The sequence below is a fragment of the Crotalus tigris genome, unplaced genomic scaffold (assembly GCF_016545835.1).
Source record: "Crotalus tigris isolate CLP2741 ecotype Arizona unplaced genomic scaffold, ASM1654583v1 scf7180000017980.1470182205:1502881, whole genome shotgun sequence".
NCBI classification, from domain to species: Eukaryota; Metazoa; Chordata; class Lepidosauria; order Squamata; family Viperidae; genus Crotalus; species Crotalus tigris.
This window is the reverse complement of record NW_024096756.1, coordinates 1,051,926-1,295,718: the sequence shown is the minus strand read 5'-3', so window position 1 is coordinate 1,295,718 and position 243,793 is coordinate 1,051,926. Positions and strand designations below refer to the sequence as shown.

The following is a 243,793-nucleotide window of genomic DNA, read 5'->3' as shown; positions in this document are numbered from 1 at the left end:
GATTTTATTATGATGATTATTATTTATGCTACATGTCATGCTACCTCTTTGAATCTTGAACTCATCCTAGAGTTACGCAGATGACAAGTAAATAAATAAATAAACAAAAAAGAGGACCTTACCTCAAACAGGAGTTTCCCTGCATAGTATAAGAATGTCTCCATCCTTAATGCCCTAAACTAAACTAATCCTAAACTAAATAAATAAATATATTAAATATAATAAATAGATAAATAAATAAATAAATTGATAAATAGGTAAATAGATAAATTGATAAATAGGTAAATAAATGGATAAATAAATAAATAAATAAACAGATAAATAAATATAAATAAACAAATGTGATATTAAATAAGATAAATAATGCCTTGATGCCCTAAACTAAACTAATCCTAAACTAAATAAATATAATAGATAAATAAATAGATAAATAGATATATAAATAGGTAAATAGATAGATATAGATAAATAAATAAATAGATAAATATGCAAATAGATAAATAAACAGATAAATATGCAAATAGATAAATAAATAGATAAATAGGTAAATAATAAATATAAATAAGCAAATGTGATAAATAAACAAAGATAAATAAGCAAGAAAATAAATACCGAAAAAGAAACAAAAGCTAAGCTATTAAAACGCTGTGAAATGAAAGCAAAACCTGACTAAGCCACCACTACTCAAAACCCACAAGAGCTTTCATTCAGCCCACCAGAAGTTTTATTTACTTCTCCTTTGTGAGCTCATCACCTGTCAGCACCATTATGAAGTATGACTCCACAAAGGAAAAGCAAAGCAAACTGATGGGCTGAATGGATGCTACTCAGAGATTTCCTTTTTGCAATATTTCAATATTTTTCAATATTGGGAAAAATGTAATTACAAAATCCCGTTGATGCGTTTGGTGGAATCAGAGGCTGAAGTAAGAAGAAAAATACCTTAGAAAAATTTGTGCCACTGAAGAAAGCAGGGAGATCGTTGGAGAAATATGCACAATTTAAACTGAAAAAGTGGCGCAGAGGTGAGAGAGCAGAATTGGAGATATTCTTGCTCTTACAAAAAGCAACTTTCCCTTTCTCCAACCCCCCTTTTCTCTAGCTATTGTTACTTTTGTACTTTAATCCTACTTTGGACATTATTAACTCATATCTCTTTGGATCATATTAATTGTTATTATTACTAGTGAAACAATCGCTTTTCCATTCATACAGAGTCAGTAATTGAAATCTGAGAATAAAGAATATTTTCCCCAAACTTCTGCCATTAGAGCTTGACATAGCAGCAGCTTTCCTCTCTCTCACCCACTTCCAGACCAATTCAGGGCTACAAAAAATGATATGACAATGTTGACTATAACAACAGCAGTTAAGTTCGCAGCATATTGTCAACAATAATATCAGTGGGACTTCTTGGTTTTTGTTTGGTTTTTTACTTCTTAAAAATCATCTCCCAGAATTCTCTGGTTTTCAGAGTACAAGGTTCTCTTCTCCTCAGCTTTGGGGATGCAAAGCCTAAGAGGGATAGTAGCTAATTGTTTCCAGGTCCTCAATTGCAGGGCTTTTCAACCTTTTTACCAATTGTACCATTTTTAGGATATGGCAATATTTGAGTACCACCTAGCAAGGTGTCAAAAACTTGATGACCAAAAAGAAAACAAACCCTGTTTAAAGTTGCAATTGCACTGAAATGACTTATGACCATTTTTCACACTTATGACCATTGCAGCATGCCCAGGGTCATGTGATTTATATTTGGATGCTTGGCAATTGATTCATATTTATAATGGTCAGTGTTCCAGGGTCATGTGATCCCCTTCTGCAAACTTTTGACAAGCAAAGTCAATGGCAGAGCTGCTGGTGGCCAAGTGCTAAGGCAGGACTTTCCTCCCTCCCTTCCTGCCTCCCTTTTTCTCATTCCCATCTCCTTCTGAAGGAAGAATTTGAACCCCCTCCCCCATATTTTCCCTCTTCCATATATTGATCAAACAAGGAAAGGCCTCCAGAGACAGAAAAGCCAAGCTGCTGAGTGAACTAGCTTAAAAAGGCACATTCCCCTTTAAGAATTAGCTACTGGCTAGAAAGGAAAGTAAGGAGCAAAAGAAAAAAAAATGTAAGTACTGGCCGCCGGCTAAGGCAACCTCCCCAAATGGCTCCATTCATAAGTAAAGGAATGCTACAGGCAAAATCCATTCAGGAGAAAAATACTTCAAAATCCCTTGTAGCAAAACTTACAGCTAACAACAGCAGAGCAATAGAAGCTAACAGAAACATCAGCCATCAGCCAAATAGAAATTGCCAAACACTCCTTAAGAACACAAAGCCCTCATTGCACAAATCTCAGAACTTCAAAGTCACAAAAGCACATAAGAATCCTTCCACTCTCCATCTCCTTCCCTCCTCCGTGACTCACCTCCAGCGATTGCTGCCTTTTTTCATTCCTCTTGGAAGGCGACCCCTCCCCCCTGCATTTCTTGCCTGTTTGCTGCCAGCACAGGTGGCTGCCACAGCAGTTGTAGATCGGCTCATGGCCAGCCTGCTTGATCTCCTCTCCCCCCACCCTCCCCCTCCCCCTTCAGTGCAGCTGACTCTGCCTCCTCCCAAGGCTGCTGCTCTTTTTCTCTCTCCCTCTCCTGCCCAAACTGCCTCCTTTTATAGGCTCTCCTGTCTCCGCCCCCCTCCTCCTTTCTCATGGGGGAGGGTGAGCCAGAAGTGAGCCTGGGGCCTTTGCAGCTCCAGAGGACTCTCTCTCTCCTTGCCTGTGCTGGCTCTTTCGCTCTCCCACTACACTTGGCTAGGCAGCGCTACGTACCACCTGCCACCCCTTAATGTACCACAAGTGGTACACGTACCACCAGTTGAAAAGCCCTGCTCTATTGTTTTGAGAGGAAAAGAGCTTCCTGTGTGCTCTTTTACCTTTAACAGGGTTATTTTAGGTCTGCATTAAAAGGTATTGCCCATTGACTTAAGAAGAGCCTCTATACAATACAATGGGAAGAGTGGATTGGCTGTGCTATTCTATCTTGCTTTGTGGTTCAAGTCAATAAAAAGGGGCGGAGGACAAAGAAGTAAGCCCAGAATAGCCCATATATGTTAGGAATGTTTGCTTTCCATTTCTCTTTTCATGCCATTCTTTTCTGATCTCATTCTGGCCTCAGCGGTTTACCTACCCTTCACCTAAACTCGGATGTGGCCCTTTGGTCATGGCTGGTGCTACCTTGTGGTACCGGCCGTCTCGGGGGGGGGTGTTGCAGTATGTGCGGAACAGTGGGACCGTGGCAGATATGGAATTCGGCACTTTGAAATATGATGTCATTGTCATCAGTGGGGGCTCAAATTGAACCAACAGACTATTCCCTCCTCTGCTTAAAATGGACATTCATAAATATATCAAATATATATATGAGAGGCGCGGAACTACTACCCTCTTTATGACCTGTGGACTTCAACTTGCATGGCTGGCTCAGGAATTCTGGGAGTTGAAGTCCACAAGTCATAAAAGGGCCATACTTCCCCGCCCCTGCTTTAAAGAAATTATTGGTATCACCCAGGGAGCCATCATTGCAACATGGAATGATTGAGCAAGAGATTTAATAGTAAAAGTTAAATAATGATCTAAGTGATTTTGATCCCTGCTTGGAATGAACTTTGTTCAGGCACATTGAACTTGCTTTCCGCTCTCTCTTCTTTGAGTGAAACCATTGGGCCAAATCTTTTCACAGCCACCATTAGTGGCAAATAAGGTTACTCTAAGCCAATTTACAAGGTGAAGAGGTATTAGAGTTGACATTCTTCTTGTGAAAGAAAAGGAAAATTGTGCTTGTTAGCAGCCAACAAAGCAAGAATTCCCACTTTCTTGGTTGCTAGCAGCTACAAAAGGGCCATTCAATCTAGAAAGCAATATAGGATTTGCCATAAAAAACCCTATTTCCCTATTTTCTTAACGAAAAATAAAGAACTACCACTGCTTTGGGGCAAGGTGAATGCCCTAGATTATTGATTCAGCTCTCTGCTACCAGAAAAATAAGCTTAGATTATTGCATTTGCATAGCTAAATAATCTACTTTAAGACTCTCCTCAACTGAACTCCATAAACTCTCCTAAAGGGGCTACCTCTACTTGCAAGCAACTAATTCAGCATATGTTAACTTCCAATGTTAAATTCACCAGAGTGCCATGGCTCAGAACACTCCCTGAAGGGAAGAGGCAGCAGAACCATAGAGCAGACAGCCAGATTTAACAGAACAGGGCTGCCTGCACACTAAGGCACTCTGCTTTCTATTGCTTTAAGTAAGGTGCTCTTTGAAGAGCGTGCAGAAGCTACACCTGGCACAGAAGTTCTTAGGGCCCCTAGAGTAACCCATGTTACACCACTGGTTCATGAGCTGCACTGGGTGCCAGTCTGCTTCCAGGTGCAATTCAAGGTGTTTGTCATCTCCTTTAAAGCTCTACATGGCATGAATAGTCTACTTGAGGAACTGTTTCATTCTGCTGGGACTGGTCTGTCCCATCCATGCTGGCAGAGGGGGCATTCTGCAGATCCTGTCAGTCAAGGAATTTTAGCTGGCGGGATCCAGAAGAACTTTCTTTGCCATGGCTCCTGCTCACTGGAACATCCTATCCCGAGATGAGATTGGCTCCTACCTTGTTGATGTTTTGAAAGAGCCTCAAGCCGTGGCTTTGCCACATGGCTTGGGGACCCAATGGGGGAGTTCCATACCAAAGGCGGTGACTAATTAAAATTCAACTCCACCTGCCCCCCTCCTATGTGTCTGGCTTCCTTCTTTGCCATCTCGTCTCCTTGGTTTTTATCTTTTAATGTTTTTATTTGCTATATTTTTATAATGAATGATGTTAATGTTTTTCAATGTTTTTATGTTGTAAGGCACCCAGAGTTGTTAGATACAAGATGGGCTACAAATACATTTTATGATTGATTGAATGAATGAATGAATGAAATCTCTGAGTGACATTTTTTCCTAAGGAGAAAAATCAGAACATAAAACCAGAGCAACTTTAATTACACAAACTAAAGGCTGCTCAGGAGATATGTACCTCAATAGTATCGACTTTTTCCCAAGCTAGTTTGGGGAGGAATAGGAAAGAACCATACATCTAAATCCACCTTTGTGAACCACAGACCCTAAAACTGGATCTATGGCTCCCCACTGAGAAGAGGGTTTTCTTTTGCCTGAATACATGCCAACCTAAGTGAATCTACCAGTCAATGTACACCTAAAATTAAAACACAACCATTATCAAAATGATCAAGAGACTCAGGAGTTTTACTTGTCCTCTTTATTCAAGTATTTCACAGCAGTTATATTACAAATTACAGTAATATGTTCAAAATATCCAGAATTTTAAAAAATTAAATAATTTACTTAACTAATGCAAATAAAGTCAAGATGCAAAAAAGCATAACACAATTCTCTGAATACAACTTATAGAATCCAAGATTTATTATAGCTGATGAATTTTATTTTATCAAAAGACAGACACACATGAATAACCCAAAAGACACCCCCCACTGCTTAAGTAAATCAATGTACAATACAGAAATAAGCAGGTACAAGCTCCAATTCAAGCTTAATGCTGAATTTATATAAAAAGGGAGAGACTGAGTAGCTGCACATACCCAAATATGACCTCCAACTTAACAAAAACTAAAAGAAACAAACGTAAAGAAAACATGGAATGTAAATTGTTAGCAAAACGAAAACAAAACAAAACCAATCACCCAGTTATCCTATAATAAATATATTGGCATAGGAGAAAACTCAAATAATAAGACTGAAAACACAAAACATAAATTAATCCCAGGCTGAAATTCAAGCTTGCAAACACAATTAATTCCACAGCCATGGTTATCTTAGAGCAGTTTCATCATTATCCGCACAGAAATCTAGCCTCCGCTTGGCCTAGGATGTGGCCTTGCATTGGAGTTCATTGGTGATTCGTAACAAGATACAAGAATTGAATTTATTGCCAATTCTCTGTGGCAAAACAAGAACAAAAATACAAAGAGAGGCGACCTGACAACATGAATAGAATAACAGGTTTAACTCTACAATTGCTAAGCTATTAATAAAGAAAAGCAATACATGGTTAGTCTGTTTTTGGAGCCAGAGGGATGGATATATAATTTTATTCATGTTGCCTACTAACACATTTATAGAAGCTAATTCTTCTGAAAAATCTATAACAATTAGAGGCAGTTCCTCACTTTTTTTTTTATCAACATTCAAAACTACAAATATTTTTTTCCCTCAACTGATAAACTGGAAGCATTTTCAATGCCAGACTTGAATTTAAGATACTCTTTTGAAAATTATTTGACAACTATTTTAAACTTGTACAAATTTAACAATCTGTTAAAAATGTAGGCAGTTTGTCATCTCACAAATGCTGCTGCTACTTGAACTAAAGAATAGTTGAACTACAATATCTTAAAAAATGCTGCAAGAACCTGAGACTTGCAAAAAATTGTTTTACCAGAAACTTGCTACAAAAAATCTGCTACATTTTATTTCTGAAAGTTTTATAACAATCCTCATCATAATACAAAATGCTAATGGACTGACAGCGAAATAGCCTAAGCTGATATAATGGCAATAAATATTAACAGAAAAATGAGAAAGTCTCCCCCAATCAAGTTTCTAAAATGAAGTACTAATTTAAAACATTTCAATTTTAATCGCACTTTCCCACCTAAAAATACAGCATTTCTACAGAAGTCACGTTCAGAATAGTATCCCTCAATGCCTCTCAGGAACCCAAGAACCACCGAGTGAGCGAAGTTGGCCCGGGGAGGCTCAGCTAGAAGGACCAGGCTCAGATGTCAACTTGCAAAGAAAAAAAAAAATGGGAAGGAACTACTGGTTTAGCCAATAGCCAGAGCCTGATTCTCAGCTGCGGCTGGCACACGGGGCGATAAGTACCTTAAGCTTCAGCATGTAAACGGCAGCAGGGCAGATTACAACTTCCCGTAAACACTGTTGGTAACTGAAATACAAAAAAAGCTGAGGTAGCTGAGCATCTCTGCAGTAGTCCAAGATTGGGTGATTTCACTTTTGCTTCTCGGATACAAAACACAATGGATTGCATATTTTGTTTTTTTTTGGGGGGGGGGGCTGTACTCCCTTTACCTACAGCTTATGTTATAAAGGGATATTAGTTTATAGATGACACTAAGACCAAGAGAAGCCATGGGACCGTGTTGACTATCTTTACGTGTTGATCTGAAACAAAGCTGGGTGAAGCAGATTGTTGGCTGCCTGGAATGTCCTCTTCCTTTAATTCTTAAAACAGGAAAAGTGTCTGAAAACATTCAGCTATCACTGAGCTCTAGAGAATGGCAATATTTCAAGGGCTAATTCAGCGGTCCAAGAACTAGCTAGGGAAAGGCTACTTAGTCATTTCCTCTTTAATACTGTCCCAAAATGAATTGTGGTGAATCAGTTTGGTCTAATTCATATGAAGATGAAGGACTGCAGGACCTACTTGCCTTTCCTGTCTATGGCCACCCAGCAAATCTTTGTTTTCACACTAATGGAAGTTTAGAAAGAAACCTGTTTTTAAGGACTTTGAACAAATAAAATGGAGAAACATCAACAACAACAAAAAAAACCAACAACCCCACACTACAGCCACCTTAAATATCCACAGTGAGACTTTTTTTTTCAAGAGTATAAAGTTGTTTTAGGAATGAATACATCATTTTGAGATAATATGAGATTAAACTTATTTTCATAATTTGGATTTCTGGAGAGCAACAGAGAAATGTTAAAACATAATACTGGCTGCCATTTGACAGTGCAGGAACCTGAAACTGTTCTTTGGGAACACAGGCTTTTTAAAAATAACTAACTCTGTCATTGGCTACAATCCCAACTTTTTAATAACTTCCTCCTCCTCCTCCTTTTTCTCCACCATCACCACTGACTAAAAAGGCACATTGAAGGCAGCTCTAAAGAGCCTCATCTTCATATTATTGTACACCAAAGTCAATTCCTTTGTACCACAATTCTTCACTGCCAGCTTTAAAAACAGGCTTCTGTCCATTACCTCAGAGAATTAAAAAAAAGAAAAGCAAAAATATTTTTTTTTTAGAAATTGCCCACTTAAATAATCAGATCTGCTCTATCCAGTTTGTGGGTGTTTTGTCAGCCTGCTCCGTTTTGCCTGAAACTTCTCATAAGATAACACATGTAGACAGCAGAAATGAAAGCAGTTTCTGTAGCACCAAATATCTCTGTTTTGTGGCATTATATTCTTTATTTATATCAAGATACAAATATTTTGAAGTTCTGTTTGGTTCTTGTAGGCTGGCTGGTTTCAGTTACCTGAGACGATAGCACCAAATTCATAACAGAACATGAGACCAAGAGCGAGCGTGTTAAGACCAAGGCTCTGCATATACTTGGTGCAAGTGGAAAGCGAATGGCTCAGAAGACTGCTCTCCTGTGAGCAGCCAATGAAAAGACAAACCCCACACACCTCAGAGAGATGTGTTCACAGGAATGTTTCAAACATATCAACTGTTCTTTCCATTTCCTAGAAGGAAAAACAAGATTATTTGATTATTCACCACCACTCAGAATAATATTAAACAACAACATTTCTCAACGGAAGTCTCAAGAGACTTCAGTCTCTTTAGGGTTCTAAGAACTTACATGCTCTTCATAGTAGTGCCAAAAGCTAAGGGACAATTTGCACTATAATTTGCATAAACTTTACTTAGACCAGAGCAGCCAACATTACTAAAAACGACAGCTTGTCTGGCTTTGTCTAGTGCTCCTTGAATGATGAATTAAACAGGAAAATAAGAGACAATCTTTACATTTTCCTCTTAGAATACTGAGATAAACTTCCACAAAATCACTTCAAAGACACATGTTTAACCTTGAGAAATCATAGCCGTACCATTCCACCTTAGGAAAAGTAGACAGTTATCAATCAATCATGGATCCATCTTACAATAATCACAATGGAATTAAAAGCTAAGTTAATTTTGCTATAGTACAGCATTTCAAAAATCAATACCATTATAACATTTTAAACTACCAAATTAAAAATTGACAGCCACTGATTGCTAAAATCTTATCCTTCTCTTCCAAATAGAGCTCAAAGTTTTTAAACAACACTTAATACAATATAAGCAATTTCTAGACAAAGTTGAACAGAATTAGGTGTGATACTGGAAGAAGTGCCTCTGCCCTGTATCAGTGGGGATGGAAAGATTTCCCCTTCTTGTGATTGTGGTGCTTGATAGGCCAGCGGTTCTCAACCTATGGGTCGCGACCCCATTTGGGGTCGAACGACCATTTTACGGGGGTTGCCAAACAACGCGATCCGCCATTTTTCCCCCTCAGGGGGCGCCGCCGCGCATGCGCGCTGCGCGTCCGTGTGACGGGGGTCGCCGTCACACAAAGGTTGAGAACCGCTGTGATAGGCAAACAATTAAACATATTGTTCAGGATTGCCCACAATATGCATTCCCTAGGAGATCTACATGAAGCAACGCCAGAAGCAATCGCCTGGATAGCTGAATTGGACATCTAGTTATGAGGCCACTGCCATACTCCCTTAGAAGTTTTGTATATAATTATTTGGACAATATGTATATGTTTACTTCTTTTCTGTCATGTTCTCCTCTTATGCTAAATAAATATAAATAATACTGAATATGAAACAAAACAAGTCAAAGCGTTTTTTTAAACCAAGCGAAACAGTCTAAACACTTTAAAAATAACATTTGTTTTCCTGCTAGCAGAAATCTCCCTGAGATACCACTATAGCTGGGCTTGCCTTGACTTAGAGATCAGATGAATCACTTACAGTACATTCTACGAACAGGTTGCAAACTTACTTGTACAAGTTGTGATTTGTCATAATCTTTACGATGTCGATAGATGCACTGATTAAGTAGAGAGTATAGCCTCTCCAGCTGGTCAACTGTCAAGTTGTCACTTTTCTTGACCAATAAATCGAGTAAATTCTATGAAGAGAAGTTGGAGGAAAGCTTAAGATTAAATTTGGAGGCAGTGTAACACTTGGCTTAATAACTGTTTTATGTGATATAGGATATTTATAATCTAAATTACTAGAAAATTTGTATTGACTGCCAACTATGTGCAGGATTGAACAATGAGGCTTTAAAGATTTGTTTATAGCTAAGATATGGTAAGAAGAGATTTTTGTTGTTGCATTTTTAGAGAAATTGATAAACTATGTTATCAAAATTGAAGTTATGTTTGCAAAGGAGTTTCTGGAAGGAGATGAAGAGAAGATGGTAAAAATAATTTGTGGGACATTATTTGATGGGATTAAATTACAATATGGTAATTGTCTCTGGTAACTCTTAATGGAATCTTTAAAATTTGTTTATAGATATAAGACTTGGGAAGGAAAAAATTTTTTCTGTATTTTTACAAATGGTAAGTTATTGTGTAAGTAAATGAAAGGAATATGAAATTTACTTACTAGATTCAAGTTAAAATATTTATTATTTCTGGTAGTTCTTAATGGATTTTTGCCAAATGGAAAAATTGATTACTTATTGATTGCTAATATGGAATGAAGAAACTGTTAGAAATGTTAGAGAAGATAAGTTACTGAAATTGTTTGTATGTCTATTGATGAAGAAGGAAGTCATTTCTTTTTATACTTCTTCCTTTTTTTTCTTTTATATATTTTTTCTTCTTTTCCCCGCTTTTTCTCTCTGCACCTTTCTTTTTTGTATTTTTCTTTGCTTGCATTATTTATCTTTCTATTTTTAAACTCCAATTTTCAATTAAAATTATTATTTCAAAATTCTATATATTAAGAGATTCTCCATTTTTTTAGATGAGCAATAATACTAAATTATAGTAATTTGATCCAGCTTGACCTTATGAAATACATTTAATGTATAGTGAAACAGAAGGGAACACATTTTTAATTTTGTAATAGATACTTGGGAAAAAGGGAAGAGAAGGAACAAAATGTTGGTATTAAGATTTAAGACTCTATATCCAGTTAACCTTACCATTAGCCTGACACGATCAACAACAACAGGAGGTACAGGGTCTAACTGTTCTTCTGGAACTTGTGTCAAAGCAATTTTACGAAGTTTCTTATTTTTCAATGTACCTGCAATAAATATAGATAAGATTACAATAATTCTAAGAAGTTATCCAACTGCATTCCAAGCAATGGAGTTAAATTTATTAAATGGAAATGTCTAGACTTAAATAGTTCTCACTAACTTGTTTTATAGAAAGAGGAAGCAATGACAACATGGCTTACACTTATCCCCTTTTCTGGTTCTATTCAAAAAAAGGGGATAAGTGTAAGCCAGCGAAAGCAACCGGTGTATGCTAGCAGAAAGAAAGTGACTGAGCCCAGGAAAAATAAAATAGTAACCTTGGAAGATACCAATACAGCAAGAGATGTGTGTCTTGAAGAACAAACCAAGTAGAGAAAATGGAAGGACCGATGACTAGATTGAGAAGCCGGGCGCAGAACCGTCTGGCAATATAAAAAGGACTCCCAGTAATCTTGTATTGTGCTCTGATGATGTCGGCAGTGTTGGCTGACAAAAACTTAGCTTTGGCTTTTGTATTAAACAGTTTTTGTTTTAATATTATCCTGGTGCTCTGACTATTTTATTTCTATTATATGGATTTACCCAGGATTCGCAAGCAAAATATTTTGCATTTTTTTCGGGCTTCTGCGCAAAACACTTCTTCCAACCCAAATCATTTCTGAAATCATATTCTGCATTTGCCTCAATTATGAAATGAGGAAAAGAACAAAAAGTAATATATTTTTCATGTACCGTCTTTATCTGATTCGGTTTCTTTAGTTTCCATATCTGTGCTTGGTGATTTCTTTTCGTTATTGCTGCACTGTGAAATCTCACTACCAGACTGTTGTAGTATATGTTCTCCTTCTGGACTATAATTTGAAGCCTCTGATTTTTTTGAGGAGTGGTCATCAGTTGTCACCACTTCTTTGGGCGTAGCCATGTCTGCAATGAGATTGACCTTCAACGGTTCACATTTGTCATACTGACATGGTGGAAGAGGTGTCCCTTCAGAGGCCTCACCATTTAAATGATCCCTCTGGGAACTCAATTCATCCTTAGAGCCCTCTTCTACATTTATCATAACCTTGTTATTTACTACCAGGGATTCATTGGAGCTCTCTTCTGTAGACGGAATGCTATTTTCTTTCCTGACTGTCCCATTATCAAGCCTCTGTTCTCCGTGTATATCCATGACATCACATGATGACTCATCGTTTGTTAGAGAAAGATCTCCTGTTTCCTCTCCGTTCTCCTCAGTGCAGTCGATGCTTCCTTCAAGCTCCCCATTTTCCAGGAGTTTGTTATCGTCCCCTTGAGTTTCATCATCTGCAAATTTAGCATCATCTTCATCTTTTTTCAAATTGTTCACTTTCCTCTTTTTAATAATACCTTTCCCCCACTGTGAACGTCGTCTTGATTTCCTTCTCAATCGAACTATATCATGAAAAGACAAAGTATTATTTAATCGACTTCAGTATTAGATATTTAAATATTTACATGACATATAGTGCTTTTTAAGCTATGAGTAAGCTATTAATAAAGTCAGGAATATTTGTAATATTAAAATACCACCTAGCATGGTGATATTAAGGTACCTTTGATTCTAAAAATGTTAACAAAAAAAAACCCTGTACATGCATTAGTCCAAGCAAAATATTGCTGCAATCCTCTGAATTGAAATATTTTATTTTGCTGCCCCAAATGGAATGATCATTACTGCAGGACGGACTAACAAAGATGGAGGCAGTTTTTCTATTTTAAAAAAAATAAAATTGTAATAATTATGTGTTGAAAACCAATCTATTAAGCAGAAATCAAAGAATATTACTAAAAATGTAATAGTGTAATTAAAAATGGATTAACTCTTGTCAAAGTTCAGTACCTTCACAGCCATGTTCTCTATTTTAAAGAAACTGCAGACTTTTATAAATTTAACAGAAAAATAATGTCTTGTATGTAGCAAAACAGGATAAGTTTTCAACCTCTGATACTTTACATAGCATTATCCCGTCTGTATGATTCTATTTAAAATTCCATCTTGAGATGTGGGTGGAGAAGTAATTTGAAACTTAAAAGAGCTTTTCTTCAGAGAAAAAGAAACCATTAACAGAGATCAAATAACCAAACCAATTTCTAATTTATAAAGTAAGATTCAAAGATATTACAGAATTTGAGAGTTTAAATTAGAATGAATCTCCTACAAGTATAATTGTGACTACTATCACATGGAAGTCCAATTAGAAAACTCTCTAAAACCAATGATCTTCATCCTACCTCTTCAGAATTTCAAGAAATTCCCATTCTGAGATATGAGAAGCTGAACTCAAACCTTTCTATATGTAAATTATATATTCTTCAATAAGCCAGAACAACTCATTAAAATCAGTACTAGCAATTTAAGCAATGCAACAAAAGAGAAGACATGAAGTGCATTCTGTTGGGCCAGCTCAGAAAGACAAAATCATTTTGTATCTTGAGAATATTGGTTGTCATCTGCAAAGGAAGAACTACATTTCTGATGTGAAACTGGGCTAGCAATATTAAGAAAAAAAAGAAAAAGCACCTATTTCTAATATTTAGGGACCACAGTTTTAGAACTTTGTCCTTCCAAGTGGGCCAGGCTGTACATGACTGAAATATCTGAAAGTCTAACGAGCTATTGGACACCGTTTACAGAGGATATTTCTGAAAATAGAATATTTTCTTTGGGCAAGATAATTCTCAAGCCTTAAGGCAAAATAGCTGCCCTTGACGTTTCACCAATTTTCCATGCTCGAGTCATAATTCATCATCAGATACAAGCTAGAATTCAGCAAGTGAACTAAATAATTAAATAGCAACATCAAAAATGAAAAGTAATGTGCTTTTGACACCATCTACTGGCAATATTATGCAACAATGTAGGTTTTATAACTAAGTAAAATTTATATTTAATATAGTTGTATTTGAAATATGTTTTAGTTCCCAAAATACACAATGTGTATTTTACCCAGTGATGGATGAAAATACCAATATTTTTCTCAAGTCTAAGCAAAAGAATATGTCTGTGTCTGTTAACAGAGAGAGAGAGAGAGAGAGAGAGAGAGAGGGAGAGAGAGAGAGAGAGAGAGAGAGAGAAAGAGAGAGCTATTCTATCCATAAGCTCCAATAATGGGGAAAAAAACATCATCTATTCCCCACGATAACATTCTAATGCGCCTTGGGGTTTTTATGAGGCCAATCTTTCACACACCCCAGTTTTCCTAGTTTTCTAGAAACTGAGCCAGACTTTTTAAAAAACTGTTAATGACAGACAGGAGACAAATACATGATATCAAACTTGCATGAACAGGTAAAGTATAGCAATTTAGTTTCCTATGGTATCAAAAGGAACTCGGATGTCTAAAGCTAACAATGTTCAAAAGCTTTTCCATTCACACTTGATAGAACAAACATCTGAGAGGATGCATTCAAGCTCTTGGTTTCTCTGCAATGTGCTGATTCATTTCTTGATCTTATTATAATGTTTACATATGGTGCTACTGGTAAGGAAGGTCGCAAATTGTAATCTCATGAGCCCGGAACTCTACAACCGTCATAAATACATACCAGTAAATAATATTTTAAAAATCTAGCATACAAAGCTGGTCCATGGAAAACCCTCTCAATTAAAAGTTCTTTCATTTCTTTTAATATATTCATATGGTTGAAAATTGATCTCTTCCATTTACATGAGACTATATATTCAATTAAGGTTTTAAAGGGCTAATAAAACTTATTGCCAAAACAATCTAAGAAGAGGTAGAGACAGAAATAGTAGTGAAAAAGAAAGAGGAGGGAGAAAGAGCCAAGAATTTGTAGCCTGGGGGAAGAGGAAAAAGGGAATGAAAGGAGATGGTTTTGGCGGGAAAAGGGAGAGAGCAAGGGGAGAGAGAGAGGCAATAGGGAGACATTACTCTCTTTAGAGGGGATAGGCCGGAGGGAAAAGAGAGAGAAGGAAAACAGGGTCTATGGGTTGATCTGGCCTCGACCCCAGCGAGTGAAGGGGGAAGGAAAAGGAGATTTTGGTAGGAAAATGGAGAGCAAGAGGTAGAGAGCGAAGGCAAAAGGGAGAGGTGAGTCTCTTTGGGAGGACAGGCCTGAGAGAAAAGGGAAAGAAAGGAAACAGGGTCTACTGGCTCACTTGGCCTCCACCCCACTGAGTGAAGGGGGGGAAGCGTTGCTTGAGGATAGGTTGAGGAAAAGGTAGAGAAAGAAGCCTCCTTTCTCTAGGAAGGGAAAAGGCAGATTGAGAAAGGAAGGCAGGCAGGGAATTAACAAAGGAGCAGAGGCAGTGGAGGGAGAGACCACAGAGAGAGAGAGGAAGAAGGGCCGACCGGCCATCTAACCCCACCCCCACATGACCGGCCTGCTGGGAGGAGACTGCACAAGGGATCGGCTGGAATGACAAGACAGCGGAGTCCCACTGACCCAGGCAAGTGGAGGTGCCTGAGCGAGGGATCAGAATGGACTGGCAGCTACAACAATGGGCTGTAGCAAGGGAAGGCACCTGGATGGTTGGAAAAGAGGGCCAGGGGAACCCAGACTCCAGCGACTTTCAGGAATAGCGCTACAAGTCTTTCACATTACATGCTCAGACAGTCTTCTGGTCACACAAAATAATCTGAAATACTCACATGCACATTTGTTCACAGAATTGTGCCAAACTGTCATTGCATTTTTTTGCCGGTTCAGGAATGCCTCTTCAGTTCTAATTTCTGTTTTTTGCACAGTGGAACCATGAGCATTTGTTTGCTCTGTTACAACTGATAAGCCTGTGCACAGAAGGTAAACACAGAAGGTAAACACATTTCAATAATCCAAGCAGCATTAACCAGCCAACTTTTGGAAATCTGCTGGAATACTATATTAAAACCACACAAGTTAATTGTGTTTACCTTAACACACAGATTTACACAAAATATTTACATCAAGAAAGTTTACTTTTCTCCAACAAATACAAGCATCAGATATATAGCTTCAAACCTATCTAAAAACTGTTTTAAAGAACACACATTTGGCTTATACACACAGTTTAATATCCAAAGGATGGTGGGCGGTTATTTATTTATTTATTATGCTCATTTCACACAATAAGTCTAGGCAGCACACATAAGAATAATCAATATACACACATATAACCATTAAAACCAGCAATTTAAATTAAAAGAAAAAAAGAAAAGAAAAGCAACTAAAAAAATCATGGCAGCAAAACATACAGAGTGTATTGCATTAATTGTCCTATAGCCACCTAGCAGGCTCCATCCTATCAGGGATCCCCAAACTAGCTGACAAAAACAATCTTTAAGGGCCTTCTGGAGGCGAGAAGGCTTGAGGGCACAGGGTGGAGGGTACAAGACAAAAGCTGTGCTCCTAGGTCCTGCCCAACAACACTCCATGGCTGATGTGGCTGAAAACATACCTCTCCTCATCCTATAATTGTGCTATAATGCGTTCTACAATGTCAAGGATAAAATATTAACCCCATATTGGACACGAGGATTAAACTGAGAATGGGATGATTTGTACAAGATAATCCAATCATTTCAGAATAAATATTTATTTCTAGCTATATGATTTATAGCTTAATTTCTGTGCTGTAATTCTAAAGTTCTATAAGTTAAGTTCTATGAAAGGTGTTATTACTGGCTTACAGAGAAAAGTGGACAGAACTATGCTACTTGTTAAGGCACCATTAAGGTTCAAATGCTATTTCACTATGACAATAAATTATGCTCAAAGTTATTTAGCTTCTTCAGGAAGTGACTTAATTACGCTTTAATCCTTGGAAATCAATAGGACAAGTTAGTCATGACTGATTTAAATTCCTCTGATTTAAAAACATTCAATTCAATGTTTTTCTTACACATTATTATTTAATGTTTTACCAAAGGATGTACACAAGTACTTTTTTGTGGATTATTGGTCAATAAAAGACCATTACAGCTCCAGCAAAGGACAGTATACATTTATTTTAATTAGGACTCCTGTAGCATCAATGGGTTGCAGAGTGTTTTATAGCTCTTTTCTCACAATCACCCCCATCTCAGGAGGATTGCTACTACAAGTTTAGGGAATGTCAATCAAGAGTGATGATGAGAAACTTGTTCAGTTTACCGATAAGGATTATGGAGCAAAAATCTAAAACCAAGCCCTCAGGACAGGAAGAGAAAGACTTCTAGAAGACTTCCTGTGGCCGCCATAGCAAGCCACATTTATGAGAAGAATTGCAATGGGGTGCTGGACCCAGGCTGGCAAAATCTCCCTGGAGGAAGGAGAGAGGTCCCTCCAGATAGCAGATCCTTGTGAGTAGACCAGAGGAAGTGCCATTTTGCAGTTGGCTTATAAGATTCAGGGCCGAGAATTGGGATTCCATCAAACTCACACTTGTAATGCAATCTTTTATTGGACGTTAATGTTGATTACGCCTTATTCCTTAATCACTTTTTGGATTTTTTTTAAATTGTGCTGGAAAGATTAAGACCCTTCAGGTCAGCAAGGTTTTACTATATTCATCAGGTAAATGTCCTTCTTGTTAGAACTTCTTGTTAGAAGAAAATGATGTAAGTTTGATTTTAAAAGTTCTGGAAATCCATTTGGAACCCCCTTAATCCTTTGTTAATATATATATATATTAACAAAGGATTAAGGGGGTTCCAAATGGATTTGGAATTGGGAAAAGTGCTTTGGGTCTTTCTATAAAAAAGGAACTGAGACGTTTGGACCTTAGAGGGAGCTAGAGAATCAAGAAAAGAATGGAGCATAAATTTTTAAATACTGGTCTGCCAACATCTTGATAAAACAAACAGAGCATGTTGTAATGAAGTGACAGAACAGGAAGTTGTAATGGGTTATTTTGAAATTATTAGGGAGAGGGACTTAAATATAAGCAATGAGAAGGGTACAGAGAAAGGTATGGACGTACGAACGGTACTGTTGATTACTTATTTCATAAAGGAGATATACTGAATAATCACTGAATCAGGAAAACGACATGGATAACTTTTTCTTACTGGATATACAAAAGAGCTCTGTTAAGGTGTTGAAGAATTTTATTAGAAGTAACAAACAAAAGCTTTACTTATTGCATATACAAAAGAAATTTAAGTTCTAAAAATAGCTTAAAAAGATTAATAGAAAACTAGACTGTTTCTGAAGGGGCTAAAAATTTAATGCTTGGTTAACAGTGGGGCATGAAGATGGCAACGATCAGCTAGGGAGTCAAGGGCTGCAGAGTGCAGGGGGCCAAAAAGCCATAGATGGGGAGGAAGATAGACAGGTAGGGGGATTTGAAGTGTTCCGGGAATCTTAAGTGTGGGCAGGCTGCCAATACCTGAATTCTGATCACATTAACAGCTGGGGTGGTACAACAACTGTAATGTCAGAGATCGGTCATAAATCCCTTCAATCAGAACTGCTGTAACTCTGAACAGTTGCTGAAAAATTGTCATAAGTCAAGGACTACCTGCATTTTCTTCACTTCACATACATAGGCATTGCTAGAAGCAGGATTTTCTCATACATATAATCCTAAAAATGTTCTGATAATTTCAGAGCAATAATATATGAATGATTATAAAGTTTTTAAAATGCTACCAGTGTTCTTTTTAAAATTAATAAAATGATCTCTGTTCTCCTGCAAAAATAATAGATATTACATTGCCTGTATCATAGAAAACAGCTAGAATGTTTACAAATATATTATTTGTAATTAATAATTAAATGTGGCAAACTATTAATAACTTGGTATAATTACACATTTGATGATGATGATAATGATGATAATTATAATTATAATAATAGAGTTGGAAAGGATCTTGGAGATCTTCTAGTCCAATCCCCTGCTCAGGTAGGAACCTTACACCATTTCAGACAAATGGCTGTCCAGTCTCTTCTTAAAAACTTTCAGTGTTGGAGCATTCACAACTTCTGAGACAAGTTGTTCCACTGATTAATTGTTCTAACTGTCAGAAAATTTCTCCTTAGTTCTTCTCTCCTTGATTAATTTCCATCAGTTGTCTCTTGTCTGCCTTCAGGTGCTTTGAAGAATAGCTTGATTCCCTCTTCTTTTTGGCAATCCCTGAGATATTGGAACACTGCTATCATGTCACCCCTAGTTCTTCTCTTCATTAAACTAGACATATCCAATTCCAGCAACTGTTCTTTATATGTTTTAGCTTCCAGTCATCTTTGTTGCTCTTCTCTGTACTATTTCTGTGATTTGAACCCATCACTAGGACCAGATGGATTACACCCCAAGATTCTGAAGGAACTGGCAGATGTGATCTCAGAATCATTGAACTATATCTTTCAAAGATCCTGGAGCACTGGGGAACTATCAGAGGACTGGAAAAAGCTGATGTAGTTCCCATCTTCAAAAAGGAGGGAAAAATGGATCCAAGAAACTACAGACCTATCAGCCTGACCTCAATACCTGGGAAGATTCTGGAAAAGATAATTAAGCAACAAATCAGTGAAGAGGCAAAGTCATTACCAAAAGCCAACATGGGTTTGTGAAAAACAGATCATGCCAGACAAATCTTATTGCATTCTTTGATCAGGTGAAAAAATTAGTGGACCAGAGGAATGCTGTGGATATAATTTACTTGTACTACAGTAAGGCATTTGATAAAGTAGACCATAACCTACTACTTGGTAAGATAGAAAAATGTGGGTTAGTCAGCATCACTATCAAATGGATTCGTAGCTGGCTGACTGGCCGTACTCAGCATGTGGTCCTCGATGGAACTGCATCTACATGGAGGGAAATGTGTAGTGGGGTGCCCCAGAGCTATGTTCTGGGCCCAGTGCTCTTCAATATCTTCAATGATTTGGACGAGGGGATAGATGGGGAATTCATCAAATTTGCAGACGACACCAAGCTGGCAGGAATAGCCAACACTCCAGAAGACAGGCTTAGGATACAGAAGGATCTTGACAGACTTGAACACTGAGCACTATCTAACAAATAGGAGTCAATATCTACAAGCAGAAGAGGAACAGAAATGTATTCTTCTGTCCCATGCTTCTTGCAGTGACCCCATATGGCAGGGGTCTGTGCTGAAGAGAATGGAGCATACAGCTCCATGAACTGAGATTGTGTGGTTAAAAAAAAATAAGAAGCACTTTTGTAAGTGATTCCTTCAGAGAACATCTTCCATGCAATTATCCATTACAGTATATTCTGTTTTCACTTTGAATGTTTGGCTTTTCCTTGGAGAGGTGTCTGAGGACACGGGGGAAGATGTAACAAAAATATATTCCACCCACCATATTCTGCTGAAGGATCTTGGATATTACCCTATAGCAGTGGTTCTCAACCTGTGGGTCGGGACCCCATTTGGGGTCGAACGACCATTTCACGGGGGTCGCCAAACAACGCAGTCCACCATTTTTTTCCCCTTTTCCTTAGCTGTGCTACTCCCTTTTATTCTGTTGGCTTTTGAAAGCCAATAGAATAGACTCTCTTGAATAGAGTCTAATTCTATTGGCTTTCAAAAGCCAATAGGAATTGTCCAGGCTGTCTCTGCCCTGCTGAGCCCGCCAAAAGTCCCATTCTGCAAACGGTGCTGCACCAGTTGAGTAGTCCTCGACTTACGACCGATTCAGTAGTCCTCGACTTACGACCGGTTGGGGGTCGCGGCATTAAAAAGATTGAGAACCACTGCCCTATAGTATGTTAAATGGCCAAAAGTTAAAATGTTGTTCAGTTGATAAAACAAACATGGTGTATGTTCAATAATAAATGAGACTGATCTCACCAGTCTCCTTTTCTCTATAATCCCTCAATGGCCATTGCTAGCTCATTTTAAAATTCTTTGAGGCTCTTCTTGCAGCCTAACTTGTGTAACAATTATTATGCCATTTGCCTGTAGCTGCTACCTGCTGTGAACCAAAGGAACAAAACTAAAGCAAGCTTCGGATTATTTTATGTTTGTCTCTCTGATTAGTGAAGGCAGCAAGGGCAGAGAACACACTATACTTCAAAAAGGAATAGTCACTGGAAAGGTCTGCGGAGTGGAGGGCAGTAGCCAGCTGACCTGATCAGATAAATATATTCATAGCTATCAAAGATTAGGACTACAGAAAAAGCTAAAACTTACCATAGTTTCAAATTTATTCTAATATATTATCAGTTAAACAGATATAATTATAACTGGTATTGCAAAAGCCATTTAGGAAGAAGCTAAAAAAAATCTATTCTTAAACTGGATCTATAAATGCATCTGTGGAACAAAAATATAAAACTGCAATTTTATGTTATATTTCCTGAGACAATTTTTTTCTGCATGTTGGAGTTATATATTCAACTAACAAGTTGGTTTATGTATTCTAAAACCATTATTTAAGGTAGTATCTGAAATAAGCATGATTATTCATTTGCTTAGTCTTCCAGCAGAGACTTGAACAAACCTCATCAAGTTTAACTACAAATAATTAGTACTACAAATATTCTGATGACTTTGGCTCACTAAAAATCCAAGTATCCTTTTTCAAAGGAAGGAACCAGTGAGAAGGATGAATAATACACATTGTTGTACATATAAACTTTTCTTATAATGGGTATTGGTGAATATTTCACTAACATCTGAGAACTGGGGATCATACAAACAGTATTAAATTTACAAACTGGACTTAAGGGATCCACTCTCCAAATCAAAATAATGTAAATTAAAAAACAATTCCGTTCAAAAATTCTTTCTTCTGACAATAGGCTCATTAGAGACCATCTATTAAGAATTCAATGACATTTATAAAATAAAAACAGAATTACAATACCTCTTTTTTTTCTCACTTCCTTAATTTCTTCACACATTTTATTGAATTCTGGATCCAGCTCAGCAGCAATGATAGCATGTGCAGTATCCTTCAGAGTACAGGCTCTGTGTCTAATAATTTTATCTACAAAATGAGTATAATACAACTTTATAGTATCATAATGCACCACAAAGACATTTTCTGTTGATTTTTATTTTTTCTAATAATTTTTGCCCTGGAGAGAGGTATATAGAAAAAATGATACATTTACATCAAACTGGAATTAATAGTGATTAAAGAAATCATATTTCCAGCATGAGTCAAATAGCAAACATAATGTAAATAGAAAGACAACTTAAGTTTTCCCCCACACATACATAACTTAAAGAGTGATACCATTTCAAAGACAGAAGAAAACAGAAAATGAGCAAGATGCCTCACTTGGCTGCAAAACTGAAGCTGAAAATGAGGGATCCCTCTGAAGATTAGCCTAACAATCAGTTGCTGCTTGCAACTAATGGTTGGCCTGGTGAACTTAACCTCATTACTACTTGTCTATCATTTCATGCCTTCCCCTCCCCTCATGTCTATTCTGGTCTTCTCTCATTCTTTCTCTTTCTTCCCCTTCCCCCAGAATCTACACACACCCCCTTCCACTCACCCCATTGCTAGCCTTTCTTTCTTCTATTTATCTATTTCTGCGGAAAGGATACTGGGAGTGTATTTGTTGGTAATGTGTTTCTATGTGCAAGACAAAATGTAAAAAAAAAAAAAAGACCAAATGGCATTTGCAGATAGGAATCAATCAATTTTTAAAAATAGGTAACTTATTTTATAGGCAATTAACTTTAAACAATACTTATTTATGCAATTATTTTTTTTCTCTTCCCCTTAAAGCTATTAAAACACCAGAATTCTTCCAACAGGGCAGGAACTTTTATACACTCTCATTTTTTGAAGGCCTTTACACAATATATAAATACAAATGTAATTATAACAGGCTGACAGGAAACAACTGGAGAAAATAACAAAACACAAAGACAGAAATAGAAATAGAATGATTGTGGCAAAAGAAACAAAGATAGTTCAATAATAATAATAGATGCCTTGGCTATAATCCCAAATATCTCAAGCACCACTGGAACACACACCATCCACATTGACAAAAATCACCATCACTCAATTGCAAAAGGCAGCTTTATTTAGAACAGCTTCCATCCTTTAACGCTATCAAAAACATCTGCCTATTTCAGGTCCTAGAAGAACTCAATATATCTGAATAAAAATGCCAAATACAATCCAAACACCTGACTATGCAATCAATCATAAATAACAACACAGTATACTTTAGTAAATAATCCTAAAATACATACTTCTGGCAAAACTAACTTTCAAACAATTTATATTACGAGGAAGTCACACAGATATTTAAACTGCAATTGCTTTACAGTTAAATATTCTTTCATATTTAAGCAAATGATGAAAAAATATTTTCTTACCTCCAGGATCTTTGTCAGGATTATATTCCAAAGCATTGCTGCAGATGAGATCTATGTCTGTTAGAAAATCCTTTGTACTTAAATAGTTGTGCTTATCAATTTTACTTATTATTGTAGAAAGATCCATTGGCTCTTTGATCACTTCAAGATAATCTGAAACCTATAATAAAAATGTAAGAGTGACACAATTTATCATAACTCTTATATTCAACAGCTTATTTACATTTTCAGAATATTTAATTCAAAACACATGAATCATCAAAGCTACAACTAGCATTGCTATAATCAAAACAATATACTGCTGTGTTCACTCTGAAATTCATTTACTCTTGACTTTTCAGCACAATTTAAACATCTGCTTGTACCAAAGTCATCTTGTTTTGTATAAAACAAGCAATTTTAAACAAATTTTCATTTTAAATATGGCATATGAATAAAAGACTTCAAACAAATATTAAGAAGCCCATTCACATATATTTCTATGGTATTTAGAAGACCTGGCAAATAGTTGAAAACAGAATCACAAGAGTTGAATAGTCTAAAATAGACATTACATATTATCAGGCAAAGCTATGCTATAAAATCAGGGAGGTAAGTGGAATTTCACCCATATTACTGGCCATCCACATTACTATATACTCTGATTTGGGGGCACGTCAACATTTGTAAATCGCTGTACAAACAGCCAGTATTGTTGCTCAGTTACACCTAATCAGTACAAACATTCCTAAAATATAATTCTTGCTTAGAGGTAAAGTGTCCAAAGTATTAATCCAATACATAACTTAAATAACTTTAAACATTTTAATGAAGAAAAAGAAAGAAAAGGAAAGGATATAATTTCTCATATTTTAAAAGCTGTAAAAATCAATTGTTACAGGGCTATGCAGATTCTATATTTGAGGCCACGTAGGTATCACAAAAAGAAATATTCATAATTAAAAATTATAATGTGCAGAAGTATTAAAAGGATGTAGAATCTAATGCACACAAAATACCAAGCTATAGCACAAACAAAACAAGAAATCTGACTTTGGAAAATGCCTTCTTGATCTAATCCATTTATTCCATCCTCTCCAAAGAAAATTATATACTAACAAATCTGGGCCAAATCTTATCCATTGTTTTGAAAAGAATAAAAATTAAATATCTTGTCTAATGGAAGACAAATTTTCAATAGTTAATCTTAAAATGTCTGATGTTCATTTTAAAGAATCTTGTAATCATCAAAAAAGCACCAATTCTTGCATGTGACAATAATATGCTAGGAATGGATTTTAATGTAAAGTTTATTATGTTAAACTCTTTAAAATTTTTCTCTTAATATAATATTCAAAAGAAAAAGATTCCCTAAACTGGGTCAGGCCCAATACACACAGCAGTATACAACCCTTTAATGATTCATTCCTGTTATGATTTATGACTATTCCACACTGTTATCAACTCCTTTATGATTACTAATAAAATTTAATTTAACCCTTTAAACACCCAATGTTCTTTAAAATGCTACCATTTCTTTTTATGACATTAGGCTCAGGTTTTGAAGCCATTAAAGCAAGAAGGCTCAGTGCACTGCATGAATAAAATTCTGTCTTCACCCATTGGAGAGAGGGACAGAATGACCCAGCAATCACAGTTCCAAACATCAAGACTCCTTGATTCCTTCTAAATGAGTCTCAAAAAGCAGATGGGTTCAAAATTTTTAACCCAAGGCACTCTAGAATGAGTCATTCTAACTTCACCCACCAAACTAAAAATATATGTATTTTTAAGTAGAGAGCTGCAAAATATAGCAATGGAATTCTGGAATACTTTTTAAGTATTATTTTTAATTTTTTTTAAAAAATAATTCTAACAAACTCAACACCAATTCTTTTCAACCTGCAAGTCTGCTTTTTAATATAATTTTTTTCTTTTTACAATACTGCTTCTTGCTCATCCTAATTTCAGCACTGATATTCTCCCAATTGCAACTACCTTATTTGAAAATTATGCTTCAAATAAATTAGTTAACTTTTTATACAGGAGGCCTCATAAGAGCACTTGGATGACTTTAAGAAATGCTTGATGAAAAATGGCTCTGTGTAGATATAAGAAATATATAAAAGGAAAAGCATCTAGCTGTTAATATGACGGTATTATTTGATTTGATTTCAGCCAGAACTTTCAACATGGAAACTTACCCTGAATCTATGGCAATGACTTAGAAGACATCAAGCAATATTTTAAAACACAGTGTTCTGAGCAAATGAATTTAACTCATTGATACCTGTGTTCACAGACTAAGGATTAGGCCTCAAATTCAAGTGTGCAGTGGATATAGAAAAAAAAAACATACCTCTGTTAAAATGCCAGGTTTCTGAGATGTAAAAAAAAAAAGAAAAATCAGACCAGTATAGCAATAGCACTTAGATTTATATCCCACCCCATAGTGCTTTACAGCAGCACTCACCAACCTTTATGGCTTGGCAGCTTGGCGGTGGGGGAGATGGGAACTGTTCCACACAAGCAGTGGGCCAGTGCGCACACACCAATCCGCTGCTTGCACAAATCGAGCTGTCCGTGTGCCCCAGCCCACTGCTTGCGTAAGTCAAGCTGCGCATGTTCGTGTTGGCCTGTCGCTCATACAAGCCTGGTAGTGAACCATGGTCCGGGGTTGGGGACCCCTGCTTTACAGCACTCTCTGAGCAGTTTACAATGTCAGCATATTGCTGCCAACAATATGGGTCCTCATTTTACCAACCTTGGAAAGATGGAAGGCTGAGTTAACATTGAGCCGATGAGAATCGAACTCCAGACTCTGGACTAAGTTAGCCTGCAATATTGTATTCCAAGCACTGCGTCACTAGGGCTATTTTTTCTATCTTGAATGTAACATAAGCTGTACAATTCAATTGAAAAACAAACTCAAATCTTTTAAGTGGAAAAATAATAAAAATGTACAATAACATGGTTGCGTAAGTATGCACACCCTTAAAACTAAAGCACTTTTTGATTTTATGAGAGCATTCAATCTTTTGGGGTAGGAGCCTATCAGCATGGCATATCTTGCCTCGGGAATTTTTGTCCATTCTTCCTTGCAAAAGTGCTCCAAATATGTCAGATTGACAGGGCATCTCCTGTGCACAGCCCTCTTCAGGTCAACCCACAGATTTTCAACTAGATTCAGGTCCTGGCCCCCACTGGGCCATTCCAAAATGTTGATCTTCTTTTGGTGAAGCCATTCTTTTGTTGATTTGGAAGAATGCTTAGGGTTGTGGTTTGGCTGAAAGGTGAAATTCCTCTTTATCTTCAGTATTTTAGCAGAGGCCTGAAGATTTTGGGCCAAAATTGACTGATATTTGGAACTGTCCATCATTCCCTCCATCTTGACAAAAGGCCCAGTTCCAGCAGAAGAAAAGCAGCCCCAAGCATAATGCTGCCGCCACCATGCTTCACTGTGAATATGATATACTTTTGATGATGTGCAGTATTGCTTTTGCACCAAACATACTTTTTGCAATGATGGAAAAAGTTTGACTTTGGTTTCATCACACCATAACACAATTTCCCACATTTTTGAAAGATTTGATGTATGTTTTGTAAAGGTAGCCAGGCTTGGATGTTTTTCTTTGTAAAACCCTACTCCATAGACCAGACATATGAAGAATACAGGAGATTGTTGTCACATGTAATACACAACCAGTACTTACCAGAAATTCTTGCAGCCCCTTTGACCAGTTTTCATCAATTTTAGAGGGACATTGAGGTGCTGATAATATCACTGTTGTGCCATATTTTTCCCATTTGTTAATGACTGCCTTCACTGTGTTCCATGGTACATCCAATGCCTGAATTTTCTTTTATATCCTTCTCCTGACATACCTTCCAATAATGAAATCCTTTAATGTTTTGTAAGCTCTTTGCAGACCATGGGTTTTGTTGTAAAAGGCAACTGAGTAAATGTCAGAAAAGTCCTACTAGAACAGTTGAGCTTTATATGGGCTTGAACAGAGTCACTTTAATTGATGTCGGGGGGGGGGGGGGAATAACTAATATTTACCATCAGTTTGAATGCCATTGGTTAATTCTGAACACAGCCACATCCCTACATATAAGAGGGTATGCTTATGCAGTCACATTATTCTAGTTTTGTATTATTATTTTCCCCACTAAAAGATTTTAGTTTATTTTTCAATTGAATTATACAACTTATAGATTATATTAAAGGTGGAAAAAAAGCTGAATTGATTTATCTTGGTCTGTTTTTTTTTTAACATCTCAAAAACCTGGCTTTTTAATGGGGTATATAGACTTTTTATATCTACTTTAGGCTCTAAGGTGTATCAACTTCTGCTATTTTCCGAAATTAAGATCCAGCCCAGTAATATATTTGCAAAGTGCAGTTTCTTTAGATCAGCCTTTAGATCAGACATGTCAAACTCACAACATCACATGACATAGCGTGGCATATCGGAGCTTTTTCCCCATTGCCGGCAATCGGGTGGGCATGATTTCCTCAGGCCAGCAGTTTGACACCCCTGCTTTAGATCAACTAACACCCTCACATGTTGGATTATTCTCATGCTGATAGAAATATTAAATTATAATTGAACACATCTGAAAATGTTAGGATAAGAAAAGCTGGTTTAAATCATATAAGAGCACATAAATGATACTCCTTAGATGCCATTAGGGCAGTGGTTCTCAACCTGTGGGTCGGGACTCCATTTGGGGGTCAAACGACCATTTCACGGGGGTCGCCAAACAACGCACTCCGCCATTTTTTTCCCCTTTTCCTTAGCTGTGCTACTCCCTTTTATTCTATTGGCTTTTGAAAGCCAATAGAATAGACTCTCTTGAATAGAGTCTAATTCTATTGGCTTTCAAAAGCCAATAGGAATTGTCCAGGCTGTCTCTGCCCTGCTGAGCCCGCCAAAAGTCCCATTCTGCAAACGGTGCTGCACCAGTTGAATAGTCCTCGACTTATGACCGGTTGAGTAGTCCTCGACTTACGACCGGTTGGGGGGTCACGGCATTAAAAAGATTGAGAACCACTGCATTAGGGGATCTGGGTTGCGAAATTCCCTTTCAGTTTTGTATCACTTTGCTGCCATCCAGTGGTGATCTGGATTTTTGCAGCCTTGATCTTGCAGCTCTATCTGTGAATAATCAAAGCCCATACATGCTAGCATACTGGAAATTACATTTTTTCCTAAGCACATCACAATTTTTATTTCTTGAATTATTTGTGCAAAATTGAGCTCTGAAGTTGACCAAAATGAGTAGATGTCACAAGTATTAATCTAAAAAGTGACACCCTATCTATAAGAAATGACAATATAACAGCTTTGCCTCGTAACAATTTTTTTTTCTTTTTCTGTGCAAAGTCCAGGAAATTTTAAAGTGGCTTAAACTTGACTAGGCAATTCCAATCCTTTTGTTAATTTGTTATACAATAATTATAGAAATAAGATCAAATAGTGCAGTTAGAGACCTTAATTTTTCAATTCTCTCTTCAGCTAGAAAAAAGTAAGAGGAGAGATTAATGTCCAATTTGCAGAATTTTCTGGATTAGGCAATTCACTAATTTTTTTCTGACACTTCCAATAACTCAATATTGTTTTTTCAGGCATCTATTTCTGTGACCAATTAAAATTATTGCCACATTATGGAAGATATAGCCTGAACTAGGCAGTGTTAGCCAGATGTTTACAGCAAGATAGCTGTGGCTTTAAAAGTTAATATTATGCCACCATCCCTGAAAATGCGCAAAACAGGTTAGATGTAGATATTGTCTATGAAAATAAGTAAGAGGTAATTTTTGGATTAATTGCTAGTAGGTCAACTTCATTGTTTGCACATTACTGAAACAAGACCTCTTCAATATCCACCGGTTTGCTGAAGATGTTAAAGCGCTTGTCTGTAGCCAGCCTCTTGGTAACATCTCTGAGAAACAACCGCAGCTCTCTCAGTGTGTTTTCTTCCTGGTCTTCCATTCTCTGCTTTTCTGCTTCTGATAGTTGGCGGGTAGGAGGTGGCAATGCAAGAGGAAGCACCTCCATATCGGAAACAGCTAAAACAAAACTGGAAGTCAGGCAAAGTAGGGTTTTTGATTTATAACTCCACATGCTGAACCCCAAACTATTATGCTCCTCAACTCAGTTTTGTACATCATGGAAGAACCACTTAACTGTAGAACTTTACAGTAAGCAATTGTACCCATCCTTCTTTCAATCAAGCAGGTGTTGACACCAAACATGATGGCAGGCATTTCAAGCGCCAACATGGCTATTTATATTAATAAATACCAGGAAAATTGTGCAGAGTATAGACCACAGAGATTCTGTGCTCCTCCACATAGTCTACAAGTTTCCAGCATTCCTTCATCACTGCCATTCTGATAGGATTCAGAAATTCAAGAATTCAGAAATTCAAGAATTGGAGGACCAGAGTTTCCCCGGGCTGTTGTACAAGATTTATGCAGTAGACACATTTGTGACACTTAATTCCAAAAGGAGTTGGGACCAGGCTTAAGAGCCATATGGTATGAGATTAGAAATCCCCCTCAATTACTATTTTCAAAGGGAATAGGAGGCACACTAATTTTTCAGGCCAATGCTTGCATTTAGTTTTTTAAGTGGTCTGTCAGATAGCCCCATAGGGAAAAAAAATGCCAAAGGCTACTATCCAACTGTCTATATACTACCGTGTTTTCCCAAAAATAAGACCTACCCTGAAAATAAGCCCTAGTTTTGAGGTGAGGCGACACCTGCCTCGCCTCGTCGGTCCACTTCTTCTGCGGCTGCTCACTGGAGTGCCACATGCGTCAATCTGAAGCTCGGTTCTCAGCTTCAGAGGCATTTCCTGAAGGCCCCTTATGGCAAAATGGAGGCCAGGGGCGATGCGCGCGAGTGGGTGCCAAAGAAGTGAGCCGGTTGGGCGAGGCTATCAGTGCCGCCGCTGTGAGATAAGACCATGAAAAAGACATCCCCCGAAAATAAGACCTAGTGCCTCTTTTGGGGACAAAAAAAAAAAGACCGGGTCTTATTTTCAGGGAAACATGGTACTAAAACTGTTGTGTCTACAGTCTTTAACTGGGCAAAATGGTACATCGTATTTCAACGAAAGTACCTCAAGTGGGCTAACTTAAAGAATGCTAGGATCTATTACTCCCAAAGGAATAAAATTTGGAGAAGTTGTGGCTGCTTCGGTGCTACTGGGTTGCTGCTGCTTCAGTGCCAGCACCATGCTGCTACAGTCATGTGATCCTCATTTTCAATATTCCCTGACAGCTTCCTGGTCCCTCGTATATTCCCTCTCTCTCTCCCCCACCCAGCAGCAACAACTTACTTGCATTTTGGGAAGCGAAGGGAAGAAGAGGAAGGGAGAGATTCAAACACTCACTACCAGCTTTCCATAAGGAAATTCAACAATCACCCGACAAGTCACAGATTGTCTGGTTTGATTTCTAATTATCCTCACCAATGAATTCCCCCCCCCCTTCAGAGCTATTACATAAAGTGTTCATGCAGGTCATATTTTTACTGAACTACAAAAAGAAAATTCTTCTGGTTAGTCATTGCCAGTTCAAGTTTTATCACAATATAATTCAGTAAGAATTTTGCCTGAGCAGACAGCACTCCACCCTCATTTATAGTGACTTATATTAGCTATTTCATTCCACACCTGCATTTACACAGCCTGGAAATATTATTCTGGAATTGTTAACAGTTCAATTTGGCATGACCTGCAATCTTTGCCACTTAATTTTTTATGCTCAAGTCTGCAATGTGTATTAGCTGCTAATTGTGAACAGATCTGGGACTTGAACTTTGTCATTCTGCCCTGTCCTCTGATTCCACCTTAAAGCTAAAACAGAAGAGTTAGCAAATTATATTTGAATATAAATCCCATGTAGTATAATGGTCTATTGGTGTTATTTTTAATGTTTAAATATACAAACAATATGATTTTCATATGGAAAAGGCATACATTCCAGATTTTCTAAATCATTAATTTACCTGTGTGTTTTCTCCTTGGAGGAGGCATTGATGCCTGATTGAGAACCAGTTCTTGGAAAAATTTGTGCCTGTCTTCTTTGCTTGGTCTCTGAATATAAAAAACCTCTTCATACTGAATTTTAAAGATACACTTCACCTACAGGAAAATAGCAGCAATTAGAAATATTGAAAATATATTCTGGCTATTTCATAACCAATGGTTAATGGTTCAGCAATGAGGAAGAATACCATTCCATACGTAGAGAATTGAAATATTCTGCCAATTCATAATCTATGATGTCAGGAATATTTCAAATCCCTGTAAATATATCTGTTGCCCTCTATGAATGATGGGACTACAATTCTCAGTGGCCCACATCAGTTATTCCAGTGGTCCAAAGAATGAAAATTGTAACCCAACACTACTGCTTAAATGTTATGAAAGGATTTTTCCATGGTGTCTATAAAGTAATATCTGGTCTCAATTTTCTCAAAATAAGCTGACTTAAACATCTGTTGCCTAGAACACTGAGTCCCACAAAAACTGAAAAACAGAGCAGATGGCTGGAACCATGTGCCATTTGAATATGGCTACAATAGGTGAATAATGAAGAGGCTGGTATCTATGGCCATGTATTTACTCTCTGCTTATGAATTTGCTATGGACATAATAGAAAGACTGATACATTTTACTCCTTGTGGTCCACACTATACTTAAAAGCTGTTCTTTCGTTATCTATGATTGCAAGTTTTATAACTTCTTTTTGTTTGACTTTTCTTTCTATTTGTAAATCTTGTAAAACATATAACATTTTTAAAAAAAACATTAAAAAGACAATCTCTTCCCTCCCTGCCCTTTCTCTACTACTTTATAAACAGTCAAAATGACCACTCAAACTTTTCTACTGTATATGGTATAGCAGAATTAGATAGATCATCTTGGCAAGTAATAATTTATTATTAACTAGTTATACTAAGTTCAGTGGCAATAATTATGGCTAAAACAAGGTAATACAGAAGAAAATCAACAGTTTGCAAAAGTTTCCCAATTAATGCAAAGCCAGTTATTTCAGCAGTAACTACACAAAAGCTTGAGCATTTAGATCAGATATTTTTTTCCATTTTAGATCATTTGTAAATATAATTACCATCTAGATAGTTTGGTGTAGTGGTTAAGGTACCAGGCTAGAAACTGGGAGACTAAGAGTTGTAGTTCCACTTTGGACACAAACTCAATTGGGTGACCTTGGGCCAGTCACTCTCTCTTAGACCTAAGAAGGAGGCAATGGCAAACCACTTCTGAAATATCACCAGTAAAACTGTAGTCTCAGAGGCACCGCCCCCCCAAAAAGACAAAATTGTCAGCCTCTTATAATACTTTTTTTTTAAAAAAAAATCTGTCTAATAATTCATATTATCAAATTGCAACTTCCATTTTTAACATCTAACAAAAGAATTGTTAAATTCCCTCAGATAAAAAAAAGATGCTTATATAATGCAGTGGAGTGGAGGTTTCCCTCCCGTATACAAAAACTGACAAATTTTACACATCAACAAATGTAAAATGGTTCTCTATTACTTAAGTGGTGCTTGTTTATTTCCCAAGAAATCACCCCATGCTCACCTCTTCAGGCAATTCACTATACATGGTTTCAGAGGTAGAAAGTAGAAATATTGGTGAGAATGATGGTATGTCTTGCAGCAAAGTTAGAAAAGTTGCTCTCACAGTTTCACTGACCGCTTCCCACCAATCACCAATGTGAGGCATGTAAACAATACTTGGTAGCGTTCTTCTTGCTTCACGAAATATCTAGTTGAGAATATTAATATTAACAAACCTTAACATTAACTAAATATTTAACCAATACTTACGACTGTGCACAGAAATAGCGTTATGGAACATTTCAAACAGATGTTTTAGTAGAATATCCCTAAGTGTTTACATGTGTATATGAACATTTGTCATATAAAATGTATTTATAGTTTCAAATTCTCCTGGTACAGTAAAACCTTGATTTTATAGGCTCCCATTCAGCAAACTTTGATTTTACTTGCAAACAGGAAAAAGAATAATCTAGACTATTTATGTAAATTACCTAGAGTATGTACCGTACATTGAAATAAATTACATAAAATTTGCAAATTCAGTTTTATAAAATATTTCACTTTAGTAGAATTCCTCCCCCAACTGTTCCATTAAATTGTTAAATAAATGCTATACAATACAACCTCAATCTTTCACTATAAACAATGGCTTTATCTCTGAATATTAAATATAACATGTACTGCACATATAAAAATTATTATTTAAAATTAATTTTGAAATATAATAGCTTATTGAAAAATGATTTTTCTATATACAAATAGGATCTATCAAATCCTAAAATTTTAACTTACAGACTTAATGAAGAATAAACTATTTCTCTCTTCCATACTGTCCCCTTGCTCCTCCATTATAAAAAAGGACACAATATATTCTATTTGCCTGAAAGTTTCACCTCCTCACAAGGCAAATGGTACATAGTGGATCTTCACAGTGGTGGCCCCATCCTTTGGAAGACTCTTATCTCAGAGGTATGGCTCCAACAAATTAAGTTAAATTCTACTCTGTTTAAATGTGCTTTTCATATTTCATTTCTGGAGCTTTCGTGTCTCTTATAATTGGGGTAAGATATGAAATAAAATGAAGTACTATGAACTACAATACAATAAAAGTGAAAGAAATCTTCATTGCTGCAACACCTGACTTGTGCATAAACTAAAGTCAAGAAGAGAGGAAAAACTATTCTAAAATATGAAAACACCTCTGAACTGATTTTCTATGCTGCTCTCAAACACAATTTGGTGGTGAATAAATCTGGTTTCTGAAATGGTTGCTACAACCACTGTTATCTTGCTCAGTGGCATAGCTTAAGCATATTTGCTTAATTCAAGCTTCACTAAGGACAGCAAATAGTTCATTCTTAAGGATTAATCTTAATCTAATTTAAACAGATTCCTTTCTTCCACTTGTTTTTCCATATATAACCTGCATGCCTTCTCTGACTGTGTGCTTAATCTGTATCATCCAAAAACAATGTAAGCATAAAAAGCTATCTGAATGCCAAATCAGAGTAAAAATAACCAGAAAGTAAGTTCTTTATTAGATTATGCCCATCTCTTTCGGTATCATCCAAAGTCTTCCATGCACAATTTTGATACTTAAAACCAGTGCTTTTTTTGTAAAAAAAAAAAAAAAAAAAAAAAAAAAGTTCCGGAACTCACACACGTCATACAACCTGCCTTGCCTACCCTACAAGGTTCCATCCAAAAAAGGTGCCGGAACTCCGTTCTGGGTATTCTATGACAAAAAAAGCCCTGCTTAAAACAGCCAACAATATAGTCACAGTTTAAAAGTTAGGCTTATCCTGTAAAACAGCGGTCCCCAAACTTTCTGGCACCATGGACTGGTTTTGTGGAAGACCATTTTTCCACAGACTGGAGGGGGAGGTTTCATGTGCAACCTATATCTTGCACTCACTTGCCCGGTGAGTGCTGCTCACCAGGCAAGTGTAAAGAACTTTTACACTGTTGTAAATAACTTTTCTTGGTACCTTTCTTAGCTGGTCTGATGATATCTCCTATTCTTATTAAAACTCCCTTTTTTATAACTCTTCCTGATATCATGTGGAGTTCACAGCAGACATTTTTTATTTGCGCCCTTGGAGAGAAACTTTTTTTTTATATTGAAAATTTTTATTTTTTAGAACATACAATCATTTATAAAAATACAATAAAATTTTAAAATAGAGAACCCCCCCTTACCCTCCCTCCCACCCCCACCCCCCCTCCCTTCACTTCCCAGAGCAGAATACAGGGTTAAGAAAAAAAAAAAGAAAAAGAAAATTATAATAATTAAAAAAAAGAAAAAAAAAGAGAAAGAAAAAAAAATATCATAATTAACCTTTAACTCCATAACTTATAAAACAATTCTCTATAATATTTGATATTCATTCATAAAATAAATAAAACTTTTTAATTCCATATTTTTTCTGAATATAATCTATCCACCTTCCCCATACAGTAATATATCTTTCTTGTGTATGATCCTTTAAATAAGCAGAAATTTTTGCCATTTCTGCAAAACTAGATACTTTAAATATCCATTCTTCTAAAGTAGGCAAAGAATCTTTCTTCCAATATAGACCTACTAGTAACCTTGCTGCAGTTAATAAATTCAACATCAAAGTAGTTTCTTTTTCATTTAAGTCAACAAAAATACCAAGTAAAAATAGTTGAGGAGTAAACTTTATCTTCTTTCTAAAAATCTTTTGAATGTTCCACCAAATCATAATCCAAAAAGCCTTTACTTTTTTACAATTCCACCAAATATGAAAGTATGTCGCATCATTATTGCCACATCTCCAACATTTGGGCTGTATGTTGGAATACATACAAGATAATTTTTTAGGATCTAAATGCCATCTATAAAACATTTTATAAAAATTTTCTCTCAAATTTTGAGCTTGTGTAAATTTAACATTTCTTATCCAAATTATCTCCCATAAATCCAATGAGATCGGCTCCTGTATATTCTGAGCCCATTTAATCATACAATCTTTAACCAATTCTGTTTCCGAATCTAACTCTAATAAAACATTATATATTCTTTTTATATGAGCCGGACCTTGGTTTTTAATCTGAATAACCAATTGTCTATCTTCTAGTGTTATTCCCTCTTTCTTGTCTACAGTCCATCTATCCATTATTTGTAAATATTGAAACCATGACTGTAGAATATTTTGCTGCCTTAATACATCTAGGGATTTCAAATGCCAATTCGAACCAGAACAAATTAACAATTCTTTATATGAAATTTTATCAAAATTTGTCCCCTTAGAGGTTCCCTCAATTGCATGTCTGGGAATCCCCCAGATAGGTATTTTATAATTTAATCTATAATAATACTTCTTCCAAACACGAAGTAAGGCATTCCTCAAAATATGTGATTTAAAAGTCCGATCAACTTTCTTATTAAAAATTAAATATGCATGCCAACCATATATTAAATCCCAACCTTCCAAAAAAAGAATATCCATATTTGTTAAATTAAGCCAATCACTTAACCAAGTTAGGGCGGCTGCATCATAATATAATTTCAAATTGGGTGCCTTAAGTCCCCCTCTTTCTCGAGCATCCTGTAATATCTTAAATTTAACCCTTGGTTTCTTCCCGGCCCATATAAAATTATTGATACCCTTTTGCCATTCCTCCAAATTTGCCTCTTTTTTAAGAATAGGTATCATCTGAAACAAAAAAAGAAACTTTGGTAGAACATTCATTTTTACAGCTGAAATTCTCCCCAACAATGACAATTGCAATTTTTTCCAATCTATTAAATCCTTTTGGACTTTTGCCCATAGTGGTTCATAATTGTTCTTGTACAATTTTCCATTTGAAGCAGTTAGATATACTCCCAAGTATTTAACCTTTTTTACCATCTGAAAACCTGTGGCTTTAATCAAACTTTCCCTTTCTTTAACTGACATATTCTTAGATAATATCTTAGTCTTATAATTATTAACTTTAAAACCAGAAACATTCCCATACTGTGTTATAAGTTCTAATAAACCATCAATCGCCTGATTCGGCTGTTCCAAAATTAAAACCAAATCATCCGCAAATGCCCGCAATTTATACTCATTCTTCCTTATCTTTACACCCTTAACTAACTTCGATTCCCGAATCTGAATCAATAAAATTTCCAATGTTAAAACAAATAACAATGGGGATAATGGACATCCTTGTCTTGTCCCTTTTTGAATATTGAAATTCTCAGTCAATCCCCCATTTACAACAATTTGTGCAGATTGCTGCTGATATATAGCTTTAAGTGCATGTAAAAAATTATCCCCAAAATTCATTTTCTCTACCAAAGAAAATAAAAATTGCCAGTCCAATTGATCAAAAGCTTTTTCAGCGTCCAAAAAGATAAAAGCCACAGGAATCTGATTATTCTTATCCAAGTACTCAATTAAGTTAATAATTTGTCTAACATTATGTTTCATATATCTCCCTGTTATAAATCCTGCTTGATCACTATGAATCAAGTCTTTCATAACCTGCATTAATCTATTTGCCAAAATTTTTGTAAAGATCTTATAATCAACATTCAATAATGAAATTGGCCTATAATTCTTAGGCTCTGTAAGATCCTGATCTTCCTTCGGAATCAGTGATATAAAAGCTCTTTTCCAAGAAGGAGGAACTTGCATACCCAACAAAATACTATTAAAGAGTTCCTTTAGTGGCTCTATCATTTCTTCAGATAAAATCTTATAATACCTAGAAGTCAGTCCATCTGTTCCAGGAGACTTTCCAACCTTTAACTGCTTAATAGCTAAGCCAATTTCCTCCACAGTAATTAAACTATTCATCCCATTTTGTTGTTCCTCTGAAAGTCTAGGAAAATGTACTGATTGTAAATATTTATCTAATCCAAACCCCTTATATTATCACTTGAATATAATTTTGTGTAAAAGTCCAAAAAGCTTTTTTTAATCAAATCTTGCTGAAAAACCTCAGTACCTTTATATTTTACTTTCTCTATAATTCTAGCTTTCTGTTTCTTTCGTAACTGATAAGCCAACCACCTCCCAGGCTTATTCGCATTGCAAAAAGTATTATGTCTCATATACGACAGATTGGTAGCCACCTGATCTGCCATCAACATGTTAAATTGTTCCTTAAGCATCTTTATAGATACCTTTAAATTATTATCAGTAGGGTTAAGAACCAACTCTTGTTCTTTTGATTTGATCTCTTCTTCTATTTCTCTACGTCTTTGTGACCCTTTTTCCCTAAAAACTTTATTCAATTGAATCAAAATTCCCCTCATATATGCTTTACTAGCGTCCCACACCATAGACATCGATGTTCCCTTATTCATATTTATAGTAAAAAAGTCCTTTAAATGTTCTTTACACTTTTGTACGAACTCCTCCCGATTAAATAAGTTCTCATTCAATCTCCAGGATCTTCTATTCCCGTCTTCCGAATATAACTCCATCCACACCGGACTATGATCTGACAATGTTCTAGGAAAAATTTTCACCTTCCTCACTCTAGGGAGGAAGTCACTAGTAATCAAAAAAAAATCAATCCTTGAAAATGACTGGTGTCTATCAGAATAAAAGGTAAAGTCTCTATCACTTGTATTCCTTTCTCGCCAAATATCAATAAGCTCCAATTCTTCCTTCAAATCAAAGAAAGTCATAGGTAATTTAGTTTGAATAAAAGTTTTAGAGGAACTTCTTTTGTCTATAGTTGGGTCTAAAACCCCATTCCAGTCACCCATCAAAATTACCGATTTATAATCCAACTGAGATATCTTGCCATGCAGCAACTTATAAAATTGTTTCTGTTGTTGATTGGGAGCATATAGTCCAACAATAAGAACCTTTCGGCCTTGTAATAATAATTCCACAAAAAGATATCTTCCTTCAGAATCAGCCTCAATTAGTTTAGCTGAAAAAGTTTTCTTCACATAAATTACCACTCCCCCTTTTTTCCCAGGGGCTGGAGCAGTAAAATGTGTGCCCAGACGGGAATTCATCAAAAATTTAGAATCCTTTAAAGTTATATGAGTCTCCTGCAAACATATCAAATCATTATTATGTTGTTTCAAATAATGGAAAATCTTTCTTCGTTTCTGGGGCACGTTTAAGCCATTAACATTCCAGGTCAGGAACCTGACCATCTCCACCGGCCTGGAGCCTCTGGAGCATGGCCTGCAGATCTGCTGTCGAAGATCTTTTTGGTCTTGCCCCTCCCACAGGCTCTGTAACAACCAAACTTTCACCACTCTTCTGCAACTGCTCTTTTTCTTTACGTTTATGGGCAGCTCGTGTCATCCTTTGCTCTTTTATGTCAGAATTCGGTGCAGCTTGTTCCATAACCATCATTGATGAGGCTCCTGCCATAAGAGACTCTTCCGTCATCCTTATTTGTGGAGGTGGTGACAATCTTGCTTTTAAGATAGACTGATAAAAATCTCTTGCTTTGGAAACAGTAGTTAATCTGTGACGTATCCCTTCATAATTTACTATTATTCCTCTTGGAATCTCCCATCTGAACTGAATTTGACGATGTTTCAACTCATCAGACAAGAAAGTAAAATCTTTTCTGGCTCTTAAAATTTTTGGAGGTATCTCTTTTAAAATTATCACGTCTTGATCAGCAATTTGAAACTTTTGTTTGTAAAAAGCCTGTATAATTTCATTACGGATAGATCTTCTAGAAAAATAAATAACCACATCTCTTGGTAGATTTCTCTGTCTAGCAACCCGTGAATTAACTCTAAAAAATTTTTCTATCTCATTCTCAATTATTTCAGGCCGCCAACCAATATTAGGAGCAATATCTTTCACAATAAGCATCTTTAAGTCTTCCTGAGGGTTCTCCCTCAGGCCTCTGATACGCAATGCGTGTTCCATCTCCCTATATTGTGAAATGATTTGTTCATCCTGTGTAATTTCTATCTTGTTCTCTACCTCCTGCATTCTAAATTCCATCCTTGATGCATTTTCAGTAATCTTTTCCATCTGGTCATCAATCCTTTCTATGTGCAGGGCTAGGCCCTGAAAGGCCAGAAGGATATGGTCTCTTACTTGTTTATTCTTTTTCTCCAATAATTCTTCTGTATTAGCCCTCTCTGCAATTATAAGATCTTTTACCTCCTCCTTAATATCCAAGGCATGCTGTTTTAAAGCATCTTGTAAATCATTAAGAGAAATTGCAGGAGGAGGAGGAGAAGGTGGAGGTGATTTTGGTTTCTGAGATGCAGGCTGAGGCATTGGAGAAGAAATAGGAACCTTAGGGGCGGGAGGCAGACGTTTTGAAGCCATTTTCTTAAGTTCCAAGAAGAAAGATTCTTATTGAAAAAAAAAAGGGCACAGTTCTTTTAAGTGTTCTTAAAAAAAAGAGAAAAAAAAATAGAGAAAAAAAGAGGAAAGAATAAAAGCCAAATTCTTACTTCTGTATTTAAAGAGTTAATCTGTATCCAGGTTTTACTCTGTAATGCAAATCAGGCAAGAAAGACGATCGCCATTTTAGTTTTCACTTTCCCTTTCTTCTAAAGGGAAAGTGAACAAAAGAAAAGGAAGAGGAAACTTGCTGAAGTTAAAGGCACCATCAAACTTAAGCACAGTCTCTCCTGGTCTGCTCCGTCTGCTTTCAAATACTCACAAGCAGCTGGAAAAAAAAGCAGATGTGGAAGCGGCAACTTGCTTCATCCCAAAAACTTCGGAATGAAGTCTCCCTGGAACGCGGAGTTGCTCAGGCTCCGAGGGAGCTCTACCCTCCGATCCCCAAAATAACAGGAATCCAGGGGAGCTCTTACCTCTACCTGAGAGCTCTCCTCCTCCCTTTTTCCCAGGGAGGAGATTCAAGCCGCGGGACAGCTGATTGTCAAAGTCCCGCGGCTTTTACACGCACCAGGAACGGGCGGCTTTGTAAAACGCCGCCATTCGTCATCGCTGGAACCACCGGAAGTCGCCCTTGGAGAGAAACTTCTGCCACTACCTAGCACGGAACTCTCAACCTTCCAAGTGGGAGGCGAGCGTCTTCCCCTTTAGGCCACTATGCTGCTCTTATATCCCTTATTCTCTTTACATGTCCCGATTCATTCAAGAGTCATAATAAACCAAGAGTAAAATACTTGCACTCAGTGGACATCTACTTATATAAATAAATAAAAAGACAAGGATAGCAAATCCCCTTCCTTACTAGCACTGATGATGTTACCTAGTTTGGATAATGAAACATCTGCAAGAAAACAAGCTGAGAGAGCATCAAGGACCCTTTATTTCAATTTTGAGCTGCAAATATTCTCCTTTATCAGTTCAAAGATAGCAATATATACAACTTTTCTTTTCCCCACTAGAAAGTTCTGGAAACCTCCCTGGAACATCCTTACAGATAACATCAGGGACTACAGAAGGAAAAGAAGCTAGCAAAAGCTATGTCCAACTTTTTCCCCCAGCAGAAATATTTATTCCTCAAATAAAAATTAGCTCCAAAAAAATCTTGTATATAATTTCAGTGTCATGTTATCTCCCTTCAATTTACCAGCCAGAAATACAGGGAAGATAGACTTAGAGATTTATTTATCTGAGGAAATAAACTTTATGAATACATCAGAAAAATCTCTCCCTGGTAGTTAGGAAATATTTCTGTTTGAAATTTCTCCCATGCAGGCCACATAAGAGCATGGACAGCCTTTGCCAAGGATATCAAATAAAATCCGCCTTTTAAAAAAACTTTGTTTTATATAAGGAATCTATCACAGAAGGATCCTTAAGTATTTCTAGCAACACTATACATCAAAGAAACATTGGGATATTCAGCATTTATAATTTAATGAAGGTCTCCATACACAATGAAAATTCAATAGGTGCTACATTAATCAAAAGCGATATAGATGCAAACTAACCTGTGCACATGATTCTTCAGGCGTTTTGGCACTGACCGAATAAAGTGCTGGCAGATCTAATCTGTGTACAGCAATTTTTTCAAGAGAATGTAATAAAGCTGGAGCAAGGTGTGAAGTCTGACCTGAATCCCTTTCTCCGGAAAGTAGTAATCTTGGCCTGTAAGATGTGGGCTGGTGATAAGCTGACCTGCAACAAAAATAATATTTTGATCAGATCGACAAAGCACTTATTATAACTTCTATATTTCTACTATATTAGCAGCATGTGAATAGCCTGTAATATTTCATCGTAGTATATTTTCAACATTGTCTAACCATTATCAATACTTTGATAGAGTCAAAATACTGTGTTTACAATTTACAAAGAGATTAATGTGAATTGTGTTGTATAAGCAATAAGCAAAATGACTAATTTCACATAAAAGACTTGTTCCAACTGTATTATACCCTCCCTGTCGCAGGCCAGTACAACAATCACAATAACCACTGCTTAAGAATAACCCTGAATTATTTTATACTATTTTACTTTATACTTTATTCTGTTTTAAACTGGAAATTCATTTAAGCAATGACAAACTGTAATGATTATAATGAACAAAAACAGATTCAGTTTTAACACATATACAGAACAATTTAAATATCCTATATGTTTTCTGCTGTAAAACTTTAAATATGAAGTTTATTTGAACAGTCTTTTTGCTTATATTATAGGGATGTGTTAAATATTAAAAGAGTTTTACAACACTCAACCCAACACAAAATATTACACCTTTTTGAATAATTAAAGCAACCATGCCTCTTGCAAAACTCTTCTGGGTGTTCTGGAAGATGCTGTTATGCCCACTTCAATTTGCTTTTTTCCTAGTAAAATTTACAATCATGTTGTTCCTCTAGAAAAATTACCCTAAAAGATTTCCTTGAAACACTACAAACTTTTTATAGAATCAAAAGTCGAATTAAACTTTATTACAGATGAAGACCAGCATATTTACTTGAAACATGATATCAAAGACTTTAAGTACTACTATTTTTTTAAACAATTACCAAGTTTCACTATCCTTATAAATCTTCCTATATTTTATTGGTTTTATTATATGATTGCAATAAAACTATTGTGAGTAAAAATATATATAGCAAAATAAGAAAATGCAGCCCTTGACCTTCATGGAACATTCTAGAGCAGGGGTGTTAAACTGCCAGCCCGTGTCATGTGTCATGGCAAAACCACGCCCACCCCATTGCCTGCAATGGAAAAAAGGTTGTGATAAGTCACGACACGTCATGTAACATTGCGAGTTTGACATCCCTGTTCTAGAGTGTTGGAGTGCCTTCCTACCATCTAAATTGCTTTCATTGATTCCCAAAAACCTGCAGCACTGTTTTGTTTGTTGTTTGTATTCTGAAAAGAAGCTTGGACCAGAGCCATGATCCATCTAAGGCAGTGGGTCACCACAACATGGGGAACTATATTAGGGGGTCGCGGCATTAGAAAGGTTGAGAACCACTGATCTAAGGATAGAAAAAAGTAGGGTTTTTTCCCACTGGATGGGAAGAAGATAATTGTTTCCATCTATTCTCAAGAAAACCTGTGCAGAATTTTTTTCTCAATCAGAAAATTAGATAGCTCAACAAATCTCAGTGCCACAATGCTTCCTATTGATGGGGGGGGGAGTTTTTTAGAATGTTATATAAAAAGCAAAATTACCAGTTAAGTGTAGGAAGTAAACATTTCTATCTGCTTTGGTTTATGTTTCCCCTAGTTTCTGGAATCAACAACCTCACAAATCCCTTCACTGGCCAGAAATCAGATAAGCTTCTTATTGTGTCTACAGAGAGCTGTCCAATAGTCCCTTTTAAAAAGATATGTTTCTTGCTGGAGAGGGACAACCCACAAGATCATCTGGAGGTTTGCTGTGAGAAATGTTCTAGGCATCTGGCAAATAGTCACTTGATTTTGCTTGAATTGATTTAATATTGGATTCTGACTGGACAAAACCTCTCAAGATGATAATAGCAAGATCGTCTGTGGTTCCCTAGGCCTAGTTTGAGTGTATAACTAATGAGTCAGATCAGATTTTCAGGTCTACTAATAGAGCCACCTGTTTCCAGATAGTCCTCATTTCATCACCAGTGACTTAATAATGTTCAAAGTTACAACCAAAAGTATTTACAACCCAGTTCCAGAGTTCCATCACAGGAGGAGGCATGTGTGTACACACACACACACACACACACACACACACACACACAGAGAGAGAGAGAGAGAGAGAGAGAGAGAGAGAGAGAGAGAGAGAGAGAGAGAGAATGAATGAGAATTGCATGATCGCAGTTTGAGCCCTTGGCAAAGGTCTTGCCTTTATAGCTGGCTGCAGCATTCCATGGGACATGACACAATTTACTATGTTATTTGCCCTTCATGAGGCTGCTGGATTAGGCAGTGGTGGGATTCAACTATGCGAACAATCGTTTCTCTGTGTGGATGCTGATTTCAGAAGTCCATTCTGGGCCTGGGCAACAAAAAATTAGCTACCAGTTCTGCCAAAGTGGTATGAACTGGCTGAATCCCACCACTGGGATTAGTCATCCGACAGCTTGGTGTCATGTATTATCAGCACATCAATGATTGGTGATATTCAGTTGTATATTTGGATACTCAGCAGATTAAATTACTGTATTTTTCCATGCATAAGATGCTATTTTTTCCTGCAAACACCCTGTTCAAAAATCAGGTGCGTCTTATACAAGTGCAGCGTCTTATACACGAAAAAAATGATGGTAACTTCCGCAGTCCAGGGAATGCCTGTGCGGGTTCTTTACATGGTATCATGCCGTCTGGTGCAGGTGTCAAGCCCCTGTAGGCTTGCCACTAACGGGAGGGGGCAAGATCGTCAGATGGTGGTGTCCGGAGGCAGCAAAGGGGCCAGCAGCATGGATGGCAGCGACAGCCCTTTCCCTCCCTCATACCTGTATGCTGGCCGGGGACCCTGTGGAACGCAGCTGCAAGGCCGTCCTGCTTGATAACAGCAACCGGCTGAACTTCCGGATTTGCCAGCTCAGCTGTTCAGCGCTCTGCCAAACAGCTGATCGGCACAGAGAAACGGCAGGGAGTTTAAAACCTGCCTTCGCTTCCCTTGCTGTCATGCCGGTGTTCACACCGGTTTGTTTATCAGGGTCAGAAGGCTGCTGCTGTGAACTGACTATGCATGCTCATTGTGCCGGATGCGGGTTAGGTGGGTAGGGGATGGGGCCCACCAGGAGGCATCTATTTAGAGCTTTGTTTGCTGTAAGCTTGGAACTCACACACTCTTATACAAGGGTGTGTCCTATACACGGGAAAATATGGTAAGCTAAAAAGTTCTAGTGTATAGGTCTGCATGGGAGGAATGGGCTTAGGCTCAACTCTGACAAGACTGAGTGGCTGTGGATGTCTGGACCACGAGTCTGGATATATTCCATTTTTAGACCTGAACAAAAGTGTACATTTTTGGGGGGGACTGGTACACAATTTGGTGAGTCTTCTCGAATTCACAGTTGCTATTCAAGGGTTAGATGGCAACAATGGCCAGGAAAATCTTTCTGCAAATTCATCTAGTGTATCAATTATCCTATGTCAGAAGCAGAAGGCACAATCTTTCACATTTGCAACATTTGTAACAATGTACTCTACATGGGACTGTCCTGGAAGACCATTCAGAATCTGTAGCTGGTCCAGAAGGCAGCAGCACAGGCCATTAAAGGCATGTCCATATAACACCTTTGTTTTGTGAATAACAATAGTTATAAGCAGGCTTTTGGGTGCAACTCAGGGTGCTAATTATTATCTATAAAACAGTACATAATATAGGGCCTGGGGGACTGTCTGTTTTCCATAACTCTTGTCCATCCTAAATTATCTGGCACAGTTGGCATGGTAAGGGTCCCATCAATTAAACTGTATCATCTGATGCAGCCCTTAAAACTTGGCTATTCCCTCAGGCCTTGGGCTGGAAAGGATGATAGACCTCTTGTGAAATGATTAGCATATAGGAATTCATGTTATTTTTCTCTAAACATTTGTTTTTTTATTGTTTGTACAGTACTTTGTACACTACCCACAGTCATTATGGAGTTGTGCAGCCTATACCGTGTTCCCCCCAAAATAAGACCAGGTCTTATATTAATTTTTGCTCCAAAAGACGCATTAGGATATATTTTCTGGTTAGGGCTTATTTGGGGGGAAATACAGTACTAAATGCATCTATCTGGCTGATGATGTTAATTGGGGCTTATTTTTGGGGTGGGGCTTATATTATGAGCAACCTGAAAAATCATGCTAGGGCTTATTTTCCGGTTGGGTCTTGTTTTTGGGGAAACACGGTATATTAAAATAAACAAAATATGATGCAAGGCATAGTTTACTTAATTTCACTTAAATATTTACCACAGCAATGGGATCTGTAAAAAAATATTTAACTTCAAATTGTGAGTCTGTATTACCACCACACATAAATTCTTCCTATTATAAATGCACTGGATTACTATATTTAAAAATATACTTTCCCACAAGTCATTAAATATCTATCAAGAACCATTGTTTATACTGTTTGGTTCTTAAGAGGCTAATGTCAAGATCTGATATATGAAAAAATGGTTAGACATCTCAATTTTTATATTAAAATAATGTTGTACATAATGTGCTAGTATGTTTACTTGGCACTGAAAGAGATGTGTTGGTTTAATTTTTGATGAATACAGTACCAGAATTATTAACTTACATTGTATAATGAAGGTAAGGTTTATGTACAGCAGGCGGTAATTGTTTCTTTGGTGATCCCGGCTGGCAATTAGTTTCAAATATTGATGAAACATTTTCATCTTCACTATCATCCAAAATTAAATTTGGTGCATCTGTTTAATTAAAATAAAGATCTGATTAATATATAATATTGATCCCCTTGGAAGTATTAAAAGAACAATAATTTTCCAACACAGATTAAAATACACAATCCTTTCACAGAGAAAAAATTAAAAAGTCAAGCCCAACATATTCAAATATTTAATCAGCTTAAAATTCTTTCAATCCTGTTACAGAATTGATATTCTCAGTTATCAACACAGTTCTTTAGGAGTTATCATTCTGCTTAGAGACAATGATGAAAAGTAAAGGAAATAAAATAATTTTGTATTAGCTAAAAACCTCCTAACAGTCTTCATCAAAAAATTACCAGAATACAAGTTCCAATTAGTCTCAACACTTTCTGACCTTGAGGACAAAATAACAAACAAAATCCAAACCCATGTGTTTTAAAGGTCATTCACGCAATTTCTGCATTCTTATACAATGAGAAAGCTAAGGCACCTTTTGGGTTTCTGAAAATGTCAAATTGCCAAGCCCAGTCTAAACATTGCTAAACAAAATAAACTTGGAGTAAATCTGTACTTTAAAGAGAGCAAGAAGAAACATAGAACAAACTATGTTGGAATATTCATTTTTTTAAAAAGCAAACTAAATTTTTCCCCCTAATATTTAGCGCTTCTCTCAAGTTCATACAAGGAGTTGTTTTATTTCAATGCCTTATCTGTCATTGTTTAGAATAATTAAGAACAGATAACACATATTTTTGTCCACTTTGTTTGGCTAAAGACAGTCTGTGATTTATTGATCCAAAAAAGAATTATAACTTTGCATTTGCAAGACTTCCCCCTGCATTACATTAAGGTAGAGCTTCACTCTGAATGATACTCTCCTCGCAATATTTTCCAATAAAAGTTAAGAGTCGCACTTATACAGAAGTGATACTCATTGCCCATTATCTCACTTTATTCATCTCACTGTTGAGAACCGATCACAGCAATCTCTGAAAACCAATAATAGTCATCAGTCAAATCAAGAAATATGTAACTGATTAAATTACTGTACAGGCAACTTATGACTAGTCACTTAGCAACTGTTCAAATGGGCCTCATGGGACTATGTTCAACATGCATTTGAAGTTATGATGGCTGCTCTCTCGCCACAATCACACAATTGCATTTTGAGTGCTTGGAAATCAGTCCACAGTTATGGCCATTTGTAAGGTGACCAACCGTCCTCCTTTAGGGAAGACTGTCCTCCTTTTGTAAGTTCTGTCCTCCCTCGAAAAGTGTCCTTCTACATGTCCTCCTTTTCGATATTTGAAGACTAATCTGCAAGGCTTTTTTTTTTCTCATCAAACGCTCAGAATGGCGCTCAGGCACCTTTTTTTTCGATTTTTTTTTCCAACTTTTGCATGAGCTGTGCTACTCCCACTATTGGCTTTCGAAAGCCAATAGGAATTGTTGCTAAGCGCGCCAAAACACTGGTTGTCTGTATTATTGTTGCAATGAATAAAATGGTTCTTTTATTTACGATATTTTTTTCTTCAATTTATTTGTGTCCTCCTTTTCATTGCAAAAAAGTTGGTCACCTTACCATTTGCAGTGTCCTACGGTCATGTATTGCAATTTAAGTTTTTTTGCTAGAAACGTGCATTTACTTCTGGCAAAAAAGGCCCAATGCAGATAATGGATTTGCTCAATGACCATGGTGATCCACTTAACGACTGTTGCAAGGCAAGTTATAAAATTGGGCGCAATCACATTGTGATCCACTTAATAGCCAGCATGACTTCCAGACTCAATTATGGTCATAAGCTGGGGACTATATGTATTTGCTGTATTTATTTATTGGGTTTATGCCCTGCTGCAGTCAATCACCTCTTGGTGGCTTATAATAAAATGACAATTTAAACATCTAAATTCTCACATATATGAGAATAAGAGAAAGAAATATGGTACAATAAATTAAGTCAGCAAACTCATGAAAATGCTTTCTGGAATAATTTACTTTCTAATCGTTTCCAAAAGGCTAGAAGGGAGAGAATATGGTTTGACAGATTGCTTGAGATTGTGTTCTCCTTCTCTTCTTGGCCCTCCCCCATTGTTAGGATGACTAGCTGCCAATCAAACTACAGTTGCCAATCAAACTGCAGCACTGGGCAGGAGGACAGGCAAGATGGCTGCCAGGAAGTTCTGCTATTACAGGCCTCATTAGGAAGAAGCTGGATAATCTGAGCCCAAATCCAGGAGTCAAAGTAAAAAGGCAAACTAAAAGATGAGAAGAGGCTACAAAAAGGAGGCAGCAGCTGAGAAAACGGGGGGGGGGGGAGGCAGAAAGAGCTGGCATGAGGTAAAAGGTCTTCAGATTTTTTCCTTTAGATGGAATAAAGACTCAGAATAAGAGGAGCAAAGGCAAGAAGGCCAGTCAGAAATAAGTAAGCAAAGATTAAAAAAAAGTAAAGACTTTGACAGAACAGAAATAGCAAACAGAAACTAAAATAAGAGACAGAGTGAACTCTATAGAAAGAAATGTCTAGGTGTCTAAGAGTTGTCTTGGACAATTCTGCAGAGCTATACTGGGAATAAAACAATAGAAATATGGAAGTCCATCACGAACAAATATATAACGGATACAGAATAGAAAGATATGAAAATATAGTGAAATTTGACTTTGAAGAAAATAGTATAGGTAAACAGTTTAGAAATACTAGTTCAAATAGAAAATAATTTTATTATTAAGATTCATTTCTGCACTAGTCAAAGGCATTGATTTACAGTGTTCCTTTTTTATTTGTAAGCTTTCCTTTTGTAAAATAAAAATTTCTTTCCATCCATTGAAGAAAAATACAGAAACCCAATCAATGTCTAGTGTTTTGTGTTTACTGAGTCTGGGTCAATTTGATTATTAGTGATTCAAAAAAACAAAACAAAAACCTTTTGGGCACCAGGAACCGATTCCATGGAGAGAGGTTTTTCTGCGGACTGGAGAGCGTGTGGTTTTGTGTGCTGCCTGCATCCTATGGATAGGCCTTTGCTTGTTTGTGTGGACTGGTTGCTGGCGTGCCGTGGCCCAGTACCAGTCCACAGACTGGGGGTTGGGACCCCTGTGCTACAACAGAGAAGCAGCGCCACCTAGCTGGAATTTCAAGGACCAGTTGTAACCACCACTTGTTCAACATCATTGTAACTTCAAACATTTTCTGACTGAGTGGTCATTAACTGTGGATTACCTGTACTTTCTTTTTTCTCAAAGCTCAAGGCAAGTTTCTGAATGTTTTGCTTCATAATGGTTTCTGAATGTTTTCCCCAAAGTCATCCCCTTGGCTCCCTAAATTCAGAGAGCAAAAAACTCTCTGAATTATTATTTCAGATATGCCCATTTTTTTCTGCCATCAGCTTATTTTTATTTTATACTTTATTGCCATTCACTTCTACCACCCTATCATTTAAAAAAATCAATCTTAGGCTTCTACAGGAACTAAGAGACTGCCACAAAATGGATTAAAAACACAGAAATACCTTCTCTTTTGTCACCCTGACTGAATTCAGCATGAGGAAATACTTTATGTAAAACAGCCAGAATTTCGTTGAAGGTTCTTTCCAACACTGGCCTTATGATGGGAGACAAAGCATGCCCTGATGATGTTACAGCACGTTGAGAAGCAGGCACGATATTCTGCATTGCATGATAGAAGTCTTGTGCACTGAGAACTATTGAAGAAACATCAAGCTGCAATTTTTGACTACTCGCATAGATCTGAGGATAGCGCCGTCGCAGGGCAATCAAGGCAGCTTCAGTACAAAGTGCTTTTATGTCAGCGCCACAGTATCCTAAGGCATGAAAATAAAACATACAGTGGTTCTTTTAAATAGTATCGATATTTTGTGCATGTCAAGCACATCCACAAAGCTGAATGTGAACAGCAATATTCTACTGGATTCATACTGCACTGAGCAGTGTGTATAATCTAGATGATCTAAGAAAATAAATATTTAAATCTTCTTTTAAACAAAGAATACACATGTAAGAAACCTGTGAGAGAAAATCTAGGAACCTATAAAAAAAGGAGAAATATACACATACAAATTAATGTTAATGTTAATCTATACATACATGAGTGGAATTGTACCCAACTAGCTAGCTAATAAAGCAGTAACTATGACAAAATGGATTCTCTTCCTATACCAAAATGTCTTTTGGGAAATGAGAACCAAAATAGATCAGGCAGGAAAGAATTTGAAAATTTTGTCACTTCACATACCCTTGCGCATATTATAGATAGGTGTGTGTGTGTGTGTGTGTGTGTGTGTGTGTGTGAGAGAGAGAGAGAGAGAGAGAGAGAGAGAGAGAGATTAATTTCAAGGAAGTATTTGGCAATGACACCTCCCCTGATTTAATTAAAAAAAAGAACCTTTGCTTTGGGTTCATGGGGAAGAATTTCTATTTTCTACATTGAAAGCTCAGTAACTAAACAAGGTGGTGAGTTCTGTCCCTCTGCTTCCATGGTAACTATTTAATGACCATCCTCTCCAAAGATCAAGGAGCAACTTCACTGCTAAAGTGCAAGTTTCATAGATCATTCTCTACAGTTACTGTTATCCTGCAAACCTTCACAAAAACTCAAAATGTTTAGATTGCTATATAATTTGGGCTGGAGTACCGTGCAAGATTATTTTCTATTTTCTAAGAAGGTTTGAACAAAATTAAGTGCTTTGTAAACCTAACTCAATTTTATTTCCACTGGCTGAGAGCCAGAAACCGGGATTTTTTTGAGCAATGTTTCAGTGTAAACAGAAAAAAATCCCCATTTCAAAATCCATGTTCTTTCATAGTATTTGCTATCAATAAATGCCACACAAAATCTAATTTCTGTGCCTTATTAGCCTCAAGTCTAGCTCTTGATAGAATTTTTAATTAGTTTATGGCTCATTTTCTCAATTTAATTATCAGGAGATCCAATCTAAAATTGAGTCCTATTCACTTTCCTTTTGGAACAAACTGCATTCCAATTTGTTTCCTTCTTTTAGGGCAACTCTGCAAGAAATTATACTGCCCAACAAAGTAACTGAAAGCTTTCAAAAAAAAAAAAATCCTTGTGTAATGAAATATGCAACACTTAAAATTTATGTAACTTGGCTGCAATCATTGTATGTCTCAGTGCAGTATTTTACCATTCCTCTTCACTGACAAATTGTTATCTTACAGAATGTAAATACTTTTTAGTACTAGGTGCTAGTAAAAATTACCTACATAATAAAGCTCCACTTTGGAATATTTTATACAAATAAAAGGTGGCTATTGTCAGCCACTGTCATGTCACTTGCTTATCTAACCATCCATTGGCAATATTCTGTGTCTGGTGTAGTGTTTCTGGAAGGTGCTAAAATAGGATGTTTCTGGATGACTAAGCCCTCTAATTAAAATTCAAATGATGCAATGTTCAAACTCAGGGCTGGAACTATAGATTACTAGGCAAAATATGCTAGTTTACCAGGAAAAACAATAAAGTTATTTACCTGACTCTATAGTGGAAAGCAGAAATAGAAACACTTCCCCCTCCAGAATGTTGAATTATCATTCTCATGGTTCTTTGTCATTGGTTAGCTAGTGGAGTTTGATAATTAAATTCAAAACTCCTGTGAGTGAGTGTCTGTCTGTCTGTCTGTCTCTCTCTCTCTCTTTGTAGGCTATCCACTCAGAATGATTCTGGATGACATACAGAAGCATGAAATCAGTACAACAATCAAAACCATAAAAAGGAAAAGGCAACCAAACAGTCAAAGAAAAGAAGGTCAAGACTGTTTGGAACTCTGAGAGGAAGCTGTTTCACTGGGCAGCTGTCATGACAGAGAAAGCATGCCTCCTACATATCTTCAGATTACATCACTTAATAAATGGAAACTGAAGCATGCGGACAGTCAGTTCTTACAAAATGGGCAGATACAGGCAACAACCAACATCTTGAATTGCATTTGGAAAACTACTGATAACCAGATCAAGTAACAGTGTTACATAGGCATAGCATATCATGGCCTAACTCCTTGGGCCACCATGTTGTAGACTAGCTGAAGTTTCCAGATAGTCTTCAAGAGCATCCCTCTGTACACTGCACTTCCGTAATCTGGTCAAGAAATAACTAAGACATGAGAACATGCGAATAAGCACAAAAGCGCGAACACGCGCATACATACACACCATACATAAACCCGATCTAGATGTGAGTGCAATTGTAACACAAGGACTTATCAAAGGTTTCTGGGCTGCAGCTGCCATCTATTTCTCAGGTAGGAGCTGTGAGGTGTTTATTGAACCAATATATAAATGGTTAAAAATAAAACTTAAGCCTGCTCATAGCATAGTTGATTTTAAAGTACAAATAAGGCCAGCATACTGTGATATTCTTTGATTTACTCTTTCTATCTTTTAACAATCAGAAAGAAGAAACTTCAGGATAAAGTTCTCAATAGTCTGATAATAGATTATGGGAGAATTGCTTTCCTGCAATGTGCCTAAACAATATTACACCTAATAGTTTTGTATTTTATATATATATATATATATATATTGACAATATTCATATTTTAAGTTTTAATATTTTATATTTTTATTCTGTGTTTAATTTTATTTTTCCATCTGTGTACACTGCTCAACAGTAAAATATCTTGTATGTTTTTTTCTGCATTAAACATAGCATATAAAGGAAATTAATAATGCATTTATGCAATGCGGAAATTCATAATATTTTAAAAAATATGGAATAATAAATAGAAAAGAATTTCACATGTAAAAAGATATGTAACGTTAAAGAGTTTTAAATGAAGTATGATTTCAGGAAAGAACTGGCATGCAAGAGATTGATATGAGAGCTATAGCATGTTTTGTATTTACCAAATAGTATTTTGGAAGATGATCTTCTATAAAGTTCTGTAAAGTTATTTCACTTCAATATTTAAAAAGAATACAGCTATTCACTTGAAAAAAATTGTGTGAAGTAAAATAGTGCAGAAATGGAAGCTGAAGCTAATATAGCTTGATGCACTTAGATCAAAATAAAAAACTATAATTATCCATCAGGTTAGTCTTAAAATGGGAGTAAAATAAGGATTATCCAAGCTTTATGAGAGGACTACAAGCATCCTACATAGCACTGAATCAGTTAGCAAGTCCTCACAAGCAGCTGCCTTAGAATATACACATAAAATATAGAGAAGAGATACTAATATGAAATAACTTAATATAACTTCAGGTTCATCTGATGACCTTTGCTATGAAAGAACTTACCATCGAGCTGAAATTCAAGAGAGGTTTTTGAATTTTAATACCTCTGATGAGGTAGCCTCTCAAAAATTAAATATTTTAATCACTGTACAGAATATGTAACAGCAAGCAATGAGTTAAAAAGATGATGTAGTTAAAGATTGACGGAAATAAGAGCCACATGGAAAGTTATAAATTCCCAAGTAAATAAAGTTCAGTTGTCAAAAATCTTCTATAATTCAACCTTGTGCCCTATTTAATACATTATTTTCATTCATAATATATATTTATATTGGAAGGAAGAGTGCAATAAGAAAATCAGGTTATCCAAAGACTGAAAGCTTAGATCACATAAACTAAGATATATCACATTAAGATATGGAATTAATATAAAGAAATATAAAGAAGTTGTAGATGAGGAGGCTCCATGGTACCAAAGCAGATCATCCAGATTCAGTCAGTTTTGTTCCATACAGTATGCCCTTGTGAACTCTAAAGCGTCCTCCTTCCGTTATGTATTCAAGATGGACAATGATTAATATTTATAAGTTACTTATATGTAAGGGTGTAGGTCTATACATATGTTATACATAGTATGTTTAAATGCGTGTTATGTATGTGTACACTTTGAGAGCAAGCAACTAAATTTCATTTTTAATGTGTGCTATTGTGCCCACAGCAAAAAATGACAGTAAAGCTTATCTATCTATCTATCTATCTATCTATCTATCTATCTATCTATCTATCTATCTATCTATCTATCTATCTATCTATCTATCTATCTGTTCTTGGAAAGTGGAATAAATAAAGTAAATAATAAAAACAATGAGATTTGTTACCAGATGGAAACAGAAGGGGAAGAAAAGTCTTGAATTTTACTTCATGTCACAAACCATACATTACAGAAGCAATTGCAATCTGGAACAACTAAAATGCCTGAAGAATGAACACCTTCATTTTTAAGAGCAGATGTTAATATTGCCTTAACTGGTTTATTATAAAAAAGTATATGGGATATCAGCACATATTAAATATATCTGATAGATAACATAAAATAACCACAGACTGGAAGAAAATTTTGACTGAGGAGTCCTTATGAATATGCAAGTAAATGTTTATAAATTACTTAAATATAATTTGATGCAATCAGGGAGTTCTGTTAGTATGTAAAGTACTTGTGCGAGTTAAAAATTCTCAAAGTTTCAAGAGCTGGAAATATGTGGCTTTTATTTTATGATTTTACATCGTATCATCCTGACCTTATCAACTACTTCTATATCAATATTTTTTTTCTTCCCATCTCAAATTGTCTAGAAACTTAGAAAACGCTACATTTCCATTTAAACCTGCATTTCAAACTGCAGGAAAATTTCTGTAGAGCTTCAAACTCTGGTTTCATAAGACCTGAATGGCATAAGACACAGATAGATCACCAACTACGTTGATAATGCTTCTGGGTCTGTTTTTCAAAAGATGACCCAATGAAGTATGCTTCTATTGTTTTTATGCATTTTCTAGCCATTTTGCATTATATAGGTATTTCATGCAGGTCTGTATCCAGGTTTTCTTAAAACCCCACACAATTCCCATTAACATTTTAGTTTTCCTTTCAATAGAATTTAGCCTTAAGAAGCCACTCGGTAATAACTAGGAATTGTGTACAGATTCCAAGATCAAAATAAAACATTAAAATGTTTATATTAAGAACAAATCATTAGTGAAATCTATGATTATTAAGCATGTTACTTCTGCAAAATGCAGCCTTTTCTTCTTTATGACCCAAATTTTTCTTAGTGGCAATATGAAAAGCAAGCAAACTTTTCCGTCTAGAATTCCCCACAAGGGCTGAATAATAGAAAGTGTTTATCAATGACATCAAATAAAATACTAAGTAAACATGTGAGTTTAAAAGATGCACATAAATTTTTAAAATGCCGAACAGACTATGTATTACAAGCTTTTAAAACAAAAAATGACTCATCTTTGTAAATGATGAAAAAATGTTATTCTTTTATTAGACTTGCACAATATTTGTGAGATTTAAAAATAAAAAGATTCCTCTATCTTCAAAGGAAAATGGGATTTTTTTCTATTTTAGACTTAACAGATTTTCCTTCAAATCTAAGCAATCACCCACGTTATATGGCATATTTTTATAAGATCTGTAAGAGAGGTCTTCACATTCATAAAATATCACTTTTCAAACTGAAATATTGGTCAACGAAGGACTCAAATTGTATTTTCTATCTGCTAAATGATTGTTGTAGAGTCACTAAAAGAATCTATATGAAATGGATTTGGCACATGCTTTCTTACACCAGACAAAGCTCAATTTGTCATTTGTTGGATAATTGCTTTCTTCTCACCAGAAGATGTTGGGGTCTTTGCAGATCAAAAGTGGAAGAATGCTGCTTCGGAGATAGATGTTCCTGTGGATGAAGAGGATAATTCGGATGTACAGTATCTGTCTGAATGGATGGCGCTCAGTTTAAAATGTTATTGTTCTGTTGGAGAGTTGAATGATCTGATGCCGCTGTTTTTCAAAATTGAAGACTAACACAAGATTGACAGAAGGTGAGCATTGTTTTGAAGAGACTGTGTTTTTTAGTGATGTATTTGCAATACTAAAGTATGTCTCTTAGCAATCTTATTCTGATGCTCCGTCTTTAGTAAGAAACAACTGCAACAGTTGCTAATATAGTAAGATTTTTATTTTGTTCAGCAAATCTGCTTTGCAGTATTTCATGTCTGGTGTCCCATAATATGTTTTAGGTATGTATAGTGCCCAACTCAAGAGACAGAAAATCCTTTCCTGTGCCAGTCATTCACTTAAGCTAATTATACTTTAGAATTTGGAGGATTATTAAGGTAGATGTTTTTAGTTGCAAACCGTATCATAAAAAATATTGTAGGAAAGCAAGCATTTATCCCAATTTTATTTGTTGAATAATCACAGCTGATATTAATTCTTCCTTATAAAACTTTATCCTATTAGTTTTGGAATTGTTTTGCATAGTCCTATGAAAGAACATGGATCATGCCCATATTTTTCAAAATATATTAAGATTTGAGGTAATGACAGGAAACTTTGGCAAGTGGCATGAAAATAAATACTTACATTTTCTAACATGAAATAACATGAACCTTCAAATATAAAATGGAAAAATTGATCACAATTAGAAATTTAATCAGAAAGCTTCGAACATTCTTGAATGTTCTTTCAGGAATGAAAACATAGGAAGCAAAATAATAAGATGGTACCACTCACCAACACATTTTTCAGCTAGTTCTCCTAAAAAATGATTGGACAATTTTGGATTCCAGTCCCTGGTATGAATTTGTAAAATGTGCTTTCTTGCCTAATAGAGAAATAAAGATATTTTTAAAACTTCATCACAAAATTATATCAAATACATCAGTCATACAAATAGTTCATCAACTTCTCTTTAATATATTTTCTCCAAAATCATTTAGTATAGAAAAGTTACTGAACTAAAGAAGTATCATAATAAAGGACTGCTATTGGAATGTTTAGGGTAGAAATATCGATAACAAAACTGATCCTAATAAATTTTTGTTCTAAAAGCAGCTAAAGAAGTAAGCATTACTCTCTTTTAATTATTTACTACTCTTTATAAATATTATAAATATAGCATAGTCTAATAAATATAACTATAATGATTCAAAGGAAGATTTCAATAAACATATGCTAATATAAAAATTGATGTTGTGAGCTATGCAGCAATGCTTCGGTTGGTAAACAGTATGCTCATAATCAAAAAGCTTCTAGCATGGTTGTTTTGAATAAGTTTCAAGCTCATATCAGAATGAAGTGCATTATATCTGGTTTCAGACAAAAGCTAACAATTCCACTGGGAATACTGAAGGGTCTAATATCTTGGATTGGGGTAGATATGATTTAACTTCAGCAATTTTCCACATATAATAAGCATTATCTGAGAGCATGAAGTTCTCATCATTTCAAAAATTAGCTTGGAATATGAAAGCACAAGAAACTATAAGACACATAAAGATAGCCTTTTATATGCCTACCTTTTGATCAGGCAAACTAAAAAGAAATTCCCTGTCAAAGCGACCTGGTCTCCTGAGTGCTGGATCTATAGAATCAAGTCTGTTTGTAGCACCAATGACAACTATTTCACCTCTGTTGTCCAATCCATCCATGAGTGCAAGTAATGTAGACACAATAGAGCTAAAACATATCACAACATAATTTTGCTTAGGGCAAAGTATTAATAGATACATGCAGCATTTCAAATTTAACTTTAAACAAACAAGTGACAAGTACATATTGCCAAAACAGAGGGTAAAGATAAAGATTTCCCGTTCAGTTGTGTCCATCTGGAGGGGGTGACACTTATCTCCGTTTCTTAGCTGAGGGAGCCAGCATTGTCCAAAGACACTTCCATGGTCATGTAACCAGTAGGATTATATGCTGAGGAGCACAGAATGCTGTTACCTTCCCACTGAAGTGCTACCTATTTATCTACTTGCATTTGCATGCTTTCAAACTGCTAGGTGTCCAGGAGCTGGGGCAAATAATGAGAGCTCATCCATTGCATGGCACTCGGATCTCAAACCTTGGCTGTCAGCATTCCAGCTGACAAGCTCAGCATCACACCACCTTTTGCCAAAACATAATTAATCCTGAATTCTACTTGTTTAGACGTTCATGAATATTGATTCTAGTTTGTGGCCCACTTTTCTATTTCCAGGGCACTTAAGTTATTCTGTGTGTGTGTGTGTGTGTGTGTGTGTGTGTGTGTGTGTGTGTGTGTGTGTGTGAGAATTAAAACCATTTTTTAAAAAAAAAAAAAATCTTAAATACTTAAAATCATTAATCAACTTGAAAATCCTGACTAAAATGAACATGGAAACTGGGAGCTAAACACAACTCTTAAGGAAGCGTATTTTTTAATCTGGGTGTGATGCAAGAGAGGGATCTTGTCTATGGGCAGATAAATGGAATTCTGAAATCAGGGTACATTTTTAGGAGGTCTCCTATTTTCAATATTATAGTATTTGGGCACACTAAGATAGGTGGCTGTTATTTGAGGATTTAAAGGTTAAAATTTGTATTTTGAATTAAACCTGAAAAACAGTCTGCAAATAGATTCTGAACATGATTTTCATGCACTTAGTGTCATATCGTAGCTACCAAATGTTGCATTAATTATGTAAGACAAGAAAATCTTTCACCATCAGATACCATGCTCACCCTCAAATGCCAACTCCATTCTAACAAAATGTAAAAGCTAGAATAAGCTCTAGTGCATGGTGAAGAGTTTAAGATACTAGCTGAGAGTCATAGTTGCTTTCCTGATCTATTCAATAACCTTAGTCTGAATGTTAATGTCAGACTTATAGAACAGTAAGTCTCAGACAGAGGTAAGAAAGAAAAGTTTCCCTTTCCCTTAATTGTTTCTCTCAATATTTTCATTTAGAATTAACCTGGATAACATAAATGTTTTAATTGTGATGTTATTAAAAAGCTAGAAGACCATCTAATTATCATGAAGGGGTTTTTTTTTTGTTAGATAATAATCTGAAAGGAGAGGCTATTCATGAAATAGTCTCTCAATCTATCTCTAAGCAGGTAATTAATTCAATGTTTATTCTCATCCATGTCCTTTCTGTCTCACACTCAGTAAAGTAGTCCTATTTTCACTGCACAAATGAAAATGACTCCTTTTTGTATGCCAGGAACCCACTAAGTTATATTCAACATCTAAGAAAGGTCAAATGTTACAATCACTGGATCAATGGAATAAGGAAGGCAAAAGGTACTGAGTTAGGCTGAGTGGTGCAAACATTTGACAAACTAGCTATTTAATTGTCCCAAGGATACTTTTCAAAATGGCAACTGGACTTTCTTGGTTTTTTTCCTTGAAAACATTTCACTTCTCATCCAAGGAACTTCTTCGGTTCTGACTGCATGGTGGGAAATGGAAGAAAATTTCCACTATTTATGCATCCAGTACTACATACGCTAGAAGTAACATGCTAGTCTCACCTGTGAATTTGGTCTTGTCTACTGGAGCGGACAGGGGCCAAGCCATCTATTTCATCAAAAAAGATTATGGATGGCCTCATCAGGTATGCCTGGAGTAAGCAAAAAACAAAATAAAATAGATATGAAAATAATTTTTATACTTTTAAAAGCTGCAACAAAAATATCTTTAATTTCTGTATTGAATTGGAAACACTAAGGTTTTAGAGTTGACTCATAATTATAAAGCCAAGAAAAGCATTAATTCTGCCCTGTCTACATACTGCAGATTACCTTCCACAGCTAATAGGTAGACTTCATGATGCAAGAACTTGGTAGCCTCCACATGAGTAGTGATAGGGTGGATTAGGATTGGGGGAAGGTAATATGCTTATCCCTGCAGCCCCATGTCAAATGTGAAAATAAACTTTAAAAGCTCTGAAAAAAAAAAGAAATTGGACTTTCTCTGTAGCTTATTGAAAAATATTTCTGCATTTGAAAGCAGTTGATCTTTTGAGTTTTCTGAAAATTTTCTTTGAACTAAGCTCAATTCCCAATAACTCCTACTGATGACCTAAAATTTACGGACCTTTCTTGGTAACATTACAGAAGTGGTTTGCCTTTTCCTACTTCCAGTATATATTTTAACAGACTATCCTACAGCTGCAATCTTTCATGATGATCTTTCATAGATGTACTAATCAGGTCCATCCCTAATCGGCTCCACAAGATTAGCTATTGGTGGCTAGGGTGTAATCTACGCAAATACCATCTCATCTAATGCCAGTTACACAGATACAAGATATTTCTTCATGTCTTGTTATGATTCATGGTTACCCCCAGCAACTGTTTCTACTCTTTGCTGTTATTTCACATTTAATGACATTTTCTTTTTCCTACAATGACTCCAGCAAATATTAATAGAGGAACGCACCATGATCCAAGGCAGTTAACTCAGTCTGGCAATATGACAACAGGGACTGGAAACAAAATCAGTTTTCATCCAGCTATTCTGAATGGGAAATGCTTTTGCTCATTATGGCATTACCTTTGCAAACACAGGGGGGATCTATTAGCAATTAGCAAAAATGTTCAAATGAATCTCCCGCTTCAGCTGAAGGATGGAATACATAATTGTGTACTAACTTGATCAAAGAGGAGTCGAAGCTGCCGTTCAGATTCACCAACCCATTTGCTGAGACAGTCTGCTCCCTTCCTCATAAAAAAGGCAACCTTTCTGTCTCCATGAGTGCATTCATTGGCCAGAGCTCTAGCCACCAAGGTTTTACCTGTTCCAGGAGGACCATAAAACAAACAGCCCCTGAAGACAAATGGACAGACACAAATCACTATTTCTTTTTCTTTATAAGCAGCCCAGTATTTGCTACCCATATAAGGGACACAAGAGCTCAGTGATCTTGTGAAATGAAAGTTATTGCTAATTAAAAACAATGAAGGGGGAAAGGAGAAAATATTTACAAGGAGTGGTTATTATTTTTAATCTATGTTATTTTTTTCTATTTTAACAAAAATGTCATTCACTTTTTTCTAATATGCTGAGCCAATTTATTGTTGCATATAAGCATCATAAATTAACATGAACATCAGAGATAGGGCATACATGTGACATCTCTGATGTCGGGTGTCAAGTGGGCAGCTATATAAATCAAATATTCTGAACCAATGCAAATGAATAAAGTTATAACACTAGTTTTGTTGTAACTAAATAGCAATCTCCCAAACTTCCTGCTCTCATGCAACCATTAGTTCTGGTAAACTGGGTAAGGAGGAATGAAAAGAGTGATGAGCCTTGGGACAAAAATTAGTCTTTGTTAGGAAAATCCTATGCTTAGCTGTCTCATACAGCACATATACAGCATCAAACTTTTACAGTGAGGAATTTTGCCAACTTTTAGTTTCTCTGGAGGCTCTCCATGACTATTTCCATCTTTATTGGCATCTATTCATCTTTAAAAATTCAATAGCTCCTTTCATAAGTCACAGAACCCACAATGCTATTCTGCTTCTGTGTTACATTTAAAAATCAAGCTGCTTTTTTCACGGTCTTGTGAAACATACCAAGGAATCAAATCTAAATTCTGCATTCCTAAGTTACATGGATGTGAACTTAAATCAGAGAGGCCTTGCACATACCTGAGGACCTGACATACCTCAGAAGCCTTTTAAAAATTCCATAGTTTCCCAACCATTATTGAAATCAAAAGTTTAATTTTAGAAGATAATTCTGAATAAACAAACTTAGTTGCATTTTTCTTCGTTTAGGATGGATCAATATTGATTTATTTCATATTTTACAATATTACTGAACTAATTTTTCACAGAAGTGGAGAATAGTTTTCGTCTGACAGCTCTATCTTCCTTAGCTTTCTCCCACTTCTAGATTGGCAACTTTAAATTGTTAAAGATGTAAAATACCTTTTCTGCAAGAATTTTTTTTTAAGCAAGGTATTTCATCAAATGTCACACTAACGTATTTGACTTGGCCTATTACCTTCTTCTCTCAGCAAACTTCAATTTCAGCAACTTTCTCTATACCTTTTTTCCAGAGATTTGGAGGCATATTGGGGCATGAAGCAGAGAATCTGATCTAGAAATGGCTTTTTTTCTGCTTAAGGCAGACACTGACTCCAACTACAGACAGCAAAACCAGGAGGGTCCCCTCCCCCTTCAAATAATTTCTACTATGTTGTACCTTTTAATCTGACAAAAAATAGGATGTTAAAATAAAGAAATATGGGAAATAATGGCCCATGTGGTTTATTTTAATTAGATTACAATAATTCAGATCCAGCTTTTAGCTACTGTTTAAAATAACCCTAAATCCAACAAAGTTTCTATATTCTGGTAAATTAATTCAAGTGTAAATATGAACAAAGCCTACCTTGGTGGCTGAATTTTGAATTTTTCAAATATTTCAGGATACAGAAGAGGAAATATAACCATTTCCTTAAGTGCATGAATATGATTGCTCAACCCACCTATACTATCAAAACGGACCTAAAAGGAAGATAAAAAGCAATAAAAGAAATTAGTGTTTGGAAATATAGCTTATCATTTGCCCAGTTTACGTGGAAAAGCCATCAAACATATTTCAAACTTTCAGTAACAAAAATATTATCCACAATGGTTTACTTTTAATCTGGTGTAAACAAAGTAGCCATAAACATTTAATTCTTTAAGACTGAATTTTACAAAGCCGCTTAAAGATTTTCCTTTTAGCACAGATAGTCAATTCTAAACAAAGAAAAGAAGCACACCGATTTGTCAAGAGTCATTGGATCCACGTCAGCCAAGCTTGCTCCAACTTTCACCCGTTCACGCAGGACTCCACTAGCCAAATCTTCTGCTCTGAAATTCATCGGCAGACATCTATGACATATTAAAAAAAACAACCACCATGAATTTCATGCTGTATAAAGATGCATGCCTAGAATGGAACTGTGACTTTTCAGGTACAGTATTTCATCTTGTCCCACAAATACAAGGGGAACTTTAGTCATTAGAGAGAGAAAAATACGATTTTCATAAAGAAATAATGGACAAATAACCCCACTGCCACCCCCAAAAGTAAGAAAATTCAAATAATACATTCAAATAAATTGGACTGCATCTAAAATTACGTTCAGTGGAATTCTGCTAACAGTAGAGGAAGGAAGGAAGCAGGATGGGCCCAGTCTATAGCTCATGTGAAGTCCCTGGTTGCCCTTGTTCAGACTTCTTATTCTTCATATTCTTCTTCATTAAGACTTTAGGCACTTGTAGCAATCCCAAAGGGGAAAAAAACCCAGAAGGTAAAAATTTTAGTCCACACATTCTGATAATCAATGGCTATGCCCCATGTAACCTTCAGAAGAGTACAAAGACAATATTTAGCCCCCAGCCTAAAAATGTTGCCATTCTTTTCTTTGCGACCTCATATGCCCTGAAAAGTTGTCATATGGGTGCACAATTCTATAGAATAACATTGGAGGCATTCTACTCTGTTCTGGCATAAAAGGTACTAATTAGGACCAAAGAAGAACAATAATCAAGAAAAAACAATGCCTCATTCCTTTACCTCCAATAGAAATGCAAATTTATGTTCACAGATGGGCAAGTCTGAAGAAAGCCCATGATATCAAAACATGTTTTACATGTATAACTTCTATGAGTAGAAGAGAATATTTGTAGCTGAGGGTTGAATTGTGGGGTCCTTGGTGCTCTCTCTGAGCTTGGTTGTTTTCTTGCAAACATTTTATTAACAAGCTAGATAACATTATCAATGAGCACTGATGGTGTTTCCTATCCTAGTTTGGTAATGAAACATGTGCAAGAAAACAACCAAGCTCAGAGAGCACCAAGGACCCCACATGTATGACTGTGCCTCGTAACAGCACCCTTAATTAGAATACAACAATTTCCACATGGCTGGCAAATTTCATCAGGCCAAGCACATGGAACCAATCCATTTTTTTCCCATAGCTGAATAATGATAAAGAAATTGTTACCGGTTTCTCGCTCTTGCCATGCTTTTAGATTTTCTTCTTTCAAATCGTTCTTCATCTGAAGAGGTTGTATCACTACTATGAATGGCGTGTTTCTTTCTCCTGCGGAAGCAATAAAACATTTCACTGAAGACCAGCGTGCCCTGAATTGTGCTTAGCAAATGCTAACAAATTAAAACAGATAATTTAAAGGTTGCAATGTCTTTTGTTTAATGTTTCTCTTATTTTCATCATTTGATCTGGTTCAAATGCCAAAATACACTGAAATGTCAGAGAAGCAACAAGACAAAGCAATCCTTAGTCTTCCCTATACACACAAACTCTGTTGTTCCAATGTAAAGGAGAAATTGTGGTTTGATTTTGACTACAAAAGAGGATCAACATTTCAAGTTCTTTAAGACAGATTAAGCCACAATTTCTAAGTTGAACTATAATGGGAAAAGTGAACCCTGAAAACAACGCAGAGGAAAGACAATAGGTCATTCTCTATTAGGGATAGAACAAGAATCATCCCATTCATTCCTCACCAAACTTTAATTTAAAAAAAACTTAATTTATTGGCCCATCGTTACCATGAAGACTGTTTTCAAAAAAGCTAAAAACAATTTTATGCATTTATATTTTATACCCAAAATGTAAGAAACTGACAAAAAAAATGGCATAACTATTCAAAGATTGTTCATAAAACATTACTTCAGCAAAATTTCTGTCAGGAATGGCTTCCAGCATCTCAAACTATGACAATGGTTTAGATGGGTAATTTGAAAAGTATTTCTCTGCATTGTGTTATGCTTCCTTTCTTTTATTTTATAGCTGTAAACCACCTTAATATATATCAGTTGCTGCTAACAGAGGAGAGATGCATTGGCTTAGCTTTTGTATTTTTTACCCAGTCTATTCTTCAAGAAATTATTCCTGAAAGTCCAACATGATAACATAATGGCAATAGAAAATATCCTAGTATATTATTTACCTGATATGGCTTCTTCTTGCAGGAGATCTATGAATGTCAAATAATGTGTTTTCCCTTTTCTTTTGGTGTGCTGGAACTAGATAAGATAATCAAGTTGACATGTGAACATTTTTACAGAACTATATAAAAATCTAGTTCCTTGCTGTAAGACATCTTAATACTTTTCATAAATCAGAAATGTTTGCAAATAAGGTATATTTCTTCGTCCTCTCTTCTCCAAATTTGTTTCCTTAAATTCTGTGTTTATGTACTCCTAGTCATAGTTGTATTTTAATGAGTCATATTGAATTCTCGTTTTAGAACACCTTTGACTAAGCATTGCAGCATAATGAAGGCAAAAGCTTTAATAGAGCAAACTCTATATTGCTGACTTACAAAAGAATTCTCATTGAAATATAGTCATGTGCAATTATGTGTCTTTCACTATGGCGTAGTACAGTGTCTTGATTTAACATTACCAACACAAACAGAAAGGTAAAAAGCCAGGTTTATTAAATACTTCCCAACTCTCCCATCCAACATAATCAAGAAAAGTAATATAAACCAAAAAGTAGATTAATTTAAGAGTTTGCATGTAATAATAAGCTATAATATTAAACAAATGATGTACTATTAAACAAATTACCAAAATAATCACAGAGGTTAATTTATCTGAAATAATTTCAGGCAAGCACAAAATAGTAAAGCAGAAATTTGTTAAATCAAAATTATTCTGATTTATTCTTTATGAAAAACATAGGGAAATGGGTAAGCATTATGCCTTGCATGGATTTATACTAAACACTTTGCATGCAATCCCAAAAGTATGTTCTGAGTGAGTTGTCCAGTGAGTGGACAGAGATCTTAGAGGCATTTCTAATTTTATCAAGTGAACAAGTAGGGACTGTGGCAGAATTATTCATTTATTTATTATATTTACATTCTGGCACAATCAAACAGCTCTTGGTGGTCCTGTAAACATAACCACAAACAGGACTGTATCTACTTTTTTCAATAAGTAAATCAAAGAAAAGAAAATACAAGATACGTAAGATGCTACCTTAAGTACCTGTTCAAAACAGTAACAGCCCAAACTATCAACTGTTATAGAAATTTCCCTTTATACTCTATGTTCAACTGCAAAAAAGGAAAAAAAAATAAAACTTAGAGAAGAGGTAGAATATTATTTATTTCTTTTCCTACACATCAAGTAGCAGATAATAATTCTTCCTTCAGCCATTTTATCCTATTTAATCCTAACATTAAATAAATTAAATTTAGAGGAACGATCGTTGGTTTAACTTTATAATTATGAAGTTGATCCGTGATCCAGCTAGTTCTAATCGAATAATCTAACAAAGGTAAGATATTGCTGAATCAAGTTATTTCAGTTACATAAATAATTTTTAAAAATCTTACCTATAGGAGGCGCTTGGTATCTTTCTACTGTTTTTCTTTGTCTGAGATTATATGGACGATCATTTTCTTCACCCTCTGCCTCCTCTGCTTCAATATCCCCGTCTTCTTCTTGAGATTCTGGGAAAATCCCATTAAATATTTATAAAAGTGAACTAAGGTGATTTGCATAATATCTATTAAAGGGCACTGATTTGGATAGTTTGCAATATTCCAGAATAAACTTTATTGAAAGTAATATATTGGCAATTTAAACATTTATTTCCATATTATAAGGCGATCTATGAGACTTTGAACACATGAAAAAGCTATTACAATTTCAAAATCTGAATTATAAAATGACAAGAAAGGCCAAACAACAAAGATGTTTTCAGTCAGAATCCTGCACAATTCATTCCAAAGCACCATAAAATGAATGTCTGATGGGGAAAAAAAAACACTGATTAGAATTTATCAAGCCATGAAGGGATTACCAAGGCTTGAATTCATAACTGAAGAAGATCTGCCTGTTGGTATCCAACATCTAAGTTTGATTAATAACAGTTTTTCCAGACTATTAAGAACTCAAATAATTTTTCACTTTTATTTATCAAAGTAGCTGTCAAATTACTATCACCATTACCTTCTTCTTCCCCTTCTGTGGAAACCTCGTGGTGGTTCTGGATTCCATAGCTATTTCTCCTTAATGATTTCCTCCTCCTTTTCACTCTTGAGTACATATCCATGTTTTCCTGAAATAAAAACCTCAAGAATGATTTAAATTGCTAGCAGCTAAATATACATATAGCTTCCAAACTATATAGCTAACCAAATTCTGATAGTCATAACAAGTATTTTAATGAGAGAACCTGCATGTATGCAAGAGAGAGATGCTAAAATCATAGGCTAAACAAATGTAAGTATCTTTATTTGACATTCTGATCAGAGAACTGAGTGCTCTGTTTTATCTTAGGAACTATAAAAGAATGCATGGGAGGATTCACAAAATAATTCAGTTATTGTATCTATTTGGTACATGGAAATATTTGATTTTGTAAGAAGAGAGCATCTGTTCTTGAGTAAGTGCCCACATCTGGAGATAAGAGAGACACAATCAGCACTGTAGAACTCACAGCAGCAAGGCACTCTGACTAGCTGGTTACAATTCTCTGGCCTTGCCACCATGTGGCAATGTCAGGCACAGGTTGTTGCTGCCCCAAGAGCTGGAATCTACAGATATGAGCCAGAGACTCAAAAATTCTACCACTCAGAGCTACAGCTTCCCAGCAGCCAATAAGGTAGCTGGGAAGGGCGGGGCTGTTGCAAGCTGGCCAGCTCATAGAAGGGAAAGCCTTGTTGCCTCATCAGCTAGCTTCCATTTAGCCACTCATCCACCACAGCATTTTAGTGGTTGTGCAAGTCTCCAAAGTTGCAACAGATAAGACAGAGATGTTTTTCCTGTTCCTGCAACTTGATTTTGGATATCAGTTGTTACTATTTAAAGGAACCTAGGGAGTCAGAAGTCCTGAATCCTAACCAGTAAAATATGTATATGTAGATGGACTGTTGCGCATTAATCATACCATCTTACAGATGGCTGACTACCATATAATCCACCAGAACCCATGTAACGTATTATGAGTTACTGTTGTATTGTTTATGAGATAATACTACGTTGACACCTGTTTTCTCCCTAGCCAGCTGCATCGCTTTCTATTTCCCTTCTGTTCCTCTTATAAGGATTGAAAACTGTATATAGAATATTCAAAATCCATTTGATCCACTTTTATTAACAAGTGCTTTCAATGCTAGGCTATAACATACTCAAGATTTAAATGAAATGTAAGCAAAAAAAGATGAGATGAGAATTAAACTTACAAATTCAGTATCTGTCCACATACGCAACCGTTCCACTTCACCTGATCGCCTATTCCGTCTGATGTTAATATTGTCCATTTCCTGAAGAACAGCTTCAGCAGTACTAACATAGAAAAATGGTAGTAATTTATTGACTTATATATTCTGCCTTTTAATTTTTATAGATAACTCAACACATGCAATACTCTCTCCTCCCCTTTTTCCCCACAACAATAACTCTATGAGATGACTTGGGCTGAGAGAGATAGTGACTGGCCCAAAGTCAAATATGTGACAACTGCCTTGTGATATTTTAAGTAAATACAATAAGCTGGATCATAATTAAATATGTTTAAAATTAAATAAGGGTCCCTTATGATCCTTGGAAGATTTTGGTCCAGTAAATTAAGTCTGCTAGTAGAAAACATAAAAAAGTGATTTTTGCGTTATGACATTCCTACATCCTTTTAGAAGGAATCCTAAGTGCCAGAGCAGGTTTTTATGAATACAAGGGGCTGCATTTAAGGAAATGAACATTATCCTCTTCCAGTGTGAGCAGATTCAGTATTTTATCCCTGATTTATCGATATAGTTCAGAGGCAATATCAGATTGTATGCAAATTAGAAAAATAAGAGTCCAAAGTTTATTCCCACATTCTCTATAATTCCTGAACACACTCAGCTCTTAAAATTCTGGTTCACACCATTTATTGCAGGGATAGGGGGTTTTCCTTTCTTGCTGGGAACCTCATTTTTTTTAAATGTAAAATTTTGCCCCTAAGATGCTATGACCGTAAAGTGGATAGGCTGAAATGTCTGATCCATTTCTTTTCTATTTCCTAGGATACAGGTTACATAAAATAAATACAATAAATTTCTCAGAGATTAAAATTGGCTAGCTGAGCAAATTAAATGTTTACTCTACATATTTATCAGATCATATACTTAACAAAAGGTCTATAATCATTCCCCTTGAAAAAGAAATAGGAGATTGTAAAGTAGTATCTTAAGATTTCAAAGGGGACTTTAAAATTAACATTACTCCTTTCCTTCAACACACATCATCCACAAATATATAGAAACACATATTTTACAGGTTTTATTTTATAAACTTTATATTGCAGCTAGCTAGTAATTTGGGGAACAGCAGCCCCAATACACTTTAAGGGTGCCAATGTGAGGATGGCAATAGCAATAGCACTTATATACTGATTCACAGTGCTTTACAGCCCTCTCTAAGCTGTTTACAGAATCAGCCTTGCAATATCTCCAAGATCACAATTCAGGCACTTGCCAACTGACTCGCAATTATGTCATAGTTCTGACAAGCAAAGTCAATGGGGAGCCAGAGGAGGTTGCAATGGGCAGTCAGGTGAACCTGGGATGCTGCAACCAAACAATGACAAACGGGAGTGTTAGAACTGCCATCATAAGTCAATGTGGGCATGAGTCTTTGTGTCTTACAACTGTATCACTTATCAGTGGAGTTTCCATTCCCAAGGGAAGATACCTGTATGAAATAACTTGTAAAGATTTCTTTGCTTATTAATGTTATAAACAATGTACAATCTTTTCCTAAGACAGGTCAAACTTGCGACGTCATGTGACGTCGCGCGACGTATCGGAACTTTTTCCCCATTGACGGCAATGGGGTGGGCATGGTTTCCTTGTGATGCGTCTGGCTCGCGGGCCTGCAGTTTGACACCCCTGTCCTAAGACCTTCAGCAATTATGCTAAAATTATAAAATGAATAAGCTAAAGCATAGTTTTGAAATTTGATTATATAATTTACAGCAAGCAGTTCCTACTAAGAGAAGTAAAAATTCAAAAACTGTTTAATATGTATTAATTAATATATATTTGCTATTGTATGGTGCAGATACAAAATATTGATATAGGTAGTCCTTGTTTAGTGACAACAATTGAGACTGGAAACTCAACTGCTAAATGGAAAATCATGACAGCAAGTGTGTTTCTGATTTTATTTCAGCTTTCCTTTTTCCCCACCTTTTGTAATGCTTAGGTCAGCACTAGAATAATTAGCAATAAGGGAATTAATGCTTCCCCAGTGCTAATGTATTCTTTTTTATATGTATCCACATTATGTGCCTGCTTATTCTCTTGTAATCCCTTCCTCTGCAATCTGTCCATTCTAGAGATAGGAGGAAAAACAACAGGTCAGACACAGGATAATACATACTAGCTGGTTATAATGGCAAACATGTAACTAAGAGAGAGAGAGATGCTGTGAAGATCATAAATAAATGAAGATCATAAATCAAGTCACAAAGTAATTTTTTCAGAACCCCTGTAACTTTGAACAGTCAATGCACAAGGCAATCAGTAAGCAAGATCTACTAGTGTGCTCATCGATAAATCCTAGGCCATATAACAGAATATATCTTTCTTGCCAGCATGAGATAAAAATAAAGTATTTGGAAGCTGAATATTTAAATTAGGGGACCTCTGGTTAAATATATAAATAAAATGCTTCCCATAGACTGAAATATAACACAAACATAATTTTAACAATACCGTGAACTTATACACTATTATTATTGTATTATTGCATATAGTATTCCAACATACCTGTTTACCAATTGGTCAAACAGTAAACTCTGATTCAGACTTTCAAATCTGTTTTTTCTAGATCGACAACTTTTTCTAATTTCTCTGCCTCCATTTATACAGGCATGGTCACCGTCTCCCTTTTTTTCTCCTCGAAGAGAACAGCTTTTGAGAGCTGCAAATTTCAAGTTATAATATTAACACTGAGAAATATTAAGTATTTAGAATGTCTATAACAAAGTGCATGGACTGTTGCAAATGTGTACCAGTTGGGTTTATACTGTTGCTGTCGTTTTAATGGCATTTACATGAGCTACCCAGACTCTTATGATTAGAAAGGAAAAAAGTGTGTAAAATATTTACACTCACAGACATACATAGTCATGCTATTTTATCCAAAAAAAAATTCAATTTTAATGATAAATATATATTACTCTGCAGTCTTCATGCCAAATTTGCTTTGAGGGATTTGGGGTGCAGCCCAACTAGAATCAGACAGCACGGAGCCAGGAACAAGAAAATGGAAATAAATGAGGCCAATTTAACACACAGGTACTTAGTCATGGAACAATGAATGTAGCTTTTTTTTTTGCACTGAAAAAAGTAATATTGCATATTGAAAAGTTTGGGATGCAGAAAGAAAATTAAAAATATAAAAGTGTTAAGCATCAGAATAAGCAATTTAACTATGCAGTACTTACATAAGCTACGACCATTTGGTAGAGTAGCACCAGATTGAGAAGTTAACCTAAGAAAAATTTAATTTGGAAAATTAGCTGGTTGCATTAAAATTACAATTCACATAATATTTATAATATTTCTATTCCCAAATGTTACATATTGAATATAAATTATGTTATCATTTCAACTCTACACATGATATGAATATTTATTACCCATCTGTGTGTTTTAAAACAGTTAAGTAATTTTTATGCAGCTTCTACAAATGAGGGGATGGAGCAAAAGTAATAATTCACGGAAAGCAGGAAAGTGAATTTTTTTCATTACAGAGGACCACACAGGAGACTACTTTCAAATGATAGAAAAGGCTAAGAAAAAAAATGTAATTTATTTTACATTTATTTATTTATTTATTTATTTATTAGACTTATATACCGCTTTAAGTGCAAGCACTCTCTAAGCGGTGTACACCAGTAAGCAATGTATATATATATTTACATTGCCCCCAACAATCTGGGTCCTCATTTTACCTACCCCGGAAGGATGGAAGGCTGAGTCAACCTTGAGCCGGTGAGATTTGAACCGCTGGCCTGCTGAACACAGTCAGCTAAAGTGGCCTGCAGTACTGCACTCTAACTGCTGCGCCACCTCGCCACTTTTGAGTTGAATTAAATTATTCAGTCAATTTAATGATAACTTTTAGAATATCTCTAGAAAAGCGGTTCTCAACCTATGGGTTGCGACCCCATTTGGGGTCGATCGACCACTTTTCGGGGGTCGCCAAAGGCGGCGATCCGCCATTTTGTCCCCTCCGGGGGCGGCGCCGCGCATGCGCGCCGTGCATGGGGCGGCGCCACGCCTCCGGGGGGCGTCGTGCATGGGCGCCGCGCATGGGGCGGCGCCACACATGCACACCGCGCATGCGCATACCGTTTGTGTGGCGGGGGTTGCCGTCACACAAACATTGAGAAACGCTGCTCTAGAACAGTGGTTCTCAACCTTTTTAATGCCGCGACCCCCAACCGGTCGTAAGTCGAGGACTACTCAACTGGTGCAGCACCATTTGCAGAATGGGACTTTTGGCGGGCTCAGCAGGGCAGAGACAGCCTGGACAATTCTATTGGCTTTTGAAAGCCAATAGAATTAGACTCTATTCAAGAGAGTCTATTCTATTGGCTTTCAAAAGCCAATAGAATAAAAGGGAGTAGCACAGCTAAGGAAAAGGAGAAAAAAAATGGCGGACCGCGTTGTTTGGCGACCCCCGTGAAATGGTCGTTCGACCCCAAATGGGGTCCCGACCCACAGGTTGAGAACCACTGCTCTAGAACCATATCTGCTTCCAGAAGCCTTGCACAGCTTGGAGGACTCAAGTTATCCACTTCTGGTTTAAAGTTATCAATGAGAAAGCCCAATATCAGTTTTTAAATTTGATATTCACTTAATGAAGTTTAGCATTCCTACTTTTTTTACCCTTCTAGAAAGCATTCAAGCTAGTAAGGTTTAGGCTAGTCAGTTCATTCCTTTGAAATAATGACTTATGTTGATCTACCATCTCAAGCTACTCAATACAACATTTATAATTTATATGCTAATGTGATAAATGCTTTCAAATGCAAATATTTGAAAAGAAAATATCTATTATAAAAGAAAACTTTAATTAGTTTACGTTAATCAGTTTATATGTTCCAGTGCTATAATGCAGAGTATATATTTTTTCTTTGAAAAGAAAGCAGAATACTTTCAAGCTGAAATAGGGTCCTACCTCATAGTCACAATACAAAATTGAAAGTAATATGTTTCTCAGCATTATCAAAAGCAGCTAAATTTATTTTCCTTAGTCTGAAAGGTAATTTAGAGAAAGTTATATAAAATGATAGAGATCAAAAAAATTCAGAGTTCCAAACTGCAATTTGAATATGTCCAGATATATGAAACAATTCTTATTTTAGAATTTTGTCTTAAGCCTGTGCAAACCTATTGTGAATTTATCTACCACCCAACCTAATAACCTACTTTAATGGTTCTAAGACAAAAAAATAAGGGAGTAAAGAGATTTATTTTGATTTTGTACTGTTTTCTGTTGTAGAACATTCAACATCTTTCAAATTGTCTTCCATTCAAAGATGGAATACAAGAAATATTTGAATGGAACATTTTAAACTGGATTGATTTATTCCAACCTAGGACATTTTTTTTCCCTTTGGGTCATTCCATGTCAAGTGGTCTGATTTCAGAAAAGTGCCCTGCTCGACCATCACGGATTTTGATGAAATTTTGTGTGAACATGCACACATGTCCCCAATGAACATTGGTCAAGTGTTACATTTGCTGATGCAATACTTGCGGAGATATAGTCATTTGTTTGACCCGCAGCCTTCTACAGTATGACTCTGAGATTCCAGCAACTTTGAGACATAATATCTCTGGCAATATTTTGTTGAGAGAAACAAAACTTGGCCATCTTGTTCAACTTTTTGTGCTCTATTAAACAAAATAATAAACACATTCTCATGAGCGATCTCCATCTAGATAATTTGGAGCAAAGTTGGCCAAAAATATTGCAGCTCAAAAAAAAGTTTAAAGTTTGGCTTTTTATATCTCTGGAAGGAAATGTATGATAAATGTGAAACTTTGCGTGTAATAACTTAGCAACACAAAGTTTTCAAATATAAAATTTCATTCTCCTACTGCTTTCCAATAGTTTACAAATTGAGTGTAAAGTTGACGTTTTTTGTAAAAACACCCAAATAGAATATTTTCAGTCTACTTTTACAAAAAAAGACCTTCTGGAAACTCTGTTAAATCATTCTCATTAGAAAGAGCATGTTTCAAACCCCCTAAAAAAGTAGGGTTGGTTTTTCATCGCTGACGTATAAAGCCCTAAAAATAGACACAAAGTTGAGGACATTGCTATGGCAATGTCACATGTATTCTATTATTTTTTTTGTCTTGTTTGTTTTATATAGACATCATTACTACTATTATATTGCGTTGGTCCATGGTGACATTGTCACTACCAGTTCAGGCACTTGAACCAGCAACTCCATCACCATAGGGGGCACGTCCAATAGCCGTGCAACACCAGCCACAGGTGGGTTTCTTGGTTCAGGATCCCAAGCCTGTAGTTTGGTTTCTTCCTCGAGGTTCCTAAACCTTGTGTGGCTGCAACCCATTTGACAAACAAAATCACATAGCTAAACATGGGCTGTTGAAAGTTGATCTAGTCATGTCCAATGATTTAACAAAAGTGGCAAAAACAAATGTGAAGCCGGGTCAAAAGATTTGTTCCAAGTGTAAAGCCAAATATGTTTCCATGGTCCAAAGCATGGCAAATTCTTCGTCATTGGATAATTACAATATGGACATTTCAGACACTGTTAATCAAAGTTTGACCGATTTAGGGACTTCCCCATTAAAAATTCGTAAGTTGAGCAGTAGGGATAAAACTGGCTATGTGAAATGAAAAATTGAACGTGTGCAGAAAGTGGTAGCACACAAAATAACGTTAGCCACTGGAGTAGCAGCTGAAGATATTGGGCAAACTAGTGAGTCTGCTGCTAAGGAATGCCAGTCATGCCGGGATTACGCTGATCTAATCGAAGACACGAAAACGAAAATAAAAATATCTGCTAGATCGACGAAAGTTCAATTATTGACTCTGGCCCCAAAGAGTTGGTCAATACCGATGACAGCAAAAACATTTGGCATTTCAGAACATATGGTTCAAACAGTGAGAAAAATAAAAGAGAGGAGCATTTGTGCACTACCAAAGTTGGCAAACTGCTGCCAAAGAAAATTGCTGACAGAGTTTGAGATTTCTACGAGGAGGAAGAATTTAAGCAGGATGTGCCCCGGCAAAAAGGATTGTGTTTCTGTTCAGCTTGATGGCATCAAGGTTCACAAACAAAAGCAATTGGTACTATGCAATCTGAAAGAACTGTATGTGGCATATCGAAACAAATATGGTACTGAAATTGATTTCTCCAAATTCTGTGAACTCACTTATGTCGTCAGGTCAACAGTATCAATTCCCAAAAGCGACGCTAAAGAACGTGGCACGTAAATTCAATAATAAATACGCGATTGTTGGAATTTGGCAATTCATACGAACAGTACGGAGTTTAGCTTGGGAACCATATAAGATACCCACTTTAGGCTTGGGAACCTAGGATAAGCTGCCCAATTGTTGTCTTGGGAACCGGACAGATACCCACACAAGGCTTTGGAACCTCGAGGAAGAAACCAAACTACAGGCTTGGGATCCTGAACCAAGAAACCCACCCCTGGCTGGTGTTGCACGGCTATTGGACGTGCCCCCTATGGTGATGGAGTTGCTGGTTCAAGTGCCTGAACTGGTAGTGACAATGTCACCATGGACCAACGCAATATAATAGTAGTAATGATGTCTATATAAAACAAACAAGACAAAAAAAATAATAGAATACATGTGACATTGCCATAGCAATGTCCTCAACTTTGTGTCTATTTTTAGGGCTTTATACGTCAGCGATGAAAAACCAACCCTACTTTTTTAGGGGGGTTGAAACATGCTCTTTCTAATGAGAATGATTTAACAGAGTTTCCAGAAGGTCTTTTTTTGTAAAAGTAGACTGAAAATATTCTATTTGAGTGTTTTTACAAAAAACGTCAACTTTACACTCAATTTGTAAACTATTGGAAAGCAGTAGGAGAATGAAATTTTATATTTGAAAACCTTGTGCTGCTAAGTTATTACACGCAAAGTTTCACATTTATCATACCTTTCCTTCTAGACATATAAAAAGCCAAACTTTAAACTTTTTTTGAGCTGCAATATTTTTGGCCAACTTTGCTCCAAATTATCTAGATGGAGATCGCTCATGAGAATGTGTTTATTATTTTGTTTAATAGAGCACAAAAAGTTGAACAAGATGGCCAAGTTTTGTTTCTCTCAACAAAATATTGCCGGAGATATTATGTCTCAAAGTTGCTGGAATCTCAGAGTCATACTGTAGAAGGCTGCGGGTCAAACAAATGACTATATCTCCGCAAGTATTGCATCAGCAAATGTAACACTTGACCAATGTTCATTGGGGACATGTGTGCATGTTCACACAAAATTTCATCAAAATCCGTGATGGTCGAGCAGGGACCCCCAGACCACTTGAAATGGAATGACCCTTTAGCCACTACTACAAAATGCAACATTATCACAGAAAGAATTTGTAACTTAAAAACTTGGAAAAATTTTCTTTCCATAACAGCCAAGGAGTTAAACTGAAAAGAGGATATAGATATATACACCGGTGTGCTCTGCTGGCTTCATTGCTACCACTTGGCTGTACTACTAGCTGCCTAACAGCTGATTGACACAATACTGGGTATAACAACTCAGCTCTGCTGTCTACTGGCTTGCAAAATTCTAGAAAATTTAACAATAGGCTCTCATGAGCAATACAAGCCAGCTCTAATACACCACTGGATGTATATGTATATCCCGTCACCAATGCCATAATAAATCCAGTCAGACTGAAGAAATGTTTTTGTTTTTTTTTATTATATTTTATTGATTTATTGATTTATTGATTTTTTTACGATAACAATCCCTAGTGCTTAGCAAACAGTGTGTTGTCTGGATTCACATATTTAAAAACAATCAATAATAATTAATTTCTATAATTAATCAATATGTTAGTCAATGATATATTTCCTTGATCTTCTGTTCTTCCAGTAGTATTCTCCTTTTGTCTGCATTAAACAAATATAATTCTTAATATTTTCAATACATACAAGTATAAATAAGTATAAATAAACATTTTTCTAGTATTTGTACAATAATACCAACATATATCTTTTCTAATCAGCTTATATTTCAGCTGTATTTATAAAAGTCATCTTATTAAGTCATTATGTCCTGTTTTCAAGATTCTTATTTAAGCTTAATTTCCCCACTATATTCTTTTTTTTTATTAAAAGTTTTACAAATTACAATATAAACCCACCCATCCCCTCCCCCCTCCCCCACTTCCCAGAGCTGATTACAGGGTAACAAATAAACAAACATAGTCTAGCTAACATAAACCAACTAAACTATCAATCAAAACCATAATACACTTTAACTCCTTCTCAAAACAAATATTAACAAATTAAGACAAAAATAATAATACCATTAATACTATTAATAATTATCTAAAATCTATTCAAAAGTAAGATAATACTTTTCAGTTTCATACTTCTTCTGAATATAATCAATCCATCTTCTCCAAACCATAGTATATCTTTCTTGTGAATGATCCTTCAAATAGGCGGAGATTTTCGCCATTTCTGCTAAATTAGACACTTTAAATATCCATTCTTCCAAAGTAAGCAATAAGTTTTTCTTCCAATATTGCCCCACCAATAATCTTGCAGCAGTTATGAAGTTCAACATCAAATTAGTTTCTTTAACATCCAAATCTACAATAATACCCAACAAAAATAATTGCGGAGTAAACTTTATCTTTTTCTTAAAAATCTTTTGAATATTCCACCAAATCTTAATCCAAAAAGCTTTAATATCTTTACAAGTCCACCAAATATGAAAATAAGTTGCATCTAAATTTCCACATCTCCAACATTTGGGCTGTAATTTCGGATACATGCGGGACAACTTTTGGGGATCCAAATGCCATCTATAAAACATTTTATAAAAATTTTCTCTTAAATTTTGTGCTTGAGTAAATTTTACATTTCTAACCCAAATTGTCTCCCATGTATCCAGTAAAATCGGATCTTGGATATTTTGTGCCCATTTAATCATACAATCTTTAACTAACTCCGTTTCAGAGTCCAATTCTATTAAAGCATTATAAATTCTTTTTATATGAAATCGACTTTGATCTTTAATCTGTTTTACCAAATTCACATCCTCTAAAATAATACCAACCTTTTTATCTATATTCCACCTCAATAACAATTGATTATAATAAAACCAAGAATATACAATATTTTCTTGCTTCAACTCAAAGGCTTTAATTGCCAATGCTGCCCAACCAATCCCACTATATTCAAACTACTCTTATCAGTCATAATTTTCTTAAAATTACCTTTAAATATCCAAACTTTTCATTCACAAACACCATCCCAATATTTTTACATTTCATGTATTGTAAAAAGTATTATACTACTTATATATCTTATCCCTCTTATTATAGGGCCCCTTTATATCTAAACTATCTATTCTTTTAACCAAGTGTTTGATCATATAATACTCCATCTGGTAAGTCTAATCAAGTCTCTGAAATCTGATTCTAGCCTTCTTCTGCGAGGTCACTTTCCAATTCAGTATTCAATTCAATTCAATTCTACTGAATTAGAAATATTTGTTTTTGATGCAAAGCTATGAAACATGTCTGTAAATATATTCAGGTGAATGCACTTATAACCCTGCCATGATTAGGAAATTCTCATTCACAAGTTCACACATGCATAATTTTTACATTAAACCCAGCATCTAAGGATAAACAGGGATATCAGCACCAAAGTTTTCATGCTTGTCTGTACACGTAGTCCTCAATTTATGACTGTAATTGAGCCTGGCAATTATGGCCATGGGCTGTGTCCATCATAAAGCAGATCATTATAAGATAACCAATTTGACAATTTTTTTTGCAATGGTCATTAAGCGAATGCAGCAGTTGTAAGGGGAAAGAAACAGTTATAAGGTGAATATAAAGATCGTTAAGCAAACACTGTGATTGTTAAGTCAACCCATTGTTTGCTATGGGGTGTTTTATCCCAGAAACTAGAAGTAAATGTTGGCTTCCGGAAAGCAGTTGTACTTGCAAATACATGATATGGAGTGCTGTAAGCGGCTGTAAATGTGGGCCAGCTGCCAAGTGTGCAAAAAGTGACCATGTGACCGTTGTGTGTGCATGTGTATGTGTGTGCACATGATGTCAGAACTTAAAAAATGGGTGATAAGTAACTTTTCGGGGGTCTGTCATAACTTCGATCGTTAAGCAACTGATCATAATTTGAGAACTTCCTGTATCTCTTCCCAGTGTATCCTCCATGCCAATTCTACAAATGAATGCTAGTTTTAAACTGATGTTGCCATTATAAGTATTGCTGCAATCAAAACAGCAGAGAAAGAGAAGTGAATGTATCATCTTTAAGTATTCTTACCACAGAAATCAGGAAACACACACATACACACAAAATGTGCCTGTTCAAACAAATTTTGAAGAATACAGGATTTAGAGCTCACCACAGAAATAAGAGTTCTTAATTTTTCCTTTCCAGAGACTAAGTATTAGTTGTATATTTAAATGTATAATAGTAGAATTCTAAAAAAGGAGGGGGAATTAGATTTTCTTATGTTTCTCTCTTGGTGTATGTGTGTGTGTGTGTGTGTGTGTGTGTGTGTGTGTGTGTGTGTGTGTGTATGCAGGTCTTGGTGTATATATGTGTATGTATGTATGTATGTGTGTGTGTATATATATATTTGTGTGTGTGTGTGTGTATACATACATACATATATACATACATACATCACTACCACCATCATTATTCCAAACTGATTCTCTCAGCAGTAGGATAATAAGTAGGATAACAAAATAGAAGGATATTTAGATATTGGCTCTAAGTAGCATAAACATTATGGAAAATTATTTATCAAGATTAATAGTATTTAGCAATTGCATTTTTTAAAAAATCTATGAACCTTTCATTTCTGATTTCACACAATTCATGCTTAAATGTTCATAAATAATGGAAATTTCATTAGGCATGATGGTCATCTTGAAGTGGACATTGTCCCATTTCAGATTTTAAAGTGGGGAATCAGAAATATTAGCATTTATTCATGCAATTCCAGATACTTAATATAATAATTTTAACAACTATCTATCAACTCTAAACTTTGTTTTATCTTTGTTTAAAGTAACATTTGTCCTCTTTCCTGCAGAACAAGTAACACATGCTAAAAAGAATCATAAATAATGTTTGGTCAATTCAACTCAAAAGCCTAATTGTGTGTGTCACATTGGTTAAACTATGTAATTGCTAGGGAGCAATCTCACAGATCAAATTTGGAATTAACAGCAGAAAAAGCTATTAATTTGTAACAGAAACAAACCTGGCTTTCTGTTGCTGAAGAAAACATGGAACTAGTTAAACTTATTAACATAATATTATATACATGGAACAGACAAAACTGTACTCTAATCACAAGGAATTCCAGATGTCTTAATGTAAGCAACAGATGGAGTTGCTCTTTTTCTTTCCCATAAAGTTTGTCATCTAAAATAAAGGTTTGGGGGGAGGGGAGAAGGGAGAAAACAGGAACAAGCTGTAAAAAGCCTAAAATCAGTTACTAATGATGAATTACACATGATGAGAAAGATGGGATGGGAGTGAGAACAAAAATAGCATCCCAAATTTAGCTTTTCCTTTCTCTGCAGCATACAATTGATTTTAGTACATAGGCTGGAACAGAACCTGATATAAGGAGGCTATTTTAAGGAGCAGAAACCTTTCTTTAAAGGGAGTAAAGATTTTGCATTAATCAATAATTTAAGCTGTTTAAGAAAATGATCAAAACTATACATGTGTAAGTCCATGCATGTGTGCACACCCACCCACAGGTTTTTAAAAACTTGAATATGCTTACCGGGACTGACCAGTTGAGACACTCCATTCCTCTCGCTGTCCAGTACTGCGAGATTTTGATTTGTCTTTGCATACAGAATCAGCATGTTTCAAGGTACGTTTGGCTGGAGGAGATATGTGACTATCACTCAAACTACCATCGCTACCATCATCTCTCTAGAGAGGAAAAAAAAAGCAAACAGTTATTAGTCTCATTCATGACATTGTTCAAGATAAATATTCTCCAATTCAGGGGGGGGGGATTTGATTCTTATTCAGATAATAGCAATCATCCTCAGCTGAAAACTGTAAATCTAATTCTAGAAAGAAAGTATGAGAGAAACTGAGGAATATGCTATATCTTTTTCTGGGGATTAAATCAGATTTGAGCTTATTTGTTTGTTTTGTATTTATATCCCACAACGATCAAATGCATCCTTTAATGATTTACAAGATATATAGGAAATTACTGAAACATCAACAATAGCTAATTTTAAAATAGCTAATATCAATAAAACATAATGGACTGATAGTGTATACCATCATGTTGAATCAATATAGGCATTAATGGCTAATTCTGTATTAACTACAACATTTTCTTCATGCAATCAGGGAGGGAGGAAGCCAATCTGATTTCCACTGAAAGCTGTTCCAAATGCCAACATTTATATTAACAACACATATTTTTATTATTATTACTTCAATTTATACTTTATTACTTCAGCCCTAGGGCAATCAAAGCCACCCATGTACCCCAAAAATGAAAATGAAAACCAATTTAAACAAGTAGCTCAAATGAACAATTAAAATGACTTGAAGCATGAATTAAAGAATGATATAAAGAATATAAATATTCAGAATGATCACACTAAGCCAATAGAATTTAAAGTACTGCAAATGATTTTAGGGCATGTTTCCTACATGGAGCTTTATGGTGTTAGCTCACTATATATTTGACTTTTAATACAATATTGCAACCCCTTTATGGATTACTGCCTTGTCGTGGCGAAGGGGCTTGCGTAACTCAATGAAGCTATAAGCTATGCCGTGCAGGGCCACCCAAGACGGACAGGTTATAGCAGAGAGTTCTGACAAAATGTGATCCACTGGAGAAGGAAATGGCAAACCACTCCAGTATCTTTGCCATGAAAACCCCATGGACAGTACTAAAAGGAAAAAAGATATGACGCTGGAAGATGAGCCCCTCAGATCGGAAGGTGTCCAATATGCTACTGGGGAAGAGCAGAGGGCTAGTACTAGTAGCGCCAGAAAGAATGAAGCGACTGGGCCAAAGCCGAAAGGACGCTCAGCTGTGGATATATCTGGTGGTGAAAGGAAAGTCCGATGCTGTAAAGATTTTTTCTCCATAGGAACCTGGAATGTAAGATCCATGAATCAAGGCAAGCTAGACGTAGTCAAAAAAGAGATGACAAGACTGAACATCGACATCTTAGGAATCAGCGAACTAAAATGGACAGGAATGGGTGAATTTAACTCAGATGACCATCAGGTATACTACTGTGGGCAAGAATCCCTCAGAAGAAATGGAGTAGCCTTCATAGTCAATAAAAGAATAGGAAAAGCAATACTGGGATACAATCCCCAAAATGACAGAATGATCTCAATTCGAATCCAAGGCAAACCATTCAATATCACAGTAGTCCAAATCTATGCCCCAACCACTGGTGCTGAAGAGGATGAAATTGACCGGTTCTATGAAGCCCTACAGCACCTTATAGAATTAACACCAAAAAATGATGTCCTTATCATCATGGGGGACTGGAATGCTAAGGTAGGAAGCCAAAAGATAACCGGAATAACAGGCAAGTTTGGCCTTGGAGAACAAAATGAAGCAGGGCACAGGCTAATAGAATTTTGTCAAGAGAATACGATGGTCATAACAAACACTCTTTTCCAACAACCCAAGAGACGCTCTACACATGGACATCACCAGACAGTCAACATAGAAATCAGATTGACTATGTACTCTGCAGCCAAAGATGGAGAAGCTCTATACAGTCAGTAAAAACAAGACCAGGAGCTGACTGTGGCTCAGATCATGAGCTTCTCGTTGCAAAATTTAGGCTTAAATTGAAAAAAGTAGGGAAAAGCACTAGGCCACTCAGGTATGAACTAAATCATATTCCTGATGAATATACAGTAGAGGTGACAAATAGATTTAAGGAATTAGATCTGATAGACAGAGTGCCTGAAAAACTATGGATGGAAGTTCGCAACATTGTACAAGAGGTAGCAACTAAAACCATCCCAAAGAAAAAGAAATGCAAGAAAGCAAAATGGCTGTCTGAGGAAGCTTTGCAAATAGCTGAGGAAAGAAGGGAAGCGAAAGGCAAAGGAGAAAGAGAAAGATACACCCAATTGAATGCAGAATTCCAGAGAGTAGCTAGAAGAGATAAGAATGCCTTCTTAAATGAACAGTGCAAAGAAATAGAAGAAAACAACAGAATAGGGAGGACCAGAGATCTCTTCAAGAAAATTGGAGATATGAAGGGAACGTTTCATGCAAAGATGGGCATGATAAAGGACCAAAATGGCAGAGACCTAACAGAGGCAGAAGAGATTAAGAAGAGATGGCAAAACTACACAGAAGAACTATACAAGAATGAGCTTAACATCCCAGATAACCACAATGAGATGGTCACTGACCTCGAACCAGACATCCTAGAATGTGAAGTGAAATGGGCCTTAGAAAATCTGAGCAACAACAAAGCTAGTGGAGGTGACAGTATTCCAGCTGAGCTATTCAAAATCTTAAAAGACGATGCAGTAAAAGTGCTACACTCAATTTGCCAGCAAATTTGGAAAACTCAACAGTGGCCACAGGATTGGAAAAGGTCAGTTTACATTCCAATTCCAAAGAAAGGCAATGCCAAAGAATGTTCAAACTATCGCACCATTGCACTCATTTCACATGCTAGTAAAGTTATGCTTAAAATCCTACAAGCTAGACTCCAGCAGTATGTGGATCGAGAACTACCAGAAGTACAGGCAGGATTTCGAAGAGGCAGAGGAACTAGAGATCAAATTGCCAACATACGCTGGATCATGGAGAAAGCTAGGGAGTTCCAGAAAAACATCTACTTCTGCTTCATTGACTATGCAAAAGCCTTTGATTGTGTGGATCACAACAAATTGTGGCAAGTTCTTAAAGAGATGGGAGTACCAGACCATCTCATTTGTCTCTTGAGAAACCTATATGCGGGTCAAGAAGCAACAGTGAGAACTGAACACGGAACCACTGATTGGTTCAAAATTGGAAAAGGAGTCCGGCAAGGCTGTATACTGTCGCCCTGCCTATTTAACTTATATGCAGAGCACATCATGAGAAAGGCAGGGCTAGATGAATCAAAAGTTGGAATTAAGATTGCCGGGAGAAATATCAACAACCTAAGATATGCAGATGATACCACTCTAATGGCAGAAAGTGAAGAGGAACTAAAGAGCCTCTTGATGCGGGTGAAGAAGGAGAGTGCAAAAGTTGGCTTGAAACTCAACATTAAGAAAACCAAAATCATGGCATCCGGCCCTCTCAATTCCTGGCAAATAGATGGGGAAGAAATGGAGGTAGTGACAGATTTTATTTTTCTGGGCTCCAAGATCACCTCAGATGGGGACTGCAGCCAAGAAATTAAAAGACGCTTGCTCCTGGGGAGGAAAGCTATGGCAAATCTAGACAGCATACTAAAAAGCAGAGACATCACCCTGCCAACAAAAGTGCGTATAGTCCAGGCCATGGTTTTCCCAGTTGCAATGTATGGCTGTGAAAGTTGGACCATAAGAAAGGCTGAGCGCAAAAGAATTGAGGCCTTTGAACTATGGTGCTGGAGAAGACTCCTGCGAGTCCCTTGGACTGCAAGGCGTTCAAACCGGTCAGTCCTAGAAGAGATCAACCCCGACTGCTCTTTAGAAGGCCAGATCCTGAAGTTGAAACTCAAGTACTTTGGCCACCTAATGAGAAGGAAGGACTCACTGGAGAAGGCCTAATGCTGGGAAAGATTGAGGGCAATAGAAGAAGGGGACGACAGAGAATGAGATGGCTGGATGGAGTCACTGAAGCAGTAGGTGTGAATTTAAATGGACTCCAGAAGATGGTAGAGGACAGGAAGACCTGGAGGAATGTTGTCCATGGGGTCGCGATGGGTCGGACACGACTTCGTAATTAATAACAATATAACAATATTGCAAAAGCTAACACACTAAATCCTAAAACATACATACCGGTACTTTACACTCTTTCTAAGTCCCATACTTATGTACAGAGAAGGAGCTCCCCTCAAAAACATCAGATACCCAATTGAGGGTTTGGCAGGTGATAAACGAATGCTCCAGGAGGATTGCTTTCTTATTTCCCTCAATAAGAATGCATAGGACAACTATGAACAGTTTGGCTGGTGGAGGTCTCGCCCCCTTGGGAAAGAATAACACCAAAGAAACTGTTCCAGGCAAACACAAGCAGAAAGTCAGGGGTTCTTGCCCTGTCTTGTTCAGAAATGTTTCTGTAACAAGAAACTATGGCTCCCCATAAATAATTACAGGTAGTCCTCAACTTACAACCATTCATTAAAAAACTGACTTTCAACTGGTCCTCGCATTTATGACCATTACATCATCACTATGATGGCATGATCAAAATTTACAACCTTCCCAGCTGGCTTCTAACAAAATCAAAGAGGAGGTACTGGATTTGTTTAATGACCACATAATTCACATAACAAATGCAGTGATTTGCTTAAAAGCATGACAAAAAAGGGTGTAAAATCGGCCGTGACTCACTTAACCAATCTGCTAAGCAAATTGGGAAATTTTGTTCCCAATTGTGGTTAAAAATCAAGGACTAACTGTATATCAGGGAGCAAGGCTTTTCTCCACTATGCTCCATACCCTTGATGTCACCAGCTCACAAAACAAGCAGGGGAGCTGATCAACACCATTTCTCCACTCCATTTACAGACACACAGTCACAGGGCCTCTGAAGTACACAGAATGATATTTCTGAATGTAACACAGGAAATAAAATTGTGTGTGACAGTACAAACATACATAAAATAAATTCCTGCATTTTTTTTTTCAACAATTATGCAGGATGTTTGTACCATTCCATACAAACCTAGTTACTACATTCAGAAACTTCAGATATATTCCATACAGTAAAAAACAGAGTTCTGAAAGAAAAATAACTATATACTTAAAATATTAAATACTCAATGACCAAGCCACACCTTACTTTGTACACAAAGGTGTGTCTATACTATTACGGTAATAACATACAAAATGATGGGATTCAACCTTGTAAGCAATCTGAGTAATTCTATGTGGAAACTGAAGCTACACAACTGGTTTGAAACCTGTTTCAGTGGTGTGGGAGAGCTTAACTAGATAAAGCAGACAAGGCAAAAACATTACATTATCACTGCCTGAAGACACTAAGCAAGCAATTTTCAATGTAGTGTAATTAACACCAATAACAGTGAGATACAAAGAACATTAAAAAAAAATCCCACTTTCAATAACTTCAAGAATATTTCTTTATTTCCAGTGACTATTTCAAGACTCCTTAGTAGACACTTATCATTCAACTTCTAAAGGCTCCACAAAATAAATTGGGAGAGACTGGGTGTAAAATTGTAAAATTCACTTTAAATTAGAACTGAAAGGTTTGAACTTGTTTGGGTGAGGTTTTCTGACAAGACTCACAGTCTATAAGGCAATGACAGAAAACTTTGGATATGTAAAATAAGGACAAGCAAGTATAGGTTTAATTTTTTATGAATAAGAAAAAACTGAAGATGTAGACTTTTCATATTCACCGCAATCCACTCCTGAAAACATTACAGAGAGAACTATACAACCCTAGTGAATGTTATAGAGCTATGTTGGGAAAGGCAAATGGAAATTTTCACAAAAATCTACTTAACAAACAGAGTATTTCTGCACACGACTATAACCATTTCCATTCTTATTGTAACACATTTTGAAGGCACATGAGAAATGATTGAAGAGGAAGAACATACATTTCTCTAGCAAGGTTTACTAGTAAACCACTGCTTTACACCATTCAAAATTACTAAGCCTCAGAAAAGGGCGTTTTACGATTCATAAAGCACTTCTAGCCATCATAAAACGTTACACTGTTCCCCCCCAGGATCACATGACTGCATTTTGGGCACTTGGTCACTAATCTGCATTCACAACTGGCTGCCAAGTGCCCTACCATGAGGCTCATTTGAAATCTTCTCTTGGTTTTCCACAAAATCATTGGGGAAGTTGTAGGGAAAGTTGCAGGTGGAGGGGATGGAGGGGAACTGATCCACAAAGGATTTCCCCTTTGTGCACAGAGGGGAGGGGAAATCTTTTGGCAGGCTGCAGGAATGGAGCAGAAATTCTGAAGATTTTACACATGCCCTTGTTGAAAGAAAAATTTCCATTAGGCTTCAATCCAAGCTGGGAATAAACAAAATGGAGGCTGTTTGAAAAAAAAGGTTCTTTACTGAGTTGCCAGAAATTTCAGTGACATAGCATGTTTCTGGGGTGGCTGACCACATGGAACTGGGAGTGGTGGGATTTTTATATCTTCTTGGGCTTTTGTGTTTTTCCTATGGCATGAACCGTGATCTTTTGGTATTCTAATGGTGATGGGTTAATCCTATTATATCCGAAATGTCATGTCCTGCTTCCCTGGGGATGGGGCTGATGGCTAGGTCATGTGTTGAATTTTTGGATGAGGGGTTGCTGGTTCTAATTCTATCACTCTGCTATTGTTAGCTATCAGTTTTGCTGCAAGGGATTTCAAAATATTTTGTCTTGAATGGGCTTCTGCCCGGTAGTATTTGCTCATGAATGGGGCGTCAGTCTTTCTGAATGGGATTATCAAATCTGCATTTCTACAGAGTTGGCCTGTTTAGTTTCTATTTGGGGCTATTAAGAAAACCTAGGTCTGCTTTTCTGCCTTTAAGATCCTTTGGGGAAATATAATATTCTGCCTTTTTAATATTCCCCAAAATATTTCCTTTTCTGGGGGGGGGTGACTTCCCACACACTTTATAAAGAAAAGCAAGCATCTTCCAAAGCAAATTAAGTTAGCAGTACCCTCTATGACTAATAATGTATAAAAATAATTAAGCTGAAGGATAGGTTACTTCTTGATAGCAAAGAAAATTTGCTATCAAAGAAAATTACATATTTACATAAATTATTTGCTTTTTTTCTTTCAGTTTTTCTAATATAATTCAAATAGAGTATTATCCAGCTGAAACAACAAAGTACTTCTCCAACTAATAGATGTTCTTCTTCTTTACTTCTTTTACCATTTTAGGTGTCGAGAGACCACTTCGGATGTCAAGGAAAATAGATGTTACTATTGTAATTAAAACTAATAATAAATGGAAAAGTATAGTTTCTTACAGGTCTTTTTCTCTAATACTAATAAAGCAAAATAAAAAAAAATATTCTTAAAAGTCCAAACAATCATGTTTTCCAAACATATTAATTAGATGTGTTAATTAGCTTATAAACAATGTGTATTTCAATAGCCGAACTGCATACAATTTTAGAGAAATATTTTGAGAAGGGGAAAAAAGTCAATGTTTATTTTTAATGAAAAAACATTGGCCATAAATCGGTAGCAAAACTATACTGCCTGTTTTTATTCTCCAATGACATTACTATCTGAGAATAAAATGAATATATGATAGCAATATTCCAGTATTTGAGGGGCTGCCACAAAGAAGAGGGGGTCACGTTATTCACCAAAGCATCAGAGGGCAGGCAAGAAACAATGGTTGGAAACTGATCAAAGAGGGAAGTAACCTGGAATTCAGGAGAAACTTCCTGACAGTGAGGACAATTAACCAGTGGAACAGCTTGCCTCCAGAAATTGTGGGTGCTCCATCACTGGAGGTTTTTAAGAAGAGACTGGACAATCACTTGTCTGAGATGGTATAGGTTCTCCTGCTTGAGCAGGGGGCTGGACTAGAAGGCTTCCAAGGTCCCTTCCAGTTCTATTCTATTCTATCTGGCATTTAAAATATAAAACACTAGAAGGAAAAGAATACTGATAAGTATTTTGGAGTCATCTATACATTTTCATGCCAGAAATATAAAACCTTGGACAATATCCAACAAAATGGATTATTTGCCACCACAGTGTATTTTTCACCCTCCATCCAAAAGCTTGCATGATTCTCAAATTTACTTCAGAAAATTTATAAATCTTCTAAAGCAACTTTGGCAGGAGAAAATATGTCTGTCAGAGGAACACTGTCTCCTCACCCAAATCTTTGCACAGTGAAATGATATCATTAGGTTTATCCCTGATTTGGACTGAATTAGCTACATCAACCTCCTCCAATTTAACACCAACCGGTTATTTCACAATTACCATCTGTCTTGATGCTCAGTTCTGAATATTACTTTTTAACAAGTTATATCTGTGTTACGTATCTGAAATATTTCCAGAACAGGATAGGGTGGCCATACTGATGGCCTTTGGCAGGGCCAGGTTGGGGATAGTGGCACATCCATCCTTGTGCTCCTTGATTACTCAACAGCTTCTGAAACCATCAATCACAGTACAGATAGTCTTTGTTTAACAACCACAACTGGAACCAGCAATTTGGGCATAAAGCAAAGCAATCATTAAGTGAAAACCCATCATTTTCCAGCTTTCCTTTGCTTTACAGACCTGTGAAGACCTTAACAGACCTTTTTCATCATTGATGTAACTGTTGCTAAATGAAACAACCAGTAAAACAAAACTTAGCATCCTGGTATAGGAATTGGAGGTGCCAAGGCACAGAATTAGATTATTTGAGGGACCATTTTTGTCCCATGGTTTCTGCTTGTACGGTAAAAGCTGTCAAAGATGGCATATTCCAAGTTCCCTTGATTTAAACAATGCCATCTATCAGTATCCAAGAAGCATATCTTCTGTATCCCAGTGCTTGATCTTTGGAACAAGATACCTTCAGAGATCCATGTGACTCTCATCTTAATGGCATTCCAGAAGGCCTTGAAAACCAGGCTGTTTCCCAGGGTAGGACAGGGTAGGGTAAATGAGGCTCCCCTTTTTAGATGAGTTTTTGTATATGCATAATCCTTGATTTAAGACCAATCCAAAAAAGGGGACTTACGACTCTATCCAAGTTCCAGGGTTTGGGCTCCTTCCGAAGTCATATGACCAAACTTGGGGTGCTCAGAAACTTGGCTGCATTTATGGCCATTTGCAGTGTCCCAGTCACATGAACTTGTTTTACAACAGTATTTGTAAAACCTGGCCTTTCTGGTTTTCAGCACTTGGTTTGCTTAATAAATGCTTCAACCACTTTACAACTGACCCCCCCCCCCCAAAAAAAAGTCTTAAAATCAGGTTGGTTACATGGCTGACTTGTTTTATGACAGGTACAATATACAACTATAATGGGCAGGCTCCATTACAGTTGTATGCCAAGGATTACTTGCATGTAGCGCATTAGTGGGACGGATGTTTACCTTGCTTATTTAACATCGTGTTTTTAAATTTTGTTGTTGTTGATTAATATTGTGAGCAGATTAGAACTGTTTTGGAGTCAAGTAAAACTTAAAACTAAAAAAATAATAAATAATTTTACGTTATCATTATTATTATTAGAACATGTGGTTTCTTTTAAAAGCATATACTCAAAATTTTAGCTATGCGAGTGCTTTTAACTACAATTTTTATTCAGATGCTCTTTTACCAAATTTACGAAAGTCCAGTTTACAATGAGTTTAAATGAGATACAACTGAGAAAATATGGAACAATATTTTCATTAACTGAATACAGAATACAAATTTTATCAAGATATCGCACAAAGTATAGTTAAATCTGCAGCATACCTAAACAGAATCACTATGAAACAAATTACATCAAAACAGTATTCATTCTACACAACCCTACATTAATATAGAAGACAGTGTGAAGCAGATATTCCCAAATAATGGATTCTTAACCATAAAGCCTTCTGCCCTAAACATACTTTAATTAGAGACACAGTTAGAAAATTGTAGAGTCCCACCCTGCAGCCACCTGTCCTCCTCTTTTCCTTTGCAAAGAATGCCTAAAAACTCACTTTTGGTTCCAAAGCATTTTTCAAGAAAAGATAGTGGATAATTGTAGAACAGGTAAGTGAGGGAAGGAGAGTAACCTGCAGAGACTGGAAATACAATAATCTATTGAAGACAACAGGGAGTCTAAAGCTAGCAGGATGAGGGGAGGGAAGGCAAGGAGGAAGAAGAGGAGGAGCACATATATAAACCAAATGCTTACAATGTTATTAGATTATTCGTTGAACAGATGCAGTTAATTTTCAAAATCCCTGAACTTCCTAAGCCTTCCAAGAGATGCCTGGAAATAAATCTATAACCTCATTTAAAATCTACACTGGAAAGTGCTTTCATGTTTTTAAACCAAGATTTTCTGGAAGTCTTGCAAGGAACATGCATAAGTAATTGACTGCACGTACAATTTTTTTCAATGGTACTAAGAATCTCTAATTGTCCAGGAAGCAATAATTTACAAAGCATCATATTTATTACGATGACAACTTTTATGTTTACATCATAGATGACAAACAATATACTTTCTTACTTATAAACAGAATGACTATTTGAGCCAAAGAAAGTTACTGTGAGAATGCTTCAAATTTTATCTGGCATTTTACAGCATGGGTACGTATCTTTTTTAGGTTGAAAGATGCATAATTCTTATTTTTTTTCTTCTTTTATTCAATCATGTCCAATTCTTGCCTTAGGGATAAAGCCAGATGGGTGACCTTGAGCCAGTCACTTTCTAGCAGCCCTACAGAGGAGACAATGGCAAACCACTTCCAAAAAACCTTGCCGAGAATCAGACATGACTCAACAGAAGAAAAAAAATGGAATGAGACTAAAGAATATTTGCTCATATTTAGACTGAATGGGCAGAGCCAGTTAAGGTGAGAGAAACATGTTTTTTCTTGGTTACAGGGAGGAGCTCAATCCTGATTTCAGACTAAATGAACAGGATGTTTGGAACTATTAAATTGGTCACCTGTTTGTTCCTACCCTGGTTCCACCAGCCTTTAAGTAGTCATGCACTTTTTCTTCAAGAACTGACACTGAACTCAATCATCCTGGATAATATTGATCCAGTTTTCAATCTTCATCTTTTGTGGAAGGTCACTGAATAGTGGTAAACCTGCAGCTATAGAGGATCTTGGTTTTAACAGATTATCTAGATCCTTTCCAAGTCTGTGTCCATTGACTGTTGATGATCTGTGGCAGAGCTGAGGTAAGAGTAGTACAACCATAATGGGCTTCTTAAATCTCTCAGTGCTCTAATTCTCGGCCCATGGTAGGCTTCTGAAGCAGCTGAAAGAAGTGAGAGTTGGAGCACAATAATATCATAGTTCTCCTCTGTGGCCAATTTGTGAGATCAATGTTCTCACCCCCACCCCCACCCCGCTGTTTAACATCTATATAAGAGCACGAGGAAAGATCTGAGATCAGGTATTATCACTACACTGATGATACTGATTATACAAGTCAATTCCTAGACTATTAAGCAATGCTATGTCATATCTTGAGGAGATAGGGAGGTACATACTCAATTTCAACTCTGAGAACATAGAAGTGCTGTAGGAGAACTCCAGTCCTGGAGACTTTCTATCTTTAATACTGAAGAAATTACACTGCCATAACCAGGACAGGTGTTCAGTCTAGGAATCTTCCTGGACTCTCTGCTCATGCTCAAGGAGCAAATGACTACATAGGAAGGCTATATAGCCCTCATCTTGTCAGAACACAGACAAGAGATCTACAAATACCCAGTCCTTCCCCATCTCCAGCCTTGAATTAATGCGGGGAGGCACACAGTAATGTGGAAATATCTTATGAAGTTGCTGAATTTTTATATAATTCTGTTTCTTTTAATTTTATAAAGCTGTCCAGAGTCATTTAGGAGCTGAGTGGTCTAAAAATTTCACAATTAAGAATCAATTGATCAATTAGTATGCAATGCGACCACCTCATTACTTTTTAAGCTCCAAATGCTTACTTGTATGGTACAATATCAGAATATTCATGGCTGCATTATGAAATATCACATGCAATGTAATATGTACTTCTTAAAGTTTAGAAATAATTGTAATATTTTCAGTGCATAACAGCTTTTAGCCAAATGTATCAGACAAGTGACAGTTACTTTGGTGTATCATTTTTTCAAAACCATTGCCAAGGTAACCTTAAGATTTTCCAAGAAATCAACAATAAAAACAATAAAAACACTCTTGCCTATGTCTGTGTGGAAGGTACAGACTCACTGGCCCTTCATTATAACACACAAGAGACTAGAAAGCTTTTAAATTCTCTCAATGCTCTGCAAGATTGAAATAGTATATGAATTCAGTATGTGAATAATACTGAACTATACAATTCACACTGTTAACATACATGTGGAAAAAAAATAAAGCCGCTATTTTTAAAAGTCCATGAAGTAATCACTTATGTTTTTCATCAAGGTAAAGAAATGAGACGTGCATCCAAAAATGTAAAACTTTCAATTAACACGTATAAAATAGTCTGAAACATTAGGTTATCACATTCACTTGTAAGTCAAGTCAAAAACAGACTGAAAAGCATACAGGTAATTCTCAATTTACAACAGTTTATTTAGTGACCGTTGAAAGTTACCACAGCATTGAAAAAAATGACTTATGATTGTTTTTTACACTCACATCATTTGCAGCATCCCTGTGGTCACGTGATCAAAATTCAGATACTTGTCAACTGACTCATATTGCACTGTCCCAGGGTCATGTAGATCATTTTTTGTGACCTTCTGACAAGCAAATCCAAGAAGCCAGATTCACTTAACCATGTTACTAACTTAACTGTGGCAAGGAAGGTCATAAAATGGGGCAAAACCCACTTAACAAATATCTCACTTAGCAACATACATTTTGGCTCATTGTTGTCATAAGTCAATACTGATATCTAAAAAAGGTTCCAAAGATAACAGTTTGGGAAAATAACGCTCTTAAAAATTACTTCAAGTTAGTGCAGTTTTAAGTCACTTGTGTTTTTCTTTTAAATGGCACTTCCACTTTCAACCAGAGAGGGAGCTTTGCTCCAAGCCCAGCTTGCTGCCTAATACAACAAACACAGAAACGTGTGGGGGGGGGAGGAGAGAGAGAGAGAGAGAACACCCCACACATACTCTTTAGCTCTGCCTTGTCAATTGTTCAAAGCCAGACAATCCCCTCTTTTGCGCAAGCCTTTCCCCTCCGCCACCGCTCTTCGCCCTCGCCCATGCCAGACTTTGCGTCTCCTCCCCACTTGCCAAACGACTGCCAAGCTTCTTTCTCCCAGCTCTCTGTCACTCTACCTCAAATGACCTCCCTCGCAATCCCAGCCCGCCTCCCTCTGTCTCCCTCAGCTCAGCGCTGCGCGGCTTGCCACTCACGTCTTCCTCTTGCAACATCCCCAGCCGCCGCGAAACGACGCTCCTCCACCCCAACCCTGCCAGCCCGCTCCGAGGCGTTCTTCCCCAAATCAGACCCCCTCCCCCGTTTCTCCCCCCCCAACCTCCCCGTGGGGCTTCGCAAGCCCCTCATCCGCAGCGGGAGCGCTCTTCCCCCACTCCGCACACGCCAGAGTTCAAGCAGGGGCCCCTCTCCCGAGCCAGCCGCTGACACTCCAACCTTGACGGCCGCACGGAGACAATGAGACGCCGCTCCGCTCCCCTTCAGGCGGCGACCCCCCCACCCCCACCCCCAAGCAGCCCGTCAAATGACTCGAGCCGCCGGACCTTCTTCCTCCAAAAGGTCCCGCCGTCCCATCCTCTCTCTCTCTCCCCCGTGTTCCTCCTCGTCGCCCCCTCCCTGGCTTACCCGGACCGAGTCCTCATCTTGCCCGGCAGCTGCCGCCGCCGCAGCCGCCGCGGCTGCCGCTGCTTTGGCACTAGTCCTGGACAAGCGGGTCCTGGATGAGATGAAATGGCTGCCGGGCCCCGGGACCGTCGCCGCCGCCGCTTTCCCGGAGAGACGCTGAGATTGGGAGCTCTTTCGGGTGTTCACCATGGCCTCACTGCAGCCACCCCGGGAAGGGCGGCGCTGCCGCTGACTCCACCGCCTCTGCTGTGGGGAGCGACGCCGCTGCTGAGCCAGAAAGAACAAGGGCCCGAAGGCGCGGAGCGCTCCTCCTCCTCTTCAGCTCAGTCACCCACCACTAACTGGCCGCCATTACTCATTCTCTCGTCCCTTTCTCTCCTCGGTCACGGCGAAGCCTCCCGCTTCCACTGCGAGGCGCTGCTTCGCCGCCGCCTCTCATAGGGCCGCCTCTTCTTCCACCTCCTCCCTACACCTGGCAACATAGAGGCGGAAAATGATGAGAGCGTGACATATAGCCTGAATTTCCGGCGAAGATTGAAAGCCGTCATAGGCCGGGAATGTCTATGAGCCCTGGTGGTGCCTCTCTAGATTCTGTCATCTCTATGGTGGAGGTTCTCTGCTGTAGTTTTACATCGGCCGCTAAAGGGGGAAACCAGCCAAGTTTTAAGCCGGAGGTGCCTGTAGGGAACACTCTGATGTTTACTATGCGTGATGCAATACTTGTGGCGCTCTGTAATGGCGTGCTCTATGGTTGTTTTAAATGGGGCGGGATTAAAGAAGGTGAGGAAGGTGGGAGGATTTTGCTTCCTTAGGAATGAGCTTCTTGGGACTGAACGGAATTCCTGAAATTGGGTTTGAAAAACGGTAACTAACTGTGATTCAATATTTGCTTTTCTCGGAATGGAGAAAGTGGAGAATCCGATTTAAAAGGATTTCTTCTTAGAAAAGGATGTTTTAATCCGTAAGTAATGGAAATCTGTTAACACGTTTCACTCCATTGATTCTTCCATCCATAGGAAGGATTGTCACCTGGAGAGCACCGAAGTTTATATCTCGATGTTAGTGCTTCTTGCTAATTAACCTGAAGTAATGTTGCGCTCCCCGAAATTTACTCACAAAATTCTGCCTATAAAACTCCAGTCGAATATATTTTGTTTACTAACTTAAAAAAAATAGCTTATACAAAATAAGGATTTGCATAGCAAATTTTGCACCAGTATGTTATCGCCTTTCATTTACTTTCCAATCATAGTTAATAAAATTAATTTGGTTCCTAAATTAAGAATGAAGCTGTGTGGGAGTTTATCTGGCATTAAGTCATAGTAAAATTTATTTTATTAAATTTTATTTAAAATTTAACCACTCTGGCATAAGGGAACAAGAGGATAGGTTCTCAGGTTCCCTTTCAGCTAGTTTCTTGAATCTTAAAATTATGTGAAACTTGTTTCTGCTTGTTCATACAATATGCTAAACCAGGGGTCTGCAACCTTGACAACTTTAAGACTTGTGGACTTCAGTTCAGCATACTGGCTGAGGAATTGTAGGAGCTGAAGTCCACAAAGTTGTCAAGGTTGCAGACCCCTGTGCTAAGCCAAGATATGGTGTGCTTGTTTCTGATTTAGCATATTGTATTAATCCATCTGATTGTGGTTTATTAAAAAACCATACATTGCTTAATGCTTTGGGTGAATATAGCCAAATAAGGCAACATAATTTTTAGTCAGCCTGCTAGGAGAAACTGCTTTAAGTTGTTTGAGGCATGTATCCTGAGAATTTTGGGTTTGTTCACAGGACTTTTGAATGGCCTAGTTCCCTTCATTTTAGGAGGATTAGCTGATTATTCTCAACAGCAGTCTTTGAATAACAAATAATTGATTGTTGGGGGAAGGCTTACCTTACCTTCCCCATTTTCATCACACTATCCAGTATGGGCAAAGAACTTATTTGGAGAGCAGGCTGAGAAAAGGGGAAGAATGGAGCTATTATTTTCCCAGACTTCTAATGACTGAGTGATGTACATTCCAACTTCCATAAAATGGGTAGAAAACAGTACAATAAAGAAAAGAAATCAATATTACATAACCTATATTACACCAATATAAATAATATAATATAAACAAATCAAAAGACTTTTCACTATACAGTATAATGTAGCAAGATTATAGCATTCCAGCCCCCAAGTCTTGATGGAATAATTATATTTTAATAGGAGGGAAGGGGCCATCCAGTTATCTGGAGGAATTATGTTGAGAAGCTTCACTTCTATGGTCTTTAGATATGGTATTCCCTTAACAAATGGACTTGAAAACAGCCAATTTACCAGATCTGGTTGGAGGGGAAATTACTATTGGGAATATATAATCCCATATATATATTCATGTGCTGAATCATGAAGATAATACCTTGAATTGCATCCATAAGCCAACTGGAAAATCTGAAGCTACCACATTCTGGACCTGTAGTTTCTAAATTACCTTTATTGACAGCCCCACATAGAACACATTTCAGCAGTTTGGATGACCTTCCCATTCCAGGAACAGTTGTAAATGACAGACCTGATGGAGATACACTCTTTCTAATCACATCTACCACATGCTCACTGAGCAAAAGCTGTAAATCTAGGAGAATCCCAAGGTTACAAGCCAATTCCACCTAGGACCATGAACCCATCTTGTCAGAGCGTGCACAGTCTTATTGTGTGAGATAACCCAGGAGTAAACACAGTAAACAATGGTCTATAGTAAATGGTGGCTTATTTTACACTATCTACAATATCATACACCAGGAACAATATACATACACATACTAATACAGTAGGATCCAACAAACCACAGTAACAGCAGGAAACAGAAGAGAAAGAACACATCAGCAGAGCCTTCCCTTTATACAAAGATTCTTAAAGAGACACAGACCCTGCTGAGTCAATATCTTACATTACATAAGCTGGTTAGCTGTTAAATCAATACCTTGACACATCTTGAATGTCTAGAATGGGATGGTGTCTGAAACCAAAACCACTCCATCTTCTTTAGATTATATCTGAGCCTTTCTTCCCCAACCCAACTCTAATAGCCATTAGACCTCTGGTGAGGCCCTCAATATCAACAACTATTTGCCAAGATTTATTATTAAGTATCATCAGCTGTGTCAGACAGCAGCCTCACTCAGTGGCTTCAACTGGGAATAAAATGAGAGTGGTGAAAGCAGGGGTGTCAAACTCGCTGTGTCATGTGACATGTCGCAATGTATCGTGAATTTTTCCCCCTTGCCGAAGCTGGGGTGGGCATGGCTTCTGTGTGACGCATCCGGCCGATGGGCCGGCAGTTTGGCACCCCTGGGTTACAGCATTTGGTTTCTACAGCATTATACAGCTGAAGAACATTGGGTCTGATCTCTACCACTGATTGGAACCACCTGTTTAGAAAGGGGCAGAATTAGTGAACAACAGCGCCACCCACTTCCAACTTTTAGAGGCTGTCCAAAACAATGCAATACATATATAAGTAGCCTTTGACTTATGATCACAATTGAGTCCAAAATTTATGTTGCTAAGCAAGACAGTTAAGTGAGGCTTATCCCCATTTTATGACCTTTCTTGCCACAGTTGTTAAGCAAATCACTGTAATTGTTAATAACAAGTTAGTAATTGTTAAATGAATCTGGCTTCCCCAGTGGCTTGGCTTGTCAGGTCACAAAAAGGTGATCCAATGAATCCAGAATACTGCAACCTTCATAAATACATGCTAGTTGCCAAGGGGGCAGAATTTTGATCACGTTACCACAGTTGTAAGTGAAAAACAGTCATAAGTCAGTGCTGCTGTAACTTCAAACGGTCACGAATGGTTGTAAATTGAGGACTACCTATATGCATCGCTCTGTGTGTATTCGCAGAGAATCTGTTTCCTGCAGGGCATGCTGCAGGTGCAAAGTTGGCCCTGGAAGAATCCTAGAAATCTGTAGCTGCAATAAACCCTTTGGTGCCTCTGCCAGAATCTCTTAAAACTTCCTCCTCATCATAAAAATATGTAGATATACATATTTTTGAACATCAGTCACATCCAATAAATTTATGCTGAATCAAACCAAAAGAGGTAAACATTGCCAGTTCTGTTTTTATAGTTGAAATATTTGTTCCAAGAATAATGTGGCAAATAGGTGAAGATTCCAGATTATAAAGGATTGGAGGACCTAATCCAGCTCCTTTGTAAAGAAGCAGCAGCATTTCTTTCTTTTGCTGTGAACTTTTATTTTCCCTAACTGGTTTTTTTCTAAGTTGTTTGCCCCCCTCCCTTTGAATGTGGGCTCTATTATTTATTTATACATGCTTTCCCTGGCCACTGCAGTCTTCCAAAGGCAATTTGTAATGCAGTGGTGTATCAGCATTTTGCAATATGAAAAGCTCGTAAGTTATCTTCAAAAAAATACATTTCTATTTTTCTATTCAGAAAGACTTCAACAATAAACAAGTGAAACCGAGTTTATCATATGCTGTATGTTATTGCATAAAATTGAAAAATATTGTATGAGAGAAAATAACATACTTAAGAAAATGCTCAGTTGATGCTTTCCCTATGCAGAAAGTCCTTGGCTGTGTTTTTTGAGAACTGATATAGACACTACTACATTTAGTGTGCAGAATATAATCCTTGAAAGGACTTCTGGCGGCAATTCCTTCCCTCATTGTTCTTCAGGTATATATGAATCAACCATCTCACTTGCTCCCCTGAAAACAATGGTACTACACACAAACTTTCTAAGGGTTGCAGAATTACCAACTGAAATGTAATATCCAAATAAAATTGTAGGCAAAATATATATTTTTATGGATTACTTTTAAAGTTGTCGCTTTGTTTTCTTAAGGTTTTATATTTTGTTTTATATTTTAAATGGTTATCTAGTGATTTTGGGTTATTGGAAAACCCTTGACTTATTGTACCCCAAGGCATTCTATTTTCACTAACTCCTAATCATTGTGTTCCTTTGAACTTTTTTGCACAGTATTTTGAGTCTTCTCAGTGTCAATTTTGGGAAGTCAGGAAGCTTTAGTAAGGATTACTCTTATTTTCATATGGGGAGATGGTATTTTTCACTATTAGATACAATATTTTATTGCTTTGGGAAGAGAGGAGTATATACTGTAAATCATTTTGAACATTAAATTACTAAAAAAATCTAAATTCATAGAAATTTCAGTGACACCATCTATTTAATGTTGTCTTTCTCTTGCAGAGAGATAGGATTTCGGTCATTGTTTATTTTCTCTCCCTCTCCGTCATTCTCTTTTTTTGAACTTCATTCACATGAAATTCTATAACGTATGTTCTGTAAAAACTAGTCATATGTATTGAAAAAACACCCAGAGGGATTGGAATCCCTATAAAAGCATTATGAACATATGGGGAAGGGAGATATCATTTTCTAAGCCGCCTTGGAACTCTTAGCCATTGGTCAATATTTGTCCTGCTTGCATCCAGTTTGCATTTTGTTTCAAAACAGATGCATCTTTAAATTTCAAGTTGGAAAATTACGTGTTATGTCAGATTTTCATTATTTTTTGTAACTACAGTGTAAATCTTTGATCCTTTGTTAGAATCCTTTTGTTAGAAAATATTCAATCATTTGTGGTACTAATTCTGCAAAGTTGCTATTTGACCAGCATAGGGGACTGAAACAGATCTGGGGAAAGGATTTTGTAAATGAAAATTAATGAACCAAACTTTTTGCTTATTGATATTTCCCTTCATAATCCTTGCAAAAGTGCTGAATACCTTTTAATAGGGAGACTAATTATTCTGAAAAAATTGAGACTTCCTCCACATATCTCAAGGGATATCCTCGTTTCCCTACCCAGTTAATCAAGGATGATGTAACTGAGTCCTGGGTGAAAAGAAACAACAGAAGGTCTAGCTAAGTTATGGAATATAACAAAGTTATCGGCTAGAAAAATAAATCTTGGAGAGTGTGGAGCTGCAGATCAACAGACGTGTGATGCTAGGTTTATGTTTATTATTTATGTTTGTAAATAAGCTCAAACGTTACAAACTTCCAATGACCATGTGTTATCTTCAAGATTTTTCACCTTTAAAGAAAGTAATGTAATATGTTTCTCTGTGGCTAATGGATATATTGATTTCATGAAATTGTGAATTTGGGATCACAAAATGGATGCATTAAAACAAGATCATGGCAGGTATCGCTGAATTACAATTGCCAGTATTCCTCACCATTGCCTAGGAGTTGTAATTTAAGCAATTTATAGAGTTACAGTTTCCCAAGTCCCTTAGAGAGATACAGATGTATAATCTGTTACAAATGGAAATGAAGTCAGAGTTATGGATTTTTTTCTCTACATCTGCACAGGGTCCCTTATATGCTGAATAACCAATTTGTAAAAAGAAAAAATACAACATATTGATCAAATACTGCATATTGACAACAACAACAACAAAAAATCCCACAAGCAACTTCCCATCATTGCAGATATTTGCATTAGAGAAAAAATAAATTATGTTTTTTATTCTTAAATAGATATTTGATAATATGGCATGGTTCTGCGTTAATTTATCAGATCTGCAATTGTATGAAAAAGTATTCTTCCTTCTTTTGGAATTGTTAAGTTTTTATATATTTTGATACTTATTTATTAAAGCATTGTTGGGTCCTAATGATATAAAATTTGAGTCTGAATGAACAAGTAACATCAAATGTTGGTGATTGTTTTATTTATTTCATAACAAAATAATCTAGCTCACTGTAGACCAATGTGAAAAACAATTGCCCCTTAGTTTCAGTGATTGCGTCATGTTTAGCTGCAAGAATTGCATGCACGCACTTCCTGGAATTGGTGATCATATATCATCTATGGGGATTTAATCCCATTTCTCTAACAATCAAGTAATATTTGAGGTTTTCTTAGCATAAACTGCTCATTTTGAGTCCTGCCAAAGTGTTAATGGACATTCTAAAACATTGACTTTGTTCTTCATTATTTACTCTGTTGTAAACTTGCTTTTATGTCTGGGGTCACTGTCTTGAATCTACTTGCACTTCATATGATAGAAGACAAGTATTCTCCTGTAAAATTCTCTGATACAAACAGTGTTCATGTTCCATACTTTTCTCATCTGTTTAACATTCCTCCTCCTGACAGTCTTTGGCAACTTTCAAATGCTTTCTGACAAACTTGAGACAAGTGTCAGTGTTTTTCTTAGTGATTTCCATTTTGTTCTTCTTTGAACCCCATTTTTCATCAACTACTTTTCTGAAGAAAAGGTCATGAGGTTTTAGCCAAGGTGTGAGAGGCTTGCAGAATTTTGGATTAGGGTTCTCTATAACTTCTTGGAATGTTATACTTTGCATTTATTTATTTATTTATTTTCGCCACCCATCTCAGTCTGCAAAGCAACCCTGGCCAGTTTACAATTAAAATCATAAATATAAAAATATCAAAAAATATTAAGTACAAAAATAAGAGTAAAGTCAGAATTGGTATGGTGATGGCATCTTCCTTGTTAGTCCACCAGCAACCTCCAACAAAGTGGTCTTATAACAATTTTGAAAAGAAAATGGCATATGTTCATTGGGAATATTAAAATAAATATAACTTTGCCAGTTTTTAACCCTTCATTGTCACAGATTTCAGAATACAAACATTAGATTATTTGTGTATGTAAAAATTAGAGATGAAGAATCTATTATCATGCAGAAACCTGAATTTTCATTAACTCTTACTAGTTTGTCCAATGCATGCCTTATAGAAATCATGGTCCAAAACACTTGGAGTGACTCAAACCAGAACAAAGTATACAAAACTTGTGCCTTAAAGATTGCAAGCAGTCCATCACTTTTTTCTGATCCCCAAATGAGATGAGTCAAAATTTGAGGCATGTTTGGGGAAACCTTGGAGGATTTAAAGAATAATGTCAGTGCATTAACATTTGCAGATGCTTGCAACACTCATTTTACCCTTTAAAACTTTTGAAAATTCTTGCCCTCCAACTTTTGTAATGTGGTTCACTAAATACCACACAAACAATGAGGCAGTCCTGAGTCAGCCAGCAGTTATTCATCCCTAATTCTTGCTTAAGGCACATTCATCCTATAAGTGGCAGACGTTCAAACATGTTAAGTTAAACAATTTAAAATTCATATTTTGATTTCTTGTTTATATGGATTGTTATGATAACCAGTCAAGAGAAGATATTGTTACATAGAAAACACAATGCCATCCTCAAAGGTAAGATGTAGTTGAGAATAATACACCATCCTAAGCATGCACCACAGAGAACCATGCTTCTTTAAAAAATGGATGGCATGTCCAGTTGTTTCCAAAACAGCACTGAGCAGATGGAATCACTGGATACACCCAAAAGAGGCAAGCAGATAGTATTCCTGTAACTAAATGAATCAGAACTAAATATGTTTTTCCTTATATCATTTCTAAAATAGGTCAGCCCATTTCAGTGCATTTTTCCTACAGTTCATAAAAATCTTGATTAATAGCCTCATTGATAAGCTTTTTTAAAAAATGACCTAAAACTTAAATTTAAGCAAGCCTACTAGAAATAGAAAAACCAGCCATGTTATGTCAAGCTGTATATTAATTTTCTGCAATGGTTGCAAGTGTTAAAAATGATCATACATCACTTTTTTAAGTGCTGTTATAACTTTGAACGGTCACTAAACAAACTGTTGTAAGTCAAAGACTATCTGTATAAGGTTTATTCCCTGTTCGTCCTCTCCTGTTGTCTTAGGAAAGAGCTCCACTGTTCAAAAAAGGCAGGATCATCCCCTATAACAGGCGATCAAACCGGTCAGTCCTAGAAGAGATCAACCCTGACTGCTCTTTAGAAGGCCAGATCCTGAAGTTGAAACTCAAGTACTTTGGCCACCTAATGAGGAAGGAAGGATTCACTGGAGAAGAGCCTAATGTTGGGAAAGATTGAGGGCAATAGAAGAAGGGGACGACAGAGAATGAGATGGCTGGATGGAGTCACTGAAGCAGTAGGTGTGAATTTAAATGGACTCCAGAAGATGGTAGAGGACAGGAAGACCTGGAGGAACATTGTCCATGGGGTCGCAACGGGTCGGACACGACTTCGCAATTAACAACAACAATACAGTATGCCCTGCCTATCTATGCCTCATCCTGGCTTTCAGACTGGAGCCTTTATCAGCCCTTTTACTCAGTCACAGTCCTTTACCAATAATGAGTATTCACAGGTTAAAATCATAATGTGGTCAGATTTTGACATGGCATAATCCATGAACCCGACCAACTGATTTATTAAAGAAACCATAGTTAAACAAACCACCACTTAGTTTGAAATGTGAACTATTCCTTTTGCAGAGGGGATAGTGCCAACCTGAAATAGTAAAGTCGCCACCCAACCAACCCGTCAACAATGCTAACGCCTAAAACATGCGCTTTACTCAATTTGTACAAAGGTCGGTGGTTTCTTCTTCATTCTTGCAAGCTCCATGGGCAAGCGACTGCGATGCTGCACGTTTAACGTTTGAGCCGTTTTAAGATAAGATAATCTTTATTGTCACTTTTTTTTTCTGCGAACACACCGGCGCACATTAAACATGATTTTTAAATATATATATATATATATATATATCTATATCTTGAGCCCTTGTACCGTCTGAACCCTTTTCTCAGAAGACAACGCCGCCGTGCTCCACGGAGCTTCCTCCCAGCCTATTGGTATTTAGAATAGCAGACAGACGATTTCCAACAGCTGAGCTGCTCCTGTCACATCTCTGCAAGCGCGACCAAACTCAGCCACCGGAGCATTCAACTTGCGCTGCTGCTGCCGCTGCCAAGGACAATACAGTAGGAATAACCCGAAGCCGCTAACAACTTCCAGCCCGCTCCTCCCTCTGGTTCAATAAGAGCCAGCAAGGTCCTCCCCTCTATGGGCGGAAAAAGAGCCCGACGCGCTGGTCGCCGGGGCTTTACGCAATCGATTCGAAATAGCTCAAGAGTGGCGGCCGCCGGCTTCTCCCCTTTGGAGAGGGGAAGTAGGTGAGTACCGTAAGAGGGAGCGACGCACCGGCCTTAGAAAAGCAGCCACGGTCTTCCGCAGCTTGGGGCGGAATTCGCGGGACTAGAGCCGTTATGGCAAGAAAGCCCAGGAGCGCGAAAGTTAGTACCAGTAGCAGAAGGAGGGGCAGCTCTCTCGATACCTGGACCGGCCGCGGGAGTTCACGGGTTTGATCAAGTTGCGTGAAAGTGGGAAGAGCTTTCTTTTCCACCTTGGGAAGGCCGGGAGTGGGTGCTTTCGCGGGTGCAGGATAAGCAGCGGTTTATTTCGGAGATGGGTGGGGAAGGGAAGTCGGGCGTTTGGGCGCCCAGCTGGTGGTAACTTAAGCGGTTTCTACGAGAAGAAGGCGCCCGAGTGGTGCTGACGTTTTTACTAGCGCCTCCCCAAAACGCTGTAATTTTTTTGTGGTCGACCCAAGTTCTTTAAAAGGGTGCTGATTCTGCAAAAATGTAGCTTGGCTCCAGATCGTGCTAAACCACAATGTTGTACCGGCCAAAGCCACACAATGTTGTTTGTGTGGCTTTGGCCGCTATCCAACTGTGGTTTATTGGATGACATACGCGTAAATGAAAGGTAGTGCAGCGCAGTATAAGAACAACCTCCTCGCCCCGTTTCTTTGACATGTATTGATTCACTTTATCATCCATTCAGAAGCATCACTTAGAAGCAACCTCTGGAGAGTTCGTAACTGTATAGGTGTTTTTAGAACAAGCGCCAAGTTCTTTCTGATTTCCGTTCTTCAGAAACAAAGCCAAAGTAGCCTTCCTGAGAAAAAAGAAAATCCATATTGAGAAATATCTTTAGTATGCAGATTACAAAATTATTGTAGACTTTTGATGTGAATTCTGTATCATACTACAGGAAAATGATGGCCAGGATAATTTATGATTGGGTGGGTCTGCAAACCCAAGAAGCTGGATTTCTTCAGTAAACCATGGTTGAGTTAATTGTGTGTTGTTGGCAATGAAAGATTAGGAAACTAAGATGGTAACATTTGGGAAAGAATAATAGTGTGACACAGGGGTAAGGAAGATCCTTGACAAATGCTTAATTGTTTTAGGTATGCCTGGAATTAAAGCATTAAGATTCAGATAAGATTAAAAAACAATAGCTTACATTACAGGCACTGGTCCCTTCATTTTTGTTTTATCAAATGTTACACTCAGTATATTTGGATTGTTAAGGTATAGAAGGACTGCTTATTTTGTTTGTGCTGTGTTATAAATAGATTAATACCATCAGTGTCCTGCTCTTTATCTCCCTCTACAGTTTTATACTATGTGAACCTTAGCTGGTTTTGTACCAAAAACATTGTACATTTGTTCCTTGTTAATTGGGTGCAGTTCATCCTTTTTCTTTTGTGCAGTAGTGTCTTCTCTCTTTCTTGATAATCAGAAAAATGCATTACTGTTATTAGAAAAACAGGGCTTTGGACCATTTCTTTGATTGTCATGATGTCCTGTACTGGAAAACTGTATGAGGATCTGGTCAAACTCCTGGACTTCTCAGCAGCTTCTGATTCTAACCAGATTAGAAGGGCAGAGTATAAATCAGTATCTTAAAAGTAGTTCCATGCACTGCATAGAATTAAGCTAATGTATGTGATTAGTTTTGGCTAATTTATAACATATCTAGACGGTTTAGCTTACCATGTTTATTGATTAAACAAATCATGACTTAGTATGACCTAAGCCACATCACTGAGTTGCACAGGAGTCCTTAGCTATGATTTAACAATGATTTATTGAATACATATAATTGGATGGGTTCATAAAGTATGTTCAGTTATAACCATTATTTACAAAATAGATGGTTTAATTTACATATTTGGTGCCAGTTTAATTTGTTTCTATGTAATGTGCAATTATTCTCACTTCTGCCTATATGGTTGGCAATGCACATGTAAATATAGGAAAGTCCCATTGAAAGCTTTAGGAAAAAGGTAGGATAAAGATGTTATAATATGTTAGAATTACTGAAACTTCACTACTGCTATATTGCATTGGATTATTAAACTTTTTTTTGTCCCCAACTGTTAAAAAAGCATTTTCTTCACTTTTATCTATCTGCTTATACAGTCGCATAATATAATTATATGAAGAAATATTTGCTCCTTTCAGATTTTTGTCTGTTCTGCCAAAATTACTCAGAGACCATCATGCTAGTTTAAACCTTCCCTTTAATATATTTTTATGAACTGGAATTTTAGCTGCATTGAAGGTACACTTTGGAGTGCCAGTAGCTTCTCAATGCTGTTGGGGCAATTTGACTTTTATTGACAATTTAAACTAGGGAAGGGAAATCTGGTCCTTTGTATAGTTAGCAACTACCAGAGGCCTAATTGTCTGCCATTTTACTCCAGAACAAATACAGGTAGTCCTCGATTTACAACCACAATTGAGAACAAAATTTCTGTTGCTAAGTGAAACATTTGAGAAATTAAGTGAATTTTGCCCCAGTTTTTTGCCACAATTAAGTGAATCACTGCAATTGTTAAGTTAGTGACACAGTTAAGTCAGTCTGGCTTCCCCATTGACTTTGCTTGTAGGAATGTCGCAAAAGATTATCACATGACCCCGGGACATTGCATAAATATGAGTCAGTTGCCAAGTATCTGATCACGTATCCATGGGGGTGCTACAACGGTTGTGTGAAAAATGGTCATAACTCAGTGCTGTTTTTTCCAGTGCTGTTGTAACTTCAAATGGTCACTAAACAAACATTGTAGGTTGAGGACTTCTGTACATTGTGAATTGGGAAGAAACTGGCTCACTTCCTGTCTTGGATTACTTAGGCATGTAAATAATTAATTGGTTTAAATTTGGGAATTAGAAAACCTGTTCTCTTTCATGATGGTAATATTTTGTTTTAACATTAGGTGGAAGAAAATGCAAGAACTTGACAAGATTGAAACCTTGAATCCAGAATGGTAGGTAGATTTTACTAGTTTGATTCTTGCTTATTAATAAACCTAATAAAATCTCAGGCATATGTTTTAGCTAGTTTTCTGTGTAAAGTATGTGGCTAGTATTAGTATTACCCTGTTGTTTAGAATGGACTTAAAGTTTGAAGTAGATGCTTCAGTCTTCTGAAGCTTTGCTACTAAGTCAGTTGTTTTGGAGAGCCCACCAGTGTTAACTGTTATCAGTTTTGGAGAAGATGCTTTTAGGGAAGGATTACTCTTTAGCCTAATAAGGAAGTGAAGATATCCAAAATCAATAGCAATGCTCATTGGAAGAAGATACTTGTCATCCCACACATCCAAAATTGTAATATAACATACCACATGGTGGGATGACTATTATGAATAAATACAGAAGAAGAATTAACTCCACAGAAGTCAAAAGGAGTTGCCCAGATAAATTCTTGTAAACATGTGAGGATAATACAGACCGAAATCCCTCTTTTATTGGGCAGTCCAAATCAAATAGTTACACTCCAAAGGATTTGTGATAGAGGTGTGAAAAGCCTTTGATTTCAAAACAGCTGTTTCACTTTCAAATAGTATTCTTCCAGCCTTGGTGACAGTCTTCCAGAATTACTCCAGAAGTATTCTGGGCTTGAAAAGATCCTGTTTTGCCATATCAGTTCTAAATGGAGCCATTTCCAGCTTGGAACACTTCTGCAGAGTTGAAACGATTCATTTAAAACTTAAGACATTTCAAATTCAAAACACTTTAGTCTGTGAACTTGATGCCATGCTAATGCCTGCATTCAGCCCACATCTTACCTTTTTCCACCTAGCACATAGTGTTAGCTTATCATGAGTACTCCCAAGCAGCAGAGTTCTGTGCTGTGTCAATACCTGAAAAAAATATCTGAAGTGTCCATGCATGTTTAAAATACAGATGGAAAGGAGTGGAGGGTAGAACTCTCTGTATTTGTTTTATGTGCACAGAAGAGATAAAGTGTATAGAGGTATTGGTGTCTCACTGTGTCAGAAGCAATCAAGTTTTCTGTAGATACAATTAATATCTGCTTAACAACCACATTTGGGATCAGTAAGTCTTGTCACTGAGACATCATGTGATCGCAATGGACTTAAACCATCACTTTCCATTTAGTCATTAAATGAGTCACAAGTGAGTCATCATTTGACCACAACTCATGATTTTATTGCCAGCTTTATTGGCTATACCTGTCAGAAGCCGTCTGTGAAGCTTGCAAATGGCAATCACATGACATACAGTAGTCATAAGTGGAAGACCAGTTGTGCAATTACTTTTACATTAAGCAAGGATTAACTGCCTAAATCTAGAAAGAGATAAGATTTTGAAATAGGTAAGAATTGAAATATTTGAGGATTAGTAAACAGTGATTGTATTGATGGCATAAGAATTCCAACCAAAAGTATAATTTCTTATTATGCTCTAACACTGCTTTTAAAATTTAGATTAAGAAGATAATATTCTTATTATTCTTTGTTAGGCTTTTGTGTGTTAAAAAAGACTTGCATAGCGTTCTCCAATTTAGTGTCCTGTAAATTTCTGGGGCTTCAACGCTCACAATCTCATAATGGCTGACTGTGTAAGTTGACCTCTGGTAGACTATTTGATCTGAATGGGAATGTAATCAGAATGAGAAAGCTTTCCTCAGTTATTACTTATTAGTTAAGGTTTCTGTTTCTTTTATTTATTGTTCAGCTGACTTTTAAATGTTTTTTCAGAGCAGTAGATTTCCTTTTCAATGCCTTCTACAGTCCTCAATGAATTGGTTGCTGCAGCTGCAACTTAGGCAAGTGATATAATTTGCATTGGAGTAATTATTAATTCTTCTCCTTCATAATAAATTATTGAGTTATACTTGCCATTAAAGAATGGAGCTGCTCTTGGCTGCAGATTTGGGTGGAGAAGGTTTCATTTTTTAAAAACAACTCTGCATTTAAGAAAAGACAGATTGTGTTTCCATCCTCTTGATAACTGTAACTATATTTTCTAGGAGAAGGAAATATTTTCTTAGTATTTAGCATGATTACACATATGCTAGCAAGCAAACTTAAAAAGATTATTTGCTTTTTCTTTTGCTTCATTCTGTCACACTGCTTTAATAAATTAAAGGATTTTTTTATATATGGCATGAGTACAACTTCAATCTTTTTTCAGTCAAGATAATTGCTTCATTATATGGTGCTGTAGTGAGATAATGAAAACTGTGGTAGCTAGGCTGACAGCTTGAATGATTATGAGACAACCCTACATCATATAGCAGGGAGACCAAAGTCTGCCATATGCAGTGTCTTGGAGAAAAATTAAAAATTAACTGAAATGACAGATCTTCTCAACATCCTTAGAAACATCACTATGGTAAATAAGGAGTTCCAGCAATTATACTATTATGTCCTATTATGTAACACGGAGACAGAGATCTTATGTTAACTGAGCAAGGCTTCCAGAAGCCACAGTCTATAAGCCCCAAATAAGCATGCAGGAAACTTTCAGTAGAAATGTCCAACTGATACAGCCAGCATCCACTGCAGTTATTAGAGTAGAAAACACAAAGCATTCACTATATTAACTGGCAACAGCAGCCAGAGCTGTGGTTCAAGTATCAGAGAAGAAGGAGTGGGGTTGCTCAACAGATGGCACTAAACATAGCATGGGCCACAAAGCACTTTACTGGAGCTGAGGGACTTTGGGGGTTCCATGCTGCCCAGCCTTTGTCATTCCTTTCTTGGGAAAGGGCTGAGTGACTGGTGGTGGCTGACTCCAGTACTGTGAATCCACAGACATCTTTTAGATAAATGTTTGAATTCTCTTAACAGCTTTGTTTTAGAGGCACCACACACAACATGGAGCATGGTGAAGGTATTTCATTCCAGATGTATCTACAGTGGCAAAGAACATTTTTTAACCCAATAGAAATATTTGTAGTCCTGCAGTACTATAATCCACATGCTTTCTGAGCTTAATTTAAGTTCTATTAATATATAAAGAGATTCTGGTCTAACAAATGACACACTAAACTAGACGAGGGGGAACAGTTGTTGTGTGTCAGGTAAAAGATTCTGTTTGTCTTAGAGAAGGAGATTTTTATCTTCTCCTTTTTGTATATAAATTAAAGAAGTGAGCATATCTATTATTCCTGCCTCCTATTTTCCTCACAACAACCGGGTGGGGTGGGGTGGGGTGGGGTGGGGTGGGCAGAGAGAAAGTGACTAGCTTTTATGATTTAGATTAGCCTTTTCCAACACAATGCCCTCATGATTACTAGAACTGAATTTGAAATTGAGAAATTACTCCTTGGATTGATCTGGAATGTCTTATTTAACTAAGTTCTGTTAAAGATATAGTGCACATAGATATATTCTTGAAATGTTTTAACAGTTCTGTAAAAAGCAAATTTACCAAAACCTATAGGCCATGTTTAATTCAAACAAAATTGTTTTAGGTGAGTTTTCCATCTTACTTTGCAGGATTTGCCAACCCAAAACTGAGGGCCAAATTCAGAATGGTACAGAGCAGAATAATTGTGATGATTGTGTTGATAACCTTTTTAAAAAAGCTCAGAAAGTTGGGGCTGTATGCTCAGAGCATGCCAAGGTAAGTCTAAAGTAAATAGATGTGGGGTTGCAAGACATGGTAGTTATTTAAAAATTGTAACAGTTTTTATTTAGGCAGCATTTTCTCCTGAAATCTACTAACAAAGTCAGCTCCCCCCAAAAAAGAAAGCAAAATGAAGTAGGAAAAAGAAGATAAGTGGGGGGGGGATAGTTAAGCAGAGATATGCACAACAGAGTTTATGCCAGGTAACAGGCTAAAACATACCACAATTTGGATTTATGTGCTATTTGGATTCTGACTTGGGTCAGATTAGGATTAAATAGCTGGTGTTCAATATATTTGTGAAGAAGTGCATCTACGGATGACAATTGGAGGAATTCTCTTACTATTTTCCTACCAAAGAGGAAAGTAGCAAGAATTAATGCAAAAACTACAAGGGAATTCATTTGATAAACGTCCCCGGAAAAGGTATTTGGTAGAATTCTGGTTGTTACTTTGTGTTTTTATTTATTTATTTATTTATTTATGAGACTTATATACCGCTTTAAGTGTAAGCACTCTCTAAGCGGTGTACACCAGTAAGCAATGTATATATATTTTACATTGCCCCCAACAATCTGGGTCCTCATTTTACCTACCTCGGAAGGATGGAAGGCTGAGTCAACCTTGAGCCGGTGAGATTTGAACCGCTGACCTGCTGAACACAGTCAGCTAAAGTGGCCTGCAGTACTGCACTCTAACTGCTGCACCACCTCGGCTCTTATGTTGCTCAGTGAGCAACATTTGGGAAGCACAGTGAAGCCAGAGAGTGTGCAGACTAGATTAATGTTCTTGATGTCATTAAGCTTCATTGAGCATGAATGTGAAACTGAAAGTTACTGTTTGTGTGTGTTGAGTTAGGAAAGTGTGTGATGAAATGAATACTATAGGCTTGAATTAGGACAGGGGTAGGCAACTTTGGCTCTTTTATGACTAGTGGACTTCATCTCCCAGAATTCATACAAGAGTCATAAAAGAGCCAAGGTTGCCTACCCCTGCTCTAGGATTTCAGCAGGGAGGTTTTTCAGACCCTGAGCAGAGAGATATTGGTATGTGGCTTGTGCTAAGTCTCCCCCCCCCTCCCCAGGCACCTTGCATTCCTTACTTGGGATTCTGTTTGCTTAACAGTCTGCAAGTTCACTTAGCAACTGCATCCATTAGTGCTGAGACTTTAGTTGTTGAGCAAAGCAGTCATGTGACATCTGACTTAATCAGCACTTTGCTCAATGACTGAGATTCTGATCCCTATTGTCATTAAGGGACAACTACATGTAAACAAATGCTGGTAGAAAAATAGTGGGTAGTGTATCATTTGTTGCAAGGAATTCATGCTTGTTTGAAGAAGAGAAAATGTATAAAAGATTACAGGTAGTCCTCAACTTACAACCATTTATTTAGTGACCATTCAAAGTTACAATGGAACTGAGAAAAAGTAACTTACATTTCTCACACTTACGACCATTGTGGCATCCCCATGGTCTCATGATCAAGATTCAGATGCTTGGCAACTGACTCATATTTATGATGGCCCCAGCATCATGTGATGACCTTTTGCGACAAGCAAAGTCAGTGGGTAAGCCAGATTCAGTTAACAACCATATTACTAACCCAACTGCAGTAATTCACTTAACAGCTTTGGCAAGAAAGGTCATAAAATGGGGCAAAACTCACTTAATAACCATCTTGCTTTACAATGGAAATTTTAGGCTCAGTTGTGGTTGTAAGTCGAGGTTTATCTATGCTTCTACCCACTACATTATTTGGCGAGACACTTCGAGACTTGTCAAGAATGAGACATGTCAAGAGGAACTTAAGAGTAAGTTGAATGCAGCAGAGCTAGGTTATTTCCGAAACATCGGTGGTAATACAGGAGAATGACTCAAGAACAAATAAGTGAGGAATGTAGGTACATTAAATACAAAAGTGTTGGTACCTGAAAAAATAAATACACGAAGAAAGAGTGAATGGGTTAAGGAGAAGCAGAGGCCATAAGTCACACTTGGATGAATTTGATAGGCTAGGAGCCCAGACTTGCCTTATTGGTGAGAGGGGCAACATATAAATTTAATAAATAAATAAACAGAAGGCAGTGAGTGAAGTAAAGCGTGTGATAGAAGGAAGGAAAGTTTACAAGCATCAAAAAGCATAGTGGAAAATGTTGATGTATACAGGCTTTTTTTTAATTGAAATTTTTATAAAGTTTTTACAATAAAATCCCTCCCCACCACCCTCCCTGCACCACCACCCCTTAACCCTCCCCCCCCTTCCCAGAGCTATATACAGAGCTAAAAACAGCAGAAGAAAAAACATAAAAATTAAATAAAGATGTATACAGGCTTTTGGACTGTTCTTTGTCTGGATGTATTGCTCGTATGTTTATATTACTATACCTTTATACATTTATTCTTGCATACATGGTGTAGCTCAACTCTTGATATAACTATAATTTGTGTTTTCATTTTATAGGCTGATACAGTTATTACATTATGGAAAAATGGGTTTACAGTAAATGAGGGTGAACTCCGAAGTTACACAGATGTTGCAAACCGGTGCTTCTTGGATTCCATTAAAAAGGGGCAAGTTGGCTTTGTATTAATTGAGTTTGCACATTACACTCTATAGTGACTACCCAGTTTGGGCAACATGGTGGATGCACTGTCTACTCAAAATGTGCATCAATCCAAATTATTTTTTTTAAAGGGTACCCCTTTTTTGAGATATGTGAAAGACAAACTAATACAATGGCATTCTATGTTTATTTGTAATATAGTTGCTGAATAGGTGGGCTGTTTCAATGGCCATAATATGATACGTTGACGTTTAAATTCAAACCTGGTCTTGTGGTATATGGAGATGCTTCATTATTGTACAGTATATGGGAAAAAATGGGGAGAAAAAGCTGAAACCAAAACGTTGGACTGTGACATACAGGTAGTCCTCGACTTATGACCACAATTGAGCCTGAAATTTCCACTGCTAAACAAAATAGTTATTGAGTTTTGCCCCTTTTTACAAACTTTTTTGCTACAGTTATTAAGTGAATCACTGCAGTTGTTAAATTAGTAACCCAGTTGTTAAGTGAATCTGGCTTCCCCATTAACTTTGCTTGTCTAAAGGTCGCAAAAGGTGATCACATGATCCTGGGACGCTGCAACTGTCATAAATATAGGGCCAGTCGCCAAGCATCTAAATTTTGATCACATGACCGCAAGGGTGCTGCAGTGGTTTTTAACTGTGAAAAACAATCATTTTTTTCAGTACCATTGTAACTTCAAACAGCCACTAAACAAATGGTTTAAGTCGCAGACTACCTGTATTGGTTTCAAGTAATCAAAACAATAGTCTCTGTGTTCCAAATACAAAAATAGACATGCTCTGTATTTCTCTTAGGGAGCTGCCTCTTGAGTTACAGAAGATCTGTGACAAAGAAGAGGTGGATGTGAAGATGGATGATAAGAAGGATAAGTTATATACGTCGCCGAAGGCAGTATTTCATCCTTTCTCTGGACCAGGATATCGGTTAGGAAGGTGAGGCAGCTTCATTCTTTTAGTAATTGAAACTGGCTTGTGAAATGAATGAAGGTGATTGTTTTCTTTCATTCTTCCTCTGCTTCAATCCTATGCCTGTTTACTCTTGAGTAAATCCCGTAATGTGAATAAGATGGCGCCTGCATTTCCAGATTTTGAAGAAGACTTCTATAAGTAGTTCTCGTCTTACAACCACAATGGGAACCAGAATTTCTGTTATCAGGCTTGTTGTGTTAACTGTTGCCACAATACCTGATTTCACAACTTTTGCCATGGTTGTTAAGTGAATCACTGCAGTTATTAAGCGAATCACAGGGTCATTAAGCAAATCCAGCTTCTCCCATTGATTTTGCTAGTGGGAAGGTGGCTGAGAGGGTCACAAATGGTGGGTCACTTGACCCTCAGATGCTAAAATTATTGTAAATGTATCCCGGTTGCCAAGATTCTGAATTTTGATCACGTGACCAGGAGGATACTAAGATGGTCATAAGTGCAAGGACCAGTCTTAGGTAACTTTTCAGTGCCATTGGAAGTTTGAACAGTCACTAAACGAATAGTTGTAGTCAAGGACTACCTATAAAGAACATTTGCCTCAAATTTGGAACTGAAAATACTGCTGCCTTTCTACTGAATATCCTATCTTAGTACAAAATAACCAGTTTAATAATATTGACAAATGAAAGAGATGCAGGAATATCAACAAGAATCATAACAATAGTCCACTTATCCCTCTCATTAAGTTACCTCCAGATAAATTCCCTTCAAATTGTACATTATAACTGCTCACATGATATCTTAGCATCCTTCCTTAATATTAATTGTCTTTACCTTATTGATAATCTTATTTACCTTTCCCTAACCCAAGGCTGGCTTCTTAGACATCATGTTGGAGAAAACTGACATAATTTGATGTCCTCACCATTATGTTTCAGGATATATTGAATTTTATTCATATTGAGTCATTGTAGAGATCTCTGCTGGGTTTTTAAAAATTTTGCCATGTATCCCTTTGTAAATATAGCATACTGTTGTAAGAAGGAAAATAATGGGCCTAAACTCTCCATTCATTGAATGTATAAGAAATAAGTTAGAGCCTGCAAGCGTGTTGCTCTTTGAGAGTAAAGTTATAGTTCAGCAGAATGGAAATTACATGTTCAAAAATCTTCAACAGGTGTATCAGACTTATAAGAATCTTACAATTCAATGTAATAAAATAAGGTATGTTGCCATATTACTACTTCCATGCATTTGAATTTCATATTTTATTTTAAAGATACATATCCTACCTTTCAGTTAAAAAAAAAACACAATGAAAAACCAAATCTTAAGATAAGAAGGGGTAAAAATAATGAACAAATACAATTCTAAGAGAGATTATTCCACTTTAAAAAAAAGTAGAAGCGCACAAAGGTTCCACAGGTTGTTCACTGATATGCACATTATACTGAGATTTTAGTTGTCTAAACATGCTTTACTAAATAAAACACAATTGGATGGGTTCACAATAACAGTTAATTCCCAAACCAACCAGATGTTGGCTCAGGCTCAACCTTTCTCAGCCCTCTCTTTTGAGTTTCTTTTTCAGCCTTAAATATACTTTTTTGCTTTCCAGTCAATATGTTGCTGCCTCTCTGATAATGAAGTCTCAGCCCTATTACATTTGCTTAATTTCAAGTATTCTGTAAAGATACCTTTGTTATTCATTTTTATGTGTTGGTAATATTTAACTACGTAGCTCATAGAGGAGAAATTATCTAGAAAGAAGTGGCATTATAATCTCATACGATTAAAACTTTATTTTCCAGTGCTACACCTAGAATAATCTCCAAAGTAAAAAAAAAAGTTGAAGAAACTGAAGAGAGAAAACCAACAGTAGTGCTAATTAATTCAGAACCTATCACTAGAATCCAGATTTGGTTAGCAGATGGAGCAAGGATAGTACAAAACTTCAATATTTCTCATAGGTAAGAATAGATCACATTAACAGAATTCATTTTTTACAATATACTGTGCAGTTTACAGGATATTTGCTTCCTTTCAAGACAAATTACAGCCCACCAAGCTATTCCTAAGAATATTTACTTAGAAATGAAATCCTACTGCAACCATTAGGGCAGACTTCCAAGAAAGTATTAGATTACAGCCAAAGTGCCTTTAAAACATTGATTTGTTTTGAATACTGAGCCATGAAATATGTTAGCTTTTCAACATTAGCCATGGACAAAACCTAGATAAATATTTTAAAGTATATGTGAAAATGATAGTGTAAATTTAAAAAAAAATCCAAAAAAGAAAACACACTGTTAAGCAAAGTGGTACAGCCATTATGACATAAATGAGCTTCAGTGCATGCTGCATTCATTTTCCATTCACTTCACATTGAATCAAAGCATCAAAACTTCGGGGAAATCTTATGTCAGAATAGATTGTCTTGGCAAGATTTTTATGTTAGGTTTAATTTGCTTAGCCCTAATTTGTTGAATAAGCCACAGCTGCAATCCAAATTACTGTAAGGTAAAGCTGTTTTGATTTGTGTCCAGTTAATGAAGTTGTATTTCTGTTTTTTCATGCTTGAGTCAGATTTGATCCAGTGTTGCAAAATATTGTATTTTTAAACTGTGTTTCTCTATGTTACTTCAATGGGAATTATTTCTGAGTAGACATCTATTGGATTTCTCTATCAATTCACTAAATATCGAGACATATAAATGTTATATTTCTCATTTTTCCTTCTCTTTATATCTTACATTATGCAGGAAAGGTGATTTTTAATTAATATGGATTGTGTGACATATAGAAATACATGGCATTAGTGGAGTTGCATTATTCCAGACTGATGATTTTTCTCTAAGATATTAGTGCATTGTTTCCCGATTACAGCAATTTTGACGCATGTTGACTTCAGTTCCTAGAACTGTTATCAATGGATATGCTGGCTGTAGAATTCTGGAAGTAGAAGTCCACATACCTCAAAATTACTATGATTGGGAAACCAGTGAATAAACCGACTCTCTGACTATAAAGAACAATCCACACTTGGTTTTTCCAAACCTGCTGTCCTCCATATACAGGACACTAAAGGTCCTGCATAGAACAATAAACTGATATAGAACAACAGGCTGGGAGAGGCTATCCTCCTCCCTTTAGTATCTACAGAAAAACTGTAGATTTGGGTCAGAGGATTAACAACTTATTTGGATATGCAATGTGATAATGCTTATAACCATTCTGAGATTAGAGCACTTCTTTTCATGATATCACATACAGTCAGGAAAACCTGAACAAATTTATTCTTACATCACTATGATTTTTTTATACTTAATACACCATAAAAGCCATGGTGGCACAGTGCTTAGAATGCGGTATTGCATGCTAACTCTGCCCACAGCCAGGAGTTTGATCCTGACCAGCTCCAGGTTGACTCCACCTTGTGAGGTCGGTAAAATGAGGACCAAGATCAGACATGTCAAACTTACGACGTCACATGACATCGCACGATGTATCAGAGCTTTTTCCCCATTGCCGGCAATGGGGTAGGCAGTTTTGTCGTGACGCGTCAGGCCTGTGGGCTGGCAATTTGACACCCCTGACCCAAATTGTTGGGGGGCAATATGCTGACTCTGTAAACCGCTTAGAGAGTGCTTTAAAGACTATGAAGCGGTATATTAGTCTAAGTCATCGGTTCTCAACCTATGGGTCACGACCCCATTTGGGGTCGATCGACCATTTCACGGGGGTCGCCAAGCAAGGCTGTCCACCATTTTTTTTCCCTTTTCCGGCGGGTGCCTTACCTCCCTTGGTCTGGGCCAGCTGGTGGCCCAGCCGGTGGTCAGCCTGCTCCGTGTCTGCCGCTTGCCAGCTACGCCTCAGCCGGCGCAGGGGGCAGCACCACACATACGCGGCGCTCCCGGGCAGGGAAAGTCCTCGACTTACGACCGGTTGGGTAGTCCTCGACTTACGACCGGTTTAGTCCTCAACATTTGACCGGTTTAGTCCTCGACTTACGACCAGTTGGGGGTCGCAGCATTAAAAAGGTTGAGAACCACTGGTTTAAGTGCTATTGCTGTGAAAGAAGTTAGTTTGGGAAGAACAAGGCTGCACAGCTTAAAATGCGTAATGACAAAAGTAGTTCAAAGTGCTAGTTATAGGAGAACTTAACGTACGCCTATATGGTGTTTGTGAAGGTCCTGATTTGCTCAAAACCTGTTTCTTCTAATTGCCATGACTCCGTGACATTGTTCTTTCAAAAAAATGACTTCAAATATCAGACTTTAATTTTTGTTCTTTTCCTTTTTAGAATAAGCCACATCAGAGACTTCATAATTGATTACCAGAGACATCAAGGAAGGAGACCTTTCACCCTGACTACATCACTTCCTTTTCAAGAGTTGTTGAATGAATCTCTCACACTAGAGGAAGCCAACTTAAAAAATGCTGTTGTTGTGCAAAGACTTAAAAATAATATTGAGCCTTTCCGGAGTTTCTCTTCCTAGCATTTTCTGCCTAAAAGAAAGAACAGTTGCAGGAAAGGTCTTGGAAAAGTGGAAGACAATATCCACACAATAGGTCCCCAGTTGTGACTCTTTTAATGTAGAACATCCAACTGTTAGTTGAGCGATTTTAGCTGAATCACTTCCACTTATGAGTAACAGTAATTTCTGTGTTTTATGTGATATCTACAGTGCTGCTTTGAAAGAGCATGCAATATATGCTGCACTAAAGCTACCCCAAAGTTTTTTGTTTGTTTGTTTTAAATAGCCTGTTAGAAAGTAGTAGAGCCAGCCCTCCTGAACTGGGTATTCTGTCACCAGTAAAGGAACATTTTAGGGAAAATCTTGAACACTTCTGTAAGTTTGAAGTTGAAAAAAATTTGAAAGCACAATTTGACTTCATTCTTGTTTATTTTATGTTATAGTTTGATATATTTTATTCTATCAATGCTACTGTTTGATAGTGACACAAATTAATATATAAATTTTATATATACAGAAAAACACCACAGGTAAACAGTCTTTAAGCATAATGACTGTTTCTTTTGAAAAATTTGTCTCCCAAGTTATGTTTTAGGATATCAGAGGAGCAAATGACTAAAGCAGCATCATGTCACAAGCTCTTTCATATGTATGTATACACACACATACGAAAGGATCAGAGCTTATGATGTGATTTTGGTTTTACTATTTTAATAAGTGTGTATGCTAGGGACATCTGACTGTACATGTGGACATAATTCCGCATGTATTAACTCCACTTTAATTATATGGGCATACCTCTGGATAGACCTAAATTTCAATTGCATTTTATGCCATTAAAAAGAAATACAATATCTGTAGTCCCAAATTATTTATTTAGAACTAAGCTCTACTGCTTTACTTCTGAGGAATGTTTCGACTGTTAGTTTTGAGACTGAAGCAATAAATAAGGATTCTGCCTACTATATCAGAAACAAAGTTCAGCTTTAACAGGCAAGCCTTCTGCCTCTTGGCTTTCTAAATAAAAGCAAACTTTGAGAAGATATTTCAAGCAACCATTAAGAAATGAAGCTGATTTAAGTGCAGTATTAGGGCTGCATGTCTGAATTGATTCAGAGGCAGATGGTTTAGCATATAAAATGCTGAGTTTTCATCATTTAAAATGTGTTGGTAAATGACCAGATCTGGACTAGGAAGCTAAGCAAGATCAGCCTTGGTTACAACCTGAATGGGAAGCTGCTAGGGAATCCCAGAGGTGTAGGGTAGGCTGTGAATTTAAGAAACAAAATCCCCTAAGGAAGAGGCAAACCTGTTCTGTACTGTAGCCAAAAATCTGCAAAGACACTTCTATGAAATTACCAGCTCAAATTGTCAAAAAGGTATTTCTGGTGATTTTAGAGTTTTTAATCATGTTGGTGTGATGAGGTGAGGTTATCAAGTGGAACTATATTATTGAGTCCTACCTGCAAGATTGTTCTAATTATTAATTTATTACACCTAACATTTTTAAAATGCTGGATGTAGAAGAAACAGTAATAGTCCCTTGAAAAATTCTAATCTGGTCTGATATCCAAAGGAAAGGGGGATAAGGAAATTGGGCAGAATCCTAATTCTTCATGGCTGTTGATCAGGAGAAATGGCCTGGAAGAAGAGGCAAGTCAGAGAACGCACCTTGCCTTCTGTGCATAACTCAACGATCTATATTCCAAAATGTCTTGCTCTTGGACACCCAGCAAGGTCACTTTCAGAAACAATAAGAACAGCACCGGGATTTGAACCTGGGTCCTGCCATGCTAGCAGGAAGTAAGAGCTGAATAATTAAGTCTGCCCCTGCTATCATCTTCATTTTTTTATTAAAGAGTATAAGCCAGTTTTGCAGCTGGGACATTTTTTCTTTGACGATCCATCTCAGAAATAAGGCCTCCTTTCTCCCACCTGTGCTGCAACAAAGGCATCAAACAAATTATAATGCCTATTGCACTTCTTTTAATACTTCAGAAAAGGGATTTTACCATCAGGATATATTACTTGGCCTTATTTGTGGATTCCATTGTTTGTTGGGCAAAAGTATTATTATTTTTTGACATGGCTGGATATGCAACCAATTTAAATTTTTCTCCCTTATTGTGGTAGGCCTCTTATAAACTTTGACTTGTAACTTATAAGAATGATGTGTGAACCTAGCTGGTTATGGCTAACATAACATTATTGAACAAGTCCTAGCCTAGCAAAGTATACATCCAGTATTTTTGTGTCTCTAGACAACTATGTTTTATGTTACCCAAATCTTGTGGGGGTTGCGTTTTTTAATCTTTTTCCTACACTTTTTATTTTAGTGTAAGTTATGATGGCCTGCTAATGGTTGATAATGGTGCAGTGGGCCTTGTTGGATACCAAGGGGTTTCTTACATCCAAGGCTAAATGTCAGAGACCCTGATGGATTCAAACTAAGTATAATGCTTGGGTTTTTTTGAATTGAACCAATTAATAACCCAAAGTAAAGCAAAATAAGGCTTTGTGTGGTATATGATCTGGGTCTTTATCATCTGCAAATTACCTCTAGCTAGTGACCAAGAGGAGGACCTAAGAGCCAAAGCTGACTAATATCATCCTTAGACCAAAAAGAGTTTGAAGCATTCTTTTATATATTTTTATATATGGATTTGTGTGCCTATTTTTTTAACTGGTTAAATGTTTTACCACAGAACTAGTTGATAATAAATGTTATGATCCTCTAAGTTCATTTTTTTTTTTTGCAAAAAGCAATATGGAATATACTTCCACAATTTGAAATGGTACATAATTTCATTTCTGTTAGTATCTTCTTTTGTGTAAGAATTGATTTTACTGATGCAGACCAATGGGGATTTTTTTATTTGTAAATTCCTGCAATGAAATAAACCTAAACATTCTTTAAAAGCATTAAAACTTTGCAAAGTTCACAGACTTCCCTACTTCTGTGTGAAATAGATTGTCTTTGTAAACGGACTGTTACACATGCAGATAACCACTTAAAAATGAAATATGCTTGAAATCTCAACAGCAATATGCTAACTTGTATATCAGCATACATAAAAACATGCATTCATACAATTCAGTATGTGTAGGTCCCTGTGTCTCAGGAAACTGAAAGGTCATCTCTTTTGATGTGTTATACCTTCTATACATTGTTTAAAAACTGAAGGCATAAAACTCTAACAGCACAGAATAATGTGGACTATAAAATTAATCAGTATAGGATGCTGATGTCTTCTATTTCTGGTTCTGTATAATGTTTCTCAAAATAACTGATCTTTACATCTTGTTTTATTTTATCTACACACTGTTCATCAATATACACATGTAGAAATGAATCTGTTGACTGGAATGCAATGTATCTATGTATTAATTTCAACCAGGACCTCTCATCAAAAACATCCACTTTATTTAAATTAAAAACCATGTATGAGATACAACTTCATAGTATGCTACTACATTGCTTTTTGGGGTTTTAGAATAATCAAATCTGAACGTATTCAGTAAAAAAGATTTTCCCTGCTTTTTCAAGTTATCCTCTTTAAATTAAAATGAAGAATGCATTGAAAAGCAACCTTAATGAGAAAAAAGCAACTCAAATTTCCTTAAGTAATCTATGAATAATGCTGTTTAGAAAATGATCTACATAATGTTTCACTGAGATTAGACAATTATCAGTCATAGCCATAGCAGCATCCAGATCTTGCAATTTTTGGGAGGCGTCAATGTTAACCAAGCTGAAAAACCCGACAGTCTCTGCGTTTAATCCCAATTGAGACTCGGGCGTCAAGGGGCAAAGAATAAAAATCTGTTTCAGCTTCGGTATATTTCCACCAACACAAACGGACTGCCACCATTGATAAATGTGGAATTCAGATTTGCTAACCTTACCCCAAAGCCTAATAATACTATGAAGTAATCATACTTAGTTGGAAATTAGATATCCGTACAGGTTAAACTGAGAATTGTTCCTATTTAAAAATATAATATTTTCAAAGTTCCGTTTTACACTTATTTTCCGTACAAAACCGAATTGGGAAGCTGAAGCATGAATGTAAAACAGGCTATTTGTATTCGTAGTGGAATTTTTTGTAGTTCGAAGTTGACATTTGAAGAGAAATATTAAAGTTTTTAAAAAATATATTTTGGGTTATTTCCGCGATAATACAACTTCACATTTGCAAGTTCTTAAAATGTGAAGTACAGTATTTACCCGATGGAAATATGGAATGTAATTTTGAACTAGTCACTTCCCCTTCAAAGTTTCTACGTTTGCCGCGTTGCGATATATTCTTAGAAAATCTCGTCTTTCCAATATCAGGTATTGTTCTATGCAGGACCTGGAGGACAGCAGGTTTGGAAAAAGTGAGTAATTTAGACTGGGGGGGGGGGAACACCTCGGTAGTCTTAATTTCTGGAGAATACCTATATACAAAATGCCTGAGATGCAGTGTATTTAGTTTACATTTGTAACGCAACACAGTACCATAACACATACAGACGGCCACCAAGTCTTTCCTGTAAGCGCGAGAAAAGCACGTTTGAAGCGATTAAGGTACTATTTGCACTGTAATTTCTAAGTCCCGCTTTAGGCACGAAAGCCGGCTGGGTGACTTTGGGCCAGTCCCTCTCTCTCAGCCTAACCAACCTCGCAAGGTTGTTGTTGGGGGAAAATAGGAGGAAGGTGTGTTGGATAAGTTCGTCGCCTTGAGTTATTTATAAAGGGGGGGGAAGAAAAAAACTTTTGTATTTATACCATGTATTTAGTCCATGTATTCAGTGAAGGCGAGGGTTACATGTCACGCAGCCACTACTGCAAATGGTGTACTGTACTTCGCCGTGAACCCAGCCCCCATAGCTTGCATTCCAATCGTTGCATCTTCCTGCAAATCAGTCCCAAAATGAAATGCAATCAACTGCGCGTCTGCACACCTAGACCGCGATTCAGAAATGGCCTCGCACGACGGCAGGTTTGCAAACCCGCCAACCGGATTCCCGGTTGCGCGAACCCACTCCGCATGTCCCGGGATGGAGTGAAATAAAACAGTATCAGACGGGCAGTCTGCGCTTAATGGGAGAAGGGGACGTTTTGGTGCTTCGTTGCAACCCATGCTTTCGCTCGGGGCTCTGAGCTTAAACTGGAAGCAAATGGCTCCTAAGCGGGTTGCAGGCTGTGTATCCCGCCCAGAAGACGCGCGTCCGACACGAGTTTCCTTCTCCGCGGTACAGGAACGTTCCATATCCTACCGAACGGGTCGGGAAGGCTCTGGGCAAACTGCGGGCAAAGCGGCGCGCTTTTCAGTGCTCTCCAGACAAGGCTCCCTCCTGCGATCGGTCCCGCCCCGGATTATCAAGTGCCGAAAAGCTGGCGGCAGAAAGGTGGAGGGGCTACTCTCTGAGCTGGGATGGCAGGTATTGGAGCAAAAGATCCGCCGCGGGGGCAACAAGGCAGGCTGTCTCCGAGCCCAGCATTGCAGACGACCGGTCAGTCCAGCGTCTTTCAAGAGCCAGAGCCTGAGCCGGGGGGGTCGGTCGAAGGGGTGAGTCTCGCGTTCCTCTGATTTACGCCGCCCAGCTTCTCAAGGCATGTTCCCGCGCCTTTTCTTGCTGGGAGGGACGGGAGAAGGAACAGGTGTAAGTTCCGAAGTCCAGGAATCCTCAGAGTCCAAGTGGCTTCCTAATGTACATCTCTTGGCAACTGTATTAGATTCATCATTGCCTTCCTCCATAATGCTTTTTTTTTTTTTTTTTTACTTCTTGATCTGGCCCGTAGTTCCTGGTGGTTTCCCATTCATGGACTAAATCTTGCTTAGCCTTTTGGGGAGTACAGTAGATATTAGCTGGGCATCTGATAATAGGAGATAAGATATGCGGAAAGAAAAGAGGTTGGTGGAATGATGGAATTCTTCAAGTACAGTATCAAAACACTGTTACATAAGGGAGGCAAAAGCTTTATCTTGGTTCTCCCAACAGTGCAGAACTAAACTGAAGTAGCTTCAGCTGTAAAAGGGTAAATTTTAGATAAACTTTAAAATTAATAAAGGAGGTGATAATGGAAGTAGTTCCCAGTGATGCCCTTCCTTGACCAGAGGTTTTGCTGGCCCATCTATTGATGAAATATGTCTTCTGAAGAGCAGTGCATTAGCCCCCCTCCATTTTGGTGGCATCATTTCCAAGGGGGCTAAACCATAAAGCTTACAGTGTCTACAGTCGCCCTACATTATTAAACCAAGGTGAAACAAGCATATTATGGCTTGATACAATAGATGACTCTAGGTATTATCCTTCAGAAGAGTGCATGATGATGGTGGGGTTATTCCAGCTGAATAATACAGACTAGGAGTGATGTCTTTTGGGGAAGTAAAAGAAGTAGGAACTTTCAGTCTCTGGGTTTTTTCTCTCTCTCCATGATGGCAATGCATATTAGGATGAAGTTCATCCTAGAAATGATATAAAAACAAGTGTATCTTAAAACTTCAGAACTATAAAAGGAGAAAATCATTGTCCTTTTCAGGAATTCAAGAAATATGCATTAAGTTAAACCAGGTCCTTGTATCAGTAAAGATAATCATGTAAAAAGTTTGCTTTTGACTAAGCATAGTCATTGTGATGTGTTCCATCAATTATGGTTATATAAGCACGAACCAGGTCACAGTCTATGATCCAGGAACAAGCCAGTTTGAATGCTGAGAATTTCAGTGAATTATGTGGAAGGTAGTGTTATTTAGATCTCAGCAAGAGGGTGACAAAGAAAATTATACTGTACTGTACTGGAATTTAAAATTTTCTTCTAAAACTGTTTTCAATAAGCTCTATTAGAATTACTAACTCCCCATTTCATATAGGCAAACTATAGATTATATATTTAAAACTCATTTGCAGCTTTTTTTTTTTTTTAGAAAGTTGCCTTTGTATTGTGAGTTCATGAAATACTTTCTTAAAGATGAATGCTCAAAGAAAATGCCTACAGGCATTAGTGATAAGGCTGGTCTAGAATTTTATCTGACAGCTCCATATTCTGTTGTTCCTTCCAGCCCTGACTGGACCAGTCTGATAATAATGAAGGAGTAGCTGCATTAGCAATTTCAAATTCATGAATTGTTTTTCATTTTATATATTAAATGGAGTTTGTTATTTGTTGTTCAGCTATAAAATTCAAATATACACACATACAAACACATATTTAGGCTAATGTAGTTTTACTTTAAAGCATCTTTCGTTATTCGCCACCTCTCTGTTAGCCCACTGTGCTCTTTTCAATATTCCCCATAATGGGGATTTATTCTGATACAAATTTGTTCCTTATAGGTTTGAGTGAGGGATGCCTTTTCATATTATAACTCCTTTGAAACCTCTGGCTGACTTGTAGCAGGATTCTCACATTCCACAAAAATCAAAAGTGGTTGATTTGGATTTATCATTTTGTGGACTCAAATATGAATATGATGAAAAGTGGTGTGAATATGAAAAGCATGGTGAAAAAAAACCTTGATTTAATGCAAACTAGAGTAATGACTGGCTCATGCTGAAGTTATCCCATCAAATGATGGTGGTTTGGATTAATGCAACATATGAAGCCACAGCTCACAATGCTGGCCATCCCTTCATGCAGCCCAGTGGCCAAGCCACAGCCCACAGGCTGGGGACCCTTGCTTTGTAAGTAGTTCTCGACTTATGAACACAATTTCTGTTAAGTGGATTTTGCTTCATTTTCTTGCAGTTTTCATAGCAGTTATTAAGTTAGTAGCAGTTAAGGGAATCTGGTTTCCCCATTGACTTTATCAGAAAGTCACAAAAGGCGACCTTATGACCCTGGGACACTGCAACCATCACAAATATGAGTCGGTTGCCAAGCATCTGAATTTTGATCACGTGACCATGGGGATGCTGCAATGGTCATAAGTGCGAAAACAGGCATAAGTCACTTTTTTCACTGCCATTGTAATTTTGAACGGTCACTTAATAAATTGTAGCAAGTCGAGGACTACTTGTATGGCCAATTCCTTTTCAGTTTTCAATTTATTAAGTTTGCATCCTACATTTTAATTAAAAATAATATTCTACACTACACTATTTTTCTTCAGATTGTCTTTTTAGGTATTATTTTATGGCCCATAGCATTTTCTTTTCTACAGTTGCATCACTGTTCCAGCTGCCTATCCCAGTCAGCAAGGCAATGCAGTACAATCAGGTTTCTTTTCCTAGAGCAGAACAACATATGTTGTGTCTGAGCAGGAGCCATTGCATGTGGCCATACCTGAACTTCTCTCAGTGCACTGCATAAAATGAAAACTTCAAGAACAGTTTTGAAAGCGGGCATAGGGGAACATGTTTCAGGCAGTATAGCTTAGCGTTCCTGTCTTTGGTTAAGTACATAAGGTACAGCCTCTCAAAAATGAAATGAAAAAGAAGAGGATGGAAATTTTTTTTTCTGCAGGATCCAATCTGGGTTGGTCACTGGAACCAGACCACCTCCGCCTAAACTGGACCCTAATTCCAACATTATTCCTACACACATATGTTTTTTCTGGATCTATAACAGCAATATCAGGATAATCTAGCACATTGAAAATAATATTCAGAGCAACTTTACTTTTATAACTGTTTTGTTTATTTCTCTGTAAGTTCTTTACATAAATAGCACTCCATTGAAAATTAAAATTACTTAATACCCATTTAAATAAGTACAAGAGATTTTATTGTGGGGAGGGCCAAGTGGATGTCCATATCAACAGAAAATATTAAATTCTTGAAATATATTATTGATAAGATCCATTCCAGAATTCTTGATCAAGCAAAATACACACACATACAGAGAGGGGGGGGGAGGGAGGGAGAGAGAGAGAGAGCAATGAAAAATATACAACATTAATGGCCAGTTTTCAAGATATTCAGGTCTCTTCATCAATCTAAAAGTTAAGCAAGGTACAGCCAAAGTGAAGAAGAGAAGTGAGGAATGATTTGACAATAGTCAAAGTCTTTGTATTGCCAGATTTGTGCATTAATAGAAGGAGGCATCACTTTTATATTGAATCCTATCCTGAACTTTCAAGAAATCCTTTGGTCTTTTCTCATCTTTTCAGCTTGCTCATGAAGACAAACTCTCTGTGTGCAGCAAACTATGCTATGGCATTGGAGGGGCTCCAAATCAGGTTGCAAGCAGTGCCACCTCATTCTTTCTGCAAATCTACCTCTTGGATATTGCTCAGGTAAGCAGTTTCGGAAACCTAAACGTCTTCAGATTCCAAAAATTATATGATCACCCAACTCACTCTCAGTGACTCCCGGTGGCTTAAAAAGATACTGCCGTCATTGGTCAGGTCTTGTGTGATAACTTAACATTAAATTCAGTTTAATCAGGTTTTCTCTTGATTCCACACTCTGATAAGAAAAACCACGGAAAGCAATTAAGATATTAATGATTTAGTTTATATTATTTTACCCCCCCCCAAATTCCAGAATTTGTTTTCCCCTGCTTCCCATAAGGAGGTGATTATTATAAAGGTGAGTTTTTGATTCATAGAACCTATTTTATTTATTTATGTCCCACCTTTCTTATTTTATAAATAAATCAAGGTGACAAACATAGCTAATGCTCCCTTTTCCTCCGGTTTTCTGCACAACAACCCTGTGAGGTAACTTGGGCTGAGAGAGAAAACTGGCCCAAAGTCGCCCAGCCAGTTTTCATGCCTAAGGTGGGACTAGAACTTACCATCTCTGGTTTCTAGGCCAGCACCTATACAGAGGTCCCCAACCTTTTGGGCACCAGGGACAGATTCTGTGGAGAAAGGTTTTTCCATGGACCAGAGAGTGTGTGGTTTTGTGTGCTACTGTATTCCACAGATGGGGCTTTGCTTGTCTGTGCGGATCGGTTGCTGGCATGCCGCAGACCGATACCAGTCCATGGACCGGGGGTTGAAGACCTCTGCCTTAACTATCCTCTGAATATTCTCCTATTTCTCTTTCCCCATCACTTAGAAAGCAGAGGGAGGTTTGTTCTCTTGATCTAATAAAGGAAAGTCTCCTTTGAATCATCTTTCACTGTCAGTGACTTCATGGGCCAATCGTATAATTTTCATGCCAATAATACTGAAGTGGTTTCTGTTGTATTTTTCTGTAACATTTGTCCAATATTTTGAAAAACTATCTCCCATATCATTGGAGTATGGATTCTATAACACCACACAAAAATCAAATGAAAATTGTCCATGGAGCACAATTCAAGATTTGCTGTCCTATTTCACGGACAATAAAAAAATATTTTGGCAACCATTAGTAACAATTAGATATTTATTTAAATATGTAGTACAAATTCCAGATGAATAAAATTATTTCAAACCAACAAAGTTTCTCATAGGATATCATAATCAAAAACAAAAATGTTTTATATAGGTCGTCCTTGACTAACAACAGTTTATTTAGTAACAATGGCACTGAAAAAAGTGACTTATGACAGTTTTTTACACTTACAACCATTACAGCATCCCCGAGGCATGGCAACTGACTCATATCTATAAGTGTTGCAGTGTCCTCAGGTCATGTGATCACCTTTTGCGACCTTCAAACAAGCAAAGTCAATGGGGAAGCCAGATTCACTTAACAGCCACGTTACTAACTTAACAACTGTGCAAGAAAGGTTGTAAAATGAGTCAAAACTCACTTAACAAATACCTCACATAGGAACATTAATTTTGGGCTCAATTGTGGTCATAAGTTGAGGACTACCTGTACAAGAAGAAATATTGTGATTTGGGGAAGTTATTTAGCACTGATGGCTTCATTAGATAAGTATGTTGAGCTCAGATAAGTGCTACTTGGTTTTTCAGATCCCTCCATTCCAGGCCTCCTTGGTGCAGGTCATTGGCCGAGCATGTGGAGCAGCTGCAGATCCTCTTGCAGGCTTTTTTATTAATCGGAGCAAAACAACCAGATTCGGGCAACTCATGCCTTGGTAAGCAAAGTTGATATAGTTGCTTCATTGTTGATGGCTTAGAAGTTTCTTTAATGCATTCATTCACTTGCATAGTGTCCAATCCAGGTACATGTTCTTGAATTTATTTGGCCTGGTTCATATACCATGTTAAACTACATTGGCTGCTTCATCTAAAATACTAAAAGCAATAAATCATGATTTAGAAATCACTATGACTTTTGACCAACATGTAAGTTAAAATCAAATAAATCAGATTTTATTCTTCATGAAAATGTATAAATTAATTTGATGATTTTTAAAGTTCTAATTTTTTTAATTATAAGAGATTTGCTAGTATTAAAAATATTTGGATTTATATGCGAAATGGTTATAGAGGAATCAGATCAGGAAGTCTGATCCTATTATAGATACAGGAACATTTTTCCCCCTTAAATTTAATTCAAAAATGTAAATTAGAAATCTAATACAAAAATTTATTTAATCGTTTAGAAAAGGAAAAATAGATGACAAATCTTTCCAAATCTTATCTCTCAAGAAACTGAACAACATTTCTTAAGATAATGTGATTGATTATGTGCCATCAAATTGATCTCAACTCTTAGCAATCAGATAGATAGATTTTCTCCTTGAAAATCAATTCCTTACTTGGTCTTCTAGGTTTTCCAATGGTGCATCCTTCACCACTATAACTAAGGCCATCCACATTGCTGCTCATCTTCATCTTCTCTTTCCTTCTACCTTTCCTAGCATTACAGCCTTTGCTACAGAACTAGATCTTTGGATAATGCATCTGCAGCAGGGTAATTTGAGCCTGGTCATTTGTGCCTCTGGTGAGAACTTTGGATTTGGATAAATCTATTTGTTTATTTTCTAGATTGTCCAGAATATTATCTGAAGTTTTCTCCAATAGAAGGTTCTTTACCTACTTCTTCAAAGTCTAACTTTCATTTCCTCGGATGTCACAGGGAACATCATTGCTTGCACTCTTCTGCTCTTTGTAGGTATAGACCAGGGATCTTCAAACTTGGCCCTTTTATGACTTGTGGACTTGCATGTCTGGCTGAGGAATTCTAGGAGTTGAAATCCACAAGTCATAAAAGGGCCAAGTTTGAAGACCCCTGGTATAGACATATCAGAGTGCCTGAATATCTTTGGCTGCTGTACAAAGTGAAAATGTGTGGTATATTTTGGGACTCCTCACTCCTTTACTCTTGATGATTAATCCTAAAAGGCAGAAGCTCTCCACCCTTTCATTATCTTCATTGTAATTTCTAAGACTTCTTGTTGCACCTCTCACTATTAGTGAGATGTTCTGGGATTCCCATTTTTCTAAGCATATTCCACCATTTGATGTTATTGATTCAATCCGAGGCCTTTCTGTAATCAATGAAGCACATAATGATATTTCCCCCCGGCTTTGTTATTTATCTAGCATGCATCAAAAATAATGTTTTGTGTTCCTCAGCCTTTCCTAGAGGCAGCCCGAACATCTGACATCCATTTGTAATATAGGACTCTAGTCTGTGTCAAGCTAAGCATTATTTTACTATCATGTGAAATTAAGGACATTGCATGATAGTATTCTATACAGTCTCTTAAGCCTCTTTTTTTTGTTTTGGTATAGGAATGTAGATTGACTTCTTCCAATCAGTTGGTCACAGTGTCATGTGGCATAGCTTGCTTAGAAACTTTACTACCGTTTCTTCTGTTGCATGCCATATTTCTTACAGAATAGAATAAAATAAAATATTCTATAGAATGGAATTCTATAGAATATTGTAATTGGACACACAGGGAATTTGCCTCTTTTAGCTTTTTTCAGATATGCACTTTCATTTTCTGTTATTCATTATACTTTTCTTCGTTGATTAGTTTATATTTGTATTCATATTCCAATCTGCCAGTATGGATGAAATTGGACTCTCTTCCTCTTCAAATAAACTCCAAATGTTTGTAGTTCAGGCTAAAATACAGGGATCTCATAATGAATGAACTAATGATGAATATTCTTCTTCTTTCAAAAAGAAACTAATCCACAATATTTGCTGTTCTGTTCCCATAAGACTCTGTTATCTACAACTAATAATCTACACTGGGAGGAGAAAAAGTGTGCTACCCAGCTAGACATTAGCATTATCGTGGTTGACTATTGTGTTATCAGCCTTCTGCAGTGTACAGTAGACTAGCCTCTTGTACAATTTCTTTTTTCCTCAAGAGAAACTGTATTAAATGGTGACTTTTTTTTCTTTTAAATAGATGGTTGTCCTCAAGACAATTAGAATTTAAAAAGAAATTATTTTGTAATAGCCTTAGCAGGCAGCATTACATAGCTGACCTTGGCTGATCTTAGAGATTTGATCCAGGCTAATACCTAATAGAGATAAAATCTGCCTGTTAAACTGAATAGTTGAAAACATAGCAAAAGAAGGCAATTGCAAGACACTTCCCTAACTCACTAAGAATTGAGTTTTACTTGAGGGCATCTGTATTCTTTTTAGTAAACATGCCCTATTTCCAAACAAAAAACAAAACACCAGAATCTTAATGTATCATCAGATTAGCACATTTATTTTAGTACAAGATTCCTTAAGTTATTACCCATTTCAACAGGTGGACAGAGCATTATTCTATGTTTGTTTGTTTGTTTTTGTACTTCTTAATCACCCATCTCCCTTGGATGTCACTCCTTATATGTCTTTGGTTGATTTTCAGAATTTTAGATACAATGGAGCTAATTTAGAAAATGGGGTGGGCTGCTGATCATAATAGTGGAAGAATGTACAGTCCTAGATTGACGCTAAATGATCTCTTTAATTTGTACAAGTAGTCCTTGACTTACAACAGTTAGTGTTCAAAATTATCACAGCACCGAAATACGTAATTTATGACTGTTTGCAGCATCCCCATGATCAAAATTAAAATGCTTGGAAACTGGTTCATATTTATGACTTTTGCTGTGTCTCGGGGTCACGTGATCAATTTTACAACCTGACAATCAAAGTCAATGGGGAAGTCAGATTCACTTAACAGCCAGGTTACTAACTTATCAACTGCAGTGATTCACTCAGCAACCGTGACAAGATAAGTCGTAAAATAAAAGATAAAATAAAATAAAAGATAAAATAAAAGATAAAAAGGACAAGTATAGAAAGTGGAAAGAGAGGTACATAACTAAGTCAAAATATCAACAAATAGCCCAAGCCTGCAAAGATGAAGTGAGGAAAGCTAAGGCTCAAAATGAACTAAGGCTTGCGACCAAAGTCAAAAATAACAAAAAAGCTTCTTTCAACATGTAAGAAACAAGAAAAAAGTGAAGGAAATGATTGGTCCATTAGTGGGGGAAAGTGGCAATAAGGTGACAAGCAACAAGGAGAAAGCAGAACTATTTAACTCGTTTTTGCATCTGTCTTTACACAAAGAGAAAAAATAGACCAACCTACCAAAAATAGTGCCATAAAAAACAGAATAGAAATGCAAGTTAAGATAGGCAAGAAAACGGTAAGTGAGCATCTGTCCAGTCTAGACGAGTTCAAATCACCAGGACCAGATGGATTACACTCCAGGGTTCTCCAGGAACTGGCAGATTTGATCTCAGAACCATTGAACTATATTTTTCAAAGATCCTGGAGCACTGGGGAACTACCGGAGGACTGGAAAAGAGCTAATGTAGTTCCCATCTTCAAAAAAGGGAAAAAATGGACCCAGGAAATTACAGACCTATCAGCCTGACCTCAATATCTGGGAAGATTCTGGAAAAGATAATCAAGCAACGAATCAGTGAACACCTAGAGGCAAACAAAGTCATTACTAAAAGCCAACATGGGTTTGTCAAAAACAGATCATGCCAGACAAATCTTATTGCATTCTTTGACCAAGTGACAAAATTAGTGGATCAGAGGAATGCTGTGGACATAATTTACTTGGACTTCAGTAAGGCATTTGATAAAGTAGATCAAAACCTACTACTTGACAAGATAGAAAAATGTGGGGTAGACAGAACCACCACCAGATGGATCCATAGCTGGCTGACCGGCTGTACTCAGCGAGTGGTCCTCAATGGAACTGCATCTATATGGAGGGAAGTGTGTAGTGGGGTGCCCCAGGGCTCTGTTCTGGGCCCAGTACTCTTCAACATCTTCATCAACGATTTGGATGAAGGGATAGATGGGGAAATCATCAAATTTGCAGACGACACCAAGCTGGCAGGAATAGCCAACACTCCAGAAGACAGGCTTCAGATACAGAAGGATCTGGACAGACTTGGACACTGGGCACTAACTAACAAAATGAAATTCAATGGTGAAAAAAGCAAGGTTCTACATTTAGGCAAGAAAAACCAAATGCACAAGTACAGCATAGGTGGCACCATGCTCAATAGTAGTAACTGTGAGAGGGACCTTGGAGTCCTAGTAGACAATCACCTAAATATGAGCCAGCAGTGTGCTGCAGCTGCCAGAAAGGCCAACACAGTGCTAGGCTGCATTAACAGAGGGATAGAATCAAGATCACGTGAAGTATTAATACCACTCTTCAATGCCTTGGTAAGGCCACACTTGGAATACTGCATCCAGTTTTGGTCACCACGATGTAAAAAAGATGTTGAGACTCTAGAACAGTGGTTCTCAACCTTTCTAATGCCGCGACCCCATAATACAGTTCCCCATGTTGTGGTGACCCCCAACCATTTATACATCACCGGGTGCCAGGGGCGTGGCCAAAGAAAAGGGGGAAAAAATGGCGGACAGCCTTGTTTGGCGACCCCCGTGAAATGGTCGTTCGACCCCAAATGGGGTCCCGACCCACAGGTTGAGAACCACTGCTCTAGAAAGAGTACACAGAAGAGCAACAAAGATGATTAGGAAACTGGAGGCTAAAGCATATAAGGAAAGGTTGATGGAACTGGGTATGTCTAGTTTAATGAAGAGAAGGATGAGGGGGGACATGATAGTGTTCCAATATCTCAGGGGCTGCCACAAAGAAGAGGGAGTCAAGCTATTCTCCAAAGCGCCTGAAGGCAGGACAAGAAGCAACGGATGGAAACTAACCAAGGAGAGAAGCAACCTAGAACTAAGGAGAAACTTCCTGACAGTTAGAACAATTAACCAGTGAAACAACCTGCCTCCAGAAGCTGTGAATGCTCCAGCACTGGAAGTCTTTAAGAAGAGATTGGACAGCCATTTGTCTGAAATGGTATAGGGTTTCCTGCCTGAGCAGGGGGTTGGACTAGATGACCTCCAAGGTCCCTTCCAACTTTATTATTATTATTACAAATATGGCAAAACGCTTAACAAATGAAATTTTGGACTCAATTGTGGTCATAAGTCAAGAACTATCTGTACTTAACAACCCACGACCTTTAGGGTCATCCTTAGACTCTTTCCTAACAATCCTCAGCAGAACCCCGGTGAAGTTGTCTTTTCCTCTGCCTCCTCAGCTGGCCCATGGAAGTACCTGTCACTTTGCTGGGGAACAGGGAAACAGTGAGTTGCAGACCACGAGGAAAGCGTACCTCCCCACTCTGCGGAGTCTCTAAGGCCCCCTGTCCCTCCAATAAGGAAGAGAGTTTACCCATTAACTGTTGGCACATCTCTGCCTGTCCTACCACACTAGCAGTTATCCAAGTTGTTCCCTTATCTTTCCCTTGCCACGCACAGCTATTAAGAGATTTCAGTTTTCAGCCTTAATACCAAAGCAGTCAGTCAGGGTCAGCTGTTGAGCCTTGCCACCAGCTGATTGGATATAGTGGCCAGAGGGAGGTGGGAAAAAGAGTGGAGATAGACTCCTCCCACTTCTCGCCAGACAACCTATGAGTTTCTGGGAAGTATAGCCTAAAATTATGATTACATGACTGTTTCCAATCGTAGCGACACTGCAGTGGCCACAACTTTGCAAATACAAGTGGTATGAAAATACTTGACATTTCAATTACAAAGAAGTAATGAGTCCTGAATCTTGGATGCATTTGTTAAATTATTTGAAGTACCTTGAATCAAAAATTGTTGCCCTACAGTGTACTGTTTTGACCAATTGAAGGTTACTAATAGACAAGCAGGAGAGTTTTAATAATACATAAAGATGATATCATGAAAATGTCTTCTTATGTGATGGGATTTTATATGTGTATTTCATTTCATTTGGCAAACACTCTTTCTATCCATCCAAAAATTTGGGAATGTGTGGCAGGGAGAAGGCTAATGTGCATGGAACATCCACTCTCTCCCCCATCACACTATATTTGGCCATAGCAATTGCTGTTGTGGAAGAGGAATTCTTTATATAAGTATCAAAAGATTAATTAATGCAATGGTCTAGAGCAGGGGTAGGCAACCTTGGCTTTTTTTTATGACTCGTGGACTTCAACTCCCAGAATTCCTGAAACAGCATGGCGGGCTCAGGAATTCTGGGAGTTGAAGTCCACGAATCATAAAAGAGCCAAGGTTGCCTACCCCTGGTCTAGAGGCAGCCAGTTTTGCTTGATATAGAATCCAAAAATGTGGTGATAATACAAGGTTGTCTAGATATATCCTAGAAGTATACCACTCAGAAGTCCATTCTGAAGAAGACAAATCTCCTGAACAAAATCATTTTATCACTTTGTGTCTCAAATTGGAAAGACATAAAAGTAGGAGGAATGCCATAACCTTTCCGATATTCCTCTGCATGGAATCTCTACACACAGTTGTCTTTTTGAAATTGCAGCTAGTCCTCCTTTAGCAACTGCAGTTGGAACTGGCAACTCAATTGTTAAGCATCACAGTTGCTAAGTGAAATTGTGAATGTACTTATGAACTTACTTCAGCTTTTCTTTGCTTTATGGACCCATGAAGGCTGTAAATGCATGGATTGGTTACAAAATTACTTTTTATCGCCATCATAACTGTGAATGGTCACTAAACAAGACACTTGCTAAATGAGGTCTACCTGTAAAGTTTTTCCAATTTTTGAGGGACTATCTCATCTTTGTGGTTTTTTGTTTTTGTTTTACTCTGAATTATATGAATTGTGTTAACTTACAAATTGTAGCTATTTCACTACAAGCCTTCGTAAACAGATTCTAAAATGTTCCACCTTGAGAACAAGATAAAAAGATCAAATATGCTGAACTAAGTTTGTCATGCATTCTATCTTTTCCCTTTTGTTTAGTTCTTCATTATTTGTGATAATGTATTTTTGTCTATGTTGCATGAATGGGATGGTTAAAAAAATGCTCTTCAGATAATACTATTCTGATGGGATTAATCTCTGTGTTATCTATTCTTCCCAGTTTTTGTTAATAACATCCATGGTCATCTGATTACATTGTGTAGTAACAGCTTTACAAGAATGCTGGAGAGTTCTGTTATAACTAGAGGTCATGCTCTGGGAAATAACTACCTCTGCTCACCCCTCACGCATAGCAAGCTAGAACATACTGCCTTTTGTCCCTTAATGTTACACCAGTTTGACTGATACACAGAATTGTTTATCAGGCATGGGTTCATTTAAGGGTTGTTTAGAACTGTTTTACTGATTGATCTGTTAATTGGAGTTGTTGCCATGAAAATAAATGGAGGCCACATCAGGCCCACATTCATAAAAATTGACCAATGCAAACCTGTGTTTAGATGTCAATGATTGGTAGATCTTTACATTGAGCATTTGTGCACGATATGATAAACCATGTTTAAAACTAATCATGGCAAACTTATTTACCATGGGCGCCACAATAGACTATACAGCAGATTGTGGTTATCTGCAGTTTGCCAGTCAACTTTTCTTTCTATGTTTATAAACACCATTGAGTTTATGAAGTTCTGTATTGACCCATTTGTAAGGATATTTTCATAACTGAAATTTAAATTAGCGTTTGCATTTTCGGTCTCAGCAAATGATAAAATATAGAATCTAAGATGTGCATTCAAATGTTAAAAGGCTGTATTCTGCTTTCTAGGAGGAAAGAAAAATAATTTTAAAAGCAATATTTTCAGTTTTTGATTTGTTTTATTTCAATATTTATGAAGTATTTGTTATTTTCCATGTACTCTCAAATCCTGCATAGGGGTAGATTATCTGAGTGGGACTATTCTTTTCATTTTACTACATGTATACTTGTTTGCTTTTACTCCAGGTTGTTGGGTTGCACACCATTCACGATTGTGTCCTATATCTTGATGTGGTACTTACCTCCCTTCTTATCAAATCGAATTCTGTGGTATCTGACTTTTTATTGCCTTTTCCAAGCCCTGAGTACAGTAAGTTGATTGGTGCTAAAAATCATTTTTTTTACATATAGCAAATATGTGATATATGGCTATCATATCAGTGAATTACACATTTTTTCAGATAAAATGGTGTCCCTGTTAAGTCATAGAGTTCCAAAAGGGAAGTACTGTGTATTTCTGGGATAATTATATTAATTGAGTAATTCAAAGAGAGTGCACAAAGCTAGTAGAAGATACTGTTCACTGTATTTTTAATTACCGTAATTCCATTTGTCTGGAATAAGGTCTCCTACTCTAGCAGGGGGTTGTACTGGAAGACCTCCAAGGTCCCTTCCAACTCCATTGTTTTATTTTCTACTATAGCATGTCAGTTTTTTTTGTCTGTTGACCAATTAGATCAGGGGTGTCAAACTCACAACATCATGTAACGTGTCGTGACGTATCAAAACTTTTTTTCCATTGCCAGCAATGGGGTGGGCACGGTTTCGGCATGATGCATCTGGCCCGCGGGCCACCAGTTTGACACCCCTGAATTAGATCAACAGAAAAACAGTCATGCTCCCAGAATGACAATGCTTTATTACAAAGATGAAAAAAATGTTTTAGTGTTTGGAATTTCCATCCAGTGATTGCTTGATTTTGTTGGTTGGCATATTTTTAAGGCTGTGATTGAAGTATGGCTTTTGTGGGTTGTAGAAATTATCTGACGTTCATAGGCAATATCAGAAGAAGTCTTGTTAGCATCTTTTCCTATTAACACAATTTATTAAAGGGCATAAGCTTTGCAAACTGCAACACATTTCATCGGTGCGTAGAATAGCTTAACTCAGGGATCTTCAAACTTGGCCCTTTTATGACTTGTGAACTTCAATGCCTAGAATTCCTCAGCCAGGTATGCTGGCTGAGGAATTCTGGGCGTTGAAATCCACAAGTCATATAAGGGCCAAGTTTGAAGACCTCTGGCTTAACTGATGTAGGATTTAAAAGGATTGGAATGGAGCTGTGAGTGGAGGAGAAGGCGGGTTGATTATGCAGATATATTTCATGTGAGATAGATTATAACTACCTTATCAATTAACGGTTCACGTGTGTTTTAAAAATCCATTGTATTTGTTGAGACCTTCAGACAGAGAGAGACTAAATCCTTTTGAAGTATGCAAGTTCAACCATCTCAGTAATGCTGTAAAAGTCTTGTTTTTTCAAATTAATCATTCCAGATGGTCATTTCTTGGGGTTTGTGGTGGTGATGTTGGTGTACATTATTGCACTATAATATTGCTATCCTGTAAAAGTAGTTTTACATGGTACTATTGTGATATATCATATTTCACTGGAAAAAAAATATTATAACACTGTAATACTATCGTGCTAATTTTTATTTATTTTATGTATTAGATTCGTCTGCTGTCCATAACACTGGTCAAAAAAGGGCTGGGTTTTTAAAATTAATAATATTGCTGTTTTATGCTAAAATAATGTCTTATTAACAATCTTCCAATGCCCCCATGTTATGAGTAGTAAACGTTAATGTAAATCATCACTATGCAGTTTGAAAATAAAAATGCCATAATTATTTATTCTTTTAAACTATTTGTGATAGAGCTGCTAAGTATTTTTGCTATAGCTGTACCAGGTGCCATATTCTGCTCTCACCATGTTTCTGAGCACAGATCAAGCAGATCGCGATTCAGCAACTGCCTACCGTGAGTTTCAAAGCCAGCTTTTGATTTTGGGAGGGTGGGGGAGTGAGGGAGACATTGGGTAGGGTGGGGACACAGCTGTGGTCTCCATCTTAGCATGGAGCTACAACTTCCTTGGAAAGTTTTTAAAGGATGGAGATTCTTTGTTTATCTTTTATTTTCAACTGTGTTCAATTTATTCTAAAGATTGTGGAATTTGCTTATTGTGCTTTCTGTCTCAAAACGGTCCTGAAACTCAACAAGGCCATTCTGTGGGATATAGGAAGAAGCCATTAGAGCCACCCCATCATTTTATCTAGATAAAAACCTAATGGCTGGTCAAAAGACCATCCTTGGTGAGGTTTTATTCATTGTTAAATCCTTTTGATGATATCAAGAGATAATATTGTTAGTCAAATGAGAAAGTGAGAGAGACAAGGTGACTAATTTGACATTAAGATTTTTTTACAATTCAGATTAATGTACGTTAAAGACGACAAAAGAGGAAACATTTTTTGAACTCACTGTAAACCATACTGTGTCATAGATCTAAAGTCTGCTTTTTCATGTTCATTGGGAGAAAATCATCTTTCAACATTTACCACAGTCTCTTGTGCTGTTTCATATTAGCATGTTCTTGAGCAAGATTTTGAAAAGCAAAATAGTTCAGGTGTTAATTTACATATAATGCCAAGCTAAACACTTGGACAAGCTTTCATTCTCCTTACTCCCTTTGCAAATACTGAATTTATTCCCCACCATATGGAGGGAGTAAAAGGAAAGCACTATATGACTTGTTTCAGCTCTGATTTGAAGAGCAAATGCAAGCAATAGTTGAACAATTCAAACAGACAAATTGCAATTTCTGTCAACTAGAAAACCTAGAAAGAAATGGAGCAGAGAGAAGGAAATGTGTGGGCCTGAGGCTCAGTCAGATAGAGACAATTTATGACATGTAGATTTCCATTGATTCTCTAGAGTCTGTGCATTATGCTAGAAGATAAATGCACCTAGGAAGAGATAGCTTTATAATAAACCACTGGTCTTTAAGTAATCCCAGGGTTTTTTTTCATTTCCTTGCTCATATTTCTTGAATTTCTGACTGCATGTTACAATGGCTCCCATCTCCCATTATGGTACTGCTTGATATTCACTGCAATATACATATAAATCACTGTTTTACTGTTGAAAGCTGTCTAGAGGGGTACGTATGTCAAAATCTGCAAGATGTGCTCCATTTACAAAAGGGATGGGGTTTGACTCCTGAAGCTGCACCCACCACCTTAGAGATTTTGATCCCTTTGTGGGGGGAAACTGTCTGCTTCTGTTTCAGCATTCATTAAACAAGCCAGATTTGTAGAAGTGGTCTGTTTTCCTCCCATAGGAATGGCATTTGAAGTTCTTGGAACACTGATTGGAGCTACGCTGCATGGCCAGATAGTTGCCGGTGCTCACACTTCTAGCCACTGTAGCCAAAATGAAACTATTGGGCTGCACCAAAACAGCTCTGAAGTCATAGATGTGTCTTATGGAGTAAGTCAAAAACATTTTGTAATGTTTTTATAGTGCTACATCACATTAGAACGAGGATGTCAAATTTATTGTAATAGACCCGGGTCTTAAATATTTTTTCAAAGCAAGTCTCATTTGAATTTAGTGGGACTTACCAAGAAATGCTTCTTATTTCATTTATGTCTAATAACCATCTCTTCACTGTGATTTGGAAATGATGTATCATAAGGACTTGCCAAAAAGTGGCAAGACACAAGGATTAGTGTAGAGATGATCCTGTGTGTCAGGCATGTCAAACTGCCAGCCTGTGGGCCGGATGCATCATACCAAAACCGCACCCACCTCATTGCCGGCAATGGGGGAAAACGTCACGTGATGTTGCGAGTTTGACATGCCTGCTATATGTACAAAATCCAGATGTATGCCTGATATCACTTAATTCACATAATGGAAAAGCATAATTGGATACAACTGCAATGTTTTACATGTCGATTAATTGTATGCGGAATGGGTAGTTGATCATGGTGACATTGCCACACCCACTTCACTCCAGCCCCCTCCCCCCAATCGCAGCCAACCTATCATGGGCATTCATTCTCAGCTGTCCCTCTGCCAGGACACTTGCCCTGTCATTGGTCTCCCACCCACCCCTCCCCCATGAAGCCGTGGACAATTCACCCCAGTGGGCGCGATCAATTGCCCCATTCCACATACAATTAATCCATATGTAAAACATTGCAATTGTATCCATTTATGCTTTTCCATTATGTGAATTAAGTGATGTCAGGTATACATCTGGATTTTGCACATATAGGATCATCTCTCATCTCTACACTCACAGGGGATAAGATAAAGGCAAAGTCATGGGAAAAGTTGCTTCCAAGGCATGTTTGTGCTTTAGTAAGGTACAAGTCAGCTCCTGGTGCATTTAGTTTGCAATGTTCCAAAGGATATCCACATTTTTCAGTGTTCCCTCAATGAATGCATGGTCTGTAGTATCCACTTCTAATACAACTGTTTTGGCTCTTCTACTCACATTCTAATATATAGTTAAATTGCAGATGTTAATTTAGGTATTTAAACTTTATCTCTGGCAGCTTTTGTTCACCAGTGATTGCATCTGGTCCAACAGATTTATAGAAGATGGAGGGAGGTAGTACCCTAAGAATAAGATCCTGTAGGCAATTAAAGAGGGATTATTTAGATAAGACTGATAATTCTTAATCTCTGCCATCTACCAACAAACTAGTCAAATGAATTGGTTTTCTGAGTTTCCTTGTAAAGTTGCTTGTCATTAGAGCTCTATTTTCTTTAGGCCATTGTTTGTTCTTTTATTATTTGTTTCTTACTTCTGTCATTTGGTTGAAATCTTTTCTTACCATTGTCTTTAAAGAAAAAAGTCTACATGATTGCCGCTGGGCTGATAGGAGGCATCTACCTTGTTGGCATCCTTTCCCTGTTCTTTGGAGTGAAAGAAAAAGTTGGTGAGCATAGTTAAAGCTTTTTAATATATATTTCTGTGTGTCTATTTTCTCCATTCAATCTACAATCTCATACAAACAATGTTGTTGTGAGGACCCACCCCACTTTGCATCTTAAGAAGACAGAACTCTTGGAATAATTCTTCCAACAGGAATCCTTTATTAAGAGAAAATGGTTGCAGGCATGCTAGACAGGACTTGGGGTTCAAGCTCTCCCATTCAAGGTTTTAAGGGGTTCCCCAGTAGTCCCACCCAATCAACCCCCCTTCCAGTGATAGTTTCAAGTATCACAATTCCATCCCCTTTCTTCTTCCGTCTGGATGGAGACTTCAGATAACTACATGAAAGGCAATTACTCTTCTTTGATATGTTAAAGCTTAGAGGCCACAATAAACACACATTCAGTCCTTTGAAGTGTGCTGAAGGAAGTGAGGGCCATAAAGCCCCTTTGCTCTCCCCCTTTTCTCCCTCTTATGGCAGAATCCAGAGAAGGCAGAATTGGGAGTTTCTATGTTTGATAATTAAAGATGAAATATAATTGGATTCTGACATCCGGCCCCTCTTAACAATAAGAGAGATCCACCTGAAAGAAAACACAAGTAAAAAATTTAGTTAGGCTTGTTAGGATACTCTGTGTGAAACTTCTTCAATAGCTTCGGGGCTCTGACGTGACGTTTATGGACCCACTCATTTTGTGAGGCAGGGAGGTGTTTCCAGGCAACTAGGTACTGAGTTGTTCCACGATATCTCCTAGAGTCAAGGATCTCTTTTATTTCGAAGTGTTGTTCCCCCTCCACCATGATTGGAGGTGGTGGGGGGGGGATTTTTGGCCGTAGAGGTGACTGATGCTCTCTTTTCAGCAAGCTGCAATGAAAAATTGGGTGTATTTGCCTGAGGTTTTTGGGTAATTCTAATTCTACTGTTACTGGATTTATGATCCTTTTAATTGGAAAAGGTCCTATATATTTTGGTCCAAGTTTTTTACAGGGCTGTAGGGACTTTAGGTATTTTGTAGATAAGTACACCATTTCTCCTATAATGAATGGTGTAGGCTCAACCCTTTTTTTATCGGCTTGTGCTTTGTATGCCCGCCTAGCTTCATCTAGTGATTTTCTGACTATTGGCCAGGTGTTTTGTAGGTTTTCCATCCATTCTTTCAGTGAAGGGATCGTTGGTTCTTTTGGGGTTAACTCTGGCATAGGGTTGAAACTTTGGCCGTTGGCTATTTGAAAAGGAGTGTAGCCTGTGCTGGAGTGGACTGCATTATTGTAGGCAACTTCTGCAAAAGGAAGTAAGTCCGTCCAATCACTCTGTTGGAAATTTAAAAAACATCTCAAATATTGCTCAAGTACCGACTGGCAGCGTTCCGCTTGTCCATCTGTCTGAGGGTGATGGCTAGATGTCAGTCCCTGAGTGGTCCCTAAGAGGGATAAAAATTCCTTCCAAAATGTAGACGTAAATTGCACTCCCCTATCAGAGATGATGCGTTGGGGTGCCCCGTGCAATCTGTAAATGTGCTGGATAAAAAGTTTTGCTAAGGCCTTTGCAGTGGGAATTTTTTGGCAAGGGATAAAGTGCACCTGTTTGGAAAATAGGTCCGTGACTGTCCAGATAACAGTATTCCCATTGCTTTCAGGCAATTCCACTATAAAATCCATGGCTATTTCCCTCCAGGGGGCTGAGGGACTTGCCACTGGTTGTAACAGCCCTGGCGATTTCCCTTGCAACCTCTTTGCTGATGCACAGGTTGGGCAGCTGGCAACATAACTTTCTATGTCCTTTTTTATTGATGGCCACCAAAATTGCCGTTTAATTAAGTGTAAAGTTTTTACAAATCCAAAATGCCCTGCTGATTTTGTGTCATGGCAAAGTTGCATGAAAGTTAGTCTTTGAGTTGTTGGTATATATAACTTTTCCCCTACCCAAGGCAATCCGTCTCTCATTGTGCACACATGTTTGTTTTTCTGGAACCAATCATCTGTTTCCAAACTTTTTCTGAATTCAATCCCAGTTTGGCTGTCCAGTTGTGGTTTTATTTTGGCTTGGGTTCTTGTGGTTACTGGCGCTGCCAGTTGTGACTCTGCCATTATTGGTCTAGAGTCTGTGGTTCGTGCGCTGTTATATTGGGGCATGCGAGATAGTGCATCTGCCAGGAAGTTCTTTCTTCCTGGTAAATGTTTGAGCTTAAATTGGAATTGGTGAAAATGCTGGGACCAGCGGGCTTGTTTGGGATTGAGTTTCCTGGAAGTTTTCAGGGCTTCTAAATTTTTGTGATCAGTCCATACCTGGAAGGGGATTTTGTTGCCTTCCAGGAACTGTCGCCACGTGAGTAATGCCCAACGTATCCCATAAGCCTCCTTCTCCCATACGGGCCAGCGCTGTTCTGTTTCCGTGAGTTTCTTAGATGTATATGCACAGGGTTGCAATACTGCATCATCATTTTCTTGTAATAGCACAGCCCCCACTGCCACATCACTTGCATCTGCCTGTATTATGAAGGGTTTGTCCATGTCTGGGTGCCTTAGTACTGGTTCGGCAGAAAAAAGTCTCTTTAGTCTCTCAAACGCTGCTTGGCACTCCATTGTCCATGTTAGTGGCTGGCTAGGTTTTACTGAGGATGTTCCCTTCGTTTTTAGTAAGTTAGTGAGGGGCAAGGCTATCTGTGCAAATGAGGGGATGAATTGGCGGTAAAAATTTGCAAAGCCCAGGAAACTTTGTAGTTGCTTTCTTGTGCGGGGTGGTGCCCATTCTAATACTGCTCTGACCTTCTCTGGGTCCATTTCAATGCCCTGTGGGGATATGCGATAGCCTAGGTAGTCTATCCTTTCCTGGTGGAATTCGCATTTTGAGAGTTTGGCATATAGGTGAGCGGCTCGCAGCTTCTTTAAAACCGCTCTGACAAGTTTGACGTGTTCTTCTTTTGTTTCGGTAAAGATAAGAATGTCGTCCAAGTAAACAAGGACCCCCTTAAACAGGTGCTCCCTTAGAACGTCATTGATTAATTGCATAAAGACTGCAGGGCCCCCTTGTAATCCAAATGGCAAGACTTTGAATTGATAGCACCCCATGGGGCAGTTAAATGCAGTCTTCCATTCGTCCCCTTCCTTGATTCTCACTCGATAGTAAGCTTCCCTTAAGTCTAGTTTAGAAAAAATTTTCCCTTTCGATAGGTGTGACAGCATGTCTTTCATGAGGGGCAGCGGGTATAGGTTGCTTTCACTGATTGTATTCAGGGCCCTATAATCCACGCATAAACGTAAGGAGCCATCCTTCTTCTCTCTAAAAAGGACCGGGGCAGCCACTTTAGGCTTGGCTGGCTCAATGAAACCTCTCTCCAGGTTTTTTTTTATAAATCTTTCCATTTCCTCCTTCTCCTTTGGGCTCATGGAGTATAATCTGGGCTTCGGGAGTTTTGCCCCAGGCTTGAATTCAATGGTACAGTCTGTGGGTCGGTGGGGGGGAAGCTCATTCGCCCTCTCCTCACTGAAGACTTCAGCAAGGTCCCTATATTCCTCTGGTATTTCTGTTAATCTTTTTTCCTCTCCTATGGATGCTTTTTCTATTCTTGATTCTGGTAGCCTCCCTTGGGGTTTTAAGTCCATAGGGTCCCCCTTCGGGAATTTGATTTCTGTCGTCCTCCAATTTACCCAGGGGTTCCATTTTTTCAACCATTCCATCCCTAGAATCATTGGGCATTCCATACCTGGGGTCACCACAAACGTTAAGTCCTCTTCATGGTTGCCCAGGGAGAGATGTATTGGCAAAGTGGCTAGGGTAGCTGGCACCCCCCCTGCTATGGATCCATCTAGCTGGCCAAATGAGATTGGTTGTTCCAGTCTCCTGGATGGGATGCCCAGATTCCCCACTAGTGTTGGGCTAATGAGGCAGCGGGTACAGCCAGAGTCTATTAAGGCTTTCACCTTCACAGCTTCGGGCATGGGGGGGATTAATATAGTCACTGTTTTGAAGATGGGTGTGATGCATCCACTTACCAGGGGTTCGCCCTCCGAGCTGTCATCTGAGGCATCCACCGGCCCTGTGGTGTAGGCTGGAGTCCTTTCCCTTTGGTGAGCAGAGGTGGGGGTTTCTGCAATTTCCATCATTCTCATGGCCGTTTCTTTTGGCTTAGCTGAATACTTTCTGGGTTTGTTGATTGGGGATCTGTCTGGGTTGTGCTGGGGGGCCTTTGAGCGGCATTCTACAGCTCGATGCCCTTCTCTTCCGCACTTGAAACATCTCATTTGCTTCTTGGCTGTATCCGATGATTTCACCGGTTGGTGTGTCAGCTCAGGCGGGGGGCGGCTCCATTGTTTTCCTCGGCGGTGCCTCTTCAATATGTCGATCTCTGCTTCCTCTGCCAAGACGTACCATTCCTCAAGTCGATGTGGGTCCCCTCGGGGCAGGCAAGCATCATATAGATCATAGTTTAGTCCGTCTTTGAAATGGCCAAGGAGGATGTCTTCTGGCCAATTCAGTTTGCTGGCAATGGCCCGGAATTCTTGTGTATACTCAGCCACTGGGCGTTTGCCCTGCCTCATCGTTGTTATTTTTTCACGGGCTTTGCGATCAGCCAGGGGGTCTTCAAATCGTCTTCTCAAAGAGGACATGAAACGGTTGAAGTTACTGAGTTCTGGGGCATTGGAGTCATGCAAGTTCACTACCCAATCCGCAGCTGGTCCATCCAGGGCAGATTGCACGATCCGGATGCGGGCTTTGTCGCTGGGAATGTCCTGCCCATATTCCTCCATGTAGCTGAGGACTTGGGTTAGGAAAAATCCCAAGCGTGTTGGCTCCCCTTTGAATTTCACTTCCAACGGTGGACGTCTTGGAATGGATCGGTGCCTCTGTTGTGGGTGGTAGTGCCTTCCGTCCAGATTGCCATCTGTGGTCCGGTAGGGGGTGGGAGCTCCTGGATCAGTAGATGTCCCTGGGGTTGCAGGTTCCACGTTCCCCTCGGTGTCTCTCCCTTTGCGGCTCCAGGAATTGGGGCAGCCGTAGGGTTCAGTATTCTCCTCTCCTAGGGAGCTGAGAGTTCTCTTCATCAGGTCAATAGCTTTCTCTAGGATCCAGTCTGAGTACGGTGCCCAGCTTCCTCCCTCTTCACTTGCGTGCAGGGATTTCTCCATCTCCTGCTTCCATTCTGGTTGCTTGGTCCCCCGTCTCAGGGTCACCTTTCTTGATTCCTTTCCCCACTCACTTTTCTTTCCAACGCCCATCGACCAGCGAGGCTTGTGGTCCTGTGTCTCCACCACTTCTTCTCCTGAGGAATCTGGCCTCTCGGATCCCAACATCTGGCAAGGTTCCAACTGGGTCAGCGGCTCTCTTTCCAGGGAGTTTTCCCCCTCTTTTGCTCCATTGTCTGACATGGTAAATTTTTGCAAAATCCCCCGGCAAGGGTCTTCCTTCCAGGTGGATTAATTTTGCAAGTCCTGTCTAATGTAAGGACCCACCCCACTTTGCATCTTAAGAAGACAGAACTCTTGGAATAATTCTTCCAACAGGAATCCTTTATTAAGAGAAAATGGTTGCAGGCATGCTAGACAGGACTTGGGGTTCAAGCTCTCCCATTCAAGGTTTTAAGGGGTTCCCCAGTAGTCCCACCCAATCAACCCCCCTTCCAGTGATAGTTTCAAGTATCACAATTCCATCCCCTTTCTTCTTCCGTCTGGATGGAGACTTCAGATAACTACATGAAAGGCAATTACTCTTCTTTGATATGTTAAAGCTTAGAGGCCACAATAAACACACATTCAGTCCTTTGAAGTGTGCTGAAGGAAGTGAGGGCCATAAAGCCCCTTTGCTCTCCCCCTTTTCTCCCTCTTATGGCAGAATCCAGAGAAGGCAGAATTGGGAGTTTCTATGTTTGATAATTAAAGATGAAATATAATTGGATTCTGACAGTTGTATATATTCCACCCATTATAGATCCATACACCTTAATGCCAGACAAAAAAGTTCCTTTCTTTAAAGGACAAAAGCATGCAATGAAGCATCAACCATATTTGATATTTACAGCAGCATTTCTTCTGATTTTAACAGCGGTTCAGGTAATTCTTAATTTACACAGTGTCCGCATCAACATGGTTTGTATAAATTGCATTGAAGAGTCTATGCAGCTGCAGCATAAGAACTTGATCATATATACTGAATGTAATCTTACTTTCCTTAAAGACCAACCCTCTTTTCCGTAAAAATCAGCCCAATATCTTCTGGGGGCATTTTACAGATTTTGGCTATCTTCTGGTGTTTTTATTATTTCATTATCAAAAATGTATAGATTTTTAATGTTGAAAGTCAGTGGGCGTGATCCTGTGGTGTCAACAGTTACAGGTTTGCTAACCTCCTTCCTGGATTCATATAAAAAGAAAAGATAGATACAACTTATAGCACAAAAAGCATCCATGACCAAAGATTTTTAATATGCTTTTATATAAAAAGCTTTTTTTCAAATGATTAAAAAGCCAATTACTATGTACTCGTATCAAGAAATGTATGAATTGTAAACAGAAAACCTTACATTATCACTATATTTATCCATCCTCCTTCACATTTGAATCAGGTCTACCTTAATAGTATAGTTCTCTTTTCTTTTAATGATGATGCATTAAATGTACACGTCACCCAATAACCAGCACTTCTTTTCTTTTCTTTTCTTTTCTTTTCTTTTCTTTTCTTTTCTTTTCTTCAACTTTCTAGATAGAACAAGGAAACTTTGTTCTCTTTTGTACTTACGCAGCTGGTCTTCGCAGTCACTTTCAAAATTTAGTGGTGATTATCTTGGTAAGTGTTTAGACAAAGCTAAGCTTCCTTGTGTGGGTATGTCTTTTCTTATCCTATTTCTATGGTCCATACCTGTGATGGCGAACCTATGGCACGGGTGCCAGAGGCGGCACTCATAGCTCTCTCTGTGGGCACGTGCGCCGTCGCCCCAGTCCTAGGCCTTCAGCTGGGTTTTATAAAACCTATTTGCTTTAGGCCTCCACCGCCGTGTGCAAAAAAAAAAAAAAAGGTTCAATCAATCAGTCAATTTCAACTTCTCACAGGGAAAAAAAAGATCTTGCAAAATTGGAATTAATTGATTGAACTTTTTAGTCCCATCCAGTCTACCGTTACCACCACAGCCACGCACACCCAATGGGCCACACCTACCCAATGGGCCACACCCAGCCAATGGGCCATGCCCACCCGGCACCCGACGATGCATAAGTGGGTTTTGGGTTGCAGTTTGGGCACTCGGTCTCTAAAAGGTTCGCCATCACTGGTCCATACCTATATGAAAATCAGGTTTTCATGATAGAAGGCCTTTCTCCTTCTGTAACTATATTGTGTGAATATAATAAAAAGAAAAGTACAGGTAGTCCTCGACTTATAATAGTTCACTTAGTGACCAAAGTTACAATGGCACTGAAAAAAGTGACGGATTACCATTTTTCAGACTTACGACTTTTGCAGCATCCCCATGGTCATGTGATCAGAATTCAGACACTTGGCAACTGACTCATGACAGTTGCAGTGTCCCAGCATCATGTGATCAACTTTTATGACTTTCTGAAAAGCAAAGCTAATGGGGAAGCCAGATTTTCTTAACAACTGTGTTAACTAACTTAACTGCAATGATTCACTTAACAACTGTGGCAAGACAAGTCATAAAATAAGGCAAAACTCACTTAACAAATGTCTCACTTAGCAACAGAAGACTATCTGTATTGGTTTCTGTCTCTCTGGTCACCTTTTTAAACCCATGGTCATCTCTTTAGGCTGACTCCATTAGAGTCCACGCTTCTGCCCTTTTGTGATGTGTAGCTATTGGTATTTGTATGATGCTGCAATCTTCAAATTGTACACTTAATTCCCTTGGAAGCCATAAACACATTTTCCCTTATCTGACATTTTTTTTCCTCATTATAACACGTAGGTATCAGCTACAGTGAGCGTCCCGTTCTGGCAAAGATTTTTGAAACATTTTGGCAAAAAAAAAGCAGCATGTGGAATATCAGTAAGTAGGCCGTTAATACTTATGGCTACACTTCAGATTAGATTCCAAAAAGATGCTTCAGAGCATACAAAGGCATGAATGGAACATGTGTCTGTAACTCTTTTAAGGTGGAATAATGTGGATTAATGAACAATGAACAATCTCTAAAATGATGTGTCTGCATAATTACTGGAAAAATGCTGTGTTAGTAATATGTGACTAACCTAAGGCGCATTGCACTTGGATACAATGTATCTAGCAAACTCTCTCCATTGTATACCCATGAGATAGGGACCTAATGTATCACAATGTGTATTTCAATGTGTATTCCTTTGTTCCTGAGAAAGGGAAAGTATAAAACTGAAGTCTGAACCCGCCCTCGGGATTCAGAATTGCTTGTTGCTACTGCTTCTGAACCTGCGCAATAAATCTCTCTGCTAAACCCTCTGGAATTCGTAAGAGTCCTTGCAGTTTTTTCCACAAGATTTAAAGCAGCCAAGCCTTTTTCCATGATCATGTGGCAGCAGCAGAGGGCAGCTATGATATGCGAAGTAAAAATGTGACTGCTTTAAAGAGTTCCAGAAGTGCTGGGCTTGTTGTGCTCCTAAGCACTTTGAAACACCCTTTTGACATTGAATTTAAGGCTCTGCGTAGTCCCAATAATCATACAACTTGAATGTAATCATTTGAGCAATAGTCTTTTCTAGGCCATGCTTGCTAGTTATATTAAACCCGTTTTTTTAATCTGTGATTTTGGGATGATTTGATGACTTAATTGTAGCTAGTTGGTTCTTGTCCTTAATTGTAGCTCCTGGTTCTTGTCCTGTTGATTAAGAATCTCTTCCTATTATGGTTTATAATCTGTGCAGATCAACAGATACCAGACTATGTGGCTGAAAACTAAAGGCACCCTGTCTCTAGAAATAACACCTCTTGTCCTACAGATTTTCTATTTATGGTGGATCTGAAATAGAAGGATAAAGAGTACAGCCAAATACTCCCCAATGGTATTTTTCAAACTTGGCAATTTTAAGATGTGTGAATTTCAACTCCCAGAATTCCCCAACCAGCATGCTGCTTGGGGAATTCTGGGAATTGAAGTCCATATATTCTTAAAGTTACCAAGTTTGAAAGGCACTGTTGTAGAGCGTGTAGCATGTACTCTTGATGTACATTTTTGAAAAGTACTGCTCTATGACCTTCAAAGCAGAAGGAAAACCAAAATTAAAATTAAAAAAGACCATTCACCACGATAGCACTTTGAAACACATTCTTTGCACATGGAAGATCCCAGGGTTTTGTCCCAGGTCTGAAATTCTAGCAAACTGATGTCTATCATTGCCCATGTTATTAATCTAGATGAGCTGGTGATGGTCACACCTATAATGATTGTCATTGCCATGACTGTACAGTAATCTTAATCCTGTTTATATCATTGTCTAGTTAAGACTCAATTTCACTGAGGGCCGCATGAGCATTGCAGTTGCCCTTCAGGGGCCAGGTGGGTGTGGCCAGAGTGGGTGCAGCCTACAGGGTGGGTATGGATGGAGTGGGTGTGGCCTACTGGATGGGCGTGGCCAGCTCTACATCATTCGTGTCAAGGGTGCCTGTGGGGGCCTGGGCAGGAGTGGGACAGATCTGAGGGTCTCTGGCAGAAGAGGGTGGGACCGGGGCAAGTGTCAAGGCATGGTCCACTGGGGCAAGTGCCAAGATGGCCACCACAACATTGTACATTGGCTCCCGGCTGGCCAGGGCCAAGGCAGCGGGGGCCATTCCCTCACTGTTTCCAGGATGGCTTTGCGGGCCACATGAAACTACTTCGTGGGCCGCATCCAGCCCCCGGGCCTTGTGTTTGACATGTCTGAGTTAAGGCATTGCCCTTTCTTAGATGTCCAATCATGGATGAAATGATTTAGCTTTTCTCCTTATTTCCATTCATTCTAGTTGATGATTCCTTCTGTAATCGTGCTGGTGACGATCCCAAATGTCTTTCTTGCCTACCTTGTGGCTTTTGTATCTGGATTTAGCATTGCAGCATCTTTCCTCCTGCCGTGGTAAGAGTCTGTTGTAGAGAGTGAGCATAAGGGCAGGGTGTGCAGGGGAATATCCGCTGCATTTGGCTAAAAGCAGCACTTTAGCCTTTGGGTGATACCCTGCGGTCTGCCTCCAGAAGGTGCTTCATCTAGTTTAATTAAAAATTAATACTGATGGAATCGATTCAGTGCAATGATACATAGCAGCGTCTTTAGGGCTGGGACCTCTTGAGACTACAGACAATCCCGATTGAGAGGCCTCAGATAGTGTGGTCAAGAGATCAGATCTTTCAAAAATCTTGTCGAGAATCTTAAGAGAAAGCCAGTGGAAGAGAGGTCTAAGGCTAAACGATTAAAATCCCGGTGGTTTTTAATGGCCAATCCAAAAGATGGGAAAAAAATTATAGGAATAGGCAATAAAGCATATGAAACTATCCCTATTAACTATATATAAAGGTATTATTTAGAGAGTATTAAAAGAATTTTAATAAAAGTATTATTTTAAAGCAATATGAAAATATGAAAATGTATTATTAAAATGTGCATTTAATTTACAGATCAGTTACCTTCCAATTACTAAGTCCTGAATCGCATGATTTTTAAAGACATTTTTTTTAAAAAAAAAAAAAAACCCTGTAGTGATCGTGCACAATTTGCTTATTCTTAAGGAGGGGGCCACATGTGATCCCTGTTTTTTTGTTTTTGCATATTATTGTTATTTTCAAGGACTGGAATGATAGAAAAATAAGAAAGCTTTGCACAAATGGAATTTATTATTAGAACAAAAATTAGCAGAAGTATGAATGGCAGTTATACAGATAGTTATTGACTTAAAACCAGGCAAAATTATGATGGACCCCTCAAAAGGTACTTACAACATGGTTCCAAAGTCATGACAGCCATTACCATCCCATAATCATGTATCCAGATTTTGGGCACATGGCAGCTAGCCTGTATTTTATGTCAATTTGCAGTGTCCTGTTGTCAAGTGACCGTGATTTATGTCCTTTTTTCCCTGAAAACTGGCATTTACTTTGTTTTCAGCAAAAAAAATGCCTCAGTGAACAATGGGTTTACTTAACAGCCCTGGCATTTACTTCATGACTACAGATTCACTTAACAACCATGGTAATTCACTTAATAACCACTACAAAAAAGGTTGTTGTCAAATTGGGTTGGTCATGTGCAGGGATAGGCAACCTTGGCTCTTTTATGACTCGTGGACTTCAACTCCCAGAATTCCTGAGCCATCATAGCTGGCTCAGGAAATCTGGGAGTTAAAGTCCATGAGTCATAAAAGAGCCAAGGTTGCCTACCCCTGGTCAGGTGGATGTCTCGCTTTACAACTTAAACAACCTTAATGGGTAGACAACCATTATGGTTGTAAGTCAAAGATTACCAGTGCTGTATAAAGGCAAAATAAATTGAGTTCTAGAGTTTTGTTCAAAGTCAGTTTTTGAGTTGCAGTACACAGAAACAGTCTGTTTTAAATCTCCCTGTAATTGTGAAAGATTCTAACAATATTTTTTCAGACATTTTTTAAAACTTAAAAACTTTTTTGATTTAAATTGGGGGCTTAAACTAAGCTGCTTCTGTCGGTTAAAGGTCTATGCTGCCTGATGTAGTTGACCATTTTCGAATGCAGAACATTCACTTATCAGGGCATGAAACTATCTTTTATTCGTCCTTCATCTTTTTCACAAAGATATCAACTGGAATTGGAATGGGAATTTCTTCCTTCAGTCTACAGTGAGTGTTTTAAGTTTTGGTTTCTTTGGGATCTTGCATTTGTTTAATTTGGTAAAAGGGGCACAGGGATAGGTAATCTGTGGCACTCCAGATATTGATAAATTACAACTCCTGCATTCTTTGCCATTGTCCCGGTGTCCTAGGTGTGTTAGGCACTGCAGTTTAGCAACTAGATGGTTGTGCGCTGCCTACACCTGCTCTTGTCGTTATGCCTGCAGGTAATCTCTAACTACTCAGTTTGTTGTGATAAAGATTACTACGTTATTTATTTATTTTTAAAATGTAATCAGTTTATAGCTATCTCTGTTGCTCTACTCACCATACATGCAGGCATATAATAAAGACATTTTCAGTATGAACTTGTTTTAAGAAAGGGTTCATATCAATGCATACCCAATCCACCAGATTTTATTCTGCTTTTATGTTTCTTCCAATTCAGGGAAGACATTTTAACAAAATATTCTACAAGTTTCATGAAACAGAAAAAGAAGGATAATTGCTTTTGAATTTCTGAAATCAGATTTAGATGTGGAGCCCAGCTTGAACCGGGGCCTCCAAACCAATTTAAAATTAATTGGGCTGTTTCCAATCTTGTTTGTTGACCCAGGGGGTGGTATGATGGGAGATAGCAGGCTGGCTATAACAAGAAAAGGGGAGTCCAGAATTTGTTGTCATTTCTACTTCTGACTCTTTTCTGGTTCCAGGTGATTGTGTTAGTGGCTACTTTAGCTTCCAACTCTTGCTAGTTTACAGCAGTCTATAAGACCACATTAATAATAATACAATAATAATAAAGTTGGAATAATAATATAATAATAATAAAGTTGGTCATCTAATCCAACCCCCTGCTCAGACAGGAAACCCTATACCCGTGGTGGCAAACCTATGGCACGCGTGCCACAGGTGGCATGCAGAGCCCTCTCTGTGGGCACGCGCGCCGTTGCCCCAGTCCTAGGCCTTCAGCTGGGTTTTATAAAACCTTTTCGCTTTAGGCCTCCACTGCCGTGTGCAAAAAAAAAAAGGGTTCAATCAATCAATTTCAACTTCTTGCAGGGAAAAAAAAAGATCTCACAAAGTTGGAATTGATTGGTTGAACTTTTTAGTCCCAACACAGCCACGTCCATCCAATGCGCCATACCCACCCAATTGGCCACATTCAATCAATGAGCCACACCCACCTGGCACCCGACAATACATTAGTGGGTTTTGGGTTGCAGTTTGGGCACTCGGTCTCTAAAAGGTTCGCCATCACTGCCCTATACCATTTCGAACAAATGGCTATCCAGTCTCTTCTTAAAAACTTCCAGTGTTGGAGCATTCACCGCTTCTGGAGGCAGAAGAGCATGCAATGTGTTTCCTCTGAAATAGTTTACCCGCAGAAGTGAGAATGGCCCTTACCTTCATGATGGGTGCGGAAGCAGATGAAAATCTAGCTATTCTGAAACCTTTCAGGGATTAAAACCTGAATTAAAACCCCTGGTGCCATATTCCATTGAATGGATTTTACTCTATTACTTTTAGTGTTTAATTTAATCACCAATTAGCTTCAAATTATTTTAATTATTATATTGATGTTATATTGCATTTTATATATAAGCTTAGGGATTCCCTAGAATCCATTAAAGTTTTAGATGGTAGAGAAATGTAGAAAATAAATAAGCAAGCTATCCCGGCCCACAAGGTGGAACCAATCCATTAAGTGAAACAAGTTTGCCAAGCACATTGTAGCTTCATAGGGCAGAAAGTAATGGGATGGATTAAGGGAACTGGCCAATATTATGGAGATCAGGATGCTATTGTTCTGATCGTAATGAATGAATTGCTGAGATTGCTTTATAAATATAAGAGCCATTATTTTAAGGTCAGACATCAGTGTTAAAAAGATTGGTCTTTACGTAAAAAAAAACTGATGGGAAAAAGCCAATAAGGGTTAGAAAATAACAGCAGCAATATTCAGATTGAAGGGGGAGAGGTGTGAAATGAATTTTAGTTGTGTATTGTTATTTGAATAAATTATAGTAATATTTGCATGACTTTTTAATAGATTTGTTGGCTACAAATCAGGGATGTGCGTACAGTCCACCCATGTTGTCATCACGCTGAAAATCTTGGTTGGTGGAATTCCATCCATCCTCATCCTTTTAGGCTTATTCATACTCCTGTTTTACCCAATCAATGAGAAAAGTCAAAAGGAAGTGAAATATGCCTTTGAAAACTCAAGGTAGGTTTGTACTAATACCGAGCCTCTCCTAGTGAACATCTTTCTTTGGTGAAAGAGGTGTGCTGCTTTTTAAATCAAAAGTCAAATGTGTTACAGTAAAAAATATATGATAATTCATGAAAAGCAAAATCTTTTTATTAAATTATAAATTACTAAAGGTAATTCCTTGAATGCCCCCGTTTATTCAGCCATGTGCATAAACAATGCTTCTGATTCCTAACAAATTCAGAAAACTCATAAAGCAAGTAAAATATTCACCCCAAAATAAGTTGTTGCATTGGATAATAAGAGCACACTGTAAAGCTAATTCTTTGAAAGCTGAATCTGTTGAATTTTGGAGGATTTCTTAAACTTAAATCCAATACTGATTTTCACAGTTTCAGAAAAGCCAGGAGTTAAATCCAGAATGATGTGCATGCAAAATTTCTACTCTCATCGTTGGACTAAATAAAACACTATCCCTTAATATAAATTACCATATTTTCTCTTACAGACTTGTGGTGTTTGACTTTGGTAGGTCTTACAATGCACTTATTTTGCATTGTCCTGAAACTGGCTTTTCCATAGAGATGATGTACAAACAACAGGAAATAAATCCTAATATATTTGACCAGAGCTTACAAGGTGTTAGAATTAAAGGCCAGTATTAATTGATTTGGATTCTGAAGCTAAAGGACAGCTTCTAAAAAACATTTTAACGTGACAACTTTTGTCTCATATTTTGTATATGTGTGTGTCATGATTAAAAGGTGGGATCCAAGCCCAGCAGATGCCATGTTTAAATTACAATGTAAACTGTTTTTTTACACAAGATTATTTCATGTCTTATGAAACAGGAGGAATCATGTGAAGACTGAAAACATTGTTGAGGAAAGCAGTTATGTTGGAAAGCCTGAATAAAAATAGAAGTCCAATGCTAATGAAAATACAACCAGAGGGCAGCACTTCAGCATGCTTGAAGGCATTTGTCCTATTCCACCAGTGTTTAACCACCCATATACCAAGGCTGGTCTGATCAGAAAGACAACGCTTTGGAGCATGGGCTTAGAGAGCCTGTACATATGTACTGCTGGATTATTATGAAGCCTTGCACGAGCTATGTATAAGATGCAATAGGTGGTTCTCTCTTCTTTCATATATAGTACCAGTACATGTTATACTGAGGAGAACAGCTGCCTGGCGAGATAAAAGCCGTGGTCTTGTGAGCGCTATCCATAAGCTGTTAACCAAGACAGTGTGGTTAGAGGGAATTTCAACTAATTATAGGTTATGGTTCCTACCAAAGGAAATCCCATAATTTTTGTTAATCGCATAATTCTGTTTATCATCAATGCATTGCCATTTAAACTGCTGGCTTCATCTGTGTTTTTTGTATAGATATTTTTAATCCCACCTTAATCGTTTTATCAATAACTCAGCAAAGAAGATATACTCTGTCAACTGAACATTTTGAGAGACATTATAATTAACATTATAGTAGCTATGGGTTCCCTTGATGGAGGCATTAGCTTGCACTATTAGTACTTCTACAAAGCATTTTCACTGAGAGGCTCAATGGCAGTTTTGTGTGCTCCAGGAGAATGCAATTGAAACATTTTTTTTTTAAAAGGGCTATAATCCTCTCTGTGGCAAATGGACAAGGCAGAAGTCATTATTCCATGGTTTACACAAATTGCAGATCATCCATGCTGTCTGAACTGATTGTAATACTACTTTCCATTCACTGCTGTTTTGCACAAGTACAGCCAATAGAATTTAGATTCTTGAAAATGTCAACTTGGAGTCAGCCCATTCACAGAAACAGAAACACAGGTTCCTCACTAGGTGCCTAGCAGTGGTGAAATGTGACATATAAATGTGACTATTTTTAATGCTGCCAGCATGAAAAGTTACAGACTTTTTTTTAAAAAAAAAAATGAATGTAGACTTTCTAAGTCTGACAGATAATAGCCCAAACTATAGTCAAATATATTTGAAAATGGATCTTTATTTCTGTTAACGAATTCATAGATTAAAATCATTCTTAGATTGAAGAAATGTATTAATTATTTCAAAAGTAGTTCGGCTTTCTCAATAGACATTATGAAATAACGAAGTTGGATAACAGCTGGGCAATATTGTGACTTAACATTATTTTTCAGCAAGGCTTGTAGAAAAAAGTATACCTGGTAAATTGTATGTCTATTTGCTTTTAAAATACACATAAACAGGCACTCCCACTCACCAAATGCAGCTCAGTAGAATATGATCTAAAATCAGTTAAGTCTTTGTCTATTCATATGCAAGATTCATAAGAGTAACGAGCAAAGTAGCATCTCTGGTTATAGAATTAAGCAACATTGATAAAATAACGACAACACAATAAATATTGCATATAGCAGTTGTGCCATTCTCTGTCCAATTCATCTCACAAAACCCTTGGAAACTTTTTTCTTTCTCAAGCTTGCTAAAAAAAACTAAACAATATGAAGGTTTTATTCGGGAGACTTAAGTTCTCAAGTACAAATTCCAGTGTCCTTTTTGATTTAATGTACAAAAGCCCCGCATTGATTAGATGATCTGATTTGGCTGGGAGGAGAGCACAGTCTTTGTGAATAGAGTCAAATTTCATATATTGGCAGCAAATCTTCAATAAGTTCTGGGGGGCAACAAAGATATTCTGAGAACTCCGACTTTGTTATTGCCTAATGGTCATCTGAATTTTTGCAACCCAGACCAGGGTAATTTTATTTGATCCTTGGTATTTTTAAAAAATTGTTGCAATGTCGTCCTTTACAGTTGGGGTTTTTTTTTTTTTTGCTTTTATTTAATAAAAGAGAAAAAATAATAAAGAGAAAAAAAGCAATTCAAAAACAGCAAAAATGTAAAGAGCTTCTCATATATGTGTATGAAATTTTATGGAAGGTTTTCAATAAAAAATATAGGTAGTCCTTGACTTATGACCATAAATGGGCTCAAGGCAGTTGTTAAGTAAGTTTTGCCCCATTTTATGACCTTTTTTGCCAGAGTTGTTAAGTGAATCACTGCACTTGTTAAGTGAATCTTGGGTTGTTAAGTGAATTTGGCTTCCCCAGTTGGCTTGTTGGACCCGGGCTAGAAAGGTTGCAAATGGTGATCATATGACCCCAGAGCAGTGCAACTGTCATAAATACATGCCAGCTGCCAGCTGAAGTTTTGGTCACATGACCATGGAATGGTTGTGTGAAAATTGGTCATAGGTGACTTTTTCACTGCCGTTGTAACTTCAAAGGTCACTAAACAAATAGTTAAGGCGAGGACTATCTCTAACCATACTTAACGGTAGCCATCCAGTCATACCTTACATCTATAAGAAGTCTTTTTAAAAGTTCCAAGTCACTACAGGTCTTTAGTACCCTGAATAATTAGGTGTGTAGTGTTACTTTCATCCAAAGTCTCCTTGACCCTAAAATATACAGTATGACAATTAGCTTGACTGCAAATAGTGTTTGTTATATACAATAGTTGCCTCAATGCTTGAATAAATCTGCTAGACTTCAATGCAATTTATCTGTGGAATATTGTGAAGTGTTTTTTTCTACGACTTAAGAAAGCAGATAACCAACAGTATATTTTGGGTGTATGTGTCTAAGCACACATGCATTCAAGCGCATGCACAAAGAGAGGTATCACTATAATATACAGACTGCCAAGAAAATTATCAATTATAAGAATATAGTAGGAAACTATTTTGACAGCAATCAGCAAAATTTGCAATGATGTACAAACTACTGGAAAATTTGAAGTGATGACATTTTGTTAACCTTACAATATTTTAAATATAAAATCGAATTGAACATTTTATAATGACTATCCTATGTTGAAAGGAATAACAGGAGAACCAATTTGTCCTTTTCAGGGACTTGAGAAATTACATTTGAAAGAAAGATAAAAGCTATCTTTTCTCATATCCTTTGTCTTTGTAAAAATCTGCTTCTCATATTAGTATGTTTATCATGAAAGTTTGTAAAATGAATTCTGCATGTATGGAATAGGTAAAATACATATATATTTATGGGAAAGAATAATGTTTTTCATAAGGCTTGTTGGAGACACAGACAAAACACTTAAGTTTGATTAGTAGAACCGTTTTTAAAGATGACATTCTAATAATATTTATTTTTCCCTTCAATCATATCCTATTTTGGGAGACTGCCTGGATAAGTGCCTGCAGCTTTTTGGCAAGGTGCTTTGGAAGTGGTTTGCCACTGCTGTCCTCCTACAGCTGAAAGTGACAGCTGGGTGGTTTTGTGCCAGACACTTTCTCTCAACCCTAGCAAGAAGGCAATGGCAAACCATGGCTGAAAAACCTTGCCAAGAAAACTGCAGGGACTTTTCCACGCAATCTCCAAAAATTGGATATGATTAAACAGAAAAAAGCAGCCTCAAAGATGACATTCAAATAATTACATAAAAGTGCTTACAACTTCAAAAGGGATTTTACGGGGAAGGTGGAAAATCCTCTGTTTTCTTTTGGTGGCAGCCAGCTCTGCTGAGACCTTGGAAACTGGAATTTTTCAAATTCCATTGCTGGAATATAACTGGCATTTGCAGTTCAAGAACAGTCATTGAGCTATCTTTGATTTTCCTTACCTACTATGATCAAATTTCACCTCAGCGCTGCTGATTTCCCTATTGATCCAAATAGTGTGAACATTCAAAATGCTACTCCTTGCATTTAAAGAATGTGCATAAATGTGCCATGATTTAATAGGGATGAAATTGTTCATTCTGCTAAATCAAAACCAAAGAAATTGCTTTGTTTTATTCATTGTATGTAAAGCCAGTTCTTATCTTGAAAGTCTCAGACCAGCTACTTGAAGATTCACCTTTACTCATATCAATCTTTTGATGTTTTATTTTATCATTTTAATAAAATAACAAGAGTTGGAAGGGGCTTTGAAAGTCTTCTAGCCCACCCCCTGCTCAAGCAGGAAACCCTATAATACCATTCCAGTCAAGTGGCTCTCCAGTCTCTTCTTAAAAGCCTCCAGTGATGGAGTATCCACAACTTCTGGAGGCAAGTTGTTCCACTGGTTAATTAACAAAATAGCAAGAGTTGGAAGGGACCTTGGAGGTCTTCTAGTCCACGCCCTGCTCAAGCAGGAGACCCTATAATACAATTCCAGTCAAGTGACTGTCCAGTCTCTTCTTAAAAGCCTCCACTGATGGAGCAACCATAACATCTGGAGACAAACTGTTCCACTGGTTAATTGTCCTGTCAGGAAATTAGTTAAGAAAAGGGTTAACGGTCACTAAATGATTGCTGTAAGTCAAGGACTACTTTTATGTGTGAAAAACACCTTGGGGGGACTGGACAAAGATAGCGCCACAAGAACAATCCGTGCCTTGGAAGAGGGAGCTCTAATGGAATATGGGGAAGACCTTGGGAGATTCTGGCAGGAGATGCTGTTTGGGAATGGTCAGGTAAAAGAGCGTAGCCCTCAGCTGCATCCTGGATGGAGAAAGCAGCTCAGAAAACTGGTTTCTGGGGTGGTAAATGAAAAGGGATGGGAAGAGAAGGAGACTTGTACTTTTAGATTTGCAAAATTCTATCAACGGAGCATTACAATAAAGTAGAATTCACTCACCCAATTGTCTATGGAGATTCTCCGTCATCCAGATCTTGGTTGTCCCAAAGGTGCTTTTTTTCATGAGGCAACTGGATTCCCTGGTTTCTCTTCGAAAGGGCTTCTTCTCCCATCCAAGAAGCCTCTCCAGCTCCGACTGGATGGCAGGGAACAGAAGGATCTACACTCCCCGTAGACTGCTGCAAATGACCAGCTGTCTGCAAGGAGTATAAATCTCCCCCCCCCCTCTCCACCATCCAGCCAGAGCTGAAGAAGCCTCCTGGAAATCGTCTCCAAAGAAAAATAAGGAAGTTCTCCTGCAAAAAGCACCTTTGGGAGAAGAATGAAAGGGAAAGAGGAAGAGGAGGAGGAAGATGGGAGGGAAAGAAGGTTAAGAGAGACGGAGAAAGAGAAAGGAAGGGAAAAAAGGAAAGAAAAGAGAAAAAAAGAAAGAAAAAATCTGCAAGGAGTATGAATCCTTCTCTTCCCCACCATTCAGTCAGAGTTGAAGAACTTGGATGAGAAGCGATATGGGAAAGAAGGAGAAGAATAGGAGAGAGAAAAGAAAGAAAGGAAAAAAGGAAGGAAGGAAGGAAGGAAAAAGAAAAGAAAGTCTGCAAGGAGTATAAATCCTTCCCTTCCCCACCATTCAGTCAGAAGAAGCCTCCCGGATGAGAAGCGAAACATCTTCAAAGAAAAACAAGGAAGTCCAGCTGCCTCCTGAAAAAAGCACCTCTAGGACAATTCATCTGATTTAAAAATCATCATTTTAAAAATCATCATTTTAAAATCAGGAATTATTACAGTAAGTAAATTGTAATAATCATAGCTAAAACAAATTGCTATGCTTCATTTTGCTGTTATGCCTAACTAGATGGCTGAGAAACAATTACAGGAATTCCTTCTTCAAACAGTTAAGCCATTGACTTCATTCACATGTAGTCCTAAGGTATAGTTAAATTATCTTAAGACATAAACTGGGTTAACAAGCCACATTTGGCTGACATAGCCCAAACCAATAAACTATATTATGGCCTAATACAGGTAGTCCTCAACAGTGCATTGTGACCGTTCCAATTTACAAAGGAACTGAAAAAAGTGACTTACGACTGTTTTTCATACTTACAACTGTTGCAACATCCCATGGTCATGTGATCAAAATTCAGATGCTTGGCAACTGGTTCATGACAGTTGCAATGTCTTGTGATCATCTTTTGTGACCTAACAAGCAAAGTCAATGAGGAAGCCAGATTCACTTAACTATCGTGTTACTAAGGTAACAACCGCAGAGACTCCCTTAACTGTGGTGAGAAAGGTCGTAAAATGGGGCAAAATTTACTTAATGACTGTCTCGCTTAGCAACAGAAAACTGGGACTCAATTGTAGTCTTAAGGACTACCTGTATGTTGCATAGTCCAGTACTGTTTACGTGTAAAAAATAGCGCGATGCAATTCATGAATTTAACATAGTTTTAATTTGCCTAGTGTTGCAAATTGGAAGCTGCTTGTTTTAAGTATGAAAAACAGTCATAAGTCACTTTTTTCAGTTCCTTTGTAAAAAGTAGCACGATGCAATTCATGAATTTAACATAGTTTTAATTTCCCTAGTGTTGCAAATTGGAAGCTGCTTGTTTTAATGTTGAAATTGTTCTAGAGCAGTGGTGGCGAACCTATGGCACGCGTGCCAGAGGTGGCACTCAGAGCCCTCTCTGTGGGCACATGCACCGTGGCCATTAGCAGCTCGTGCAGGTCCATTAGGTTGCCGCCGCCCAGAGCAGCAGCCCCGCCCAGCACAAAGCAGGCAAAATGGCCTGCTAGCAAGCTCAAGTAGAGATGTTAGAGTATCGAGGTGGCCATGCCTACTTGGCCACACCCACCCAGTCTGCTGTGACCACCCTGGCCACTCCCACTCAGTGGGCCACACACCCCACCCTCTCTGAGGGAACCACAATGCTGATGCAGCCCTGGCACTTTGCAATAAATAAGTGGGTTTTGGGTTGCGGTTTGGACACTCGGTCTCTAAAAGGTTCACCATCACTGTCCTAGAGCTGGGATAACTGAGCTATTTGGGCAAGGAAAAAACAATAAGTACTTTTATAAAAACCTGGAAACCTTTTGTAGACTGCTGAAAATGGGAAAAAAAGTGAGATTGTGATTGCTGGATTTGATAACTGAAAAAGAATTGAATAAGGGGCTGAAGGAATTATAATGTTAAAGCAGCAGGGATAATGACTTGGCAACTGTGGTAAAGAAAACTAGGAATGACTGTTAGTTATCTTTCCCCCCTTTCTTTAACAATTTTTTGTAATTTTTCATTAAGTGAAATGAAAGCTTTGGTGTATTGAAGATCCAACTAAAAACAATCAACAAATTCTTATTTGGTCTACTAATCTGACAGTGGCTTTGCTTTTTAGATATTTTATCTGAGACAGAAAACACAGCAATCTAATAATCCACTGAAGATATTTATGAAATCTTACATTAGGCAGGAATACCAAGGAAGGGACTTTGAGTGGAGCGACTTAAAGGGCAGAAAAAGGGAAAAGGAGCGAAAAAAGAAAAACCACTGTAATACCTACTGTTATCCTTTTTACAATTAAATGAGGGTGACAGAGGCGAATATCAGTGATGATGGAAATTAGGGTTCAGATTATTTACAACCAGAAGTTAAATCCACATCGCCCTTATCATGAAAGGCTTTTTCACAAAAGAAAAGAAAAAAAAATAGATACCGGTCCTACTTTCCATAGGTATGGCTGTCTCCTTTTGCTTCAAAGCTGTAAAATACAAAGTTTAAGGGCAGATGGCACCTCCCCCCCTTTTAATAATTTTTTAACCTGCTGTTATTATTTTCATAAATAATTCAAGGTGACAAACCTAGCTAATATTTCTTCCTTTGATTTTCACCACCACCACTCTGTGAAGTGGGTTGGGATGAGTGAGTGACTGGCCCGAGATCGGCCAGTGGCTTTTATGCCTAAAGCAAGACTAGAACTCAAGTCTCCTGGTTCCTTGATAAAGACGAAAAAAATAAAATGTTCCCTTTCCTCCTTTCTTTCATGAAGTCTAAACAGGGCTACAACCATGTTTCAGTATACCTAAGGATTGTCAATGTAACAATGTAAGTTTGTGAAACTTATTTTGAAGGTCGTCCACTATAATTCAGCGTTCAGAGCAATATTTCAGCCTTCAACTATTCTGAATTATTTTTAATGTTTTTTTAAACTAGAGCTATTCAACTTGCATGCATATTGTAACAATTTCCTGGAAACTCTGAGGAAAACTGACTAAAAACGAATCAAGTTTTGTTGCAGGTACTGTTATCTGAGAAGGACTTTGGTACTCACTGCTAAGTAGTTTTGTAAATGGTCTCCTAACTTTCAAGTACATTTGTAACAGGCACTGGTATAACGACAAAATTAAAAGTAGTGTAATGATGCAGAAACTATAGGTATAACAGTTTGCCTTATAATACAGTAATAAACATGACTCAGTTTTGCTTTCTACTTCTAGAATCACTAGAAACCCGCACTTTTTTTTTCTCAGTTTGTTCATGCCACTGAGGCTTCTGAGGAAATGCTAAGGACAAACAGTCCTCCTTTCTCCAGAAAAAGCCTCTTTCGGCTTTGGCAAACAATTAATTTTGTGCTCAGCAGAGCAAAAATATTAGCAAAATTGCTAATAGAATCTAAAAATGAAAGTATGTTCAGTCAGCCTAGCAAATAGGCTTTATAGAGACTGAGGTGCCTTGCACAGCTAGTCTGCCACCATTAGCAGGCAAGAATAATTTAAAATTATTTGATAAAACAGCAAGTAAGCCATGGAGTAATAGTAAAAAGAAATCAAAGGCAAGAGCAATAGTTCAGCAAAATATCACCCCTTTGTGAAAGCACAATATACAACAGTCCCAACTTTAATTATGCTTCATGAAAGATTTCACTTCTACGTCGATGAACTTGCAAAGAATCATGATTAGGAAGAGCTGTTGGTTTGCTCATAAAAATGTCCGTCATCCACCAGACACCGAGAAGACTCTTCTCTCAAGACTTCCATGGAGCTGGCTGTAAAATCCAGACTATGAGAGGAAAGCTTTCTGAATCCCTCAGTGGAATTGACTGCAACTAATGCTTTGCAAGAAGCATTACTGCTGTCATTAGATATGGCATTCACATCCCTTATAATGATCTCCTGCTGGGATTCAAATGTTAATGGAATAAAGCCCTCACTATCTGACGTAAGAACAATCCAGGACAAATCTGTAAAAGACAAGAGACACAAACAATATTTTAAGGAATTCTAAAGAGAAGCAGTGACTGTGTTGGCATTTGCATTTGCAAGATACTGTACCTAAGCAGTTAACAGGCTTCCTTGCTTACTTCTATACAAAGACCAGTTTAATAATTCAGATCAAGTGACTAAGAGTACAACGTATCTTGGACAGAAGATTGGTTTCTCCTATGATTTTTAGATTCATTTTTGCTTACAGAGAAAATTGTTAACAATGCATCTTGAGAAGAAAAAAAAGTTGAATATAGTCCTTGACGTACAACCATCCATTTAGTGACCATTCCAAGTTACAACACTGAAAAAAGTGACTTATGACCATTTTTCATACAACCATTGGTGCATCCCCCTAATCATATAATCAAAATTCAGACTGTTAGCAACTGACTCATGTTTAGGATGGCTGCAGTGTCCTGGGGTCATGTGATTACCTTTTGCGGCCTTCTGACAAGCAAAATCAACAGGAAAATCCAGATTCACTTAATACCGTAAATGCCGGCGTATAAGGCGACTTCCGCGAGCGCTGAAATCGGCGCCAAAGACGGGGGTCGTCTTATACGCCGAGTCGTCTTATACGCCGGAAATACTGGTAGTTTCCGGCGTATAAGACGACATTCTAGGAATGCGGCCCGGCTATAAAGACGGGGGTCGTCTTATACGCCGGGTCGCCTTGTATGCCGGCATTTACGGTAACTGTTACTAACAACTAAAACAATTCACTTAACTGTGGCAAGACAGGTTGTAAAATGAGGCAAAACTCATTGAGTAAACCCAGTCCCAGTCTATTTGTGGTCACATTGATGACAGATTATGGAGCATATTTCTATCTTGTTTTCACTTTTCTTCCTCCTCCTCCTCCTCCCTCCCTCCCTCCTCCCTGCTCATTTGCCTACGGATTTGTTCTCTTTATCTCTTTTAAAAACAGTCTATTATTGCACCAACATACATCCCTACCGTATTTTCCGGCGTATAAGACAACTCGGCGTATAAGACGACCCCCGACTTTGGAGAAGATTTGCATGGTTTAGAAAGTCATCTTATACACCGGAAAATACGGTAAGTAGAAACGGAGGACCAATGTCAGTATAGAAAGGCATAAGGCTACATGAATGAGTTCTAGGCATAGTGGTGTTTCATTCCTCCTGGCATTATTAAGGTCTAAGCCAGAGGTCCCCAACCTTTTGGGCACCAGGGACCGGTTCTGTGGAGAGAGGTTTTTCTGTGGACTGAAGGCTGTGTGGTTTTGTGTGCTGCCTGCATCTTGTGGATGGGGCTTTGCTTGTTTGTGTGGACCTGTTGTTGGCATGCTATGGCCCGGTACTGGTCCACGGACTGGGGATTGGAGATCCCTGGTCTAAGCTATCATTTTACTGTGCTTCTATTTAGCATTTGGCTGGATTGGTGCTTTCTTCTGAATGCCCCCATTCATTTCGGACATTTTGCTTCCCTATTTCTTTGGTATAATAGCATTTGTACCCCTGACTGCTAATCCTGTAAAGGATGAGTATTGCCACTGGATAACTGATGTCACAGCAATACTTAAGAGTTTCCTACAATAGATTAAAAGCTACTATTTCCTCCCTTTTTCCTTCCAAGGAGAAAAGAGTCATGTGGAGTTTCAGTCATAGGCTCTGTCAACATAGGACCACCAGGTTTTCCCACATTACTCCTACGTTGTGAATAAAATGTTGGGAACAAAGGGGGAATAGACATGACATATCCACCCTGACAAACTAGGTAAGGTATGCAGATATGGGGACGTGGCTGTAGATAATTTAAGTGAGGGCAATAAACAACTTTTCTAACACGCACCTTCCAGGAGGATTTCATTCTGGTTTATATTTTCCATAAGAATAAAAACTGGCAGGTCTAAATATCCTGTTCTGCTTGCCATTCATAGAACAGTTCTGCTAGTATTTTGAAAGCACGTACTTCTAAACTGTAAAAGTATAACTGGATTTGAAGAATAGAGAGCATTTAGGTTGCACCTCCAATTTATGCAGTGCTGTAGTTTCATATTTTAGAAATGATTTTGGTAGTTGCCAGAGTTTCTATGAGGAGTTTCTTTCATTGGTTATGTAAAGCTCTGTTGCAAGTGACATCATGAGAAGATTGCAATCATGTGAACCTTTAATCTTTCTGCTTAGAGTCTTACTTAAACTAGTCAGATAAGGCCAACACTAAGAAAGATTTTCAAAATATCTGTATAGACACAAGCAAACAAGCCTGTCTAAGTAACATAATATTTAAGCTGATATATCAAATTGAAAATTGCAAAGATGAGTCCAGGTCATGGGTGTTAATTATAAACCGTAATTAACAAAACATCAAATTACTGAGGATGACCGGTTAGCTGTTGCTGAATTAGATCAAGTTCATTTTCTTTACTTGGATGTACAGATCTACGTGTTTGCAAAAAATGGTAGACGGCCATAGCTCAAGAGATGTGAAAAGAATGCATGTCTCAATAACTAAATATGAAGTAGTAGTAAAAGTCTGTGGGAACAATTTATTAAATAAAGGATTTACTCAGCCATGTGATGACATCCAAGAAAACCTGGCTACTGTAATCTAAAAAAAAAAAACCCCACAACTATATAGGGTTAGATGTGGGTAGTACTTGGATAGGAATCACCAAGAAGTCCCTGGGCTATAAACTAGACAGAAGTCAACAAAACCTACCAGAAAGAGGCAGTGGAAAATTATTACTGTTGTCAAAAAAATTACCTGGATGAGTCCATAAGATTACTAGCAGAACTCAACTGAACAGATTGTTACAATTCAAAGGTTTGGAGAGAAAAAAACAGAAACTTGAGGGCATACTGCTGGAGCCAATAACAGAAAAAGAGCTAGGAAACTAGCTCATTCGTAAGTTTTCAAACAGGATGCCAATTAAAAGTGCTCTGTTGCTGACACAGTCTTCACTTTGAATAGTGTATCATGTTTTTTACTAGCAGGATTATGAAATGTGTATGCCAAGTATATTTTACCATAAGACCACACTAAACCTTCAGAAGGACACAAATACGTCTTCCCATAGGCATGATAAATTATGCATCCAGCCCTGTTTATGTTTCTTCTAATTATATTTTAAATTATTTTCCTGCTATCTCCACTCATTGGTTCAAGTCTTTCTTTTGGGAAGAACCAAAAATGAGTTTGTTCCATCTTGCCCGCAGCAACCAATCTCAGTTGAAGGCCATTGTTTGTTTTTTCCTCAGGTTAAACATTCCCAACTCTTTTGACTATTCTGTGTATGGAGCTATTCTATATATTTCCAGATTCTTCACCATTCTGGCTAGCATCTCTTTATCAATGTCCTTAAAATATGGGGCCTATGGATGGTTACAGCATTCAAATACAGCTTACTGGTACAGAGTGGAACTACAACTTCTTATGACTTGAAGTATCCTGAGATATTATTAGTCTCTAAGACAGGGGTGTCAAATTGTCGGCCCACAGGCCAGACGCGTCACAAAGAAACCGCGCCCACTCCATTGCCAGCAATGGGGAAAATGTTCCGATACGTTGTGCAATGTCACGTGATGTCGCGAGTTTGACATGTCTGCTCTAAAACATACAGGGTTATGTACTCCAGCCCCTACCTTTTTTTTATTTTGGCCCTTCCCATTTTTATGGAAGGAGGGATGTGAAACTGTATCTCTGTTCATTTATTAGTGTTCCCAAAGTTACCTTTCATACTTACTATGCTGCATTTCAACTACACCCACATTGAAAATCTTCTGAATTATGCTCAGACGGAGTTTCCCATCACAGAGGATAACAGCACGCTGTTCAGAAGTAACAGATCCGGAAGACTCTTTCTGTTGATTTAAGAATTAAGAATTTTAGGCGTAGTGATTCGTAAGAATTAATCCCATACTCACAAACCCAGGTTTCAAAGTGTGGGAACAGATACCATTCAGATACCATCTTGTTACTTAGTGCCACGTGCATACTTTATGCCCACTGTTAAGAGCTGCATATGCAAAGATACTACTTGCACAATTTTTACCTTGAATATTATAGTACTTTGGGTGTACTCAGATCAATAGCTAGAGCAAAGGATGTCACAAAGGAATCCAGTTCAATGTTTGTTTTCTCTGTCTCTATAGGTAAAAAGTACTGTCGCTCATGTCTGACAGCCACTACTATCTATGAAATAGGTGCATGTCATTTTGATCTGTGCAAGACAATACCTATTCATGCAGCTTCATGCAACACACACATACACACACACACACACACACACACACACACACACACACACACACAGTCCTTCCTCCAGCCCATTCCAGGAGTTATGTCCACAAATCCTATGGAAGGAAAATTAGGCTAAGAGAAAACAGCTGCCTTAAGATCATCCAGCAATTCTTGAGACTTAATGGAGATTTGAACCAGAGTTTTTCTTGTCTTAATTAAGTGTTCCTCTAGCCCAGGGGTGTCAAACTACTGGCCTGCGGGCCAGTTGCATCATGTGGAGGCCGCACCCACCCCCATTTCGGCAATGGAAAAAAAGTTGTGCTACATCACATGACGTGGCAAGTTTGACACCTGTGTTATAGCCAAATGTACTGGCTCTCAAATGGCATTTCTGAAATATTTCCAACCTCTTGAAAATTACTTTTTAGATTTCATTGCAGTGTCAATTCTAGAAAGTCTACAAAGGCCCCAAACACGCCGATTCCTCCAAAGGAGTCCAAATCTTTCTTCTCCTATCTTTAAGAATAGATTTACATAATTAGATTTTGGCCAATGGCTTGTTGCTCTTCAGAAATTTTACAGCAAAGCTCACAAGGAAGGAATCAATATTACTAGTTTTTAAGTACAGCTGACTATATTAAAATTGTGATAGCATATACTTTTTGAAAATTACCTGGCAAATTACGTTAACAAAAGAAGGCTCACAAGATGGCGGATACTGTGGAACAATTTTTTTCCCGGATCTTAGAAGCTCAGTTATCTCTAAATGTTGATGCTGAAGTTCTGCGAAGCTGTAGCACAGTTCCTCGAGATTTTTAGAGATACAATTAACTTCTTTGTCACTTTGCATTAAGTTCCTGTTTACTTCACGAGAATTCTGCATTTGTTTGCCATATAACTTAGAGGTTTCATGAGATCTATCTCCTGCCGTGCTTGAAATTGGCATATTTAGTGGTCCTGAAGAATTTTCAAGCTCTTGAAGAGCAAAGGAACGAGCTATTGGCTCAACGTCCAAAGTTCTCAAATCTTGAAGAAAATCCTTGGGCATCTTTTTCTCAGCAGAATCCACAACACTTGTTGACGAGCATTGCTCATGAACAATTTCTTCTATCAGTTTTTTCTTCCCAGGAAATGGCATGTTCATGCAATCTGGGAGCAGCAATCCTTCTCTCAGAAAGTGAGCATCAGAAGAATGACTTTCAACGTACTCTCTTTTCACTGGTATGTTCCTGAAACAAATCTGAGTAGGACCTAAAAGCGCAGAATGGCCTTCTCTAGAGGTGATCTTTTTGACTATCAAGCGGAGAATGTACTTGTCTGAGCGTGAAGATGGAAGAAAAGCAGGATCCACTAATTTTTGTTTTCCAACCAGGATCAGCAACAGTTTCTCTGTTAGGAAACACAACCCCTTTGGCCGCTCATTCTTCTCCAAATGAATTTGTTGAATGTTAGGGAGGAGTGTTGAAATTAAGGAATAAGTCAAAATTATGTTACAGGTATTGGAAGCGACTACCACAGTCTGTGTTTTAGAGTCAAAAGCCATGATATCTGGGACCAGGATACCTGGGATGCTCACTTTTTTGCTAGTTGTCGCCTTTCTTTCAAAAGTCACCAAAATGAAATGTGATGCATCGTGACCACTTCCAGTTAAGTAATCTTTGGATCGTAGATTAATGAGGGGACTGTTTTCAGATTGCTGTTTACCTGAAGGGAGATGAGTCAAATCCACTGGGGATGATGCAAAAATTTCCTGGTCTGTTAACTTTTCCCCATTATCTACAGAGGCATCACCATCATTTTCCAATGTGCTACTTTGGGAAGGAACTGGATTTTCAATAATTTCACTTGGGATTTCAAATGAAACACCAGCATTTAAGCTGCAGATCTTGTCTAGTGGCAGTTCAGTAGCAACTGCCACTTGAGTGCTCATAGTTGGTTCTATTGCACAAACATAACCCCCTACATCAAATATTGGACAAAAGGAGCAAGCATTTAAAGTTTTCTGATCATCATCCCACATGTAGGAATGGAGGGTGCTACCTATCCCAATCACCAAACGTTTGCCTTCCTCAGTCCAGCAAGCACAATGAATGATACCACTACCTTTGATGTCTGCTTTGATTCTGGAGTTATTGAGTCGCACTGAATGGAGCACAGAAGTTTCTCGCGTAGTGAGCACAGCTAAAATTTCTTTTTGGGGATGCCACACACAACCCTGGGGAAGTATAGGAAACAACTCGCTGATTTCACTGATCTGATAAACCATCAGCTTGTTTTGTTCTGAACTGCTGTAACAGAGTTGCCACATTGTAATGTGTCTTTTGTGCTGAATGGCAAGAAGTGCAGGAGCATCTGGTGCACAAAACGGACCCCAGTAAAGTCCATGAACGTGTTCAAATTGACCCACAACATTTGAGTTGCCAAAGTTAGGTTCTCCATTACGCTGGTATAAAGAAGTCAGTATCACTTGCTTTCCGTCTGTCCAAGCAATCCCATGCACAGGATGGATGGCCTGGTGTAAGGCATTAAGGCCAGTCCTCAAGAGCTTCCCTTTCCCCAGCTCCATGTTTAAGTTTTCATGGAATACATCTGCAAAGAAAACAAATTACTAACTAATTATTAGCTAATTTGCCATAAAAGTAAGTGAAGGCAAATTATGAACATTTTATAATTGGTACTGTTTATTTATTCTATTGAGGCTTTTGTTGAGCTTCTTTAAAGTGATTCATTGGTACTCAACCTGATTTAGGTTCTCAATGTTTTAAGTAAACAAATTGTCTCAAGTGAATTTGATAGCCACATTTTAGTACAGGGGAAAAAAGCAGGTCAGCAGTTCTCCATATAAAGATATACCTTATAAGAAATACATATTTTCCTTTCCATGAATTTATAATAATAATAATAAAGTTGGAAGGGACCTTGGAGGTCATCAAGTCCAACCCCCTGCTCAGGCAGGAAACCCTACACCATTTCGGACAAATGGCTGTCCAGTCTCTTCTTAAAAGCTTCCAGTGTTGGAGCATTCACCGCTTTGTAGTTCAGAAAAAAAGCAACAGTGGGTATCTGAATTCTTCTGGAGCTCTATGCTGTAACATTTTGGTATATTGGAAAAAGAATGGCAGAAAATGATCAGCCTGTTTTTGACTTATGGGACACTATAAGGGTGATGTGAGAACAAGAGGCCTAGCAAAAGCAATTCATCCCCATTGTCATCCTAAAATCATCCCATAAGTCAAATCAGTGGGCCACAATCACACTGCAGAAATCTATTTTGCTACTTGGATTTCAGAGGAGCATTTTCTGGATACTGAAAACATAAAGGGGATCCCATATCTGGCCCTCAATTAGTATTTCTAATCAGTTACAAGGAATATTTCTATTTAATTTAAGTCAAAGAGTTTGCTCATTCGGGAACAGGAAAATGCGATTCTTCAGCTGTTAGTGAAGTACAACTTCCAACAGTTGCAGTCAATTTGGGTGATGCTGAGAGATTTTTAGTTTAGCATCTGGACAGCCAAATATTCTCTCTCCTTGTTTAAAAATGAACTGGGTTACGATGACACACACGTCTATTTTGTATCAAATTATGATTACAGGTAGCCCTCAACCTACGACCACAATTGAGCCCCAAATTTATCTTGCTAAGGGAGACCTTTGTTAAGTTAGTTTTGCCCCATTTTACAATCTTTCTTGCCACAGTTGTTAAGTGAACCACTGCAGTTGTTAATAACAGTTAAGTGAAGCTGGCTTCGCCATAGACTTTGCTTGTCAAAAGTTTGCAAAAGGTGATCAGATGACCCCAGGACATTGCAACCGTCATAAATATGAACCAGTTGTCAAGCGTCTGAATTTTGATCATGTGACCATGAGGATGCCATAAGGGTTGTAAGTTTGAAAAACGGTCATAAGTCACTTTTTTTCAGTGCCACTGTAACTTTGAATGGTCACTAAACAAAGTGTTGTAAGTCGAGGACTATTTGTAATCCAATTTAATCAACAGTATTTTCCAATAGAAAAAAAAATGCCTGCTCACATCACCCCCACCACATTTCAAGACTGGGATAAATTCCAAAAAGATCTCAGAATAACGGTGAGTTGTAATGGGGGTGAAAGCCATGGAAATATACAGACATCAAGCTAAATATAATCTGTCGTTTGCAGGCTTCAATCTTTCAAGATGTGGCCACCTTATTTTTTCGACGAAGGCTCTCCTTGACCACTACCTGGGAGATGACGATGGGGAGGTCTATCGCCACGGCCACCCGTGGCGATAGACCTTTTAAAACCTCGGTCCCCAGGGCTTGTTGGGATAAAACTTCACGTTAGGAAACCGGCGTTAACTAGTGACGGGGCAGATGGGAACTGTAGTCCGGTCAGAAGCCTAAAGACCGGCTAAGCAGAAAGAAAAGGGACCGAACAAGGCGGATTCGGGGTCTTAGGGAGCAATTTCTCATTGCATTTCCCACCCTTGGCCCTTTTATCTTCCCCACGGGCAAGTGCCTGGGCTTCTTTTGCTGAGCCTCCTTCCGTTTCTGACGCCACACGGCCGCCTTTGGGTCTAGCACCGCCTCCGATCGCGCCCGTGTGGTTCCAGCCCCATTTACCTCTCTAAACACGCGATCCAGCTGCCCCTCTGTGTAACGATATCAACCTCTTCTCACGCCCACTCGGTGCTCAGTTTACCGCCGGAATCCCCAGCCTCTCGGTCTGTCGGGTAGCACCACATGGACTTACCCCGTCTTGCCACAAGGGACGCTGCTGGCGGAGGCTTTCCGAAAAGGCTAAACAAAAAAAAGGAGGCGGGATCCAAGCCTATACGCAACGCATCCCCTGTCCTGCCTATGATGTGACGTCACCGGAACTCTATTTCTCTATTGGTCTGTGTGTGATCTAATAAACGCCCCCTTGCGACAAAAAGGCTGGAAACCCCCTCAGAAACCAATTTATGCCATTTATCCTTCAGCTTGCTGCAGTGGTATTTAAGTTTGTGAACGCTTTTGAATATTCAATATTTCATAATAAATATGACATAAAATATGATGTGTTCTCCACACAAGTTCAAAATTAATGAGAACCTAATTAACAAATGAGTCAGAAATATACTTGTGCATTGATTTACTGTATTGAGAAATTGACCCAATGCTATATATTTGTGGGGCAAAATATGTTAGCCTTTGCTTTCAGTAACTGGTGTGCCCCCACCCCCTTTAGGAAGCAATAACTGCAACAAATATTTCCAATAATACTTGATCAGTCCTGCACATACGCTTGGAGAAATTTTTACTCCTTCCTCCTTAGAGAAAATGTGAACTGGGGATTTAGATCGGCTTTTTTACATGAACTGCCTATTTCAGGTTCTAACATTTTATTTAGGATTAAGGTCAGAATTTTGGCCATTCCAAAATATAACTTATATTTGCTTTAATCATTTTTGAATAATGGTTGATGTGCTTGGGGTCATTGTCCTACCTCATGACCTACTTTCTCTTGAGCTTCAGTTCATAGACAGATACCCTGACATTTTCCTTCAAAATTTCATAATTCCATTGATGGCAAGTTATCCTGGTCCATAGGGGGCAAAGCAAGTCCAAATCATGATAGTGCCTCTACTGTATGGTTCTTGCATTGGAATGCAGTATTTATCCTTCACCAAATAGAGTGCTTTTCATTTAAGCCACATAGTTCTATTTTAGTCTCATCCTTCTACAGAACATTCTTCCAATAGCCTTCTTGCTTAACCATGTGATTTTTCACAAACTAGATGAGTAGCAATGTTCCTTTCAGAGAGTAATGGCTTTCTCCTAATACCTGCCATGCACACAATTGCTATTCAGTGTTGCCACGAACACATTTACCAATGCAAGAAATCCCTTACTTCTTTAGATGAATCCTAGAGGTTTGCAGACATTTGCCATTCACAAATATATAGTTTGGGATCATTTTCCTCAATGAACAAATGAACAGGTATAACAGGTTTTTGGCTCATTTATTTAACTGGATTTTCCTTACCTAGCTTTAAGACGTGGAGAACAGATCATATTTTAGGTTATGTTTATGCAGAAACATTGAAAATTCAAAAGGCTTCACAAACTTTTAAGCACCACTGTTTATACAAATAGCATTTGGGCAAATGTTTTTTTTAAAAGCACAGTTTAGATCAGCGGTTCTCAACGTTTGTGTGACGGCGACCCCCGTCACACAAACATTCTGCGCATGCGCGGCGCCGCCCCCATGCACGGCGGCGCCCCCTGAGGGGAGAAAATGGCGGATCGCCTTCTTTGGCGACCCCCGAAAAATGGTCGATCGACCCCAAATGGGGTTGCGACCCATAGGTTGAGAACCGCTGGTTTAGATACTGTATATGGGAAAATATCTGGAAAAGATGGAGTGACGGAGTTAATCATTTGGGTAGTTACTAATAGGTACTAATGCGCCCATGTGTAGGTATTGTAAATATCTGAGATATTTATATACAATATATATTATAGCAGGACCTGTGCATGCTCTTGCCGTTCCCTCCAATACAAGCTTTTTCCTAGTACAATAGGTAGCAGGACTCTGAACAGTGTTAGAGCCACAATAAGGTAAATCCAGTTTAAAAGCCTCAGGGTCCAATTAAGAATAGCCTTTTAGCATCTGCAATTTAATTTATTTTTTTAAAAAATCTCTAATATGAATATGATCCCTTCCCATATTCTGTTATCTATCCTGTAGAATCCTTTAATGCCCCTCCCAAAGATTTTCAAGGGGACTAAAAGGGGGGAATGAAAAATGCCTCCATTTTTTGATCTGTGGAAATAGTTTAGGAGCAGTATTCCACTCACAGTCACTTAGAATCCAAATATTTGTTGCTTTCATTATAGTATTTCCCATGCTAAGTGGAACAAGGCTAAACAGTTGTATTATGTTGTTATTTTAAAAATAATATATGGTTTGTTTATCTGCAGAGTTCCCTAAAGGTGGTACTAACTTTAAATAAACACATCTGATAGATTTTTTTGCACAGAATATCAGATTGGCTTCAGAGCTTATTCTTTAGCATGACCTTATTTTAAATCCAGCATTCCCTTCTTAATGTTGAGAATCATCCTGATTATTTAATGTAGAGCAGGGGTGTCAAACTGCTGGCCCGCGGGCCGGTTTCATCATACTGGAGCCGCACCCACCCCATTGCCGGCAATGGCAAAAAAGCTCCGATACGTCGCGCGACGTCATGCGACGTAGCTAGTTTGACATGTCTGATGTAGAGTAAACCACTGAAGAGAAAATACACTGCTAGGCAACTCTTGTAAATTGCAGTTAAAATACACTTGAAAGTCTTGGTAATCATATTCTAACATTTTCAGTTCTTTTATGTTCCAGAATATGTTTTTTTTGTTTCCTGACTGTCTTATCATGCTTGTTGGTTATGATGAAAAATTTGCTTTGAATGCATAACTTTCTTGGGGATCAAAATTATCCTTGCCATCCCTTATGATGATCTCCTGCTTTGCTTTAAAAGCTACTGGAATAAAACCTTCACCATCTTCAGTAAGAACTATCCAGGAAGGACCTAGGGACAAGGGAAAAAATGTCAGAAGATGCATACATAAGTTAAATATACAAGCATTTGTCTAAATATTAAGTGTGCATCTGTATATAATCCTTTGTGCTTCATTTAATAGATTTTTTTCAATAGTGTTACAAAAATTACATGTCTGGTTTCAGTTTGAAGCCAAAGTGGATAACACAGTGAATTATTTTTTCACCTTTGATACTTACAAAAAGACAATCTGACTCTAATATGATATTTGCATATTATAAATATATATATTATATTGATATATTTTTCTATGAAGTTATCTCTTGTTGCAGAAATAAAATAGTTAGCTAAGTAAAAGCTTGTGAATATATTTTAATTACTGTAATATACAACTTTTTAAAAGAATAATGGAAAGCTTTAACATTTGAGCGTTACATCTGAAAAGAATATTAAATATTTATAGTGTATCCCCTTTGTTTTAGTTTCTAGGGAAAAGTAAAATGTTGGAGAGCACAATAAACTCACAATCTGAATTTCTTTCTTGATTACTGAAAAGAATTCTTTTAATTATTTTTAAATACTATCTTTTAAAAACTATATTCTAAGTTCTTGTTAAAGTGGGATGTTGTACATAAGGGAGCTATTCTCGCTTATGTATGCATTTTTGATAAATTGGGAAGTTTAAGTAAACCTAGTAAAATTATTTCTTATGATTTTAAATCATTTAAGGAGAGGCAACAAGAAGAAAGCTTATTGTGCAATTGTTATCAGCTATGTTAAAGATTAAAACTGCATTTATGTATTGTAGTGAATCATTGTTTTGACCATAGTTTGGCTGAGTTTAGGCTGCATGCTAACCCAAAACAAAGCAAGTCACATATGGCTTAGCATCAGTTTGCAGCCACTTATTTTAAAACAATGCTTTTCTCTTTAATACTACCATGGGGCTAGATTTGACTAAACATTAGTGAATTGATAAGATTGCTATGATACAAAAGGGCAGCTTTATTGGGCATTATTGGGCACTAAATTATCATGTGGTTTGAGCAGGGGTGAAGTTGCTTAATTAATTTAGAAAAGTTGCTTAATTAATTTAGAAAAAGTGTTACCTTGCTATCAATTTATAGGCAATCCTTGTTATTCATTGGTTCTATATTTGTGAATTGGCTTACTGAAAAAAAATGTTTTTCGTATCCCCAAATCTGTATTCACAGCAATGTCATGCTTATTTGCTGACATGTGGGACTGCAAAACAATCAGAATTGCCCAACATGCAGGCTCCCAACTTAGGTTTCAGCATTTGTTAATTTGCTAATATATGCAGCATTTTCACAGAACTGCAAATAATGAGAATTGCCTGTATTTCCAATCCATTTTCTACATTAATATATCAGGAACGAAGGTCAATTGACCATTGTACTGCTGGGTTATGGAGAAAAAAATCCGTGTAACTCAGGTTCCCAAAATTTAGTTCTCAATAAAACAATTAAATAATAAAGAAGACTTGCCGTGTTTCATTTCAACAATATGCAGATCAAAAAGTTGCTGGACTAAATTCAAATGGATTTTGCCATTGTATAGTAGAACATTGCGAGTTTCTTCAACTATTGCTGCATTTGAAGAACGCTTCTAAAGGCACATATGCATAAAAAAAATAAATCTATTATTAAAATATTGGTGATATTTGAAATCAGTCATTCAATCTGCTCAGCTTATTCTCAGAAACACAAAACAGGTAGGGTGCTTCATGTAGGAAGCAACCAAACATGTCTACTCATAAGATAACCCCATGAAATCATGAAGCAATATGGAGATGTAAGACTGAAGCAGCTCTGAAATAATATTTGAAAATATTGGATACTGTGTAATGTCTAGTGCAGGGCTTTTCAACCAGTGGTATGGGTACCACCTGTGGTACATTGGCACCTGGCAAGTGGTACGCGACCATCCTAGAAAAGTGGTAGCGGGGGAGGGGAATGAGCTGAACCGGTGGCAGCACCGCACAAGCCTGAACAAGAGATGGCTGGAGCTGCAGGGCTGTTAGGGCTCAGCGGAAGAGCCAGGATCAGCGCCAGGCTCCAGTTGGAGCTCGTCACTGATCCTGGTGCTTCTGAGCCCAGAAGAAGTGCCGATCAGCTGGAATGTTGCGGCATCTTCAGGGTCTTGTGATTTGCATTCAGATGCTTGGCAACTGATTCATATTTATGACGGTCACAGTGTCCCAGGGTCATGTGAAGTGACCAAAACCTGCTGCAATCACCCAGCAGCCGGGGGGGAATAAAAACCAAACACTCCCCTACCCCACCCCCACTGCCAATCCTCAACAGAAATGCTCACAACAATGAAAACCTCGGACAGGAGGAAGAGCGTGGCCGGGCGGGCAGGCAGGTGCCATGCTCGGCTGTGCTTGGGGGGGGGCACTTTTTTCAGTGCCATTGTAACTTTGAACAGTCATTAAGTGAACTATTGTTAAGTCGAGGACTACCTGTACTTTATCACTTTTTTCTTTTTTTTTTGTCATCAAGTTTTTGACACCTTGCTAGGCGACTGGTGGTACTCGGATGTTGCCATATCCTAAAAGTGGTACAATGGGTGAAAAGGTTGAAAAGCCCTGGTCTAGTAGCCCAATCAATTTGATCTTGCCAGGAAAAGTAGCTGGCAATCCCCCCACTTTTGGGAGGTATTACCTCCTATTGGAGATCATTAACTCTTATTTTAACTGCCCTGTGGAAGCAGCTGAAAACAGCTCTTCCAGAGAGCATTTGAGATGTGATGCTACAATATTGATTCCTTTTATATATTTAGATGTTTTTATTTTCTCATGCCATGCATGTATTCTTATTTTACTCCTGTAAAGTCTTGAGAAAACAGGGAATAAAAATAATAATATTTGAATCAACCTCAATTGTATTCAGGTACAGCACAAATCCCACAGCCGTGGCTTACAAACCACAATGGTTGGAATCAGACAATACACATTATGCAAAAATGGGCCAAACTACATTATAGTACTGCGCAATATTTGAGCCCAATCAAAATATAACTGGCTGAGTTTAGTCATAAATATTGTAGCATTACAGTATAACAGAAACAGAGGGAAAGTACACAATCACTTCCTTCAATTCCCTAAGGAGCTACATGTAATGAAATCTACATCTGGGAATGAAATAAAACAAATGAGGGGAGAGAATGCAAGAAAACATGCACAAAAAGAGGTAAATCAAGAAGCAAGATAAGAAACGGGTTTTAGGGAAAACAAACCACTTGAGATACATAACACAGCAAATATAATGTATCTAGCTATATCTAATAACATAAAATTCACTTGTTCATTTCTGTTAGAATGAAACAGCATTAGTTAATTTCATTTGTGTGGTTATAGAAGAGCATGTTTTATACAACATGCTAAGTCAGAACCAGTGAAACGAATTTATGGCTTAGCACAATGTGTGAACCAATTCTTATTTCAATGATTACCATATTAGATTACCATGTCAGATTTTTTTTCCAGAATAATAAAGTGAAATCTACATGTGGGGTAACTTTGACTGTAGAGGGTATGTTGTGATATTACTAATAGATATCCTTAACAAGATTAGTCATCACCCAGTATTATATTATTTTCAATGGTTTGTTTTTACTGCAATAATTATAACATATAACTACATAAGGTAGTAAAACTATTTTGTACTCACTAGGATTTCATTTTCTGTAATACACATTTCATCATATTCTATGTCAATTGGAATTTGCAACATTTCTCAACTCAACTTCTTCTGCAAGGAAAAGACGCAATGGGATAGTGGGGTATATGCTTGTGTGTGTTTGAATCTAACAGGAGAACTTGAATCTTGAATTTATTTTTTTAGACTCAAGATTAATGTTGCATTCTGGCATTTTTAAATAAACAACTTATCACACTGGAGATGGTGGTGTTTTGTCTCCAGTACTATCTTGTGCTTTAGGAAACATTAAGCACCAATATTTCTCTGCCTTGATTGAGTCTGCAGTGTGCTATCCAATGTGCTGTTTTAAGATTAGGTATTCTCTGTTGGAAAGTGGTGGGCCATAGATTTTTTGCTAGGCATTTTTCTGATGAAAACACATCATTGTTTGCTCAACAGCTTCATGAGAGAGGAACTTGTGAAGTCGTCTAGCATTCCTTTGAATTTGTGAATTCCTAAAAAGTGGACAGAATTTTCTGTGGAAAGGGCTTCACCATTTGGGGGCTTGATCCTTACTGATCCCAGGTTGTCTAACCTGCTGGAAGGAGATGAGGCACAGTATTCAAGCAGCTATGAATACTTCCTTGAGGAGAAAATCAAAACAGCACTATTGAAAGAGGTGGTGTATTTTTGCAACCACAACAGTTATCATCCATCCCCAATTTTTCCTTTTTCTTTATTTTGCTGTCCTGCCACTAGCTCCTTAACTGAAATGTGTATTTTCCTGAGCCTCAACAAATAGCACATAAACCTTGGAGGGAGGGGGACAGCTTCTTTAAGATACAGTGAGTGAACTCTTCCCATTTACTGACAGCTTAATCCCAGTGTTTGTTTACATCCCAAGAGTTTGTTTTATAGCAATGTGAAACTAAAGGTACTGAATACAAAAATGCAAATGAAGATTCTTTCAATTCAAATCAGAGTCTGGGACAGGGAATGGTAAGATGAGGAAAGAAGTAATTGTAAGGTAAAAACAATGGTGATTTTCAGTTGCTCAGAGCTGCCTGATGCTTAGCAATCACATCTTCTAATGGAAGATTCACTGGATGCCTGGCCCCTGCAGGGAATAATGGGATCTCTTTGACTATGTGCACCCAGGGTTAGCTAAGTACTAGAGGATTTTAGTACATAAGGTGAGTGGTTACAATCATTAGCATAAGTAAGGTAATTGATGTTAGACATGGGGAGATATTAAAAAGGCTGTTGTGACATCCAGACTATCATAAGTCAGTTGTTGCAGAACTCTGAGGGTGCCCATATTAGATATAAAGCATTCTTGCTTGATTCAGATCTAAATATTGAACATTTAAGAAAAGAGCAATCTTTTTCCATTGAGAACTACAACTCCCAACATGTCTCAATACATTCATGCTGCCTAAAGATTTGGGAGTTGTAGTTCAGCAACATCTGGAAAAAAAAATGGGAGTTGTACTTTATTTCCCTACCTCTGGACTTTTTTCTTCCTGTATTCTGTTTGTTCACTTTGATGCAAATTGTTATTAATCAGTGTGAAAAAATCATTACCAAACAGAACGCCATCGGTGTCACACTACCATCCCCTGAATAGAATCACAATTAAGAATTAATCAGACTTCAAACTACAGAATTGTTAGCACCAGAAAATGTAGAATAAGTAACACAATTCTCGTCTTGGATAACAAATACAGTACTCTGTCTTTTATATATTCAGAATTTTCATTTATTGTGAACTTCATTTCAGAACTTCATTTTTTTTATCCTTGTTTCTTTGCTTAAAATTATGCACTCACTATCTCCTATTTTAATTATTGCCCTTCCAGCTCTTCAAACTGTTTTATCTTTTGTTTTTCAAACGTCAACATGCCATATACTATAAAACATCAATTTTACATTCATCTTCATTGGTTTTCATAACCTTGTGTTTTCAGTCTTCTTCCCAACTGCTTTCCTGATTGCAGTTATTAAATATGACTTTGCCAAATTACAGTGATTCACTTCTCTTGATTCAGTCAATTGATTTCCCCAATTATTTGGGGAATTATTATTCCACTGCCTTCCACTATTTGTGTATGTTTAACTTGCTTTATTAAGGTCACTTTCTGCTCCTTTAATACACTGTTGACATGGGGGGGGGGAGGATCATTTTATGATCACTGAAATATCTTCATCTTCTAAAATCTCCTTGAAACAGAAAAATCATCAAAGTATTGTATGATACCACTTTTTCCTTGCACCTTTGTGGTATAAATGAGTTTGTTTTTATTTGGCTTTAGAAATGTGCAACATTTTCAGATCCAAAATCCATGGATGATCATTTTGTACTGTGCAAGGAAAGCTAAAACAAAAAGTTGGAGTTGGGAGAACTGGAGGAAAAAAAATGCGTAATTTACATTTATATTGAATCAAAATTCAATGCAGCTAATAAGATTGTTATCAGGCATACATTTAAAGACTTTGTTACATAAAATTAACATTTTGATACAACATTTGGGCATGTCCAAATGGATTGCATTTGGGCATGTCCACTTTTAGGAAGCCAAGTACAAAGGAAAGGAAAAATGGAAAGGAAGGCAAATGAACTGCTTGTGGCTGTATATTTAAGGAATCACGTGTATAATCACAGAAATTGTCTTTCATAGTAGGATAGCTTTAGGACATCTTCTATCCTCCCCCTCATCAGTTCTTCACTTCTATGGTGAGTGAATATTGGAACAACCGAGAATGATCCTAAATTTCCACATTTCCTTTACACCTACCAGAAATTGAAGTGGGCAGCCCTATCAATTTAATAAATAAATAAATATTTCTAATCAATCTAATCAATGTAACCTTATATCCCCTGACCCTTTCCTTCCATTCTTTTCATGTTCTGTGAAATATGTTAACAATACGTTAATAAGCATATTCCAAAATTTCAAAATATATACTGCATCAATACAAATGCTTTTAAAGAAAAAGTTAATTACTCAAAAATTTCTCCAGCCTCTTCTCCTGTAAGCAAAACAGCAAAGGTATAGTGGGGTATTTGCATGTGTGTGTTTGAATCTAACAGGAGTACTAGAAGTTTGAATTTCCTTTTTTAGACTCAAGGTTAATGTTGCATTCTTAGATTTTGAAATAAGCAAAATATCAGACTGGAGGTGGTGGGGCTTTGTCTCCAGTACTATCATGTGCTTTAGAAAACATTAAAACAGCAAGAACGAAAATAAAGACATGACAGTGGGAAAATTCGTGTTTTTTTATACATAGGGAATTTTTGTACTGCATGAAGATGTTAGAAAAAGAACGGAATTCCTATGCTTTTAATATTTCTTCATTATGTAAACAAATATATTTCATAATCCTTTGAATCTATAAATGAAACTTTTAAACATGTACTATTACTGACATACTGATGCAATGATTTGTTTCTCCAAAAATTATTTTAAAAAACCATATTCTTAACTGTTTATTGCTATAATTAATGCCCTCAAATTGAAAATCAAATTGGACATCTAATACGGTACATTAATGACAATCATCCAAACAGAAAAGAATGTGTAAATCTCACTTCTCTAAAGCCAAATATGAGTCACAACAGCCATTATTCCCTGGACAACACTTAAACTGAGCACAAAATGATGCAGCCTGCTAAATAATTTAAAGACTTCCTCAATTGGTGCCAAATTGCCAAAACAATTTACAGGGAAAGTATTGTACAATTACCTGGTATTTGATGTATATGAAAGGTGGTTCTTGAGAAGAAGGGTAGACAAGAGATAATCTCCTCCCATTTTTAGTATATTCTATTAATTCAAGGAGTTTCAAATGTAAGTCACTGAAGCTGCTATACCATCTTTCCAGATTTATGGATATTTCAGTTGCTCTTTTATCATTATCCAATATGTTATTTTTAGGAGAATTTAAAGATTTTTGTGCTCCTTTAGATGAAGTCGATGTATTGGAAAATCTAGTAGGTGTTTCGGCACCAAACAAGGCCACTGACCGATTAATTGGTTCAGCTTCCAAAGTTTCTAGAACGGATGAGTTTCTCAACGCTCCTTTTTCGTAAAAAATGCACACATTGGATGGGGACCTTTGTTCATAACTAGGACTTCTCACTTCCAGGTTGTGTTTCCTTCTATTGGGTGACTGAATAAAAGCATTAGCTGGTCTCGAGAGCTCCTGCTCCACAATGCAATCCTCTGAAGCAAAGTTCTTAAAATGTCTTTTTTTCTCAGGGAGGCTAACCGAAGGCTCAAAAATGAATGACAAAGTTTGGGTAGTCCCAGATTTTGATGAAGAGTCTTTCCCAGATATTAATTCTTTCATCAGCAATCTGACAATATATCTGTCTGAATTAGAGGAAGGGATAAATGTGGGATCAGTGAATCTTTGCTTGCCAACCAAAACTAGTAAAAGTTTATCTGTCAAAAAGGATAGACCTTTGGGTTGTTCATTTCTGTCTAGTTGGATCCTTTGCAAGTTGGGCATACAGGATGATGTAATTGAAGAGACCAAAACAATATTGCAAGTATTAGAAGCTACTGCTACCATTTGAGCACTAGGGTCAAAGGCAATTATATCAGGAACTAAAATGCCTGGAATGCTGACTTTTCTAGTTGTGGTTATCTTTCCTTCAAAAGTGATCAAGATCAATTGTGAGGAATACTGACCACTTCCTGAAGGGCTAACCTTCCTCCTCAAAGGAATATGACTGCGATCCAGTTTCCTGTGGTTTGCCAGGATACTGGTTAAATCAATTGGGCCTGAAGATGAAGCTACAGAATGCACTGCTACTGATTTATCCGAATCAAAAGACTTCCTTCTTGAATCCATTGAATATTCTTTGTCCCCAAGCATCAGAGTAGACTGTGAAGAATCTGTAGACATGAAATCCATTTCAAAACTTCCCGGTAATTCAGATGTAATACCAGCATTTACCTTATCAGGAGGAAGCTCAGTAGACACAGCAATTTGAAAATCCAAAGTAGCTTCAATAGCACAGATATAACCTCCAACATCAAATATTGGGCAAAAAGTGCAAGCATTCAGTGTTTTCTTGGCCTCATCCCAAATATAGGAATGAAGAGAACTGCTTATAGCAATAACTAGACGATTGCCCTCTTTGGTCCAGCAAGCACAATGAATGAGTCCACTGCTTTTAATGTCTGCTTTAACCTTGGAATTGTCTAAACGAACTGCATATAAAACAGAAGCCTCCCTTTTGGTAAATACTGACAAAATATCCCTCTTTGGGTGCCACACACAGCCTTGAGGAAGTAACTGGAATGGCTCAACAATTTCACAAGTCTGGAAAACCATCAACTTATTCTTTTCCAAAACATTATGGATTAGCTGCCAAATGCTAACATGCTTCTTATGCTGAACAGCAAGCAGAGCTGGCAAGTCGGCAGAATAGCATGCATTCCAATAAAGTGCGTGAACATGTTCAAACTGACCAATAAGAATTGAATCACCAAACCTCCATTCTTTGCCATGCAAATGCAATTGTATCAATGTAACTTGTTTGCCATCTGTCCATGCAATCCCATATATTGGATGTATAGCCTGGTATAAAGCATTAAGGCCAGTTCTAGGAAGTTTAGCTTTTCCTAGCTCCATTACTGACATCTTCTATTAGTACTGCTTGCTCTGAAGTAGAAGCTCCATCAAATTCATTAGAACAGTTTGATATATTGAAGTCTTCTAGTTGTAAAAGGTTTCCATGTTGGTAAGTGATGGCCTTTCTTTTAAGCTTGCAGTTCCCTTCACTGTGAAATTCTACTACTATCACTCTAAGAATGAATCTATGTCCAGCCTGCTCTTTCCATGTTCTTTTCCTGGGAGAAGCTAATGAGCTTTAACTAAGTACTAATCTCTGTTGCATTTTCTTAAAAGACTATTTTTAACTTTTAAAGACTGGGCTTTAAAAATAGCACTTTAATATCTGAAGTATATCAAGATCTCTTCTATAACTCAATAGAAGAAAGCTTTGAGTGCTGAAGAATAATTTCAGTTCTAGCATGAACTAAATAACCAAGCTCTTCTGTTCTTTGAAGGGAAAACTAAGTAAACATAACCATACCTTCAAAGTTATGTGATTGTGGGATGCTGCAAATGGCTGTAAAGGTGAGCTGGTTGCCAAGCACCCAAAATGCAATCGTGTGTGTGTGGGGGGGGGGAGAGCAGCCATTGTATTTTTGAACAGTCATTAAGTAATAGGTCATAAATCAAAGACTACCCGTAAAACATTTTTTCATCTCTGTAATAAAGCATGCTATACTAGAATTAGAAATAATTAAAAATAGGATGAACAGTATCTTCCACTGGCTGATTTTGCTAAGCCTCTTCGAATTGCTCAATTAATACAAGTATCCCATATATATGTATGTATGTATGTATGTATATATTACTTCCCTTCTGGCACTTTATAACAGAACAGATATACTGGGGACTTCCAATTTGCATTGCGGAGAGATGGGCCGCAGGAAGGCAGGGCTCTGCTTTCCGCACTTGATTTCGCCCTGCTGGGGGCCTTGAAAAGGGCCTAAAATCGCATCGAAGAGGCGATGAAGAGGAGGGGTGCCTTGTTGATCAAGGAGAGACGGCGGTCTTTCAGTTCGATCCAAGGAAAGCCCTCCAAACTGGTAGGGGAAAGACCGGCTACATTCCTGTGGCTGGCCATTAGCTGCTGATAACCGAAGGAGAAAAAAAGCACTACTTAAGACATTGTAAACAGCATGTTTGGAACTGGGTGAGAATATTGATCCTTTGTTTACTATTTTACAACTGAATTTCCTGGAAAAGGCTCCCAAGAAGCTAAAAACCTCTGAATGTAAATGGAAGCAGCATTTTAATTTTATGGGGGACAGAAACATAGAATATTGAAGTGTAAGTAACATAAAGCTACAATTTTGATAAATTTGAAAACTGAGATAACCGTTATGATTTTCTCTTTGGAAAAAAACCCATTGAAGCGAAATATAAGAAATCAATCCCTTGTTTTAAGAGTGAAAATGGACTTTGAATGACATCTAGTGGTGGATTTGTGTATAGCATCATAATTTGCTTTGCTTGGTGATTCCTACCTTGGGAGAACAGCTGGCAATAAAGGAAAATATTTTGGCATACTTATCATCCTGACCATCTTGGATTATAAATACCTACTGAGCTTGGATTTTTAACTTTAAGAGCTAGTGGGAGACAAAGAAAAATTTGACCTTGGATTACACCAGGCTGGGAGAGACTTTTGAGCTGTTTTCAGAGAGGTTGAACATTTCGAACACTGTGGATTACAATCTTGCTTGATTGACAATTTTTGGGATACTTGAGACAAGGGATAACTATAAAATATTGCTTTCAGAACTGAACCTATATTTTGGAATCTACTGGATTATAAAGGATACAATTAAACACCAGAAAATTAATCTCCAGGAATGATGCCTCAAGAAAAAACAAACACTTTTCAGAAAGAAATATATTCTATGCTACAACTAATTCACCAAACAATTGCTGAATGCAAAGAGGACATAAAAAGAAATCATAATGAGACTAAAAACAATTTAGACAATATAAATGACCAAATCTCCAAATTAAATCTACAACTAGAAAGCTCCCAGATAACTACAAAATATGAACAAACAATCCAGAAATCAGAAGTCGAAATGGAGGAAATAGATTTAGAGATGGAAGAGATTAAAAGAGGGGAAATACAAACAACTATATGCAAACAAAACACTGCAAGATTTAGCTATAACAACAAAAACGCAAAAGACCTTTTACCCCTCAGGTCTGCAAAATATATGTGATGGCAAGGAAAGATTTTTAAAAAGGGAATATAGAGCTGTTAAGGAAAATGTCACAACTTGGGAGACAGGTATTGAAAAGAGAAATGGAGGGAGAAAGGAACTGGGAGTTGATTAAGAAATATAAATGGGTAGAATTCCCCCCTCCAAAAAATACCCTACCTAAATTATCTTCCTCATGCCAAGCAATTTTTACATAAATGGAAAGAAAATTCTTGGGTGATCTAATTGCCTGGTTTGGAAAGCGACTTAGCAAAGAAAAAAAGCGAGATTCAGTTTTAAAAGACAGAAGATTTGACTTTTTAAAGGGGACATTATATGTTTAAATATTTCTTTGAATAAGATTAAAAAAATAGAAAACTCTTAGATATAATTAGACCTTTATAATGCAAGATATGATTTAGAATTAAGACAGCATTTTTTCCTTTTTTTGATACGGGAAATATGAAGATAAGAGGAGGATTGATTTGAATAAAACTTTCAGCTATATAAATGTAATTAATATTGAGACACCAAGCTGGCAGGAATAGCCAACACTCCAGAAGACAGGCTTAAGCTACAGGAGGACGTGGACAGACTTGAACACTGGGCGTTATCTAACAAAATGAAATTCAATGGTGAAAAAAGTAAGGTTCTACATTTAGGCAAGAAAAACCAAATGTACAGGTATAGTATAGGGCAGGGGTAGGCAACCCAAAACACTCAAAGAGCCACTTGGACCCGTTTCCCACCAAAAACAAAACACCGGGAGCCGCAAAACCCTTTTGATATCTAAAATGAAGATAACACTGCATATATCCTTTTTTTACCTTTATTATAGGTGTGTATGTGTGTGTGTGTGTGTGTGTGTATACACACACATTAAAAATAAAAGTAAAAATATCACTCTTGGGAATATCCATACTATTAAAACAATGATCACCAAGAGAATGCTTTAAGAGAATAAAATTACATACACACAAAGGTAAAAAAAGGATATATGCAGTGTTATCTTCATTTTAGATGTCAAAAGGATCTCTCTCTCTCTGTCCTCTCTCCCTCCCTCCCTCTCTATCTGCCCTTGGTCTGCCACTCCTCTTCCCCCACTCTCTTTCTCTCTCTCTCTCTTTCCTCTCTCTCTCTCTCTCTCTCCCCCTCCCCCTCTCTCTTTCTCTCTCTCTCCCCCCCCTCCTATCTGCTGCTCACCTGGCAAGCTTCAAGCTGTTGTCCAACAAGCTCAGGGGTAAGCAACCTCATCTCTTTTATGACTCATGGACTTCAACTCCCAGAATTCCTGAGTCAGCCTAGCTGGGCTAGCTAGCTCTCTCCTGCCCTTCCTGCTTCCTGCAGAGATGCAGCAAAGGGAGGAGCTCCGCCCAGTGAGCTTTTCAGCTCCTCGGAGAACACTGTGAGTGCACGCTCTTTTACACATACACACACACACCCCAAAAAAAACCACAAACACAGAGAGAGAGAGAGAGAGAGAGAGAGAGAGAGAGAGAGAGAGAGAGAGAGAAGCAGGGAAGTGCAATTCCTCTCTCTGTCTCTGTCTCTCTCTGCAAAGGCAGAGGAGGCTGGGAGCCGCAGGGGAAGGCTCAAAGAGCCACATGCGGCTCCGGAGCCGCAGGTTGCCGACCTGTGCTATAGGGGGTACTTTGCTCAATAGTAGTAACTGTGAGAGGGATCTCGGAGTCCTAGTGGACGATCACTTAAATATGAGCCAGCAGTGTGCTGCAGCTGCCAAAAAGGCCAACACAGTGCTGGGCTGCATTAACAGAGGGATAGAATCAAGATCACGTGAAGTATTAATACCACTTTATAATGCCTTGGTAAGGCCACACTTGGAATATTGCATCCAGTTTTGGTCACCATGATGTAAAAAAGATGCTGAGACTCTAGAAAGAGTACAGAGAAGAGCAACAAAGATGATTAGGGGACTGGAGGCTAAAACATATGAGGAACGGTTGCCAGAATTGGGTATGTCTAATTTAATGAACCCTGCATGCCACCATCACCCACCCCTGCTGCCCCCCTCAGCCAATCTTTGCGGTCTTCTTCCTCCCATTACTGACAAGGGGCACCTGGCCAAGGCAGCTGCTAGCCCTTTGGTTTGGAAAGCCATGGTGTGGTCTCACAAAGGGCCAGCAGTGCCTTCTTGAGAGAGGGCCTGGGAGGACTGGTGCATGCTGTGTGCAAGTTGGGGAAGGGCTTGAGAGGCCCACATGGTGTGAGTTGTGTAGGCTGGTGTGGGCTGATGAGATAAAAAATGGGGGTGACTTACAACTTTTAACTTTCCCTGCTGGCTCCCCAATGACTTTGCTTGTAGGAAGCCAGCACAGAAGATTGCAAATGGTAACCATTAGAAACTAGACAATCACTGCAGTAAGCAGTATGCTGCAGCTGCAAAACAAGCCAACACAGTCCTAGGCTGAATTAACAGAGGGATAGAATCAAGATCATATGAAGTGTTAGTACCACTTTATATTGTGTTGGTAAGACCACACTTAGAATATTGCATCCAATGTTGGTTGCCATGATATAAAAAGATGTTGAGACTATAGAAAGAGTGCAGAGGAGAATGACAAAGATGATTAGGGGACTGAAGGCTAAAATATGAGGAATGATTGTAGGAATTGGGTATGTCTAGTTTAATGAAAAGGAGTAGAGGTGACATAATAGCAGAGTTCCAATATCTGAGGGGCTGCCACAAAGAAGAGGGGGTCAACCTATTTTCCAAAGCACCTGAAAGCAGGACAAGAAGCAACGGAAGGAAACTAATCAAGGAGAGATTTAACCTAGAACTAAGGAGGAATTTCCTGGCAGAACAATTAATCAGAAGTTGTGAGTGCTCCAACACTAGAGGTTTTTAAGAAGAGACTAGACAACCATTCGTCTGAAATGGTATAGGGTTTCTTGCCTGAGCAGGGGCTGGACTAGAAGACCTTCAAGGTCCCTTCCAACTCTGTTATTCTGACTATGACCCCTGTGATGTCATAAACATGATCAAGGCACACAAGCACTTAGATAGCAAACGTGTGATTGAGGGGGAAATGTTACAATGGCTGGAACTTCAAGCACTAAGTTTGGTCCATTTTTTTCAGCACCACTGTAACTTTAAAAAATCATTAAATGAGGACTACCAATAAAAGTATTTTTCTCAACCAGAGATTTTTTATACAATCAACATGTATTTTTGGATCTTCAATATTGGTACTTCCTATTTTTGTTGTTGTTTTATTGTATTTTGGTTATTTTCTAGTTTATTTATTGTCTTTAGCATTTTATTGCTTCTTTGTTCATATTTTGAGTCAATCTCTCTCAGGCCAACTCACCTCATAGTTTGTTGTGGGAAAAATAGGAGGAGGAAGGAGTATTTGTTATGCTTGCTTTGAAGTATAAATATAAGAAAGGTGGGATACAAAAAATAAAAAACAAATCAATAAAATGTAGAAAAAGTACACCGGGGAAAGAATCTAAGTTAAATAAGGAAAGCTCACAATCTTCTTTATCTGAAGTAAAAAAAAAGCAACAGCCAGCTTTTTCAAAGTCCTTAAATAGGTTACCCCAGTTTCTCAAGCAGGACAAAAAACCTCACAGCTCCACCTCAGCTATTTCTAAAATTGGAAAGGAATCATTGGTTTCCTCAAATGTCCATTTGTGTGATCCAGTGAAGATGGATGCCCTTGTGCTACAAGGAAAAAAAAAAAATCAGAATACAGGTAATCCTCAAGTTACAACCACATTTGAGCCCAAAATTTATGTTGCTAAGTGAAATATTTAAGTGTGTTTTCACCATTTATGACTTTTCTTGCCACAGTTGTTAAGTGAATCATTGCATTTGTTAAGTTAGTAACGTGGTTGTTAAGTGCAGATTCCCATTGATGTTGCTGTCAGGTCACAAAAGCTGATCACATGACCCCAGGGCACTGCAGCAGTCATAAATATCAACCACTTGCCAAGCATCCGAATTTTGATCATGTGACCATGGGGATGCTGCACCAACGTTAAGTGTGAAAAACCGTAAGTCACTTTTTTTTAGTGCTGTTGTAACAGTCACTAAATGAACTGTTGTAAGTCGGGGACTACCTGTACTTTTAGTCTATCTTATCGAAGTCAAGAGCAGCTTCTGTCCAGAAACAAACAGCTGCGCCATGGGGAGCGGGGGGGTAGGGCGCCGCTGTGGGCACTCAAGCGCCTAGGCCTATCTGCAAAGGTGGTTAGATACCGCTGAATCCCAGATACATTCAATACCCGTCAAGGAATGAACTCAACTGAGCGAATAGATGCAATCTCTGTGCGTTAAAACACAAACACACACACAATAATGCTATCCCCGAGAATAGCTCTGCCCGCACGTCTGAAAGAGCCAACATCCCTCCACCAAAGGAGCAGCCGCCGACACCGACGCTGCGGCTATCCAGCAGGAAAGCAGATTTTCATTCAGCTGTGCTTTCAGCCGCCCGCGCCCCCGCCCGCCCCCTTACTCCAAGCTGTTACCGAGCAAGTCCAATGAAGCAAAGCCGGAGATTCTTCCCCCTCCTTCCCTCTCCGACAGCCCTGCCTTGCTTCTGCCATGTAGTAGAAGGATTGGCTAAAGGAGCCAAAGAACACCCCTCCCAACTTTTTCATTGGCTGGACATCCTGATGGACAGCTCAGAGGGCAGGTGAAAGGGGTAGGAGTTTGCCGAAGAGTCATGCGGAGCCGGGGCTGAGAACGACGGTGGGGACAAGGAGCAGATTTGAAGGGGAGCTGCTGCTGAATTCTCGGGCGTTGAAGCCATGGGAGTGGAAGTCGAGACCATTTCTCCAGGAGACGGTACGGCTCCATAGTTTTTGCCTCCCTTTGTGACTTTCGGGTTGGGAAAAGAGACTGCGGAGATGGGTGTGTGTGTGGAATTGTAGCCCGAGGGAGCTGGAAAGAAGACGCGCCTCCCGCCGCCGCCGCCGCCGCCGCCGCCGCCACTTCTGCAATTGCTGCAGGGGCCAAGGTGGTGTCTGTGGGGGACGTGCATGCATGTCGTATGTGTGAGAGAGTCTGTAAAAAATGAAGACTTCAGAGGACAACTGGAAACCAATATTTGGGACAGGAAGCTGAATTTGAGGGGTATTTTTTTATCTCGCGGGAGATAAAGGGTGTGCTAGATCAGGGCTTTTCACAGATTGTACCATTTTTAGGATAAAGCACCATCCGAGTATCACCAGTCGCCTAGCAAGGTGTCAAAAACTTGATGATCAAAAAAAAAAAAGAAAAAAATGATAAAGTCCTCGACTGACAATTTACTTAGTGACTGTTCGAACTTAGGCACTGAAAAAAGTGACTTATGACCATTTTTCACACTTATGAATGTTGCAGCATCCCCAGGGTCATGTGATTTACATTCGGATGCTTGGCAACTGATTCATATTTATGATGTCCCAGGGTCATGTGATCACCTTTTACAACTTTTTGACAAGTGAAGTCAGTGGCCTGGGGGGGCGTGGCCAGCTCATCATTCAGGTTACTGGGTGCCTGTGGGGGGTGCGGGTGGGGCTGTGGGGGGAATCTGTGGGTCTCTGGGGGGGGTGGGATTGGGGTGGATGCCTTCCTTTCCCCCCTCCCTTCCATTGTCCCTCCCTTCCTTCCTTCCTTCCTTCCTTCCTTCCTTCCTTCCTTCCTTCCTTCCTTCCTTCCTTCTTTGTGTCTTCCTTCCTTCCCTCCCTCCCATTGTCCCTTCCTTCCTTCCTTCTTTGTCCCTTCTTTCCTTCCCTCTTTGTCCTTCCTTCCTTCCCTCCCATTTTCCCTCCCTCCCTCCCTCCCTCCCTTCCTTCCTCCCTCTCATTGTCCCTTCTTTCCTTCCTTCCTTCCTTCCTTCCTTCCTTCCCTCCCTCCCTCCCTCCCTCCCTCCCTCCCTCCCTCCCTTCCTCCCGTGCCCACGAAGGGACAAGGGGAGGGGGACAGGTTGTCCTTTCAGTGGCCATGGCTTGAAAGGCCACTATAAATTGCTGGACAAAAGCCGCACAGCATTAAGAACAGAGTGGCGGGAAGATATTTGTAATGAGGGAGGGAGAAAAACAGGCATCCCCTGAAGGAGATCAGCAAATGGCCCTTGTCCTCTTTACACACCTGGGGACTGGGGGAGGGGACACTGCGAGCGGCATGTCACCAGTTTGCCTCGCCAGGCCGCTCCGTGCGGTGAGAAGTCTGTGCTACTGTCTGCTGAACCCAGGCTGGGGTCTGGGCAGCATAGTGCAGGTAACTTGGACTCTCATGCCGGATGGACTAAATTAAACAAAATCTTGAATTAAGGATAGTGGTCAGAGTGGGTGTAGCACCTCTCCACGTATTCTTTATGACCTGGATAGAATTTTTGTACACTTGGTCCCTCACCTGTGCTTTCTTTATCATAATCTGTGCTGGCCGATGCAATCTAGTTTCCTAAAATGTCTTCTGTAGCATTTGATGGAAGTTTAAGATCAGAGATGGTAAGGAGTTGGATGACTTTCCTCCAGATATTAGGAACTACAACTCAAAGAGAAGGGAAATTTACAGGCTCTAAAAGGAAAATCAAGAGCAGTGTTTCCCAAACTTGACAATTTTAAGGCATGAGGACTTCAACTCCCAGAATTCCACAGCCAGCAACGCTGGCTGTGGAATTCTGGGAGTTGAAGTCCACATGCCTTAAAATTGTCAAGTTTGGGAAACACTGATCTAGAGTAATAACAATGCTGTCAAGCAAGGAAAATTTAAGACTTTCTGATTTAGAATATGGAGGCTGGTGTCTTTCCAGAATGGCATAAAGAAGGAAAAATATCTAGAGGGCTCTATGGGGTCAGTCATTTGCAGTTTTTGGCAAGAGCAGCCACCCCCAGTGATTAGGGTTTATTTAAATTGCATTTGCTGACAGCTGCATAAATCCAAGCATGGTGAAGTAATTTAGTAAGGAGCAAATTATAGTGACCATCACCATTTAGAAGATAGAGGAGATCTGTTTCTTGATGCCAACCTGGAGAAGACTTTTATTTTTGGAGCAGCCAAGATTACAACTGCAGCACTTAGCAGCACAGTCTTGGGAGAATGGGGGGGGGAAGTGCTCAACAATTACCAGGACATTATTAATTATTATTAATGGATATTAAAGAGTGGTATGCAAACTCATGTTGGTTTGCAAGGTTCTTGCTTTTAAGGGGCATATCTGGTAGCATCTTTTCCAATCAACCCATTTTATTAAAAGGTATAAAACTGTTGGTCACCCGCAGCTCACTTCAACAGATGCATAACAGAATAAAAGAGTTGAAATGGACTTTGGAAGTCTTCTAGTCCAACCCCCTGCTCAATCAGGAAACTATATCATTTCAGACAAATGGTTGTCCAATCTTTTCTTTAAAAACTTACAGTGTTGGAGCATTCACAACTTCTGGAGGCAAGTTGTTCCATTGATTTAATTATTCTGTCAGGAAATTTCTCCTTGATTCTAGGTTGCTTCTCTCTTTGATTAGTTTTCATCCATTGCTTCTTGTCCTGCCTTCAGGTGCTTTCCAAAATAAGTTGATCCCCTCTTCTTTGTGGCAACCCTTTAGATATTGAAACACTATCATGTCACCCCTAGTCCCTCTTTTCATTAAACTAGGTATACCCAATTCCAGCAACGTAGCATAGAGGTGAGATTGATGTAGAACTTAAATTGGGGTGGGGTGCTAAGAGGGGAAGGCAGGTTGGTTAAGCAGGTGCAGCTTACATGTGTGAAGCAAATCACAAGTACTTTACCAATTGTAATATGTTAATCTGGTAGTGTTTGTTAATATCCCACACCCCTCTTAATTTGGAAAAAGTTCACTTTCTGATTTTTTGCCATCATAAATTAGCACAGCTTTCCTCCTACGGGGTCCAGTGTTGAGGAGAATGAGTTTCATAGATGGCAGACTGACATTGATGTGGGTGGCATGGGCAAAACCTGGTTTTATGATATCTTTACAGAATTTTACATGTAAAATTTATGTTTAGCATATCTCATGAGACAAAAATGACTCCTGTGAATTTCTAAAATAGTTACATATGCTTGTCCTTAGCTATAAACGTTTTGCAAGCTTTCAGTCTTTAATACAGTATTTGGATGAAATGATAACAAGGTTTCGAGGAATAATAAGGCCTTCACAAGACTCTTCAGTTTCTATTAATCATGATGAATATTTAGCACTTCCTGGTTCAGAGGAGGAATATTTCTGATGGTTAGTTGCTGGGAAAATTAAAAAAGTGAACTATTGTTTTCCAATTAAGATTATTAGCTTTTCAGAGGCATTAAGTTTCCATTGTGGGAAATAGGCCATTAATGTGAACTGAGATTTTTTTTTCTGTTATCCTGCTCAGATAAAATCAAGAGCCTTTCTTTAATAATTGCTGAGCAATTAAGTTTTAAAGGAGACGTGTAGCAGGTATCTTAGAATAAGATAGTTTACTGCCTCCATTTGTGGCTGGTTGATCTGTCAAAAACATTAGTCTATGAGGATCTATACAAATGTCTGATCAAACTGCTATTCTGGAAACATTTGTGAATCAATGTCATTTAGTAAAAAGATTTTTGATTTCTGTATACAAGCTAGTTTATTATTTTGGTTCATTACACAGTGCCAGATGTTCAGACTGGATTTGTTATTTTTATCCATCTATGAGTCTTTCTCAAGGACCTGGGATAGGGAGATGTGGATGTGTTAAAGGTATCATTATTTTATTTATTTGTAAAAATTATTATTTATTATTTTTACAAATAATTCAAAGTGGTGAACATATGCACCACACCTTTCTCCTCCTATTTTCCCACAGTGACAGCTTGTGAGGTGAGCTGGGCTGAGAGAGAGTGGCCAAAATCACCCAGCTGCTTTCATGGCTAGGGTGAAATTGAACTCATGGTCTCCCGCTTTCTAGCCTGCTGCCTTAACCACTAGACCAGGGGTAGGCAACCTTGACTCTTTTATGACTTGTGGACTTCAACTCCCAGAATTCCTGAGCCAGCCATGCTGAGGGGAAAGGGAGAGGTTTCCAAGCTGAGCCATGCTGGCTCAGAAATTCTGGGAGTTGAAGTCCACGAGTCATAAAAGAGCCAAAGTTGCCTACCTCAGCACTAGACCAAAGTGGTTTATATCATGCTTTTTAAAAAAACCCTTTAACTTTTAATAAAAGGTACAAGGAATAATGTCACTTTGTTTTTTTGGTAATGTTAATAACGTTTTGTTTCTGATGATCAGGCTAAATTCCCATGTAGTCTAGACTTCCTTTAAACTTAGTTCCCGAGAAACCCAGTTTACCTGACTACAATAGCTGATTAAATCTTACATTTTTTTTCTTTTTCAAAGTATAGCAAGAAGAGACATTTCCATGGCATATTCTCAGTTTGTTGGGCTTAAGAAAAGCTTGTAGTGATTAACACAAAGTAGGTGCCTCCTGGGATGCATTTTACTAGAGACCACAAAAGATATGACAATGGGTTGACATGGAAAGTTTTCCCCAGAGAGATAGAATTTTGAAAACCTGAGTCTGAGGAATGCCAGTATGAAGGGAATAATAAAGAGACATTACACTGATTGTGTGTGTGTTTGTGTGTGTGTGTGTGTGATTTTGCAGTATGTGACTTTACATGTACATACTGTTTGGCTTTTACTACTAGTGTTAAAAACTAAATTGAATTATTGAACTGCTTTATATTTTTCTTATGTAGTCTTATGTATTGATTTATTCTGCTTTATCTTTTAAAAGGAGTTTATTTTTACCAAAGAGATATTTAATAAATTCTTTTAAAGCATGTTTTATGTTTTTAACAGGAAGGACTTTCCCAAAGAAAGGCCAAACATGTGTAGTCCATTACACAGGTAAGGTCCATTGTGAACAAAGTGATAAGTTTATTTTTATTGCTTATTTTAATATCCTATACACCCCCCTCTCCCTCTCCCACATTTATGTTTAGGAATCAATGGCATCCTAATCCACTCAATACCTATTTTTAGATTAACAAAAATTCTATTAATTTATGTGAACTTGATAATTGATATTCATTTCAGCTATATGCTCACCTACCCAGCCCACTCCACTTTGTAAGAATGACCTTGATGGAGATAGAGATTGAGGCTATGAATTGAAAAAATAGCAATTTAGTATAATTTGAACAGCAAAAATAGTTTAGTTCTATTGCTAGTGTGCTACTTTTCCCATCCTTGAGTTTAATGCCCTTCCCCAATCATTTATGGCAGGATAATAATGAGGAGGAGTGGTAAGTCTCAGTGTTCCAGGCAGTATCTTTGAGGTATGAAGAGGCAGAACTCCTCTTGATTCCAGAATCAATTATGGAAGCTTTAAAAACTACGGTATCAAGCAAGGAGCATTAGTATCCAAGGATTTCTTTATCTTTACAAGATGTGTCAACCGATTTAAGAAGTTACAGTACAAAAGAATTCCTTCCAGTATAGTCAATATTAGTCCAGTAAAGACTCCATCGAAATCTCAGAGCAGATTGTACTAATAGTACCAAATATTTACTCCCAACATTTGAGGCAGGTGTTTCCAAAATGATGTAATGTTCTAGCTCTATGTCTAAATTATAGAAAAAAATTGAGCTACTTGGAAGTGTGATATGGTTCATAATATGGCTGTTCAGATCCTGTTTATCCTCTCCTGATAAGAATTGCCACATGTAGTATATATTTATATTTATGCAGCTAAGCTAAGTGTAAAACTGGGAATGAACATGTGGGAGTAAACTGTTACAACATCAGTTCTTGCAAACAGTAATTGTATCAGAAGTAAATTGGATCTGGTACTTTGCTGCTGTAATTTTAGTGCAAATACAGTGACTTTCAAACTGTGATAGAATAGGATCAAAAAGTGATGGCTATTAAACTTGCATTAGAAATTTCAAGAAGTCCACACTTGATCATGAATCTTGCTGGCTGAATTTGGTCCAGTTATCCTCCCTTGAGGCAACCTATATGAAGGGCTGCTTTGGAGATAAAATTAGGGGAAATAGTTGTGTATGTGATAGAAATAAAATCAATGTGGGAAAAAGGTAGAATATCAACACAATAAATGAAACTTAATACAGAATTAGAGTGAGCATATTCTTCTCCAAGTCTGATGCTAATCTAATAGTCAAATATTTGTGCGCTCTGGAAAAAAAGATACTTTTCATATATTCTCCCCTCTCCTTTTGTACCAGAAATGTAGTTTGGCTTTTCTGTGATTCCTTCTACACATTTTTCCCCTTATGTTTAAATTGTGCACTGAAGCTCATGAATCCATTTGATTCAAGACAGAGCAAGCTTGGGGACTATAGCAAGTATACTTTTTGATACGGGAAAGAAACCAGGTGCCTGATAAAGAGATATAATCTAATATGTATCCTCCTAACTAGATGGAAGACATCTATTACAGTGTAATGCAAATTGCACTGCAAGTAACATTACTGAAAATTGCATCACTACACACATTGTAATTGTGCCCTAGGAAAGATAAGCCAGCCAAAACTGTATTAACTACAAAACCCCCCTGCAGTTTTATTGTTTTTGCAAAGCTTCATCTTTTAAAACTGTTGTAACATGAGGTGGGGTGTTCATTTATATGGCAAAGGTTCATAAATCATTTTTCACTACATCATTACCATGCCTCAAAAGATGGAGATTTTTCTTTTCAGAAAAATCTCAGAAAATTGTAATGGCATCTGAAAATGCATTGCCAAGACTTGTCGGGGTATGTAGTGATCCATAATAGCAGTAAAAAATAGTTTGTATGCTCTGTGTAAAATGTGTCTTCTGAGACTCTGCAGAAACAGTTGTTTTGAAAAGTCCCAGATCTAGTCAATAGAATTCCCATTTTGCTTCTTTAGTGTTCTGTTTTTCAGAATGAGAGAAACTTAAGAGGACTACTATGTTGTGAATTGAATTATGAATAATTTATATTGGTAATCATACTTTGAAAATAATTAAGGTGGTAGTTCTTGCTTTCATATTTCATCTTCCTAACGGGATTGATAAATTATTAGTGTTTGTTGCTTTAATTTAAAATGAAATGGGCCAAAACTTTAGTAGTATCTGCGCTTTATGGGATACTTACACTACAGAAGCAAAGTAAGCAGAAATATATACAGGTAGTCCTGTATGACCATAAATGAGCGTAGAATTACAGTCATAAGTCATTGCAGTTGTAAGTCAAGGCACCATGTGACTGAATTAGAAGTTACAACTTCTAACTAATGACATCATTAAGCAATTGCAGCAATCGTTAAATGAATCCATTTTCCTCAGTTTTCCTCATTATATGCTGGAAACTAGAAATAAATGCTCTAAACCAGTATAAAACGTTGCAAATCATGGTTACATGCTGGGGGATGCCGCAAATAGCTGTAAAAGTGAGCTAGATATGATAATAAGTCAAGGACTACATGTAACTGACTATAATATAAACAGCAGTTTGATTTACATATATTTTAGCAGTGCTATAAACATAGCCATTGTCATTTATTCACTTGTGATTTATGGCTAGCATTTTATGATAACTTAGGCAATTGTTGTATATTTAGCTTACTATGGATTGGCAGTGTGTGAAATTAATCAATGTAAGCTTTCCTCCAAAAGACAAGTTTTGTCCAAGGAAACTATGGAGAATATATATGGACTGTGGCTGTGTGGCAGCACACTGGCACTGTAGTGGCCACAATCTTGCCAAATTTCAGTCCCACAGGAATTGTGGGTCCCAGATTTTTGAATGCATTCTATAATTTTTAGCCAGTTTGATGTATATTGGTTTAGAAATTGTTGCCCTATAATTCACTGCTTCACCCAATTAAAGATTATAAATAGACAATCAGTTTCAGTAGAATTTAGATTATGGACTATAATAGGGAATACATAATATACAGGTATTATTTCTAACAGCATCTCTATATTCTTATAACTTTAGGCCTGCTTAAAACCTATGCAGGAATGGGATTATGCTGTGACCTCCATGCCTACCATCATGTTCTTGCTGCCCAACTATATCATCTTCCAAAAATTAGAAAACAAAGCAGGTTAAAATCATATTCTCTATGTTTTGGCTTCCCATACCATTTAAAGCCCTACATAATCTGAGTTCTAAACTGTGCAGTGGAGAAGACACAATGAAAGTTTCCTTCCTGTGATAGTTAGTCCTTCAACCTATGAAGTATAAAAATGTGGGATAAGAATATAACAAGAACAACAAAAGATAAGGCCAGTGAGTGTGATCTACTCCTCTAATTATAGCTGAATTCCTAAACACCTAAGTTTCTCTGAATTGCCATCATGAAAATCTGCACTGTTCAAGATGTAAGAACTGCTTCTTCATGAAACTAGCTGAAAATTCTCTGAACAGGACTCTTTAGGCACATCAGATAATAAAATATATCAATTTAAATGAAAAACGGTGCAACCTGAGGCTCTGATTTTATACTTGCATCTGAACCAGTCACCAGAAAAGTAATGTCTTTGGCCTAGATACAGTTGCTTCCAAATAGAGGAATTTTAACACTGCAAGTTAAGATATTGTAGAGCTATTTCATTCTAGTGCAGATACATGGCGGCACCTAACCAACCAGCTCAAATGAGCTCACAAGCTAAGATGGATTGGCCTTAGTTAGTACTTGGGGGAACATTTGAAAAGAGCACATTGGCAGATCACTTCTGCATTGTCTCCAAGAGAACTGTATGAACGAATCAAGCTTCTAAGGAAACTTTATTTACATTGCCTTAGTTTGGTTTCCGAAGGAAAGAAAAAAATAGGAAAAAATGGGATTGAACATGGAAGACATCATTAACTGAAAAATTCCCACTCCACCTGTACCATGTGTTGAAAGCACCAAACTTGTAAATATTTTGGCCTTTTCTTACTAACTCTGGTTGCTTAATCATTCCAAGTTCTATTTTTTTTTGTCTATATCCTGTGTCAGAAATGAAAGAGACTTGAGTGATGCATCCCAATGATATTATGAAGGCTGAGATGCTTGAAAGGATATACTGTGGATTACATAGCTACTTTGCTTTTTATATCAGTGTTCTTGTACCTTTAGAAACGCTACAAGAGGCAGCAGTTCAATCCTGCTAATTCTTAATCAAAGGACTGAAATCTAGGTGCTTTTCCAAATATTTTGAACAACTACAAATTCCATTCCATTCCCAACAAGAATAATAGGATCACTGTTTGTGGGAGATGTAGTCTCAAATATTTGGAGGGCATCAGTTGCCACCCTATTTTGTTACCATCACATTCAAATGTTTGGATGATTTCCATCCTGATAATGTTCAAGAAGCTTGTAGAGATTTTGGCTATTATCCCAAGATTTTGGGCAGGATAAAGTTTGAGTGCTGCTAAGATGGGGTATTTTGGTTGTATGTTGTTTTGAAGCTGGTCCTGATTTTTTTTTTTTGTCTTTTATAATTTATAAAGAAAACTTCTAATTATAAGCTGCCCACAGTCATTGGCAGTCAAGTGACTATGTATAAATCAAACCAGCTTTGTGTTGAGGAAAGCTACACCTTTTGGCTGTGGGCTTGTCATAGCTGTTTAAAGGGTGAACACCGATTCTAAAAGAGAGACTAGCTGTATTGCTGACACCTGTTCCTTCACATGTTTATTTCTTCTCCATGAGATTAGAGGATGTGTGAAATACAGTGCAGTGTGAAAAGTATGAGTGATTGGAAATAAGTCGTAGAGGTGATAATATGTGAATAATTGCTGGTGCGATTAAGTAGCTCTTGATGCATCAGTTGGGTCTCTCAGTTGGATATGAACAGCTGTTAGTACTGTGTCAAATAGAAAAAGAAAAACAGTTAAAAATCAATCCTATCTTTTTCTGTCTCAAGATCATTTTTAAGAACAGAGACTTTTTAAAGAGACAGACTTTTCTGATTTGTGAATGTGGTATACACGGACATGGCTAATAATGGAAACTTTTTAGCTTCTAGCCAATTTTCTGTGAAATTCATATTTATAAAAAATGTAAAGAAAATTCTCAGCTTAAGCTTTATTGTCTTTTAGTTGTCCAGCTTTGTGAGTGGCTCTTACAGAGGCTGAAAAGTTGGAGGGGGGGGGATGTTGCTTCTGCTAGAAAAAATATTTACCTGCCTCATCATAGATGCACCAAAGATGACTGTTCTTCATAACATTAATAATCTTTGAAAATGATTTTGGCTTGTAGCCAATCAGTTTGCCTTTATGCAGCATGCCCTGATCTTTTCCCCATCTCAAGTGACAATTGGCAAATGTTACAGTTAATGCTATTAAAATGTTTTTGTACAAGATACTAGCAACCCAGCAGTTTCCCCTTTTAGTGCTGCTGCTTGTCAAAACACAACATGAGTGAGCATTTTGGATGGCTTTTTCCCCATTCAAAACTAATCCAGAAAAAGCACAACATTTAGCCATGTATTGTGGGGGTGGAATTTATGAAGATGTCGATTCATCTTCCTTGGTGTTTGAAGCTCTTAAGCTCAGTCTTGTGAAAATATGTGTATAACTGGGAGAAGGTCGCTATAAATCTGTTTGTTGTGGGGAGGAATGGGGCAGAATGACATGTGCGAAAAAGATCTTGGGCTCAGAAGTGCAGTCTGCATCTGGGACTGAGTCACTATTCTCTGTGTCAGGGCATCCTGTGCAGACATTCTCCACAGGTCAAGGTAAGCCGACGCAGGTCACTAGTTCCTCTGATTGTATCTTTGAGTTTATATTAAGCACTAGACTGACTTCCCACCTGCAGTCTCACTTAACTTCTGTTTTGCTACTGGTATCTATTGTTGGCAGGGAACACCAGCTGAGAATGCTCTTAAACCTTTCCTTGCTGGGTGGCTCTGTGCCAGTGGAAACCAGACTCTCTTGCTTGGGTTGCTGGGGAGTGCAAGGGTGAGCAAAATTAAGATAAGCAGTAATGTCCTAAGTACGGTTTTCCACCAAATGTTTCCTGCGTGGAGAACAAGTGTTGTACTTCTATATTTTAAACAGAGTGATTTATGTAGTTGCTTCCGCTAGCACCCAGCAGGGTCCAATTGGTTTCCTTAAAAGAAAAAAGAAGGAGGAAGAGGAGGAGGAGGTTTGTCTGCAGCTCAGGGTGTGATAGGGTGTGGCGTGGTAGGGCTGTTGGTGGTGATGAGGAAGTCTGTTCATCTACCCAGAAAGAGGGAAAGGGTAAAGAGAGATAATGGGAACATCTTGTGAGAGGGGGAGAGTAGAGGGTGTAAGCAGGGGAACATTCTGCTTATTTCTGCATTGTGGCCTGGCTGGGAGACATTTGCAAAAGCACAACAGTTTCTCCACATTCCAGATATTCCCCCAGTAAAGATGTTGGAGATGTTACTGTACAGAATGCAATTTTTTCAGTGGACTTGAAGGCTTTAACTGAGTTCTTGTTAAGAGAAGAATACCCTATACCAGGAGTATTTATTTATTTATTTTACTTTTAAAATTTATAAGCCGCCCCACTCCCGGAGGACTCTGGGCGGCTAACAATAAAAACACCATAAAACATAACAAAACAAAACAAACAGTACAAGAACAGTCACCCAGGGGTCAGATTTTATAAACCCCAGGCCTGCCGGAAAAGCCAGGTCTTAAGCAGTTTGCGGAAAACCAACAGGGTGGGAGCGGTCCTAATCTCCAGGGGGAGCTGGTTCCAAGACGTGGGCGCCATCACAGAGAAAGCCCTCCTCCGCGGCCCCGCCAAATGGCACTGCTTGGCCAACGGGACCTGAAGGAGGCCGAGCCTGTGGGATCTAACCGGACGAAGGGAACTATGAGGTAGTAGGCGGTCTCGCAAATAGCCTGGCGCTGAGCCATATAGGGCTTTAAAGGTAATAACCAACACCTTGAATTGGACCCGGAGACCAATAGGCAACCAGTGCAGCTCACGGAGGATAGGTGTAACATGGGTGTATTGAGGAGCACCCACTATCACTCACGCGGCTGCATTCTAGACCAACTGTAGTCTCCGAATACTTTTCAAGGGTAGCCCCATGTAGAGCGCGTTGCAGTAGTCCAGATGTGAGTTGACAAGGGCATGAGTGACTGTAAGGAGAGCCTCCCGGTCCAGGTAGGGTCGCAACTGGTGCAACAGATGAACTTGTGCAAAGGTCCTCCCAGCCACAGCCGTCAAATGATGTTCCAAATTCAGCTGTGGATCAAGGACGACACCCAAGTTGCGAACCCGCTCCGAAGGGGGTATATTTTCCCCCGCAAGAATCAACACTGGACAGTCGACATGATCCTTGGGAGGCAACATCCAAAGCCACTCGGTCTTGTCAGGATTGAGCCTGAGTCTGTTAACCCCCATCCAGACCCTCACGGCTTCGAGGCAACGGCCCATCACATCGGCCGCTTCACTGAGAGAGCTCGGGGAGGAGATATATAACTGGGTATCATCAGCATACTGATGAAACCTCACCCCGTGCTGTCTGATGATCTCACCCAGCGGCTTCATATAAATGTTAAATAGGAGGGGGGAGAGGACCGACCCCTGCGGCACACCGCATTCAAGGGGCCTCGGGGTTGACCTCTGCCCTCCCACCAATACCGATTGCGACCGGCCAGAGAGGTAGGAGGAGAACCACCGTAAAACGGTGCCTCCCACTCCCACCCCTTCAAGTCATCGCAAAAGGATACCATGATCGATGGTATCAAAAGCCGCTGAGAGGTCAAGTAGCACCAAGACAGAGGAATAACCCCTGTCTCGGGCCCGCCAGAGATCATCCATCAGCACGACCAAAGTGGTTTCTGTGCTGAAGCTGGGCCTGAAGCCAGATTGAAAAGGGTCTAGATAATCCGCTTCATCCAGAGACCGTCGGAGCTGGAGCGCCACCACTCTCTCTACAACCTTCCCCAAAAAGGGGAGATTGGAGACTGGACGGAAGTTATTTAAGTCAGCTGGGTCCAGGGTAGGCTTCTTGAGAAGGGGCCTCACAACCGCCTCCTTCAGGGATTGCGGGAAAGACCCCTCCCTCAACGAAGCATTGATCAACACCTGGAGCCAGCCTCATGTCACATCCTTGGCAGCCGAGACCAACCAGGAAGGACAAGGGTCCAATAAACAAGTGGAGGCGCTCATTGCTCCCACCGCTCTGTCAACATCCTCAGCAGTCACAGACTCAAATTCATCCCATAAAACTGAGCTAAGACCTGCCCCAGTCATCTCAGAAGGCCCTGCCCAATCGGAGTCTAGGTCTGTCCGAATCCGAGCGATTTTGTCTGATAGGAATTGCACAAATTCCTCCGCTCTACCCTGTAAGGACTCCCCGGCTTCCCGAACGTTAAGTAGGGAACGGGTCACCCTAAACAGGCAACCTTGGCTCTTTTATGACTCATGGACTTCAACTCCCAGAATTCCTGAGCCAGACATGCTGAGGGGAAAGGGAGAGGTTTCCAAGCTGAGCCATGCTGGCTCAGGAATTCTGGGAGTTGAAGTCCATGTGTCATAAAAGAGCCAAGGTTGCCTACCCCTGCCCTATACAGTACAGATAGTCCTCACAACCACAACTGAATCCAAAATTTCTGTTGTTAAATGAGACATTTGTTAAGTGAGTTTAGCCCCATTTTACGACCTACCTTGCCACAGTTGCTAAGTGAATCACTGCAGTCAATAACTTAGTAACATGGTTGTTAAATGAATCTGTCTTCCCCGTTGACTTTGCTTGTCAGAAGGTCATAGAATGTGATCACATGACCTTGGGAAAACAGCAACAGTTATAAATATGAACTAGTTGCCAAGCATCTCAATTTTTATCATACGCTCATGGGGACGTTGCAAAGGTCGTAAGTGTGAAAAGGGGCCATAAGTCACTTTTTTTCATTGCCGTTGTAACTTTGGTCACTAAATGAACTGTTGTAAGTTGAGGACTACCTGTAAGTAAAGGCATCAACCTCACGTATCCTCAGAAATAAGCCATACTGGCCTCAGCAAAACTTTATTTATGAAAGTTTGTAAAGTATATATAAGTCATGTAAAATCCCATTTAGGAAACATGATAGAATGTAACATCTGTATCTCTCTGCTTTGGGAGCTTTAGAGAAGGTGGGCTGTAGTATATACATTCTGAGAATATATAATTGCTAGGAAAGCAGTGAATAGAGAGTTGGGTTTGGTTCAGCTTTTAACCGTTGGCTGGAGTTTGCTGTTTGTATGTTAAGAAGTTGCTATCTCCCAAGTTTGTTTTCTGAAACTCTGCTTTCTGTCTGGGAATATGAATAACAACTTTTTTCTTTTCTTGCGGGTGATACTAAAAATAAAGGGTAGAATACAGCATTTTATTTTGTCTCCTTGCAAAAACAGGTGGTTGAAGGGGAGTATGCATGAGTTTGAAAAAAAATGGGATAAAAGCAAAAGGATTATACAGGAGAAAATAAAGGAATGAGCTAGAAAACGGGTGGTTAGAAAAAAGGGGATAATTTGGTTTGGGTAAGAGGAGGAAGAGAGAAGACTTGGCTTGGATAGTCCTGACAACCTTATTTCCCTGAACTAGTCCAGAGTTTATAAGTAGTGTGAAAACTTACCAGATTGCTTCTGTATTTTTGTGTTGAAGTTCATTAGATAATATTCTATATTTGTAAATCTACGGAGAGACTTACAAATTTAATGCTTAATAAATACTATACTTATGCTTGCAGTTTCCCATATTTTACTGTTTTTGGGTACATTGACTATTTAAGTTCCATTGAATTGTTATTGACTCTTAGATTTTGTTCCTAACTTGGTCTTCCAGCAGTGCACCCATTGCTGCTATAACTGAATCCATTCAGCTTGCTGCTGATCATCTTCTGTTTCTTTCCACCTTTCCCAGCATTAGAGTCTACTCCAGAGAAATAGGTCTTCATGAATGAAGGCGAATATATATGTCCCAGGATAATGTGGCAAGATCCAATCTGGGTTGGTTACCTGGACCAGAGCTTTACTTTTCCCAGCTTTTGGACTCGTGCTGGAGCCCCTCCTCAGGGAACCTCTCTCTACTGGAATCTGAAACTTCTTACAACTTCAGTTAGTGGGGCAAATTCAAGGAAAAAAAAAACCCCTTCTGAATAGTAAAAGCAATTTGAAATAAGGTCTTCATGTAACGTGTTCAAAGTAGGATAATTTAAGTATTGTTATTTTTGCCTCATTGAAAACTCTGGATTAATTTGTTTGATTCACCATTTATTTGTTGGCTGTCCATCTCATTTTCATTAGTCTTCTCCAACATCGACAGAAGTATGCAAAATACTTCAAACTCAAAATGTTTCATCTTTGGAAAGGGCCTAACAGGACATTCGGAAGATGGAACATTTTTGCCTCAAAACATTTTGTATATCTCTACAGGTAACATATATGTGAAAGCTTAACTGGCAACTTTTGCGTTTAAGTTAGAGAAATGGCACAATCAGGTATGAACATTGGCTTTTTTTTCTTTGCCTCCACATTTCTTATCTCAAATGGGCTTTGAAAATGAAATGGCTTCAGTGGAAGTTCTTTTTTGCCAAATTAAGTTCAGATACTCTGCTAATGTCATTTGGTATCTAGCCAAGGAATTTGTGAAAAGCATCTTGGAATGAGTCACTAGTGAAAAAGGGATATAAAAGGTAAAAAAAAAAAGCATTTACATTATTAGGCTGTGTCAGTGGAAGCATTTTTTTGTACAACTCATACAATTCCATTGCATTTTGCATTGGTCATACTTTAGATAGTTTTGTTCAGATCTTGGCATTAAAATGTAAGAATTTGGGCAAACTGGAACGAGTTCTGAAAAAGGCAAGGTAGATGATAGAGGGGGAAAAAAAACCTGAAGTATGATAGGAGAATCTTTTTAAATACCTGATGGAAAGTCATATAGAAGGCCAAGACCAAGTCTTTGTTGTTTCCAATGTGGGACAAGATATAAAGTACTTAAGATCATGAGCCAAATTCAAGAAAAAAACCCAAGGCCTTCTGAATAGTAAGAGCAATTTGAGATTGGAACCAGTCATTTAGAATAGTCATAGACTCCTCTTCTGGGCATGTGTTCAAGCAGATGCTGGTCAGCCATCTGTTAAGAATGCTTGAATTTGGAATCCAACACTACTACGTGGGGGATGGAGTCTTTGACAGTCTAAATGGCCTCTTCCAATTTAGTAATGGGTAACTCTAATCAGAGGTTAATATGAGCTTTTCCCTTATGCTTAAACCTGGCTTTCAGTCTTCTTTTGTCCTTCACAGTTCCATTTGAGGGCAATTTTCTCTATGCTTTCACAATATTTCCTTTATGAATGTATCTTTTCATGCATCCATAGATGATCAATCGCTAGATCAAGGCTTTTCAACCAGTGGTACAGGTACCACCTGTGGTACATTGGCACCTGGCAGGTGGTACGCGACCATCCTAGAAAAGTGGTAGCGGGGGAGGGGAAATGAGCTGAACCGGTGGGAGCACCGCACAAGCCTGAGCGAGAGATGGCTGGAGCTGCAGGGCTGTTAGGGCAGGGCAAGTGCCAGGATCAGCGCTTCTTTGAGGCTGTCAGGGCTCAGTGGAAGCGCCAGGATCAGTGCCAGGTTCTAGCTGGAGCTCAGCGCTGATCCTGGTGCTTCTGCTGAGGCCAGAAGAAGCGCCGATCAGCTGGAATATTGCAGCATCTCCAGGGTCTTGTGATTTACATTCAGATGCTTGGCAACTGATTCATATTTATGACCCTCATAGTGTCCCAGGGTCATGTGAAGTGACCAAAACCTGCTGCAACTACCCAGCAGACAGGGGGAATAAAACCAAACACTCCCCCCCCCCGTTGCCAATCCTCAACAGAAATGTTCACAATGAAAACCTCGGACAGGAGGAAGAGCGCCGCACGCTTGGCTCTTGCTTGGCTGTCCCTTGGGGGGGGGCACTTTTTTCAGTGCCATTGTAACTTCGAACTAAGCCAACTGTTGTAAATCGAGGACTATCTGTACTTTATCACTTTTCCTTTTTTTTTTTTTTTTTTTGGTCATCACGTTTTTGACTCCTTGCTAGGCGACTGGTGGTACTCGGATATTGCCATATCCTAAAAGTGGTACAATGGGTGAAAAGGTTGAAAAGCCCTGCTCTAGATGAGCTCACTACTTGAAACATTCTTGGCTGTTTATTTATTATTAAATTTATATGTTGCCCATCTCACAGTTTAAGGTGACTCTAGAGCAGATTTGCATTACTTTTCAGGGAAACATTATTATCCTATACATATAGGATAATTATAGGATAATAATTAATGTTATCCTGAAAAGTAGTAAGTGAATCTTAAGCCCACAGCAGATGTTTGCTGATCAGTGGTACAATAAGCCTTTTCAACACATATAGAAAGGAGCATATTGGGAAAGACAGTTGTACAATATGGAATAAAGTATCTGAAACTTCATTGGAGATATAAAAATTAGACAGAAAAGTCTATACTATATGTTGGTACTATAGAAAAATGGACAAAATAACTAGTATATTTCCTGCCTACGAAAGATTAACGGCTAATGCATAAGATGAATAAAATGCAACAGTCTGCTTCGGGTTATTCAGTATTTTGCAATGTCATACAGAACATTAACTTTGGTAGTAAATCTCAAAATAATCCCTGTGGCTCACATAGCCCCATTGCTGGAATCCATTAGCTTGATAAAGAACTGAGTTGCAGCTGCTCATTACCATAGGAATAAAAATAAAGGTTGCTTTTTCACAAAGACTGCGTGGCATATCTGAAGAGTACATGTAGAATTCAATAATAAACCAAACATTATATGTCATTTGCATATAACGCATTAACTGCTTTATTGTGCCACTTGCTAACCAGAGATCTCTGGGCACTTGACCAGGTAACAGTTATGACCACAAATCACGTAAATATAATATTGATATATTATAATTGGAAACAAGTTAAAATAGCCTTAAAATAATATCCTGGATTTCAGTATGCTTTTTGCAGAAAGGGAAGAGTGTTGAGCTAAGAGATAGTGGCTTGTCGAAAGCCATATAATAAGTGCAGCATGACAAACAACTTCACTTCATTACTAAGGAGACTCATGCTCTATGCCAGGCATGTCCAGCCCTCAGGCCACATGCAGCCATGGAAAGATAGTAATGCAGCCCCACAAGATTGTAAACTTTTAAACATTATTATCTGATTTATATGCATTAACTATATTATACAGATTTTATACAGCCCAAAACAATTCCTCTTCACTCAGTGTAGCCCAGGCAAGCCAAAGGGTTGGGCACCCATGCTCTAAGCCAGTAGTGGCGAACCTATGGCATGGATGTCAGAGGCGGCACTCAGAGCCCTCTCTGTGGGCATGCACGCTGTGGCCCCAGTCCTAGGCCTTCAGCTGGGTTTTATAAAACCTTTTCGCTTTAGGCCTCCGCTGCCATGTGCAAAAAAAAAAAAGGTTCAATCAATCAATTTCAACTTCTCGCGGGAAAAAAAAGATCTTGCAAAATTGGAATTGATTAATTGAACTTTTTAGTCCCACCCAGTCTGCTGTTATCACCAGAGCCACACCCACCCAATGGGTCATTCCCACCTGTCACCCGACGATGCATAAGTAGGTTTTGGGTTGCAGTTTGGGCACTCGATTTCTAAAAGGTTTGCCATCACTGCTCTATGCCATATAGATAATGATCTATACAAGTTGGAGCAGACATGTCAAACTCGTGACGTCACGTGACATCGTGCAACGTATCGGGAGAGTTTTGCCATTGCTGGCAATGGGATGGGCGCAGCTTCCGCATGACGCGTCCTGCCCATGGGTCGGCAGTTTGACATCCCCGAGTTGGAGCAATAAGGAATGGATTAATAAGGAATCTGCTGTCAGATTTTATTTTGATGCAAATGTGTAGAAGGACTATTCAGCAATCCCCTTTCTTGTTGCAGCGTTTAGCTTTGGTCTGATCCAAGTATTTTGGGAAGCAAAGAAGGAGATAAAGACTGATAGCAGTACTGATCAAAATGGCTAAGTTTCCTAGACTAAAGATGACAATGTTACAGGTTACGTATCTTTCCTGTTTTTTCTTGTGACAAATGTTTTGGTGGTTGGAGTACTGAATAAAATAAATGCTCTAAATTTTTTTCTTCTTATTCTCCATACCACATCACCCTTTACTTTTTTCCCTTCTTTTTTATGTATATCCATTTATACACAATTACAATAAAATAAGCTGGGAGTGGTAAAAAATTATAAAGAACCACACATACCAGCCTATAAATGAAGCACAAATAATTTCTGAATACAAAATACATGGAATATTCCACGGTTTGGAAAAGCTAAATATATCCGAAAGCAGCCCGCTACATTTCAATATCAAAATGACAGTAATATTAATTCTAGATATAGTGCCCAATCCAATCCTGCCAGATTGCTGACTTGCATCTCTGAAATGTATGGTATCAAGGCAGTCAGTGCCTCTGCCATAGTCTAAGATCCTACGTGCTGCATTGGTTAGAGGAGGACATAGGAAGCAGCAATTAACTTGCAAGCCTTGCAAAAAATTTGCACTCGGTGACTGTCTGTGCTAGAGACGATGAGCAATTCTAAAGCCAAAGCCTTATTGGGTTTTTAAAATCGTGACAGGCTTGTAGCAAGAGCTATAAATAGCAGTGACTGAACAGACATTCCCCAAATAACAAGCCACAAAATATTTATGGGACCCGATCAGGATTTAGAAGAAAATGAAAATCTTGTTGGAAAGTCAAGAACAAACTGTTCCCTTGATCCATAAAACATGTACTCGAAATAAAGGCAAAACTGTCCACATCACATGCCTTTATGACGTTTTAGATTATGGTTAAAAACAGCTGCAGCTATATTAGGGTTTGGCAGATGTTCATACTATCTGCTGGCAGTTTAATTTTTCAGCTAAGCCGTAAGTCCTGAGGGTGCCTGAGGCACCAGCACATCTTTGCTGCAGCAATACCTCATAATGCAGTTAAATGTTCTAAATTGTGTTCTCATGGTTAGAAAACCCTAATTACTCAGATGGGCTGCAAGGCATGAAAGGAGCAATACTGTATGGTAATGTTTCCTTGATCATGGATATGATCCTTCTCGGTTACAGGGTAGTGACTAGTATCAACTTTTTACATATCAAAGAATAAGGAGAGATTCATTTTTTGCCTTGCAGTCTACATTATATCAGTTTAGATTATTGTCTCCTAGGCTAGCTCATTTTCTGCACTAGCCTCACAGTTGGAAAGAAAACCTGTTTAAATCATATTTTGTGGGGAGCTAAGGAGCGAATGCATCCAGCTCTTCCTGCCCTCACAACTCTCTTGAGAAAATTTAGAGCAACCTGCCTCTTATCTTATTTGCCAATCAGGCAAGGGTATTTTTATTCTATACATATACTCTTCTGTTTAACTGAGAGTAGTCTTGGAGAGTTGCATTTCTGGTAGTGGCATTACTTAAAAAAAAATGAATAGGAGAATGAAAACATAGTACTTAACCTATAATACTCTGGTGTCTTCCTGATGAGTTGGACTAACTTCCACAATGAAGCATTTTTGCTATGAAAGAGTTTATATTGCAATCAACATTCAGACTACAAGAAACAAATACATTTTCATTATATTTATTTTTCACTTTTCTAAACCACCCATGTCCCTCAAGAGGGACTCTGAGTAATGTACAGTAAAATATTAAAATATAAAAGGTATATAGAAGTTAAACATTTTAAGAGAAGGCAAGAGATTAAATATCTTTCTTAGAGAACCAGCAATTGAAGGAACATATATACAGTTCCTGTTCATGGCCCCTTTAAAGTGTGCTTAAATATACTCTTGATTGTTTGGTGTGCTACATGTAAATGCTAAGATATCAAACATAAAAATACAAGTCAGAGGCTTCAGGAGATGAAGTCTCCTTTTCTCTGCAGCCCTTCATCTCCCCATCAATCCTTTGTGAGAGTTGGAAGACCCATTAGAATTTATCCTAGCAGAGGGCTGTGGCTCTGGTGTAGGACTCAGAAAAAATAAGTACCCATACCCCTTACTTGAGAAAAAGCATTTTAACCTTGTGTAAGGCACTACATGTACTTTCACAATCAAGTTGCGATGAGGTCATTGTGATCTGAACTGCAGTGAAGAATTGTAAGAATGTACCATTTGATTAAACAGACTTGGAAATATTTTAGAATCTGGAGGTAATAGTAATTTGAAGAACAGAAAATGCACAGTTGTTACTCTCTTACTCTTAGGATTCAGGCATCTTTCCACATTCCAACACTCTCAAGGCAGTTTTGTTTTGTTAGCAAAGTCACATTTCACTAAGTTTCCAAAAAGACAAAGTTTTATCAGTAGGAAGATTTACTGCTGCGTTTAGAGCAGCAGTGCTATGCAAAAACACTGGGCGCTATCTAACAAAATGAAATTCAATGGTGAAAAAAGTAAGGTTCTACATTTTGGCAAGAAAAACCAAATGTACAGGTATAGTATAGGGGGTACCTCGCTCAGTAGTAGTAACTGTGAGAGGAATCTCGGAATCCTAGTGGACAATCACTTAAATATGAGCCAGCAGTGTGCTGCAGCTGCCAAAAAAGCCAACTGAGTGCTAGGCTGCATTAACAGAGGGATAGAATCAAGATCATGTGAAGTATTAATACCACTTTACAATGCCTGGTAAGGCCACACTTGGAATACTGCATCCAGTTTTGGTCACCACGATGTAAAAAAGATGTTGAGACTCTAGAAAGAGTACAGAGAAGAGCAACAAAGATGATTAGGGGACTGGAGGCTAAAACATATAAGGAACGGTTGCTGGAATTGGGTATGTCTAGTTTAATGAAGAGAAGGATGAGGGGGGACATGATAGCAGTGTTCCAATATCTCAGGGGCTGCCACAAAGAAGAGGGAGTCAAGCTATTTTTCAAAGTACCTGAAGGCAGGACAAGAAGCAATGGGTGGAAACTAACCAAAGAGAGAAGCAACCTAGAACTAAGGAGAAACTTCCTGACAGTTAGAACAATTAACCAGTGGAACAACCTGCCTCCAGAAGTGGTGAATGCTCCAACACTGGAAGTTTTTAAGAAGAAACTGGACAGCCATTTGTCCAAAATGGTATAGGGTTTCCTGCCTGAGCAGAGGGTTGGACTAGATGACCTCCAAGGTCCTTCCAACTTTATCATTATTATTATTATTGGATCATTGCACAGTCAGCCAGATGTTCAGACTGGATTTGGCATTTTGTCTACCTATCGAGTCCTTACCCAGGACCTGGGATAGGCAGATGTGGATGTTTGATGGTATTACAGATATTGTCGCAGGATGGAAGCCAGTTCCTAATAAGGGCCGCCTTCATCATCATCATCATCCATTATTGTATCATTATTATGGATCACGCACCAGTCAGCCAGATGTTCAGACTGGATTTGCATTTTGTCTACCTATCGAGTCCTTACCCAGGACCTGGGATAGGCAGATGTGGATGTTTGATGGTATTACAGATATCGTCGCAGGATGGAAGCAGTTCCTAGTAAGGCCGCCTTTTGCAATTGACTAATAGCGAATTTGTCAATGCCAATGGTGTTCAAGTGGTGCTCCAGTTGTTTTGGGATTGCACCCAAGGAGCCTATTACTATTGGTACTACCCTTGCTTGCTTTTGCCACAGTCTTTCTATTTCTATTTGTAGGTCTTTGTATTTTGTTATCTTCTCCAGTTCTTTCTCGTCTATTCTGCTATCTCCATGCACTGCCACGTCCACTATCCAGACTTTTTTGTCTTTCTTATCGACAATTGTTAAGTCTGGGGTGTTATGTTGCAGGTGCTTGTCTGTTTGAATTCTGAAGTCCCAGAGCAGTTTAATTTTATCATTTTCTATGACTTTCTCTATTTTATGATCCCACCAGTTTTTGCTTACAGGCAAATGATATTTTTTGCAGATCTTCCAATGCACCATTGCTGCTACTTTGTCATGCCGCTGCTTGTAATCAGTCTGTGCAATCTTCTTGCAACAGCTTACCAAGTGTTCCACTGTTTCTTCAGCTTCTTTGCATAGGCGGCACTTACTGTCTGTTGCTGTCTTCTCAATTTTGACTTTGTATGCATTTGTCCTTAAGGCTTGGTCTTGTGCAGCCAGAATTAGTCCCTCGGTCTCTTTCTTCAATTTTCCTTCTCTTAGCCATTGCCAGGTTTTATTATTATCTGCTTTCCCAGCTATTTTTTTCATGTATTGGCCATGTAGTGCTTTGTCTTCCCATGCCTCTATTCTGGTCTTCATTTGGTCTTTCTTGTAGGCCAGTTTGGTCTCTCCAGTAGTTAGTAAGCCTTCCTGATATACTATTTTCAGGGCATCTTCATCATTGTTCTTCAGATATTCTTCCAAAGCCATTTTTTCTTCTTCAACAATTCAAACAGAAACAACAAGCAAAACGGCAAAAAGAGAAAAAAAACGCAAAAATCTGATGTACTTGTAGCATTCCACGCTCACCTATTTGCCTTGGTAGATAAAGTCTGTCAATGTCACTGCATGGATGAAGGGCATGATTCATTGTCATTATTTTTCTGGTCTTCCTATCCATTGCTTTTAGTTCTGCTTGAGTCCAGTCCACTATTCCAGCTGTGGACCTAATGACTAGGATTGCCCAGGTGTTGATTGCCTTTATGGTATTTCCTCCATTGAGTTTGGACTTTAAGATCTTCTTCACTCTCTTGATGTATTCACCTCTAATCTTTTTCTTAACTTCAGTGTGCTTGATGTTGTCAGCTTGAGGATACCCAAGTATTTGTAGTACTCTTCCTCATCCAGACTCTTAATGTTATTTTCGTGGGGCATCTTGATTCTTTCAGTTTTCATTATTTTTCCTTGTTTGATAGTAAGTGTGGCACATTTGTCCAAGCCAAACTCCATTACAATATCTTGGCTATATATACGGACAGTGTTGAGCAGGGATTCTATTTCAGATGATGTTTTTCCATACAGCTTCAGATCATCCATGTAGAGGAGGTGGGATAGTCTAGCAGATGTTTTTGATGTTTGATAGCCATGTCCTGAGTTATTCAGTCTTGTTGACAGAGGAAACAGTGCAATAACAAATAGTAATGGTGATAATGAATCTCCTTGAAATATTCCTCTCTTGATATTAACCTCTCCCAGCCTCTCACCATTGATCTGCAACTGTGTCTTCCATTGTGCCATCGATCTTTGCACAAATTTTCTGATGTTTCTACTGACTCCTGTTATTTCTAGGCACTTTATTATCCAATCATGTGGCAGAGAGTCAAATGCCTTTTTGTAGTCAATCCATGCTACATTCAGGTTTGTCTTCCTTCTCTTGCAGTTTTCCAAGATCATTTTGTCTATTAGGAGTTGATCTTTTGTTCCTCTGCTGTTGGGGCGGTTTCCTTTCTGCTCAGGTGGAAAGAGATTGTTTTCAACTAGATGCTGTTGTACTGCATCAGCTACCACACCAGTTAGTAATTTGAAAGTTGTTGGTAAGCAGGTAATTGGCCTGTAGTTACCTGGTGTTGCCCCTTTGGCTGGATTTTTCATTATTAGGTAGGTTTTCCCAGTTGTTAGCCACTTTTCAATTTCTCCTCCTTGTAGTATATTGTTGAACTGTTTGGCAATGAGTGGGTGTAGAACAGTTAGATGTTTCAACCAAAACCCATGCAGTTCATCTTCACCTGGTGCTGACCAATTTTTGATTTTCTTTGCTCTTTTTTCTACCATTTTTGTTGTTATTACTAGTTCTTTCATTTCAAATTCTGTTTTATTTGCATCCACCTCTTTTAACCAAGCCGCATCCTTATTGTATTTCTTTGGGTTATCCCATATCTGCTTCCAGAACTGTACTGTTTCTTCCTTGTCAGGTACTGACTGATTCCTTGCAGTTTCTCCATTGATGGATTGGTAGAAACGTTCTGATTGGATTGAAATTGGAGGTTCTGCCTATAGTTTGCAATTCGAGCTTCATATCTACTGATTTTCCTGGCTATAGCTGTTATTTGTTGCTTTATTATTTCCAGTGCTTCCTTGATCTGCCTTGTTTCTAAGTGGTATTTCTTGATTAGGTATTCTTTGGTCTTCTTGTTCTTCAGCTTCTTTTCTTTCATCTGTTCTAGCTTGCTTGCATGTGATCTTAACTTGCTGATCGTATTTTCTAGTCTAACCTTCCATTTTTCTGGTGCACTGTTTGTTTGTTTTTCTTCTTTGTTGATTTTGCATCCCAGGTTTCTGTTTATAACTGCGCTGTGCTGTACATTAGTTGGTTTGTTTCTTGCAGTGATTGGTTGCTTATCTTGTATTTGCAATATTTTGCATCTTTTAATGCTTGTGCTAGCTGTTTCTTTGGAACAAGCTTCAATGCAGGTAGCCTTCTTCTGTTGTTTTTGTGCGGTTCTAGATGCTCAGTTATTCTTTGTTTCAATTCTTTTATTTCTTTAGTTAGAGGGTTTTGTTCTTCCTGAGGTAGAGGTGCCTGATTTCCAAATGAGAACAGTTGTATATCTCTGCTGGATTCCTTCACTGCCAACTCCCCCTGGTTTGCCTCTACATTCTGAATTACTTCTGGTAAAGCTTTGATTTCTTTGCCCTGGGTAAACCTTTGCAGTTCGTCCAATTCTGTTTCTGTGAATATTTTATTTCGTGTTTTAAATCGGCGTTGATCTGCTAGTCTCTGTTCTGTTATTTCTGATTCTGGATGTTGTTCTTTCCAGAACTGGTGCATTCGTTTTAGATATCCTCTTCTTGTTGGACTTGATCTGTAAGTAACGATCATTTATTCTTTGTTTTCCATCACTGTGTATCTGCGACGGGGTAAACACCTTTATTCTTCCAGTAGTTCTGCAGCTGCTGGCCCTGGTTGCTCATCCAACAGTCCTGTAGTCCTGTAACCCATTTTTCACCAGATATCCAGGAACTCCAATATCTAGTGCGGACCTTGTTAACCCGGCGACGTCCGAGCCGGTATGGCATTCTGCAATTTACGTCTCACCATATTTTTTATGGGAGAGACACTCTTTGTCTGACTCCTCTGATGAGAGCTGTCCAGTATGGTTGAACCTTTGGCATAGCTCTCATCTTCCTCAGAGTACACAAGCCCCACAACCACGTCAAGGTAGTGCCTCACTGGGGGATTATTATTATTATTATTATTATTATTATTGTACAGTATATTTAGGAAAAAATGACAAATAATAATGATATTAATGCAAACATTAATATTTAGCATTCTGTTGTATTTTCAATTATTTCTTAAAATAATAAAATGAGTTTAGTTTTATATCTATATGCTATGAAAACTTTTGTGTGTCTTCAATTGGGCAAAACGTTCATCATAGAGCAACAATTTTTGAAGCAATGTTCCTCAAATGGGCCAACTTACAAAGCGTGTTTCATATAGGAGATGTGCCACATTGCCACAATGCTATCGATAGCTGTGGTCATCTGATCATCATTTTCCACTTCCTACAAGTAAAAACAATGGGGAATCTATAATGAAGTCAGAAGTCACTCCTACTCCTATTGCTTTCTTTTTTTTTTGTCCTCCTATTATCGTTCTGTTTCTCTTTTAGATAAGGAAATATCTCAAAACAATATACAGATTATTTAGTATTTAATTATTTGTATAAACAAGGAAATAATGAAACTAAATTTTGTGATATGTGTACGTTTATTTACTGATTTTATCACTACACTCTTTTACTTCCTTTTTCCTTTATTTATTAATATTTAATAATTTAAATGGTTTAAAATAAATTTTAAAAGGGAAAAAATGTACTATGTAGAAGTTGTTCAGCTTCTTTTTATGTAAGGGTTATTGAAATATTGAGTTTGATCAAGCTGCTTAAACATTTGTATACAGTGATGCAACTGTACCTGTCCTATTGCATTAACTCACAGGTCTACCTGTGCAACATTTTGAATTCAAAATGAATTTTTTTTTTAAGCTGCCCACCTACCAACTCTGCTTTTTTAGGCAGCAGCACATTGTGTTCTTGAATGTTGTGTCAGTGTGATAACCATCTATTACATGACAAAGTGAAGATATGTTATACTGCATTTTGGACAAATCATATCTTCGAATAACCTGAAGTGCTTTTTTCAATTGGTACCATTGAAGCAAGGACTTTGTGATATATATAATAAAATATGTTAACATTCCAAGTTTCTTTTCAGATCATGTGCAAACAGATATGTTCAAGGAGGCAGGAGGCTTCTGGCCCAATTTCCAATACTCCTCTTTGCACAGCCTTATCTTTCAGAATCTCAGTCTCTTTATCTTACAGAGACAGCCTAAAGACAACATCTATTAAACATCAGCAGAGCCCCTTTAAGCCTCAGAAATCATGTACATAGGAGTCCTGATTATATGGCCAATTCTAAAATATTAAATTGATTGTTAGGCTCTTCTCCCCAATCTGTAAAGTCAGAATTGGAGATGCTGAAAGCAGATACTGTATAAAAATGTGCAGATACTGTATAATACTCAAAAGATACAATATTATTTGAACATGATTGGATTTAAATATTCTGCAATATATTTTTAAGTAGATAAAATGTTTTTATCTACTTAAAATACTATACTAATAGTGGATACTATTAATTGCAGTGACACTCGTAAGAAATTTTATGAATATTCATGAAGCACTACATCTTAAACTAAAAAAGAAATCATTCATTTTGTCTCATAATAAAGACATCATAATATAGTTTGGGAAATTATTTTAAAGGCAACTTACCTTTGAACATTTCAGAATAAAACTGAAGGAGTAGAAGGAAAGTCAACAACCTTTTTAATATGCAAACAACTATTTCTTACCAAAGAAAATTTGTAAGCAAAATCCTCTCTGATTGCAATGTACCTGAATGTGTTTGTTTTTATTTTTCTAAACAATCTACCCTTTATTTGTCATTGCCTCAGATTAACCTCAAACATACGACAAATGCAAATCATGATGAAAATATATTTTTTCTTGATTGCTCCTGTATCTTTCACTTTTGTGATGGATCATTTAATTACTGCTTCATAAGAAGGATACAGCTTGTTTTTCTAATGTGACTTGATAGCCTCTACTTGATAGCATGTTCTCTTTCTTGCCTATTCCTATTTGTATGAAAATATTATTGTTTGAAGTGAAAGCCTTAATTACTGATCATTCACCAGTGTCCTTCCAATCTTATGTAACAAAAATGTTTAGTCAACCTCTGCAGAAGGTAACTGCTATTTTACTCAGTATTGTCCATGTGAAGAAGATTTCTGTGAGAGGGTTATTTGTTTGTTTGTTTTTTGCCAGCCATCTTTACTTAGAAAAGGTTACTATGCATATAAATTTGTTTAAAGCAAACACCTAGGCCCGTGGTGGCGAACCTATGGCACGCGTGCCAGAGGTGGCACGCAAAGCCCTCTCTGTGGGCACGTGTCCCGTCGTCTCAGTCCTACACCTTCAGATGGGTTTTATAAAACCTTTTTGCTTTAGGCCTCCACTGCCATGTGCAAAAAAAAAAAAAAGGTTCAATCAATCTCAATTTCTCACGGGGAAAAAAAGATCTCGCAAAGTTGGAATTGATTGGTTGAACTTTTTAGTCCCATCCAGTCTGCCATTACCACTGCAGCCATGTCGACCCAATGGGCCATGCCCACCTAATTAGCCACACCCACCCAATGAGCCATGTCCACCCGGCACCCAATGATACATAAGTGGGTTTTGGGTTGCAGTTTGGGCACTCTAAAAGGTTCGCCATCACTAACCTAAGCCCTAATATCTATATTTTCTCAATGTAACTGAACATGAAAAAGAAGTGGAAAACTAACAGATTTTTTTGCTTAGATTTGGTTAGAGATAAATAATTGTTCAAAACAGCTGGCCATAATTCTCTATATTCTTCATTGGTAATAAATGAGGTGAAAGTTTATGATCATTGTATATTTAGGATGTACTAATATCTGGCCTTACATGCTCAGATTAAAGGACGTGTTGGCTTGAATCCTTGGTTTTTCAAAGGAGGAGTTTCTAAATCCCCTCCTCCAAAAATATTATAGGAACAGACTGGTAGTTTGGTAGTTATTAGCATATTTTTTATTTTAATGGTATAAATCCTTATGCTTGATATTTCAGTAGCTCAGAAGAACAACTGGATGTACAAGACTAAAGGCTCTGCCAGAATGAAGGTACTGATTCCAGAAGTCTTTATTATATTTGGCTCTTTTTTTCTGCTTTTCCAAATAACCTTTGAGTTAGGGCATTCATTTCTTTCCTGCAGTGACCAGACTAAGAAAAGATGCCCTCTCTTTCAGGATTAAAGGCAAAAGAACAAAAGGCAAAATTAGAGTTTTCAATCATATTCTAAAGGTCATAAGAATGGAATCTTTCTGGTTCTCTGGGCTTTTCAGAAACCACATTTTCCAGGTTTTGCTGGTCACTCTGATGCTATCTTTATTGATAGGATTAATTGAGTCTTTTGTGTATGACTCCCTTGGAATGAACACTTTTTCCTCTTTTGCAGTAGAGGTGTCCTTATCTTTTTCATATTTTGTTTTGTTTTAAAGAACTTTTTTTAGATAGTTATAAAAATCTGTTGATTTTGGAAAGAATGGGAGTGAAAGCAGCCAGAAAGCCAGCAGCTTTAAAATGATTAATTTCAAAGGAAATGGAAGAAAGGTGTCTCTGTTACATAAAAAGAAAATATTTTCTAAAAAATATTTTGTTCTTTCCCATTTTCTATAGAATTGAGAATAAAATTTTGGTGAAACCATTAGAAAAAAATGAGAAGAAAAATGGGAAGAATCTGTTCTACTGATTGAATTCTAGACTAAAATAAGTGAGGATGAAACCAGATGAAATGAAACTTTATTTCACATACCTAATCAATTGAATACCAGTGTTAGAATTAAAATATTTATTGACTGGTAGGAATATTAATGGCTTCAAGTTATAATTCTCCAATTCCTTTAAATTTACATGGAAAAGTATTTAGATTTTGAGACGAATAAATCTATGCCACTTTTTCTTTGAGAAATGGTAAGTTGTTCATGCTATATTGAATAATTGTGGCACCATGACATTTAACAGTCAGGGTTATGGATTGAATTAGATTTTACAATAAAAGGAGAAAGAAAGATAAAGGAGAACAATGCAGCACCTTTGAATAAAATCTAAGAATAAAATCTATTTCTCTTAGATTAGGGAGCTTTCACATACACAGAAAAGGCAATCTGCCAACAAAGATAAAATAACTTGCATTTTTCCCCAGATTTTTTCAGAACTCTAGCAAACCACAGAGTCAGTCTACATGCCATTTTCTTCTCTCTTTTCTTCTCACCATGTATTTTTTTTTCTTTTTAGTTTGGATGAAATTAAAATATTTACTACTGAAAAGAGCATATAATTGCTTATAACGGGTGAGAAAGTTGTAGACTGTCTGCCAAGAGGAAAAAAAAATTGTTCTCTGTAATTTAAGTACTGTAGAAAAGATTATTTTGGCAGGAGAGGCTTGCTTGGCAAAACTATAACTGATGAAATATTAAAGTCACAATCTTTAAGTACCTGATTCTTTGATCAAGGCTCATATTTTAGAGTATTGAAATAATCCTTTAAAGAGAAAGATTTTTTAAAAAAGAGTTTCTTTTCACAAGCAAAAACATAAACAAAATAAGATCAGTCTGTTCAATGTATGTTACAAAACAAGATTAATTAAGTGTTATAATAAAAATAGCTTTATTTTTGAGGAAAATTAAATGATTAACATAATTATTCTGCTGGAAATCCAGAAGTCACTTTCCAAGCATAAAACAGTAGTTTTATCTGATTTAAACAAATATCTGTCAGCCTGTTCAGACTGCCTTTTTCAGATGTTGTGGAAAACTTACTTCCTAATCTTTTCCTCTTAAAAATAAAGCAAAAAGAAAGAAATTGTCCACACAAAAATTAATTTGCAACTCTGCAGTCCTGAGTAGTGTCAGAAAAATCCTTTGCCAGAACACGTTTCAAATCACATTAATAGACTATAAATGAATTCTATTTTTCACAAAGTCATGAGAAAAAAAATTCTTATTCGAATCAAAAGTCAGTTTGGTCAATCAGATTATTTCATTTAGTAGCAAATCAGGAGTTTGTATAAATCCCAAAATTATAACACAATGATAGCAGATACCTGTTCTATTATATTAGTAAATGCTCAAGGAACATTGGCAAAGAACAAGATATAATAAAATCACAGGCCTGACAGTCTAATTTTATTTTTCATTACACTGAAAGTAGATGAACATGGCAGGCTAATTTAGACAAGATCTTCCAGACAAAGGAAGATGTTCTGGGAGCTGTGAAAGATCAGATCAAGATCTGTTATTGATACCTAGCACAAGATACAGTATCCAAAATAGTTACCCTTGGCATAATAAAATATCTCTTTCAGATATGTAACTTTGAAGACAAAAATTGCAAGTAAATAATAGTCATGAATTCTCATTGTAAAGCTATGACTCCAGAAAGAGGGCCAAGAGGAGAAACAAAGATTACTAAGGGGCTGGAAGCTAAAACATATAATGAATGGTTGCAGGAACTAGGTATGTCTAGTCTAAGAAAGAAAAGGACTGGGGTAATATTGTAACTCTTCCAATATTTGAGGGATGTCACAGAGAACAATGGGGCCAAGCTATTCTTCAAAGCAGGACAAGAAGTAACAGATGGAAACTTATCAATGAGAGATTAATTCTGGTACTAAAGAGAAATTTTCTGACAGCGGGAACAATTAACCAGTGGAATAACTTGCCTCCAGAAGTTCTGGATGCTCCATCACTGAATCCAAGATCCCTTCCAACTCTGTTATTATGTATTCTGTAGTTGCTAAGATGGATCCATAAAAAAAAAAAACCTTTCCAACCTTCTTGTTCCTTTAAATTATTTGATTTATCATTAGAAATGAGAAGAGATTTTAAAAATCTATTTTCTTAATTTGCATAGTTAATAAATATCTACTGTACCTTGCTTCTTTCTCCATCCCAGTCACATTTTTTTTTCTAAACCTAAAAGCTTCAAGTATAACAAACAAAGGGATTGTTTGTTTCCAGTAAAAAGGTCTTTTATCTTTCTAATATTTTTGCTTGAATTTATTTTCTGTTTTTGGCCCTTTAATATTGCCCAGCTGATTTGCCTGATTAGAAAGCTAAACTGGTTTGAATGTAGTGAATACTTGGATTAAAAATCATCAAGACCTCTCTGGAAAATCAAAAGATGTTCCAGAAATATGGAAAGGAAAGCTAACTTCTAAAATTTTTCCAAGCAAACCAATGAATGTGCTGGACATCAGCAATCTGATCAACTAGAAGATGTTTTTACTTTAATAAGCCTCTGCCTCCTTTGGAAAATAATTTGGAAGAGATGGTTTGAAATGGCTAGGAGTATAGGTGCAACATTTTTTAAAGCCACCATACATTTTTCAAGTTTCTACATGAAACAAGAAATTGGTATTTTAAATATATGCTATCCTTCTACTCTTATAAAGTACTCCAAAGTATCTTTTCCAAATTTCAAATTATTTTCATAGCATACATATTTCTATCAATATGTGATGAAAGGGTATGCCCAGATATGAGTTTACTATTGGGATTTTTTTTTACATTTTATTTTTGACAGAATTATATTGTTGGTAATCTTATGTCCAATCTCTTTTCTAATTCTCATTTTGATGCATTTTATATTTTTGATGGCTGTTGCACATAGCATAATACATATTGCACTAACATTTCCTTTCAACATTGTTATCTATTTCTGCTTTTTGTCAGTAGCTGCCAGTTCAGATATCATAAATATATATATTAATTCGGGTCATAGCTTGAAGTACTTATTTCATGCAGTTGTTATTTTGTTGGTTCATTTTGAAAAAAAAATCTTTTAGAGTTATCATCAGAATATTTCCCTATAATTTACAAGCTAATCACTGTTCAATTCTACTTACAGATCATTTCTAAAAAAAAATAATATAAAGTCAACCCAGAATGTGTGCTTTAAAGATCCATGTTCATCTCTTCTGTTAATAAAATAAGAAAACTTGTTGAATTGATATAGCATTTCATTCTAATAAAAGCATGTGCTATATTAGTATTACCTACTTAGCTTATACTGAAGAACATCAAATAGGGAAAGTTTCAGTAACTGACATGCATAAATCTACTAGGAGGTGTAATTGTGAAAGGCAATATAAAACAACTACACAGTAAACATGACAATTCCCAAATAATCAATAACACGCTAAGTGCAATAATATAACTATGAGGAAATGAATCTGAGGTTGCTGTTTGCAGTTGGGAAAGAACTGTAGTGAGCCACAAAAACATCCCTCCCCAACTTTCCCAAGGCTCAGTTCATGTCTTTTCCCAAAGGCCCAGAAATTTGAGGAAAAATGGGACCATTCATTCATTTATCCATCCGTCCATCTATTCATCCATCCATCCATCCATCCATTCATTTTCCCACTCACAATTTACTCACAAACATTCCCTGACATTTTCAGGAATATGTTGGTGTCCAGAGGCAGCTTCACCCACTCAGGCCTTGTTAGAGAATTTTAATTTCTCTGTTGGTAAAAATAAATCAGAAGCTCTCACAGTTGACTGCATTTAGCTGATTCAAATAACCTCTTTATATTCATATCAAAATATTTACAATACCATACATTCTTCTTTACAGCAACATAGCACAATGAAGACTTACAGAGAGATACAGAGACAGACCCGAGACTGAATAAAAAAATTCAGCTCCTAACTCAATACCTTTTTTGCACAGACTCAGTAGCACTTTTCTCACATTGGCTGACTGAGTTACCACATGACTCTTCCTGCTCATGAATATTCCAATACTCCTCCCTTCATGACAGGAAGAGACATCAGACCTATTGACTAAATACATTCTCCATAGTGAACACCACCCAATGGTTTAGTCATCATGTCTGCCAAATTATTCTCAGAAGAACAATGATGTAAACTAATCAATTTTCCTTTAACAGCTTCCCTGACATTACAATACTTAATGTCTATATGTTTACTTCTGTTCTTCACCCTGTCACCAGTTGCCATTTTTATACAGGCAGCATTGTCTTCAAATACCTTTACAGATTCTTTTACATTAATATTTAAATCTTGCAACAACTGTACATACCATGTTACTTCACAACACAATTCAGATAAAACAATAAACTCTGCTTCCGCTGTTGAAATAGCAACAGTTGTTTGTTTTCTGGACTTCCATCCAATCAGAGTCCCTCCAAACAATATTATAATCCCAGAATTTGATTTCCTTGTGTTTATGTCATTTGCATAGTCACTATCGACATAACACTTTAATTTCAATTCCTCAGTAATCTGTATTTGAAGACCCAAATTTATGGTTTCCTTTAAATATCTGAGAACCCTTTTTACACCCATCCAATGTAACTTTGTAGGTACAGCAAGAAAATGCTTACTGCGCAAGCTATGTCTGGTCTGGGCCACTTTGATAGATATAACAAACTGAATAAAAAAATCCAGCTCCTAACTCAATATCTTTTTTGCACAGACTCAGTAGCACTTTTCTCACATTGGCTGACTGAGTTACCACATGACTCTTCCTGCTCATGAATATTCCAACAGGCCTTATCTTACAAAAACAAATGCTAAGGCAGAGTATGTGCAGACAGGAAGGAGAAAAGAAGATAAAAATTGGCAAGCAAACAAGGGAGTGGAGGATGATGTATGGAAATTGGTAACTATTATAGGCAGGCTATCAATCAACGATCAGCTCTATGGCCTTAACTACCATAAGCAGTATACCCTGGCATGATTTCTGCCTGGAGCTTGTCTTGGTATTTCAGCAGGAGTTCTCCATAGCTACACATCTTAAGAACAAAACTTAGAACTTGGCCTGGAGCTCAGCAGAACTAGAAAAGGAGAAACCATACTGAAGTGGTTTCAGCACAAAACTGGAAGATTGTATGCCACTTTACAGACTTTGTGTAAGGATTTTGAGACTTTTATTTGAGACTGAGCATTAAATAGCTTCATCAATTTCAAATGAACCTATCTGAGAGCAACAGCCTATTGTTGGAGAAAGTGTGTGCCACAATAAAACATAATGTATAGTTATCTGCTATTTGGAAGTCTTTGGAAAGCAAGTACTCTCACAGTAATAGTTTTAAAAAGTTGTAGTAAAACAATGTCAAGATCTAATAGTTCTAAATATAATTTTGATATTATATTATAAGAATAATTTGATATCTCAGCTACACAAAAAATATTCTGCAGTTTAAAATTCCATTTTGCATTTATTTAGCAAGCATCTTCACAAAAAGCATTCAGACGTGAATGGAAAGGTATTCCTGTCTTTTCCCATTTCACAACGGGATGATCTGGTCTGATTTCAGAGCTTTAAAGTTTAAATAAGCTCTTTAAATGCAGCCCAAGAAACAAAATTCAGATCAGTGGAGCATACAAGATACATAGACACTCTTTAAATTGCCAAACTTAATAAAAAATCTTGCAGTCCTATAGTTTTCATTTTGAAAATCGTTTTGAAATGCTAGTCTACCTCCAATGATTTGGAATGAAAAAAATAAAGATATACCTACGGTAAATGCATTCTATATATTTTATAGTTGTAGTTGTAGACAGTGAGTATAATCATAAACAGCTTGTGTTTTTATTTTTAAAAAATAACAACACAACTGCAGCATAAATTTACTAAAAACCACATAAAGAAAAGGTTCAGTTTTTTTCAATTGAGTCTAGTTTTTCAGCTCACACACACACAAATAGTATCAGTGTAAATGGAAAATGATAGGACATAATTTTTTTAATATTAATAAGCATAAATTAATTTTTATTGTTAAAAAAACAATAAAGTATGAGTAACAGCTCTTCAAACGAAAATTATTTTTCCCCTTAAATGTTCTCCTAGTGCTCTTTTCATATGTTAATTCTACAATGAATAGTTTTGGAAATGACTTCAGACAATTTATACACTTGAACAGAATGCATACAGGCAAGCTGATGAAATTTATATGCTGTTACCAAGGAAGGTTATCTGATATCTCAGGAGTATATCTCAATTATGTCTAATGCTACAGTTTTGTACAGAAAATGATTGTCCGAAATTAGAATAGACCCTTTTAACAATGCCAAATAGACAATCTATCCATGCATCTCTATTTGTAGACTGGTTCTGGACCTCTAATTAAGTCAAAATATAGAACAGAATATAGAGCAGAATATAAAATAATACTAAATATTTCTCTTGTATTATCTTGGTACTTTGATCTGATCTGATTGGACATAAGAACAAAAATATAAAAGGAGGATATTTTGTCTTAACAGAACAGAAACAGAGCTGAAAGAGGAAGTATTTTTTTGAGGACAGTAATTTTATTTTATCTGAACATTTATAAATATTTCAGTGTCACTGAATATTAATTTTTGTTCTGTAACATTCTATTTGTGTTTTGCTTATAATTTATTTAGCATTATGTCACATTTCAGATAGGCAAAGATGTATCCTGTTTCATCAGTTTCATAATTTCCGTATTAATATGTTCTTCATTCACATTGCGATGATTGTGAATTGATTATAATCTAAATCACAAACACGTGTACAGCATTTAACCAAACCATTATGTTATTTTGTTATTGTTTTCAATATTTCCTTTTAATTTTGAGTCAGACAATTTCTGAGATTTTCTGAAGAAACCTAGAATAAAAGAACTGCAGTAAGTACACCCTGCATTCCTCTCTTGACCCAGTTTTCTGTCACCTACTAAACCCACACACAACTTATAATAATAATAATAATAATAATAATAATAATAATAATAATAATAATAATAATAATAAAAATGGAAGGGACCTTGGAGGTCATCTAGTCCAACGTCCTGCTCAGGCAGGAAATCCTATATTATTTCAGACAAATGGCTGTCCAGTCTCTTCTTAAAAACTTCCAGTGTTGGAGCATTCACCACTTCTGGAGGAAGGTTGTTCCACTTCTTCTTCTTCTTCTTCTTCTTCTTCTTCTTCTTCTTCTTCTTCTTCTTCTTCTTCTTCTTCTTCTTCTTCTTCTTCTTCTTCTTCTTCTTCTTCTTCTTCTTCTTCTTCTTCTTCTTCTTCTTCTTCTTCTTCTTCTTTTCAATATTTTGCTTCCTGATACTTCTGTATCAGTTGGAAAGACTGAGGTTCTATGAACTTTATGTTTTCATACTATCAACTTTGGAGACTTAATTGATTTATTTCGGGCTCAGTTGCAATATGCTTGAAATTGCTAAAATCTAAATTTGACCGTTTTCCGCCTCCTTTTTGATATATGACTTCATTTTCTATTTGGAAGAAATTGAACTTTCCCATTCTTCCTGCTGCTGAGCTTAAGGTCATATTACAAGGCCAACTTGATGATTTTCCCCTCACACTCTAAATAGTCCAAGGAAAGGTGTAATGAGCAATGATGAAATTGACAAGTTTTAACAATGCCCCTTTTCTTTTCTTTGTAGGAGGACTAATATGCAAAATTCAAGCTATTGGTTTCCCTCCTTTTCTATGGAATTTTGTTGTTGTAGAATCTAACTATCAGTATTTCATGTTGGCAGAAGTCAATCATAGTTATCTTTCAAACTGATTCTGAGCATATTTATATTTCAGCCATCAAAATGAGATTTGGAAATAAATGTGTTAGCTACTTTAAAGAATTGATCAAAATCTCTTTGTGCTTCCATTCTTGTACTTTATTCTGATTCCTTTCTTTTAGCTCCGGTGAAAGGTACAAAGTGATACTGACAGTGTCATCTTCAAAATGCCGATTCTGTTTTTCTCCCTTTATCCAGAAAACAATATTTAAAGTAAGTTAGAAAGACAGTACTCTGGCATGGCTACATTAGACATATAAAAGCTATCATTCTGCAATTACATGAAAATCCAAAACACTTGCATGCTGTGTCGTATAAACAAGATTCTTTAAATTTATCTGTCTGCCATGAAATAGATGGTTTTCTCAAGACTGACATGAATTTGATCAGAATGGCAATTTTTTTCTTTTAAATTTCTATGGGCATTTCAAAGCAGATTTAATACTATGTATGGCAACTATGGTGCTGGAGAAGACTCTGGCGAGTCCCTTGGACTGCAAGGCATTCAAACGGTCAGTCCTAGAAGAGATCAACCCCGACTGCTCTTTAGAAGGCCAGATCCTGAAGTTGAAACTCAAATACTTTGGCCACCTAAGGAGAAGGAAGGACTCACTGGAGAAGGGCCTAATGCTGGGAAAGATTGAGGGCAATAGAAGAATGGGACGACAGAGAATGAGATGGCTGGATAGAGTCACTGAAGCAGTAGGTGTGAGCTTAAATGGACTCCAGAAGATGATAGAGGACAGGAAGACCTGGAGGAACATTGTCCATGGGGTCGCGATGGGTCGGACATGACTTCGCAATTAACAACAACAACAACATGGCAAAACAAGCAAACAAAAATCACATTTGATGGAGAGCATGCTCATCAGACATACTGTATCTGAGAACATGCAGCAAACACATATGCTTAATAATTTTCACACTACCTTAAAATAATCCAAAAATTCAAGACTCCAAGTAAACTGAGCATCTTACCTAAATATTTTAAAGAAAGCAACCACTATATATACATAGAAAGATGTCAGTTATAACAGCCAGGCAGAAAATTCTTGGACATTGAGATCCAACACAATTTGTTGCCTTTTCACTAGAGGAAAGGATGGTAGATGGTGGAAAACATAGCAAGGCAACAATCTCAAGCCATGGCATGTGGCTTTTTCTATAGGATAAGGTTCTCTTTTATACTTTTATCATGCGTGTTTAAAGCACTGACTATTTGTCCATGAACATTTGATAAACAATCAAGTTTGTTGAGCAATCTTAATGATTTGTACAAGTATCTCCATAATACATCAGAATGAATGAAATAATATTTATTGTTCTGGTAAAAGATAAGATGATGTTTTTGTTCACATCAAATCTTTCTTCTGAACTACAGTTTTAAGTTTTACTGGAAATAGTTTAACAAAATGTGCTGCTTTCTTAGTGGTTTTATTCCCATTCTTTCTAGATTCTGCAGTGCCAGGCTGGAAATACAGAGCCATCTCCATGTCCACATATGACCTGCACAACAGCAGGTCTTTTCCAAATGATATACATATATAAATCTTACCTCCAAAATACAAAATGTACTATTTTCTTAGTGAATACATTCCCATTCTTGAAATGCAAAGAGTGTTCCAGAGAAAGAGGGAAAAAGACTTTACACATCACCAGCAATATTATTTGTTACAGAAATCATGATTTATCTACATTTTTAAAACACACATGACCCTCGTCATTAGCAGTATTCCTAGTCAACATTATAAAAAGAAAGCACACAACTTTCTGTTTTTTTTCTCTTTTTTATGTTTTCTCTTTTCTCTTTTTTCTTTTCTCTCGGCTCTTTTTAAAAACGTTCTATATATTTCTATTAGTTTTTATTAGTTTTGTATCATTGTATTTTTAAACTTCATTAAAAATTATTATTATATATAAAAAAAGAAAAAGCACATCACATTTTAGCATGTACTATATATCATGTATTGTCATTCCTGGACAAGGTCACCAGTTTCTTTGTTGACCAAGACATTGGAAGCCATAATGTAGCACATCAAGAGAACATCAGTTGGTGGCTGATCTACAGTCTGTTTCTAAAATAATATACCTTTATATGAATGAAGTTTGGAAGTTATTATGATTTTTTGAAAGGCTGAAAAGTTTGGTTCATGATTTGTCATGAAGTCTATTCACAAAGCTATCTTTTTAATAAAAAAGTTTTTTTAAAAAAAAAAAAGTCTAGAACTTTATACTGTTCACATTTTAGAAGATTTCGAGTGACAGATGGAACTAGATGGGATCTCATTTCCACTAAACTAAGCTGCACGAAGCATGTCCTATTAATACAGTTTTCATCTGCTCCATTTTATAAGCCAAAGTTTTTCCACTTTATTTCTTACAAAAGTATTATTACACAATTATTTTGAGCTTGCCAAGTTTAATATCGGATATTTTAATGCTTTGACAATGATTAGACTTCATTGTTGAACTTAACAGCAAGCTCAAAGAGACATTTTAGTCCCTGGATAATTATATCTTCAATTTAGCATATGTCCTAAGGAGCAGAAACAAGTTGTCTGGACTTAGTCAATTTAAATACTATTAATTTAATAAGAAAATAAGATATTAAATAGGTATGTCTTTCAAACTAATTTACTAATAAAAATCTAAATATAATAGCTGAAATAAATAATTTGTTTCACACTATTTTAGTGTGTCAATAGTAGGGGCTAAAGAAGAGCAAGAACCAGAACTTTATATCTCCCTGAACACCTGAAGTGGCAAAAGAGAAAGTAAAGAAGAAGAAGATACAAGATGTCTATACTATGTTTGTGCATATATACAAACATCTGGAAATTGCAGTAAAGGTCAAGCAAGTTACTATGTTTCTTTTTGACATTTTGTTTTCTCTCTATTGCTTTTTCTTTTAGACGAGAGATGGTACCATCAATTTGTCTAAGATGTATCTATTATAGAGAGTTTTGAAAACAGCTGACAATCCATGTATACTCCTTTTGGCACAGATTGTATATTCCTTAAGTAAATAGGTGAATATATATATATTCCCATTTATTGACTTGGATTAAGTTAATTTTTAGCATGCATTGTTGAAAAATTATTTTAGAAATGTACTAATCTACTGAGCATTATTAATATGCTTAATACAGCTTTGAATCACAACTAAATACCCATAACATTTTCTTTTTGTACTATTGTTTGCATTGATCTTCAAACAAGAAATCTGTCATTTGTGATTATTTTTTTCCATACATCTCAGTTTTTAGAAAAAATAGCATTTATTAATTGTTGTATTCAATATTTTTTTAAAATGTTATAAGTCTTGTTGAAAAAAAGTGAAGCACAACTGTAATTTCACTTTCCTTAGAAGTTCTTTATAACTGAGAAATATAGCTACAGTACATGCATCTTAATCCATTAATATTAAAAGAGCAATATGTGTCAAAAAAAATGGAGCACTGAAGATATTTATATAACCAAAGTGGTTTAATTTACCTGAAACCAGAGGGAAGCATGATTATAATCACAACTTTGTTTCCTGGGCAAGATATTATTTATCATAATACTCAGCTAGAATTTTGATGTTCTGAGGATGGCAAACAGAGTAGATAATGAATAAAAACCTGAGGCATAAGGAGAGAGAGAGAAGATGGAAAGAGTAAGAGATAAAGTACACTATAAAAATGTAAGTCTTCCTGAAAGCTGTGAAATTGAAGGAAAAGCAGAGTTGGAATGATTGATGCCTAGCACTTTGTAAACAGGACTTTCACAGGATTTAGAAGAAAGTTGTAACAGACATGGAAGTTCTGATAAATAGGAAATGCCTGTTGAGGTAATTTTATCACTCTTCCTGCCCCAAAATAAAAGCTATTACATTTTGGTTGATCTTGTCTGCTAAATGTAATGAGTGGTGTTCAGTAGACTTCTCTGATTTTTTTTTTTTTAAATCCAAAGGGTTCCAAGCATTTTAAAATGTCAAGCCCATATCATGCCAAGGACTTATTTGCAATACAATCCAAAACATCAAGATTTGAAATGGAAAGTTTGAAGAGTAGTGCTATTTTATTATTTGTTGGTTTGATGTAGCAATATAGGTAAGTTAAAAATATAACAATATATGCAATCATTTGCAAATACATTCTGAGTGGTATAATTTCATCAGTATAATTTATTGGGCATGAAAAAGGTACCTTCACATACAACTGTAAAACACAGGAACACTGAAGGATTAAACCACTAGTCCACATATACAACCACGCTCTTTCTTTTTTCATCTTTTTTAAAGTTTTATTATTATTTTTTATCAGAGTTCAATAATAATGATTCAACAAAAATGTGTTGTCTGAGTATCTTATTCACTAATACAAATTAAATTCCTAATCCCTAAATCTTTTCTCTAACCATTGATAAAATAGATCCCAAGTTTGAAAATATTCTCTGTCCATTTCCGCACAGTCTAATATTTTTTTGATTATTTCTTCTTCTGGTGGTATTTCTTCGTTCTTCCAATATTGTGCAAATATAATTCTTGCCGCTATTATCACATGTAGAATCAAATATGTACTTTGCTTATCAAGTTTTTCTGGCATTATACCTAATAAAAAAGATTCAGATTTATAGTTTATGTGTTTCTCTAACATTTTTTCTAACCAAGTGTGGATTATTGTCCAATATCTCCTTGCTTTAACACATGTTCACCACATATGGTAATAAGTACCTGGTTTGTGTTTACATTTCCAACATTTCTCTGACATGTTTTTAAACATTTTTGCTTATCTTGTTGGTGGCAAATGCCATCTAAAACATTTTATATAAGTTTTCTTTGTATGAAGCTGACATTGTCAATTTGTAGTTTCTTTCCACAAACATAGCCACTTCTCTAAGTCTATATTATATCCAAAATTCTTTGCCCAGACTATCATTGACTCTTTTACTTGTTCATCTTCCATTTTGAAATTTAATAAGAAATTGTACATTGTTTTGAATAACTTTTCATCAGAAGTTAATAATGTCTGATCAAACGTAGTCTGTTTTTTTGTAAAATCCATACTGTTTAATATCTTTATCATATCTGACTTGTATTTGTAAATGTGACCACCATGTTAAATCGATGCCCTGATTTTCCATCTCTTGCCTGGATTTTAAGTTCCCTTCAGAATTTAGAATATCTTTGTATGTCCATATTTTATCGAGACTGACTAGATTTGGATGTACAAATGCTTCCATTGTTGAAAGCCATCCTGGAATTTTCAAATAAATTTTACATTTTACTAAATTGTTTATCAATTTTTTCTCCTTCTGGTTTTAAATTTATAAGCTAACCATCTTCCTGGTTTGTTTGCATTCAAAAAAGTTTTGTTTTGCCCTTTTAATTTGTTGTGACAATTTTTCTGATTCTATTAAATTTAATTTATATTTTATTATTTCCCTTTGTCTTTTCAATATTTTTTTTTGTGGGTTTATTTGTAGTTTAAGTTCTAATTTTTAACATTCTTCTCTTAACAACTGAGTTCATGAAAGAAACCAGAACTCCAGTTTCCTAGTCCAATTTCACTTCGTTTGGAGACCCAAAGAGGTCAGAAAGTCACCCTGGAGAGGCAACAAGGAGTAAGGGAAACCTTGGGAGTTTGGAGCCAATGGTGGTGTCAAACAACGTGTTTGACCTGGGTGTGATTCTTCTTTATTTTTCTTCACTATGGACTTTTAAAATATAATTCCCTGAACTGGATAACATTTTAAAGTAAAAAAAAAAAAACCAGGAAGACTTGGGAAGAATATAGTTAAAAGTGGTGAAAAATCTGGAATGGGGGAATGAAATTAAGGAATATAAAAAATATGCAGAAAAGATTCGAGACTGATTGAAAACAAAAAAATTATAATCTGTTGTTGGCTAATTTTTTTTTATTTGGGAAGATTTTTTTACTTTGTTGTGAAAGAGCATTTTAAATAAAAGTTTTACTACTGGATAGAGACACTATAACTAATGAGGATATCTAGTGGTGGACGAAGATACTACAATAATACAAAAAGAATCAGAAGAGTGATGACCTTGAAACAACACCTCTGCTAAACAAAGAATATCTTGTGTTTCTACAAAAGAAAAAAAAAGATTTTTTAACTACATCTTTCAACTTTAGACATAACTAGAAACTATTTAGAGACAGTTTTTTCTTTTCTTTTTTCTTTTTTTCTCTAATATTTTTGAATTGACAGAAATATTTGTATTAGACTTATGCAGTTAGTGTTTTTTATTTTGCTGGATGGTAAGCTAAAGTAGTTGGCTTTTTTTAAAATTTGGATTATAGCCTAAAATAGTTGGATCCTTTTTAAAGTTGGATTATAGCCTAAAACAGTTGGCTTTTTTCCCCTCTTTTCCCTGTGGATTTACAAAATTTGCCTGATTGAACAATGAGTGCACCAAACCTCACTAAAATTACAAAAAACCCTGCTTCTGTGCCCTCTTCTGGAACATCCAGTCCAGCAAGTCAGGGATCTATTGAAGCAATGTTACAACGAGAGAAGGCAAACAAACTCCAAAAAAGAGATTTCTTACAATTAATGCAAGAAATGATGCAGAAGAATCATCAAGAAACAAAAAAGCAATCTTGAAAAGCTAAACGAACCAATGCTTGACGTAAAGACACAATTTGAGGTTCACCAACAAATGATCCTTAAAAATGAACAAAGAATTCTGAAGGTTGAAGATCAATCAGAAGATACTGGGGGGAAAATTGAAGCCCTAATGACAGAGAATGAAAGATTAGAACAAGTAAAACAAAACTTAGAAGGAACAGTCACTGCTTTGGAAATGGAGAAGGCAGTACACTATTTGAGTTTCTAGAACATACCCGAAGATAAAGAGGATATTATAGCAGAACTGATTATTAATCTATTAGCAGAGGCCCTAGACATGGAAAGACCGGAGATGCAGCAGAAAGTGGATGAAATATTTAGAATGAATTCAAGTTATGCAAGGAACCACAAATTGCCCAGAGGAGTCCATGTAAGATTTATGAAGAAAACAATAAGGGATGAGATATTAAGGAGAGTTAGAGATGATCCATTACAATATAAAGATAAAGAAATAATAGTGCTGAAACAGATTTCCAAGAGAATAAGGGATACTCGAAGACAATATCATTTCTTGACTACAAAGCTGATTGCAAAAGGAGTAAATTTTAGATGGCTGATGCCGGAAGGGATTTTAATCAATTGGAATAACACAAGATATTGCTTGGACTCAATGTGGAAGGCAGAGGATTTTGATGAAAGATATAGAGCATTTCTGGGAGAAAGAACACAATATCAACAAGAGGATGGAAAAAGCCAGAAACAGACAGAACAAACAATAGAGGAAACAATTACACAGATGGAAGAGGAAAAAGAGAAGATGAATCAAGAAGATGAGGGAATAGTAAAAGAGCAGAGGATTACGAGATCAACAAGACCTAAATAAAAGTAAACCAAAATGGAGAAGAAAAATGGAATTTTTTCAGTGAATATAAATGGATTGAATTCCCCATCAAAAAGGAAAAGAATTTTCAAACAACTACAGAAATTAAAGATTGATATAATTTGTTTGCAAGAGACACACATAAAAAAAAAAATCATAATTTTTGGGAAAATCCAAAACTTGGAAAACTTTATTATACATCAGCTCAACAAAAAAAGAGGAGCAGTTATATATGTCAAAGAGACAATAGACTCCAAAATGATCTATGCAGATGAAGAAAGAAGAATATTAATGGTAGAAAGATTTTTTAAATCAAAACCAGATACTTTTAATAGCAATATATGCAGCAAATAATAAACAAGAAGGATTTTATCAAAACCTTTATAGAGAAATAGTAGAAATGGTATATCAAAATGTATGCTTAATTGGGGATTTCAATGCAATAGTACAGTGGTTCTCAACCTGTGGGTTGCGACCCCATTTGGGGTCGAATGACCATTTCATGGGGGTCACCAAACAACGCAGTCCTCCATTTTTCCCCCTTGTCCTTAGCTGTGTACTTCCTTTTATTCTATTGGCTTTTGAAAGCCAATATAATAGACTCTCTTGAATAGAGTCTAATAGAGTCTAATAGAGTCTAATTCTAATTCAAAAGCCAATAGGAATTGTCCAGGCTCTCTCTGCCCTGCTAAGCCCGCCAAAAGTCCTATTTTGCAAACAGTGCTGCCAGTTGTCTGCAGCGAAGGTGAGCTGTCTGGAAGTTTCCACCCATCCCTGCTGAACAACTACTAAAAATGTAAGTAAAAGAGGGCCAGGGGTGGGAGGTGGGAGGCCGGCGGGTGCAGGGAGAGTTGCTGGTGTGCGTGGGGCCTGGCGGGTGCCTTACCTCCCTTGGGCTGGGCCAGCTGGTGGCCCAGCCGGTGGTTGGCCTGCTCTGTCTCTGCCGCTTGCCAGCTATGCCTCGGCCGGCACAGGGGGCGGCACACGCATGCATGGTGCTCCTGGGCAGGGAAGTCCTCAACTTACGACCAGTTGGGTAATCCTCGACTTATGACCTGTTGGGTGTTGCAGCATTAAAAAGGTTGAGAACCACTGCAATAGTAGATGGGACATTAGACTATAAAAGCAGTAAATCAGGGAAACAAGGAAGAAAAAGATTACCTAAGATTTTTTTCAATATGATAGAGGAAATGGGTATACAAGATATCTGGAGAGAAACGAACCCAGGAAAATCACAATACACATTTTAGTCTAATAGACATAAATCTTGGTCCAGAATTGATATGATTTGGATGATGCCTGAATTAAGGGTTAATATGTAGGAAATTAAGATAGAATTAGGTACTTGGGCAGATCATAACCCATTAAAAATGGTGTGGAAAGGAATGCAGAAAAAAAGATGGACTTTGAATCAATCTATATAAAACAAAAAAGAATTTATAGACTTAGCAACAAAAGAAATGGAATTTTTCTTCAAAGAAAATGAAAAAGAAGATGCAACATTACAAAATGTATGGGATACAGCCAAAGCATATTTTCGAGGTGTAGCGATAACATACATGGCGAAAAAAAATAAAGAAAAAAGTCATCTTTCTTATTTCAGTCAAACTGTTACATCTATAATAATTATTGTTCTTCTTAAAAGAAATTATATTAAAAGTCTTATTTTTATTTCATAACCACAATACATTGTCTTAAAGAATACAAATTATGTGTAAGCTTACACATTTAGGTAAGCAAGTTTGCAAGCTTAGATATGTGATGACAGCAATTTGATTTACTGTAATATATTTTATTTCACCTCAAGATTAATGCAAATGATCTATTATTACATAAATAAAAATAGTGGAAACAAGATGTCTGTTTTTTGTGAGTAGACTTGTTAAATAGATAATTTAAAAAAACTAAAAATGGTGAAAATCTGATGTGTTGGTATAATCTAACTTAAAAACTAACTGAAAACTTGTTTTTACAGAGTTTCTATATTTTAATATTTTAAAATTATTCAGTGAATGTATCTCATGATTATTTACCATTTTACTCCAACTGCTATCAGTACACAAAGAAAGGGACACAAAGATAATAAAACCACTATAAACATTGCATATATTTCCATGTAAGGCAAAGCAGAAATTATGGATAAAATGACCACTAATAACACTTCAGTTTGAAGTACCAACCACAATTCATAAACAAAAAACACTTTTTATTGTTCTCTTAAACATTTACAGTGTTGGAGCTGTTTAAATGATTGGTGGAAGACTAATTGATAGAAACTATTGTTGAGAAGCTCTGATGTTGAATTACCATATCACCACCACTCAGAGGTGGAAGAGAGAACTTTCTCCCCCCGCCCCGATCCCCAAGCATACAGGTTCCATTTGAATAATAGATACTTGAAGATATATCAGAATTGTACCATTAACTTATTGGCAATCAGTACCACACTTGTCAAACCAGTGTTACATGGTTAGAGTGATTCTGATACACTAAGTGTATCGATTACAGTTGTCAAATAGTTTTCAAAGGTAGTCCCACATAAAACAGAATATAGTAGTCTAGATTTGAAGTAACAGTGTACATGTTGGAGAGCAACAGTCCCAGTAAAGGGCAAGGCCATCTTTTGCTGTGTGCATTTCTCCAGATCACTGATTTCCCTAGAAAGAAACTGATATTTTTAACTAAAACTGTTAGCAATAAAAATAGCCTTTGATCAATGGAGATATTTTCTGGAAGTGGGGTGTTGGCCCATTGAGATCCATACCAATCATAATAATCTGGAAATGCTGCAAATAAAAAGCCCTAATTTTTGGGACTCCAAGACAAGGAGCAAAGTACTTAATATGGAACTGCATCTATATGAACTGCTTCTATATGGAACTGCATCTATATGGAGGGAAGTGTGTAGTGGGGTGCCCCGGGGCTCTGTTCTGGGCCAGTACTCTTCAACATCTTCATCAACGAT

The 243,793-nt window shown here is 37.5% G+C and overlaps 5 protein-coding genes across 12 annotated transcripts; 2 read left to right on the top strand and 3 right to left on the bottom strand.

Annotated features, from left to right (window-relative positions):
• Nucleotides 1-5,281: 5,281 nt before the first annotated feature.
• On the bottom strand, nucleotides 5,282-96,027 carry ATAD2B (ATPase family AAA domain containing 2B). Of its 2 annotated transcripts, none has more exons than XM_039345879.1 (28): nucleotides 95,376-96,027; nucleotides 81,493-81,647; nucleotides 71,882-71,928; nucleotides 71,202-71,355; nucleotides 68,634-68,736; nucleotides 67,399-67,507; nucleotides 66,780-66,896; nucleotides 65,382-65,457; nucleotides 64,412-64,510; nucleotides 63,182-63,293; nucleotides 62,806-62,921; nucleotides 61,050-61,224; nucleotides 59,928-60,016; nucleotides 57,947-58,106; nucleotides 57,162-57,252; nucleotides 50,155-50,466; nucleotides 46,554-46,686; nucleotides 41,800-41,986; nucleotides 32,953-33,138; nucleotides 31,350-31,485; nucleotides 29,205-29,401; nucleotides 23,347-23,506; nucleotides 21,869-21,991; nucleotides 15,727-15,864; nucleotides 11,822-12,505; nucleotides 11,030-11,133; nucleotides 9,872-10,000; nucleotides 5,282-8,556 (listed from the first exon to the last, which is right to left on the bottom strand). In XM_039345879.1, the coding sequence occupies exons 1-28, from the start codon at nucleotides 95,562-95,564 to the stop codon at nucleotides 8,515-8,517; spliced, it is 4,323 nt and encodes a 1,440-aa protein (XP_039201813.1). In that variant the 5' UTR covers nucleotides 95,565-96,027; the 3' UTR covers nucleotides 5,282-8,514. The 2 variants fall into 2 exon arrangements, with proteins under 2 accessions (XP_039201813.1, XP_039201814.1); XM_039345880.1 differs by having other exon boundaries at nucleotides 29,220-29,401.
• A 157-nt stretch (nucleotides 96,028-96,184) lies between these two features.
• UBXN2A (UBX domain protein 2A) lies at nucleotides 96,185-122,910 on the top strand. Of its 7 annotated transcripts, none has more exons than XM_039345883.1 (8): nucleotides 105,320-105,405; nucleotides 108,303-108,353; nucleotides 110,091-110,158; nucleotides 111,837-111,963; nucleotides 114,430-114,539; nucleotides 115,354-115,491; nucleotides 117,297-117,455; nucleotides 119,789-122,910. In XM_039345883.1, the coding sequence occupies exons 2-8, from the start codon at nucleotides 108,351-108,353 to the stop codon at nucleotides 119,982-119,984; spliced, it is 801 nt and encodes a 266-aa protein (XP_039201817.1). In that variant the 5' UTR covers nucleotides 105,320-105,405; nucleotides 108,303-108,350; the 3' UTR covers nucleotides 119,985-122,910. The 7 variants fall into 7 exon arrangements, with proteins under 7 accessions (XP_039201821.1, XP_039201823.1, XP_039201816.1 ...); XM_039345885.1 differs by lacking the exon at nucleotides 105,320-105,405 and adding an exon at nucleotides 105,434-105,525; XM_039345887.1 differs by lacking the exons at nucleotides 105,320-105,405; nucleotides 110,091-110,158 and adding an exon at nucleotides 96,185-96,336.
• A 1,790-nt stretch (nucleotides 122,911-124,700) lies between these two features.
• On the top strand, nucleotides 124,701-161,802 carry MFSD2B (major facilitator superfamily domain containing 2B). The gene is made up of 14 exons (XM_039345881.1): nucleotides 124,701-125,518; nucleotides 129,062-129,187; nucleotides 130,805-130,929; nucleotides 139,019-139,142; nucleotides 140,737-140,815; nucleotides 142,176-142,324; nucleotides 143,697-143,787; nucleotides 149,710-149,831; nucleotides 150,481-150,564; nucleotides 151,700-151,780; nucleotides 153,704-153,813; nucleotides 155,398-155,541; nucleotides 157,586-157,762; nucleotides 158,599-161,802. The coding sequence occupies exons 1-14, from the start codon at nucleotides 125,384-125,386 to the stop codon at nucleotides 158,660-158,662; spliced, it is 1,611 nt and encodes a 536-aa protein (XP_039201815.1). The 5' UTR covers nucleotides 124,701-125,383; the 3' UTR covers nucleotides 158,663-161,802.
• Nucleotides 161,803-167,247: 5,445 nt separating this feature from the next.
• On the bottom strand, nucleotides 167,248-176,765 carry LOC120309068 (WD repeat and coiled coil containing). The gene is made up of 4 exons (XM_039345878.1): nucleotides 176,442-176,765; nucleotides 172,511-174,426; nucleotides 171,341-171,458; nucleotides 167,248-167,606 (listed from the first exon to the last, which is right to left on the bottom strand). Exons 2-4 carry the CDS (start codon nucleotides 174,401-174,403, stop codon nucleotides 167,323-167,325), a joined length of 2,295 nt encoding a protein of 764 aa, XP_039201812.1. The 5' UTR covers nucleotides 174,404-174,426; nucleotides 176,442-176,765; the 3' UTR covers nucleotides 167,248-167,322.
• A 1,346-nt stretch (nucleotides 176,766-178,111) lies between these two features.
• LOC120309067 (WD repeat and coiled-coil-containing protein-like) lies at nucleotides 178,112-188,806 on the bottom strand. The gene is made up of 3 exons (XM_039345877.1): nucleotides 186,769-188,806; nucleotides 180,868-180,988; nucleotides 178,112-179,389 (listed from the first exon to the last, which is right to left on the bottom strand). Exons 1-3 carry the CDS (start codon nucleotides 188,674-188,676, stop codon nucleotides 179,244-179,246), a joined length of 2,175 nt encoding a protein of 724 aa, XP_039201811.1. The 5' UTR covers nucleotides 188,677-188,806; the 3' UTR covers nucleotides 178,112-179,243.
• Between the last annotated feature and the right edge of the window lie 54,987 nt (nucleotides 188,807-243,793).

Coding starts and splice junctions, on each gene's coding strand:
- ATAD2B (XM_039345879.1), bottom strand. CDS start 95,564: ATGGTGAACACCCGAAAGAGCTCCCAATCTCAGCGTCTCTCCGGGAAA. Junction 60,017..61,049: donor TTCGACTCCTCTTTGATCAA/GTTAGTACACAA, acceptor TGCTTACTCCAG/GCATACCTGATGAGGCCATC. Junction 58,107..59,927: donor AGACAAGACCAAATTCACAG/GTGAGACTAGCA, acceptor GATATGTTTTAG/CTCTATTGTGTCTACATTAC.
- UBXN2A (XM_039345882.1), top strand. CDS start 105,296: ATGGGCGGAAAAAGAGCCCGACGCGCTGGTCGCCGGGGCTTTACGCAA. Junction 105,406..108,302: donor CCTTTGGAGAGGGGAAGTAG/GTGAGTACCGTA, acceptor TTTTAACATTAG/GTGGAAGAAAATGCAAGAAC. Junction 114,540..115,353: donor TTGGATTCCATTAAAAAGGG/GCAAGTTGGCTT, acceptor TATTTCTCTTAG/GGAGCTGCCTCTTGAGTTAC.
- MFSD2B (XM_039345881.1), top strand. CDS start 125,384: ATGGCAGGTATTGGAGCAAAAGATCCGCCGCGGGGGCAACAAGGCAGG. Junction 125,519..129,061: donor CGGGGGGGTCGGTCGAAGGG/GTGAGTCTCGCG, acceptor TCATCTTTTCAG/CTTGCTCATGAAGACAAACT. Junction 149,832..150,480: donor TGATTTTAACAGCGGTTCAG/GTAATTCTTAAT, acceptor TCAACTTTCTAG/ATAGAACAAGGAAACTTTGT.
- LOC120309068 (XM_039345878.1), bottom strand. CDS start 174,403: ATGGAGCTGGGGAAAGGGAAGCTCTTGAGGACTGGCCTTAATGCCTTA. Junction 171,459..172,510: donor TTGTTAACGTAATTTGCCAG/GTAATTTTCAAA, acceptor TTAAATCAACAG/AAAGAGTCTTCCGGATCTGT. Junction 167,607..171,340: donor TGTAGTTGAAATGCAGCATA/GTAAGTATGAAA, acceptor TGTCTTTTACAG/ATTTGTCCTGGATTGTTCTT.
- LOC120309067 (XM_039345877.1), bottom strand. CDS start 188,676: ATGTCAGTAATGGAGCTAGGAAAAGCTAAACTTCCTAGAACTGGCCTT. Junction 180,989..186,768: donor TCATATACATCAAATACCAG/GTAATTGTACAA, acceptor ATGTGCCTTTAG/AAGCGTTCTTCAAATGCAGC. Junction 179,390..180,867: donor TATTGTTGAAATGAAACACG/GCAAGTCTTCTT, acceptor CCTTGTCCCTAG/GTCCTTCCTGGATAGTTCTT.